Source organism: Schistocerca nitens, chromosome 2, assembly GCF_023898315.1.
Source record: "Schistocerca nitens isolate TAMUIC-IGC-003100 chromosome 2, iqSchNite1.1, whole genome shotgun sequence".
Taxonomy (NCBI): domain Eukaryota; kingdom Metazoa; phylum Arthropoda; class Insecta; order Orthoptera; family Acrididae; genus Schistocerca; species Schistocerca nitens.
Window position 1 is genome coordinate 671,262,905 of NC_064615.1, and position 243,793 is coordinate 671,506,697.

Here is a 243,793-nt window from a genome sequence, read left to right on the forward strand (position 1 = left end):
AAAGGCCAGCTGGCATGATGGCCGTTGCCAGGAGTCCTGATGCCCCAGGAAGACAAGCATCTACTCCTTGGTATACGTGGGGAGTTTACAGCTCAGGCATCAGCAGTGCGATCCCGGTGTTGTCAGGGGGCTACCACCAAATGCGTATACGACGGCCTCACCGCAACAGACTGGATATCGTGCTGGATATTGGGTGCAGAGAAATCCGATACTGTCATGGGGGCGAAAGAGGACAGGAGACAATGGAAGAAGATGACATACCCAGGAAAGTGTCCTCTCCCAAATAGTTAAATCACAGGTGGAGCTGCAAAGCGATGACAAGAGATTCAGGAGATTGAATCTAAGGCACTATGGATAACTCGTGCATCACGTAAGGCGTCCTTCCCCATATGGCCCGCACTTCTGTAGAATTTGAAAATGGCAGGTCAAACTATAGAATGGGACCTGAACTCATAGGGCCGAAACGTGTGAGACTCTTTTTAGTCGCCTCTTACGATAGGCAGGGATACCTCAGGCCTATTCTAGCCCCCAGACCTGCAGGAGGCAAAGAGAGGTTGGGACATTGGAAATTTTCAGATGGATTATACACTGAAGAGCCAACGAAACTGGTACACCTGCCTAATTTCGTGTAGGGTACCCATAGAAGTGCTGCAACACGACGTGGCATTGACTCGACTAATGTCTGAATTAGTGCTGGAGGGAACTGATACCATGAATCCTGCAGGGCTGTCCATAAATCCGTAAGAGTGCGAGAAGGTGGAGATCACTTCTGAACAGCACGTTGCAAGGCATCCCAGTTATGCTCAGTATTGTTCATGTCTGGGGAGTTTGGCGTCCAGTGGAAGTGATTAAGCTCAGAAGAGAGTTCCAGGAGCCACTCTGTAGCAATTATAGACTTGTGGGTCGTCCCATTGTCCCGTTGGAATTGGCTAAGTATATCGGAATGCACAATGGACATGAATGGATCCATGTGATGGGACAAGATGCTTACGTTGGTGTCACCTGTCAGAGTCGTATCTAGGCGTATCAGGGGTCCCATATCACTCCAACTGCACACGAACCACACCATTAGAAAGCCTCCACCAGCTTGAACAGTCCCCTGATGACATGCAGGTTCCATGGATTCATGAGGTTGTCTCCATACCCGTGCACATCGATCAGCTCTATAGAATTTGAAAAGAGACTCGTCCGACCAGGCAACATGTTTCCAATCAGCAACAGTCCAATGCTGGTGTTGACCAGCCCAGGCGAGGCGTAAAGTTTTGTGTCGTGCCGTCATCAAGGGTACACGAGCGGACCTTCGGCTCCGAAAGCCCATATCGGTTACGTATCGTTGAATGGTGTGTAGGTACATGATGAAAGACCCCCATGATATCGCAACGTTAATATTTATTTTTAAAAAAAAACAAAAAAATGAAACACAGATCGAAGATAAGAATTGGCAAAGACGTTAATTATGAATGCGTGGTAAGGAGCAAACGAAAAAACATTCATTCAATTATTTTTACAGGTTTTTTTCCACACGCTCTCGTATGTAGAAGGATGATGAAGATGTGAGATTTTAAATATGAAGTATTACGATTTCTATGTATCAATGTGTGAATGAATAATAGTATACTGAACAACAGTATCAAGTATTTTTTATTTATTGAAGTGAAAACCATACAAGGAGGATTTTTTTGATTGTGACAAGCGCCGGTGTTCTCGGAGTCCGCTGCCTGCAACTACAATTGAAATGTAAGAGAAGCCCTATAGCTAAGAATAATTAAAATAAGCACAGAACATTTCTGATTACGCAATCGTACTACATCCTACAAAAATGTGTTTTCAGATGAATATTTAATAATATTTAGTAATGATATTTTATTTTTATTTATTTATTTTTTATTTTTACAACACAACGTTTCGCACGCTGATATTTGTTGATGACCCAGCATTGAAATCTGCAACAATTTGCGGAAGAGTTGCACTCCTGTTACGTTGAACGATTCTCTTCAGTCGTCGTTGTTCCTGTTCTCGTAGGATCTTTTTCCGGCTACAGCGATGTCGGAGATTTGATGTTTTACCGGACTCCAATGTTCTCGGTACACTCTTGAAATGATCGTACGGGAAAATCCGCACTTTACCTCGGAGATGCTGTGTATCATCGCTCGTGCGCCGACTATAACACCACGTTAAAACTCACTTAAATCTTGATAACCTGCCAATATAGTAGCAGTAACCAATCTAACATCTGATCCAGACAATTGTTGTCTTGTGTAGGCGTTGCCGACCACAGACCCGTATTCTGCCTGTTTGCATATCACTGTATTTGAATAAGCATGCCTATACCAGTTTCTTTGGCGCTCCAGTGTACAATTGTAAGGCAGAGATTTAGAAATCACATTTAAAACTGTAAGACATTGCAGGAGCAGATGTGGACCCCGAACATAATTTATTGATAATGAAATGGTGGCTGAAACTCAAGAAATTACAAAAAGGAGATTTCGGAGATGGCACCTGGTTTAACAGAAAGAACCATCGGCTATTGATAATTTTAGAGGTAACATTAGGCAAGTTGGACTGAAACAGTAGGAAGGTATCCAACAGAAGACGAATGGGTAGCTCCGAGAGAGGAAGTAGTGAAGGCAGCAGAGGATCACATAGGTATAAGGCAGTGTCTACTAGAAAACCTCGGACATAGCGGCAGATATTAAATTTAACGGACGAAAGGAAAAAATGCAACAAGATAGCAAGTGGAACAGGCGAAAGGCAATTCAGACGTCTCAAAATGAGATTAATAGTAAGTGTAAAAAGGCTCGGAGGAACGTCTGGAGGACTAATGCAAGGCTGTAGAAGTATGCATAAGAAGGGGAAAGAGAGATGGTTCCTATTGGAAAATTAAAGAGACCTTCGGAAAATCAGAAGCTGTTGTATGAATATCAGGAGTGCAGATAGCAAGCCAGTACTAATCCAAGAAGGAAAAGCTGAGAGGGGGAAGGAATGTATAGAAAGATATTCAAGGGAAATCAGCCTGTAAGATGGCGGCGTGTAATGTAATTATGTCAGAGCTTGAGATACCCTCAGAAAACTGAAAGCAAACACGGAGGAACCTCTTCTTCAGCATGCCAATTTCCTGACAACACACGAACGTTGCGACATCTGCAACAATTCTACATCTTAGTTTCACTGTCATCGGTCATCCTCCATACAGTCCTGAATGGCCCCATCCGATTTTCATCTGTTTCCAAAACTTAAGGAACGCCTTCGAGGACTTCACTTCGTGATGAAGCGGTGCAAACAGAGATGAGGTTGCGGCTCCGTCAACAAAGTCCAACGTTCTACAGGGACGGTATCAACAAACTGGTCAGTCGTTGGGAGAAATGTTCTATCGACAGGCTAATTATGTTGAGAAACAAATATGTAGACATGAAGAATAAAGACGTAGAATGTTAAAAAATTTGTTTTAGTTTTTAAAAAATTAAGAGTTTTTACATTAAAAATTCGAAGGCATTACTTTTCAGCGAGCCCTCGTATCGAGAAACGAAAGAGCAAGTAGCTGAAGGCAAGTTGAAAGATGTACTTCAAGCAGAATTCGGCAGAGCAGTGTAAGACTTAACAAGAAACAACGCTTCTGTAGTACAAGACATCCCCTCACAATTATTGACGTCCTTGGGATGGCCAACCATGACAAACAAAAACAAGTGGAAAACTCCGAAGGGGAGAAGAAAACGAAAAGAAACTTTACAGGTTGAGGGTTATATGATATTATTTCACTGATTACAAAATGGAGTGAAATTTACAAGGAATGTGGCGTATTATCAGTATGGCGTTACACCCATTCTGGCTTGGAAGGATGTCCAGATTGCTTTTTGTAGAGTGCACATGGTACTGAGTAGGATCAGGCATGGAGTGATGGGCCATTAGGCTCCATGGCGCACTGGTGGTAGGGAAAAATATTTTATTCAATTTTAAATACACATCACATCATCAGCTATGTGAGGCAGGAACTCTGCACTGTGGCCCAGGTGGCTGGCTTCTATGCTGACGAAGAGATGCATGCATAGGCGCCCTGTGGTGCTGACATCAGGTCGAGCGATGGCTGGCACCCTGGCAGTAGGCCACAGCCTCCATGTCAGTGGCGTTCTCCTACTCCTATTGCAACAGCGCTCCACTGTGGAACAGCCGCACCCAGCATCTCAGGCCCTGCTCCCATAACCGTAGAAGCAGGTGGAGACTGACGCTCACTGGACATAACCCACAGCCCCCTGGCAGGAGACTGGCGATGGCAGATGCGGGCGGCAGGTCAGTAGCGCTGTGGCATTAAGTCTTACAAGGAGACTCAGTGCAGGAGGCGGTTGGCTAGACCTGGTCCCAAATCCACAGCTCCAGCTGGCAGTGCCCAGTCGTCTTGTCATCTAGCATGCACCTGGTGTCGTGTTGATGCTCTGGGCTCCAAATGAATCTGCCTCAAAATTCACACCTATTTATATGGCCCTGAGACGCATTTGTTGCACTATTACCCAGACCCAGCCATGTATGTCGCAACGTGAGTCTTGTCGTATGTGGTGACATTATCCTGATCGCTTTCGCTATTATCGCAGTGTGGTGCAGGTTTCGCCGAACATGGCGGACCCATCTTGCAATCCTTTTGCGTGTGTGTTGTTCTGACACGCATTGTAGCACAGCACACTTACCGCCCCGCAATTGTTACTGTAACATTTTGTGGTGGCTCCCTCATGAAATTCACTATTAAGTGGGCTGTCGTACTACATTTGGGAAGCATGTCATAAAGCTGTTTTATCCTCTGCTGAGGAAAGATGGCCCACATCTTGATATCCTGGACACTGGGACTGGGACAGAGTTGATGTCCGAGCACGAAGCAAACATATTCTATTGGGACCGGTGAGGGGATGTTGTTGACCACCGGACTACCTCAGGTCACGCAGACAATTCTTAGACAAGGCATGAGTCGACGAGCATTGCTCTTCTGAAAATTGCACCATAATACCATCGCTTCAGAGGTAACAAATGAGGACACGGGAGGTCAGTGACATATCGTTGTGTCATTGAGTACCCCCATTCACTAGCAACTATGACCTAAAAATACACTCAAAAGCTTTCCACATCATGACGTCAGCAGTAACGCTTCAGTGGATCTCCAAAATAGTGGAGGAATGGGACCTCTCCCCTGGTGACAGCCGTACACGCCAACGGTGGTTATTTGGATTAATGTACAGTCACCATTCATCACTGAACACAGTGCGACGCCATTAATCAGTAGTCCATACTTTCTGGTCACAGCAACATTCCAAATTGCGCAGCTTGTGTTGTGGCGTCAATGACAGCCTACGCATGAGACGGAAATTTTCTAGTCCGCGTGCTGCTAGTCTGTGAACGATGTAGCGGAATGAAACAGAACGTCGTAGAGAGTCCATTACTTGTTTCCAGATGGCAATCACAGATGTGAAGGGGTTATGATATGCTCTGTTCGCAGTACGACGATACTCCTTTGTGTATGTGAGGCATGATCGATCGAAACTTTGGCGATAAGTATACCTGCCCTCACCTTCCCACGCTGCTAAATATCGGGCCACTGTATGATCCGAATGCCCCACAAATACGCCTGTTGTACGATTCGACCAGTTAGCCAAATTGAGATCCACAATCAGGCCACTTCAAACGATGCCAGTTTCTGACAACGCTGTCACGTACGAGTACACGTCATCTCCGTCTCCTTCACGGTGTTCACCCAACATCTCACTCTGTCCACGCCCATTGTAAACACTGCGAGACCAAATAAGAATACTAAACACGAACAAAACTCATTTACCTACTCGCCAATGCAGTGTATGTGTACGAAGGTACTTTTGCATCCGACCATGTCTTCCGCGTGATTCACTTTTTGGCAGATAGTGTGTATATATAAACAATAAGTAACTTCACGTCATTTGTTGTGCTTTTCGACGTCATATTCTTGCAACCGTTACTAAAAACCACAAAATAGCTTAGGTAAAATAGTGTTATTTTAATGATCATTATATTGTGGTTCTTCTGAGAATTATACTCAGAGGAGGTTAAGGTAATGTCTTAGCAGGACAAGCATTTGGGCACGGGAATCGCCATCACTGTCATGAATGAAGCTCTCCGTAGACGACACACCATCACAAATAAACAGAGCATCCGAATCGGTAATCAAGCACCTAGACAAATTACCGTGAGCTCAACGGCGCCACTGCTGACTGCAAAATGGCTCTGAGCACTATGGGACTTAACATCTGAGGTCATCAGTCCCCTAGAACGTAGAACTACTTAAACCTAACTAACCTAAGGACATCACACACATCCATGCCCGAGGCAGGATTCGAACCTGCGACCGTAGCACCGGACTGAAGCGCCTAGAACCGCTCGGCCACCACGGCCGGCTGCTGAATTCAAATACAATACTTCATAGTTGCGCACAAGAAGAAGAACCGTAATTAATTTTAATATCCGACTACTCGAGGCTGATATTTGTTAACTTTAACAGATCACAGTTGTTTGCTTACCCATGACGTAAGAAGTCAGGCTAACGTGACTTGCTGCGTCGTAAAATAATTATGAGACCGGAGTGCAAACACCTCAATAGTCGGGACGGTAATGAACTCCCAGAATGCGTTACGGTGATCCTTTTCCTTTAATCTACAGCTGTCAGCTATGTCAGTCAAAAATACACGCACCTTCCAGATATGTAGAGGCCTTCAAGAAGGGAGAAGCAGCTTATCGGTCTCCGTAAAACCTGTAAGCAACTGCGCGATACACGAAAAGGTAAGCAGAACAAGAAATGAGGTCCCTGGCTTTAGACTGTCCACATTTAAGCAACGCAACCAAATCCATGCACGTGTCTGAAGCTCAGTCTCTTGGCCTGATCTTCCGCATCTGCTTACCCTCTACTACATACACTGTAATTTATTTGGTGTTTACTATTACTCGCTATCTAGGTACTAATACAGACTATATGTTGCATATAAAATTATACACTGCGCCGCAGAATTTATGGATTTCTTTTTTGAAGCCCGGTAATTCTCACCAATTGCGACGCTGAACTTTAAAATTTGGCGCAAAGGTGCGTACAACCTTCCACTGTAATGCTGCAAAAGCGTGGCGCCCTGCGACATCACTCTCGTGCTCGGCGACCCTTCAAACAGCAAGTAGCCGATACATGCGAGAAACAAGCCGGACATCAGAAGTTCATGTGAGGCGTAAAGTGCTTAATGATGTCACACTGGTGCCAAAGTTCACCACAATTCTCCAGAACGCTTCCGTGAAGTGCCACACGACGGAAAGGTCGTGACGCCCACTCTTACCCACATTTGATCCCTTGTTTGGACGCCTCTGCGATGGGGTCAGAAAGACGACGTAAAGCTTTGAACGTACGCGGTTTTCTTACGAGTGGCGAGGAAAACGTTTCAGGCACACCGTCGCTCAGAAGCGACAGGGAAAGGTCTCAAGGGCTGGCACAAAAGGACGTCAATGAAACCACCTATTTGCTTGCGACATTGATTACAAGACATTTCGCAATCCAGAATGACAATTTGCATTGCATTGTGCGACAGGAAGACGTTCTGGACAATCTTTGATACTGCTGACATCCGCCTGACGCTTCAACTCTTCCCTAACGCCATCGTGGGGTAGCAACCGCATTTAACGTGACCTCACTCTTTTGATGTGCAGTGAGACTGCAGTTTTGCTCTAGTGTACAGGATGGAACCACTAGGAACCGTTCAAAACCATTCGGTCGCACCTTCCACCCCTCCATCTCCTCCTGTTTGGCAAAAGCCTCACAGGCACCCACCCACATTTATGATGGAGAATTTTAAAAATGTGCCTTCACAATGTAAACCTTCGGGGTGCTGCTAGGCACCTACATGTAGGCAACCACTTGATACACCTCTGGTGTCAGTTGCCTTCCTGCAGGCGCCTTGCACCACTACGAACGTTTTCCCTGCAAAGGCACATTTTCAAAATTCTCCATAAATGTGGAGCGGGGGGGGGGGGAGGGGGAAGCTGTCACGCCAAACTATGGGATTTTTGAGGGACCCTTTGCCATTTTTTCCATGTATGTGTCAGTGTGACAACCCTCTCTGTCACGCCACAGGAGGACGTGGAATAGGAGCACTGAAAAATGACAAGTCCACTTTGCTGCTTCGAATCACGTTCAAATGTCGTCGAATGGTTTTGAATGGTCCGTAGTGGTTCCATCCACGTTCAGTGGGTTTGCTACACCGCGATAGCTGTACAGAAGGGTTGACGCGTCAGGCAGATGTCATCACCATCAAAGGCTGTCAAGGACTACTTCCTGTTGCTCATCGCACTGCAAACTGTAGTTTTAGACCGCGAAATGTGAGGGAAATCAACGTCACAAAGAAAGAAGTGGTTACAGTGACACCCTTCATGCCACCCCTCACCTGAGGCATGTGTATGTCGATTCTGAGTGGAGGGTATGTTTTAAATGTTTTCCTCGGTCAGGCATAAGGAAACCACCTGATTTCATCGGTGCGTGTTGCAGTTCTGAGCGGCAAAAGAAGGGATGAAGTGCGAGTAAGAGGGGCTGTGACGACTTCCCCACCGTGTGACAGTCTGCGGCGGAATTCGCCAGAATCTAGGCGAAATTTGATACCAGTGGCCCATCATTAGCCCACTTTACCCCTCTCATGGACTTCGGAGGTCTGTTCTTTTTATCGCGTGTGTCGACATGTTGCTGTCTGAAGCATTGTCGAGCCCGGAGGTGAAGTCGCAGGACGCCACGCTTTTGATTCGTTACAGATGAAGGTTTGTAGGCACCTTTGGGTACTTCGCAATGAGAGATAATTACGGGGTTTCGGAAAAGTTGTCCTTTAATTCTGTTGCTCACTGTATATACAACACTTGATATATTTACTTAACTAAAACGTTACACAAAAAAATTGTTCTTCATTTGTTCCAGTGGAAAATATTCAGTAGGTCAAGTATTGTACGACGGCTATCCAGAAAGTAGGTTCCCATCGGTCGCGAAATGGAAACCACTGAAAAAATCGAATGAATTTGCACAGATGTGTTGGGCAGTGTCTGTAGAACGCTCGTCGATCGTGTCACATCGCTCTTTTCAGTTGTAAGAGCACAGTGAGCACGTAAATGTACCTAGAGAACAGTGTCTCCTCCCAAGTACAACAGCCTGGTGAGAAATTTCGCCTGAAGCTATGCAGCCCAAGTAACACAACGGTCACGCCGTTCCTTCTTCATGACAATTCTCAGCTGCACTCTGCAGGGGCAAGTGGGAAGTGTTTGATCACCCACAATACAGACCGCGATTTACCCCCTGAGTTTCATCTCTGCTCGCACAAACCGCTGACTATGAAACCAACATTTTCGCACAGTCATCGAGCTGTAGACCTGTGTAGAGACTTAGCGGAAAGCACTGGCGGCTGCCTCCTATTATGAGGGTATTGAAAATGGTACAACGCCACGACAAAAGTCTAAGTCGGAGCGGCGATTATTTAGATAATTAGCTGTGAGCTGTGGCTAGCTGTTGCAAAAATAAAACAGTTTTGATTTTTACAGGAGTACCCATATCGCGGACGATCGGAACTTACTTTCTGGATAGCCCTCGTATACACACTTTCGGTTTTAGAAATTACAGAAATCACAGATTAATTGCTAAGAAGATCAACAACTTCTCCTTAACACATTCTTCCGAAAGAAAATACACAGAAAATTGGCTTGGGGAGGACTACTTGCTACTGAATATGAAATTGAAAATATACTGTGAGAGCGTTAGTAAATTATAGTCTACCGTCTTAGCCAGTTAAGAAATTCAATGTACATTGACTGAAAAGATCCCAGGGGATACAAACACAACGGTAGAAATAAGCAAACTCATCAGGCAGGAAATAACAACAATAGATTATTTACTCAACAATAGGTAGGGATGCCTGATCAAGATAAGTAACACGTTTGACATGTTTGTCAAATAATACGTTTTTCCCCTTCAGTCATCAGTCTTCTGACTGGCCTAATGCGGTCCACCAAGAATTTCTCTCCTGTGCCAATCTCTTCATCTCGGAGTAGCACATGCAACCTACGTCCTCAATTATTTGCTGTCTTCCTCTACTGGTTTCGCACTCTGCAGCTCCCTCTAGTACAATGGAAGTCTTCCCTGACGTCTTAAGAGATGTCCTATCATCCCACCCCTTCGCCTTGACAGTGCTTTCCACATATTTTTTTCCTCTCGGATTCTGTGCAGAGCCTCCTCATATCTTACCTTATCAGTCCAACTAATTTTAAACATTCGTCTGTAGTACCACATCTCAAATGCTTCTCTTCTCTTCCGGTTTTCCCACAGTCCATGTTTCACTTCCATACAACGCAGTGCTCCAAAAGTACATTCTCAGAAATTTCTTCCTCAAATTAAGGACTACGATTAATACTAGTAGACTGCTCTTGGGCAGAAATGCCCTTCTTGCAAATTCTAATCTGCTTTTGATGTCATCCTTGCTCTGTCCGTTGCTTATTTTGCTGTCTAGATAGCGGAAGTCCTTAACGTCAGCTGCTGCGTGACCATTAATCCTGATGTTAAGTTTCTCGCTGCTTTCACTTCTGCTGTTTCGCATTACGTTAGTCTTTCTTCGATTTAGTGTCAATCCATATTCAGATCATGTAATTCTTCTTCAATTTCACTCAGGACAGCAATGTCATCAGCGAATCGTATCATTGATATTCTTTCAGCTTGAATTTTAAATCCACTCCTGAACCTTCCTTTTATTTCCATCACTGCTTCTACGATGCACAGACTGAACAGTGGGGGCGAAGGACTACATCGCTGTCCTACATCCTTTTTAATCCGAGTTCTTTGTTCTTGGTCGTCCACCCTTGTTATTTATTGCCTCTTGGCTCTTGTATATATTGTACATTACTCGTCTCTCCCTGTAGCTTACCCCTATTTTTCTCAAAATTTCGAATACCTTGCACCATTTTACCCTGTCGAATGCTCTTTCCAGGTCGACAATCCTATGAACGTGTCTTGATTTTTCTTTAGTCTTGCTTCCATTATCAACCACAATGTCAGAATTGCCTCTCTGGTGCCTTTACCTTCCCTAAAGCCTAAGCGATCGTCATCTATCATATCCTCAATTTTCTTTTCCATTCTTCTGTACGTTATTTTTGTCAGCAACTTGGATGTATCAGTTGTTAAGCCTATTGTGCGATAATTTTCGTACTTGTCAGCTCTAGCAGTCTTCGGAATCGTGTGGATTATATTTTTCCGTAAGTCAGATAGTATGTTCCCAAACTCATACATTCTACACAAAAACGTGAATAGTCCTTTTGTTGCCACTTCCCCCAATGATTCTGACCTTAGGTCCTCCAAAGCTCTCTTAAATTCAGATTCTAATACTGCATCAACTATTTCTTCCAAAACGGCTCCTGTTTCTTCTTCTATCACATCAGACAAATTTTCCCGATCACAAAGGCCTCTTTACACCTATCCACTCTCTCCTCTGCATTTAACAGTGGTATTCTCGTTACACTCTTTAATTTTACCACCCTTGCTTTTAATTTCACCGAAGACTATTTTGATTTCCCTGTATGCTAAATCAGTCCTTCCGACAATCATTTCTCTTTCGATTTCTTCACATTTTTCATGCGGCCATTTCATGTAAGTTTCTCTGAACTTCCTATTTACTTCATTCCTCAGCGACTTTTATTTCTACACTCCTGAATTTCCCTGAACATTTTTGTAGTTCCTTCTTTCATCGAAGTTAAGCGCTGTCGGGGGTGACTGGCACTTGGATAGGTGACCATCCAGGCCGCCATGCGCTGTTGTCATTTTTCAGGATGCACTCAGCCTCATAATGCCAATTGAGGAGCTACTCGACCGAATAGTAGCGGCTCAGGTAAAAGAAAATCATCATAACGACCAGGAGAGCGGTTTGCTGACCACTGAGGATGACACGGCGGTCGGATGGTCGCGATGGGCCACTTGTGGCCTGAAGACGAAGTGCTTTTTCTTTCATCGATCAACTGAAGTACTTCTTTTGTTACCTATGTTTTCCTTGCAGTTAACTTCTTTTTACCTATGTTTCCAACTTCTGTGATTGCCCTTTTTAGAGATGTCCATTCCTCTTCAGCTGTACTGCCTACTGAGGTATTCTTTATTCCTGCATCTATACTCCTACAGAACTTCAAGCATATCTCGTCATTCCTTAGTACTTCCGTATCCACTTCCTCGTGACTAATCTCTTAAACTGGAGCCGACTCTCCATCACTACTACGTTGTGATCTGAGTCTATATCTGCTCCTGGATACGCCGTACACTCCAGTATCTGATTTCGGAACTCTGCCTGACCATGAGCTGCGCGGTCTAAGGGCGCCTTACCACGGTTCGCGCGACTCCCCCTGTTGCAGGTTCGAGTCCTCCCTCGGGCATGGTTGTATGTGTGTTGTCCTTAGCATAAGTTACTTGAAGTTAGATTAACCTGTGTGTAAGCCTAGGGACCGAGACCTCAGCAGTTTGGCCCCATAGGAACTTACCACCACCTGAGCATGATGTAATCTAACTGAAATCTTCCCGCATCACCCGACCTTTTTCAAGTGTACCTCCTCCTCTTTTGAGTCTTGCACAGAATATTCGCTATTACTGGCTGAAATTTATTGCAGAACTCATTCCTTCTCCCCAGCCTACATTCTCCTGTAACCTTTTCTTCTACTCCTTCCCCTACAATTGCATTCCAGTCTCCCATGACTATGAGATTCTCATCTCCCTTTACGAGCTTTATTAGCCTTTCAATATCCTCATATACTTTTTCTATCTCTTTGTCTCCAGCTTGCGATTTAGGCATGTGCACCTAAACTATCGTTGTCGGTGTTGGTCTGCTGTCGATTCTGATTAGAACAACCCGGTCACTGAACTGTTCACAGTAACACACCCTCTGCCCTACCTTCCTATTCATAACGAATACTAGTCCTGTTACACCATTTTCTGCTGGTGTTGATATTATCCTATACTCATCTGACCAGAAATCCTTGTCTTCTTTCTATTTCACTTCACTGATCCCTTCTATATCTAGATTGAGCCTTTCCATTCCCCTTTTCCGATTTTCTAGCTTCCCTACCTTGTTCAAGCTTCTGACATTTCACGCACCGTCTCGTAGAACATTATCCTTTCGTTGGGTATTCAGTCCTTTCCTCATGGTCACCTCACCCTTGGCTGTCCCCTCCTGGAGATCCGAATTGGGGCTATTCCGGAATCTTTCGCCAATGGAGAGATCATCATGACAATTTCAATTACAGGCCACATCTCCTGTGTCTTTAATGCAGTGGTTTACGTTGCCTTCTGCATCCTCATGTCGTTGATCATTGCTGATTCCTCCGCCTTTAGAGGAAGTTTCCCACCCCAAGGACAAGTGAGTGCCTCGAACATCTGTCCGTTACTCCGCCCTCTTTGACAAGGCCGTTGGCAGAATGAGGATAACTTTTTATGCCGGAGATCTTCGGCCGCCAGTGTTCATTATTAATCAAAATTTAAGCTGTGGCGGGTTTCGAACCCAAAACCGAGGACCTTCCGATTATTAACTAAAGACACTACCACTAGACCCTGTGCGCAGTGCCATACTGCTGTTACACCTTTTTTAAACTAAGAAATTGGTTCTTTGTCTTCCTAATCTCGTTGTTCCCTCTTGGTTACTGTAGATATCTTGCATTACATGTCTTTTCCTATAGCTGATTCCTACCTTCCTGAGAATTTCTAACATCTTGCACCATTTTACATTGTCGAACACTTTTTCCGTGTCGACAAATCCTTGATATGTCTTGATTTTTTTTCAGTATTGCTTCCATTATCAATCGCAGCGAAAGAACTGCCTCTCTGGAACCTTAATTTTTTCGAAACCCAAATTGATCGTCATCTGACAGGTCCTCAATTTTCTTTTCCATTCTTCTGTATATTATTCTTGTCAGCAACTCTGATGCATGACCTGTTATGCTGATTTTTCGGTAATTCTAGCACTTGTAGATTCTTGAAATTTTCGGAATTATATGGATTATATTTTTCCGAAAATCTGATGGTATGTCGTCAATCTCATACATTGTCACTACCTCCCCTGATTTTAGAAATTTCGGTGGATTGTTATGTACCCCTTCTGCCTTATTTGATCTTAAGTCTTCCAAAGCTCATTTACATTTTGGGTCCTCCATCTCTTCTGTATGTGGTTTCTTCTTTTATCACGTCATCAGATAAGTCTCATCCATCATAGAGGTCCTCAGTGTACTTTTTACACTTGTCCGCTCTCTCCTCTGCATTTAACAATGGAATACTCATTCCACTCTTAATGTTACCACCCTTGCTTTTAATGTCACCGAAGGTTGTTTTGATATTTCTATATACTGAGTCAGCCCTTCCGACAATCATTTGTTTTTCGATTTTTTCACATCTCTCACTTGGCGTTTTCACTTTAGTTTCCCTGCACTTCCTGCTTATTTCATTCGTAAGTGACTTGTGTTTCTACTTTTGGATTTCCCGAAATATTTTTGTACTTACTTTGTTTGTCGATCAACTGAAGTATTTCTTGTAACTCCATGGTTTCTTCGCTGTTACCTTCCTTGTATCTACGTTTTTCTCTCCAGCTCCTGTGATTGCCTGTTTTAGAGATGTCCATTCCTCTTCAACTAAGCTGCCTACTGAGCTATTCATTATGACAGTATCTATAGCCTGAAAGAACTTCAAGTGTATCTCCTCATTCCTTGGTACTTTCGTATCCCGTGCTTTTTGCATTAGTTCTTCCTGATAGTCTCTTATACTTCAACCTACTCTTCATCATTGCTAAATTGTGATGCGATTGTGAGCCTGTAACTGCCGTTAGTTACGCCTTACAGTCGAGGGAAAAAGGAGAACAGATACGAAAGTCAGAACATCCGAAATTGATTCCAAACCTTGTGTATTCAGTGGACTTGATTGCACGCTGCCCACAGTAAGACATTGCAAGTTGAGAAGGAGCTCATTTCTGATTTGATGGGGATGCATGTAAAAACCAAGTCGCATTGTGAAAGGGACAAATTCTGACAAACACCATAAATTTCCCTAAGCTCACAGGCGTCAAAGAAAATTCGACGTTTGAAGAATTGACAAGGAGAGTTTGTAAACGTTTTGAGGTCACTGTCGATCTTACATTTGTTTACGATCTGTTTTAAGGACCGTTCAGTTGGAACTGTCCCTGTGCACGAGCAGATGGAAATGATTGATCCCAGGGTAATACCCCTTTAAAAGATAAATTCTTAGGCGTTAAAATTGTCAGGTAGGTCTATGCTGTTTTCCTCAGGAAGAGTTCCGACATCACCATAACGAGTTTGTGAACGTGAACATATGTATGTGAAGAAGTCAGCATTACGTGGCAATCTGAGTGCGAAAACCTGTGAAAATGTCCGCGTCTGTCTGTATGCCGACAATGTGTAAGGGAGAGCGGGGCAGCGCCGATCAGCGGGATAATCCCGCGCACTGCTTCTCCCAGTTTTCCAGAGGGAGTAAACAGCGCTGCATAGTGTTGCCGCATAGTTAGTGTTACATAAACATCGATAAACTATCGATTAATCGATAGCATCTGCACTATGGTGACAATCGGTAGTCTGGCTTAACTATCTATAGTCCTATCGTTTATACTGTAATTCTCTTTTAATTGGCGCCTGAAAAATTGTCGGTTCTTATTACCTCCATGGCGTTTGGAGTGCAGAGGGGGAGTATATTGTATGGAGGTATTTAGTCAACATCAAATATGGTGGGGCCTTAGCCAGTCTATGTTGTTTATAAACTGTGTTGCTCGCTGTGGTGGAGGGGTCGTGAGAGAGGGGATTTTCTTGTTTGTCTTCCAGTGATGACAACTCACGGTCGTATGCATCTCTTACCGATCAGATGCTTGTGGTAAGACTACACACGTAAATAACACGCATTCGTAAATGCGCGTTGTACAAATTGTCATCTTCAAATGTGTGAGCTTGCTTACTTGTAGCAAGGAATGCAAATGTAAATAAGGCTGTTGTAATACAATGCATTTAGTAAAGACAAAAATGACATTTTAAAGATTTGTTAAGTGTTTGTGATTGTACTGTATAATGAATTTTAAAATAAATACAATTATTAACGTTATTAATTAAACAGAGCTGCTACTGTCCTCTTCTGTCTCTGAATCCTCATTGTACTTACAAGTGTTTTTAGTTGTACATGTTAATGTGTGAAGTGATTCGAAAACACAAAACACTGACGCCATCTTAATGCCCCTATGTCGTTTCTGCTTTTGTAGAAGCACAAATAATGTTCATATGTTGGTTGTCGTGTTGTGTTCGAATAGCGGAGCTTGTTTCTCCAAAGACACACCAGCTCCCGCAAAACGGAATATACTAAAAGCATAACCCGTCGAGCGTCAAGTTTTTTTATCTGTTTGGTGGCTGTTTCACGCTGTTTTGTCCACTGCATCAATTTAACAGTACAAGATTGTTTCAAAGCAGAAAGGTTTTCCAAAATTTTATTCAAAGCAAAGGCTATTGTGACTTCCTTTCATAACTCTACACTAGCCAGTGAAGAACTGCACAATGTTCAAAAAAGAGCAAACAAAAAAGAACTGAGACTCATACAAGAGGTGCCGACCCGAGGGAACAGCTCATTCCAAACAGTCAAAAGAATTATGGAAGTACGCAGTGAACTTGGGACTGCGATCAATGAAAGTTCAAAACCACTGCCTGCCCTCAGAGTAGAAAGTTGCTTAGCTATACAAGAGATAATAGTTCTTCAGCCTTTTGAAGTAGCAACAACAACAATCTCAGGGGAGTCATATACTTCACTGCTTCGTTAATTGCACCTCTTGTAGGAGGTACTGCTGCAAAGTTTTCAGACTTGGAAAGCACCTTAATAACTAACAAAGAATGAAATGTTCTGGACTCCTTGATTAAATCAGTTAATGAAAGAGGGAAACCATTTAACACATAGATTGTTCATATTGTTCTGACATCATTACATCCTAGGTTCTAGGTTTAAAAAAGCTTGTTTCAGGACATTTCAAGAGGCAGAAGACGCTGCACAAGTACTTCAGAAAGAGTATGCTGCTATAATCGCACCAGTTACAAGAATAAACCTGAAACAGAAGCATCCATGGGCAGTGCTAATACGTCTTACAGTTTGAAATTGGATGACCTTTTTTTTTTTTTTTTTTTTTTTTGCCGAGTTAGCGACAGTGTAACTTCGATGTTGTTACACTAGTCAATGATTTCATAACTGACCTACATCAATTTTTGAAAAATCTGTAATAGACTAGCATGCTTGTGTATTAGCATATTGTGCAAAATCTAACAGTATGTTGTGTATAATGGCCACTATACTTTTGTGGTGCCCAGCGACTTCAATTCCTGAGGAGAGGCTTTTGTCCAAGGCACGATAAATAATTACTGAAAAACTCAACAGACTAAAGGAGAATAATTTACACATCTTACTTGTATCCTTTAGTGTTGTATTTTAAACAACAGACTAAAGGACAAGAATTTAAATACCTTACTTTTTATAAAACAAAATTTGCATATCTTTTGTTTTTGTATTTTAAGCAATAAAAATTCTTAGAAAGCTATTTTTCATTTGAACTACGTGCATAGAACAATCGATAGTTAATCGATACATCGGTAACTTTTGAAAATACTATCTAAAATATTGGATGTGTCGACTATCGATGTATAGGTAACACTACGCATAGTGTAAAGAACTATAATGAGATCCAGAGAGGTCGTGAGCTTTTAACGGCACAGTCGTGTTCGACAGTTGGTTTCATTTGATTTCGGCTGTTTTGTTACAGAATTAGCAGATCACGAGCGTAGCCGTAAGTAACGTAATTGAATAGCAACAATATTTAAAGTAGCGCGATTTAATTGCGCATTTCCTGAAATTGGTTTAAACATCAAACATCGAAATTGGTTTAAACATCGTGATTGTTGGGTTAGAATTAAAAATGCTGGGCCATGTTGTCGTGGGCAATAACGCTCAGGATGCACGTTATTGCTCCCATGATGAACGCTGTTGGCCCATATGGTAATTTGTTTTAATATTTTCATGAATTATATTTTTGCAAGTGTGTGCCTTCTTATGACAGATGGCGAGAAAAAGAGGTAGAACGACTGGAAACGGGTAAGAGTGGACGGTACATGAATTGAGCACTCCGCGATATTACAGAAATTGGAAAGCACTGACAGGCGCTGCAAGATTGTATGGAATACCTTTTTCTACTTTCAGAGATAAGTTAAAAAAAACTGGAGACTACTGTAGAGTAGGCTTAGGAAAAACCTACATTTTCTAAAGAACAGGACAATGACTTAGTTAGGGGTGTGCATTTGTCAGCAGAGACATTTTATGGTACACCTTCAGTGGAGTTGAGAAGGTTAGTGTAGGTGTATGCTGAGGCAAGCAATAGTCAGCAAAATTTTAATAAATCATCCAAAATATCTGGAAAGGACTGGTTAACTGGTTTTCTTATAAGAAATCCGTCATTCAGCATTCGGAAACCAGAGGCTTTCGATCTTAAACGGATCTCAGCTTTTAATGCAAATGAAGTTAAATACTTCTCGAACATCACTGCTGTAAAGGATGTCTAAGTACGATGCCTCTAGAATTTACGAGTTTGATGAAACGGGAATATCAACAGTTGAATAGCCAGGAAAGATTTAGCGCCCAAAGGAGTTGTTCAGCAACAAGCTGGGAGCGTGGGAAGAACGTTACACTGTGCTGTGCAGTGAGAGCCAGTCGACCGTATGTGCCTCCCATGTTTATTTTTCCTCAGCTTAGGATGACGGCTGCCCTACAGAGAGGGGGACCACCAAATTCAATACATGCTTGTAGCAAGAGTGGTTGGATGACCGAGGATCTCTCTCCAAAGTGGTTGAAGCATTTTGATAACTTTCCCAAGGTTTCTAAGAACCATACCATTCTTTTGATTTTAGAAAATCACACTAGCCATGTGTCCATAGAAGCCTACAACTTTTGCCAGGATAATGGAATAGTAGTGTTAATACTATAACCGTATTGCTATTACAGGCTACATATGATCTTATGCAAACTGCGTTTTTTTTTTCAACTAGCGTGCAGGGGAACAGTAGCACAGTCATAGACAATATTTTTATTCATTCTTCGTTACTAGATGGGCATTCTTTTAATAAAAGAGTGAATGGCCTTTCAGTCCATGATGCACAAATTTTAACACTAAAAGGTTTTTGTACTCAAACCAATGTCATATTTAATTACAAACTACGTAGAAAAGTTAATCCAACAGCAATAGGGAGTTTTTTAAAACTTGTCAAGGAACAAGAGTGGCAAGATGTTTATAGTGCCGATAATATATATGATAAATACAATGCTTTCCATAACACATTTCTCATGCTCTTTGAGAGTTGCTTTTCATTAGAACATTCTAAACGGGGTACTAGCAGTAATGGACAGCCCGGTTGGCCGACTAGTGGGATAAGGATATCATGTAGAACAAAGCGGGAATTATATCAAAATGTTAGAAGTAGTCACTATCAAGCTACAGTAGCCTATTACAAACAGTATTGTAAGGTGTTTAAAAATGTTATTAGCAAGGCAAAAAGTATGTGGTATGCAAATAGAATAGTTAATTCACAGGATAAAATTAAAGCCATATGGTCAGTTGTGAAGGAAGTGTCTGGTCAGCAGCACAAGGTCGATGACATAAAGTCAGGTCGCAATAATAATATTTCTGTGACTGGTAAATCGGATATATGTACAGTATTTAACAATCATTTTCTGAGCATTGCTGGTGAATTAAATAAAAATTTAGTTTCTACAGGAAATCATATAAATTTCTTAGCAAATGCCTTTCCGAGACTGACATCTGAAATACTCTTCTGTGATACAGACAAGAGGGAGATTGAGTCAATAATTAAATCACTAAAGACTAAGAACTCTCATGGTTATGATGGATTGTCTAGCTGAATATTAAAGTACAGTGCTGCACATGTTAGCCCTGTATTTAGCCATATTTGTAATCTTTCCTTTAGGAATGGTCAGTTTCCTGAGTGATTAAAGTACTCAGTAGTAAAGCCGCTTTATAAAAAGAAAGAAAGGGATAAAGTAGATAAATTTAGACCTATTTCTATGCCATCAGTGTTTGAAAAAGTTATCGAAAAGGCTGTGTATGTAAGGTTAATTGATCGTTTTACATCACACGATTTGCTATGAAATCTACAGTTCGGATTTAGAAGTCGTTTCACAACTGAAAATGCTATATTCTCTTTTCTCTGTGAGGTACTGGATGGGCTAAACAAAAAGTTTCGAACGCTTCGCGTATTTTTTGATTTAACAAAGGCATTTGACTGTGTTGATCTCATAATATTGCTCCAGAAGTTGGACCATTACGGAATAAGGGGAGTAGCTCACAATTGGTTCACCTCTTACTTTAGCAACAGGCAGCAAAAGGTCATTGTTCACAATGTTGGTAACGGCTGTTAGTTATGTGGGATCTGAGTGGGATACTGTCAAGTGGGGGGGGGGGGGGGGCAAGGATCAGTGTTGGGGCCGCTCCTGTTCCTTATTTATATAAATGATATGCTCTCTAGTATTATGGGTAACTATAAAATATTTCTGTTTCTTGATGACACTGGCTTGGTAGTAAAGGATGTTGTGTGCAACACTGACTCGGTTTCAAGTAGTGCAGTACATGACCTCAGTTCATGGCTTGTAGAAAATAAACTAACGTTAAATCACAGTAACACTCAGCTTTTACAGTTTCTAACACACAATTCAACAAAACCTGACGTTTTAATCTCACAGAACGGGCATATGATTAGTGAAACTGAACAGTTCAAATTCCTAGGTGTTCAGATAGATAGTAAGCTGTCGTGGAAAGCCCACGTTCAGGATCTTGTCCAAAGACTTAATACTGCCATTTTCACTATTCGAACGGTATCGAAAGTGAGTGATATTTCGACACGTAAATTAGTCTACTTTGCTTATTTTCATTCACTTATGTCGTATGGTATTATGTTTTGGGCTAACTCTTCCCATTCTAGAAGGATATTTCTGGCTCAGAATCGGGCGGTTCGGGCAATAAGTGGTGTGAGTTCACGAACCTCTTTTCGACCTCTGTTCACGAGTCTGGGTATTTTGACATTGGCCTCTCAATATGTATATTCCTTATTGTCGTTTCTTGTTACCAATACTGTCCGCAGCTCGTGGTCGTGCGGTAGCGTTCTCGCTTCCCGCGTCCGGGTTCCCGGGTCCGATTCCCGGCGGAGTCAGGGATTTTCTCTGCCTCGTGATGACTGGGTGTTGTGTGATGTCCTTAGGTTAGTTAGGTTTAAGTAGTTCTAAGTTCTATGGGACTGATGACCATAGATGTTAAGTCCCATAGTGCTCAGAGCCATTTGAACCATTTTTTTTGTTACCAATATTAGTTTATTTCCAAGAATAAGCAGCTTTCACTCGGTTAATACTCTTGTGTAAAAAGGTGTGCAGTATACTGCTGCATCCATTTTCAATAAGCTGCCACTTGATTCAAAAATCTTAGCAACGCGCTTTCAAATCGAAACTGAAGAGTTTCCTCATGGGTCACTCCTATTCTGTCGAGGAGTTCCTTGAAATATGAAGCTGATTCTTATTGTATTGCTGAAGCGTTTCACTTAAACTTATGGACTGACTTTTTTTCAGATTCATGAACATTTATTTTTATCTGTTATTACTTTTATGTTGTAAGTTCATGTACTGACACGTTCCATGACCTTGGAGATTTGCTCCTCAATTTGGTCCTACGGAACTTGACATGTAAATAAATAAATAAATAAAATAACCTTTAGATGTAGCCATTTTCAGCAGTTTGAAGTTTTCATTTAATCAAGAATGTGACAATTTTATGAAATTTAACCGTCACCAGAGAATAACACTGTATGACACCTGTCCTGTATTTAGCAAAACCTTCAAGAGGATTGCAAATGTTGAAAACGGTATCTCTGTCTTCAACAAAACAGAAATTTTCCCTCCAGATCCTACGAAATTCAGTGACAACGACTTCATACTTTTGCACCCAGAAGAAAAGACAGCTGATGAAGATGGCAGGGCTAAAAATGATGAAAGTGATGAGACTGTTGTAGTTTGTTCTTCAAAGAGAGCGACTGGTGTCTTCGATGAGGTCGACAAAGAATTACAGCTTCAGCCTGTGGACGGGATACAATTCAAAGATATTTCTCCGTGATCAGGTCCTCTTAAATTTAAGAAAAGTGCCAGACAACATTACTCCTCAATTTTCACTTTGATTCCTGACACATTTCGTTTAGAAAATGCTGCAGAGAGTAAAAACACAAAATTAAGAAAGAAATATAGAAAAGAAGGCGAATTATCTTTAGAAAAATCAAAGTTACAGTCTAAGAGAAAAAGCAGGTTCAGAAAGGTTGCATGAAAGATAAGATCTCAGAAATCTGACATAGTGAAATGTCGATAGAACTTTTCTTTTGAATTTTCACCAGATGATGATTTATACCCAAAGTTCTACGAACTCTGTAGTGACGATGAGATTAATGACATTGATTCTTTCGGAGAAACTCCCGTTACAAGAAACACTGGAACATTAACTGACAACGATTCCTTTTGCCTACTCTGTGGAGAGTTTGGGAAAACAGGGAGCTGTGGTTTCGATTTGTGATTTGCAGTGGATTGTTTCATTCAGAGTGTAGTGAATGTGACACTGCTAAAAAGTATATTTGTGACTATTGCCGTCGAAATAGGCGTTAAATGTAAACAGACACAAGTTGAGTCATTACGTTACAATGTTATTTTACCAGGAAAAGGATTTTTGATTTTTTGCTCTCTGACGGAACGTAATGAAATTATATTTTTAAATTGTGAAAGTAAATGAATTTTAAAGTTCGTATATTTTTCAAATGTTTTAGTTTTAGAGAGTTTTTGCCATTTTATATGCTATACTGTGTTATGCCTTACTCTGCACGTTCTTACCCCACTCTGTTGTGGTAAAACAGTGCAACGTAACATTTTTGTGAAACATCTGTAGAAATGTAAATAGTTTTAATATACCAAATATCGAAAGATAAACATGTAGGGAATTTATTACTTGACAGACTAAGATGTTCACTATTTCAGTTTGGGTCGAAAAATAAGAAATATTTAAATGTCTTAAGTACACGATATTTCCCCATTCTCCCCTACCGAATAAAATTTCAGCACAACAAAAATTATGAAATAGTACTTGAAATTTGATTTGTTTGTGATCTACGTAGTTGAGATGTGTGAAATTGGAACCAAGTCGTATGCAGTGCGACTGCATTGCCTTCTAAATAAGACATGTTCGCAGTTTCTCCCTATTCCTGGCGGGAGTGCACAGATAGGCTGAGCACTACGGGATTCGTGCCTAGACACGCCTCACGATCCGAACTCTTGGCCATCGCTGAGGTAAAATGTTTGTCCTTTGCCGAGTTAGCCAGACAGAAATCACTGAAATAGGGTTGTGACTGAATTATCTTCTCGTCCTTTACGTGTGTACACTTCAGTGCCTAAAACATATTCTGTTATCTAATCACTTAAGGTAAATAATTAGATACAACATTTACCAGATTTGTTTTTCATACAGACATGGAAAATAGCTCTACTCCTAAATCCACATACATACTCATCACTAATGAGATTTTTTTCAAGTGAAAAGCGATTCTGGAAACTAAAAAAGTAAATGATTCAGCAAAGGTCTGATTTTATGTATGGAATTATGCTCAGGTTCATTTCTTGGAACATGAGGTATTGTCATTTACAGGCAGGTACGAGGGAATACTATAGAACCTATTTGATGCCCAAACTGAACCTGCCAACGGTGAGGAACATGTTCAAATGTGTGTGAATATCTAAGGGACCAAACTGCTGAGGTCATCGGTGCCTGGACTTACACACTACATAAACTAACTTCTGCTAAGAACAACACAAACACCCATGACCGGGGAAGGACTCTAACCTCCGGCGGGAGGGGCCGCGCAGTCCGTGACATGGCGCCTCTAACCGCGCGGCCACTCCACGCGGCAACGGCGAGGAAACAAACTTATTTTTAGACAAGAAATCACAGTGTCTACTACTCTTCTTTAGGCACATATAAATTATAACAGAAAATTACTAATACAATGGTTTCGACAATGTTGCGAAAAATATTTCAGGAACAAGTCAATGCAATTACGACCGCACCATAAATTAGCATTACCAACAACGACTCGACCAGACACATTGGTATGAGCAGTGCACGGCCTACAAATTTAGTTTGGCTTGCTTGAATTATGAAGAGAGTGGTTGGGCTTCTTCACTTGTAAGCTAAAATCTTAAACCGTTATTCATGAAAACTTTTATTAGTAGAACAACAATTAGCGAGAATTAAATATAAAATGTTAAAGTAATTGGAATATATAGTGAATGATTACATTAAATCCTGTAAGACAGTAACGTGGATTAAACCAGATTGTTTAAAGTTCAGAGTAAACATTAATTCCAGAAATATGCACATAAACATGTGAATGGTGTCCTTACACACATAAAATTAATAAATCAGTTGAATAATAGTTAGTATGGAGGAGCATGTAAGAGTCCTTTCATAGATAAAATTGATTAATCACTTGAGTAATGGTTAAAAAAAACAGTAACAAAATGCAGTTATGTAGTGTACGCAGAGTATTTACACAGATTGCATGCATATAATAAGTTCATACAGCAGTGCATTAAGTAACGAAAAACTCTAGCAAAATTATGAACATCATCAGCTAATTCTTAAAGCTCATCAGTGCGAAATCACCCTAACAGTCACTTTCACTATCACGACAAACACCTAACAGTTTCGTCACACAATTAGAAATAATGAATGCAACGAAATATTAAAGTTCACAGTCCTAAACTGTTTAAACAATGATAAAGTCCGTGTGCTCGCAGAAAAACGATCACTGAAAGCCACACCAAAATCTATAACTGTCGACTGAAGTCCACGGCCCACTTCCATTAAAAAAGTTCAACTCGCGACCACCAGAAATTTACTAAATCCAACAATCCCTATCTTGGGCCACACAGCGCTCTCTCCGTGCAAATCTAACGCTTCAGCCTTACCAGACTGAATGTTCACCAGCAAGAGACCACGAGCACTGCTCTGCATATTCAAATGTTCATATGTGTGTGAATTCCTAAGGGACCAAACTGCTGAGGTCATCGGTCACTAGACTTACACACTACTTAAACTAACTTATGCTTCAAACAACACATACACCCATGCCCGAGGGAAGACTCGAAGATGCGGCAGGAGGGGCCACACAATCCATGACATCATCCCCAAACGTTGCAGCCACTCCGCGAGGCTCGGCATGTTCCTTTATGCTTTTAGTGACGTTACTACTATTGAATAATTCAATACATATATTTACAAAATGACCAGCACTCAGTTTTACACACACACACACACACACACTAGCCTTTTCCTGAAGCTGTGCACATGTGTATTCAGCACTCACGTTGAACACACCACCTCCTCCCCTTTCCATATCTACCTCTTCTTTGCTGTGTCTGTCATCCTCATACTCCCACCTCTACCTCTCTCTCTCTCTCTCTCTCTCTCTCTCTCTCTCTCTCCATCTCCTCCTATATCTATCTCAACCTCTCCTCAGCCATGTTTGTTAGCATGTGTAGCCTCTGCAATACAATTTAATAAAAGAGACTGGTACTACTCCCACAATATACTTGTAATGTAGGGTAGGCTACACATCAGGGGGTTTGAAAATCATTTATTCGCTCCTGATATACAGGCTGCCATGCAAAGCAATCGATAAAGGAAGCCGATACTGCTGCAACACAACACTCCTGTTATGCAGGGCTGCCTAGTTGTTGGGGATTGGAAAACCTTTTCTTGCCCTTGACTTGCAGGCTGACCTGGAAAGCAGGTTGATATGGTAGGCCACCCACACAGCATGCCTGTTCTTTGGGGCAGCAGTACGTATGTATATATACACATTAGGAGAAAGATTTAATTCTTATGGTCGGTTTATGACCTCATATTGAAACCTTTGTACTTTATTTCAATAGATATGAATAAAGTCATGCATACCTCACCGCATCTGGAGACATAATGGTTCAAATGGCTCTGAGCACTATGGGACTCAACTGCTGAGGTTATTAGTCCCCTAGAACTTAGAACTAGTTAAACCTAACTAACCTAAGGACATCACAAACATCCATGCCCGAGGCAGGATTCGAACCTGCGACCGTAGCGGTCTTGCGGTTCCAGACTGCAGCGCCTTTAACCGCACGGCCACTTCGGCCGGCGGAGACATAATGTGTTCAGCTTTGAACACCAAACTACAAAGCCATGCTTAAACATTGACCTATGGTCGGTTAAAAGTAAGGATTTGTTGGATAAGGATCTGGGATGCTCACACGGAATTTATACTATGTTTATATATGGACAAATCGTAGTTGTGGTACAATTTCCATATACATTCACTAAATTGCATGTATATTTTTGTGTGACTGTAAAAGTAACATGTCATGATTGCTGTCATTTTCAGCTTTCATAAGATATATATTAAGTGCATATTGCGTGTTTGGTTCACCTGTTAAAATTTTTACAAACTGTAATAATTAGAAACATCAGTAAATTTTAAAGCATTATGTTTAGAAACAAGATTAAATTTGCAATGAGCTCACCTCATCATTGCACTTTATTTGTGTATGTACTGTTGCTTCTTGTAGCGTGTCTGTTACGAATATTAAGTATTTTTCGTAGAATATCCCTCTCCATATTTCTCCATACTGTTGCCCTTCTCTTGCTGCCTTTTTTTTTTCTTCTTTTGTTTCCGCACTCAGGGATCTCCACTTGACTTCCGAATCACAATCAGTAGGAACTCAGGCTGCTGCTGCACTTTCCAGACTGCAGCTCGGTGGCCTACCATGGCTGTCAACCATCTTAACATATATACTGTATACTCAATGACGCTGATGCAAAACGCTTGTAATGTAAAAAGTTAAGATCATCCTTTGAGAATGCCAAAATAGTTTCAGAAATATCTACACAACATTAGAACCACGCAGAGGCCAGTTCAGAGCACACCAAACCAGAACAGAAACCATGATCACAATGACGGCAACGTAAATTGAGGAACCTGGGAGGAACTCAGACATAGAATGCTTACAGCACTAGCGCCATATGAGCTGTGCACATGCTTGGGTGCCAAAAAAGAAATAATGTCATAAACTACTCTTAGAGTATATTCTTTTTGTTGTGTATTATTGTATTATTTAAGCCTAATTATAATTGATTTTGCAAACTTCTTACCAAATTATTATTTTTTTCTTCTGTTAGCTGTTCATGTTTAACTGCACTGGAGGCGAACAGTACAATGTTATCAGAAAAACGAAAGTGGTCCAAATATGTTCCACCTCAGGTATTATTTCTTGTTAATGCATGAATGCAGTAATGCTGAATTCAGTTTTCAGCTGTTGCTTCACAAAGGAGAGTGAAAGGAAGCCTCAACCATTCGCTAACCGTAATGCTGCAGTGTATCAGAATGTGCTGTGACATTACAACCCAAGACAGCCTACTTACATGAGCACTCGATAAGGACTCATTAAGAAAGACAAGGGCTACAATTAATTAAAATCATATTCATAATACTACGAAATATGGATTCCTCTTGTGTAATTAACAGGCTAATGCGCATCAAAGTTTAGTATTAATTTTATTTCAATATATGCATAAGTACCAGTGAATATTAACACCTCTAAAAAATTACAGAGAAAGGAAACAATGAAGCCAGATTCCTTACATACTGTAGATCAGTATTCCAGAATCAGATCTCATATCATTGTGAGAGAAGTTACTATTTCCATCAAAGTGGTGACAATGTTTAGAATCTAAAAATTTGAATGCCTCCTTGTTCTTCATAGAGGCGTCTTGATTTTAAAAAATCACTGACTGAGCATCAGGCGACACAAGACATCCCTTGCGGCGCCAGGTTGAGAGGGGTGCCAGACGCGCCAGAATTGTAGATTTCTACTATTATACGGGGAGTAACTCAACTAGCAGCGATCGCTGTGGGCGCAAAGCTAAGATTGCCGCCCAAGTGCAACATCACAGTTAGCAGCGAAATCTGACACGGGGGAAATTGTACGACGGAAAAAGGCGAGGGGAGGATGGAAAAGTCGCTTTTTCTCGAAAATGTTTGCGAAACGGCCCTACCTGCCGTCGGTGGCACCAAGGTAGTATCGGAAACATCTGAAGAACAAAGGCATTATCTCTTTCTACGTCCCAACAGTAGAACTTGGCCACTGATGTTCTCAGCAACTGGCAGGAGACCTACTTTTAAGGCCAGAAGCTTACTGAGGAGCTGTCACTTTACCAAAAAAATCTCTGGAGCATGACCACTTCATCGCACTTCCTCTTCAGACCGTATTTGCAGTTTGATTGTGCGCACAAAAGGCGCCAATGAATATCGCTTTGGCACTTGCTATCTAGAGTCTCAGTCCCCACCCCCAACCCCAACCCACCCCGGACCCCTCTCCACCATTCTTCGCCTCGATCACCATTCTGTCATGTATTCAGTTATCTCATTCATTAACCTCGAAATTATTCCGCAGCAGTAGCACCAGTGCGGAGGAACAATTTAGCTGCTATACTACCTGCCACATTGTAAGTATCTGCTGCTAGCATCAACAATGCCTGTCCTTTACGTGTTTTATAAGTGTTGTACTTGTCAGTTTCTGCTGTGATTTCTTTGTTGTCTCAGTACATTGTGAAGACTGCTTTCAGCAATGTATATGATCCTAATTTTCAATTGATGAACTTTTAAATGATAACATTTTTCTTTCTACACTGTAATCTCTGTCTATCCCCTCTGCCTATTAACTAATCAATTTGGAGCCTCCTGCAAGTAGGGCCGAATTCGATATACGATCAAGACTGAGATTTAAATTGACTGATATTCCTATTGGACAGCGCAAAAGGCGAAGGTTCTGTTCTTCCCCTACACCAGGAGGATCATAAGTTCCCTTTTCCATGTCAGAGACAAAATAATTACTTCATCCATCCATGTTACAATGTGCTCTTGCAAAGGAGTTCAAATCGCTTTAACTCATGAAGGCTCGACAGCTAGATGGTGTACCTCCCAAATTTTGTATGAAATTTACAGTGGATTAGCTTGTCTTAACTTTAGTTCGCTGGAGATACGTCAAGCAGAAAATTGGACCTGCCAGCTGAAAGAGAACACAGGCGAAAAGGATATACAAAAAAGGTAGAAGTAAAAAAATTGTAGAACGTATTCTGGGACGAGACACATTGACTTATGTGGAATAATAAATTTCAATGAATTTTGAAGTGGCATATAATTCTAAACCCTAGTTATCTTCTTTACACATAATATGTAAGAGATATGGCTATAGGTCATCTGGTTAATTTGATATTTCTGCACCTTGGAAGAGTTTTTGATTGTGTATGGCATTTGGCAAACGAATTACTTTTATACAGACAAGAAGCTAGAATTGCAACTGGATGAGCACTTCTTAATAGAGTAACTTTGCTGTCACATATCGCTATGAGATATTGAGTCATTTTTGGCACCATTTTGTGGTTCATTTTATTTAGAGAATACTGGGCACATTTGCTAGGAGGAAAAATTTGTTTTTTTCTCGGAAGGTGTTCTCTCATCATGGTCTCTGTATCGTCTTTGTCGTCACGAGGCAGTCAGTGAATCTCGTTACGAAGGCCAAAGGTACGCTGGGAGCTGGTCAGTTTTCACGGATGGAATCTTGCGGCCTGCTTCGTGCTTTCCTCTGCCGAGCCAGCGCCTCTCCCAGTGCTGAGTGAAGGGGCTGTGCTGCCACTACCATCTTCAGAGAATAACTAAGCAAGCCATTTTTGACTGTTCTTATCAGACATCAAAGGACGAAACACCGAGACACCACCAAGTCAGTGTGGAGGAGTCCATCGCTTTCACTCCAAACTTTGGCGTACCCAGTTGAACTCAGTCGCCCTGCCATCGTACTTGGTGCGAAGAGGCTGACCAATCGATGGGACACTGCTGCATCTCAGTACCAACCTCTTATATGATAAGGTACATTTTGTAACCAAAAGTGGGAAATGTCTGCTGTTTTCCTCGATTTTTCATGAAATAAGCGATACTCTAATCTGTTACATTGGCAACAGCATTGAGTTGTCCCTCCAAATGGGTTTTTCTTTAAAGTTCAGAGTTATGGAGGGAGATCTATGGTTTGTAGTCAATCGATTACTGCCCACCGTAAGGGTCACTCATTTCTGAGCCACTGACTGGTGCCGATGCGCCTGCGGAATGTTGATTGTTCAGGAAATTTAAGTGTCATTATTTCAGCAGTGCGATCCATATTCTGAGCATCTCATTATTTGCTTGCTTTCCCACCCAGCTTACCTTGCTTATTTTGTTTATAACATGTGGCATATTGTCGCATTGTGGACCTTCATTTTGCGAGCTGCCCCGGTTGAGCTGTTCTTGTTGCACTTTCTCCATACAGTTGTTTACATTTTTTGGTACCTGCCACAGTGTTAGCGTCATTTTGCAATTTTATAAAATTTTGTTCTCTGTTAATTTTTATTGTGATTTTTGTCAATCATTAGAGTAAATAAATATCTGTTAATCTGTCTTCACTTAAATTCCAAGATCCTTTAGATTGTCCTACAAATCCTCCATGGTTAGGCGAGCCTCTAAAAATAAATATATTCAGGTGCACCTCACTGTGACGGTGTTATCATCGTGCAGTAACCAAACTCAACGATCAGTTACATTAAGAATTCAGAAAAAAGAAATAGCATTGCACTCGATTTTCCCGTGTGATAAAAAATTTGTTTTATAACGAGCTCTGCACTTATTATGCTCCTCGATTCTTATCCAGAAGCGGGACGCCGCTTTCAATAGAAAGAACATTGTCCTGGGCCTAGAGACTCTCCATGAATTGTATGTAAACATGATAGACCCACAGGAACTAAATGAACATACAATGCAATAACAAGTATTTGTGAAGAAAGGCAATTTTTATCTATACTTTCTGTATTCAAATACATCGATGTTTACATTTATTAATTATCAATAAATTAAAGTGTAGCTTTCTCAATATTGTTTTTACTTAATAAGGAACTCAATGTTTCCACTATTCAAGAAGTAAGACAGTGTGGACATTAACTTCTTATATTGTCATCTCTCCTCTCTAGATTAGCTGAAATGGGATTGAATTCTCAGTAGCACATTTTATCGACACTATTCGGCCAGTTGTTAAAAAAAACTGTCTATGGCCACTTGCTTTATAATGTGAAAAGTTTCAAAATTTTTGCATTTGAAGTATGTATGATTCACCAAATCAAAATTTTTAGCATTTGCAAATTAACGAAATGCTTTTCACAAAGTTAGATGATTACACTCTTAACAAATTTTTCATTATAACAGATAAAATACAGTGTGTGACAGGTTAACTACAACTTCTGCAGAACAGAAGCTTCACTATAGTTCAAAGTGTAGGAGGACATGAAAGGCAAAAGTTGAGAATTGAGTGAGACATGCATGTAGTATGTTCTGCACTTTACTCAATCTGCACACTGAGTTAACAGTAAATGAATCAAATAAGAAATGCGATAAGTGAACTTAATTTCAGAGAAAAAGCTTTAATGTTTGCTGAGGGCATTCTAATTCTGCTAGTTACAGAAAAAGGTTTGGATAGCGCCTCAAAAGGATGTTATAAGCTAAACATTGATAACAATAAGACAAGGGTAATGAAATGCAGTCGAATTAAATCATGTAATGCTGAGAGAACTGGACTGGGAAGCAAGACAGTGAAAACAATAGGCAGTAAAGATTGAATAAAATGCAGACTGGAAATAGCAAGGAAACAATTTTTGAAAAAGAGAAATACGTTAAAATCGAACATTAATTAAAGTGTTAAGTCTTCTCTCAAAGTATTTGTTCTTTTGGTCTAGCCTAATACAGATGTGAAACATGCACAATAAACCATACAACACCACAAGAATACGTTCTGAAATGTTTAAGTACAAACGAATGCTTAAGATTAGATGGGTAACTAGAATAAAGAGATACTGAACTGAATCAGAGTGAAAAGATTTTTGTTGGAGTCAGGGGAAGTGAGAGAAGGAAGGTTAAAAACTGTAGTGTGAGACCAAGGCATGAAAAGAGTATACAGGTTCAGATGGATGTAGGGGCAGAGAGAAAGAGACTTTTGTGGGATGAACTAGTGTGGAGACTGTTTGTAACTTCAGACTGATGACCACAACAACATTGGTGCAGATGCATTGGAATACTGGATTGAAGATCAATAGGAAATAAGATGGTTTGTATCAAGTCTATAGGAAATGTAAGACAATTTTACAAGTTGTGTAAAGGATTTGTATTGGGAATGATAAGTGGTTTATTTATCAGTTATTTGAATTTCCCCAACTAGGGAGCCAGGCAGTTGCTTTATAAATTTACAACTTCAAAAGACTGAAGAAGGTAAAATAGCTGTGATTTATGAGAAGATTATGGTGATATGATGTGAATTTTCTGCTTTGTGAGTGTGGTATGGTGGGGTTTTCTGGTAAGTACGGGTGAGGACTGAGATGTGGGAAGTATTGGAGTGCGTATTACATTAAAAAGGATGTTGGATTTGTGTATGGTAAGGAACTGATTGGTTGGATGTAGGTATTATGATACGAATGGGACACTAGCAGCGCAAGAAAAGGGAGAGATGTAGCCTTTTTGGGATAGGAAGGATAGGTTATAGTTGGAAGAAAGGGTTTATTGAAGAGATGAGTTAAGGCTTGGGAGAGGAAACTGACAGAAATTATGTTGAGAAAAAATATGGAATGTTTGGTAATGAAGGGATGGTGAAATGCGATGACAGACATGCGGCAGGAGGCTAGTGTCCTCAGGGATAGGGGACACTATGGCGTACTGGGACTTTTGTGGAAGATTTAGGAGAGCCGAAGGTGTTCTTAGTGTTTGAGGGGGTGTGAGTATTTGGTGAGCTGGTACAGCATAGAAGTGGGAGAAGGTAGTCAGGTCCACCAAGCAACATGAAGCGCATGTCATTCCAGGATTTCGTGCAAGTAATAAAATTGGCAGAAACAGAAGTCCAAGATACATTATGGTCATGGAGTTTAGTATCCAGGTCAACCTAATTACTAGTTTCAGTAGTTATAACCTATTGTGGGCTTCCTTTGGGATTTTTAGTATTTCATGGGTCCAGGTTAGTTTTTGAATGAATGTTTGTTCAAGAAATTTTACTATTCTGGTTTGTCGGGTCAGGCAGTGGTGATATGAACTGTGAGACTAATGGGTGATTTTTCCTATAATTATTGCCTAGGGTTTTGCAAAATTGATGGAAAGGTATCACCGGTTATTTCACGAGGTGAAGTTGTTGGGATGGAGTTGGAGCGTCCATTGAGGTGAATGAAAGGTAGGATGAGCTGCGGAGAGGGCGGTGTCTACAGGATATCGAAGCATGTACACAAGAGCGAGTTCTTTTGGGTCGTTGACTGAGTATAAGAGATAAAGGAGCGGTGACAGGACGGATCCTTGGAGCACATCTGCAGTTTTATGGATAGTTAAGGAACAGTGTCATTGATTGTCATATAGGATGAATAGCTAGTTAGGAAGACTGCAATAGGCTGGATGTAATTGATTGGAAGTGTGTACCGGTGGATTTAAACAGTAAACCAAAATGTTAGACACAGATGTTGTCTTCTTAAAGACTACCAAGATTACATGTACTGACTATGGAAGGTCCCCTATTATGAAACGCACGTAGAGAGTACAGTGGTATGTAGGGGTGTTTCCTGACAGTAAGCGGCAACCTAGGTGCAACCCTTGTGGGCGTTGTCCTCGTGGAGGGGCTGTCTCTCGGCTGTGGCGCCTTCCCCTGCACCTGCGCCTGGCTGCCCACAGGGTGGGTCCCAGGGCTGCCGCTGCGCCGTTGAGAAGAGCACATACATGAGACCGGAGAACGACACCAGCGCCGCCACCACCAGGAACACCACCCGCCACTGCGCCGGCGTTTGCTGCACACAGAGACGCACTCAGTCACATGTGTACTGACAGCCACGGCGCCGGTTGCATCACACGAGACTGGTACATACAAAATACACACACCAGTCAAGTACACTTTATTATTATTATAAACACCAGCGAAGTTCAATTATTATATAGTTTCTGCTCAGAAACGGGCCATGTCAACTCCAAGGGGCTATTCCAAGGAATACTGTACAACACAATGTGGACAAGATTATGTGTAACTGTCTGTGGTACGCCGCTTCATTCTGCTTCCTGTGGCCGAGGACTTTGGGACTGGGTATTGTGATTGTCTTCATTATCATTTCATCCTATGAACATGCAAGTCGCTGAAAGTGGCGTCAACTAAAAAGAACTGCACCAGGCGACCAGTCTATCCTTACAGGAGGCCACAGCAACACGTACATTTCATTTCACTAAATTAACTAATCCCTGATACCCAGGCTGTGCCCTATCAAACTTCGCTCAGTAGTTACTCTATCTCCTATCTGATACTAAACATTCTTGTGTAATACCACACATTAAAAACTTCTAGCCTCCTTCCGTCTACACTGCATACTGCCCACCTTTCACGTCCTCCCTAGGTGAATCTGAATATACAGGGTGTCCAGAAAAGGACTCCATGATCTCAAAATTAAATATCTCGAAAACAAAGATCGATAGAGGAATGCAGTAAACGGTATGTTTATTGTGAAAGCTGGAAGAAGTTTATACAGCAGTTTGAAATAATAGTTACAAAAGCTGCTAACAGATGGCGCTGTACGCTGTACAGCTCATATCAGCATACATAAGTGAAATAATCGTATGAAAACAATCTTAAACAATCACATCACAATGTTTTCAAAATGTTCACCATTGGCACTACAGAGACGGCGCAAACGAAGAATGAAATTCGCCATCACATTTCGTAGTGTCTCGACCTAAATGGATTCACATGCCACAGAGATCGCCGATTCAAGCTCGTCCAGCGTGGCGGGATGCTTCGGGTAGACCATGTCTTTCACTGTGCCCCACAAGAAAAAGTCACAGGGAGTCAAATCCGGCGAATATGGAGGCCAATCCATGCCTGCACCAGTAAATTTGGGATATTCCAAAGCAATGACTCGATTCCCGAAGTATTCCTCAAGAAAGCGAAACACTTGTTCGGTCCGATGCGGTCGGGCTCAATCTTGCATAAACCATTCAGTACCTGGTCGATCCTCTAACGCTTGCTTTGTGGCGACAAATTGTTCCAAAATTGCAACGTAACGTGCACCAGTGACCGTTCCTCGAATGAAAAAAGGGCCAATAATGCCTCTGCTGCATACTGCAAGCCACGCAGTAACTTTAGGAGAATACAGGGGTTTCGCTTCTCACCAATAAGGATTTTTGGAACCCCAAAATCGCCAGTTCTGTTTATTCACGTATCCATTCAGGTGGAAGTGTGCTTCATCTGTAAACCAGATGCAGCCAACATCAAATCCTTCACTATTAATCATTGTGAGCATCTGATTAGCAAAGGCAACCCTTTGTTGCACAGCACGGACGGGTACGGCCTGGTGCGTTTGAATTTTGAATGGAAAATGGGTAGGCTCTTTCTCAGTATTTTCTGCGTGCTGGAACGCTTCAAACCAGTCTCAGATGCAATTCTACGGACGGATGACATTGGATTTTGCTGAATAATTCCAGAAACTGTGGCGATATTTTCAGGCGTAACTGTGGTTTGCTTGCGGCCAACATGCCCCACTAGATCATCAGTTACGCTGCCTGTTCGTTGAAATTTTGCGAAGAGCGTACGAATGGTTTTCGCATCGGGTCCTTTTGGAACATTAAATCGTGCTTGAAAACTTCGCCTTGTTGCCGTAGGACTCTCTTCTAACCTGTGGTACTCTAGCACCAGAAAAACGCGTTGTTCAATGGAGTACTTGGTTTTAATCTCTTCCTTCGGTACGCTAACCTCCTTTCACGTTTCAATAGTGGAACTGATCGCTCTGGGCTTCGGATCACTGTTTATACTAGGAATTACGTATGGCGATTACAGCGCCATCTGTTAGCAGCTTTTGTAACTATTATTTCAAACTGCTGTATAAACTTCTTACGGTTTCACAATAAACATATCGTTTACTGCATTCCTCTATCGATCTTTGTTTTCGAGATATTTAATTTTGAAATCATGGAGTCCTTTTCTGGACACACTGTATCAAATAATGTGTATGTGGTGGTTGTCCTTTCGGACGTGTCAAAAAGAACAGACACCTCACATATGATTGAGGTATGATGGCAAATGCTTCCTTCAGTGCAGATGCACACAAAACTCGAATTCTTACAGGAATCGGCAAGATGCCTCGAGTTGAGAGGTTGATGAGCAGTGGCACTATATCAGTAGTGTGTGGTATAAATTGACAATTTGGATTTGATAGGAGGCGTGCTAGGGTCGTCCATGCAGGTGCAGTTACCACTGTGACCATTGTCCAGATGGCGCAGTGATCACGGCATTTTCCGACCAAGCAGGGGAACTACGGTCGAATATCGATCTGGCACAAAGTATCAACTTGCGCCACTGATCTAATTCAATGCTCACTGGCAGCTAATGTCCTTAATTTCTTTGTATCTTTTGTATAAGCTACTAGACATAGTTCAAGTACAACATACGAAAATTGGAATCAGTTGTGCTAGATTTCAAAACTGGCGAGAAGAAGGATCTGAGCTTTCAAGATGAAGCAACCAAAAAGGGCTTAAGAGACAAAAGGGTTCCCCAATCTTTATACTCTCATGAGAAATTGAATTACCTAGTATCACATAAATCCCCCTCCTCTCCTCAAATTATCTTCTGATGACGGTAGCAACGTGTCCTAACATGGACTCAACGAATACCGAATACGCTGAACAGTCTTCCTGATGAATGTGACCTCAACCGTCACCCGCATCTCATGGTATGAGGTCAGGTGGCGTATGGTACCACAGCAGCACCCTCGCATTCGTGGTATTCTTCCCCCCCCCCTCCTCCCCCTCTCTAGACAGCAATATGGAGTTGGCAATTATTCGCACACCACCAAGGGCTTTGAGAGCTTGCGACTCCAGATGCCACCGTGAATATTGCCCTCATCGAGTATCATGAGCAACACCTCTGTCAGTTCTGCTCACGAAGATTTATGCTCTGCAGCTCACACTCAGTACTCAGTTTTCTGTGAAGATATACCTTCTTGCCATACTAGTTGTTGCATACTCGCTAAAGACATGCTATCCTTTGGGCTCCACTTTGACTGTTTGTTTATAATCACAGACGTCCACTAGCGGGCAGTTGCCTCCTCCTGGAATCTGATGTGCACTTACTCACTATTAGCACACTTTGTCCTGTGCCAGTTTCTTGGTTACACCACACCCTCATCATATGCACAACGTTAACATAGAACCTGTGGTAGTACTCGAAGACACGCTGACAGCTGCGAACCACCTGCATCTCTTCATGCTTAATGTCTTCCCTGACGACGATGTCATCTTTCAGCAGGATAATTGTCTGTACCACGGAATCAGAACAGTGCTACAGTGGTTTGATGAGCATTATAGTGAACTCACTTTGATGTATAGGCGACCAAACTCATATGGAACCCATCTTGGTTGCTATTGGGCGCCATCAACGCGTACACATATCAGCGCCCGACATCCATTCCCAATTCCCACAAGGACATACCCTCCAACCACCTTACCTATTGCACATCTTAATAACAACAGCATTTTAGTTCTTATTGGTACACAGTCTAACAACCCTACCACAACAAAGGTCAAAATTTAATAATGATTGCGGTGTTGCTGACACTGCTAAATACTGCATTTTCGGGCAACAACAAAGTTATTATATGGCAGGTGTCATTAGAGCACACTTAATAAAATCATTTCATGTAATAATAAATAAACCTGGCACTCATCTTTTCGTGTTTACCACGCTGGTCTTGTAAAATCATGGCTCAATCGTCGAAAATCTAGGTAGTGATGATTCCAAGCTCGGATGCAAAGAGGCCTAGAATTTATTCTGCTATATTCAAAAGTTTTATAGACGTGTTTCACAAACCATTCTTGAAGATTACACTTTTGCAGGACAATGGCGATGTAACAAAGTAATCAGCACTCCGAATTCAAGTTACACTTCTTTTTTATTGCTTTTGTTGCAATGGCACGTAACACAAAAAAATTACTTCACAATACAAAACATACTTGAAAACATCTTTCTCACTGTTAAAGTTCACATTTTATAAGCTGACTACAATATGCGTATTTCCAACATGACGTCCAAGACTTGACTTTTTCAAGGTCCGACTGTCTAACTCTAACTAACTCTAATAATCGCTTGCGCGCCCAAAAATCAAGAGTTACAAGTATGACAAAGATCATAGTGACAAAAGAAAGAATACACATAATAATAATATCATTGCAATATAAACATATCGATGTATCAAAATACCTCTACATTAATGAAATCAAATCTGAATGTTGTCTCAGAAATATGTCAACTACTTTACAGAAACACAGTAGAATATTGCTGGTATGGAGAGGTTCAGGTGAGGTGCCGTAATGGTTACGTAATTCAAGTACCATTACAACAGGCAACGTCTGTAACACCTTGCCCAGAATTTGACATAGCAGAAAGTTTGTAGTAGACTGAAGAATATGGACATGCATCATCTATGAACCCGATTATGTCAGTAAGAAAGAGGAAAGACCAGTTTTGCCTTCGAAGAGAGGGAAAAGAAGTGCGACATTTCGAGATCAAAATTTTTGCTGTCTCCAGTATTTGGCACTTCCCCTGATCTCTGCTTGGAGCAACACACTGAAACTAGCAGTCACGGAGCTACGAATTCTGCAGCCAAGCTGGCAATACTGCACATTAATGACTGTTAAGATTCGATTCTACCTGTGAATCTCAGGGTTGGTGTGAGAGGTTTTCCACATTCATCCTGTCGATTACTGGCCATAGATGACCTTTGCAAAAACAAGTCAAAACACGTTCGTTCTACTTTAATCATGCCAGTCAACTTTAAATAGATTATTAAAAATACATTACGACCACTGCCCAACGCAAGGTTGGACGCCGACTGGTGACGTTGCACGCACGGGATGCAGTAACAGAAATATGTAAGCGGAGCAGACACGGACGGGGGCTCACCCTAGCGAAGATAACGGCTGCAAATGGGGAAATAAATTGAGACAAGCGACTCTGAAAATAGGCAAATCATTATTACGTGGAGCCTGTGAACAAGTGTCTCGAAAATGGTGAAGCTCTTCGAATGTTCATTTGCTACTGTCGTGAGCATCTACAAAAAGTGGTAGAAGGACAGTGAACCAACCTCTAGGCGCTAAACGACTGCACGTCCACGACTTTTCACAGAGCGTGGGGTTCGGAGGCTTACCTGCTCTGTAAAGCTGGATAGATGGTGATCTGTGGCATCTTTGCCGAAAGAGCACAATGCTTGTGCACGCACAAGTGTTTCGGAAGCACACTTTTCATCGTATAATGTTGAACAGGGAGCTCCGCAGCATATGGCCTCTTCGTGTTCACATGTTGACGCAATGACTGTAGTGGCCACGGGACCACCGGGATTCGACCGTCGATCAATGGAAACGTGTCGGCTCTTCGTGTGATCCACGTTTTGGTTACACTAGGTCGCTGGTTGTCTCCACAAACGTCGTCATCGACTTTGGTCCACAGAGCACGTGCCCTGTCAGACCAAGAGAATCTACCTATAGAGATAGAACGTCTCAAAACAATTTTCTCCCAGAATGGACACACGGACAGACAAATTGAGAGGGCACTCCAACCAGCCACTGTACCACAGGTTCCTGAAGAAGACCAAGATGAAGCAAAGAAGGTGGCATATCTGCCCTATGCTGGCTCTATTTCTGCCAGAATCAGTAGGATCCTCCGTAAACACAATATCAAGTGTGTTTTCTGTCCATCCAACAAGATCGGGGGACTGCTGGGGAGTGTCAAAGACGACCTGGGGTTACGAAAACCAGGGATTTACAATATACCTTGTCAATGTGGCATGTCCTACATTGGCCAGACGACAAGAACTGTGGAGATCAGGTGCAAAGAACATCAGAGGCACACTAGACTAAGACAGGTGACTAAGTCAGCCATTTCTGAGCACTGTCCACCTCTCCCCAGCAGTTAAAGTGCAACTGCTCCCACCCAGGGAACCACACCAACGCAGGCAACTGAGCAAGCCCTCCCTTAGCGCAGTAATCAAGGGTGTAGAGCAAGAGGTGGATGAGGAAGAAGTGAAACAACAGCTGATCGAGCAGGGATTGAAGGTCCACAAAACCTGGCGAATCACCTCCCGCGAAACTGGTGCGCCAACGATGAAATTCCGAATACTGACTCACGATCGTGACACCATCGACAGAATGTTAAACGATGGTGTCAGGATTGACTACAAAGTACGAGCGGTAGAACCATCAAACCTTTTGCCCCCCCAGCCAGCGCAATGCGGTCGATGTTTGTCATTCGACCACAAAACGCACGGCTGCGTGGGCAAGCCAAAATGCCCACAGTGCAGCGGCGAACACACGCTCTCAAGGTGTAACGCACCTCCACACAACACAAAATGCGCGAACTGCGGAGAGAGCCACTCTGCACTATCACTGAAATGCCAGAGCCGACCGAAAGAAGCAGTTAACACCTATGCTCAAGCCGTCATAGAAACGATTGACGAACCTGCCCCACGCCCCCAAACAACAGCGGAACTGAAAGAAGAGGCAGTCATGAAGGAAGACTTCATTCGCACACTTACTACCGTCCTGCTCAACGTCTTCCAAGACAGGAAACACGAAATTAAGAGTGTCCTGCGCCCAACCATCAGACAACTCCTAAACAAAGATCTGGAAGTGATACAAAGCAACAACAGGGTCCACGTCACAATCACAGACACGGCGTAAACAACTCCCCCCCCCCCCCTACAACGGTCAGAAGCACGATGGCGAGACCAATAGAGAACGACAATGCCAACATCATGTTTGCGAATGTCCAACGGCTGCGAAACAGAAAACATGCACTCATGCACAGCATGCATCAACTCAAGATACACACCCTTGGCGTGGCCGAAACATGGCTACGCCCACAACAATACTGCCAACTAAGCAGATACGCCTGCCATTCCAAAAACAGACCAGACGGCATGGGGGGCGTAGCAATATACACAGATAGCAACATCCCAGTTATAGAGGTGCCCCTCCCGCAGCAATTACAGGATACGGAAGCTGTCGTGGTGCAAATCAGGACACAACAAAGATGCAAGCTGACTGTCGCATGTTTGTACAATCCACCCGGACACCCCATCCCACAAGACTTCTTGCAGTACTTGATGACGAACCACAACAAATTCATCCTGCTGACCGACCTGAACGCACGCCACACGCAACTAGGCTGCACAGCAACGAACGGCAATGGACGAGCACTCTTTGACATACTAACAACCGACCCGATATCCAGACTTGCACTCGACCAACCAACGTTCATCGGACACCGCGGCTCCTCCACCCCAGACCATATCCTCCACAGCCCGATCCTAACCAATAACCTCTCCAATCCCTTCCTAGCAGACCCCATAACCAGCGACTATCTCCCCATCAAATTCGCCACAACCGCTATAAACCCACCACCGCCTCACCCCACACAACGCAACATCCGCCTATATGCAAAAGCCGACTGGAGGAAATTCCAAACCATCATACAAGACGAACTAGCACTGCCAACTACCCTGACAGACAACGCCGGCCTGGAATACCTAAACGAACGACTAGAAACCACCTTCACAACAGCAATAGACGAGGCAATCCCACAAAAGACAATAGAGAACTGGAGGCCCACCATTCCGGCGGAGGCGCTAGCGATCCTAGGACGGAAAAGGCAACTACAGCGCGAAATTAGACGTACAAATAACCCAGACTTAAGACGGCAGTGGAACCGACTAAACGCACAAGCGAAACGCATAATCTCCCAGCACAAACAAAAAGAGTGGGACGACACCTGCCGCCAACTCAACTACGAAAAAGGCAGAAAATTCTGGAACAAATTCAAGACGCTGACTGTAAAAAAGAAACCCTCCAACCAGACACTAATAGTAGACAACGAACCAATCACAGACCCTAAAACACAAGCAGACACATTCCAGAACGCCCTCCGAATCATCCACTCCTTCCCAACAGACGCCAAGTTCGACAACGACTTCTACCGACACGTAGAGAACCAACTCCCTGACCTACTAACAAGTCCAACAGCAGAAACAGAATACACCTCCGAACTGACCAATCCTATAACAGACGCTGAAATCACCAACGCAATACGGACCGGACGAAACTCAGCCCCAGGACAAAACAACATCAAACGTATCCACCTGCAGAACGCCCCCCTCCCTGCCTTAACCCCAATCCTCTTACTGGTGTTCAACTACTGCCTAACGACAGAAACAATCCCGATTGCGTGGAAGACAAGTAAGACCATAATGATCCCCAAACCCGACAAACCACGAACGGACCCCCTCTCCTGCCGACCTATCTCACTACTGGACGTTATAGGAAAAACTTATGAACGTATACTGACCGACAGACTGCGGAAGTATGTGGACAGCAAACAACTACTCCCCCTACTCCAAGCCGGCTTCCGCCCCAACCACTCCACCACAGACCCACTTCTGAAATTGACATGTGACATCACCCAGGGCTTCAACAGATCGCACTGTACGCTAGCCATATTCCTGGACATCGAGCGCGCCTTCGACCGTCTATGGCACAATGGACTCCTGTTCAAACTGCTCAAACTCGGCATCCCACCGAAATTCGTACGCCTAATAAAAACTCAAATCACCGGACGACACAGCAGAGTACATGTGCAAGACGCCACCTCTGAGCCATTCACCCCAGAGGCAGGAGTCCCACAAGGTGCAATATCATCCCCGCTACTGTACGCGCTATACACACACGACATACCAACCCCAACAGACCAGCACGAAAAAATCGCCCTATATACAGATGACACAGCATATTGGTGCACAGGACTCAGAACTGACGTAATACAAAGAAAAGCTGCAAAATACCTGACCAAACTAGAGACATGGATGACTAAATGGAGAATCCGACCTAACCCGACGAAAACACAACTAGTCCTATTCCAGCACCGCAACCTGACGAGAAAACGACAGCAAAAACAAGAAGACATAACACTCCGGCTATGGAACGAACCCCTACAACTGATTGACAACGCGAGATACCTCGGTGTCTACCTAGACAAGCACCTCAACTACCAAGCCCACCTGCAATACTTGCTCAACAAAACGAGGAAACGACAACAGCTAATCCGACAAGTGCAAGGACGACTGTATGGCTGCTCCACCAGGACAGCCATACACACATACAAGACATACATACGACCAATATACGAATACGCCGCTGCACCACTAGGCGGAATACCAAAGACAATAGCAAACAGACTGTACTCGACAGAACGCCGACTACTACGCAGCATAGCAAAACTACCATGCCGCACCCCTAGCGACGAAGTATACGAGGCGACAGAAATAGCCCCCCTGCAAACGAGACTGACAAACTCAGGGCAAGATACGGCTCACACATCCTACACAAACGACCCTATATGGAAGACATTCTGACGACCAAGCCACGCACAGCAAGACGCCCGAAAAAGAAATACATTTACCCGGCGCGTACAGTAGCACAAAATACAACAACTGAGTTCCCCGACTTAGCACCCATAATGACACAACTGAAAGGAGGCGAAACCACCCCACCCCACCCCACCTAGACAAAAGACAATAGCACAGCAACAAATGACCTAGTGCACCACGACAGCCCCTCACACTCAACACACAACACACCCCATAGAACAAAACACAATAACATTAAGGAAATCATAGACAAGACAAGAACTATTGTTAACAAAAAAAAGCCGGCTCCAAGTACCACCAAAGGGAAAGGAGAAAGGAGAATATGTAAAACTAGATATAAGGGAAAAAAAAAACATTGTAGCAACCAGCTCCAAGTACTGCAAAACAGGAAAGAAGAACATGTAAACATTAGTATTAAGATTAGTCTAAGCTAGAATATATCATCCAAAACAACACTGCCCCACAACATACTCCATCACGTAGAAGTTTTACAGAGGAAAAAATAAGTGTAAGCGCTATAAAAAATCCCCCATTAGAATAATGTGTCACTTCCAGTTATAAACTAGTTTCATTTAAGTAAACAATTATTCTTATTAAGTTAGTTATATTGTTAAACATGTTCAGTTAATGCATAACCAAATCAATCAATATTTTCCCACACTATATACACCAAAAAGTAATGTAAAATTAAAGATACCCAACATAAAATAATAGCATGTAATCAGATATATAAGAAAAATGGAAATAAAATAAAAATTGTACCCTATGGCTGATAAAGGGCAAACAGACAAGCCCTAAAACAGCCCGCCTTCTCCCCTCAGGGGAAGGAATGAAAAGTGCTAAAAAAAATTTAAAAAAATATAAAAAAAGCACTCGAGGAGCAGTCTCAGGTCGCACCTGATGAAGGTTACGAGCTACGTGACCGAAATATCGTGCAAGTACGACGCTGATATCCGGCAGAACACCCGACAACCCAAGATGTCATAAGCTAACAGATGTTTACTACAGAGGAAAGTGTCTTCATTTGTTTACTGCCTTCTGTAGGTCATTCGTAATAGCAAAGAGCTCGCAGTAGAAGAGGTGTTTCACAGTAGCGAAGAAAATCTAGTGTTCGTAGCTGTTAAGGTTACATTTTAGAACCCATATTTACTGGACTTTTTCCTGGTTTTGGTCCATAGTTCTATTTCTCAGAATATGGAATACTTTTTTACATCTTGTCTATGTACAAGCATCAGCTATTTTACTTCCACCCAATCTTACGAAATTAACGACGCATTCTGTAAGTAAAGAAATCAGCTCTGTCAAGTTACTGCTTCTGTCTTAGGGAGATGTTATTAGAAAGTAAGACACGTTCGGATTGAAGAAAAATTGAGAAAGAAATTTCTCTTGTCTTTTCCAAAGGACTTTTTTCGACATTTGTCTTTAAGTGTTTAGGGAAACAGCAGAAAACTATGTAAATCTGTGTTGCGGTCAGTGTTTGCAAGACATTCTACATACCAAGGTAGTGTAACAAGATTTTTAAGCTCGGCTTTAAAACGTTTGTAATTTAATTCGTAATGATCTGTGAATTTGGTTCATAACACCTGATTCGGATTACAGGGTTGTCTCAAATGGTTCAAATGGCTCTGAGCACTATGGGACTTAACATCTATGGTCATCAGTCCCCTAGAACTTAGAACTACTTAAACCTAACTAACCTAAGGACAGCACACAACACCCAGTCATCACGAGGCAGAGAAAATCCCTGACCCCGCCGGGAATCGAACCCGGGAACCCGGGCGTGGGAAGCGAGAACGCTACCGCACGACCACGAGCTGCGGACACAGGGTTGTCTGAAGATGATGAATGAGAATCATAATCTCGAAAAGTATCATGATCTGTCGCATTCGCTCCAGGATACCAGAAATTGGCGCACTCATTTGGTGCTGCATTAATTCTACAAGGGTTTTTCATCGAAACTACAACAGATACAGAAAGCGTTATAACGTAGTTAAATAGAGCAAGATGTCAACTACATACTGTCATTTTTTTTCTCTGTGGGTATTGGGGAGCCTAGGAAAAGTTAGTATTTTCCAAGACTCGAATAAGGGAAAATCATCATGTCTCCTTGCCTTGATAGAGAACGTCTGTACAGATATTGTACAAGCGGCCAGCGTCGCAGGGACCGGATATCCACACAAAAAGGAGACCCATTCCGTTCAATTGCAAACAACCTCTTTAAGGGTGGGAGATGAGGAGGAAACTTGGGCATTCTCACGACCCAGGAATAAGAAACCATTCCTACAGGCGCATGAACCTACTCTGGTCAACGGCATAGGACGCGGAAGGCGCTACGTCGTAGGCAGTAGTTGTGTCACTTTTCAGACTGGACGAACCTAGAGTGGAGAGCCACCAGTCGATAGCTTTCGTAAGACAGGAGATAGAACAGAAGACTGTAATTTTTGCACAGTGTCACCGCCATTCGTTACACAATTTTGACAATGATGAACAAGAGCCGTCACGGCGTGCCCGTAAAAACCGGAACCAGCTCAGGCTACTCTCTGTCTTAAAGGCTCGATGATGTCATGTCATCGAATATGTTGGCCTCGGAGTCCATCCTTCGCGGGCCCAAAGTGATGGAAATCTGAAGGTGCTAAATCAGGAGTGTACGGTAGATATTGTAGGGCACTCGAGCCGAATTTGTCAGTGAGTTCCATGGGCTTAAAACTGTTGTGGCGCCTGCCGTTATCATGCTACTAGTGGAAGTTTCTCTTCTGCTTTGTCATGACTCTCGAATTCAATCTAGTGAGTGTTGTCTCGTAGCGTTCTGAAATGACAGATGCTCGGGATCCAAGAGATCCTAAAGAACCATACGCTTCTGGTCCCGGAAGGCTGTACACATCACATTGCCTGCAGATGGCAAACTTCTTTGTTTAAGAATTCGCATCTCAAATCCAAGGACTGTTTTCTGGATTCTGGCTCATACTGGTGACACCGAGTCTCGTCTCCGGAGTTAGAAAATCGTCACTTTCAGTCTCATATTGATCGAATCATTTTTTTTTTTTTTTGTTATCATGTGTAAGAATCTGCAGGACTCATCTTTCATACACGTTGCGATAACGAAAGCTGCATAACACCTTGTCTAAGGCATTGCAGACAACATTCAGTTGTGGTTCCAATGGCTCTGAGCACTTTGGGACTTAACATCTGAGGTCATCAGTTCCCCAGAACTTAGAACTACTTAAACCTAAGTAACCTAAGGACATCACACACAACCATGCTCGAGGCAGGATTGGAACCTGCGACCGTAGACTGAAGCGCCTAGAACCGCTCGGCCACAACGGCCGGCATTCAGTTGTGTACACAAGTTCTTGGACGTAATCTGTCGATCGTCAGGGATGAGTTGCTTGAGACACTGTTCATTATGAGAGATGGCCGGTGAGATGTGTCGGCCATGGAGTGGATTTCCGTTGGCACAATTTCTTCAGCAGTGAGGAATCCAATAATCTAGCGACTCATCTCTGTTTTATATGCTCTTCAATGGCACAGGCACACGCACACGCACACGCACACGCACACAAACTCTAAGCTAAGCTTTCTTTAAAATTAGTTATAGTTTTTATTCGAAAGATGAAACAAGATAAAAATATTTTGAGACATTTCTGTTTGAATATATACGATAACAGAGGGGTCAGGTATACCTTTACTCAGCTTACAACATTTAACGTTTACAGAGATCGCTTTCATTGCACATAGTACCCTTTAGTTCAAACTTTCATGAAACAGAATGTGCATGAGAAACGTGCAATTTTATTGCATGTTAGTATCGGGATTCGTGACCAACAGATATGACCCAGTGGAAATGTTAACGTTATTAGAGAGTTCTGTATTCAGGTCTCCGAGTCCTCGAAAAGACTGTACCGAAACTATGGCCGTTTGCTGGTCTTCCAACAACCTGACGGCTATGTGGTGTTAACCATCTTAGGCCGCAACAGACCGTCCCAGGGTAGCCTAGCTACTGGAAGCTGAATGAGTGCTAAACTTAAGACTGCGGCAGACATTAAGGAAATAACGTGTTTCCATAAATACCACTTGACGTACTGTTTTAATACTGAATAGTTTAGACGTACAAGCCTCAGCTATTTTACAACACTGTAAAACAAAACTTTAACCTTACCTGAGAGTTAATTAGCCTTCGGCAGAACGCTTTCTGGCCATGCTTTTATCTGCTTTTGGAAAAACTGGTTTGGCACGTCGGCAACTTAAGTACTACAACTACAAGGCCAGTAATGAAAAAGACAGTTAAATGAGTTATAACGCAGCAGTATGGAACTTGAAAGACTGCCACACACCTCTGTTATGAGTTCAATGTCCCAAGTTTTTGTAATTCGAGTTATTGGAGTTTCCATGAATTCTTTAGTCATTTTTACCGTGTTGTTATTCTGTAATTTCTGTCACTGTGAGTTCATTGCCGAAATATTTTGTGAATTTTACTCTAGCAAAAGGGCACTATCACTCATCACAGCTTCCCGGTTGGTACTAACAAGCGATTACAGATGATAACTGTGTTCTAATAGGACACACGAGATTATATTGTTAACAAATAATCCACTCTAAATCAGGTTTACGTACAATCGTTCATGAATGTATGGCCATGGAAACTGAACTAAATGTAAATTTCTGAGCGAGCATTCTCTCAAACAATGCTCAGATGAAACGGCCCTCAGTCAGTTAGCACAAGACACTGATCTTATTTTCAAAATCATCTGTATAATTTTTAACCGAACCAGTTCTTAGATTAAGAGAAATAGAAGAAAAATAATTTTTAGCTATTCAGAGTGAGTGAATATTACGAAATGAGATAAAATTAAATATGTAGTCCTCATAATAAATCACTGTGAAACGTGCAGAAAGAGAGTCAATGAGGTTCTGGAAGGTACCGGCAGGGATGTGCAGCCATGCCAACTCCAGTGGCATCGCTAGCTGCGTTAGGTCTCTCGACTGTGGATCCGTGGCGCCAACAGCGCGACCGAGGCGGTCCCACAGATTCTCGACTGGGTTTAAATCCAGGGAGTTTGGTTTCCACATGAAACTGATAATGGTGCTCTTCGAGCCACGTACGTATACTGCGAGCTGTTAGACACATTGCATTACCTTGTATTGCATTGTATTGTATGTTAACCGGGGACCTTGAAACGACCGAGAGGCTCCGTCCCCACCGCAGCCGCAGTGGTCCACAACCCCACGACGACTACCGCAGTCCACTTCACCCCTCCGCCCCCCACACCGAACCCAGGGTTATGGTGCGGTTCGGCCCCCGGTGGACCACCCCAGGGAACGTCTCACACCAGAGGAGTGTAATCCCTATGTTTGCGTGGTAGAGTAATGGTGGTGTACCCGTACGTGGAGAACTTGTTTGCGCAGCAATCGCCGATATAGTGTAACTGAGGCGGAATAAGGGGAACCAGCCCGCATTCGCCGAGCAGATGGAAAACCGACTAAAAACCATCCACAGACTGGCCGGTTCACCGGACCTCGACACAAATCCGCCGGGCGGATTCGTGCCGGGGACCAGGCGCACCTTCCCGCCCGGAAAGCCGTGCGTTAGACCGCACAGCCAACCGGGCGGGCCTGCATTACCTTGCTTGGTAGATGCCATTGTGTCGAGGAAAAACAAACTGCATGGAGGGATGGACATGATCCCAAGGATAGACATTCTTATTTTGATCTATTGTGCCTTCTAGAATGACATGTTCGCCCAGGGAGTGCCACGAAAACATACCCCAAGCCATAATGCTGCCTCCTCCGGTCTGGAGTTTTCCGACGACTGTTGCAGGGTACCTGCTTGCAGACGTTTCACACCGTTGGAGCATAAAACGTGATTCGTCTGAAAACACGTGTCGCCACTCAGTGGACGTCCAGTTACGGTATCAGCGTGCAAATTCAAGTCCTCGCCACCGATGAACAGCAGTCAGCAATAGTTCATGAACCAGGCGCCTGCTGCAGTGGCTCTTACGCAGCAACACTCGCTGAACGGTACTTGAGGAGACACAGTTGCTAGCCCATGATTCACTTGGGCGGACAGTTGCTCAACAGTTGCACTTCTGTTCGTCCGTGCACGTTTCCAAAGGCGTCGTCCACCCGTGTCATCTATGACCAGTGGTGCGCCACAGTTTGCTTGGCGCCGGTGTTAGATAGCGCAGTTTTGCCATGCACGGTAAACTTTAATGACGGCGGCATGCGAATAGTTTACAGACTTAACTGTGTCGGAAATGTTACCACGCTTGGGCCGAAAGCCAATGATGATGCCCTTTTGGTCGTCAGACAACTCGCTCGTTTTCCGCATTGCAACGATGTTTGCAATTTTTCTCGCATCCCCCGGACACGTTTATTGCACGTTGATGTCGGACATAGGCGGTGATCACGTTAATGTGTTCGGTAACCTTAAAGACCCCTAAAAAATTCAACGCTGTGCCCTCAGGTGACGCTCTTCGCCTTTTCGACGCCTGAGGACTAATACTCATACATTTCCTGGAACACGGAAAAACCATTAACAGTTACGTGTACTGTGAGATACTCCGTAGCCTACGCAAGTACATCAAGAATAACGGCTGCTTACGGAGGGAGTTTATTTATGTATCGTGTGGCAATACGTATACAAAGATTACAAAGCTATAACATTTCAAGATTTCAACACAGTTCTCCATCACAAAAAACGCGAATGACAACAGCTATATATAGATATGAAGGTCTTTTATGTGTTTTATCATACTACTCGTCGCTCTCAGGAAATCTTCAAAAGAACCCCTGCAGGCGCGTGAGGGACATGTTGATACAACATGAGCAACTGTCTGTCGTTCCGCACTACACACGATGCTGATGGAGATTTTTCCCACTTGTGGAAAGTGTTTGCACATCTTTCAAGGCCCTTTCGGATGCGTTCAGGGTACTCCAAACTGCCCGCGGGCAGTCAAATGCGGGCTTAAGATGTTTAGATTAGAAATTAGGATTTCTTCAGTTGTTTCAAAGGCTTCGTTTTGGGTGACTATCGCCTAGTCATCCGCACAGTCAAACTTTCTAGACTGTGTTGGAGGAATATCAGATAGTATATAAATTAAACAAGAGCAAGGACGGATCCCTGCGTTAAGCCGTTATTCAGTACTCTAGGACAGCTAGTGTTTTTTCCTGCAGTCCACACTGCCAGAGGCTGGTCAAATCCAGGGGCTTTTCTTTGGATGCAGGGCAGTTTCAGGCATTGTAGAGAACAGTTTTGGTATCAGCAGCGTTTCCAGTCATCGACAGTACTGAACGCAATGTCCTTCCAGCTAACACGTTGTCAATCCCTTTTGTGCAGGGGACAAGTTGAAACAATCTATAAAACAGTTGACGCCTCCGAACCTTGTCATATGCTGCACTTTGATCAACGAAAGCAATTGATGTTTTATTCTTCATTTAGTATCCTGCTTCAATAAATGTTGTTAAAGATAGGACTTGATCAGCGCAGCTCCTTCCTGGTCAGAATCGAGCTTGCTTAATGGAGGGAATGAAAACACGAGTCCATACGCTTCCCCGGCCTCACAAAGTGTAACAGTCAGGGCCAAGTGCGAGCAGCTTGAGCATACGCCCCACAAACCGGACAGGTCGCCCTGCGTTTCAATGTGTTTGGTCCGTTAAAAGAATATCTCAAAGGAAAGCGCTTCAACCTGTACGACGAAGACGAACACATGGACACGGTGGAGTATGGGATCCTGTCACAGATCATGAAATTCTGGGAACAAGGAATCCTTCGACTCGTGAAGCAGTGGAATAGTTGTGCTCAGGCCTCTGGTGATTACTTTTGAATAAATATTTCAGTTACACTCTCAGTGTTGTTTTGTACCTTTTCTTTTGAACGCCCCTCGTAGATAGATAGGTACTGCGCCCGTTCTGTACGAATGCAAAGGGAAACGACTACTGTCCAGAAACTGCCGAAAGCTGTGTTGTTACGATCGAGAGGCTGACGGCGAATGACGAATAGGAGCGGGGGCCGCTAATCTTTAGCCTTGAAACAGGTTTGGGGCATTGCCACTGCTGAAAGTGCAACTGAATTAACACGGGACGCCTCGTCTGTTGGGACGTGGCACATCATCCTGAAAGGTAGTGATCAAGCGCACAGGGTTTGAGTGCTTGCCATTGGGGATTCCAACGACAGGGAAGCGAAGGAGCTCCTTAAGGGAGCCGCAGGCAGCTCAGGAAGGGAGGTCCGTGGCCACGAATAAGTGGTTCAATGGGAAGTATCGTCTTCAGTGGTTTTCAGAGTACAGGTGTAGACGTGCGAGGTGGCAGAATTTAACTGGCCGGGACAATATTTACAATGAGACTGAGACGAAATTGACCCGCTGATGAACGTCACAGAACATACGAGAAATGCCTAGCGTTGACGTCGATGCAGCGCTGCGCTCGATTTATCAAATGGTGACACCTAATGAATAGCAGCAATGGCATTTTCAATTTTCTACAGTAGCTCTTCCAGTGCGTGAAGATAATTAGAGGACGTCTGACTCTATAATTTGCACGACACGTAAAAGTCACAGGGACAGGTCTCAGGCGATCGAGGTGTCCAGGAGGCTGCACTGCCTCTGCTGATTGTCTGCTCCTCACCATTCACCTCGTGACCTCGTGACAAGGTTGTCAAGGCGGCGTGTGCTATTCCTTCATCTTACTGAAAATGTCCATAAAGTCGTTCATTCTCTTGTGAGTTGTTCCACAAGTGGATTAAATGGATTAAACAGTGTCTAGACATACTGGTTGTAATTAACAGTTTGGCGAAAGACTCGTGTTACAAGGCGGACAGCAGACATTACGCACCAAACAACAATCTTAACCACTCAAGGTGCCGATGGGGATTTTCTGATGCATAATTGCGCCTATTCTGTGAGTTCAGTCTTATAAACATACTCTAAGAAAAAAATAAGACGCAACTAGAAGGAATTATCAGGATGGGACAGAAATCGGTAGACGTGACGTACACGTAAAAATAAATAAATGAATACAATTTCAGAAAAACTGAATCACTTATTCAAGAGAAAGAGCTTCACAAAATGAGCAAGTCAGTATTGGGTTGCTTCACCTCTGGCCCTTATGCAAGCAGTTCTCCGGTTTGCCACTGATTGATAGAGCTTTTGGATGTCGTCCGAGGGAGAATGTCTTAATTACTATCCAACTGGCGCGTTAAATCGACAAAATCCAGAACTGGTTGGGGGCCACTACCCATAATGCTCCAAACGTTCTCAATTGAGGAAAGATCTGGCGACCTTGCTGGCCAAGATAGGGTTTAGTGAGAACGAAGACAAGCTTCCTTGGGCTCAGGTCGAAGCGAGACTCATCACTGAAGACAATTATACTCCAGTCAATGAGATTCCAGGCCGAAAACGTGTCTGCGGGGACCCGGAGAGCAGTAAGATACCAATACGACTATCGCCTGCCGTACTGCCTGACAACCACGAGTGACAGCCTGGGGTGCCATTTCTGTTCACAGCAGCACACATTTTGTTGTCATCCACGGAACCCTTACAGCACAACGGTATGTCGACAACATTCTACGCCCTGTTTTATTGCCTTTCATGGCAAGCCATGCTGGGCTTACATTTCAGCAAGATAATGCCCGACCCCATGCAGTAAGAGTTTCTACTGCTAGTCTTCGTGCAAATCAAACCCTACCTTGGCCATAAAGGTCGCCAATTCTCTCCCCAATTGCGAACGTTTAGAGCATCGCGGGCAGGGCCCTCCAATCGTATCAGTATTTTATCGATCTAACGCGCCAGTTGGACAGAATTTGGCACCATATCCCTCAGCTGGACATCCAGTTCTTCTGTCAATCAGTTCAAAGTAAAATAACTGCTTGCAAAAGCTCCACAGTTGGACCTACACATTATTGACTGGTTTAATTTGTGAAGCTCTTTCTACTGAATGAATTATCTACTTATTTCTGATATTCTAATGATTTGTTTGTATGTTTTGTAAGTCATATCTACAATTTTTCGCCCAATTCGTATAATTTATTTTGCCCACCTAGTAGAACTATCCATTAGTGGATGCAAGTGACAGTGGCAAATTAATGTGGTAACTGGTACTAGAGAAAGCAGAGCAATGTGACTACTGTGAACATAGTAGAAGACGTGACCATACTCATTTTCTGACTGACTCCAGTTTTGAGAACTGTTAATTACATTGTAATGAGAACATGTGTTAGAAATATGTGGCTTTCCTGCGACATTACCTTGTGAGACTGGCCAAATGCTAAGAGCTCTGGAGTATAGGGGCAAAGAGAGTTCTGTGGCACATTATTTGTGTAGGTTATGTACAATCAGGGGCAAGCACAGATTCAGCAGCAAATTAGCCCCTTCCCTTAACCTATTTTTATGCTAATGGATTCTTGACCCCCTGAGGGTTGATTTATGACCATCTGAGGATAATCCATCCTCCTGAGAAACTGTTCACCCATCCCCCTCCTCACCCCTGTGGGAAATCGTCAAACACCTCTCCTCACCCAAACTAGTACACCTTTGATATCAAAGTAATAGCCTAATTAATTAAACTGATCACTTAGTTACTCATTCCCCTCCTGGGAAATCCCTCAGCCATCCCCATCTGAGAATTGGCAGGAAAAAGACTCAGTCTGTGCTGGAGATGGAGGATCTCATGACACAAAATTCAAGTCAGTTTACATAATAATATATTGTTGAATTCAATTTGCGTTTTCTTTATTTAATTAGTTTTTAGGAGATAGGGCTCCTCTCTTCCCCTCCCCCATGAATTGGCTGGAAAAAGATTTAGTCTGTGTTGAGCTGCTGGAGAGGGAGGTACTGTCAATGTGTTCAGTTATCATACTCCTGGATTGTCCTACAGCTGCCTCCGCATTCTGCTGCCCTCTCCTCGCACTTTCAGCCCCACCTCTCCCCCACCTTTTCCGATCATATGTTCGCCTTGAAGTTTGAAGACTGACTGCTCTGCTCCACAATATCACCACCAGATGGTGCTCAAATCTACAGTCGCACCCACCTGCCCCTACAATTTCTACCGGCCCCAAGCCCTTACTTTTTCCAGTCGCATTTGTATATATTCACCACGACATGGCTTTTGGAATAAATAGATCTCTGTTCGACAGAGACGCTAGATCAATTTTTGGTGGCGAAAATGCAAAGGAATTGGAATTACTCAACGTTACACTTTCCCCAATTTCCTGATTTAAGTATATAACTGTCACTTCTTGCAATGTAAGAATGATCATTTTGTGCATTAAAGAATGTCCTGGGAGAAAAATGCGTGAACCTAAATGAGAATTTAGAGTATTATTCTTCATATGGCTTTTAGTGACGGGAGTCTCCAAAGAGATGCTCGGCTTGCCTTCGATGTAGCTCTGTTCCTTGAAGCAGAGGGGCTGCGTCTTTAACGGGATTGGAACCTGGCAGGAAAGACAGGCATTCGGAAGGATTTGGCTGTGGCCTATAGTAAGAGACCAACGCCAGCATTTGCCTAACTTGAAAATTGGAAGCCACTGGAAACTATTTTCAAGGTTCCCTGCAGATGGATGCAAGACATTTTGCCACCCGAATCCAGGTATTGTTACCTCAGAGTTTCAACACGCAGAGCTATCTCAAGTCGATGGAGAATCTAGAAAAAAAATGGTTGTTGTACACTGTTTTAAAATCAAATAAAATAAAATGCATCACAATAAAAGACTGCACTCTGACATTGCATGGCTTTCCTTTAATTGTGCGTGTTTAGTCATTTGACAGTGCATGAATGCAGGCATATTTTAAGATCTGATTGTGCATATAATTGCTGGTTTCAGTTATTACAGCATTTCAAGAGCGTAAATAGATTTTTTTACGAAAGGGGGAGGGAAGGATGGATGGCGCAGTCGGTTCGGACGAATTCAAGCAGCCCACGGATAAAATCTCGGAGAAACATACGAACTACAGAATGTATTGTCATCACTTATTCCTTCCAGTCTCCACAAACGCGTTCCCTTAGTTCCTGGTTTTCATAACTGAGTAACCCTCGTTGAACAGATCGGGCGATATTTTGCCATTTGGGCTACTAATGACGAAAAATTGAGAAATTTTGTAAGAAAATGCAACCATCGGCATTAGGGCGACAGTTTTCTAGATCAACGTGATTTCCGTGCGGCTCAGACAAATGTACTTTTATTCACTAATTTTAATTTAATGTTATCTTTAACGATATTTACCGCACAGCTATCTTGTGAAATACTGAAATATTACAACTCCAAAGTTCTGCCAGCCTCCAAAGGTAGTGCGTACATATTTACAGCTTACCACCACGCTAGCGCACGAATCAAAATCGGTTTTTCTCTTTTCTCTTCTTACAAATTTACCCATAATTAGATACTATCACAAAAGCACACAGCACAACATTTATAAACGGTAGCACTTAGCACTAAATTCAATTGAAAGTAAAAACTAAGTTGATTAACAAAACAACTCAAGCGAGGCCAACAATTTCTTTTTGGCTAAAATCAGGATGGACGGTAGTCTATAGTGTTATGAATGTATAGACGGTCTAAATCTATCGTTGGCCTTGCTGACTATCGATCGTGTGCAACCCTTTTTCGTCGTGTTATTGAAAATAAAAATATGTTTTAATTCCACAACAAGGCAACTAGGTCGTGGGTAATTTCGTTTAGGCGATAGGGGGAGGGGTGCTTGAATCTCCTGCCGTCCCCCCTCCCTCCATTTGGCTACCCCCTTGCAGTTGGCACTGTGGTAGTACAGTTTGGAATTTTTTTGTGTAAAACAAACACATGAATAAGAATATCAAGTAATTGTTAGTATGCTAATTGGAAAAGGAACTTTAAAAACGGTTAATCATATGCAAAGCGTAATCTAAATCAGAAATCATAATGATCTTAAAACAAGATGGAGTATATTACGTGAATCTATAGAGTGTAGGATATGTTGCTTTTCCGAATGTACGGACATTTAATTTTGTACATAGTTATACTTGACTTTTAAATCTATTACCATGTCAACTTGGCTCTATCCACTGCAGATACCAAATTAATGACGTAGTCTATAGCTGGAGGTCTGCGCGGATAAGAAAAGTGCAATCCGCATCCGCACCGCATCCGCAAGGTCCTAATCCGCAACCGCATCCGCAGCAATTAATCCGTTCCGCAAGTTCCTTATCCGCATCCGCATATCTTTAAGTTTTGAATGAGTAATTAATAGTAATAGACAGTAGTACTTAGAAGTATGGTATGTAATGACATAGTTATTGTTAGGGTGCCATTTCTGCAACAACTTAACTACCTTTGACTTCTTGAATCACAGGAAATGCTCTATACCTACTCTAAAGCAAACCATTCCAAACAGGAAAGCATTGGCGCTCCGGAGCACACACAGTAGCGGCTCGGATCTCGTGAGATTGGAAACGCTATTTAAGAAACTATAATTCAATGTAATAGTATTAAATGATGAAAATACGTGTATAGAAACAATTATATTCCGTTGCTCTTGTGCCAAGGCAGCTGAAAATGACGATGGTTTTAAGCTGTTACTGGCACATTGCATCATTTACCGACAGTTTTTTTGTACTCACTGCTGGGATGTGTCAAATTTTGAAGCCATTCATGTGAGCTGATGATTATATTATAGCTTACGCGTTCAGTCCTCGTCATTTCCAGGTGAAAATATTTACAGTATTAGGCCTACACTGCAAAACGCTGGCGCACCTGTGAAAAAGTTAAACTGCCAGCAATAATTGACGTCGTCTGGAAGAAATAACTCGTCTTCCGAAGAGTGACAACAAAATCAGGGGTTATAGAAATTAGGAGTCCATTTAGCTAAAAATACGATTGAAATCTCGAACCTCACCTTTTGGCTGATTTATCGAATCAAGACCTAGCGATAAATGAAATATCTGTCTCATTCTCAGCCAAACAAAGTTTTTCACACTTTAAAACATCCTCAACATTGGTCTAAATTACTAAGACAAAATTTGCAGTAGATTTCGCAGTTAATACTTTCAATGTTAAAAAATAATTTTTTTCAGAGTTCAATGGAACTGCAAACGATTTCAAGATGTCTATATAAAAACCACTGTCCCATAACTTCAAATGTTAGGCACTGTTCCCTGTTAAGCAATACCGAGTTACAGTTAAAATGTTCAATTTTCTTACGAATTTCAGCCCTTATCTTTACTAATTGGCTGGTAAATTAAAAGACACATTATAATTTGGATGATTTGAATATTTTGTAAGTTTTCAATGTGATCAGAATAATCTTTCACTGGCTATCGCAGTCACAGCTTGTTGGTGGTCGTGAGCCGTAGTTTGAAGTCCCACTTGTAATTAATTACAAGGCCCACCGTGCCACCGCTCCCGCCGGGCTGTTTCACTGTTCACAAAGAGCGACAATGCTCGGCGGCTGCAAATTTTACTGTAGTCCACGATGAAATTTAGTTAGGCACTTATGAGATCATCATTACCTAGTTTAATAATATTGACGTGTTAGCTGTTGAATGTTCTTGTTGCGAAGAGTAAAAGCTTAAAATTGAGCTCTTTAATATGAAAATTACAACAAAACAAATTGCTTGTTAAATATTTCCTTCTTTTACCTACTTAAATGTTCTTGTTGGGAATAGTAAAAATACTAACAATATGTCGAGGAAATTCTTTACTATAAATATTACAATAAAAACTCACAGGCTTCAGATTAAATATTTTCATCTTCTGCTTGCTTCTGATTCAAATTCTATAAAAGAAAGAATCAGATGAAAAAAAAATTGTAACTAATTGAGATAAGCCCAAAAAATACAGTGAAGTAAGAAAAGCTGTACAAATACCTATTTACTTTGGAACATTACTATGCAGGAACATGATGTCGTCAATCGTCTGTGGCTTCGAAGACGTGCGTCGGTCCTGCATTATTTGTCCCGCAGTAGTGAAGCTTATATCAGATGGCGCGCTGGACGCTGGAATGCAGTGCACGAAGTATGCGAGTTTGGAAAGACGCGGATAGACGTTTTCACGTCCATGCCACCAAGCTATCAGGTCGATGCCTTCCGAAAACTGGACTTTATCATTCGTATATCTGAGAATATCATCTGATGCAAATTCGAGATCTCTCGTCGATTCATCTTCTGAGGAATCTTCAAATTCATTAAAAAGTACGCCAGATTACTGTTTTTTTGCAGGAATTCCACATGTTAGTTCCTCCTTATCTTTTAACTGTGGACAATTTCTCGCAACATAATTTTTCGCTTCCTTTACAACTTCATCTTTTTCGGCACTGCTAAGAAATTTTAGGTTTTTATATTTTGGATTCAAAAACGTTGCAAGTTTATGGGTTAGTGTTATGTCCCATTTGCTGATTAAAATAGATTTGGCTGTACTCTTTAAATCTATCAGAAATGGGCTGTCGCCATCATTTTTTTCAAGGAAGGGGAGAAGTTTTAACTTCCACAACACACGTAAATAAAGCGTAGGGGTTTTGGAGGCTTCGAGATCACAAGAAGCTATTTTAAATGGTGTCAGAAAGGTTATTATATCTTCCAACATCCTCTTGCCTATAGAATTAATCATATTATCTTGATTTTTCTCTGACAAAATTGACAGAACTTCAAACCATTGTGAATTAATAGACTCAAACATATCCAATTTACTGTTCCATAGTGTGTCTATATTGCTTTCAATGACTTCTGAAGGCGATTCTGAAGACCAGATCTTTTAAAGAAAGTTGCGATAGCTCGACAGGAATTTATTAGTCGTTGCACGTCACTCTTCTCATCATTCGCATCTCCTCGAGTCGTGTGCTCCAGCACAGTATTAAGAATGTGTGCTGAGCACGAGAGCCTCTTGTATTGGCGAAGTGCTGCCACAATATTTGGACCTCTATCCGTAACGAACACGATGTTATTCATAGCACTGAATAAATCGAACGACCGTAGTATCTTAATTAATTCAAGTTTAATGTTTTCTCCTGTTTTTTTAATATCACTTTCAAAATTTCTGGTGCACAACACTCGATCCTCAAGTATCACTTCTTCATAATTAACATAATGTGCACTCACTCCCATATAGTTTATTTTGCGGTACGAATCAGTCCATAAATCGACAGTTAGTGCTCCACCTATATCTCTGAATATATTCTTCACTTCTGCGGAGACAGTTTCACGCAGACGATCGGCCGTTTCCTTCAAATTTCTGGATATGGTGGTTGGATGAGGTAGCAGTTCCTTAGCACTCACCGCACCGTACTTGGCCCCCATATCAATAAGGAACTGTGCCGTCTCGAGAAACCCAGATCCACACGCAACTTCGAATGGTAAAATGTCTTTGCTGACAAGATTGATAAGCTTTTCTGTCGGGCGGAACTTCAGGAACTTTCACGTCTCTCTTGGTATTTAAATAAGTAATTATGCTACTTTGTCCAGCCTCACACGAATGTTTTAGCAAATTTGAAGTTTCACTTTTGTGTCCAGTGTAGGAATATACTTTTTTACATGCAAAACAAGCTACTATATCTTTTATCTTTTCGTTGCCATCAAATACGTATCCGAATTTTTTCCAAATTGGCGATTTCAATTTGTTTTCCTTCACTAATGTAAAATCACCTTTCTTCACCTTACATGAAATTGTATCCATCGATATGGTGTTCATTTGAAGAAAGAACTCTCACTGATATTTGCTACGATGCATGTTGTCACTCGGTCACTACAATGCGCTAACTGATGGCAGCGGAAAATTGCAACGGGCACCTGTGTGGTAGACAGTGGGCAGGTTTGCCACCCAGAGAGCACTCCACAGGCCTCACAAAAGACATGGTCGCGGAAACGGATTTAGGCGCAGGTGTCTTGGGTACAGCTACGTCGGTCGTAGCCAGGGGCTGAGGACAATAGACATCCGCTCTACCCGGGCCCTGCAAGATTCCAAGAATGTCAACAGACTTGGAGTTTTCAACTAACATTGCAACATACGTACTGGGCAGATGCCGTGCTCATTATCCGCAGATGACCCGCGGATATCCACGCCGGTCGCGATTTTATTCGCCAAGTAACAAATACTGTGGATATCCGCGGATATATCCGCGGATATCCGCATTCGCGCAGACCTCTATAAAGCCAAAACCGGTTATCGAAATAAATGCTGTACTAGTGATCTTGACTTCACGATGTTTTCCTTCTGAATTTACTTTCTCAATATCTTTGATAACATAAAAAAGTGCGTATAGTTAACAGCACACCCAAAGTGATATAACTTAAGTAAAAAAAAAACTTAAAAATCGTTTCTGTCGCAGCAGGATGACTCATGACTGTTTCTCTTTTCTTGTTTTTAACAACATCGTATTAAAATTTCTTCACAGTTTGCCCTTATAAGTATGCACGGTGCAACTGAAATATTTTTACAAACTTTGGAGATCGATTTATCGCTTGAAAACAAGAAAAAAAAGTCGATGTAAACGTTCGATCAAAAATCCTTCGTATTTGTGTTGTTAGGGAACATTTATGTTGAACGCGTTTAGAGACGCAATTCCTCAACGTAAGTTTGTAACCCAGATTGAAAATTCATTTTGATAGACAATAAATGATAGTAAGTGAAGCTGTCAGCAATCCGAAGATTGTTTTGAATGCCACACTGCTTGACTAGGCTTGGTCGTGTTGAGGTGGTACACCTTTTTGAACTAAATTACCCAGCCGATTATAAGGGGACGTACAGTTTAACGTGTATTCCAAACCACGGTGCAAATTGGCGTTTTTCGCATCATCGAACACTGCCAGAGGTGAAAGAAGGCAGAAGTGGCAGATAAAAATCCTAGGACTGACTGTGGATCGAAATCGAGGCCTTTGGATTTGTGGTCTGGTAATTTACCAACCTCTTTTTTCTGGGAGGGGTGGGGGTTTATTATTGGTGTGCCGATGCATGACTTTCCTGAAAGTCTAGCGTTCACACCTTTACTCAGTCTTTAGGGTTCCGTACCTCAATCGGCAGAAACGGAAACATTATAGGATCACTTTGTTGTCCGTCTGTCTGTCTCTCTGTCCGTCCCACTGTTCAAAACTGTACACGTACCACGCTGCAGTTTACGTCGCAAAACTCTCTCATCAAAACGTACACAGTACTTCTCTTCAACCGAGAATCATGAAATTTGGCAAGAAGCAAGGTTTCGCACTACAACGATGGAAAAAACTCCGAAAACTTTTCATTTGTAATTATATCACAAACATTTCTTTGTCATTTGTTATCAGTCTGTCTGCCCGTCCGTCTGCCTATTAAGGCTCCTAATTCTCAGGGACGGGTAGATGTATCAAGTTGAAATTTATCACATACTAAGGTCTATGGTCGCTTGGCGGCATAATAAAAGTCAATGCAGTCAAAAGTCATCAAAGCCTGTAGGATTCTTCCCTTTAACCTAGAATCACGAAATGTGGTAAGAAGCAAAGTTTCACAGTACAAGTAAACGAAAAATTCCAAAACTGTTACTTCGTAATTATATTACACGGAAAAAAGTTTGTCATTTTTTATCAGTCTATCTGACTGTCTGTCTGCCCGTCCATCCGTATGTTACGAGCCCTTTTTCTCAGAAACAGGTAGACATGCCCAGTTGAAATTTGTCTCACATACTAATGTCTACGGTCCCTTCGCGGACGAATGAACGTTACCTTATAAGTGAGTTCAATCAAAAGACACAACCATTTATGTCACATGTTTTGATACTCTGAAGCTCACTAATCAAAACCTATACCGTACTTACCGTTGGCCTAGAATCATGAAATTTCGCAAAAAGAAAGGTTTCTCATTACAAGTAAAGTGAAAAGATCAGAAAATTGTTAATTTGTGATTATATCACAAGAAAGAAAATTTATTTTGTCATTTGGTGTACGACTTCGGACTGGAAACTAAAACATTCTCAAAGGTCTTGGAATCCCACACTGGACTCGCATTCGGGAGGACGACGGTTCAATGCCGTCTCCAGCCGTCCTGATTTAGGTTTTCCGTGATTTCCCTAAATCGTTTCCGGCGAATGCCGGGATGGTTCCTTTGAAAGGGCACGGCCGATTTCCTTCCCCATCCTTCCCTAACCCGAACTTGCGCTTCGTCTCTAATGACCTCGTTGTCGACGGGACGTTAAACCACACTAACCTAACCCTTGGAATCCCTGCGACCGATAGGTTGTCAGTATCAACGTCGATAACAGGCAAGACAGCCACTTGTGGGGGAGACAGTGGGGGCAGGGGCGTACTCTCCATGGGCAGTTAACACTTGCGAGGAGTAAAAGAAAATGTTTAATTACTACTTTGAAAAAAATAAAAAAACAAACATGGTCCGAACAGGCCTTGAAGGCCCAACAGTACCAACCGTTTCATCCTCAACCATCAGGCGCCACCAGATGCGGATACGGAGGCGCATGTGGTCAGCATACCACTCTCGCGGCCGTAGTCGGTTTTCGTGACCGGTGCCGCTACTCCTCAGTCAAGCAGTTCCTCAACTGGCCTCAGAAGGGCTGAGTGCACCCCGCTTGGCAACAGCGGTCGGCAGGCCCGGACGGTGAGCCATCCAAGTCCTAGTCAAGCCCAACGGCACTTAACTTCAGTGATCTGACGGGAACCGTTGTTACCACTGCGGCAAGGCCATTGGCTTGAGAAAAAAGTTATGTCATTAATGTACAGATCGTTGGTAGACACTTGACTGCAAGTGTGGTACACACTGAAATCCCCGCGCCACAGCACCAAAGCACGCCGCCACAGGGGACAAAGCAAAATTGCTCTGCCCATTGATGGAGTGGCGTACCACCTGGAAATACGTTTTAGGCGGCAGCGGAAATACAGGGTGATTAAAAAAGAATACCACAACTTTAAAAATGTGTATTTAATGCAAGAAACATAATATAACCTTCTGTTATACATCATTACAAAGAGTATTTAAAAAGGTTTTTTTTCACTCAAAAACAAGTTCAGATATGTTCAATATGGCCCCCTCCAGACACTCGAGCAATATCAACCCGATACTCCAACTCGTTCCACACTCTCTGTAGCATATCAGGCGTAACAGTTTGGATAGCTGCTGTTATTTCTCGTTTCAAATCATCAATGGTGGCTGGGAGACGTGGCCGAAACACCATATCCTTAACATACCCCCATAAGAAAAAATCGCAGGGGGTAAGATCAGGGCTTCTTGGAGGCCAGTGATGAAGTGCTCTGTCACGGGCTGCCTGGCGGCCGATCCATCGCCTCGGGTAGTTGACGTTCACGTAGTTACGGACAGATAAGTGCCAATGTGGTGGCGCTCCATCCTGCTGAAATATGAATTGTTGTGCTTCTTGTTCGAGCTGAGAGAACAGCCAATTCTCTAAAATCTCCAGATACTGTAGTCCAGTTACAGTAGCACCTTCGAAGAAAAAGGGTCCAAAAACTTTATTGGCTGAAATGGCACAGAAAACGTTCACCTTAGGCGAGTCACGTTCATACTGAGTTGTTTCCCGCGGATTCTCAGTGCCCCATATACAGACATTGTGACGGTTGACTTTCCCGTTAGTGTGGAAAGTTGCTTCATCACTAAACACAATCTTTGAAACGAAAGATTCATCTGTTTCCATTTGAGCAAGGATAAAATCACAGAAATCGATTCTTTTAATCTTATCAGCTGCAGACAGTGCTTGAACCAATTTCAGACGATAAGGTTTCATAACTAACCTTTTTCGTAGGACTCTCCATACAGTTGATTGTGGAATTTGCAGCTCTCTGCTAGCTCTGCGAGTCGATTTTCCTGGGCTGCGAACAAATGCTTGCTGGATGCGTGCTACATTTTCATCACTCGTTCTCGGCCGTCCAGAACTTTTCCCTTTGCACAAACACCCATTCTCTGTAAACTGTTTATACCAACGTTTAATACACCACCTATCAGGAGGTTTAACACCATACTTCGTTCGAAATGCACGCTGAACAACTGTCGTCGATTCACTTCTGCCGTACTCAATAACACAAAAAGCTTTCTGTTGAGCGGTCGCCATCTTAGCATCAACTGACGCTGACGCCTAGTCAACAGCGCCTCAAGCGAACAAATGTACAACTAAATGAAACTTTATAGCTCCCTTAATTCACCGACAGATAGTGCTTAGCTCTGCCTTTTGTCGTTGCAGAGTTTTAAATTCCTAAAGTTGTGGTATTCTTTTTGAATCACCCTGTATTGTAGCTGTGACATGCCAATCTGGACGACTTGTTTAGACGTCTGTATAACTACCTCTTATACATGTCATCTTCAATGAGTACATCGTCCTTCACCGGCCAAAGAGCACTTTTGCCCATGGTTTATTACGCTAACTGCCAACCTATTATTTCTTCTGTCCTGTTCGCAGCTGAGGCTGTATTTTAACGACACGATACAGCAAATTATCACAATCATTATTTGTGGGAACATGAAGATCCTCAGGTGTCAGTTAAGGCGTTGGAGGTTAATATATGGGTTTGGGTCTTAGGTAAGAGTCTGGTAGGTTCGTACACTCACCCAGCTTGTGTAACAAGTGCCATCAGCAAGGACTTTTGCAGACCTGCTACAGAATGTAAGCCTACAAATAAGAGGAAACACGAGGTTAATTCGTGATGGGCCACGACCACGTTTTACGTAACACGGGTGGAGTTGCACTGGATGGTACTACCGAACAGATGGGTAGTTTGGAGGGGTGTGGGAGGAGGGTCACAGAACATTTTCGCGGTTGGTACCAAGGGACAGGGGCGAAACAAGCAAGTTTCAAATGTTCATTCAGGTAACCAAATTAAATACAATACAACAAGTCTTGATGTATGATGGGAACTGTTAGTTTTGTCCGTAGGCGCAGTTCCTCGACGTGTCCAGTAAGTGGAGGAATGTCTTTAACCCAATACTCAGAAGTTCATTGGGGTTAAATCGGGTGGTCATGGTGGCCAAGATATTGTTGCACCATGTCCAGGCCCAGTCGGCACATTCCTACGGAGATACGCGACAGCTTCATGATGATAATGTGGTGGCGCGCCATTTTGCTGGAAAATAAATTCTGTGCCCATATCCTGTTGTACTTGAGGCATTAGATAATGGTCAAACATGTCCAGGTACGGATATCTGTTACAGTTGACTCAGCAAGAAAGAAAGTACTGTAAATCTTGCTACAACTTACGGGGTAAAAAACACTTACCTTAGGGGAGTCCCATACATGTTCGAAACAATTGTACCAATTAATAACAGTTTTTCTCTGAGGTGGTAACTTGCGATACTTAGTATCTGAATGTAGTGGCGGATTTGGATTCACTGCGTACGCTCTGCACCGTTACACACTGCATGATTACTGTAGCAATAACTCATCCACATATACCACTTAGCGGGAACATCGTGAACTTAACAGCGTTCGGCGCGATAGTGTCGGCACTGTTGCTCAGCGTGTTCGGTCAGAGGGTTAGCTACCCTCTGTAATAGAAAAACTGCGAGAAAGGATCGAGGAACAAACCAAACGGTTGTCATCGGACGTCCGCAACGAACAAATCAACGAACAATGTAGAACAAAAATGAGATTAATAAAAAAAAGAAAAAGATAGCTGAGTGGTCAGCACTGTGGTGTGTCACGCCAAGGGGCCCGGGTTCGATTCCCGGCTGGGTCGGAGATTTTCTCCACTCAGGGAATGAGTGTTGTGTTGTCCTCATTACCATTTCATCATAATCAGTGGAAGGCAACGGGAAACCACCATTAGAATCACTTCCCTAGACGCTCATGCGGTGGACCTCTCTGGCGAGGCTTTCCCTATGACAAGACCTGCCGTAAGGCAGAACACAAAGTTTTTTTGTATTCACTATAGGGCTCCTCGCATCAGAAAGCGCCCCAGTATTCAACCGTTCCGACCACCCACCTTTACAAACAGCCTGCATTTCGTCTCCTTCTGCTTTGCAGTGAACAATGTTAAATGGTTGGTCTTCTCAGGACTATGCTGCCAATACAGTTTTATTCATTGTTGTCAGTAAGAACACTTCTTAGTGTTTGGCAACGCGAAAAGTACCTCCCCAACTCGCTACCCATCCCTACCCCTTCTCTGCCCTCATGTATAAGCTGATCTCGTACACAAGGAACACAAAGGCAGTGCATTGGCGGAGTTGTCATTTGTACCCAGGTGATTCATGTGAAAACTAGTTACGACGTGATTATGGCCACAGGACTGGAATTAACAGACTTTGAACGTGGAACGATAGCTGGAATTACATGCATGCGACATTCCATTTAGGAAATCGTTAGGGAATTCAACATTCCGAGATCCAGTGTCAAGAACGTACCGAGAGTATCAAATTTCAGGCACCGCGAACAACGCAACGGCAGCCGATGTTCACAAACGACTGAGAGCAGTGGCGTTTCCTTAGAGTTGTCAGTGCTCACAAACAAGCAACACTGCTTGAAATAACGGCATAAATCAATCTCGGACGTACGACGAACATTTCCGTTAGGACAGTGCGCGAAATTTGGCGTTAATGGCCTATGGCAGCAGACGATGGACGCGATTGTCTTTGCTAAAAGCAGGACATCGCCTGCAGCACCTCTCCCCTAGACGACTGGAAAATGGTGGTCTGGTCAGATGAGACCTGACTTCATTTGGTAAGAGCTGATGGTAGGGTTCGAGTGTGGTGTAGACCCCGCGAAGCCATGCACCCATGTTGTCAACAAGGTACTGTGCGAGCTGGTGCCGGTTCCATAATGGTTAGGGCTGTGTTTACATGGTCCAACTGAATCGCATTGACTGGAAATGGTTACATGCGGCTACCTGGAGACCAATTGCAGCCATTCATAGACTTCATATTCCCATGAAAATGTGCCTTTTCGTCAGGCAACAATTGTTCGCGATTGGTTCGAAGAACATTCTGGACAATTCGAGCGAATAATTTGGCCACCACCATCGCCCGACACGAATCCCGTTGAACGTTTATGAGACATAATCGTGCACCCCGGCAACGCTTCCACAATTATGGACGGCTATAGAGGGAGCATGGCTCAGTAGTTCTGTAGGGGACTTTCAACGTCTTGTTGAGTCCATGCCACGTCAAGTTGCTGTACTACGCCCGGCAAAACTAAGTCCAAAACGATATTGGGTGGTATCCCATCACTCTTGTCACCTCCCTGTACATAAAGGGTGTTTCAACATTCGTATCACAGGTTTCTGGGGGTTGTACAGGACACTTAGTAGATAAAGTTTTGATAGATAATCAACGTCGAGAAATATACCGACTGGATATGGCTCTGAGCACTGTGGGACTCAACTGTTGAGGTCGTAAGTCCCCTAGAACTTAGAACTACTTAAACCTAACTAACCTAAGGACATCACACACATCCATGCCCGAGGCAGGATTCGAACCTGCGACCGTAGCGGTCACGCGGTTCCAGACTGTAGCGCCTAGAACCGCTCGGCCACTCCGGCCGGCACGACTCGATATAAAATAAATTTGAGGATAGGCTCATTTTCAGATCTCCCACTTCACGGTAAGCGCACTGTTGTAATCGTGACATCACACACCATTTTCATCCTACTACAACAACGATGCGAGAAACTGGTACGTTGCAACTAGGAGTGCTGAGTGTGGTGCTCCCCGGACGCGGCGCACTTTCAAGAGGACGTCCTTCGTGAAGTACAAGAGAACGCGACGACGAGTATTCGAAACGTTGTCTCTGCCATGGGGTGCTGTTGTGCAAACAAATTAAAGCTCGTTGTCTCCGCTGTGTGCGTACCGTGAAGTGGAAGATTTGGAAGTGATCCGATCTTCAAACTTATTTTATAACCAAACAAGACGTTTCTGGACAAAGGCTCCTTCTCAAAACTTCGTATACTAACTCCCCTCTACAATTCCTAGCAGTCTGTTATAGGAATTTTGAAAAACCTATATAATTATACACTACATACAATAAAGGAACGCTGTCCATCACTTAGCCTTAATATTGTAGAATAACTGAACTATTCAGCGAAAAAAATCCTTAATCGCTTATCTTGTGACATGAAATGCCTAACATACAATAAATATAAGTTCAAACATCTTATATCTACTTGGCCATGCTTCCTGCCACCAAAGAAGAATTGCGGAAAGTGAGATGGACATCGCAGTTAGGATCCATGGAACATGCAAACAGCTGTCGACATTGTGAAGTGCAAGATCTCTAGTTCGATGTAAAGGAGACCCTGGAGACCCTAAATCTGCAGATTTAAATTACAGAATAAATACAGTAATTTATTCTTACTAACAATTGTACTTACAGCCTGGTATGTAAGATGGCCCACCATGATTGGCGAGATGAAACCCGGTGTCACACATATCATGTTCGTGAGAGCCAGCAGGATTCCTGCAACACAACGCCAAAGGTGAATTGACTAAAGAAAAAAAGCTTAATTCACAATGGCGCTGTGTGACAATTTAGTAATTGTATACAGGGTGACTTTTTCCATCGTGTTCAAACTATAGGGATTGATGGATGAGAGGATATGGAACAAAAAAGGTCTAATGACTTAGGAAATACATGGTTCCCATGCTAGTGACCATTTATTCAATCATACATTGTTACAGAGATTGTGGTCTAATACGCGATGTAGCATACAGTTGCAGTTACAGTATGCATGGTTTCCTCCTAGAGGGTGGTACTGTGCCGCATACGACAAGCCCTAGCGCCGTCTGCTGCCATAGTAATTGGTACTGTTGTGGCTGAATCACTTCTCTTGCTGATTCACCTTGTAGAGGATGTGATACAGTGCTGTACACAATGGTTTCATATTCGAATCGACAGCGTGCCAATATGGTGTTTACTTGCGGAAAGGCAAATGGCAACGGGTGGCCGGCAGCAAGGTTGTATCAGGAGATCTATCCCAGCCGAAAACCACAGCATTCAATGTTTGCAACAATGTTTCGTCTTTTGTCAGACTGGGTCGTTTCAGGAATCAGGAAATCATGAAGGACGTAACCGAAATGTTCGGACATCAGACTTAGAGGAAAATGTGATTAACACTGTGGCAGGAGACCGCCGTGTCGAATCAGTTTGCCCACCAGTACAGGGTAAGTCAGACGACCGTGTGGAAGATTCTCCATGACAATTGTTACTACCATTATCACTTACAGTGTGCGTAGGGCTTATTAACGGCAGACTTTCCATGTCTGGGGTAGTTTTGTCACTGGTTTCTTCACCAGGCAATCACGATTCCGGGATTTGTGTCATCCATCCTATTCATAGATGAGGCCATGTTTACAGGGGATGGTATCTTAAACTTTCATAACAATATGTGCGATAGTATACAGAACCCCCATGGTATGGTGATAATCACCAGCGTCGGTGCAGGCGGAACGCGTGGGCCGGAATAGTTGGCGACCGTATTTTGGGACCAGTCTTCCTTCTACGTCGCATAACGTGCTGAACTATCGGTGTTTCTTGCGGATGACTTTCCCTCCCCTGCTAGAAGAAGAGCCACTGATGATTCGAAGGGTTATGTGGTTGCTACATCATGGTGCTCCAGCCCATTTCGCCGTTAACGTCCGGTTGTATCTCAATGGTGTCTTCCCCGGTCGATGGATCGGACCAGGGGGGTCTAATTTCATGGCCTGCTCGTTCACCGAATCTCAACCAGTGCCATTTCTGGTTATGGGGCCATCTCAAGAGTATCGTGTAAACATAGTCCATTCCAGATGTGCGGACACTGGAGCAGGGTATTCAAGCTGCTTTGGATACTGTTCGGATGCAGCCTGTCCGATGTGAATGTTTGAAACAGAACATGCTACGACACGTACACGCTTGCGTTGAGGCACATGGACCTCATGGTACAGCGCGTATTAGACGGCAGTCTCTGTAACAAGTGTGAGGCAGAACATGCTATGGCGCGTACACGCTTGCGTTGAGGCACATGGAAACCATTTTCAACACGTACTGCAACTATGGCTGCATGGTACAGCGCAAGGTATGATTGAATAAATGATCTCTAGCATGGAAACCATGCATTTCCGGACATAAGTTCATTAGACTTTTTTGGTCCGTGTCCTCTCATCGATCAATCCCTAGAGTTTGGAAAAATCACCCTGTATAATGTATGTAATTTACTTTCTGCTTTATTATTATAAAATTTTATTCGAGTATGTCATTTTATTCACTGTATATGAAATATGTAATATTTCTTACATAAAAATGGCCATATTATTTTTGAAAAATTTAGTCTGAGTTATCAGTCATTCTGTTAACGTTAGCTCCACAAACTAGACAAATATTCATGTTAGATGCCAATAATCTCCAAAGTAACGTAGCGTTATTTATTACATTACAGACATTGTATATTAAGCAAGGAACATGATACCAAGTAATTTTTTGTTATGCAGAGTCATGAATGAAGTGTTATATGTGTATAATCAGAACTGAAATCAGAAGTAGTTTTGGAATACGTAAGAAACTTTAACTTAATTTTTGAATTTCGGACACAAACGAACGGGCAAGTCGGCCGCATGGCGAATGCTGCCTACATCACTTGATCAATGAAGGTGAAAATGTGTGCTATGCATATAAATGAGAAATAGGAGCCATGTATTACAGAAAAAGTAAGTTCACTTGAATATTAATTGAACGTATATTTACAGCTCGCCAATTAGGGTAACAAAACGTTTTGTTATTTTTCACGTGGCTGCTGCAGTGTTCAAAATGCAGTGGACAAAAACATTGTATTACTAAAGACAAAAAAAAAAGAAATATATGACGTCAGTTTAAGACCGAAATGTCTTGGCACAAATAAAAGTATCCAAAAAGTGTCTGGTTGCTGTATTACTTAAAGCAATTTAATTCACAACTGCAGAACTCACGACGATTATCATGGATAACTAACTTTTCAGTGCTTACTCTCTCGTGGCTTAATGTCTTTTGCAAGCGTTTCTACTGGGCATCAATACTGCTTATTGTGTGTCCGACGTGACATGTGTAACTGTAGACGCTCACGAGGAAAGCGTGTTAACCGTATTGTCACGTTTGTGTTGCTCACGATGATGGTAGAGAAGGATGATGGTGCCAGCACATGCCTACTCCTCTCCAACTGGGGTCGTCGAATTAAACTCTTGCATTCGAAGGACGGGCGGCGTACGGGGTAGGGTGGTACACTGGAAAGACCCTGGATCGTATTGTGGAGAACGGCGCTTCAAATCTCAGTCCAGCCATCTACATCTAGGTTTTCTATGATTCCCCCAAATAGTTTAAGGCGAATATCGGGATGGCTCGATTGAAAGGGAGTCGTCAGTTCCCGTTCGCACCTTCCAACGATTCGCATACGTGCTCCATCTTTAATAACATCGTTGTCGCAGGGACTTTAAACTCTAATCTTCGTTCTTTCTTCGGATTAACACATACACCTGTCCTCACTACACTAAACCCTGCAGGCAGGTTTGGAATTTACGTGTCTAGAGATCATTAACTTAACGGCAGCGTCTTCCTCCCACGCTAGCCAAATACTGACAATAAAAATTGCTCCCAGCAGCAGGATTAGAAATTTCTGTCTTGGGTCGAGCAACACAGTAAACGCGTTAGTGACCTCGGCCAAAAAAGTCGATGGCTTTTTTTTTCAGTCCATGCCCACGATTATATAGGGTGTTACAAAAAGGTACGGCCAAACTTTCAGGAAACATTCCTCACACACAAAGAAAGAAAATATGTTATGTGGACATATGTCCGGAAACGCTTACTTTCCATGATAGAGCACATTTTATTACTTCTCTTCAAATCACATTAATCATGGAATGGAAACACACAGCAACAGAACGTACCAGCGTGACATCAAACACTTTGTTACAGGAAATGTTCAAAATGTCCTCCGTTAGCGAGGATACATGCATCCACCCTCCGTCGCATGGAATCCCTGATGTGCTGATGCAGCCCTGGAGAATGGCGTATTGTATCATAGCCGTCCATAATACGAGCACGAAGAGTCTCTACATTTGGTACCGGGGTTGCGTAGACAAGAGCTTTCAAATGCCCCCATAAATGAAAGTCAAGAGGGTTGAGGTCAGGAGAGAGTGGAGGCCATGGAATTGGTCCGCCTCTACCAATCCATCGGTCACCGAATCTGTTGTTGAGAAGCATACGAACACTTCGACTGAAATGTGCAGGAGCTCCATCGTGCATGAACCTCATGTTGTGTCGTACTTGTAAAGGCACATGTTCTAGCAGCACAGGTAGAGTATCCCGTATGAAATCATGGCGGTGAATCGAGGAAGTACAGTACATACTGACGAAACTAAAATGAGCTCTAACATGGAAATTAAGCGTTTCCGGACACATGTCCACATAACATCTTTTCTTTATTTGTGTGTGAGGAATGTTTCCTGTTTGGCCGTACCTTTTTGTAACACCCCGTATAATACATATTCGAAATAATCGCAATTTATACGGTATCAGGCATACTTATCATGCCCGACAGAACCATTGCATGTCATCAAACCACAAACATATTCGCCAAGTTTTTCGCCTTGTCTGGGAATTTTATTTTCGTAAGAAAAAGGATCTGTTTCAGCAATTCTCTTGACTTAGTCTGAGTCCTTTTACTAACTTCCTACATGTCAATTATGTTACAGCTGCTCTTTCCCATACAAATCACTTTTATATCGAACTATACACTAGCATTATACATGGGTGTAAAACGGTTTCTATAGCACACATTGATAAGGGGTGGGTTTATATGGTAATACGTGTCGTGTAAAAGAATGGGATGCATACTCTCGCGGAAATCAACTCTGGTCAGCTATAGATGGAATTACATCAGATTTTTTTTGTATTCAGTTATACACTGAATATTTGCACCCATATGAAAACCCTTCTTGTATGCCGGTGTGACTACTCATTCCTTACATCTCCTGCACACGCTTTTACTCAAGGAATTTGTGATATTTTACCATTCAAATGGGAGCTAATTCAGCTGTATAGAATATGTTTTATGCTGCTGATGCACTGTGAACCCTGTGTTCAGATGCAGGTGAATTGGTTACTCTTTGCTCACAGCTCCGTGTAGTGCTGGATTCGGTCGCGCAGGTTGAGGCTGTTGCCAATGGGCATCACTGGGGGGATTGGGGGGGGGGGGAGGGCAGATGTGGGGATCCAAGGGACGTTTAGCAGACGTCTCACATGTCCCTCGATTGGTCCACTAATGTGGTCAGCCCAGTTACGGTCCACACTGAAGATGACCCCTCACCTGTGCTCGAGTAGAAGGTCTTTTAAAAGTGTGTCAGGCAGCAAAAGATCTTCAAGGGGACTAACTGAAAGAACTTTTCTGACAAACGGGTTTCAGGCGCTCTCTGAGGCTGATAAAAGATCTTGAGCCAGATTCAGTCACTTCAGAGTCGAGGTATTCACAGAGGATGGGATTATCGGTCATTGGGAGCTCCAACGTTAGGTGCGTGATACGGCTTCCTAGGCCCTTGGATGCAAAGGAGGGGAAGAACCCCAGTATGCACTCTGTATGCACACAGGGAGGAGTCATCCCAGATGTGAAACAGGTCCTATCTGATGCCATGAAGTCTACATGGTGCAGCAAACTGCAGGTGGTAGCTCATTTTTGTATTAAAGATGTGTGTCACTTTGGATCAGAAGATATTTCCTCTTCTTGCATCTGTCTGAAGTGGTAAAGACAGTTGGTCTGTCTTGCAAGATGAAGGCAAACCTCACCATAACGTAGCTTCACTGACATGGAGGACGGCTCATACAGTTCTGCAACTGTGTTTACTGCAGATTCCTTGAACTGCGTAATAGGCTGTAGGTGTCTCGGAATCTGCTTGATAGATCAGGAGTCAATTACACAGAGGAGGTGGCCACGTGCCTAGCAGGTGGTGTATGAAATGGACTGGGCTGTTTTTTAGGTTAGAGGGATGCGGAAGTGTAGAAACAGAGGTTCAGTCTCAAAGGCTGAAGGGCAAATGCAGCACGAAGGTAGACCTAGGAGACATTGGTATTGTAGTTTTGAATTGTCGTGGGTGTGTTGGCAAAGAATCAGAGCTCCAGGCGCTTATAAGAAGGACTAAGCAGTAGTCGTTATAGATACTGACATCTGGAAGCCAGAGGTAAGTTCTGACAAAGTTTTTTTTACCCAGAACCAAACGGTATTCAGACATTAAACTCTGTCTGAACAGGACTTGAAGGCTCAACGGTACCGAACGATCGCCATGTCATTCTCTGTCCATGCGCCTCACTGTATACTTATACGGAGGGGCATGCGGTCAGCACACCGCTCTTCCAGCCGTTGCCAGTTTACGAAACCCGAGTGGCTACTTGTCGATGAAGTAGCTCCTCAATTTGGCCCACGAGGTTGAGTGCACCCCACTTGGCACCAGCGCTCGGCAGACCTGGGCAGTCTCTCATCCAAGTGTTAGCCAAGCCCGACATCGCTTAATCTGACAGAACCGATATTGCAACTGGGGCAAAGCCGGTGGCCAAAGGTGCTCAGAAAGGACTGATTAAATTCAGATGGTGGTACCGTGTTCGTTGTTGTTAGAAGTAGTTCAACTTTTAGTATAACTGAAGTAGATTTTTGCTGCCAGGCATTATAAGTAGACGTTATACCTGGCAACCAGAAAAATTAATAATTAGTTCTTTTTATCGATCCAAAGATTCAGATGATGTAGTTTCTGTAAGATTCAAGTAAAATCTGAGTCATTTCGGATAGGTATCTGACTCAAAATTAAATTTGGTGGTGACTTCAACCTGTCCCTAACATGTTGTCGAAAATACTTCAATAAAGTCGATGGCAGACATAAAACATCGCCCGAAATTGTACTAAACGCCTTCTCCGAAATTTCTTCGTAAGAGACAGTCTCCATTCCTTTCAAATAGCTATGTAAGCATAGACCAGATGTGGTTTCAATTCAAAGAAACGTTTTTGACGGCAGCTGGGAGTTTCATACCAAGTAAATTAATAAGAGACGAAACAGAAACCCATGGTACACAGAACAGGCCAGGACACAGTTGCAGAAACAACGAAAAAGCATGTCAAATTAAAAATAAAGTCTTAAAGCTGCTCAAGTTTCACAGAAGCACGAAATCTAACTCCAATTTCAATAAGGGATGCTTTTAATAGTTTCCACAATGAAATTCTGTTCCGAACTCTGGCAGACAATTCGAAAAGATTCTGGTACACCAACGGCAACACACAATCAATAGCTTTACTGTGCGATAGCAATGGTAATGTTTCTAATGACAGCACTACTAAAGTGGAGTTACTAAATGTGGTTTTCGGAAATACCCTCAGCAAAGAGGATGCAGTAAATATTCCAGAACTGAAATCAGTAACAGCCGTCAACATGAGTAACTGAGAAATAAATACCTGGTTGTAGCAAAAAAACGTACATCACTTAACACAGGCAACTCTTCCTGTCCGGATTGTGTATCAAGTAGATTTATTTCGGAGTATGCTGATGTAATAGCTCCATATTTAATTATCATATACAACAGCTTGCTGGACGTAATGTCCTTACCTACAAAGGTCGCATCAATACACAAGAAAGGACACACGATTAGAGGGCTGTTCTGAATTACAGAAACATAGCGGTCACATCAGTTTGCAGTAAGATTCTGGAACACATGTCGAGTTAAATATATCGAAGAAAACGATCTATAGATACACAGCCAATACTAATTCGAGAAGTATATATATATATATATATATATATATATATATATATATATATATATATATATATATTTTTTTTTTGTGAAAGTTTCAAACATACCTGTTACTCAGCAACCGTATACTAGTCACAACATAGGATTATACAGCCAATCGGTTGCACATAACTGGTAGGTACGTTGACTGACGTTTCGACACCTACTATGTGTGTCTTCATCAGAATAAAATTTTGCTAAATTCTAAAGTGGGTATGACAAAAAGACATTAACCAAGATGACAATTTTCTTGACATGCAAACGTTACGTACATAAAATTACATTGCTAAAAAGCAATGGTGAGAATTTACAGCAGCTATGCTCAAGTCACAAGCGAACTAAAACGTCCTAGACTTTGCCACTGGTGCCCAGTTGGGAACAGCATCAGACTGATCGGCCCGGTAGCTCATTACATTGCTGCCAAGAAAACACGAGTTGCGCCGCCTATCGGGAACGGACTGTGACATGTGCTCATTTTGAACATTATAGCAGAAAAAATTGAAAAAAGGACAGTTAATTTTAAAAAATATAAAGAAAGAGCGCTTAATGTCTTTTTGAAAATATACAGTAGTCAAGCATATTAAGTATAACAGAGCCATCTGTTAGGCTTTACAGAAATTACTATTACGCAAAGGACAGAATGATACGAAAAATGTCTTTTTGAAAATATACAGTAGTCAAGCAGATTAAGTATAACAGAGCCATCTGTTAGACTTTACAGAAATTATTACGCAAAGGACAGAATGATATAGAAAAAAATTAAATTACAAACAGCTGTACAATCCAGAAAATTTTTGCATGAAGTAACTTCAGCAGGACAAATCTATGAGATAAGAAATAAGTGTTTCCGAACCAGGAGCAGGGAAAATATAGCAAAAAATAGAGAAATGAAAATCCCGCGTGCAGTGGACTGAAACAATTCAAAAATTTTTGTTACGTAGTTGTAACTGTTCACTGAGGATGAGGCCATCGTTCTCAGAAACATGCTTGAAAATCTCCAGCTCTTCGAGTATATCGAGTCTATGACCTTCCTTTCCTCTATGCAAAAGGGAAATTTCTTCAGTGCCTTTCGGTTTGTCTCCGGAAATTAGCAGATGATCACCAAAAGTGGAATTGTGTACATTAGTGCCTCTTTTTACCAAGAAATGTTCCTTCTGCCTGACAATAAAAGACCTTCCAGTTTGTCCTATATAATAAACGGGACCGTATCACAAGTGATTTTATATACTCCTGAATTGTGTATCGGAGAAGCTGTAGACTTAAGATTGTGAATGAGATTTTTTCCAAGGTATTGTTCGTGGAAAAGGCAACTTTGAATCCATATTTTTTAGTCAAAAGACGACGAATTTTATACGAAATAGGACTTAAAAATGGAACGGAGAAATATTTTTGTACTCGTTACTGTCAGGAATAGCGCTGTTGCCTGAAGCGGTCACTTTAGCGTCAGTTTTAACTTTGAAGATCTTGTCAACTAACGTGGAATCACAGCCGTTATTAACTGCAATAGTTTTTGTTATGTTCACCTCTTCATTAAGCATGTCAGGTGACAAAGACTGCGCTTTGAATGGCTGAATGGAAAAATGTTTTCTTATGGGAATGAGGACGCACTGAACTAGCGGGCACAATTTGATCTGTATTAGTGGCTTTTCGAAAAATACCGAAAGAAAGTCTGTCGTTGTCAACAGCAATCGTGGGCTCCTAATAATTAAGCTGACGGTCATTATTTTGTAACTCACAAGTGACGCCTACTTTTTCATGAAGACTATTGAGAATTTCAAACAAATGATGTATTCCTTCTCGGGAACCACTGTATGTGATCAAAATGTCATCTACGTATCGAGCATAAGACAAAATACCAAGATCAGAAGCTGAAAAATTATTGAAGACTTTCTGCTTCAGCGAATTAATGAAATTATCGGCCAAGATGCCTGCCACGGGGTTAGCCATTGCTTGGCCGTCAGGGTGATGGTATAATTTGCCATTGCAAACAAAACAGTTATATTTTACTGATATTCTTAGCACACGAATTATATCAGTGATTTGCTCATCAGAAATAACTTTTTTCATAGTACGTAAGATATCGCTTTTTTAGCAATGTGATTTTACGTAAGTAATCGTTGTACGTCATGAAAATTGTCTTCTTGGTTAAGGTGTTTTCTTGTCTTACGTAATTTTCTATGCATTATTTTATAGGCTTTAGTAAAACTTCAATCTGATGAATACACCCGTAATAGGTGTCGAAACCTAGGTCAATGTACCTACTAGTTATGTGCAACCGCCCGCAGCTCGTGGTCGTGCGGTAGCGTTCTCGCTTCCCGCACCCGGATTCCCGGGTTAGATTCCCGGCGGGGTCAGGGATTTTCTCTGCCTCGTGATGAATGGGTGTTGTGTGATGTACTTAGGTTAGTTAGGTTTAAGTAGTTCTAAGTTCTAGGGGACTGATGACCATAGATGATAAGTCCCATAGTGCTCAGAGCCATTTGAACCATATGTGCAACCTGTTGGCTGTATAATTCTGTGTTGAGAATGTTGTAAAGCAGAACTCACCCTATATTCACACGGAGTAATGAGTGCTATCGACAGCAAATCCCAAGCTGATTCCATATTTTCAGGTTTCCAACAGAGTTTTGACACCTTTCCTGAAAAGCGGCTTCTAGTCGAACTGCGTGCCTATGGAGTATCTTCCCAGTTGTGCCACTGGATTTCTTCTCAGAAAGGACACATTTCGTAGTAACTGATGGGATGTCATCGGGTGAAACGGAAGTCATATCCGGAGTTCCCCGAGGAAGTGTTAGACATAGTCTGCTGTTTCTAATCTATATAAACGATTCTGGAGGTAATGTGAATAGCTGTGTTAGATTGTCAGCACGTTATACTGCCGTTTACCGCCTAGAAAATTCATCAACAGATCAATACGAACTGCTAAATCATTTACACAAGGTAGCTGTATCGTGCAAAAAGTGACAGTTTACCCTGAACAATAAAAAAATGTGGCACCCTCCATAAGAGTACTAAAAGAAAAACCAATAAATTTCTGTTGCACAATAAATAACAGATGTAAAGCTTGTCGACTCAACTAAATACCTAGGGATCACAATAATGAGCAACTTAAAATTGCAATCCTCAATCGGAAAATGTTGTGAGGAACACGAACTAAAGACTGTCTCTTACTGGCAGAACGCTTACAAGATGCAACAGATCTAGTAAAAAGACTATCTGCACTACGCTTGTCCGTCCTCCGCTAGAGTAGTTTTGCACGGTATGAAATCCGTACCATATAGGATTGATGGAGGACATCGAAAAAGTTCAAAGAATGGCGAGTCTTTTCTATTATCACGATGTAATATGTGACTTGAAATGAGAGAATTTTTTTCAAATGTCCATATGGGAACCATGGCAATTGAATGAAAGATGTAGGCCTACTTCATGTCAAAAGGTCAATATGCTAAACCCACATTTTGTTAATTAGGTTGATTTGCTTAATAATTGTTTTGTTGAGACTATAAGAGACTGGTATTTCTTTGTTTTAATGTTTTCTAATTCACAAAACACTGTACAAGCGTTGCGACTGAGTGGCCTTGCGTGTGGGTACTGCCGTGTGCAAAGAGCGCAACAAAGGCGGAAACACGAAACAGCGGATTCATGTGGGAGAGTCGTTATGGTAGACGCAAGCGTGTGAACACGAGTGAGATAAGTTCTGGCGAAAATGTTAAATGTTCCTTTATCAACCTGAGTGGTATCGAGGCAGAAGATTCTTGGGCTGGACAATAGGAAAAGTAGTTTACACAACGCAAATAGCTGAAGTGCAAGAAATACAGACCACTTCGATGGCAATGTGGCCTGTGTCTACCAAGGACGTAATGGCGTCGAAATGTAGGACGGCGTACATGTAACTATGGCTATAAGTATGGAGACGTGAAGACATCATCCAGCCGCCAGTCCAGCTCAGCTACAGCATCTCAGATCGTATCGGCAAAAGGCGAGGCAGAAAACTGTTGTTTAATAACTTTCAGACAGGTTCAGGGAATCACTAGTCAGTAATTTCAATTTATGATCATATTAGCAACAATAGGTCAAGTCACTGAAATTCTTGCAAAGCTATTTTACTTTAAACTGCATTCATCTTTCCTAAAGTAAATTCAATTTAAATATCGGTATAAATAACCAAGTAAATTATTAGCACAGTATAAGGACAAAATCTTGTCATTTTAAACACAGTAATACTACTTTATCAGAGAAAAGACAATATGATCGCTTTTCATAGGTCAGTTATTTTTAAAAAATACCTGAACCGCGATTTATTTTCAAAGAATATTCTTAAGAATTTATTTTATTTACTAGCAATTCATCAAGAACATTAACACATTTAATCACACTATGTTAGCATGGAAGTAGTTGCCAGGGAGTAACTGATGAAATCATAACCAAATTCCTTTTAACAAAAGGGAATTTTATTCACTGTAATAGTACCTAAAAGTATTTTTTAAAAGAAACAAATTTAAAATTATAATCAGAAGGCTCCCTCTAAATATCAAAGTTACAATTTATTCAGAGGCAGAAAGAAACACAACAGCCTCTGAAAGATTACACTGGTGCAAATCTGCAACACACCAGATAACTTTAAACTAAGAGTTTTAACAATTTAGACAAGCACACAAACTATGCACCCCTTGTAGGAGGGATGGAAATGGTACAAAACACTAACAATTAAAATATTAACCTTGCCACCGAAGGTGCTACTTGATTTTAACTTCTAAGAAAAGTCCTACGGTGAAAGGGCAGCAACGTTATATACTAAAATGATCATTTAAATAAAATCCCATGAAATGCAATCTTATATAAAATTCTACAAGGTTGGCTAAACAACGGTTAAGATGCTCTACAGTACACAGATACCGCCTCTCAAGATCATAGGCAATAATATCAAAGTTTCCAAAGCTCAAAACATATTTCAGATACTAGGCCGTTACACTCCAAGCAATAAATTCGTTAACACACCAAATCCGACAAACATGACAGAGGCAGCTACTAACATACGGTAGATAGGAAGATTACCGAACAACCCGAACCGCAGGTTGCTCTAACCCGCCCCTACTCCACAAGGGAAAAACGGACCACCTAATTTATAAACAACCACCTTCCCGCGGGTGGGCAAACGGAGAAGAATGATGGGATGACCCCCAAGCAAAACGGCCGGTGACCTCACCAAGAAAACAAGTAGAATTTAACAAGAGTAAATCAAACAAGATATCACCAATCACGTAACTTCTAATAAACTGCGATTTCTCGAGAAGACCTGGCGCAGCACCCCCCAAATCGCTCTCCCGAACCGTCCGCTGCCAGCCGCTTCAACGGACGCAGGAAGGCGCGCCGATCTCCCGTCTCACGGCGTCGCAGCTCGCACCGGCTAGACTGATGTCGTGGGTTGACTCCTGTTACTCTCGTGTCGACCGCGAAGTCACTACCCCTCGCTATACGCGGCGGCCCTCTGGACTCACGTGGCGACCTCACATGCGCCGACGCTCAAGATGGACAAGTCATCTCGTGTCTCAGTGCGCGACCGACCAACCGATCGATCCAACCGCCAATGACCATTGCCTGAGCAAACTCGAGCAGACTGGCAGCCCAACGCGCAGACTCAGATGCAGGAACTAAGCCCCGACCGGGCGACCACTCGCTGAGTTCTCTTACTGGCGGAGTGGAAAGACTCTCATTTTGCCGGCTTTAAAGGTTGATCCGAACGACAGACATACTAGAACTCCGAACGATAGACAGACACTAACTGCCTAACAAATGCGGACGAGACACAGACTAGCAAGCTGGGGACGAGAGACTGACCCAGACTAAACGACTGACGAACTCATAGCGCCCCTTAAATGCACGTGAACAGGCTACCTTTCCCCTTTCCTACCAGAGGGGGACACGAAAGTTGCGATTGCCACAGCGGCGCCACCGCCAGAAACGGAGGGCGACTGCTTCACACTTCGCGCTGCAGCATGCTCTTCAAAACAGCAATTTTTACCACGGCTCAATACCTTTCCTTTAATGAAAAAGTTATCGAAAAGAATTATTGAAAGTTAATACAAACTCAGTACATTCTTGGTCACTGTACATAACAGTAGCACTGCATCAATAGCAAGTGCACCAAGAGCAAAAGTTCAGTTTACTTTTCCATCTTTTGTTAAAATTAAATTTCACGTTACAATTTCATTATTTTCATGTTCCCTTCGGAAATGTGGACGTGAACTTTTACGGTAAGTGATCATTGTTCTCTTTGGATCTGGCTGAGAATGTCTGCTGTTACGACCGTCGAATGGAATCCAAAACGCAGAGTTGAGTGCGTAATGTAGGCTGTGCAACTGTGTATGAGAAATGTCGCTTTGCAAGGGGAGGGAGTGTCACGGATATGATACAAGAGTTGGGGTGGCGGTCATTAAAACAAAGACGTTTTTTGTTGCGGCGTGATTTTTTCGCAAAATGCGAATGCTAAAATATTTGTTTGACTCCGACTTACATAGGGAGAAGTGACCATCTTAATAAAATAAGAGAAATTAGAGGTCTCGCCGCAAAATTTAAGTGTTCATTTTTCCTACCTGCTTTTTGGGAGTGGAACGGCCAAGAAATTGTTTGAAAGTCATATTTCTTCCGAGCACTTGCATGTGAATTGTAGAATAGTGATGTACATATGGAATGACGAGACAGAGAGGTTTACAGAAACGAATGTCTGGGCCATTTCGCGGTCATTACAAGTCGCATTTTTCCCTAGTGAATGATTCACATTTTAATTTTACAGGTGATAATTAAAATAAGAAAATCAGTCAACAGAAATAATAGTCTGTAACGACGCAAGGCACTGCTTATGAGAACAGACATAGGTAATGGCCAGCAAACTGAAGTTAGACGTAGCCTTGCATTAGACACGTATCACACTTGGACAAAATAACAAGGCACGGAACAGTAGTAAGCGGGCGAAAGCAAGCAGTAATTTTTCCAAATCTCAATGTGCAAGCGACATAGAACTACTGATAATAGACAGAGGCCCGCGCAATATACACAGTTTCAGAAATGTGTTAGGCAATTACCCTACCTGACTGCCAGACCGATGGCAGGTGATTCATCAATAGCTGTATTAATTATTCTTGACAGTCAGTTAAGCGCACGCAAAAGAGATAATCAGCTAAATGAAGCAGGTTGCTATTCCTACACTCTGACAGATAGCCGCTGAAGATCGATACAGAGGTAAATGCTCAGTAGTTAAAATAATTCAGATATGAAGAAATCTACTGGCGGTGGCAGAGATTGGTTTTCGGGGGAAGGGCGGATGCACTCATCCCAGCAAGCTCTCTGAAAACTTTTACAGATGAGAATTATACGAGGGTTGGAACTTTAATAGTGGAAAATATTTATTTACAGCTCGTACAAAATAGATACGTGTTTCAAAGGTTTACTGACCTTCAAAGTAGTCACCAGCATTGTGTATAAACCGTTGCCAGCGATGTGGAAGTCGTAGGACACTCTTAGCAGTGCCAGTTGTGTTGACAGTTCGAGAGGCGCCTTTATTGCCCGACGAATTTGTAGCAGTTCTGAAGCCGTGATGTGTTTTCTTCCATTTAGAGATCGAGTTGAACTCGCGAGGGTTTAAGTGAGGGAGCACTTAGCAGCCCCATCAGTCAATCACATCAGTAACAGCTTTGCTTGAGCGTTGTCCTGCAAAATGATGGTCAGGTCCTGCAGAAATTGTCATCACTTCTGCCTCTAAGCTGGTCGTAGGTTGTGTTCCAAAAACGAACAGCAGAGAGACAGAAGTGATGACACTTTTTGCAGGACCTGAGCATCATTTTGCAGGACAAAGCTCAAGCACGTACTGTGCAAGATGTAACTGATTTGTTTGACTGATGGGGCTGCTAAGTGCTATACCACCAACTGCACCCCCCTGTCTAATGCCATCGTGAGTTCAACTCGATTTCTAAACTGAAGGAAACACTTCACCGCATTCGCTTCAGAACTGCTACAAATTCATCGGGAAATAGACCGCGGCGCTCGAACTGCCTGTGGTGTCACCGCCAGACACCACACTTGCTAGGTGGTAGCTTAAATCGGCCGCGGTCCATTAGTACATGTCGGACCCGCGTGTCGCCACTGTGAGTGATTGCAGATCGAGCGCCACCACAAGGCAGGTCTCGAGAGACTGACTAGCACTCGCCCCAGTTGTACGGACGACATTGCTAGTGACTACACGTACGAAGCCTTTCTCTCAATTGCCGAGAGACAGTTAGAATAGCCTTCAGCTAAGTTAATGGCTACGACCTAGCAAGGCGCCATTTGTACCATTGCATGTATCTCAAGATAGTCTCACTTGTATCATCAAGAATGCTGTATACCAAAGGACGATATAAAAGTTAAGTGTTCTAGTAGCTACGTTCTTTTCGTTATCACATTCATTACGAATCCTGTTCCAGACTTCGCGCCAGTCGGTGTGTGTGTACGTGTGCCCTTTCGGCTACCCGTCTCTGTGGACTGGCTGCCTTGTCAGTCCACTACACTGCCAACACAACTGGCACTGCTAAGAGTATCCTACGACTTCCACATAGCTGGCATCGGATTATACACAATAATGGTGACTACTCTGAAGGTGAGTAAAACTTTGAAACACGTATCTATTTTGTACCAGCTGTAAATAAATAGCTGCCACTACTAAAGTTCCAACCCTCATATATATATATATATATATATATATATATATATATATATATATATATATATATATGCTTTCAGCAATAAAATAAGGGTAATAGCAATGAGTTACAAAGAAAACTAAATTAGTTACAGGAAACGGAGTGTTAAAATAATAAATGTTAGTAGTTAATAAGAAAATAATAGAAAGATAGGAAAGAGATTATCTGCAAATTTTCTTTTAGAGTTAAAGCAAAATGTAACATAAATTCTGGTTCATGTTGTTGCTATTCCTGGTGGAAGGACCTCGGCAGAAACGTCGAACCTGTCGCACCTGATGTAGAATACAAAATTATGTCTTCTTATTTTGCTATGCATGACTCTGTGTGTATTTGTTTCAGCTATCTAAGAAGTATTACTACTTATTACATCTTTTAATTGATGCTGTAGGGCATGCCCATTGCACTATTTGTAATAGTATATCTAAACGTAATTCTATATGTTTGTACATGTGATTTTATGTTGTATGATTGTGCGCATGATGCTGTTTCCCCTGACTAGTGCCACAGGCGTGAGGGAAGCCCCGGAACTTAAACTTCGAGCCTCACCTCCCCGTACGGCGTATTCCTTAGAAGTAATGAGTGTCTCTATTCCTATATTAGTCATTTTCCTTTAGATTCTTTTTCAAGAGAAGCTTCGATACACGAACCAGTCGCATGCTATGTCTGCTTTGCTTATAATTATCTTATTTATCTACTTCAGGTGTCGTACTGCTTGTGTGTGGCGCATTGGTTAGCACACTGGACTCGCATTCGGAAGGGCGACGGTTCAAAAAAAAATGTTCAAATGTGTGTGAAATCTTATGGGACTTAACTGATAAGGTCATCAGTCCCTACGCTTAGACACTACTTAAGTTAAATTATCCTAAGGACAAACACACACACCCATGTCCGAAGGAGGACTCGAACCTCCGCCGGGACCAGCCGCACAGCCCATGACTGGCGACGGTTCAATCCCGCGTCCGGCCATCCTCATTTAGGTTTCCCGTGATTTCCCTAAATCGCTTCAGGCAAATGCCAGAAGGGTTCCTTTGACAGGGCACGGCCGACTTCCTTCGCCATCCTACCCGAATCCGATGAGACCGATGACCTCGCAGTTTTGTCCCCTCCCCCAAATCAATCCAATCCAACTCAACTCCTTGTGTTATGAGTATGTATCAAATGTTGTCGTCGTTGTTGTGTTTGTCATTTTATGTATCTGCATCTACATCAGTTCTGTGACAGTGTCTCGATCCTGTCGTCGTCTGACTGTTTCAGATCTGCCGTATGGATTACCGGTCTGAAGACGTCATGCAGTGTTCTTGAAATCATATCAGAGATACTGCCTAGAGCACACCGTTTGTCTATGTCTTTGATGTCACTATATTCTGTCTCAGGTCGTACGTTTGTAAGTGTGTTGCAGTGTAATGCCGCGCGTTCAGGAGACCCATGTCTCACATGTGCATGGAGCGCTCTGGCTAAAACCGTCGGCACACGGACCGTGCTGCCGAACGTTAACGTTGAGCGTACCAAGTTCAACGTGCTGCTGAACGCTCAGGAATGATGCGACTTGTGCATACGGTACGTGGGCCCCAACGTGGTATACGCGATCGCAACGCACTCCAGCGACAGTTGAGGGATGTTTCTAGTTCGTTAATCACACTGTTTACTCAACGGGCGCGCCTGAAATTCCCACGTTACCTCTATTAAAATGCACATTTCTTCCATCGTCCACGAAAAGGAAAGTACCATGTCCAATCAATAAGGACACAGCTTATAAAAGTTCCATTACAAACAGTGCGGTACAAATTTGGAATACTTCTCCGCATAAGGTAAACATTATTTCATCATTCCCACATTTTAGTAAAACCCCAAGGTCAGTCTTACTTGATCACTGTTCCTACCCAATAGCAGAATGTTTGCAACATGTGAATTACGAAGCGTAAAAGAAAAAGGAGCAAAATATCTTTATACAAGTAGCGTAAGCTGTCCTTTAGATTAAGCTAATCGAACAAAGTCACCCCTCAAAAAAAGTTGAACTTGTATTTACATAAAATCAAATATTGTAGTCTATACTTATTTTTAACTAATAATAAAGTATCAGAACCTAATAAAAACGCGAATGTTAGGGGAAAAAATATTGTGTCAAGACACGGACCACTGCCCCAACAGAAAACCTCATTATTATCCAGTGACGCTATTCATTACGCTAAACCAACATCACACGTCTTGTATCTAATCATAGTATCTTACGTCTCGCTAAAAACCTTAATCGTAGATATTTTACTAACTGAAATTTAATTACGACACCTTGTACCAAGAACAATGCGTTTTGGGTGGATCTTCAGTGTGTCGCTGCCTTCAAATAGCCTACTCTCATTATACGCAAGTTACAATAATTCTTTTGCCACGAATATGATGTTTCTCATTATTTTATTGGAACGAATCAAACAGTTAACAACGGGTTTTCCAGTGATTCTCAATTTGCTGGTGCTCGGAACGGCATATATACATACAGGCTTGAAATGATTGCCAATATGGCGCCTCACAACTCTGTACTGAAGGGAGACGGCGTGCTTGTGACGTAGGTGGCGTTGTGCCATCTCATTGGTCAACGCTCAGACGCACTCTCAGAATATCTGACACGCCACATATTGCTCTGCACGTTCGGGAAGACTCCCGAACGTGCTATTCCACTCTATGACGTCAGAAACTCGGCACGCTCAACGCTCAACGTTCGGATGCACGGTCCGTGTGCCGACGGCTTAAGGCGCTAGCTGTTTAATTCACATATGTATGTGATATTTCCCCCTGTTATTTCTCTAACATTGTCGTGCCACCCCTCTTCAGCCAGTAAGCCGCTTCTATGTGGCGGATAGCGACGTCAGTGAGGCAAGTCCCCAGAACCACCAAAGACCTTTATTGATGTGGTGCCAAAAGCACCCTACATTCTCTGTAGTATGGTCATCTGGCCTCTGCTCTCTTGGTTTCTATAGGTCACAAGACACACACAGTACGCCTACGAACTTTCTGCAAAGCATACTATGCCTTCATAGAGAGCTGTGTGATACGTTCGTAGCGTCCTCAAACGTAGTCTGTATTGTGTGACTTTAGCCTTGCAAGCTGGTGCGTTAGTTTCGCCACTTCGTCAACTCTCAGTCTGATATGCACATTGAAAGTAAGTCGTTCGTTATTATGTATTCCTAAATATCGCGTTATTTGTTTCATTTTTATTTTAACGCTATCCAGTTTAATAATTGTGTTCCGTTTCAGTGCCCCTTTGAGTAATAGATATATTGTTTTGTATGCAGCTATTCTGAGTTTGTTGCTGCACCAATTACTCATGAGAAGTTATGTAGTTTTGTTTTCTAGGTGTATTGGTGAGTTTTCTGATATAACAACTAATAAATCTTCTGAATAAGCGACTACCCCGTTCATTCCGTCATCCGCATCCAAGCTGTTTAAGGCTGGCTCGACAGCAATGTCTCAAAATACTGGTCCACAGGTTGAGCCTTGCGTGCATCCTTTCGGTATTTTCTTGACTAATTTCTGGTGGCAATAATCTAGTAAGCTGTTATACGTACAGGGCAGTTGGTAATTGCATCTCCCTCAACCTAACGAACAACGCAGGCCACCAAAAGTGTGATGTCGATTAAAGTTGCAACTGCATATTTATCGTTTATCGTTTGTATTGTTTCTAATGCGCGGTTGACTGCCTCAGCTATTGATCTTTTTGCCGTAAAACAACACTGATGTGGGCTTAGGCCAAAGAGCTGCCTGTGTGATCGTAGTCGATTACAAAGAAGCCGCTCTTGTACGTTAGCCAATGTTCTTAGGAGGCAGACTGGCCTGTATGTTTTGGGGTCGGTTGGGACCCTGTCCTCTGACTTCTTAACAATGACCACGTTGTCTGTTTACCAAAAAGCAGAGACCCTTACTTGCTGTAAGGCGTCGTTTGGCATGTCCACCACAAACTGAGTGAACTGTGTGACAGTATTTTTAAGAGTTCCCGAAAGTATTTCGTGTTGGCTGAGCGCTTTTCTATTTTTTTTTAGTCTGTCTATCGCTAGTCCTACTTCACGGGCGAAAGGTATGGTAACACTAACACTTTCGTAAACATTGCTCATCTGGTCACTTCAAGGCCGCATGGTGGTGTTGATCGTGTGTTTCTTGGTCATCAGGAAGCAGCTAACTGAGCAGAAACTCTGCCGAGCATCTCCAGCCGTGTGACGTCAGAGTGACTGCCTTTTGTAATGTTGACAGAAATGTTGGGATCTTCATTCTTTTAGTCTGTAACTTAAAGCCCCCCCCCCCCCATACGTTGTCCTCTATTTGTGTTTTAACAAAGTAGTCGCAATGGTTTTGTCTTGTTCTGTTTAGTTCTTTTTTGTATTTTTGTTTGTCGTCACTGTACAGCTAAAGTCCGAGTTTTCGTTCTTTTGCTGTATTGGCTCTTTGGTAGTATCTTCTTTTATCATGTGGATCTTTCGTAATCTTGTCAACTCTGCAGACCGTGGTAGTTTATGTTCCGTCCGGCTTTTGCTCGTGGAATGGCTGCTGACTGCGCTCTCTCTCTTTCTTTTTTGTTTTCTGTTAAGTCTGTTAGAACATGCGTGGTGCAGTCTATGTTACCTCGGATAGCGTGTAGTGGAAAACTTTCTCTGTGACTCTGATTTTCTGCCAATTTTCCCTACCTAGAATTAATCCCTGATGTTGTGAGGTCGTGGTGTGTGTGTCCGTGTACGTGTCTGTATTTTGTTTCGTCCAGTACTTCCCATTTTGTTAAGTGTGCTAGTGAGTTTTTGTTTGCTAGTCATACATTACTGACTCCTCCAGCGTTGCTACAATATGTTGGTGCTTGTACTTCCCTCGTAATACAAATAGGTTGCACTCATTTATGATGTCAACTATTACATGTTCTCTAGTATTTGTTCTATTAGCATAGCAGAGCGTAGAGCGGACGTTAATGTCTGTGAGTATTAGTAGACTTCTACCTACGGAAAATTTTGCATCTTCTCTGCTTAGGTCTGCAAACGGTTCGATGTCGTACGAATTCTGTGCGTGCACTGAAGTGTCGCGACCGTTTGGCTGTGGCTTTGTGCTACTAAAAGTGCTGTGTAATCTTTGTCATCGTGAAGGTCGTGTTTGTTACTGCTATTGCAGCCTTTGCCTGTTTTGCCCTTGTGACGGTCGACGGTCGTGTAATGTTTTGGCAGCCCTGTAATTTTTTAAACCACACATGTATTGTTGCCGGAGACAGAGTATATCCGCTCCTGCTTCGTCCACAACCCTACCAAGTTCGATGGCTACTAATGAATTCCTCATACAGTTTAACTGTATAATCTTGAGAATGGAGATTTCGTGTTAGAGAAACACTGAAGTGTAGTCTCCTTGGCGTTGAGGTATACGCGTTTATGTGCTCTTACAAAGTAATTTTGGACTTTCTCTTAGTTCAAGCTCTTTCCCATCCGTGTACATGTTACTCCCAAGAGATCACAGAGTTCATGTTTGTCTGTTGGGAGGTTTACATTTCGGAGGATCGTGAGACGTGTAACTAAGCTCAGTGCCGTTTGAAATCTATCTCTGTTCTCGAGCCTACAGACACGTAGGTTTTTCTTGGTGTCGTCATAATGAATTACACTGGTTTTGTCACGTCCATGTTTCTGATCTGCATCTGGTGATACGTCCTGATGATTGTCCTTATTAGTTACCAGTGGGCCTGTAGAATCTGTATCTGTTTATTTGTTTGGGATACTCTGCATCTGCTGATAATATACGTAACACAGATGGCTATAAAATGGTTCAAATGGCTCTAAGCACTATGGGACTTAACATATGAGGTCATCAGTCCCCTAGACTTAAAACTACTTACACCTAACTAACCTAAGGACATCACATACATCCATGCCCGAGGCAGGATTCGAACCTGCGACAGTAGCAGCAGCGCGGCTCCGGACTGAAGCGCCTAGAACCGCTCGGCCACATGTGCCAGTACAGATGGCTGCAGATTGTCTTTGTTTGCATCGTTTGTACGAGACTCCTGGAAATTGAAATAAGAACACCGTGAATTCATTGTCCCAGGAAAGGGAAACTTTATTGACACATTCCTGGGGTCAGATACATCACATGATCACACTGACAGAACCACAGGCACATAGACACAGGCAACAGAGCATGCACAATGTCGGCACTAGTACAGTGTATATCCACCTTTCGCAGCAATGCAGGCTGCTATTCTCCCATGGAGACGATCGTAGAGATGCTGGATGTAGTCCTGTGGAACGGCTTGCCATGCCATTTCCACCTGGCGCCTCAGTTGGACCAGCGTTCGTGCTGGACGTGCAGACCGCGTGAGACGACGCTTCATCCAATCCCAAACATGCTCAATGGGGGCAGATCCGGAGATCTTGCTGGCCAGGGTAGTTGACTTACACCTTCTAGAGCACGTTGGGTGGCACGGGATACATGCGGACGTGCATTGTCCTGTTGGAACAGCAAGTTCCCTTGCCGGTCTAGGAATGGTAGAACGATGGGTTCGATGACGGTTTGGATGTACCGTGCACTATTCAGTGTCCCCTCGACGATCACCAGTGGTGTACGGACAGTGTAGGAGATCGCTCCCCACACCATGATGCCGGGTGTTGGCCCTGTGTGCCTCGGTCGTATGCAGTCCTGATTGTGGCGCTCACCTGCACGGCGCCAAACACGCATACGACCATCATTGGCACCAAGGCAGAAGCGACTCTCATCGCTGAAGACGACACGTCTCCATTCGTCCCTCCATTCACGCCTGTCGCGACACCACTGGAGGCGGGCTGCACGATGTTGGGGCGTGAGCGGAAGACGGCCTAACGGTGTGCGGGACCGTAGCCCAGCTTCATGGAGACGGTTGCGAATGGTCCTCGCCGATACCCCAGGAGCAACAGTGTCCCTAATTTGCTGGGAAGTGGCGGTGCGGTCCCCTACGGCACTGCGTAGGATCCTACGGTCTTGGCGTGCATCCGTGCGTCGCTGCGGTCCGGTCCCAGGTCGACGGGCACGTGCACCTTCCGCCGACCACTGGCGACAATATCGATGTACTGTGGAGACCTCACGCCCCACGTGTTGAGCAATTCGGCGGTACGTCCACCCGGCCTCCCACATGCCCACTATACGCCCTCGCTCAAAGTCCGTCAACTGCACATACGGTTCACGTCCACGCTGTCGCGGCATGCTACCAGTGTTAAAGACTGAGATGGAGCTCCGTATGCCACGGCAAACTGGCTGACACTGACGGCGGCGGTGCACAAATGCTGCGCAGCTAGCGCCATTCGACGGCCAACACCGCGGTTCCTGGTGTGTCCGCTGTGCCGTGCGTGTGATCATTGCTTGTACAGCCCTCTCGCAGTGTCCGGAGCAAGTATGGTGGGTCTGACACACCGGTGTCAATGTGTTCTTTTTTCCATTTCCAGGAGTGTATATGTCTGTGAGGATCTCGTGGCTGCATGTGTGTGGCATCTACACTGCCGTTACCTTCGTTCCAGCTAACAGTTGCTGGCGTTTTATTAACCTTTGATTTGTTTGTATACTGCTCGCATGTTACTGATATGTCTATTACAGGTACCTGAATGTGATGGATATCTGTAGATCCTCCGTAAGCAAAGCGAACTGGCTTTATGTGAGGTCTACATTTATATATACTTATTATACTTTATTATATTATTTATATATACTTATAAGAAGTCAAAAGGCATAAGATTGCATGATCTGGCAGGCAATTCCTCGTTGCACGCAAAGGGATAATTTTTTGAGGAAACTTTTCATTCAGCACAGCAATCGTTTCACGAGATGTGTGACATTCCGCACCATCTTTTTTAAACCAAAAATCGTCATTTTCATCAATAAGAGGGAAAACCCGATCAGAAAGCACGTCTCGGTAACGGTCGCTGTTCTCATCATTTTCAAAAGTGTACGGGCCGATTACTCTTCCTGCCCAGAGCCCACACCACACACTCGTGGGTTCTGGTTGCATCTCATCTTCCACAGTCACTCGCGGAGTTTCGTTACCCCAAATTATGCAGTTCTGCTGATGGACGTACCCACTGATGTGGAAGTGTGCCTCACCTGAGAAAATTATTCTTTTTGTGAAGTTCTCGTTCTGTGATTGTCGAACCAAGACCCATTGAGCAAATTGGTGTCTCTTTCCATGACCTGCAGGCTTCAACTCTTGTGTAAGTTGGATCTTGAACGGATACATTTTCAGATCTTTTGAAAGGATTGCATGCAGTAAACTTGGTGATAAATATAATTCTTGAGCTCGTCAGCGAACTGATTTTCTGGGGCTTACCGTCACTTTGTCACGCACCACACCAATGTTACCTTGCGTTCGAACAGAACGCTGTCGTCCTGTTTTCTTAACGTTTGATGCCGAACCCGTGGTCTCCAACTTCCGGATCAAATTCCGAACTGATGGTTCGGTTGGACGAGCATCACGTCCGAGTGTCGCAAGCAAATCACTAACAGTTGCGGCGGTCTTTCGCTGTTTTTATAATAACTTTTTATCATCTGAATACGTTGCTGAGTTCACCTGCTGCATGACGAAAATAAACATCAAACAATAATGCTCACTATACAAAAGCTATCAGGCTACTAATGGGAAGGATCGCAGATAACAAACGAAAAACCACGGCTGCCAACGGTCATATGATAAAATGGCGCAAAATTCAAATTCGTTCTTATTTGCCGGCCACCCGTTATTTAAGTAGAGTTGCGCTGTCCCCTCCTGTCCTTAATTTTAACTATGCTTCTCCACCACGACTGTCATTAAGGGGGAAGCCGAGGCGAACTAAGGCTGCAGTAGAAAAAGAGACTGACTTTAGGCAAAGGTTAGGATACCGAACAAGGTCACAGGGCTGCTCGTTTTAAGCCACTGAATACAAGTCCAGTATCTGGGAGAATGTTCTTCATAAACGGCCGTTTTTCATCCGCTAAAAGATGAGTGTGAGCTGTGGGGGAAACGCTGGCTCCAATGATTCTCTATCTAGTCGGGGCAGCAATCCAGGTCGTTCTGGCATTTGTGTTTTCTCTTTGCTTTCCCTCTTCTGGCCGGCCGGAGTGGCAGAGCGGTTATAGGCGCTACAGTCTGGAACCGCGCGACCGCTACGGTCGCAGGTTCGAATCCTGCCTCGGGCATGGATGTGTGTGATGTCCTTAGGTTAGTTCGGTTTAAGTAGTTCTAAGTTCTAGGGGATTGATGACCAAAGTAGTTAAGTCCCATAGTGCTCAGAGCCATTTGAACCATTTTTCCCTCTTCTGGCCGCTATTTAAGCGCGGCGCTTCCGGCGATGTGAGTCTTGGTTTTCCGCTCCGGGGCGCTAGAGGTCGTGCTTGCCCGTGGTATGGGCAAAGGTTATCTTGTGGAGTCTCGCAGTGACCGTTACGTGGAGCGTTGGTTGCTCGCGGCACCGTGTTATGATTTGAGAAGTGTGTCGGCGCCTGACTGGTGGTGATGATGGACTCTAACGTACTAGCAAGAGTGTATATAGTACAACTTGATATTGGATGCCAATGACCGCAATGTGGAGACTCGTAGCTTGCTGCTACTAACGATAGGCACCCGCTATTTTCTTTGAAGTGGCATTGGAGATCAATCTGGTCGTAATTTCGTAATTTGTGTTCACAGCCGGAAACTGTGTTTGACTGTGATTATCCCCGCTGAGGAGGAAATAAGGAATCCACTCTTAGTTCTGGTAGAAATATATACTGAATAGCGGTGTTCAGTGCATAAAACACTGCCCAGCGACGAGAGTACAAAGCGTGAGTAGTGTGAAACCTGCGTGAGTCATTCCAGCACAGTGCGCAGGCCATGTTTTGTATTAAGACAGTGGGTTTCTAAAGTACTTAAGCATCTTGTTATTTATACTGTGGTCTCCATTTGAAGGGGCCGTCACCTTCGTGTCTTGTATTATAGTTTTAATGTTCTTGGTTTGGCAGGCCGTTAACTTCTCCTGAATTTACGTTCGTTAATGGGAGGGCTGCCTGTAAAAATTTCAAATTATGAACTGTAAGAAGTGAATAATTTTCCACGTCATTTATTTGAGGTTTTCTGTCTGTTAAGGGTGTTAAATTTAAAGGGGTCATAATCTTGGAATTAGAGTGTTTTGAGTTGCCTCTTTTCGTTTGGTTATCTGCCCTTGTTTTGTTTTAAAAATGTTCCAGTCTAGAACCAACGACGGGCACAACCAGTTCCGGACTGACCGATACAGGTTCAAAAAATGGTTCAAATGGCCCTGAGCACTATGGGACTTAACATATGAGGTCATCAGTCCCCTAGAACTACTTAAACCTAACTAACCTAAGGACATCACACACATCCATGCCTGAGGCAGGATTCGAAACTGCGACCGTAGCAGTCGCGCGGTTCCGGACTGAAGTGCATAGAATCGCTCGGCCACAATGGCCGGCGCCGATACAGGGGGCCTTCGGCGAAATGTGTTAGGACGCCATTAGCTCGGCCAGCTACGTTTTGGTGACGCTCTACGCTACTTGGGTTATCCTGTCAATGTCGCTGCTCGCCCCAGTAGTAGCATTTTTCTCTCGCTTTTATTTGAGGATTTCTCTCGTTAGGGTGTTCGAGTAGCGTCCCCTGTTCCCGGTATCTGGTTTCTCTTGCATTTGTGTGGGTCATTTGTCAGGGTGTGTCTGCTGTTGCATGGAATTTAAAGTGACTATTAAAATAACTGTTTTGCACATATTCGGTGTTATATTTGGAAGGAATTATACGAGGAGTTCTGTGAAATAGGTATTACATTATTAGTGGAATTCCGTTGATCTATTTCATGGACTAAGCTTCCCATTGCTGAAATTGCTCTTTAACAAGTTGCTATTCAATTTTCTGTACTGTTGCTTAATGCACTTGCGGGGATTTATGGGGTATTACGATTGTCATTCATATTCATTGAGGTCCGTTTACTTGTTTAATTAAAAAGGAAGGATCTTTACTTAACTTGTTTCATTCTATGTACTCATGTAAAGACTGCATAAGGGCTTTAGTTATCCCTGATATTGGTGGCTATTGGAAAGCTGCTTTTGTAAAAGATGTTGTAAAACTGTTTTGGGGACATGTGTAATAAATCTTTGTGAACTACAGGCCTGTGTTTGCGTTTTGTGGTGATTGCTCTTGGTGACTGTTGAAGATTTGTAAATTTCACGTCCCAGAATGCCTCTTCAAAAGTTCCTAATATGTATGAAGATGGCAGCTTTTCCGAAGGAACTGATACCAATGATGACCATGCAGCTTCTCTAGAAAGAAATGATAAAAATCGAAACCCTCAGCTGCCAACAGGTGTTGTTGATATACCTCAATGGGGACAGCTGAAAATGTGTTCCCCGGCCGGTAATCGAACCCGGAATCTCCTGCTTACATGGCAGACGCTCTATCCATCTGAGCCACCGAGGGCACAGAGGATAGCGCGACTGCAGGGATTTATCCCTTGCACTTTTCCCGTGAGACCCACATTCCCAACTGTCCACAACCTACATTCGTAATGTTCCTAAAGGATATTTGCCCATTCACTCATTACTCGCGCCAACTAAGGTGACGACACCGGTTGGCAGCTGAGGGCTTTGATTAATTATTATTTCTTTCTACAGAAACTGCATGCTCATCATTGGTATCTGTTCTTTCGGAACAGTTACTATCTTCATATAGTTAAAGGCTACCCGGGAATTGACCTTCTCCTGTGCGAATGCGCACACTGTGCCCGAACTCTTACGGGAATCGTCACCTTAGTTGGCGCGAGTAATGAGTGAATGGGTAAATATCCTTTAGGAACATTACGAATGTAGGTTGTGGACAGTTGGGAATGTGGGTCTCACGGAAACCGTCAAGGGACAAGTAACTGCAGTCGCACTATCCTCTGTGCCCTCGGTGGCTCAGATGGATAGAGCGTCTGCCATATAAGCAGGAGATACCGGGTTCGATTCCCGGTAGGGGCACACATTTTCAGCTGTCCCCATTGAGGTATATCAACAACACCTGTTGGCAGCTGAGAGTTTCGATTCATTTCATTTCTTCCTAATATGTTGCAAGATTGCGCTTGATGTCTATCTTACATCAGATCATTACGTAGATGGTTTCGTTTGTAATGAACCTGCGACTCTGGCGAGAAATTCAGTTCGCTTTACATCCACTTCAGGCAGCAGCTGTGGCTGCCCCCCTGGTGGTACCTGGTGGGTACATACCGCAGTAGCTGGGGCTGAGGTCTATCATGGCGGCCAGGGGCCCCGTGGAGATGGCGCCGCTGACGGCGACGGCGGCCGTGATGCAGGCGGCGGCGGCCACGCCACTGCAGCCGGAGCAAGCCACGCCCACCAGCAGCGCCCCCTGCCCCAGCAGGTCTGCAACAACACCACCGCGTGCTGCTGCTAGTCAGCTGCCGAGGGGGGCGAAGCGGTGCTCCAGACTGCCGTCCGGCTCTTGTCAGTTACGAGGGCGTGCTGAAAAGTGATGTCTACGAACTGTTTATTCTGTTCTCAACATCAGGTGAGGTGCTGCATGTCATGCATGTTATTCAGTCGACTTTCCCGTTTCGCTGACGCAAGTTGCAACCCTCTGCCGCAAGACGGCTTCGAATTGCAGAGTGTTTCATGGCGGTGTGTGACGTAACTATGTTGGGTGGTTGTTTCAGCAGATTGATAACCTTGCACTAACTGAGAGTCGGAAAGAATTACAGGACGTACTGAACGGAATGTACAGTGTAATGAGCACAGAATATGGACTGAGGCGAAAATAATGAGAAGAAGAAATCACACAAGCGATAAACTTAACACCAAATTTGGTATCACTGTAATGGACGAAGTGAAGGAATTCTGCTTCTTTGGAAGCAAAACAGCCCATGACGAACGAAGCAAGGAGCAGACTAGCCCAGACAAAGGACATTCTCGGCCAAGAGAAGTCTATTGCTGACAAAAAAACGGCCTTTATTTGAGGAAGACATTTCTGAGAACGTACATCTGGGGGACACTATTTTATGAAGGTGAATCGTCTGTTTCATAAACCGAAAAAGACGAGTTTTTTTATTGTCTTCCACAGCTCTGATGAATATTAGCAACGGCATACTGGGACTGGACAAATATGGGGAAATACCACAACCAGAAAGCATTACCGTGCCTAACACGGTATAGGAAACATTTTGAGACTCGAAACAGCTTCCAGTCGTCTGGGAAGGGATAAATGCAAGTCCTGTATGGTTTTTCCTGCAAACAGCGGCACGTTCTGGTAACAATGATGAAGGTGGATGGTGACCACGCGCCATTCTCTCCAAAGTAGACCACAAAGGGACAACAATACGGAGATCTGGTGACCATGGCGCCAGTGGGAGATGCGGCAGTTCTTCGTCGTGCTTACAAAGCCAGTCCCGGACCAAACCAGTTCTGTGAACAGGGGTCCTGTAGCCTTGGAACACACCATCGCCATTGGGGTAACAAACTTTGTAACATGTCATGAACCTCATGAGCCAAAATGGTCACATAATCGTTGGCAGTAATGCAACCTTGCAAAATAACCTTGGGGCCCATAAAATACCACGTTATTGCTATCTAGACATTGCTCCACAGTTCATGTTTTATGCCTTCGTCACCACGTTTACCCGTTGCGGGCATTTGTATAGTTGATGACTGGTTCTGGAATATCAACTTGCCCTGCAATTTCCTGCCTACGGAGCTCCGTTCGTATTGTTTTGGTGCTAAGACGTCTCGCGAGTGCGACAGTCAGTACTGCAGTGACTTTTGCAGCTGTCGTCCTCTTATTTTTCATCAAAATGACCGTCTGTCACGATCATTGAACACACACTTTCGTCTGCGTTGTGCCTTATCAGATATCGTTTCTCTGCTTTTCGTGTGTGCGGTATAAATCTTCGATATGGTGCCTAAACACCAAATAGTGCGTCTCCCTTCGTTGCGGAATCACCGACCGAACGAGCAGCAACGATTTGCCCACGTTCGAGTTCCGACATGATGCACTCACAACCACACAGAAAACTGTTCTGACTACGACTAACACTTACAAGGTGTTGAGAACGTTGTGCAGATGTCAGTGGTGGTCAAACACAACAGCGCAACCTGCAGGCATCACTAGCGTCTGCATTTATGTTCAAGCACACATTTCTGGCGATGTTTCCGTACGAGGGCTATTCGGAAAGTAAGGTCCCATAGGTCGAGAAATGAAATCCACTGTGAAAATAAAAAAAAAAAATGTTTTATTTGCAGCAGTTAGCTACACGTCCCAACCATTTCTCCGACTTAGACATTAATTGTCGCGTTGTACCTACGAGTACTTTCCAATACCCTCGACACTGAAGCCAAGCGCGCCCCGCAGAATGGCCGCGCGGTTTCAGGCTCCCTGTCACGGATGGCGCGGCCCCTCCCGTCGGAGGTTAGAGTCCTCCCTCGGGCATGGGTGTGTTTGTTGTCCTTAGCGTAAGTTAGTTTAAGTTAGATTAAGTAGTCTGTAAGCCTTGGGACCGATGACCTCAGCAGTTTGGTCCCATAGGAACTTACCACACATTTCCAATTTCCTAGGCATCTACACGCGCTCACTCTGTGGTCAAACCTGAAAAGAGCGACGTGACGAGACCAACGGGCGTGCTATAGACACTGCCAAACGCATCTGTGCAGAGTTTTACTGACTTTTCACTGTGGTTTCCATTTCGCGCCAGATCGCACCTTACTTTTCGAATAGCCCTAGCACATATTGTCCAACCCCTATGTTGTAATAAATGAAGCTGCTCTATAATTTTTCTACGTTATTTTAATATCAGTTTGACTTGTGGAATATGCCGTTCCTACGCAAAAGAAAAGAATCGAAGCGTCTGAGATATCGTGGTACAGAATAGTCTCAAAATAAAATCAGGAGGTTATCCGTAGAATCGGCGAATGAGAAAAGGAATATGGCAAAAACTCTGACTATAAGGAGTGGCAGAATGATAGGACATGTGTTAAGACATCAGGGAATAACCTCCATGGTACTAGAGGAGACACAGAGGGCAAAAACTGCTGAGTTTGACAAACCTTGGAATACTAGTATATCCAACTAATAGTCACGGACGTGGACTGTAAGTGCTACTGTGAGGTGAAGACCTTGACTTAGGAAGGGACTTCAAAAAATAAAAAAACAAAAAAAAACAGTGGAAGGACCTTGCACCTTGCTTGCTTCCAACGTCTGTAATAAACAATATGCTGTGTAACTACAGATAGTTGGGAGAATATACACGCCATACTTCCGCTTACACTGAACGTGAATACATTATGTTACGTCATCTCATGGAGAGGTTGTTTTCCGCTTTGACCTCGGGTCCAATTATGGTCAATTTTCTACAGGGAAGACGTACCTGGTGCGACTATAACAGAAATAACTGAAGGAGGAGAAGTGAAGAAAAGAAAGGAAAGGGAGGGGATCGCCGCTGTCAGCTGCATCGGGACATTACGTGGAACCGGCGGCGACGAATGAGAATGTGTACAAGACCGGGATTCGAACCCGGGATCTCTTGCTTACTAGGCAGGAACTAGGCTACCGTTAATAAGGATACATAAATAATGAAGAGTAATCGGAGCAGCGAAGACGTCCGCGGTGAAATTTAATTATCTGAAAGAACAGACACTATGCATTCATATAATATCAAAGGCGCTAATACCACAGACATCGTTACTAAGGATACTTGAAGAATTAAGAGTAATCGAACCAGTAGAGTCGTCCGCGGTTAAATCTAATCATCTGAACACCTTAATTCCTGTTGGCACAGGAATAATTTTTGTGCTGATGTGAAATATGGTCGTGAGTTTAGCGCTGGCGATTGGAGAGAGGGCAACGCGTGCTGCCTGCTGACGAAGTGCGTCTGTTCTGCACTTAACAATGGATAAAAAAGCAGTTTGTGCCTGTTTTATACACAAATTATAGGAGACGGGTAAGTAAAATATACCGTCCTGCCACAAGACGGTAGAAATTCGAGTTGCCTCAAACAACAAAAATCGAACCACCAACGTCTGTCAACAATTGCTGGTTCATAAACTGCCTATGTAGAACTGAGATTTTATCCATTATGGATGTGGAACACTGCGACTGCGACGAATAAAGCTTATCAGAAATGACTGCAGCCAATCACCTATTGTTATGGCAGAAACAGCTATCGGTTTCGAGTCGCCGGCCGCGGTGGCCGAACGGTTCTAGGCGCTACAGTCCGGAACCGCGCGAATGCTACGGTCGCAGCTTGGAATCCTGCCTCGGGCACGGATGTGTGTGATCTCCTTAGGTTTGTTAGGTTTAAGTAGTTCTAAGATGTAGGGGACTGATGACCTCAGATGTTAAGTCCCATAGTGCTCAGAGCCATTTGAACCATTTTTGATTTCAAGTCAACAGCGATTCATCATCAGGTGGTATACAGGCCTTAAAGTTCGTTTGTAGTAGTGAAGGGGTCGTGGTCTGGCCTTATTTGCAGCCATGGAGTTAACCTTGGTGCACAAGTCACTTTCCAAAACATACTATGCAGTGATGTGTAATTACCATAACTGGAAAATAAACTATGTGTCCATAGTTACTTGTGCACCAAAATTGTCTCCATGGGTGCAAATAGCTCTACACATCAACCTCCACAATGCTAGAAATATGGCACAGATGCAGAAACTGCAATAGTGCAATAAAAACAGTGACAGCTACAAGCGAATATGACATCATTTGAAATAGTTATAGAAGCTTTGGCACGTAGTACAAGAAATTAATAATTTCATTTAATGCGATCAGCTTTACGAGGTGCATTCAAGTTCTAAGGCCTCCGATTTTTTTTCTAATTAACTACTCACCCGAAATCGATGAAACTGGCGTTACTTCTCGACGTAATCGCCCTGCAGACGTACACATTTTTCACAACGCTGACGCCATGATTCCATGGCAGCGGTGAAGGCTTCTTTAGGAGTCTGTTTTGACCACTGGAAAATCGCTGAGGCAATAGCAGCACGGCTGGTGAATGTGCGGCCGCGGAGAGTGTCTTTCATTGTTGGAAAAAGCCAAAAGTCACTAGGAGCCTGGTCAGGTGAGTAGGGAGCATGAGGAATCACTTCAAAATTGTTATCACGAAGAAACTGCTGCGTAACGTTAGCTCGATGTGCGGGTGCATTGTCTTGGTGAAACAGCACACGTGCAGCCCTTCCCGGACGTTTTTGTTGCAGTGCAGGAAGGAATTTGTTCTTCAAAACATTTTCGTAGGATGCACCTGTTATCGTAGTGCCCTTTGGAACGCAATGGGTAAGGATAACGCCCTCGCTGTCCCAGAACATGGACAACACCATTTTTTCAGCACTGGCGGTTACCCGAAATTTTTTTGGTGGCGGTGAATCTGTGTGCTTCCATTGAGCTGACTGGCGCTTTGTTTCTGGATTGAAAAATGGCATCCACGTCTCATCCATTGTCACAACCGACGAAAAGAAAGTCCCATTCATGCTGTCATTGTGCGTCAACATTGCTTGGCAACATGCCACACGGGCAGCCATGTGGTAGTCTGTCAGCATTCGTGGCACCCACCTGGATGACACTTTTCGCATGTTCAGGTCGTCATGCAGGATTGTGTGCACAGAACCCACAGAAATGCCAACTCTGGAGGCGATCTGTTCAACAGTCATTCGGCGATCCCCCAAAACAATTCTCTCCACTTTCTCGATCATGTCATCAGACCGACTTGTGCGAGCCCAAGGTTGTTTCGGTTTGTTGTCACACGATGTTCTGCCTTCATTAAACTGTCGCACCCACAAACGCACTTTCGACACATCCATAACTCCATCACCACATGTCTCCTTCAACTGTCGATGAATTTCAATTGGTTTCTCACCACGCAAATTCAGAAAACGAATGATTGCACGCTGTTCAAGTAAGGAAAACGTCGCCATTTTAAGTATTTAAAACAGTTCTCATTCTCGCCGCTGGCGGTAAAATTCCATCTGCCGTACGGTGCTGCCATCTCTGGGACGTATTGACAATGAACGTGGCCTCATTTTAAAACAATGCAAATGTTTCTATCTATTTCCAGTCCGGAGAAAAAAAATCGGAGGCCTTAGAACTTGAATGCACCTCGTATAGCACTGATAGATTTACACATGTATTGTTGCTAATGAAAATCGGTTGGCGCTGGGCCACATGACGCGGTAAGAGATGTATATGAGCAGAGCAGAGACGAATGGGATATCATTCTAGCGACGAACGACAAGTGACGCAGATGCGAAAATCCGCGACTTAAGCGACTTTGACAAAAGCCAGATTCTTGTGGCCCAGTGATTCGGAGCGAGCACCTCGGAAACGGTGAAGCTGGTTGGCTGTTTGTGTGCTAATGTTGTGAGTATCTATGCAAAGTGGTTGAAGAATGCTGAAACGACGTGTAGGGGACAAGAATTTAGACGTCCATATCTCAGAACATAGGGATCGGAAGCTTGCCCGCTCTCCAACGCAGTATAGGCGACAATCTGTGGCAGATTTGACGAGGAAGTACAGGGTAGGCGCAAGCAAAAGTTTTTTGGAGCACACCGTTCAGCACACAGAATTGAACATGGTGTTCTGCAGCAGAGGACCGCCACGTGTTCCCTCGTTGACCCAAAAACATAGTCAGTTATGAATACAGTAGGCATTGGATCATCGAGATTGGACCACAGATCAATGGAATCGTGTCAGCTGGTCGGATGAATCCCATTTATTGTTAAACCAGGTTGATGGTCGTGTCCAGAGAAGTCGTCATATAGGTGAACGGCTGCTTGAAACATGCAATGCACCACGGACACACGCCGATGGGAGCAGTGTTAGGTTATGGGGGACATTCACCTGGGCTTCCATGGGACCTAGACTAATCGAAGGCACCATGACAGTAGTGGACTATGTGAACCTGTAACCGCTCTTGCTCGATTCCTTCCCCAATAGCGATGGCATCTTCCAGCAGGATAACTGTTCGGCTCAGAAGGCCAGAATCGTGTTACAATGGTCTGAGGAGCATGATGGTGAAGTCACGTTGATGTCTTTGCCATCAGATTTGGCTTATCTAAATGTGATGAAACCCAACTGGGATGCTATCAGGTGCCAGCTATGTGCCCACAAACCAACTGCCCGTAAATTATGGAATGTAAGCATCTGGTGCCACAAACCTCTGGAAACCTATCAAGTACTTGTCAAATCCATGGCATGCAGAACCACTGCTGAATTGCGTTCCAGAGGTGGACCAACAAGCTTTTAAGTAGGTGGTCGTCAGGTTTTGGCTCGTCAGTTTACGGGGGGGGGGGGGGGGGGGGGATAATCAGTGAGAAATAATTTCTGGAATTTCCGCAGATGAATCATAGGTTGACTTCGGTCTTGATGGGGTTCCTGAATAACAGTGTCCCAGTGGTGCTGTTGGATGCTTGAAGTTTAGATGTGTCTTCTGTTTTGATGAGGAGTCAGAAGAGCAGGGAGCTGTTGATTTAACAATATCATTTCTGTTTCTTTATGCAGTTTGGTAAAACGATAACACATATCACTTGAAACGCTTCTATGAGTAGGCAACATGGTTAGCTTATGTCCTGTGGCTTAAAAAATGTGGAAAAATTAAATTACTTACCATAAAGATACACTTTTTAAATAGTAAAAACTTAAAATGGGAACAAATGTTTTCTGTAATGTGTAAATGCACTAATAAGTACGTAAAATTTAATAGTATTATATACGTGTAGTTATATCCACAGCGAGCTGAACTTGAATGGTGAGTGTTGACTGAAAGATTCAAGTCGAACAGCAAGATGAATTCGTGAACGTGCTAAGAATGCTATGAGCCGAATGTAGTGAGTGAACCAAGAATGAAATGATCAAGGCGACCTCCGACTTGCTCCACAAGAAGTCTGGAGCCATGAGTGGCTGCTGGGAGCCCCAATGAACCAAGACCACAGTAACTCGTTCGTCATCTAGATCCAAATCAGTGACTGAGCCAAGAGTGCAATATTTCATGAGCCATATGTGATCTACTAAATGCTGAGTCGGGAGTAGTAGGGGAGCCAAATACTTTCATTTAGCAGAGCATCTGCCATGGTGAAGGGCCAAATGAGCCAACACAGCACCTTCATCCCAGCTGTCGTTTCAAATCAAAAGCAAAAATAAGGGTGGAAAAGTGTTTTCTGCATTAATGCAGTGCTCTAAGTTCTTTCTGTTTTCTACAGGTTTCGTGACTAACAAAAGCGTTTACAGCAGTAAGGTAAATAAACCCATACATAACCGTTCGAATGTACTGTATTTTCCTGCACCACAGTCTATGTCATGGTGACTAAAGAGCTGCCACTCCTCTTTTCTGGGTCATTGATCACTCAATCCTAGAAGGGAATAAGTTCAGAACTGGATGTCTAGCGCAGGCTTATGGTGCAGGCTGCACAATTTGTTTCCATGTTATTTGGTGTGGTATGTGTCACCGTCAAACACTGGAACACGAGAAAAGGGGCTTGATATCTCGGTGTCTGGAAATAATATATAATATATGAAAGAGGTCAGAGTCAGTGCGAGATCTTTTATGCAGAAATACGGTGGGTTTGTTCCTGTCAAGAAGTTAAGATGTATTGTGGGCTGAGATGGGTAAGTAAAAAGCGTGAGTGCCCTGCAGGTATAAAGACGTCAGCCAAGCATCGTGTGCAATCAGTAAACACAGACTAAGAGCGTGACAGGGTTGATGACAGATCGTAACTGACGTTTGACGCGACAGTCACGTTCCTCCATCATCGTAAATCTCAGTGTTGACCGCACAATCACGTTTATCCAATATCGTAAATCTCAGTGTGTTACGAGTAACATCGCTACAAAGGATCAATCGCAAAGCCAAGGGAAAGGCCGCACTATGAGGACGAATGTGATATAGTCCTCACACTTTGTGAATGTTTTCTATAGAACCATCAGCGTGTAAATTGGCCCTATTGTTGTTGATACGATAATGAGGAAGACTCTTTGTGAATTATTTCAATGAAAATTGCAATTCGATGACAAACCTACGAGTTGTGCCCTCTTGTGTATTTTACGGCTGTCGACAAATCGAAAAAGCTTTCTTTGTACCACTGAGATTCCCGAAGTGACATTTCAGTTACCTGAAAATGCCAGCGTGATGATTCGAGATACCCTGCATTTTTACTGAGATCGAAAACTACTGTCCAAAAGTGTTATACTGTTTCTAAACGTAGTGTATTGTCAATATGTTTTTGTTAGTTCAACAAGGGCAACATGCAACAAGTTAGTATACAAAGTACTTAAATCTCTTGCTGGATACGCTGTTGATACGATGTTCTTATTTAGAGGCAACTGTGGAACTCACTTGCGAGAAATGAACACTATGTCGTTATATCAGCTTTCATGAAATCTCAAAGAAAATAAAAGCTCTCAAGGATGACTGCCAAATTTTCATAACCAAAATGAAAACATTTCCGATGACTAACGTCCTTCATCTCACGTAAAATTATCTCAGACCTGCTTAGTACAGTGCAACAATTGTGTAATTACTCTGGTTTAAGTCGAATATATTCTTATGATGTAGCACGGTTTTCAAAATATGCTACTGGTATTTAAATGATGCGTTTGATGGGTACTGATTTATGACAACACAGCCTAATGGAAATTAAGACTGAATTCGTAAAATAAAACTTAAAAAAGAATGCTGACCCCTTCCCAATGATGAATACCTACTTTAAGGCATACTCGCATCGATGATTTATCAGTTGGCTCTGTCAGTTCCTAGCAGTTTCTACCCGATATCCTAACCTAACAACACCAAAGAAAAAACGACAACTGCACGCGTATGAATTGTACTCGTAAGAGTTTGCATAACGTTTTGTCATATTACGTTAACACGATGTTCGAAAAGGAATTACGTTACTTACCATTTTGCAGGTTGAAGACTGACTGACGGAATACACGAAAAACAAACAGCCACAAAACAGACGAATTAGGACTTACATATAACGGTGGCAGACTTCCTGAGCTTAGTCCTGGATAAGAGGCCCCTCTTGAGCAGGCAGTCGCCAACAGAGGACACGACCAGCGAGCACAGCGTCCTGCAGACGTGTGGCAGCCCTGTCAGAAGACCGATCTGTGGAAAGTGAACACACCAAATGTGTCTACAAAAATGATAAAATTGACAGTGTAGTAAAGGCAAATGACTGACGTGTACTAACGTCTACGAACAAAGAATTAGCCACAAGATCAGGACGAACAGATTACTAAGCTGATGAAAAAGATTTTATGTAAATTAATAACACATTGTAGCGGACAGCTCTAAATTACTCGAAGGAACTCCCATGGAGAATAAAACGGGTATGCCAAAGGTACTCTTTAAACATGGATTTGAAAATTTGAAGTTTATCTCTCACATTTTTTCAGCTCTTCTTGAAACCTGTTGCAAATGGAACGTGTACACATATAAAAAAATTTTGCATCACCTCGGTTCCGAGAGTTTCGAAAGCTATGCAGAAAATTGGGATAGAGATCAACATAAACATCATTTCCGCCCTTTTCATTGCTCATGGAAACCTCACATTGCATATTGTACCATCATACAGCGAGACATTCAGAGGTGGTGGTCCGGATCGCTATACACATGGTACCTCTAATATGCAGTAACACGTCCTCTTGCATTGATGCATGCCTGTATTCGTTGTGGCATACTATCCACAAGTTCATCAAGGCACTGTTGGTCCAGATTGCTCACACTTCAACTGCGATTCTGCTTAGATCCCTCAGAGTGGTTGGTGGGTCACGTCGTCCATAAATAGTCCTTCTCAATGTATCCCAGGTATGTTCGGCAGGGTTCATGTCTAGAGAACATGCTGGCCACTCTAGTCGAGCGATGTCGTCATCCTGAAGGAAGTCATTCACGAGATGTGCCCGATGGGGGCACGAATTTTCATCCGAGAACACGACTGCCTCGCCAATATCCTGCCAATATGGTTGCACTATCGGTCGGAGGATGGTATCCACGTACTGTACAGCCGTTAGGGCGTCTTCCATGGCCACCAGCGGAGTACGTCGGCCCCACATAATGACACCCCAAAACAGTAGGAAACCTCCACCTTGCTGCACTCGCTGGGCAGTGTGTCTAAGGCGTTCAGCCTGACCGTGTTGCCTCCAAACACGTCTCTGACGATTGTCTGGTCGAAGGCACATACGACACTCATCGGTGAAGAGTACGTGATGCCAATCCTGAGCATGTTGCATGGTGTCGTGATTGCACAGATGGACCTCGCCATGGACGTCGGAAGTGAAGTTGCGCATCATGCAGCCTATTGCGCACAGTTTGAGTCGTAACACGACGTCCTGTGGCTGCACAAAAAGCATTATTCATTTTGGTGGCGTTGCTGTCAGTGTCCCTCTGACCCATAATCCGTAGGCAGCGGCCATCCACTGCAGTAGTAGCCCTTGGGCGGCCTGAGCGAGGCATGTTATCGACAGTTCCTGTCTCTCTGTATCTCCTCCATCTACGAACAACACTCCGAGACGCCTGGACACTTACCTTGTTGAGAGCCCTTCCTGGCACAAAGTAACAATGCGGACGCGATCGAACCGCGGTATTGGCTGTGCTGTCACCGCCAGACACCACACTTGCTAGGTGGTAGCTTAAATCGGCCGCGGTCCATTAGTACATGTCGGACCCGCGTGTCGCCACTGTCAGGATCGCAGACCGAGCGCCACCACAAGGCAGGTCTCGAGAGACTTACTAGCACTCGCCCCAGTTGTACGACGACGTTGCTAGCGACTACACTGACGAAGCCTTTCTCTCATTTGCCGAGAGACAGTTAGAATAGCCTTCAGCTAAGTTAATGGCTACGACCTAGCAAGGCGCCATTAACCATTTGTAACGTTGCATGTACCTCAAGATAGAGTCTCACTTGTATCATCAAGAATGCTGTATACCAAAGGACGATATAAAAGTTAAGTGTTCTAGTAGCTACGTTCTTTTCTTTATCACATTCATTACGAATCCTGTTCCAGACTTCGCGCCAGTCGGCGTGAGTTGACGCGTGCCCTTTCGGCTACTTCACTGTGGACTGGCTGCCTTAACAGTCCGCTACATTGGCGACGCGGATTAATCAGGATCTTGTTCTTTCTCATTGCTTACATTTACTTGTGTCATGGCTTCGCCACATTCTCCAGATGTACTGTCCGAATTTTATCGCTTGCAGAATCAGCAGACGCAGGCGTTATTGGATGCCATGGGACAGCTCGTCCAGGGTCAACGTGCGCTGCAAAACGATGCGGCCGCCGCCGCTTCATCGCTACCGCAGCCACAACAAGCCGTTGCACCGTCCTTCCGTAGTTTTGATGCAGCCAACGAATCTTGGACAGAATGGTCCCGACAATTTGGATTTCATCTCGCCGCCTACAGAATTCAAGGCAATGAGCGGCAGCCGTTTTTGCTTTCGTGTATAGGTGTGTCCACCTACCGTGTGATAATGAAATTGTTTCCCCAGCGCGACGTAGCAACTCTGTTATACGAAGAAATTTTGTCTGCTTTAGATGCCTATTTCAAAGAAACAGTTAATGTCGTTGCAAAAAGGTATACGTTCTTTCGTACAAAACGTACGGCCGGTCAGACTAATAGGGAGTGGGTTGCAACTTTGCAAGGACTTACTAGGGAGTGTGCATTTGAATGTGACTGTGGACTCCCTTATTCAGATACTATGGTGCGTGATGCAATTGCACAGAACGTTTCTGATGTTCGCATTCGGGAACAGATTTTGAAACTAGTTAATCCCTCCCTTCAACAAGTGATAGACATATTGGATAGGCAAGACACACTTGACTTTGCTCAGGCATCATTTGCAACTTCGCCAGCCGTGTGACACATTAACCGGCCCGCCGGGCCCACTGCACGGAACGCTGACCTGCCCTCGCGCCCGTCCGCGCAGCCACGTGTCCCGCGCAAGCAAGCAAATGCAGTGAAATCATGCCCGCGGTGCGTAACTCGACATTCGCGTGACAATTGCCCGTCACGCCAAGCTATTTGCTTTTACTGTCATACGAAAGGACATGTTCAAAGTGTTTGCCAGAAGAAGCTCAGATCAGACAATCGCAACCATTCCAGGCCCTTTGCTTCGCGCCGGAATAAAACCAAGGACAATCGGGCTCGTGAACCTTCGCCCATGGACATTCGTGTAGTTAATTCCACCCCGTCCAGTGCTCCTCTCGCTAACAGTGACTGTGTTCGTCCCACAAAAAGTGTGCATCGACGTCGACGGAAGTCCCGTCACGTCGCGCGTGATTCTGTTCCAGTGTCTGTTCCAGTTGCACAAAACAGTCGCTCTTGTCGTCAGCAGGACAATAAACTTTTTGTAGATTTGGACTTTGCCGGACAAGTGATACCGTTCCAGCTCGATACCGGAGCTGCAGTTTCATTGCTCAATCATGCCACGTACAATCAACTGGGCGCACCTCCGTTGCGTGCCGCAAATGTTCAGCTCATGAGTTACTCAGGACAAAAGATCCCTGTGTTAGGACAGTGCACTCTTCTTGCAACATACAAGGGACAAACAAAACTTGTGTCTTTTTATGTTCTTCGTTCTTCTTCGGCAGTGAACTTGTTTGGTTTAGATTTATTTCAATTGTTTAACTTGTCTATCGTCAATCAGGTCCTATCAGTGAACCAGACTGTGCCTTCAGCCAGTGTTTCTAGTCTATGTGAAGAATTTGCAGACATTTTTGCACCGGGCCTTGGTTGCGCTAAGAACTATGAAGCACATTTGGAACTGAAAGTAAACGCGCAACCGAAATTTTTCAGAGCGCGCAATGTTCCCCACGCATTGCGTGATGAGGTCGCTAGAGCATTCGATTCTTCCGAACTTGCTTGTATGTTCCTTGATTCGGAAACCGATGACGTGGTCGAATCGTTTCCGATTGATTTTCGTCGTGTAGCTACAGCCACAGCTTCTGACCCTGTCCTTGCTACTGTTTTGCGTTTTGTTGCTACGCAATGGCCCTTGTCGAAGTCACGGATCGAGGATCCGTTGGTTCGCCGATTTTTTGCTCACAAGGAGAGACTTTTTGTACGACGTGGTGTTTTGTTGTTGCGTTCTGATAATGATCAGTCCAGAGTAGTGGTCCCACGTTCGTTACAGTCCTCTGTCTTACGGCTTCTTCACCAAGGACATTGGGGTATGGTGCGCACGAAACAACTTGCTCGTCGGCACTGTACTTGGTTCGGAATCGATGCTGCGATTACGAATATGTGCTCTTCTTGCATGGCGTGTGCCGAACAACACTCCGCACCACCGCGAAAATTCTTTGCATGGCCGAAAGCCCCTTCCCCTTGGCAACGCTTGCACATCGATTTTGCTGGTCCATTCTGGAATGCTCGATGGTTGGTTGTGGTCGATTCCTTCAGTAATTTTCCTTTTGTTGTGCGGATGTCTTCCACGATGTCGTCTGCCACCATCCAAGCGTTGTCCGCTATCTTTTACATTGAAGGTCTTCCACAGACTATTGTTTCCGACAATGGCCCACAATTCATGTCCGCAGAATTTCAGTCATTCTGCAAGGCCAATGGTATTCAACATCTGACATCCGCGCCGTTTTCGCCTCAGTCAAACGGTGCCGCTGAACGATTGGTCAGGACTTTCAAGTCACAGATGTTGAAGTTGAAAGAGTCGCATTCTCGGGAGGACGCATTATTGCTCTTTTTGTCTTCGTATCGCTCTCAGCCCCGCGATGGTCGCTCGCCGGCTGAGTTGCTCCACGGTCGTCCTCATCGAACCTTGATGTCTTTGCTGCATCCGCCGCATCAGGTTCCTGTGCAGCAGCAGACTCCTGCTTTTGCTCCTGGCGACGTTGTCTTCTATCGCAACTATCGAGGTTCACGGCGTTGGCTCGCAGGGCGCATTCTTCGCTGCCTCGGCCGCGCGATGTATTTGGTTTTGGGGGCCTCTGGTGAGGTGCGTCGGCATCTTAATCAGCTGCGCCTCTGTCGTCGTCTAGCTTCTGCCGCTCCCCGTCTGCTTTCAGCGACGGTGCCGTCCGGTCAGCGCCCTGGGGACCCATCTACTGGCTCGCCTCATCCCCAGGTGTTACCGACGATGCCTTCCATTTTGCCTCAAGGCGTCGCGCCGCCGCCGCAGCCGCCGCCGGCGCCGCCCGCAGTGGACGCTTCGCTGCAGCCGCCAATCGCCTCCCTGGGTCACGCGCCGCCGCTCGCTTCCCGTGACCAGCTGTCCTCCGCCATGGAACTCTTGCCCGCTCCGGACCAGATGTCATCGCGCGTCGGATACCCCGACGCAATGGAGGTCGACCCTTCGGCCCCTCCTGTCTCATTACGGGCGCATCCACCGCATGTTGACATGCACCCTGGACTAGGTTTTCAGGCGTTTCCTAGCTCCCCTCGGACCGAATGGCCTGGTGCGGGTGGCACAGCCTCGCCTGTTAGGCTCCCCACCTCATCGCATACGTCAACATGGGGTCCTCCCCAAGGCGGGCGGAAGCCTTATCACACGACCGTCCGCCGATTTGCGGGGGAGGAATGTGGTGTCACCGCCAGACACCACACTTGCTAGGTGGTAGCTTAAATCAGCCGCGGTCCATTAGTACATGTCGGACCCGCGTGTCGCCACTGTCAGGATCGCAGACCGAGCGCCACCACAAGGCAGGTCTCGAGAGACTTACTAGCACTCGCCCCAGTTGTACGACGACGTTGCTAGCGACTACACTGACGAAGCCTTTCTCTCATTTGCCGAGAGACAGTTAGAATAGCCTTCAGCTAAGTTAATGGCTACGACCTAGCAAGGCGCCATTAACCATTTGTAACGTTGCATGTACCTCAAGATAGAGTCTCACTTGTATCATCAAGAATGCTGTATACCAAAGGACGATATAAAAGTTAAGTGTTCTAGTAGCTACGTTCTTTTCTTTATCACATTCATTACGAATCCTGTTCCAGACTTCGCGCCAGTCGGCGTGAGTTGACGCGTGCCCTTTCGGCTACTTCACTGTGGACTGGCTGCCTTAACAGTCCGCTACATTGGCCGTCTAGGCATAGTTGAACTACAGACAACACGAGCCTTGTACCTCCTTCCTTGTGGAATGATTGGAACTGATCGACTGTCGGACCACCTCCGTCTAATAGGCGCTGGTCATGCACCGTTGGTTACATCTTTGGGCGGGTTTAGTGACATCTTGGTTCAAATGGCTCTGAGCACTATGGGACTTAACTTCTGAGGTCATCAGTTCCCTAGAACTTAGAACTACTTAAACCTAACTAACCTAAGGACATCAAACACATCCATGCCCGAGGCAGGATTCGAACCTGCAACCGTAGCGGTCGCGCGGTTCCAGACTGTAGCGCCTAGAACCGCTCGGCCACCCCGGCCGGCTTTAGTGACATCTCTGAACAGTCAAAGGGACTGTGTCTGTGATACAATATCCAGTCAACGTCTATCTTCACGATTTCTGGGAACCGGGTTGATGCAAAACTTCTTGTGATGTGTGTAGAATCCTGCACACTTATCTACAAAATGGTTAATAAAGTGTTTGCTCTGGCGTAACCACAAGCGCCGAAACGAGGAAGAAGAACGCAAGAGAAGAGAAGGTGGTGAAACGACGTTGGCCAATGGTGCACTGCACCACGACAGGAGCGGCCTCTACAAGAGGAGAATATAAGCGCCGCTTCTGCCAGCCTTGGCCGCTCAGATTGGCTCAGTATCCGGACAGCATTCGCACAGGCCTAGCAGAGAGTACTACAACCAGTTGTTAGTAACCCATATCCATTGTTATAGCGAAGATCATTACTGTTTGCATGTTGCCCATCGCTTGTGACACCACTGTTATTTCAAAGTTAAGTATTGTCAATCTGCTTTATTGAAATAAAACTACTAATGTTATTTTTTGATTGTTGTATAGTATTCCGAGAACGCAGCATCCTTTAGGAACCCTATACGAGACGAGTCGGCAAGACCCTACAGTGTTATTCAGGTGAAAAAGATTTTCTGTGTACTGTCCACTGACTGAATACTGCAGGTCCATTTGAATGAATCGTATTATTAACTGCAAACTGGTAACGTAGTATATGCACAGTGTTGGCAGAGCTACATTTCCGAGTAGCTTAAATAACTGCACATACGGTGTTAACGAGCTAACACCGCAGTTTGTACTCTTTCCCAAAGTACGTCTTGAGCAACGATCTGTCTCTAGATCACTTACAGCTTGGAGCGTATCTGAAACCATGTTTTTTTATCACATGTCTTTCTGATCGCTTGACATACTCTAGAAATGTAGCTCGAGGTTCAGTTTAAAAGTTCTGGCAGTAAAAATAATGATAATATTGCCGGCTCGTCTGTACTTGTTCGCAGCACAAGAACTGAGAAAGACAAGAAAGCGGCCTCCATAAGACACTACGAGCTGGAAGCGAGTACTATAGTGTCCTGCTTTAATTTGGAATTTTGGTGCAGCATTATTTGTTAATAAAATATAATTCTCCTTTTAATAATTTTATATTTCTGTGTTCGAATGAAAACTAATACGTTCATCTCTTACATCATAATTATATACTGTACACCAAGTCAGTATGTCACTAATCAATGTTCCTTTGTACTTTTGTCCAGTCTTTTTAACACCTAATTTTAGACTGTCGTTAGAGTTATGCTACTATATGTAACGGTATGAAGACTGCATGCCCGTTGTTCATTTGTTTGGTGTTACTCTGCTTCCGTCCATATTATTGAAACTACGAATTAACAGCAATGTTTTAAGAAAAGAAGCGTATGTTTTAGTGTGGGTAAGGAAAGAATTATACAACGGCAACGAAAGTCGTCATTAAATTATTCGATTGACATGGTGAAGCATTTAAAAAGCCAATCCCTGTATGTATACTGAAGAGCCAACGAAACTGTATTCAAATACAGATATATGTAAACACTCAGAATACGGCGCTTGGGTCGGCAACGCCTATTAAGACAACAACTGTCTGGCGCTGTTGTTAGATCGGTTGCTGCTGCTACAATGGCAGGTGAGTTTGAACGTGGTGTTATAGTCAATGCACGAGCGATGGGACACAGCATCTCCAAGGTAGCGGTGAAGTGGGGATTTTCCCGTACGATCATTTCGTGAGTGTGCTGTCAATATCAGGAATCCGGTTAAACATCAAAGCTCCGACATCGCTACGGCCGGAAAAAGGTTCTGCAAGAACGGGACCAGTGACGACTGAAGAAAATCTTTCAACGTGACAGAAGTGCAACTCTTCCAAAAATTGCTGCAGATTTTGATGCTGGGCCACCAACAAGTGTCAGCGCGCGAACCATTCAACGAAACATCATCGATATGGGCTGCATGACACAAAGCTGGGCCCGTCAACACCGACATTGGACTGTTCATGACTGTAAACATGTTTCCTGGTCGGACGATTCTCGTTTCAAATTGTATCGACTGGACAGTCACGTCAGTATACGACACTGACAGGTGACACGTACGTAAGCATCCTGTCTGATCACCTTCATCCATTCATGCCCATTGCGGATTCCGACAGACTTGGGTAATTACAGCAGGACAATGCGACACCCCACACGTCCAGAATTGCTACAGAGTGGTTCCAGAAACGCTCTTCTGAGTTTAAACACTTCCGCTGGCCACCAAACTCCTCACACGTGAGCATTATTGAGCATATCTTGGATGCCTTTTAGAGCGCTGTTCAGAAGAAATCTCCACCCCCTCGTGCTCTTACGGATTTATGGACAGCCCTGCAGGATTCATGGCGTCAGTTCCCTCCAGTGCTACTTCAGACATTAGTCGACTCCATGCTTCGTCGTGTTGCGGCACTTCTGCATGTTAGCGGGGGCCCTACACGATACTAGGCAGGTTTAACAGTTTCTCTGGCTCTTCAGTGTAAAAGGCAATGTCCTGACTGACTGTCTCATCATCGACCAGCCCGAACCGCTAAGGATAGCCGCTAAGGAAGGCGTCATTTAAGAAAGGATTGTTCGAAATTCTAACCCTAAGAGAGTGAAATAGAGGATGAAGAGTTTCTTGAAAAATGTCACTATTAAGGCAGTTTTGAAGCTAGATCTACGAAAATTGGTATTTGGTTCCTCCGTCAGAAATAAAGAAATACATATGTCAGCATTTTTGGAAATTTAACATTCTGGTGGTGAAATAGTGAGTGAAAGATTTTTTGAAAATATGTCAGTGTTAAAGAACTACTACACTATTTTTAAAGCCACATCTATGAACATTAGTATTTGACTTCTCGGTTACCAATAAAAAAAATACGGGTTTCAGCATTTCTGGAAATTCAACCCCTAAGGGAGTGAAAATGGCGATGGGAATTTTTACCAAAATATTTCTTCAAAAAATTTTCGAGTGTAATTTTTGAAAATTGGTATTTCACTTCTCGGTTAGATATAAAGAAATAATTGTTAGGGAATGAAAGATACTATGGAAATATCTCCGCAAGAGATAAATGTACATCAGTTAGTTATTGTGTGACTGAAGATTGTACATGTTGGCTGTGTTATATACCTGTTTCTGCTTAAGGTTTTGGTCCTAGTTGGTGTCCTTGTGCTATTTTCTTGATAAATTTGTGTTGTCCAGCTTATACTGGTTGCCCTGTTTAAGTTGATCTCTGTGTGATGAAGCATTTGTATTGGATAATATATTTTTATTATATTAAAATTTTTCTGATTGTATGTTCATTTGTCTCCTCTTAAAGTTTATATCATTACTGCAAGGCTATATATTATTTTCCTGATTTTTATATTATTCATATTATAAATATTTTGACGGAAAGTAAAACAGAAGTGGCTTATGATGTTACTCAAGCTAGTGCATAGGCCCTCTGCTGTTCGTTATCTACATAAAAGGTATAGGAGACAATCTGAGCAGCCATCTTAAGATTGTTTGCAGATAACTCTGCCATTTATCGTCTAGTAAAGCCGTCAGAAAATCAAAACCAATTGCAAAACGACTTAGAAAAGATAACCATATGGTGTAAAAATTGACATTTGACCCCAGATAATGGAAAGAGCCAAGTCATCCACATGACTGCTAAAAGGAGTCGCTTAAACTTCAGTTACATGGTAAAGCAATCAAATCTAAAGAACGTAAATTCAACTAAGTACCTAGGAACTACAGTTACGAACAACTTAAATTGGAAAGAACACACAGAAAATGTTGTGAGGAAGGCGAAGCAAAGAATGCGTTGTACTGGCAGAACACTTAGAAACTGCAACAGATGTACTAAAGAGACTGCCTACATAAAACTTGTCCGTCTTGTTTTGGAGTACTGCTGCGTGGTGTGGGATCCTTACCAGATAGGATTATGGAGTACATGGAGAAAGTTCAAAGAAGAGCAACACGTTTTGTATTATCGAGAAATAGGGGAGAGAGTGTCTCGGACATGATACAGGATTTGGGGCGGACATCGTTAAAACACAGGCATTTCTCGTTGTGGCGCGATCTTCCCACGAAATTTCAATCACCAACTTTCTTCCCCGAATTCGAAAATATTTTGTTGACGCAGACGTACATAGGGAGAACCGGTCACATAATAAAATAAGGGAAATCAGAACTGGCTCGGAAATGTGTTCATTTTTTCCGCGACCTGTTCGAGAGAGGAATAAATGACAACTATTGTGAATGTGGTTCGATGAACCCTCTGCCAGGCACTTACGTTTTATATGCAGAGTATCCATGTAGACGTAGATGTAGACTGTTATATACGAGGTGTTAAGTCATTTGTAAAACTGAGCATGAAATCCTCGTTTGTTTTTTCTGTGGAATGTGCTTGGGAAATTGCGTGGTTCATGCTGTTTATAAAATTAAATTTCAGTTGGTTAAGAGTCCACAACCCCAAACCAGTCTTCACTCGCACCGAAATCCCGTCCCACATACTTTACACAGTCAAACCGCTGTATAACCATTACCAATACAACGATTAACCCGGGTATAGCGATGATTTTATATGGCCCCGGCTGGTTTCCTATGTGTAGCATGTTAATTATCCCTCATTACAACGATGAAGTAAATTTAGGAACATCCTATTATAACGAAGACAAAATTTTGAAGAATTTGCTATTTCCTACTTCTAAGAAGCTCTCTGTAGCGGTAGGTATTGTTTATTTAGCTACTACACTTCCGGCGCTTTATTTCCACAAGCCTCGCTACATACTGCAGTACTGTATTTATTCTAGCGATAAAGAGAATAGCGAACAGCCGCCGCGAGCTGTGTTAAGCGTCAAACGTCAAAGAGCTCCTTTGTTTGAAAGAGTGTTTAGTTTGTCCATTGTTGAGCTTCAGTAGCAGACAGACGTGTTTTGTCGGGCTCATACGCAGGTTATCTCCGCGATTTTTGCAGTCTGTGAATGTTTTTAGTTGATGTACGCGCTTTGGACTTCGCTAAGATTTGGACAATGCCTGGAACTCGGAAACAAGGTTGGAGACAAAAATGGAGGTTTTCAAAGACATTGATAACGGAATGAAACAAGTAGACTTAACAAGGAAGTATGGACTTGAAAAATCAACGTTAGCTACATTCCTTAAAAACGAAAAGAAATTGAAAAAAGTTTTGTAGGTGACAAATGTAATCCTTCAAGAAAAAGAATGAAGACGGCTGCTGCGGACGATGTGGACAGTGCTACACTGCGGTGGTTTAATTAGACGCATGCACAGGACGTGGCAATTAATGGTCCGTTGACATGCCAAAAAGCCTTAGATTTCGCTAAGTTGCTTGGCGATTCTAATTTTAAAACAAGTAACGAATGATTGCAAAGATTTAAGGACAGGCATGGGATCATTTTTAAAGTGATTTCAGCACCTTAGGTGATGCAGAATTTTGGAAGAAAAACCCATGTGTAAACTGTTATAAAAATACAGCCCTGAATACTTGTACAACACAGACAAGACGGGATTGTTTTATCAACTGGTGTCAGAGAAGACGACTGCCTTTAGAGGAGAAAAGTGTAAATAAGGGAAACAGTCTAAAGTATGCCTGACTGTTCTTCTCTGCACCAAAGCAAACGCTGCTGTTAAAGGTTTCAGTCAGCACACTGATTTAGACACCTTCTTTCCGCTGAGCTGATATCACTGAGTGATTGCCGCGTGTATGTCAGTAGCAGACTTTAAATCCTCGATCAAACCCATTGGTGGTTTCCGTAAATCATTCTGAATGAATTTTGGGGTAGGCATGTAAAACAAGCCTCAAATGTTTCCTCCATTGACCACTCACCATAACAAACCAATGTTCCCCAGCTACTTTCTACCCCATTACACGACATTTAGGCTCAAAAGCAGCATTCCGCCCCCTTAATGCCAATGGCTTCGCCGCAAACTACGGAAACCATGAAATAATTGTATAAATCGTCTGCTGAATAATTACTAGCAGCTTTGATGGAAACAAAGATCCCATGAGCGTTAAATTTAGTTCGGTTTGTCCAACAAAGCTCAGTATGGTGTACCAAAATTTTTATTTACTGTGTGATTATCATTTTGCCTACTATGAAATTAAGACTGTGTACAACGCCCAGTTAGGACATACTAGTATCCAATGTTTTGATTAACCTATTTGTTAGTGCTAATATCAGCAAATATTTTAAAATGGACTGTACTTGAAACACATGTACCACGAACTGAGCAATATTTCACATCGACAAACACTGAGGACCAAATTTTTGAACAGTTTCAGGCAAGCTGCACTTCTTACAATTTTGGTAAACATTTTTGGAAACAGTGGTCAATAGAGTATTATATTTTAACCAAAAGTCAGTCTTGATCACAACACTTATGTCTCAATAACATAGTTAAAATATAAGCTGCACTTCTGTTTTCAAGAGCTCTACAGTATGGTTGAGCGGTATTAATGCCACTTTAACACAGACCTAACAGCTTCAGTATGTCAGTAGCTATTATGAACACTGGCCATAAAGAATAATACCCCTTTACATGGTATTACTTTTTGAAAACTTCATTAGCAATCTCCAAACCTGTATCAATCGTTGTTATTCGTATTGTGTGAAGCAGCTTTTCATGAAGGTGTGTTAACTCTATTATTGCACATATCTGTCAATATATATATATATATATATATATATATATATATATATAATGCAAAGCATATTTGTGTATTTGTGGGATCTCCTCCCAAATCCCTGGATCGATTTCAACATAATTTGGTATAGACACAGTAGGCCTCACGAGTATGAAAATTGTGGGAGATATAACCTGCTAGCTGCAATAGGAGCAGACATATGGGCAAAAGCGTGTGTCTTCCAGCCCCTATCATATACACTGCCCTGCATGACAGGCATGTCGCGTAGGTGTGATATCGGTCTGCCAAATAAACATGCTTTGCAGGCCAACCTACATGTCAGAGACAAGAAATTGTTTTCCAGGGCCTGACATGTAAGATGCCTACACGACACACATGTTGTGTTGGAGTAGTATCGGCCTTCTTCATCTATGGCTTTACGTTGCAGCCTGTATGTCAGGGGCAAATATGATTCTCAAGTCCCTGAAGTGTAGCCTGCCCTGCATAACAAGCATGTTGTGAGAATAGTATAGGCCTACTTTATTGAACTATGATGCAGGGGCTACACATGCCACTGAACATGGCTGGGAACATATTAAGATGTATAGACGAGGGGATGGACAGTGTGAGTAGGTGGAGGAAATGAACAGAGGGAGAACAGGAGGGGAAGATTCATGTGGAAGGTGGAAGGTGTAGACGGGTAGTGGGCAGGAGGAAAAGGAAGAGGGGGAGACAGAGATGGATAGAGAGATGGGGAGGAGGATATGTTCAGAGGGAGGGGGCTGTAAGATATAGATAAAGAGAGGGGAAGGAGGATGCAAAGAGACAGAATGCAGAGCACAAAACAGACCGATAGAGGTGGAAGGACAAGGTGGGCAGACAGAGGGAGGAAGATGTAAATACAGAGAGGGAAGGAGGAGGTGTGTTCATTGTAAATATAAGACAGACTATGTATGAAATTATGTATGTCCAGGATCTTCTCCCAAAATCTTGGATCGATTTCAACCAAATTTGGCTAACTGCAAACTTCACGAGTATCAGCACTGTGAGATAACTCTTAGCTCCAATTCAATTGAAGAAACCACCAGTCAAGTTTTTTTTTCCTCTTTCATTTTTTCAGCTACTACATTATAGGATGATCTACATGACATGTGTCTTGTGTGGGAACAGTATCGATCTGCATTATAACTTTGCACCACAGCCTACACATCACAGGCAAAGAAACTGTTTCCAAGCCTCTGCTGTGTAATATTCTTGGCACAACATATGTATATGTGTTGAGAAGTAGTATTTTGCTGCTTTATTGACCTGTTTTCAAGGGCTGTATTTGTAGCCTTATCAAAGTGGACAGAGGTTCACAGCACTCTCCTCCAATTCTGCCCTTGGGGTGGGAAACTGCCCCTAAAGATGTAAGGGTCACCATTGATCAATGGCATAAGGATGCACAAGGCAGTGGAAACCACTGCATTAAAGAAACATAATGCGTATTCACAGGAGATGTCGCCTGTAACTGAAAAAGTGTCATGATGATCTCTCCATTGGCAAAAGATTCCAGACTAGTCCCCTGTTCAGATCTCAGGGAGGGGACTACCAAGAGGGAAGAGACCATGAGAAAAAGATTTAATAGCCAACCACAAAGGATATCATTCTATTAGTCAGGGTGCGGAATATCAGAAGTTTGAACGTGGTAAGGAAGCTATAAAATCTGAAAATGGAGATACTATTGTAGGTGTCAATGAAGTGAAATGGAAAGGAGCAAGGATTTCTGGTCAGATCACTATAGGGTAATATGATAGCAGCCGAAAATGGTATAACAGGTGCAGATTTCTTTAGAAATAGAAAGGTAGAGCAGAGAGTGAGTTACTGTGAGCAGTTCAGTGGCAGAATTTTTCTCATCAGAATCGACAGCAAACCAACACCGACAATGATAGTTCAGGTATACATGCCAACATCGCAAGCTGAAGATTAAAGATACAGGCAAAGTATATGCGGATATTAAACAGGTAATTCAGCACATAAAAGGAGCAGATGAAAATCTAATAGTCATTAGAGATTGGAATGAAGTTGTAGAGGAAGGAAGGGGAAGGATTACAAGAAAGGGTTACGGGAAAATATGGGCTTGGCACTAGAAATGAGAGAGGAGAAAGAATTGAGTTCTGCAGTAAATTTCAGCTAGTAACAGCGATTACTCTGTTTAAGAATCTTGAATAGTTGGAAAAGGCTGGGAGATACAGGAAGCTTTCAGTTACATTACATCATTGTTAGGCGGAGATTCCGAAATCAGATACTGGCTTGTGAGGCATACCCAGCAGCTGATATAGACTCACAATTTAATAGTGATGAAATATAGGCTGAAGTTTAAGAGACTACTCAGAAAGGAGCAATGAACAAAGAAATGGAATTCAGTACTGAGGAATGAAGACAAACACATGAAGTTCTCTGAGGATATAGATACTATGATAAGGAACAGTTTAGCAGCCAGTACAGTTGAAGTGGAAAGGACATCTCTAAAAAGGGTAGTCACAGGACTTGGAAAGAAAAATATAAGTACACAAATGATAACTGTGAAGAAACTAAGGGTAACGAGAGAAATACTTCAGCTGATTGATGAAAGAGGGAAGTACAAACATGTTCAGGGAAATTCAGGAATACATAAACACAGGTCACTTAGAAGTGAGACAAACAGGAAGTGCAGGGAAGCTAAGGCGAAATGGCTGCATTAAAAAGGTGAAGAAATCGAAAAAGAAATGATTGTCAGAAGGCCTGGTTCAGTATACAGTGATATTAAAAGTAAGGGTGACACCAATAAGAATGCAATGGGAATTCCACTGTTAAATGCAGGGGATAGAGCATATAGGTGGAAAGAGTATACTGAACGCCTCTATGAGAGGGAGACCAGTCTGATGATGTGATAGAAAAAGAAAGAGAAGTCGATATAGAAGAGATAGGGGATTCAGTATTAGAATCAGAATTTAAAAAGGCTTTGGAAGACTTAAAATCGAACAGGGCAGAAGTGATGAATAATAGTCCGCCATAATTAGTAAAATGATTGGAAGAAGTGGCAACAATCCAACTATTCACGTTGGTGTGTAGAATGTAAGAATGTGGCTATATATCACCTGACTTTCTGAATAATATGATCCACACAATTCTGAAGACTGCAAGAGCATGCAAGTGCGAGAATTATCGCACAATCAGCATAAAACCTTATGCATTAAGTTGCTGACAAGAATAACATACAGATGAATGGAAATGAAAATGGAGGATATGTTAGCTAATGATCAGTTTGGCTTTGGGAAAGGTAAAGGCACCACAGAGGCAGTTCTGACATTGAGTTTGATAGTGGAAGCAAGACTAAAGAAAAATCAAGACACGTTCAAAGGATTTGTCGATCTGGAAAAAGTATTCTACAATCTCAGATCGTTCAAGATGTTCTAAATTCTGAGAAAATTAGGGATATACCACAGGGAAAGAAGGGTACCATACAATATGTGCAAGAGCCAAGAGGGAACAATCAGAGTGGAAGACGAATAACGGAGTGCTCGGATTGAAAAGGACGTATGACAGGGATGCAGTCTTTCGCCTCTTCTGTTCAATCTGTATATCGAAGAATCAATCACGGAAATAAAAGAAAGGTTCAAGCGCGGAATTAAAATTCAAGGTGAAAGGATTCAATGATAAGATTCGCCGATGAAATTTTTATCCTCAGTGAAAGTGAAGAAGAATTAAAGGAGTGCAGAATGTGGATTGAGAGTAAATCGAAGAAAGACGAACGCAACGAGAAGCATCAAGAATGAGAACAACGAGAAACTTATATCTGGATTGATCATCACAAAATCCGTGAAGTTAAGAAATTCTGCTACCTAAGCAGGAAAGTAACAGATGATGGGTGGAGCAAGAAGGACATAAAAAAACCAGATTAGCATTTGCAAGAAGGGCATTCCTGGCCAAGAAAAGTCTTCTAGTGTCAGACGTAGGGGTTAATTTGAGAAAAAAATTTCTAGGAATGTACGCTTGGAGCACAGTATTGTACGGTAGTGAAACACAAACTGTGGGAAAACCGGCACCGAAGCGAATCGAAGCATTTGAGATGTAATGCTACAGAAGAATGTTGAAAACTAGGTGGAGTGATAAGCTAAGTAATGAGGAGGTTCTCCACAGAATCGGCGAGGAAAGGAATATACGGAGAACACTGACAAGAAGAAGGAACAGGATGATAGAACATCTGCTAAGACAAAAGAGAATTACTTCTATGGTTTTAGACGGAGCTGTAGAGGGTGAAAACTGCAGAGGAAGACAGCGATTGGGATACATCCAGCAAATAATTGAGTGCGTAGGTTGCAAGTGCTTCTATGAGATGAAGAGGTTGGCAGAGAAGAGGAATTCTTGGAGGGGTGAATGGGTGTGGCGGGGCAAGTATGAGATGTACTGAGGAGAGGATAGAGCAGGAGCAGCAGGATAGGGCGGGAGGCAGGGACAGGAGTGGATAGTGAGACAAGGAACAAGGAGAGGAGGTATGGGGAGAGGAGGCAGGAGGAGGGGCAGAGAGAGGAGGAGGAGAAGAGACTTGTGGAGGTGGAGACATATACATCGATGAGGACAGTGAAAAGGAGGAAATGAATACACTATTATGGTAAGAAGGAGGTGCAGTGAGAAGAGACAAGAAGAGTTGGACAGAGAGATGGGGGCAGGAGAAGATATACACAACAAGAGATGAGAAAGAAATGGACTAAGAGAGGGAAGGGAGGAAGAAATGGACAGGGACTGGGGTGAATGAAACGGACAGAGGGAGAACTGAGAAGAGGAGATGGACAGAGAGAGGTAGGGGGGAGGAGTAGATGGATAGAGAGGAGAGGGAAGAGGAGAGCAGAGTGAGGGGAGCAGGAGGAGACAGGTACAGAGAGGGGACAAGAGGGGATTGGCAAAGGGAGGGGATAGGAGGGGATTGGTAGCGATTGCGGGCAGGAGTAGATGGGCAAAAGTAGTGGAACAGGAAATGGGAAGAGAAGTGTGGAGGAAGAGAAAGGCACAGAAAGAGGAGAAGAGGAGAAGGGCAGAGAAGGGGACGAGGAGGAGATGGACATACAAAGGGCAAAGAGGAAATGAGTCAGTGGATGGGGGAGTGAGGAGAAAGTGGACAGATGGATGAAAAAGATGTTGACAGAGAGGTGGGGAAAGGAGGAGATGGTCAAAGAGGGGGAAGGGGGAGATGGGTAGAGTGGAAGACGAGGAGATGGACCAAGTGTGGGGGGAGGAGGTTATGCGCAATATGTGCGACAATTACACATGCATGCGAAGCCATGGGGAAAAGGCTAATATTATAATAAACTGACAAGACTTCTCATAGTATATCTCACAAAAACTCGGTGATGCCCATTTATTTCACATTCGACATATGAAATGACATTCCCCAACATTTTTATGCGAATCTGCAGCAAATCTGTGTGTCAGGGTAGGGGTTTTCAGAAAATGGCTGGTGAGAAACAGAGAGCCAGTAAAGCAGCAATGTGCTTCGTCACAAGAATCTGCCAGTGGTGGACAACAAGCAGAGTGCAGCCTCACCATGCCGATACCCCAGCCGTGGATGTTCCTCATGTAGGTGGGCGCCTGCGTCAGCACCGTGAACAGCCCCCAGAAGCCTCCCCACTGCGTGAAGACGATCAGCCACACTTGTGGTGAGGTCAGGATGTGCTTCCAAGGCGTAGCTGGCTGCAACAACACCAGCACTCTGCTCACGTAAATGCTCAAATGGACAGCAAAAGTCATTATTCATATTTAAATAGATCTTAAAATATACGCTGAAGTTAGACCATCGTCACGCGAGGTGGTAGTCTGAAGGCAAACAGACAATGAAACCAAGAGCTACAAAGATGGAGATTCCTTGTTCAGTCCCTGAAGTTCACATCCCCATCCGATCGCCTCAGAAGTCAGTGTAACAGAACAAAAACATTCACTGATTCTAAGAGCTGGTAGTGAATCCGTGTTACCCAACTGAGGACAAGAGCTGAGTGCTAGCTGTAGAAACATCTGCATACTTTTTCACACTTCTTCCTCGTGTAAGACATTGTCACATAAACAGTAATTTAGGGTAATAATAATAATAGTCAGCGTTTACAGAATTACTGCAATGCTGTAAACATACATAACAGAAAATAATCCATATAATCACATTAACGTATGATACACAGGATATAAAATCCCGTTTGAGTCAATTGAACATCTCATGACTTTATTGATTGTACAGCATTGGTTGCCAATTATTAACACATTAACACAGACTTAGCTTACTCGTAATTAAATATTACCTTAAGACATAGTTATAGTTTATTAATGTTGGGATGTCATCCGTAACATATTGAGTAGAATAGGCGAAAAGATACAATTAAAATTATAATAACATATGTAACACGACCTACGTTAATATTGAGACAGCAGGAAAATGTTACTGGCAGAAATAAATAAATAAATAATGTATTTCTCCCTTTTACATGGTCACTGATATCGTCCTTATGGCTCAGACAATATGTTTCGTGATTCCCTGCAATAAAAGGAAAAAAAGGTAAGCCAGTATCATCCTCCTTCATTATAATATTCCTCACATTGTTTTTACAAGTGAATTAAGTCTTGCTTTCATCATTTAAATGGAGTTATTACCAAACCAAAGAAGATAACAACGATTCGTTACGCGAGCACTGAATCAGAATATGAAAGGAACGAGCATATCATTCTCTGTATCTAATCTGTGGAGCTAGGAAATGATGATTTCGCTAAATACTGAATGTTGCATTATAATCCATCGATTGTTGTTACCATTTATACGCCCTCTGGTTCTGATGATCGTTCTCGCATTTCTAGAGAGAAGAGTTTCAGAATCACATTTAATAGCAAGATAGTCCATTGCGTCTTTAAAGGAAACATCTAACTCTACACAGTAATATCGTTTTAAGTGACCTAGTGAAATCTGTTCCCTGACCAAAAGCTTGGCCTTGATGGCCCTTTGCAATACCACTTACGATAAGGCTAACGCTGAAAAGATGTCTACATTTCAGTTCTAGTTTTTCGGTGGCTCTTTCCACATTCGCCACATACAACAGGAATCGGAACTGTGACTTCTTGCACTTTCTCACACTCGTCCCGATACTCGTCCCGGCCCTCTGTAAATTGTGACACTCGAAATGCTGTGCAGTCCTCTTCCTCGAAAGATTATCAGAGAGCCAGTGGGAATTTTCTGCATGTTGCTAATATGTATCAGTGTCCTATTGGTAAAAGATATCCTGCTCATGGTTTGCAGAATTCTTCTAATTATGGCTTGCACCCGTACATTCCGCTGTCTTCAAGTTATATTTTTAATCCTCTGCAGTTAGGCAGCCTAATCGTGTCAATTAATGGCCCACAGATTTACGTTTGCTGCGTCAAAAACAGTGTCCATACTGAACACCTATAATGTGAGCTAAAAACTTGGAGAGACTCTCCGTCCAGTGATGCGTATCTTTTTTCCGAACGCCTTGTAGTTTTTGCGCAGTCCTCATCCGAGACTCCGAAGGTACTCATGAATAACCACGTGTGCCCCACTCCTCCCGCCATTGGAAAACGAAATGGCGGGAAATGTTTCTTCACACTGTACTTCTACCTACGACAGCAAATAAAATAAACATACAATAATGTCTTCATCCTAGAAAAAAATCGGTAGTGAAGGGGTTAAGGTGAATAGTACTTCCGATTATCCTTCCCCTATCCGAGCTTGTGTTCCATCTACAATGCCATCGTCGTCGATAGGACGTTAAACCCTAATGGTTCTCCTTTTTGTACTTCACAAGGCCCTGGGCCTGATTCCTCCTATCTCGTGCCCAGTCAGCTTCCCACAACTGATCACACAGCACCGTGTTTACAGATTAATCGGCTTCAGTCGTGAATATTCTCATCAGTACTTGTTTTGTAAATAAAACCGCCTTTTCCTGCTGAAACTTAATTTATTTTTCCCAGATGCGTTTTTCTTGCTCAAAGAATCTTCAGTGGTATAGTTTGCTGTGATCTGGGTTTCCTCTTATCTGGTCTGGAAGTCGCACTATCCCTTTATTTCCGAAACATAAGCACAATTTTGTATTCCGAACTTTTTCACACTGTTTACCATGTTTCTCCTTTTTGTGGTGTGCTATTATTCTTTTGCCATTAGATATAGCTATTTGTTCGAACACTGTGGTTGTTAAAAGCACTCAAGAAAACCAGCTACTTCAGAACATATCATGCAAAAAATTTAATAGATATGTATTGGTAGAACAAAAGAGGGTTATTTACATAATTTTTTATTCGCCAAACGTGTTTTGACGACGTTAGCCGTTACCAAAAAAAATGGTTCAAATGGCTCTGAGCACCGTGGGACTTAACATCTGTGGTCATCAGTCCCCTAGAACTTAGAACTACTTAAACCTAACTAACCTAAGGACATCACACACATCCATGCCCGAGGCAGGATTCGAACCTGCGACCGTAGCAGTCGCGCGGTTCCGGACTGAGCGCCTAGAACCGCTAGACCACCGCGGCCGGCCGTTATCAGTAGATGCCCTTTTATGTACACACACGAAATTTTGTTCCAGTGTGGTTAGTGAGGCAAAAGCCGAAATGTTTGCATAGAACTAAAATTTTATTATTTTTTTAAACATATATGAGTTTCAGTTGGCACCTCCAATAACTGACAGGTTCTGCGTACTGGCTGTACACAGATTTCTTAGCATTACACCATGCCATCTTGAAGTAAGTCACTTCTGTAGATTTTTGGCCTAAATTCCATTTTGCCCTGGTAATGGAAACTAAAAATCATGCGAATATTTGCCCTAATTACGAGCACGTTGATCTTATAGGAAATTTCATGACTGTATTATGCTCTCAATGAAACTGCACAAAAACTACTTTTCTTGCAATTACGTTTGAATTTTCGGATACTCTCAATTCAAAAGGCATTGTCAATTCAAAAGGAATTATTTGCTACGGAGTGTGCTTGTGCCAAAGCTTACTTCTCTGGTTACCGATTTGCTGTCACTAGAGAAGTACTCGACAAAAATTTACATACCTCTCGACGCGGCCGACCTAGGTTGTCGATCTTCTATTATTTCGCCGTCTCTGTCTCTCTCTCTCTCTCTCTCTCTCTCTCTCTCTCGCTCTCTCGCTCTTTCTCAGTGTGTGTGTTCTGTGACTTTTTATTTTCCAGCTACTAGTTAAGATGAGTTATTAGATGAGTAATAATATCGTTAATACTAGATTTTCGACCAATAGTTTCCTATTCACCATCTCGAAGAGTAGAAAGACTGTCGATACTTTGCCTCAACACAATGGTATTCCTTAGTTAGTTACCAGAAAATATTTTATGAATGGCATTCGACAAGAATAGTTGCATTCATGGTACATTTATGTTTGCTGCTTATTTTATTGTATACCGCCTTTATTATTTAAGAATTACTTACAGTAGCAATAGGCTAACTGATAAATGCCTTATATGTTGCATTTTTCAGCAGATGCTTCTGTTAGTGGATATTTCTTCGGTAGCGAACTGTTTGTTGTTGTTCTTCATACTAGCTATATTAAATAGAAGTTTTTAGTAGTTATTATGTCTAATATTCTCCAATGGACAATCTTGGTCTTCCGCCTTCTGAGTCCATGTATCCGGTATCAGTTAGTTGTCTCGGAATACTCTACATAAAAATAGATCGCTTTAAACGTTGACATGTAACACAGAACGTACAAAGAATACTGGCAGACTACCTTGTTGACAGCAGTATCTTCTCCCAAACTGGCGTGGAGGTTTGCTAGCTCAGAGGTCGAGATACGGGGATGCTTGTGCGGGTGGTCGAAGACGAGGAGCCACCAGGCGAAGAACCACACGGCCGCAGCCAATGCGATGGCGTAGAAGACGGCGGGCCACCCCAGCCAGCCAATCAGGAGGCCCGAAACAAGGAACGTGAGCGCTGCGCCCATGCTGCTGCCTGCAGCACGTGTTATCTTGGCAGTATTCTTTTGACAGGTTTCACATCGACGCTGCTAAAAGCAGAGACTTGGGCAGGAGAGGCAGTTTTAACAGCTGAAGGATGCGTAGCACGCGCCTGAGCGCATCACTCGCCAGGAGGCAGCAACTTGGCGTTGTCTGCAAACCCCAGCAAACGGTAGCTTCAGATCCTACTATTGGCGGAAGAGAGAGACCACGTAGTAACATGTCTAGCAGAAAACAGCAGGTAGCGTGATGCGTTTCTAGGTTTAGTTACTGCCGTTGGGAAAACCCAGATGATCGACGGTTGAAGGAAGCCGGCTGGGTGAGATACCACACCGCACGAACTGAGCCGCTGAAAAATCGTTTTATGGCAGCAAAATAAAAAAAAAACTAAACCAATACAGTGTGTCCCAGGAGGTGGTCAATATTCAGGGAAAAAACTGAAACAAAAAAAACTTCATACAGGCATATGCCCTATACTGAATGGTTTCCGAAATAGAACACATTTGACGCCAGATTACTAAACTATCGTAAAATTTACGACTGCTATAAGCGTAGGGTATAAAACACGACATTTTGTTATTAATTTGGTATTTAACATACCCTTGGAGATTTAATAACTGTAATTAACTAAAGCATAACTTATACTTTATGACTTCCTTTGAATAACATGCCGTGTAGTAAACTTTTCGGTAACATTTTCCCCCCTTTAGTGTTCTAGGGTTAATGTACATTTGTTTTTGGGCTAGTGGCGCAATTGCCCTAATCACGTAATTAGTCGTGATAGTACGATAAAATGGCCACCAAAAACGCTAGACCATGCGCCGTTAGACTTTTTTTACGAGGTTGGATGAAGTCTGAGGTGTACAACAGAAACGTGAATTCGCGAGGTGAACTGCTTGGCATCATGGTCGGTGCTGCCCTCATCAGCGAACGTGCAGAGGCCGTCAATCATATTCTCCCAAGGGTGCTCAAATGCATGGAAGCTGACAATGGTATATTCCAGCATTTATTGTGAACTGTACAAAAGCTGTACTGTGAAACGTACGACGATGCTTAGAGATGAATGTGTTAAAAATACGTAATTTTCCATTTATTGTTTGTAAAACGCATGTCGTAATGTTGACTAACTCTTATACATGTTTGTATCTGTAAACCCGACAATATAGTAACAAACAGAAGAAAAGAAAGACGTACATTAAATATATTATATCTCGGAAACCATTCGGAATAGGGTGTATGTCCAAATGAAGTCTTTTATTTCAAATGACTGTTTCTATCATATCCGTGAATATCCATCATTCGTATAGTGGCACCCAAAGTTACGCGAGTATACTGAATTAAAGACAAAACCGAGACGACAATGCACAGCCAGAGGCGCTCTCAATACACCTACCAGAAATTAAATTATTCAAGATGAAAGATTTGTAAACACATATGAATTTAGAAAATTAAGAACCCCAAAATGCCATTAGCGATTCTGAACATCCAATAGCATAATTTTGATATGTACAATATGTTTATATAATATAGCGAAAATGAGCGTTAAGGAGAGCAATGAGAAAAGCATTCAATAATTTTGAAAGTAAGACGTTATCAACCGACCTGAGTAAAAACCCTAAGAGATTTTGGTCGTATGTAAAATCAGTAAGTGGGTCAAAATCATCTACTCATTCTCTCGGCGATCACACCGGCACCGAAACGAAAGATAACAGAGAGAAGGCCGAAATACTGAATTCAGTCTTTCACCGCGGAAGATCGTAACAGCGTCCCTCCTTTCAGTCGTCGTACGAACATCGAAATGGCAGATATTGAGATAACCGATCGCGGAAAGACTTCAGGACCTGATGAGATACCTATAAGTTTCTATAAAGATATCCGAAAGAACTTGCTCCCCTTCTAGCAGTAATTTATAGTAGATCGCTTGAGCAACGAAAGGTACCTAACTACTGGAAAAAAGCGCCGGTCATTCACGTTTTTAAGAAAGGCCTTAAGACAGATCCACACAATTATAGACCTATATCGTTGACGTCAATCTATCGTAGAATTTTGGAACATGTTTTATGTTCAAGAATTATGAAGTTTTTGGAAAAAGAACATCTCCTCAAAAATCAACATGGATTCCGCAAACAGAGATCCTGCGAAACTCAGCTCGCTCTGTACCTCCATGAGATCCACAGCCCAGTGGACAAGGGCGCTCAGGTTGATGCCGAGTTCCTTGATTTCAGTAAAACATTTGACACTGTCCCGCGTTGCCGTTCAATGACAAAAAATACGAGATTACGGAGTATCAGAGCAGACTTGCGATTGGTTTCAAGACTTTCTTGCAGACAGAACTCAACTCGTCGCTCTTACCGGACAGATGTAAAGGTAATACCCGGAGTACCACAGGGATGTTTGATAGGACAGTTGCTGTATATATATATATATATATATATATATATATATATATATATATATATATATATATGTGTGTGTGTGTGTGTGTGTGTGTGTGTGTGTGTGTGTGTGTGTGTGTGTGTCTATACCAAAGTAGCAACGCGAGAAGATAGTAAGAATTTGCTGAACGACCTGCAGAGAATTGATGAATGGTGCAGGCTCTGGCAGTTGATCCTGAACGTAAATAAATGTAACATATTGTGCATACACAGGAAACGAAATCCGCTACCGTACAGCTACACTATTGACGAAAAACAGCTGGAGACAGCGTCTAGCGTAAAATATCTAGGCGCAACTATCCAGAGCGACCTTAAGTGGAATGACCATACAAAACAGATAGTGGGAAAAGCAGACACTAGACACAGATTCCTTGGAAGATTCTTAAGGAAATATAACTCATCCACGATGAAGTGGCTTATAAGGCGCTTGTTCGCCCGATTCTTGAGCACTGTTCATCTATCTGGGATCCCTACCACGTAGGACTGATAGAGGAGATAGAGAAGATCCAACGAAGAGCGGCGCGTTTCGTCACAGAATCGTTTAGCTGGCGAGAGAACGTTATGGAGATGCTAAACAAACGTTACAAGAGAGGCGTTGTGCATCACGGAGAGATTTACTATTGAAATTTCGGGACAGTACTTTTCAAGAGGAGTCGGACAACATTACTTCTGCCCACATACATCTCACATATTGACCACGAGGAGAAAATTCGAGAAAATTGAGCCCATAGAGAGGCTTGCCGACAATCATTCTTCCCATGTACTATTCGCGATTGGAACAGGCTTGGATGGATCTGATAGTGGCACCGAAAGTCTCCTCCGCCACACACCATTGGGTGGCTTGCGGAGTATGAAGAAGATGTCGATATAGATTTTGATTTATAAGCCAGAATGCTCATTCCGATAATTAAAAACAAAATTTCAAATGAAATATATTGTAAATTTTAAAAGAAGAGGCATTAAGATAAGACTACAGTAGCTATCTATAATTGTGCAGATTTCACAAGATCTAAGAATAATTAATATCAAATTAGTGTACATAAACTAACTCACCTTTTAGATTGCAAATATCGTAAAATTACGAAAGCCGGTCAAAACATAAGGGCACTATTGGAAAGGTGATAAAATTCTGGTATGTGCTGGTATGTCATACGTATTATACCAGTAAGAGGAATGTATAGTTGAGAATTTGCATGACGAGATGCTGATGCTATAAATAGGTAGTGACCATGTTAGCTCGGGACAGTTCAGTTTGAGACTTGATCGAGGTAGGATCTATGTTTCCATGACCGGCGAGGGGACTACGACTTTATGGTGATCTACATTTTTGAGAAGTCAGTTTTCGAGGACTTTTAACACTTTTAGGAGGCATACCGAGAACTTCGAAATTTTTCGGTCAACATGTCCGTGAACTTGTAAAATTCCGTGCTGCAGTCGCATGATACTAAGAAAAGTTGCTTTAGTCACTGTTGGCCTTTGAACAAAAGCGCATGACTTGTAATATTATACGCCAATTGCTGAAGAACTTTAACATTTGAGGATAGGTGCTAAACTTGAAAAAATTTTTATAGATAGGCAAACACACTCACTATTCAACATCAACGTGGCATGCTGCATGTAGGGTTTTTTCTTAAGCAACTAAATCTGTTGTGCTGCTTCACAAACTTAAAAGATCCAATAAACTTTCTTTAATTTAAAAATAAACTAGTGAATGTTTAGAGCATTATTATTTCCACCACTGTCCACAATCCTGCCTGCAATTATTAATTTATGAAGAAGTCAGTAGAACTATTTATTGGGTGATGCAATAGGTATGCGACCATTCCCTAGATTAAAACGCAGCCAAGGAACATTAAAATCGGTCACGTGTCTGATAAACTCTTACCTTGATAGGACTTCGACAGGTGGCAAGTACACCGCACTCTGCTGTGGAGAACAGTCTCTACGACAAAAGCTAGTTCACTTGTAAAGAGCTGGACAGGGATGGTATTGCGAGATTTTAAAAAAATGCTTGTTTTGCGACATGAGAACAATATTTGATAAAGGAAAGAACATCAGCCTTCAATCGTAAATGTGGATTTTATTTAAAGCACGATGCATTTTGAACGCAGAAAGTCAATCTTAAGTTGCTTCGCATTTTGTTCCAACATTCTTACATAAATGCATTTCAGATTGAAGAAGAAATAAATGTGACTAAAATAAAACGCTTGCTACATATAGCTTAGTTATTCCGTTACCACTCGTGCTGATTTGCAGTACACATGAATTATATTCGATTTCAGTTGACACTTTCATATTTTCAGTATCTACGCAGGTTACAAAAACACAAGCATGTTTATATTTTTTAAATACATTGCCCGTCGTGTTTCGCTAAATAGGAAGGTGAGGTAATGACAGAGTACGCTCCTGTATTGTTACAAGTGGAGGGCTGTTAGTCACGCGATACACGTCTATATGCCAATCCTCTGCACTACACAACAATTAAACAATGGACGGTACTTTCATTTGACAATACTCCTCGCATACTATAGCTGTGAAACACTCATTCACAATGCAGATGAGTCAAGAACTGGTCGCTTTAATTCTCTTGCTTCGTTTCTTTGTAAAAATTTAATTCAGTATGTCTTATTTGAAATTACGTCGTCTCGTTCCCGCATGACGATCCGTTTATTCTCACACCTTATAACACCGCTGTCAGTCGACAGATCACTTTTCTCAGAGTTTCCTAGGCAGCCTTGAGGTCCCATTTGTCTGCGACAAAGCTGTGAAGTTTTCCAGAGCTAGCATGTCAATGGTCGTGCCGACGTGGATACATTGGTTCCCAGCAGATCAGCCTCATTCGTCAGCTTCATGATTAACTGCCTATCATTTCGTTAACGGTCACAGTTATTGTAATACTTCAATAGCAACTAAGGTACTGTGCCAAGTTGGAATAGTTTGCAGTAAAAATTGTGATCTTTATGAATTTGCGTTTGATGCTTGTTAGGCCACATACCGCTATGTATAAAATGGAGATAACATATTGAATTTATCTTAAATTTGAGACGTGGCCTGCGTATATCGCTATTCTCAAGAAAAAGGGTTTATGTAGGGCACTCACTTTTGATTGGGTGCAAAAATGCTAAAGTGGGAGTGAAATATTCATAACATCCATCATGTGCCATAAACGTTTCGAGATACAGAAATGAATTTTTGGCAAAGGATAGCATGGGAAGTGGAATATTTAGTCATATATATATATAACGTGCGAAACTTTCTGATCTGTTGCTATATAAAACTGACTACAGATTTTTTCAGTGAAATAGTGTAATTATTGACCTTTCTTACCTCACATGTCCTCAATTGTTTGATTAATAATAGACTTTCAGAATTCTATCGCAATTGCAACTGCATTAACATGTCACTGAGGTGAAATTGTGTAAACATGGCTGTGCTTTGGAAAAATATGCTAATTTTGACATAGCAGCAAGAGGAACAATAAACGACGCACAAGACACTCCCTCTATTTCAGCATAATCCTGAGCCCATTGTGTTTTCAGTAATAAACGGTTGACTTGTCGAATTACTGGTCGTACTAGCATGACCTGTTAAAACGATCGTTTGTAGGCTCGCTAGCTGTAACTTAAAAGCTCTGCAAGTCAGGCGTTTGCGAGAAGGTTTCAGCTGTAGAACTACATCACCCCTGCATGCTGTCCCGTCTGCAAGGAAGCCCACACCACTACCGTTGCTCCCTCCCCCACTACGCCTTCTGTGCAGCTAGGAGCCATGTAGAATTGTATGCACTCTACCTGCAAGGATATTTCCCGCTGTTGTTGTTGTTGTGGTCTTCAGTCCTGAGACTGGTTTGATCCAGCTCTCCATGTTACTCTATCCTGTGCAAGCTTCTTCATCTCCCAGTAACTACTGCAACCTTCATCCTTCTGAATCTGCTTAGTGTATTCATCTCTTGGTCTCCCTCTACGGCTTTAACCCTCAACGCTGCCCTACAGTACTAAATTGGTGATCCCTTGATGCCTCAGAACATGTCCTACCAACCGATCCCTTCTTCTAGTCAAGTTGTGCCACAGACTTCTCTCCAATTCTATTCAATACCGCCTCATTAGTTATGTGACCTACCCATGTAATATTCAGCATTCTTCTGTAGCGCCACATATCAAAAGCTTCTATTCTCTTCTTGTCCAAACTATTTATCGTCCACGTTTCACTTCCACATATGGCTACACTCCATACAAATACACTCCTGGAAATGGAAAAAAGAACACATTGACACCGGTGTGTCAGACCCACCATACTTGCTCCGGACACTGCAAGAGGGCTGTACAAGCAATGATCACACGCACGGCACAGCGGACACACCAGGAACCGCGGTGTTGGCCGTCGAATGGCGCTAGCTGCGCAGCATTTGTGCACCGCCGCCGTCAGTGTCAGCCAGTTTGCCGTGGCATACGAAGCTCCATCGCAGTCTTTAACACTGGTAGCATGCCGCGACAGCGTGGACGTGAACCGTATGTGCAGTTGACGGACTTTGAGCGAGGGCGTATAGTGGGCATGCGGGAGGCCGGGTGGACGTACCGCCGAATTGCTCAACACGTGGGGCGTGAGGTCTCCACAGTACATCGATGTTGTCGCCAGTGGTCGGCGGAAGGTGCACGTGCCCGTCGACCTGGGACCGGACCGCAGCGACGCACGGATGCACGCCAAGACCGTAGGATCCTACGCAGTGCCGTAGGGGACCGCACCGCCACTTCCCAGCAAATTAGGGACACTGTTGCTCCTGGGGTATCGGCGAGGACCATTCGCAACCGTCTCCATGAAGCTGGGCTACGGTCCCGCACACCGTTAGGCCGTCTTCCGCTCACGCCCCAACATCGTGCAGCCTGCCTCCAGTGGTGTCGCGACAGGCGTGAATGGAGGGACGAATGGAGACGTGTCGTCTTCAGCGATGAGAGTCGCTTCTGCCTTGGTGCCAATGATGGTCGTATGCGTGTTTGGCGCCGTGCAGGTGAGCGCCACAATCAGGACTGCATACGACCGAGGCACACAGGGCCAACACCCGGCATCATGGTGTGGGGAGCGATCTCCTACACTGGCCGTACACCATTGGTGATCGTCGAGGGGACACTGAATAGTGCACGGTACATCCAAACCGTCATCGAACCCATCGTTCTACCATTCCTAGACCGGCAAGGGAACTTGCTGTTCCAACAGGACAATGCACGTCCGCATGTATCCCGTGCCACCCAACGTCCTCTAGAAGGTGTAAGTCAACTACCCTGGAAAGCAAGATCTCCGGATCTGTCCCCCATTGAGCATGTTTGGGACTGGCTGAAGCGTCGTCTCACGCGGTCTGCACGTCCAGCACGAACGCTGGTCCAACTGAGGCGCCAGGTGGAAATGGCATGGCAAGCCGTTCCACAGGACTACATCCAGCATCTCTACGATCGTCTCCATGGGAGAATAGCAGCCTGCATTGCTGCGAAAGGTGGATATACACTGTACTAGTGCAGACATTGTGCATGCTCTGTTGCCTGTGTCTATGTGCCTGTGGTTCTGTCAGTGTGATCATGTGATGTATCTGACCCCAGGAATGTGTCAATAAAGTTTCCCCTTCCTGGGACAATGAATTCACGGTGTTCTTATTTCAATTTCCAGGAGTGTACTTTCAGAAACGACTTCCTGACACTTAAATCTATACTCGATGTTAACAAATTTCTTTTCTTCAGAAACGCTCTCCGTGCCATTGCAGGTCTACATTTTATATCCTCTCTACTTCGACCATTATCAGTTATTTTGCTCCCCAAATAGCAAAACTCCTTTACTACTTTAAGTGTCGCATTTCCTAATCTAATTCCCTCAGCATCACCCGACTTAATTCGACTACATTCCATTATCCTCGTTTTGCTTTCGTTGATGTTCATCTTATATCCACCATTCAAGACACTGTCCATTCCGTTCAACTGCTCTTCCAAGTCCTTTGCTGTCTCTGACAGAATTACAATGTCATCGGCGAAACTCAAAGTTTTTGTTTCTTCTACATGGATTTTAATACCTAATCCGAATTTTTCTTTTGTTCCCTTTACTGCTTGCTTAATATACAGACTGAATAACATCGGGGAGAGGCTACAACCCTGTCTCATTCCCTTCCCAACCACTGCTTCCCCTTCATGTCCCTCGACTCTTATAACTGCCATCTGGTTTCTGTACAAATTGTAAATAGTCATTCGCTCCCTGTAATTTATCGTGCCACCTTCAGAATTTGAAAGAGAGTATTCCAGTCAACATTGTCAAAAGCTTTCTCTAAGTCTACAAATGCCAGAAATGTAGGTTTGCCTTTCCTTAATATAGGTTCTAAGATAAGGCGTAAGGTCAGTATTGTCTCACGTGTTCCAACATTTCTACGGAATCCAAAATGATCTTCCCCGAGCTCGGCTTCTACCAGTTTTTCATTCGTCTGTAAAAAAATCGCGTTAGTATTTTGCAGCTGTGACTTATTAAACTGATAGTTCGGTAATTTTCACATCTGTCAACACCTGCTTTCTTTGGGATTGGAATTATTATATTCTTCTTGAAGTCTGAGGGTGTTTCTCCTGTCTCATATATCTTGGTCACCAGATGATAGAGTTTTGTCAGGACTGGCTCTCCCAAGGCTGTCAGTAGTTCTAATGGAATGTTGTCTACTCCCGGGGCCTTGTTTCGACTTAGATCTTTCAGTGCTTTGTCAAACTCTTCACGCAGTATCATATCTCCCATTTCATCTTCATCTACATCCTCTTCCATTTCCATAATATTGTCCTCAAGTATATCGCCCTTGTATAGGCCCTCTATATACTAGTTCCACCTTTCTGCTTTCCATTCTTTGCTTAGAACTGCGTTTCCATCTGAGCTCTTGATATTCATACAAGTGGTTCTCTTTTCTCCAAAGGTCTGTTTAATTTTCCTGTAGGCAGTATCTATCTTACCCCTAGTGAGATAAGCCTCTACATTCTTACATTTGTCCTCTAGCCATCCCTGCTTAGCCATTTTGCGCTTCCTGTCGTTCTCATTTTTGAGATGTTTGTATTCCTTTTTGCCTGCTTCATTTACTACATTTTTATATTTTCTGCTTTCATCAATTAAGTTCAGCATTTCCTCTGTTACCCAAGGATTTATAGTTGCCCTCGTCATTTTACCTATTTTATCCTCTGCTGCCTTCACTACTTCATCCCTCAAAGCTACCCATTCTTCTTCTACTGTATCTCTTTCCCCCATTCCTGTCAATTGTTCCCTTATGGTCTCCCTCAAACTCTCTACAACCTCTGGTTTAGTCAGTTTATCCAGGTCCCATCTCCTTAAATTCCCACCTTTTTGCAGTTTCTTCCCTTTTAATCTACAGTTCATAAACAATAGATTGTGGTCAGAGTCCACATCTACCCCTGGAAATGTCTTACAGTTTAAAACCTGGTTCCTAAATCTCTGTCTTACCATTATACACTCCTGGAAATTGAAATAAGAACACCGTGAATTCATTGTCCCAGGAAGGGGAAACTTTATTGACACATTCCTGGGGTCAGATACATCACATGATCACACTGACACAACCACAGGCACATAGACACAGGCAACAGAGCATGCACAATGTCGGCACTAGTACAGTGTATATCCACCTTTCGCAGCAATGCAGGCTGCTATTCTCCCATGGAGACGATCGTAGAGATGCTGGATGTAGTCCTGTGGAACAGCTTGCCATGCCATTTCCACCTGGCGCCTCAGTTGGACCAGCGTTCGTGCTGGACGTGCAGACCGCGTGAGACGACGCTTCATCCAGTCCCAAACATTCTCAATGGGGGACAGATCCGGAGATCTTGCTGGCCAGGGTAGTTGACTTACACCTTCTAGAGCACGTTGGGTGGCACGGAATACATGCGGACGTGCATTGTCCTGTTGGAACAGCAAGTTCCCTTGCCGGTCTAGGAATGGTAGAACGATGGGTTCGATGACGGTTTGGATGTACCGTGCACTATTCAGTGTCCCCTCGACGATCACCAGTGGTGTACGGCCAGTGTAGGAGATCGCTCCCCACACCATGATGCCGGGTGTTGGCCCTGTGTGCCTCGGTCGTATGCAGCCCTGATTGTGGCGCTCACCTGCACGGCGCCAAACACGCATACGACCATCATTGGCACCAAGGCAGAAGCGACTCTCATCGCTGAAGACGACACGTCTCCATTCGTCCCTCCATTCACGCCTGTCGCGACACCACTGGAGGCGGGCTGCACGATGTTGGGGCGTGAGCGGAAGACGGCCTAACGGTGTGCGGGACCGTAGCCCAGCTTCATGGAGACGGTTGCGAATGGTCCTCGCCGATACCCCAGGAGCAACAGTGTCCCTAATTTGCTGGGAAGTGGCGGTGCGGTCCCCTACGGCACTGCGTAGGATCCTACGGTCTTGGCGTGCATCCGTGCGTCGCTGCGGTCCGGTCCCAGGTCGACGGGCACGTGCACCTTCCGCCGACCACTGGCGACAACATCGATGTACTGTGGAGACCTCACGCCCCACGTGTTGAGCAATTCGGCGGTACGTCCACCCGGCCTCCCGCATGCCCACTATACGCCCTCGCTCAAAGTCCGTCAACTGCACATACGGTTCACGTCCACGCTGTCGCGGCATGCTACCAGTGTTAAAGACTGTGATGGAGCTCCGTATGCCACGGCAAACTGGCTGACACTGACGGCGGCGGTGCACGAATGCTGCGCAGCTAGCGCCATTCGACGGCCAACACCGCGGTTCCTGGTGTGTCCGCTGTGCCGTGCGTGTGATCATTGCTTGTACAGCCCTCTCGCAGTGTCCGGAGCAAGTATGGTGGGTCTGACACACCAGTGTCAGTGTGTTCTTTTTTCCATTTCCAGGAGTGTATAATCTATCTGATACCTTTTAGTATCTCCAGGCTTCTTCCTTGTATACAACCTTCTTTTATGATTTTTGAACCAAGTGTTAGCTATGATTGAGTTGTGCTCCGTGCAAAATTCTACCAGGCGCCTTCCTTTTTCATTTCTTCCCCCAAATCCATATTCACCTACTACGTTTCCTTGTCTCCCTTTTCCTACTACCGAATTCCAGTCACCCATGACTATTAAATTTTCGTCTCCCTTCACTATCTGAATGATTTCTTTTATTTAATCATACATTTCTTCAATTTCTTCGTCATCTGCAGAGCTATTTGGCATATAAACTTGTACTACTGTGGTTGGCGTGGGCTTCGTGCCTATCTTAGCCACAATAATGTGTTCACTATGCTGTTTATAGTAGCTTACCCGCATTCCTATTTTTTATTCATTATTACCCCTATTTAATTTTGTATTTATAACCCTGTATTCGCCTGACCAAAAGTCTTGTTCCTCCTGCTACAGAACTTCACTAATTCCCACTATATCTAACTTTAACCTATCCATTTCCATTTTTAAATTTTCTAACCTACCTGCCTGATTAAGGGATCTGACATTCCACGCTCCGATCCGTAGAATGCCAGTTTCCTTTCTCCTGATAACAACGTCCTCTTGAGTAGTCCCCGCCCGGAGATCCGAATGGGGGATTATTTTACCTCCGGAATATTTTACCCAAGAGGACGCCATCATCATTTAACCATACAGTAAAGCTGCATGCGCGCTATCACTTCTCATTCATGCACAGCGAAGAAACACCACACGACTGTTTGAAGGTTGGACTGAAATATGAAAGTATCAGCTCACGTTCCCAGTTTATTTACCACTAGGCCCGGACTATGGTTCACTTTGTCGAGTAATACACATGTACCGACCGTTATAATTAAAGTTCAGCTACCCTCAGAGGTCCTGTGTGGGCTGTAAGCGGAACCGATTTATGCTGGAAAAACTTAGTTCTAGTTTTGGCCGCCAGGTGCAAATCTAGCGCTATGAATGCAAGAAAGACGTAAATAAATATTTCCACATGCAATGGGTTAGGAATGGGACGTGGACAGAAAATGTCAACAAGTGAGAAAGACATAAATGTTGATTTTATTATTAACCACAGCTTTCACAATTTGTTCAGTATGAGTACCAGAGAGGTCTACGAGATGCTTAATCTGCAAAATGACATGATCACCAGTTGCTTACACAAATTCATTGGAATCTGAGCACTGTGTTCCTGTTTACTAGCCTTGAGATCAGGTATAGACCGAAAGTATCTGTGATAAATGCATTGTTTTAGATATCCCCAAAGATAAAGTCATATGGATTCAGATCAGTTGATCCTGCAGCCCACACATCTGGAAAACCTCTGGAGATAACGCTTTCATTGAAGTACGCAGTAAGCTGATCTTTCACTGGATGAGAGACATGAGTTGTTGCCCAAATCGCATGACAGCAGTGATTTCCACACAGTCGTGCTTCTCCAAAGCAGGAATCACAAGGAGGTTACAATAACATGCTGACATCACGGTATGCCTGACATGCGCTTTGGGTGTATTCTCGTCAAAGAAGAATGGACCGAGAACGAAGCTGATTGGGTATCCACACCAAACAGTCACATACGGAGAGAGCAATGGCTCTTCGTGTGCAACACACGTTTTAACACTACCCCAATCTCGACGGTTCTCTGTGCTGACTGCACCCTGTAGTGTGAAATGTGCCTTGTCACTCCGTAGAATATTGCCTGGTCGCGTCATCAGTTTCGATCCGTCCCAGAAACCGAAGAGGAAATTCAGAATGCTTCTGTAGACCATGAGGTTTCAGTTGTTGCACGGTCTGGGTCTTGTACGGGTACCACAAAACTTTCTGTACTGTCTGCGATGGGATGGACAATTTTCGCGACACTGCATGAGCAGTAGCACTACCCGGAATAAATGTTGCGTGGTCAGTTACAGTAACAGCAAACTCATCAATAACTTCCTCCAGGATAGAACCGCCTTCCTCTTCCAGGCGTCATATCAAGCTCACTTCTGTTTTAAAATGTCATTATCATCTTCTTTAATCCATCTGCACACTGGACCTCTCCTCGGACCTTCCAGGTGACAATGATCTCTCAATTCAGCACTTTAATTGCTGCCATTCACATGAAACGGTTTCACTAACAGCACACGGTCTCTCTTTCCGACAGCTATACTCGTTACTCGCGTTATGGCTTGTCAAATACCAGTGTGTCTACCATACCTCCATATAGTGACAGCGCTAGATTTACACCTGGTGGCCACAATTGTAACTCATTTTTTTCCAGCGTAAATTGGTTCCACATTGACACAGTCCCCCCCCAAGAACCATGGACATTGCCGTTGGTGGGGAGGCTTGGGTGCCTCAGCGATACAGATAGCCGTACCGTAGGTGCAACCCAACGGATGGGTATCTGTTGAGAGCCCAGACAAACGTGTGGTTCCTGAAAAGGGACAGCAGCCTTTTCAGTAGTTGCAGGGGCAATAGTCTGGATGATTGACTGATCTGGCCTTGTAACACTAACCAAAACGGCCTTGCTGTGCTGGTACTGCGAACGGCTGAAAGCAAGGGGAAACTACAGCCGTAATTTTTCCCGACGGCATGCAGCTTTACTGTATGGTTAAATGATGATGGCGTCCTCTTGGGTAAAATATTCCGGAGGTAAAATAGTCCCCCATTCGGATCTCCGGGCGGGGATTACTCAGGACGACGTCGTTATCAGGAGAAAGAAAACTGGCGTTCTACGGATCGGGGCGTGGAATGTCAGATCCCTTAATCGGGCAGGCAGGTTAGAAAATTTAAAAAGGGAAATGGATAGGTTAAAGTTAGATATAGTGGGAATTAGTGAAGTTCTGTAGCAGGAGGAACAAGACTTTTGGTCAGGTGAATACATGGTTGTAAGTACAAAATCAAATAGGGGTAATGCAGGAGTAGGTTTAATAATGAATTTAAAAAATAGGAGTTCGGGTAAGCTACTACAAACAGCATAGTGAACGAATTATTGTGGCCAAGATAGACACGAAGCCCACGCCTACTACAGTAGTACAAGTTTATGTATCAACTAGCTCTTCAGATCATGAAGAAATTGATGAATTGTATGATGACATAAAAGAAATTATTCAGGTAGTGAAGAGAGACGAAAATTTAATAGTCATGGGTGCCTGGAATTCGAGAGTAGGAAAAGGGAGAGAAGGAAACATAGTAGGTGAATATGTATTTGGGGTAAGAAATGAAAGAGGAAGCTGTCTGGTAGAATTTTGCACGAGGCATAAATTAATCATACTAACGCTTGGTTCAAGAATCATGAAAGAAGGTTGTATACATGGAAGAAACCTTGAGATACTAAAAGGTATCAGATAGATTATATAATGGTAAGACAAAGATTTAGGAACCAGGTTTTGAATTGTAAGACATTTCCAGGGGCAGATGTGGACTCTGACCACAATCTATATATAGATTAAAACTGAAGAAGCTGCAAAAAGGTTGGAAATTAAGGAGGTGGGACCTTGATAACCTGACTAAACCAGAGGTTGTAGAGAGTTTGAGGGAGAGCATAAGGGAACAATTGACAGGAATGGGGGAAAGAAACACAGAAGAAGAAGAATGGATAGCTTTGAGGGATGAAATAGTGAAGGCAGCAGAGGATCAAATAGGTAAAAAGACGAGGGCTAGTAGAAACCCTTGCTTAACAGAAGAAATATTGAATTAAATTGATGAAAGGAGAAAATATAAAAATGCAGTAAATGAAGCAGGCAACCAGGAATACAAACGTCTCAAAAATGAGATCGAGAGGAAGTGCAAAATGGCTAAGCAGGGATGGCTAGAGGACAAATGTAAGGATTTAGAGGCTTATCTCACTAGGGGTAAGATAGATACTGCCTACAGGAAAATTAAACAGACCTTTGGAGAAAAGAGTACCACTTGTATGAATATCAACAGCTCAGATGGAAACCCAGTTCTAAGCAAAGAAGGGAAACCACAAAGGTGGAAGGAGTATATAAAGGGTCTATATAAGGGCAATGTACTTGAGGACAATATTATGGAAATGGAAGAGGATGTAGATGAAGATGAAATGGGAGATACAATACTGCGTGAAGAGTTTGACAGAGCACTGAAAGACCTGTGTCGAAACAAGGCTCCGGGAGTAGATAACATTCCATTAGAACTATTGACGGCGTTGGAAGAGCCAGTCCTGACAAAACTCTACCACCTGGTGAGCATGATGTATGAGACAGGCGAAATACCCTCAGACTTCTAGAAGAATATAATAATTCCAATCCCAAAGAAGGCAGGTGTTAAAGATGTGAAAATTACCGAACTATCAGTTTAATAAGTCACAGCTGCAAAATACTAACGCGAATTCTTTACAGACGAATGGAAAAACTAGTAGAAGCCGAGCTCGGGGAAGATCAGTTTGGATTCCGTAGAACTGTTGGAACACGTGAGGCAATACTGACCTTACGCCTTATCTTAGAAGCTAGATTAAGAAAAGGCAAACCTACGTTTCTAGCATTTGTAGACTTAGAGAAAGCTTTTGACAATGTTGACTGGAATACTCTCTTTCAAATTCTAAAGGTGGCAGGGGTAAAATACAGGGAGCGAAAGACTATTTACAATTTGTACAGAAACCAGATGGCAGTTATAAGAGCGCGACTGCTACGGTCGCAGGTTCGAATCCTGTCTCGGTCATGGATGTGTGTGATGTCCTTAGATTAGTTAGGTTTAAGTAGTTCTAAGTTCTAGGGGACTGATTACCACAGATGTTAAGTCCCATAGTGCTCAGAACCACTTCAACCATTTTTTTGCAGTTATAAGAGTTGACGGGCATGAAAGGGAAGCAGTGGTTGGGAAGGGAGTGATACAGGCTTGTATCCTCTCCCCTATGTTATCCAATCTGTATATTGAGCAAGCAGTAAAGGAAACAAAAGAAAAATTCGGAGTAGGTATTAAAATATTGAGGTTCGCCGATGACATTGTAATTTTGTCAGAGACAGCAAAGGACTTGGAAGAGCAGTTGAACGGAATGGACAGTGTCTTGAAAGGAGGATATAGGATGAACATCAACAAATGCAAAACGAGGATAATGGAAAGTAGTCGAATTAAGTCGGGTGATGCTGAGTGAATTAGATTAGGAAATGAGACACTCAAAGTAGTAAAGGAGTTTTGCTATTTGGGGAGAAAAATAAATGATGACGGTCGAAGTAGAGAGGATATAAAATGTAGACTGGCAATGGCAAGGAAAGCGTTTCTGAAGAAGAGAAATTTGTTAACATTGAGTATAGATTTAAGTGTCAGGAAGTCGTTTCTGAAAGTATTTGTATGGAGTGTAGCCATGTATGGGAGTGAAACATGGACGATAAATATTTTGGACAAGAAGAGAATAGAAGCTTTCGAAATGTAGTGCTACAGAAGAATGCTGAAGATTAGATGGATATATCACGTAACTAATGAGGAGGTATTGAATAGAATTGGGGAGAAGACGAGTTTGTGGCACAACTTGACAAGAAGAAGGGACCGATTGGTAGGGCATGTTCTGAGGCATCAAGGGATCACATATTTAGCATTGGAGGGCAGCGTTGAGGGTAAAAATCGTAGAGGGAGACCAAGAGATGAATACACTAAGCAGATTCAGAAGGATGTGGGTTGCACTAGGTACTGGGAGACGAATAAACTTGCACAGGATAGAGTAGCGTGGAGAGCTGCATGAAACCAGTCTCAGGACTGAAGACCACAACAACAACAACATTGACGCAGTAGCATATCCGCTAAGTTTCGCTGCCATACGACAATTACAGTGCACTCTGGATCTCGGTGAGTAGCTGCACTTTAATTAATTATAACCACTTCGTATACAACATGTTACTGCAGCGTACAGCTGACGTCTGATGATACAGCTACACGCCACACAACAAAATCTTGCGGGTTGTCGCCCTGTGAGACGCCTGCTTCCGATGCAGCTCCACTTCACTGCGGCATTGGCTGCCGTAATGAGGTCGCCACGGTGATGGACACAGCCGGTACTACCTTGCATTCGCTAGCTACGCAATACGGGCCAAATGCCTGGTATTAATGCGCCGAGTGGAATATATAGGGCCGCTCGTTGTAGCTCTTGACCAGTGCGAATCCGGCCTCTGTTACCAGGAATCTCCGTACCCAGACAACAATAGTGCAACAGATTCCGACCCAGCATAGGGCAGTGACACCAACTGTGACAGATAGAGTGCTCTCTCTCTCTCTCTCTCTCTCTCTCACACACACACACACACACACACCTAATTCTAATGTATGAGTGACATTTCTTTTAATAGATCAGGACGATCTTTACGTTATTTTCAATGTGAAACTGTTCTGTTGTTCATGTTCTTGTGTGTTTCTTTGTATAAATAAAGTTCTAACTTTCGTTACTACCTGGGCACCCTTTTTGCTTTCTGCGTGCACCATCCCACAACAGGATACTTTACTTACCCATGTCTATATTAGGATAGGACTTCTGGCCCTTGCATGCATTCCACATTAAATAAAAATCTTGTTTGTAATTGAAGACTGACGTTCATTCCTTTGTATTTTATGAATACATATCACTCACAATATCTACTGTGGGTAAAATTATGAGCCCAAGATTTTTTTTTCTAGTAGAACCTAGTACAGTACACAGGACAGAGAACGTTGAAGTGCCAACATATTAGAACTACAAAGGTTCTCAAGACACACATATAAACAATTTATCTGACAGACTCAGCTCTATTGATGCGACACTTAACTGGTATTCGTGAAGAACATGGTTCAAATCTTCATTCGCCGAGTTTGATTTACATTTTCCATTTCCCCTAAATCACTTCTAATGAACCCTGGAGATTACTCAAACAGATCATGACCAATTATCTCCTCTGAACTTTCTCTTCAGTAACCTTGATTTTGAGATAATAATTTGAAACCTTGCTTCCCTTTGACATTAGTTTTATTTGTCGATTACAATTCAAAATTTTATTCATTTGTTATTTTGTAGTGGCTAAAAACTAGTTTTTTGAGAAACTACAATTGTAAGCAGCGTGAGGAATATTTCAGTTGTATTCCAATAACTCATTAGACATAGTAGTCCACTGATGGTGACAAACCACTTGGTAACTTTCAGCACTGTATCTGGTTATCTCTGGTAAGTGTTCTGCAACATTCACCACTGGCTGCTCTCTTGGACTAAACAACTAAATCAATTTAAATCAAAACTAGTTTACAACGTTACGTGCTTTAATGGAAAATTACAGCACGGCGTAGCAAAGTGCATGTCAGGCGAGAACATAGTGATTGTGTGTGTGTGTGTGTGTAAAATAGATACGGAAAAGAGAGACGAAGACGTACAGTAACTGGTTGTACCGGTCGCGCTTCAACACTACACAGTTTGAAAATGTACCACTCATGCTCCAAGTTCATACTTGAATTGCTCATGCTGCACAGCATATTTTTCTTTTTACTTTGCATTGGAAAGAAAATATATACAATCGAAATGAAAATTTCTGACTTACTCCTTTGTTTACAACAGCACATACATTTTCAGTTAATATTGAGAGTGCTGTTCATATTACGAAAGCAAAGAAATGAACCAATATAGAAAGCGCCATTGCATTGGAACAGAAGCCTGTAAATCTTACAATGATGCATTTTCCAAATGTTTTCAAGTGGTAATTGTGCTCATATACGTTCCATTGTCTTCACATATACTGTTGTAAAACAACTGTCCTCGCAATTTTTTGCAACTATCCGTAGTCCTGGTTTACAAAATATGCCAAAAAAAACGAGATTGCTCGCATTATTAACAAAACACACGAATATTAGTGTGTGAGGTTTTTCGATGTTTACTGACTTTGCCCTATGCCACAGTTCATCAAAATGGTCCGTCTCAACGACAATGAACATGCAGTTTGCTATAAAACAAATTCCAAGAAAACTGCATGCAGAAATCCTTCGAGCAGTGAAAGTATGTAATGCAGAATGTGGACTCAGCTGGGTGCTACTTCGAAGAAGGTCATCGCTAATAGAACAAATTTGGTATATACACAAATTTACAGCCTTCGTGTCGATTGTTTCGTCCCAGACACAGCACAAGACATTTTCCGGCAGTGCGTAAGAACTGTCTTACAGTTGACACAGATTGACAAAGTTTAATGTTGTTTCGCGTGCACTCATACTTTGTAATGCGAGCACAAATTTTGGGAATTTGAATACAGCACATTTCTGTAAAGCATATCTGGGAACGTGCGAAACGCTTAAAGGTAGAGACCTAGAAGAAAATCTAGAAGAAAGTTACGACACACTCACCCAGGTAGGCGCTGACGAACTTACTCCTGTCGTTGGGAGGCACCCACCGCGCTATCAGGCAGTGCATCGCCGGCCACGCCATACCCTTTAACAGACGTCGTGTTCGTCAACATACGATTATTTACCACTAGACTTGCTTTTAAATTTAATTTCATTGCCTTTTTGCCAGAAACAATACACACATTCGAACCGCTTACTAGGTTTGGTAAAGACAATTAGATTTTTAAAATAACACAATACATGCACAGCATATACAATCGCGATTTATTAAGCAAACTCTGCGAAGCAAGCATACAACAGGAATATCTAAGGAGTGAGCGTTCAGATGTGCAAAATAGGATTTTCTTTATCAATATTTTTTTGCCTCCCAAATCACGTGGCTTATGTATGACGTAAGGTTTGTCCGCATTGTTTACACTTAACGTAGTTTCCCTCACGTCTAACGGGTCAGGCTCACGGAACACGAAACAATTTTTAACGACTGGCGGATTTTTTTTTTACAGAAATTGTTAAGTTCTTTCCTTCTGAAAAATCCGCCTTCAGTTACACGTTCATTGATCATGGCTCACTGTTTGCTCAGAAGTTGGCAGACCGACGATACTTGGATTGTCGAGTCTCTCTAAACGAAAGTTAAATGAGCTTTCAGTTTTTAGTGTGTCCGTTGCGTTATGTCTTGAAAATCTCTAAAGAACAATACAACCAAAAGTTTCGCAGCGAATTCTTAGAATCATTTCAGAGTATAAATTTTGTCGGTGTAGCAATAACAAATATTCAGTTTTAAAAGATCACATAATTCCAGTGAAGCACATTGAGAACTGGAAATTGTTAGAGCCAACGCGCCGAAATGTTAATGATTCGCCAAAAACAAACCAAGTGACAACGAAATCATGTGAAGCATAAACCTCCCTTTTTCTTGCTGAGCACTGCAGCCTGTTAACTGAGGATCATTTAGGACAGTTCTTAAAAACAGTGAGTGGCGATTCCGAAGGGGCTAAAGACGTGCAACTGTATCGGACCAAATGTTGCATGATTATAAAAAATATTTAGACATTGAATTTGGAGATGGAGAATTCAGTCTATTGACATTAGCGTGTCGAAGTTTCTTGGCATTGTGGTAACGTATATTAAAGAAAGGAAACACTTAATTTTTAAATCTCGCACCCTTAAGTGAAAGTACAGCAAACCGTATTGTTTGTGCAGCTACAGACATCTTCGAGGAATTTGATTTGGACCATAAAAATATTATTGTCATCGAAGCAGATAATACTTGTGTTATGATGGAAGTAAATAATGGTGTACATGCAAAACTAAAAAAAAAAAGATATTCCAGGACTTGTTCTGGCTCGATGCATGTTTCCTCAGAAGCGACTTGGGCCAGAAATCTATAATTTATGGTTTCCGAGATATATAATTAGTTCGCTCAATCATCGGTACGCCAGACTGAGTACAAAGAACTGTACGGAACGATTAATGAAGGTCGCGATCCATTAAAAATCGTTAGGAGCTTGTGCAAGTGTGGCGATGGTGTATTCGGCTATAGAAAGGATATTAAACCAGTGGAGTGAACTGAGAAACGTTTTGAAATTATAATAGTGAATTATTATATAACACGTACAAAGATGAAAGCATTATTTTAACTTTTATGCCTTATATTAGAAGAGTTGTAACTGTAATAAAAACTTTGAAGCTAATGCTGATTCATATAAATCGTTCATGTATTTATGGACATTAATCGTTTTCTTGGTCTCTATAGTGGTCATCGCGTCCGAACATTTATCCCGTAACTATAAGGGTTCAAAATTAGTAGGACCCAGAACTCTCCCTTGGTTTCGGATTCGAATCACCATAACATATTACTGATTTATTTTCAGCGTCAAGCTATTAACTGCAATATATTTTTTCTCTTTGTTCCATATTACCTGGTAATGCTGAAGTTCATCGTTACTGTCTTATAGAAACAGACTGAAAGCTCACAAACGATCTTTAATTTCCCTGTTGTCCAATTTGAAACTTTTACTTAAAGAAATATGGCTTATAGGAATGTAATGGCAAGCTATAAACCTTACGATCTGGAAAGAAGTAGAGAACGCTTTAGAAATCTGGTCAGAGGTTAAACACTATGAAGATGCAACTGCCAAAAATCTATTCGAGTAATTGTGTAATTTTGCTTTTTCGATTTTGTTGTTACCTTATTCCAATGCTTAAGTCAAATGGGTTTTTACAGACATGAATGTTCTGAAATCTAAACGAAGAAAGAAAATTAACATAAATACGAAAATGCAATTTTAAATATACGATGAGTGCTAAAATGAAGTGGAAAAACTTTTTATTCACACGAATTACCTCAAAATAAGAAATAAGGTTGGAAAAGTGCAAAAGTACTACTACAGCTCCTACTGTAAATCAATAATCCAGTATTGAATGTGACGATGATTTAGATTTAGTTTCACGATAAATTAAAAGTATTAGATGTGACTAAAAGTATATAAAATCCCTGCAAAAATTTGTACCTCTTATATTTATATTCTGACGGATTTAACTGACGCAAAAGAAATATTCTGATTTTTTTATGGAAACTTCCAACATGATTAACGGAATGGTAAAATTTGCAAGCTTCCTACTTTCAGTCGTAATCAAGACTTTACGGCAGCACTCTGTTATTAATGGCACGCGTCCGAAAAAATGCAAGTACGCGGTCTTGCTTTCGGCTAATTCGGAATGCAGGCACTTCCTTATGAGCTTCTGAAACCCTGGTGGATCCCAGTGTGCAGATGGACCCATTTGCTGGTCTCCCAAACCAATTTGACTCCGTGCCATGATTGCGCATGACAGAATATGTCAAATGTTTAGACGGCCGACTCAAACCAAATAAGTACACCCACGCATCACTCGTGTGTGTGTGATGCTAGAAGAAGTACCTCTGACAGTTCAGATGGTGACTGGCACAGGCTCTAAGTGGCACATTAGCAAAGGGCACAAGTCTCACTATTTAAGGAAAAGACCTGCAGTCTATTACTAGCGAAGTGCCAGTACACGAGACCTCATCTCTTTCTCTCTGCTTTCCTCGCCATCGCGGTAGCCTAGCACATTTACATCTTAGACTATTCCCACTTTAGCCCAAACCAATCACGAGCTGGAGCGCAGCACTCGAAGCTGGGAAACTGCCCCTTGCTCTACATACACAGGTTGGACCAATCAGTAGCTTTAAAAATTAATTGGGAGAAAAGGAAAAAAGATTCAGCTTCATGACCTCTTTCCCACATGTTTACGCCATGTCTTTTGCTAAAAGCATGACGTGGATGGAACCACAGCCCTCCATAAAAAGATCGTTATCTCCCTGTTGCGTCCATTTCGAACTTTCGAAAGAACGGCCAGAAACCCCCTAAAAGCCTCGTGCCTTCACAAATATGTTTTGTACCGGAGTCTGTACGTCTGGGCGCCACTGATCTGTCCCACGGAAATTCGCAGAAAGACACAGTCGGCTCATCAGCTTCCTGCCTAACAAGGGCCCATATTCTGCTTTATTGCCAGTCATCAATGTTCTGGCCGTAGCACAGCGACTCCTCAGCGCTGGTCAGCCGACCGACCACCGCCGTCCAACGTGGCTGCACAATGAGACCGAGGAACTCGGCAGTCCGCACGCTTTCACCCAGGTTCCGCAGAAAATACGCTCCCCTCGGCCCGCAGCCGCCATACGCTTTTACTGCAGTCATTTAAATCGGTACCCTCTTCCTCTGAACGCAGCTAACGCTTACCGCTATTCCTTCACTAGAGCACACAAGCAAGAGCGTTAACTACTGCCAACCATTTCATCATATGAATGAAGTCACATCGTATCCAGGTATAGCAACCAAGTAATAAAAATCAACTTCCCTAAAAGCATTACACAGCATAACACCATATCAGAAGTGAGAATGTCCTGCAATGTCTCAAATTACCATGTTTGTTCGTAAGCTCTCTGCTAATTTTGAATGTCACTCATCACATTACAGCATTAGTACAGGCAGATTCTGTTTAGGAGTATTGTATATCTGGTACACAAGTTTCACACGCAGTTTAACAATTTGCTCCTGTATGTAAAAGGAACTGGTGTAAGGCTTCAAAGTGAAAAATGCAGTGATTGTGGGACGTGTCACAGGTCAGATTTCGCTATTTTTTTACTACAGGAATACAAGGAATATTATTTATTTTATGTACTAGACTTCATTGTACAGTTGGGTATCGGTTTTTATAAATTATGCTGTGGCAGACCCGTGAAATTGTTTCCTAATACTCCAAACAGGAAATATCCCAAAAAACATTGAACTTTGAGTTATGGCATGCAGTAATTTTACTACACAAGCCTACAATAACACAGTATTCTGCATATTACCGTATTTATTTGGCACATTAATTGAGAAAATCCAAGGAACTGAATAAGTTTTAAACATGGCTATTTTTCAGCAACCGCATGTTAGTTTCATCATAGGATTATACAGCCAACCGGTTGCAAATAGCTGTTTGGTACACTGACTTATGTTTCGACACCTGCCAAAGGCTTGACCGGTTTTTCCTAATTGGTTGGCTTGAGCACATCTGCTCTTAATTCTGACCATTGCTTTCCCACAATGTAATTTTACGGTTTCTCAAAATTTCATTCTGACGAAGACTTCGTCAGAGGTACCAGAATCTACGTCAATGTACCAAACAGTTATCTGCAACCGGTTGGCTGTATAATCCTATGCTGAAATTGAATAAATGTACTACAATGCCGCGCGTGGTAACCGCGTGGTCTGAGGCCGCTTGCCACAGTTCGTGAGGCTTCCCCCGTCAGAGGTTCGAGTTCTCCCTTGGGTTGATGGGTGTGTGTGTTGTCCTTAGTGTAAGTTAGTTTAAGTTAGATTAAGTAGTGTGTAAGCCTAGTGACTGACGACCTCAGCAGTTTCGTCCCATACGAACTTACAACAAATTTTCAAATTTACTACAATGCCAAATAACATTTGTACTCACACACACACACACACACACACACACACGCACGCACGCACACACGCCAATTTCTCCCTACGAAACATCCTTCTCTAAAGTGCACAAGGTGATAAGTCACAAGACACCTCGCGTGTCGGACCTCCTTTGGCAGTTTTAGTGCAGGAACTCGACATGGCATGGACTCCACAACTCGTTGTAAATCCCATGCAGAAATATCGAGCCATGTTGCCTCTATAGCCGTCCATAATTGCCAAAGTGTTGCCGATGCAGGAGTTTGTCCACGAAGTGACCTCTCGATTACATTTCAGATATGTTCGATGGGATTCATGTGATCTGGGTGGCCAAAACATTCACTCGAATTGTCCAAATTATTAAACCAAACGCGAACAATTGTGGCTCATTGACGTAGCGTACTGTCATCCATAAAAATCGATTGTGGTTTGGGAATATAAGGTCCATGAATGGGTGCAAATGGTCTCCAAGTAGCCCAACCTAAACATTTACAGTCAATGCACGGCTCAATTGGAACAGAGGACCCTGTCCATCTCAAGTTAAGTCAGCCCACACAACTATGTAGCCATCACGAGCTTGCACAGTGCCTTGTGGACAACTTAGGTTCGTGGCTTCTTGGGATCTGTGCCACACTCTAACCGTAGCAACAGTGCTTACCAAATGAAATCGAGAGTAATCCGACGTCAAGGTTTTCCAGTCGTCTAGGGTCCAACCGTTATGGTCAGCAGCCCAGCAGAGACGCTACAGACGATGCCGTGCTGTTAGCAAAGGCACTCGCCACAGTCCATTAACGCCAAATTTCGCGGCACTGGCCTAACGGATACGTTCGTCGAACGGCCCACATTGATTTCTGCGGCTATTTCACGCAGCCTTGCTTCTCTGTTAACAATGATAAATCTACGCAAACGCCGCTGCTCTCGCTCGTTAAGTGAAGGCAATTGGCCACTGCGTTGTCCGTGGTGAGGGGTAATGCCTGGAATTTTGTGTTCTCGGCACATTCTTGTCACTGTGGATCTCTGAATACTGAATTCCCTAACCATTTTACGAAATGGAATATCGTGCGGCCATAATCACGTCGGAAACCTTTTCACATGAATCACCCGAGAGCAAATGACAGCTCCACCAATGCACAGCCCTTTTATACCTTGCGTACACGATACCACAGTCATCTGTATATGTGCATATCACTAACACATGACTTTTCGCACCTCAGCTTTTTATGAACACTGAAATATTTTTACGTGCGATATTCTTCCATTTCTACTTTCTGGTACCATGTGAGAGACGTGCACTTAAGTGGTATTTATGAAATGAGTGGAGCTCTGAGCTATATCCAGATGGCTAAAAGAGCCACACGCAAGTGGAAATGCTATCTGACACTAAAAGCTAAGTAAAAGATTTGGTCGCCACCAACTCCAGCCACACGACAAGTAAGAGGTTCGACTGAGTTGGAAAGTTAATTAATTTAAGAATAAGAAAAAACTCGTAAAAGAACATTCATTGTAATGTCACTCATAAAGAATGGGATGTAATTATAAATAATCCAGGGATTGTTCACATGAATCAAATATTAATATAAAGTAAAAATTGCGTGAACACTGTGCATAAGAGCAGCTTGCACCAACATTCTTGGAAACAAGATCTACTCTAAAGAATTTGTTTTAAGTAAAAAAAGGAACACTAATTATTGGACCTGTGAGGATGGAAACGCTATGGATGGGCTAACAAGGAAACTACAAGGTGAATGGCGTAGGTAAAGAAGACGCAACATCAATCACTGGTTAAGACTCGAAACAAAATTATTTATTTCATAAGACATTGATATAAGACATCTATGTAACTGCTGTTGCCTGGTAACTACGTACGATTGCTTGTGAAACGCTGTACCATTCATAACAGAATCTCTTAATACGTTCTTCATACGGACCAAAGTCTGCATTAGGAATCAAACTGAAAGTCTGCAAAAGTCTTGCATTCCTTGCTGCGACCCAGCAAAACAATTTTTATAAGACGAAACGCGAGGCCAAAATCTAAAAGCTCCCCTCTCCCTATCAGACAACGCAACACGCGGTTAAATCAACTCAGCCTTCTTCGAAGAGACCTCGGCTGCAGACCCTCGGAGACCTGGAAGCAGACACTAGAACTTCCCCACACGACCCCGTGGCCAGGAAAACCCAGAGATGAGGCTTCCACCACCAACCCAACACCGGTAACTTTCACACAAAGGGAACAAACCTCTTTGCTTACCTGAAAACTACAAAGGGTGGGCCATTCTGTAAGACTACTGCTAATTCTCTGCAGCAGACTAAACCCCCGTACAGCAAAATGAAACACACCCACATTCATTCACTCACGCGTTCCAGAGAGTTTTGGAATAGGAGAACAAGGGATAAACATTTTATAGAATCATAGTGTGAGTTGGGTTATATATAAAATATGGAAGACTTATAATGGTGTTTTAGACCCATTTATAAGTCTGAAAAGAACCAATATAACAACCATATGATGTTTGCAAATCGTAGAAATAAATAGGCTATGGCTACATTGAATCACTCTTCTCTGGTACGAAATTTAGCAAAGAAAACACCCGAATTGTTTTGTAGGATTCAAAGTGTACTGGAAAGCAAATAAAATGATAATGAAAGGGCACTATAGGACCCTTTCAACCATATCTCTTATTTTCGATCATTCTTAGCGATACCAAAATATTGATCGTACATAATAAGTTTCCACGTCATATGTAATAGTAGTATATCTTCTTTTTGTAACTACTTTAAAATAATGACAATAGTTTAGAAATCTATATCACTCAGTCTGTTGCCAGCGGCCTTGCTGCAGCATCGGTTCCCGTCAGACCACCGAAGTTAAGCACTGCCGGGCTGGGCTAGCACTTGGACGGGTGACCATCCAGTCTGCCGAGCGCTGTCGGCAAGCGGGGTGCACTCAGCCCTTGTGAGGCAAATTGAGGAGCTACTTGACTGAGAAGTAGCTGCTCCGGTCTCGTAAACTGACAAAACGGCCGGGAGAGCTGTGTGATGATCACATGCCCCTCCATGTGTAGTAAGTCCGCTGTTTTTACGATTTACATAAACGATCTGGTTAATGGTGTTGACAGCGGCATTAGACTGTTTGCCGATGATGCTGTAGTCTACAGGAAAGTAGTATCATACGAAAGTTGTGAACAAATCAATGAGGATTTGCAGAAAATAAATGCCTAGTGTAATGACTGGCAGTTATCTCTCAATATTAGTAAATGTGACCTACTGCGTATAACAAAGCGAAAATCTGTTATACGAGTACAAAATAAATGCCCAGTCTTTGGAAGCGGTTACATCCGTCAAGTATCTGGGTGAGACTATTCGAAATGATTTCAAATGGAATGATCAGATTACACAAGTAACGGGTAAGGCGAACTCTAGATTGCGGTTTATTGGTAGAATCCTGAAGTGATGCAGTCCTTCAACAAAGGAGATTGCTTACAATACTTTAGTTCGTCCAGTCTTAGAGTATTGTTCGTCTGTATGGGATCCTTACCAGTTGGGTCTGATTCAAGAGATTGAGAAGGTCCAAAGAAGAGCGGCAAGATTCGTGACTGGTACATTTAGCGATAGCGAGAGCGTTACAAATCTCATAGAAAGTTTGAAGTGGGACACACGTGCAGACAGACGACGCGCTAAACGGAAGGGACTGCTCAGTAAATTCCAAAATCAGATCTCCGCCGAGGATGTAGAGCATATATTACACCACCAACTTTCAAATCGCACAATGATCACTATTGAAAGATAAGGGAAACTAGAGCTCGTCCTGAGGCGTTCACACAGTCGTTTTTCCCTCGCCTCCGCCACAGTATATATGTAGATGTAGATGTAGATATCCGTATCCATTGACGCTTTTGGTCGGAGGACGACATGGCAGCCGGTCGGTTCCGTTGGGCCTTCATGGCCTGTTCTGGCGGAGTTTAGTTTTTATAATCTCAGTCTGTTATACTATATATGAAAAGTATTTGGAGACTGAGGTTGTTCTTACATTCAACGGATCGACTGGTAGCACACTCAGACATTACTAAAACACTTGCTTTCTAAAAATATGGTCATAAAGCAACACAAATGATTCCTACTACATTGACTCTTTATTGCAGCGTGTCTGGATATTTCTCAACTAATAGAGCACCTCTTACTGAAGGAAGTATCTCATTTGTATCTGTGGCAGCAACAGTTATTCGTCATTGCCGTTAATAATAAATAAAAGAGCAAAAACAGAGTAAATAAATCTAACAGATTAAGGTTTCGGCCTTAGAAGCAAATATAACGCGGGTGTAAAAAATTATGTCCTAATTCCCATTTCCTGTTGGCGACTCCATACATATACCTCATGAGCGTCCGAATGGAACGAGGGTTCATTTTTTGTTGGCTACTCCATAGATATACCTCACAGGCATCCACAGGGGAGGGGTATGTCCCTTGGTCATCAATACAGACTTTCAATCTACTGCGGATTTCTGGCGCATTCGGAGAAATGCTTCTTGCTCTTCTGTTAAATGGCAGATTCAACATTGCTGAATCCTTTACAAATTGCTATACAACCTGCGTGACCATTTTGGCCAAACTGTCCCATTGCTAATGTAAAACCAAGAATAATAAGATAAAATAATAATAAAATGTGTATCAGTACCAGTGATTGCCTGTACTTAACTAATGTTGATAACATTTGCATACTGAACGGTATGTTCATGTTGTGTTGGCAGAAGAGCCAACACCGTGTTACTAGAGGAGGCCGAAAGTTTCAGCTCACGCAGGCTGGCGTGAGGAGGGAAGAACTATACTGACGTGAGGTCTGGAACAGGACAAGGAATGAGAATTCAGAAAGCGGACGTAATTAGTTTGATACTTAACTTTAATCCATTAATGATGAACGTCGCTCTTGACGGTACATGAGTCACAATATTATCTGTTCAGAAGACATAGTAACTGAATATGGCGCCTTGCTAGGTCGTAGCAAATGACGTAGCTGAAGGCTATGCTAAACTGTCGTCTCGGCTAATGAGAACGATGTAGTCAGTGAACCATCGCTAGCAAAGTCGGCTGTACAACTGGGGCGAGTGCTAGGGAGTCTCTCTAGACTAGACCTGCCGTGTGGCGTCGCTCGGTCTGCAATCATTGATAGTGGCGACACGCGGGTCGACGTATACTAATGGACCGCGGCCGATTTAAAGGCTACCACGTAGCAAGTGTTTACTCAAATAAGAAGACTTCATGAAAGCAAGTTGTCCTTAGCTGCGAGCGAGCAGGCACGCTGTAGGTCATAAAATCCGCTGAGGGAAGCACCCCTCGGTCGAATTCGCAGGAGGCTCGCGGACGGGTGTCCTCCCCATGTGACCGACTGGCCAGTGCTTTCAACAGCTGTTCTGGACACCGGACACTAAAAGTGACGACAGAGATAGCATCTCCCGTGGTGTCAGAACACCGGAGTCTGCTTTTAATGAGCGCTGTGTGGCAGAAGCGGAACGTGCCATTTCGGCGAACACCTAGAAGGACGCTTTTGTGAACAGTATGGTAGAAAGCAGGACTTCTCCGAAATATACACGCCACTGGCTACAACATTCATGAGGGGAGCGGGAACAGACACGCCGTCACTGCGCTCAGACACTGCAAAACAAAATGTTTAACACAATGTAAAAACCGCTGCGATTGGGTAACGTAAGTAATTTAAAAATTGGAGAGAGAAACACGGCTGTGCTACAGATGTCCACCCTCATTGGCCATAGACAGACACAGAGAGAGGGAACAGGACACAGATTTTCAGCACCAACTGTTAGGTAGCGTGTTACTGATTAAGTGCCTCAAGTGAGAGTAAGGGAAGGAGGCCAGCTTCTTTTAAGGCAAGTTTTCACTCTTTGGCGCTCAAAGCGTATAACACTCAGCAAATCAAAATTATACTATTTGTAGTGTTTGTATTTAATGACGACTTGTACAAAGTGGGAAATGCAGGTTCGAGTCCCAGTCCAGACCAAATTTTCATTTGTCAATAATAAATTGTACAGCAGCAGTCTAATCGTATTCGCAAAACATTTCTTCCAATCAAAATGATGTACTGACAGAATGCAGACAAACGAGTGTCTCTTATGGGAAGAAGATTGGACGAAATTACTCTGCAGCCAGGAGCCATCATGGTACGACCTCTAAGGACGACCGTGTCTGCAGCCAGTCCTCCAGCAGACTTGATGATATGGAGACTTAGACATTTTTTCCCGCTGATTTGAGCTTAGATGCATATGCCAGTTGTTGGTACGAAGTCAATAGCTGGATCTGCAACCACTTCAGCCTTCTCCTGTAGATTAGCATGGTAAGATCGAGCTGCATCTGCGGAAGTCGAGTCAGTTTCACCGAGATTCAGTAATTTCAATCTTCATTCTGAAGAGTTGATTCCAGTTTAAGGTTCAATACGCTTTCAACCTCGGCCACAGATGCAAGCGCATACCCTCCTATAGAGCTTTCAGTTTTTAAAAACACTAACCGTTTGGCAATCACGACAAAACTTCCGCGTGTATAATTGTTATTCTGACATGCGTTTACCTGAATCATGTCCAACATCCCTTGTCCAGGGTACCAAGGCATTAGCTTATCATTGCCAACGTTTGTCAAACCATTTATCATGCACTTTAATGTAATAAACTGTGTTACTTATGATTCTTGTTTAATTCTGTAGATAACGAATCGTTTATCACTATTTTGGTAGGCCATAATTTAATTATGGAAAATAAACGCGAAGACTTTGGATATAGCTAATTAACTAACAAGCATCTATCTCTACCACCCGCGCACTTGAACTGGGGTTTGTTTGGTTATCACAGAATACAAAGGAAATTGTGCCATTTTTTGGCGTAATGGCGGTTTCTGTGCAACCATGCAGTGAAACCCGAACTTTCCTCGATACAGTACCAAGTCTCTTCTCAGACATTTCCAGGTACCCGCCCTTATTGAGCAACAGAAAAAGGACCGGCCTAACACGCTGGCGCTCTGATCAATTTTCCTTGAATAAATAAGATCTGTGGCGGTTTGCTGGGACTATATTCAGTTTTGTACGCCAGAGTGGACTCTCAATAACACGGGTATGCTATACTTTAGGTATGTGAATATATGCTTCCTCTATGGACCTAATTGTATTACCTAGAAAGAGAAAATATCATATCCTGCACTAGACGAATGGAAAAAAATTATTGTGAAATATCGAAGTGGAAAAATGCCCCTCCCGTTGTTAACGTTTTATAAATTTCAACAGCGTGCAACACATGGTACATGCAGTTGTAGAGTTATAAATTCTGCAATACAGTTACAACGGGTGCACAATAAAGAGTCAACTTGCGAAGCCAGGAACCATCTTTGTTCAGCCCTTCGCTGTAAATTGTCAGAGCTACCGGCAAATCTGAGTGACATGTTAAGTGTTTCCCACTAGTATACACGGCAGTCCAACCCTTCAAATGAATATGTTTGATGACAGCACTGACCAATTCAGGGGGCTATCAACAATAAACTGTACACTGTAAATTGTTGAAAATTTTTATACTATCCTTACAATAATCAAGTTTACCAATCTTGAAGGTGCAACAAAAATGCTCCATTCTTTCACGGAAATTTAACAGATTTACCAAACCACCTCAGACAATCGAATACTGAGCCTCGGTGTAACTTTACACGAACAAGCTAAAACATAACTTTCATTTGTTTAACGTTCATCATACAAGTCAATAAGAAATGGACGACATGACAATAACATCATCAGATCTGAAGTTTACTATGCAAACGAAGTTTGACATTAAAGTTCAGCAAGTGTTTTAGAAAAGTTTAATTTATGTTTCATCGGATTCCAAGAGTAATAATGAATGGAAGTTTTTGTCTGTTATTTTGGACAGTATGATTCAGGATGCGCACTTTTTCAACTTTATTTCCTAACTCTTTCGGTAAACTGGATTTAGTCATGTGCAGGTGGAATTTTCGATCTTTACCTCAAAAAGTGGCTTCCATAATCTTATTTATTACACAAAAAAATGCAAACATAAATGTAAACACCACTCATGCATTAACCCTTAGGCCTTTTTCGACTGGATGATTGTTGGTACAAAGCAGTACGAGGAGTGATTTGTGACTGTGGAATATGTGACCAGTATGTCGCCAGTCCCTCCAACTGTTACGGACAGTAGATGAATGTTGATGATAGTGCTGCTTTTTTTTAATCCAGTCAGCTCCTCATTTGGCCACGGGAGGCTGAGTGAGTCCGGTTCCAAATTTCAGAAAAATCCGAGGAAATACCGAGAATCGAACCCGGGTCCTTTGGCACCACGGCAGCGACTCTAACCATTCAATTACAGAGGCTGTCATCAGACAGATATGCTTCGTATATACTAATGAAATACGTTTTAGATGTTATAGTAATCTTATCTTAAAAATATTTTTAATGGATCACAATTCGTGGTCATTCCACTTAAGGTTGCTGTGCGTAATTACTCCTAGATATTTTACGGTAGATATGTTTCCAGCAATTTGTCATCAACAGCGTAGTTATACAGTAGTGCCTTTGACATAAAAGTCTTAATCTATGAGAATACAAACGTGATCGCCGGTGTTAACCATGTATTAACTGTGACTTTGTTTACTAAAAGTTATCGTTGGTAATGGAACCACCCCGACAGATTCGTATTACCCATAGATCATAGATAACATTGGCTGCGCGTGTCATCATTACACTAAAAACGAACATCTAAGACACGTGACTCGGGACAGGACGCAGAGTTTCTGTATTACGCACTGTGTGGAGTGGAATTGACAGTTACAGTTTTCTCATTTATAGCTGAATTCAAGCATTGATTTTAACAAGAAAACAATTTGCATTATTGCTATTACACATGTAGTAACGCAGTTAACCTGATTTCTTCAAAATTCCTAACATTAATGCGATGAGTATCGTTTTACATGTTGCCAGGTGTAACGAACAGACAGTTCTGTTTACAAGCAACAGAATTACAATTATTCACTGAGTACTTGTTTTTGTTGCACTGTGAGTCTTTTAGTCCACCGTTTCCATAGGAATGGAATACAAAATAGCAGCTTGGCAGGCAACATCACCTTTCTGACGATTTCTCAACAAAATGTGTGAATTGTTTTGTTATGCTTTTATAAGAAATTAAATCCATTTATAACCATAAGGTCCTGTTTTTACTCAAAATAAGCTTTATATTTTGTGACTTCTGCCACATAGTGATGCCGGTATGTGAAGCAAGTAAAAGATTGCCAGTTTATGTTAAAAGAATCTACTTGGGAAACCTAACTGGTTCACTCAAAAAGAACAGATTTTATAGGTGTAATTAACAGTCTACATTCATTTTTAATTGTGTATAACACTATCAGAAGCAGATCTGCACCACGAAGGACTTTCTTACTGGCAAATTCAGTAGATTCATTTAAGATCTGCTGGAAGTCGTGGTAAGTCGTGGAGGAGCAGAATACTAATCCAGCAGTCTGAAGCTGCTTCCAAAAGATTTTTGGCGCAAATTCAGATTGGTACATCTACTAGTGTTAATTGCTCACGATTGAAATTAATAAAGATTATGATAACACACCTCATCCAGTTGCTTACACTTTATATGGCTAGGAAACTGAACAAAAAACTAGAGTGCCACATTTGGCAAATTTCACCATCTTCTAAAATTTCTAGCACTGGCATCTTGAACAGAAAAATACGGAGGTGGCTTATCAATATATCCAATGATGATGTTTATGCGTGAAAAATGTGCCAGAAATTATTAGACAAATGTCAGTTTTTAATGTGAAAAAAACCTTTTAAGAACATAGTTACCTCAGCTTTGCAGGACATAAGAAATGATGTTTTCCTTCCGCTCAATAAACATGTTTCAAACAGTCCTCCCCTTGATCATCACATTTAGCAGCAGAGAAAAGCTGTACTCATTGAGTATTGTAAAATAAGGCTATATGATGAAGTGAGTCTCCACAGCAAGAAGCTACAGCATGCTCTGATTAGAAGTGTGCACAGAAAAATAGTGTTGTTGAATAGTCAGTGATTTTGTGATTGTTTTGAAAATAGAATTACATACACGTATCGTGGCACCCACAGCTTCAGAAGTTAAGTCACCTACAGCTAAACTGTAGTTTTTGTGTTTGTTTGTGTGAAATAAATTAATGAATTTGAGTCCCATTCTGTAAACCTTCCCTATATTTTTCTTAAACTGCATTGCTGACAAGAGAGAAACTAATGTGTTACATTTGTTACAGTTTGCAAGTCGAAATATGTGTTTCTAAATATCTATGCCGTAAAAATTTTTAAGATGACTGGACAATTTTTTGTTCTTCTTCCCCCTCACATAGAGTATACATTGAAGCAAAAATTTGAATTAAATAAAGTTGATTCTAAAATATCAGTGTAAACTGATACAGTAATAAATTTCCATAGTACAAGGATATAAATTTTGCATGGGGAGGGGGTGTTGGGCATAGATGTTGGCATATTTTCATTCTGCTTTAAATGAATCCTCTGGGGCAAGGCTCTATAAGTAAATAAAGTGTTTGGACATATGTAGGAAATAGTGTTTGTTCACCAGAAGCGAGCAGCAAGATCATTGTGTAAAGCAGATAACTGCACATTGTGCAGAATGATTTTAAGGCTCTCGGAATTCTTATTCCTCATACCTGTCCTCCTTGACCGACAACAAAAGCATGTTTCAGCTGAATTGTAATACACTTAACACAATCCAAGGCGCTCAAAATCATTTTTATCTGCATTTTCCATTCTTGCCCAATGTCCCGAGAGGAGTAATGGAGTCTGATGCAAAGGTATGGTATTCAGTAAGCTCTCATCTAACAAACCAAGAAATTGGGTAGTTCTGCTAATTCAAAAGAAAACTGTACTTCAATTAGCCACCGTTTTGTTACTTGAAGAGCTCGATTCAATAATTAAATAGTTCTGTTGGTTACTTTGTAGGTATGAGTGTGTGTTAATATTGTTATATGTTAAATAGTAATGTACTGCAAGCAAGACTCTGTTTTTGCAGATATAAGTAACTATTTTGTTTGAAAAATTCAATTGTAATCAAGTTACTATTAAGCTACCAGTAGGAAGCAAACAGCAAGTATTTAGTGTGGATGCTGCAGCTTTTTGAAAGTAGCAGTTTTCTTTTTATTTCAGTTAATTAGCTGCTGTAGTTATGAATACAGGTATGCAGTATAGAGATAAGTACATTAATGGTAATACAGATTGTCTACAATTTGGTTGTTGTTACTGTAGATCTTGACTCAATCCACATCGCTGAGGGTTCTCCATCAACAGTGTAATTTCGTTAGAGATCAAACTTTGTGCTTTGTATTCGCTGCATAATTAGTGATCTTCATATACGCCCAGAGAAGTTGGTTTTTGACCCTACATACTTCAAAAACGGTTGAAAATCTCAATATGAAAGGTATTGCAGAGGTATTTCCATGAGTTGAAAGTTGATGGATGACTAAGATTCTGGACGACATATCGTTTATATCTAGCTCACTACAGAAATATAACCAACGCTTTTGTAATATATTACACGTCCTGTTTTGATATCGTTTCGGTATCTTTACTGGACTGAGTAAGAGTCAGAAAATATATGCACTTATTTTGTGTAAATACCTGACATTATTCACATAAAAGAATTTCCTTTATAACAAAAGCACACTAAAATATCTCACACACATTCTTGTGGAATCGTTAGAAAACTAATGCTGCGTGTGAAATTGTTGCTTTGTTCACCACTCCTGTCGAGGTGGCGAACTACAAGAATGAGTCACAGTGAAGGGAAAAAAAGTATTCAATAATGAACAGTGATTCTGTCGCTTGTTAAAAAGAACTGTCAATACATTTCAACTCAGCCACTTGTAAAAACGATAACCACTGCTTTATTATCATAATTTCGGAGAAACTATGTGAACTGCACTACTACATATGTAACAGTACTTCTGCAGTTCGATGAATTTTGAAAATCAACACTTGATTTCACCTACAAATGAGAAAAACTGTAACTGTCAGTTCCACTGCACACAGCGCGTAAGGCTAGGCTCAAATTGAGACGCGTATGGCACGTGTGACGTGACACGACACTACAGCGTGACACGCACGTGCCGCCCGAGTCGCGCGGGTGCAGCGCATATTGCGACGCGTACATACTTCGCACGCGCCGACTGGCAACGCACTCGCTGACAGAACCGAAGCGCGCGCAACCTGTTATCTTCCTCAAACGTTTTTACAGAAACTATTCACAGAAAATATTTGATTTTTGCCTTACTTGTAGCGTTATATGTCAGCTTCGTGGGGAAGTGCCCATCATCTCGCTAATGACCATTCTTATTGTGATGTACACATTTTAGTAAGACACTACGCAAAACTCAAAACGTTTTCAACGAAAATTAGGGGTCGCTATGATTTTGCATTTGGTGCGTATCACACCATATGTTGCTGCATATGAAAGTTAGCTAACTTGTTGAAGTTTTGTTTAGACTTGGGAGGAGGTCTCTATCTGCCTCCGATCTCGAGAAATTGGATCCCATGTAGCGCGCTCACTTCCGATCTCACGCCCGCGGGAATGAAATACTCGCAACATCTTTCATATCTCCTAAACCGCTCGAGACATCGGAACGAAAGTTTGGCGAATGATAGCACACAAGGAGGAGAGTGTTTTGCCAATTCTTACACACACGGAACAGTATTTATACTTCCCTTTTTATTTATTTCACTCCAGTGACTAATTTTTTAAGAGTTATCGACAGCTAGCGAAACAGGAGCTTCCTAGTATGAAAATAAACACGAAATTTCTTCTTTTATGTTACTGCAAATCAACACTATGAGGTTTTTCGTAAGCTATTGAGCTCTGTGTTGCCAATTACTTGTTTAATGAGGCACCCCGTTTCGGTGTTCTGTCTCAATAGCTGCTGTGAGATGAGTTTGGACACTGTGACAAAGGAAGTACAATTAAAACACTCACCAAGAGAAATGCGGCCGTTACTCACAAACGCTGATGTTTCTTCGAATGAGAAAAGGTTAACAACTCACACAAAAATAGATAGCCAATTCTTTTAGAATTTTGGTGGAATCCCCGTAATCAATCGTATTGTTAACACTGAGCGACTGGAATGGAAACTTACCAAAGGAGTTTATTCCTTCTCTTGATCTGAGCAGTATTAAAATAATGACGAGCGTTCCTTCAGGCGGAATGATAGGCACATGCTAGATACTGGTTACTCACCTACGGCTTGCCAAACTGACAATGTGTGATCGCCAATAAAATAGTTGTTATTGAGAAAAATAAACAATTGATCAGTCGCACAACACAATGGTCAGTGTATTGTCAGTAGCGGAGTATAATGCGCGCGACAAGAATGCACAAGCTAGCCATGTGTGCCACGTGAGTTTGAATTCGATAAACATTGTCATGAAAGCAGATCTGCCTTCGTCAGCAGTACATTTCAACAAATTAAATATATACATTCATAACACTCTTTTAGGATATTCCTACTTTCGTAATAATACCGACCATTTTCTTCATTTGTTTAGCCTGTTGTATAATTAGTTTATTAATGCTGATAATGTGCATGCAACAATTGAAATGCTTTTTCTCATCTCGGAGAATCAATTATAACATTGTTATTTGTGACTGCTTTTCTACTGTTTCTAGCTAGCAGTGGAAATGTGATGTTCACATGCATGTAGTACAGTGTGTCGTATTACATTATTACATGCATATCTAAGTAATCACAGTGAGGCTTCTATGCTTCAGATCTAGGACATTTTTTTACCAGAAGCACAAAGGGACCACACCTGTGGAGATTATCCCTTTCTAAATTTTTGTAACAGATCATACAGATACGTCAGCATACTAGGTAGCGAGAAGATAACCTTGTTTTACTTTCCTGCCTTGCTTCTTAATCACTTGATTTTATAATATTCCTTGCTTCCTTATTAACTACCCTCTGTCCCTTCTTGCGATCTGAAAACATCGCGGAGGCATATGACACACTTCCAGCGGCCAATGGCTCATCAGTTTCTGAAGTACGCATTTTTCTTGACAGAAGAAAAACAAAACAAAACTATAATATAAATAACAGAAAAGTATAATGTACTAACAAAGAAAGCTGGAACGTTTAAATGGCGAAAAACGAAACACTACCCAAAGGCAATAAAATTTAGTACACAGTAAGGCAAAATTTATCGTTTGGGCAATACTACCACTGCTCATATGCGCCGTTCCTATGTGAGCATATTGCCGGGCTACTTTTCTGCTCCCCGACTCAAATTTCCCACGGTGCTGGCGAGGCACGCGCGACGCGCGGCGCGAGAAACTGTGCCACAACCACAACGCCGCGCGACCTGGCGCAGGCGCGTGTCGCGTCCCAGTCGCGTCGCGTCGCAATTTGCGCGGTCCCATTTGAACCTGTGAAGTTACAAAAATGCGCGCTGCGCTGCGTCGCGCCGCACGCGCTATACGCGTCTCAATTTGCGCCTAGCTTAATGACGGGAACTCTTCTTTCTGCCTCGAGTCACGTGACTTAGATGTTGGTTTCAAGCCTTAACACGGCAGAGATAGGGACATACGCAGTCTACGTTATGTATGGTCTATGTTATTAGCCATGAACAAGGAAACAATTGCCTGTATTGTTGGTTTTTTATAATCACTCACCTGTGCTTGATACGGGAAAGATATTTCCACGTGAGAACGGATAGTATAAATCAACAATTTGGATAAAATGTGTAAATGTGATCACCGAATAGCTTATCACCGACATAATCGCATTAAAAGAAGCAAAGCCTTCAGCACAGCAACCTGCGCCTGAAGAAAAATCATAACGTACCATATTTTTTGGCTACAAGACAACAGACGGAAAGTAAGGTAAGAAAAGAAAATACAGAGGAAATTTTGCTACTGTTATGTTCATTGTTTTCTCGATACTACAAAAATTTTAAATTCAGTCATAAATATAAACAAATGTAATTTCACGTTCAGCTTTCTATGCTATATCACTCAGCATAAACGCTTATTTACAGCGCTTATTACTGATGGCATATGATACGGCACGTTTAATTTCTAGCCATACGATATTTACGATATTGCAAACACGATATATCACTTGACAGGAGTTGGAAATTAATAGTGTCCGCATTTGTAGAATGGGTAAGTGTTCCGAGGTATGGAAATTTTGACGAATTACATCCACCTAACTTCCTTGTACTTCTTAGTTATTGCTTATTCTCTTGCTATGTCAACAGTACGACAAAAATTTAGTTACAGACGGCAGTCTCTAACCAGAATGTCTGATTCGACCTTAGGAAGTGAATTCATGGAGCAGACTAGAAAGAAAAAAACTTGGATGTTCAAATCCGCGTTCTCAGCATCTTTTTTAAGATATGTATTATGCTCTGCTTAATCACTTTCTGTACTACTAACCACATTGAGCAATAAGATATTTATCATTACCGATATGCACTCCATGCGTTAGACCTTTCGTCATTTTGCCAAACGAATATTTCAGTTCATTGTTGAACTGTACATTAGGTCTTCAGCCTGACAGCTCTCCGAATGAGTTAGGCTGATTCTTACACACTGATCTTGTCAACTGCTTACTGAACCTCTGTCCCTGGGCCACTAATTTGCACCTATCACTAATAATTTTCTTTTGATATATGCTGAACTGACGTGAACGCATATGATACATTTATTAATTGTTTTAAACTTAATGGGTTGCCTTTCAATCACACACCGTCACTTGTCAGAAGTATTTTCTTTTTCGCTAGGAATACTTGCTCTCATGCGTTAGCCGGCCCAAGTGGCCGTGCGGTTAAAGGCGCTGCAGTCTGGAACCGCAAGACCGCTACGGTTCCAGGTTCGAATCCTGCCTCGGGCATGGATGTTTGTGATGTCTTTAGGTTAGTTAGGTTTAACTAGTTCTAAGTTCTAGGGGACTAATGACCTCAGCAGTTGAGTCCCATAGTGCTCAGAGCCATTTGAACCATTTTTTCTCATGCGTTAATTTTCTTCGAATTTCTTAACTTCATATAGTTTCAGGATATGATTCATTTTTGCAGACACGACATATCATTTTTTATCCAGTCATACATCTTTCACTGCCACGCCGCTGAGCGTTTCAGCATTTTAATCCAGACACAAAGTTTTCTATGAGGTAAACACCTATTGCAAAGAGGGTCGAAAAAGTAAATAACAAGTTTTGTTGATACTGAATAAAAAGCAGAACCGGCAACATAAATAAATGGGTAAATAAGTGTTTAACTCATAGATTCAAATTATTTTTAAGTAATTAATCATCCGCCGGCCGCGGTGGTCTCGCGGTTCTAGGCGCGCAGTCCGGAACCGTGCGACTGCTACGGTCGCAGGTTCGAATCCTGCCTCAGGCATGGATGTGTGTGATGTCCTTAGGTTAGTTAGGTTTAAGTAGTTCTAAGTTCTAGGGGACTAATGACCACAGCAGTTGAGTCCCATAGTGCTCAGAGCCATTTGAACCATTTTTTAATTAATCATCCCATCTTTTCAATAAAACGAAATTCAATCAGTTGCTAGAATTTGACGACGTTTCTTTCCACTTCACTTACCTGTAGGGGAACTTTCATAGTAAAGTAAATCAGCTTTATTAGTTACCTGTTAATTGCATCTGGAATAACGAAATCCACAGAAAAATGTTAATCAATTTTAAATAACGAAACTTGGTTTCACACACAAGAATGTGAGGGCAAGTCAGTCAACGAAAACCTTAAGGACTCGTTTCCATTGAAAGAACGAATACATGGTTCAACTGACAGAAACACTACAGACTGGTTTCCTTGAAAAGAAAGAATGAATAATTCAGTCGATATGCAAAACAACAACGGGCCGAGTCATCCGTTCTCATTCGGTTGCTGCCACAGACCGGTTTCACTTCAAAGAATGAAGGAACGATTCAGCCGCTACTTAATACTACAAGCGAAAGAACCGGGTTTTTCAAATAACCTGCTGAATCGATTGTTTTCATTCGATTGTTCCCATCACCAACTGGAACCATGCTGGATGCTACTCACCTACGAGCACTCTTGTTGTATTTTGTGCATGTTCTGCGCTACTCCGCATAATTGTCTACCTATTTTATAGTGTTGTCATCAACAAGTGGATTTACGATGGACCACTATATGCCATACAATCTGTTTTACTCAGTAGCATTTCAGAATTATACTTTTCTATTTTATACTATTAGTACTCTTACTAAATTATTTTTATTTATTACTTTATTTTATTTGTTGTATTTTTAGCAAAATCTGGCTTGTGTTCATTTGAAATCAGCTCATATAAGAATTTACAAACATGCTTACTTAGAAGCCATCTTTCTGTGATCCAAAAGCAGGTGCTACCCTATTTTATACACTAGCTGCGCCCCGTGGTGTCACCCGCGATTAAACAGTTATTTATAAATAAATGTTATTGCCGAAATTCACCCCCAGCAAACCGCGCTACATCGGAAAAACCATCAAATTTGGCGACGATGGGAGAAGCCGACAGAACAAAGGTACATGCCGCTCCTAACTCACTCGTTTACTTAAGGAAAGAACTAATCAGCACACTAAACTTTATGCCTTCATTTGACAGTTAACTTTCACGGATAACTTTTTAGTTATTTTCGCATCGTTCGGGAACAGTAGTCACGTCGACCAACCCACGGGAACAGTGATTTTTTTCCCCTGGAATAAAAGAAGCTTATGTGTCAATTCAGGGTATAGGCTAACTCCATTACAGGGTTCATCCAGAATCGTCCATCCGCTTGAGCTTCAAGGAGTAACAACCGTAGCAATTCTACTAAGAAAGAAAATAAGCCATTTCTAAATTTCTAGTTCGATGCAGCGCAAATTTTATAATATTTCTGGGTGCAACAAAATCATCTGCTCTCATGTGTGTGTCTGTTACCACCGGATACGCTCGCATATCATAATCGAATCCATTCTCACTAAAAGCCTTCGACGTTCTACACATAAAGGTACGACGTGTTTCTGTATTACACCATTTAAATGTGATATCGCCGTTGTGAGTGTTCAGAGTCTCAGAAGATATACTAATAAGATACACCAGACGCTCGGCGGCTTGCTTCGAAGTATGGATTAAACACTTTGAGGTTTGTATAAGCACTGTCTTCATTGCTTTTAATCGTATTATGTAGGACGTATTAAACAATAAAAGCATTTTCACAAGTAAAATACAGTTCGAAAGTCAAAGAGTAAATAGCTTCTTCGAAGAGTAATTATTGTTCCCCATCTCGGGTTGTTGTTGTTGTGGTCTTCAGTCCTGAGACTGGTTTGATGCAGCTCTCCATGCTACTCTATCCTGTGCAAACTTCTTCATCTCCCAATACCTACTGCAACCTACATCCTTCTGAATCTGCTTAGTGTATTCATCTCTTGGTCTCCCCCTACGATTTTTACCCTCCACGCTGCCCTCCAATACTAAATTGGTGATCCCTTGATGCCTCAGAACATGTCCTACCAAGCGATCCCTTCTTCTGGTCAAGTTGTGCCACAAACTCCTCTTCTCCCCAATCCTATTCAGTACCTCCTCATTAGTTATGTGATCTACCCATCTAATCTTCAGCATTCTTCTGTAGCACCACATTTCGAAAGCTTCTATTCTCTTCTTGTCCAAACTATTTACCGTCCATGTTTCACTTCCATACATGGCTACACTCCATACAAATACTTTCAGAAATGACTTCCTGACACTTAAATCTATACTTGATGTTAACAAATTTCTCTTCTTCAGAAACGCTTTCCTTGCCTTTGCCAGACTACATTTTATATCCTCTCTACTTCGACCATCATCAGTTATTTTGCTCCCCAAATAGCAAAACTCCTTTACTACTTTAAGTGTCTCATTTCCTAATCTAATTCCCTCAACATCACCCGACTTAATTCGACTACATTCCATTATCCTCGTTTTGCTTTTGTTGATGTTCATCTTATATCCTCCCTTCAAGACACCATCCATTCCGTTCAACTGCTCTTCCAAGTCCTTTGCTGTCTCTGACAGAATTACAATGTCATCGGCGAACCTCAAAGTTTTTATTTCTTCTCCATGGATTTTAATACCTACTCCGAATTTTTCTTTTGTTTCCTTTACTGCTTGCTCAATATACAGATTGAATAACATCGGGGAGAGGCTACAACCCTGTCTTACTCCCTTCCCAACCACTGCTTCCCTTTCATGTCCCTCGACTCTTATAACTGCCATCTGGTTTCTGTACAAATTGTAAATAGCCTTTCGCTCCCTGTAATTTATCGTGCCACCTTCAGAATTTGAAAGAGAGTATTCCAGTCAACATTGTCAAAAGCTTTCTCTAAGTCTACAAATGCTAGAAACGTAGGTTTGCCTTTCCTTAATCTTTCTTCTAAGATAAGTCGTAAGGTCAGTATTGCCTCACCTGTTCCAGTATTTCTACGGAATCCAAACTGATCTTCCCCGAGGTCGGCTTCTACTAGTTTTTCCATTCGTCTGTAAAGAATTCGTGTTAGTATTTTGCAGCTGTGGCATATTAAACTGATTGTTCGGTAATTCTCACATCTGTCAACACCTGCTTTCTTTGGGATTGGAATTATTATATTCTTCTTTAAGTCTGAGGGTATTTCGCCTGTTTCATACATCTTGCTCACCAGATGGTAGAGTTTTGTCAGGACTGGCTCTCCCAAGGCCGTCAGTAGTTCCAATGGAATGTTATCTACTCCCGGGGCCTTGTTTCGACACAGGTCTTTCAGTGCTCTGTCAAACTCTTCACTCAGTATTGTATCTCCCATTTCATCTTCATCTACATCCTCTTCCATTTCCATAATATTGTCCTCAAGTACATCGCCCTTGTATAGACCCTCCATATACTCCTTCCACCTTTCTGCCTTCCCTTCTTTGCTTAGAACTGGGTTGCCATCTGAGCTCTTGATATTCATACAAGTGGTTCTCTTCTCTCCAAAGGTCTCTTTAATTTTCCTGTAGGCAGTATCTATCTTACCCCTAGTGAGACAAGCCTCTACATCCTTACATTTGTTCTCTAGCCATCCCTGCTTAGCCCGCATCTCGTGGTCGTGCGGTAGCGTTCTCGCTTCCCACGCCCGGGTTCCCGGGTTCGATTCCCGGCGGGGTCAGGGATTTTCTCTGCCTCGTGATGGCTGGGTGTTGTGTGCTGTCCTTAGGTTAGTTAGGTTTAAGTAGTTCTAAGTTCTAGGGGACTGATGACCTCAGATGTTAAGTCCCATAGTGCTCAGAGCCATTTGAACCATCCCTGCTTAGCCATTTTGCACTTCCTGTCGATCTCATTTCTCAGACGTTTGTATTCCTTTTTGCCTGCTTCATTTACTGCATTTTTATATTTTCTCCTTTCATCAATTAAATTCAATATTTCTTCTGTTACCCAAGGATTTCTACTAGCCCTCGTCTTTTTACCTACTTGATCCTCTGCTACCTTCACTACTTCATCCCTCAAAGCTACCCATTCTTCTTCTACTGTATTTCTTTCTCCCATTCCTGTCAATTGTTCCCTTATGCTCTCCCTGAAACTCTGTACAACCTTTGGTTCTTTCAGTTTATCCAGGTCCCATCTCCTTAAATTCCCACCTTTTTGCAGTTTCTTCAGTTTTAATCTACAGGTCATATCCAATAGATTGTGGTCAGAGTCCACATCTGCCCCTGGAAATGTCTTACAATTTAAAACCTGGTTCCTAAATCTCTGTCTTACCATTATATAATCTATCTGATACCTTTTAGTATCTCCAGGGTTCTTCCATGTATACAGCCTTCTATCATGATTCTTAAACCAAGTGTTAGCTATGATTAAGTTGTGCTCTGTGCAAAATTCTACCAGGCGGCTTCCTCTTTCATTTCTTAGCCCCAATCCATATTCACCTACTACGTTTCCTTCTCTCCCTTTTCCTACACTCGAATTCCAGTCACCCATGACTATTAAATTTTCGTCTCCCTTCACTATCTGAATAATTTCTTTTATTTAATCATACATTTCTTCAATTTCTTCGTCATCTGCAGAGCTAATTGGCATATAAACTTGTACTACTGTAGTAGGTGTGGGCTTCGTATCTATCTTGGCCACAATAATGCGTTCACTATGCTGTTTGTAGTAGCTTACCCGCGTTCCTATTTTCCTATTCATTATTAAACCTACTCCCGCATTACCCCTATTTGACTTTGTGTTTATAACCCTGTGGTCACCTGACCAGAAGTCTTGTTCCTCCTGCCACCGAACTTCACTAATTCCCACTACATCTAACTTTAACCTATCCATTTCCCTTTTCAAATTTTCTAACCTACCTGCCCGATTAAGGGATCTGAAATTCCACGCTCCGATCCGTAGAACGCCAGTTTTCTTTCTCCTGATAACGACATCCTCTTGAGTAGTCCCCGCCCGGAGATCTCGGGCTATGTTCTTCAAATCAATAAACATCTTATACTACACACTTTTAAAAGTAGCCTAAGTGTTAATTTAAGGTACAAGCTAATTGCATTCCATATTTCATCCAAATCCGTCCAGCTGTTTCAGCGTGAAGGACTAACAAACATGCTCACACACAACTTTCGCATTTATAATACGTATATGTTGGATTCGCGTTTATTCTTTGGAGACCCGGTTGTATGCAGGGTGTTTCACAATTCCTATTACAGGCTGCTAGGGTATGTAGAGGGGACTTTGTACATGAAGTTCGGATAAGGAGTCCCTGTCAGGAAATGAAGCCGGGATGTTTAAAAGTGAGCTAATCTTCAAACTTATTTTGCAAGCAAACGGTACATTTCAGGACAGCGATCCCTGTCAAAACTTTATCTGCAAAGTCCCCTCTAAAACCCTTAGAAGCCTGTAATAGGAATAGTGGAACATCCTGTATATATTAATTTTACCAGAATTTTATATTATTTCACATACTATTTGTCAGAAAAGGGGGAAAGGTGAATGCTTTAGAACATTAGCAATAATTAATGCTGTATTATAAATTTGATTAATATGATTTTATTGTATGATCACACCATATACTTCCAGTCGCTATGAACGCAGGCGCATGAGCATATTTTATATCCGTGACAATTATTATTGCTGTATCAATAGGAATAATGCATAAGTTCATTATTAATTATTTAAAACTCAACTGGAACCAATGTTACGAGCTCCAAACAGTTGTTGATCTTTCATATGCGTTTACTATAGTTCATGTCGTTATGAAAACGTGGCGGTAAAAACGCTGACGGTCGTTCTGCAATACCTTCAACAACATACCAATGAAATCAAATTATGGCTCGTGATAGTCTTTTACACTTTCTCTACATACTCACTCCGCAAACTACTGAACTGCATGTCAGTGCAATCAGAATAGATTTCTCTGGAATCTTAATACATATATGATGACCTCGGCTGTAAACAATGGTAAGCAAAGGCCGATGAAAAACACGACTATTGCTTGTAAAACATGCTGCGTGAAGCGCTTTATTCACATAAGCTGATACGTCAACGACAAACCGAAAAATGACTGCTCTGATTTCACATTCTCATTAAAGATACATTTGTGAGGATATGCAAACAATGGTACGTGCCAGAACATGGCTGACAGGAATAGTAACACGTGTGGTGTTCATGCCAAAAAAATGATTTTCAGAAACGATTTGTACGAATTCGAAGCTGATATGAATAACCACAGCCAAGATAAAGATCCATAATTCGTTCCTGAACCCAAATGCGCTTCCAAAGCTGTCGATAATTACGTAAATGTGAACAATTATTTACGCAAGTTAGCACGTGAACGATGTTAAGCTATGTCCCTTACCACAGTTTGCGTCAGTTTACGTGACAATGTGATGGCATAAATATTAAGGGCAATCGTTATCATTGTTTATGTGCTGTAGTGAGGTGACAGTAAAATTTTGTATTGTGCTGAATCATAAAATAATTTTTGAAGTTTTTATACTTTATTATTGCAAAAATGGGTAATGCAAATTTTAGTATCATAAACTGAAACAATTTGTAACTTTGGAATTTGTATTTTGGAGAGGTTTCACAGTAATGTTTGATTAACTGGACCAGCAAGTTTCAAAGTGGTTCAAATGGCTCTGAGCACTATGGGGCTTAACAGCTGTCATCAGTCCCCTAGAAGTTAGAACTACTTAAACCTAACTAAACTAAGGACATCACACACACCCATGCCCGAGGTAGGATTCGAACCTGCGACCGTGGCAGTCTCAACGTGCCGGACTGTAGCGCCTAGAACAGCTCGGCCACCGCGGCCGGCTGACCAGCAAGTTTGCCTACAACGTCCGACAGCAGTTATGAGGGGTGGTCGCCCGACCTTACGACGTGTGGACTTGGTTTCACCTTGGTTTCGCCATGCGTTGAAAATATTCACGATGCGGCAAGTGGAAAAAGAGAGGCAGGGAGAGAGAGGGTTATACGTATATACGAGTGTATTATAAATCGTTTCTCTCGAAAATTTCTCTCCTTCATATCTCCTCTGTGCTACCACAGATGACGTGTCACTGATCTCACTTGTTCTAAGTTGTAGTACACGAGCTGCCTATTTGCTTCCACCGCCCTGAGTGAAATGCATAACTTCTAATAAATGTTCACCAACCTGCAGTTTTCTACACTTGTTGTCCCCTGCCCAAAAGCAGCATATAGGTCGGGAGTCCGTTATCTTGAGGCTGTAAGAAACTCTTAGCGAGGAATTGGTATTACATGAACAACTGAATTTCCAATTAGTTTGGTTATATGGGATACCACTTGTTTTTTATTGGCAAAACACGAGAAACTGCACAATTACATTCCACTTTAGAGTTGCTAATAATTTCCGTTCTTCGACAAAATAATGAACTACGCATTTCCGTAAATAGTACCACACTGTTCTCAACTACATGTCCATATATTGCTAATAAAGTCTTAACCTGATGGACGAGCGCAGCAGATTGTCTGTCCTCCGACACTGCCGAAACAGCTCTGATCTTACAGCCGAACCACTTCGCCCGCCATCCAAGTTAGTCGCGATCCGAAGATCACCGAAGTGCTTTGTCTGCCTTTTCGTTTAGCTACTGTTTATTATTCTGCCGGTTATTAATACTTGTGAAGTAATGGAATGATAGCACACTATTGAAAGATGCTTTAATATGAAACGCAAGTAAATACGCTGTTTAGTTTTTAATTAATATTAATAATAGTGTATCATTTTCACGCGCGACTACCGCAGCAGCCATTTGTGGAGAAGGAGTACAATTTAGACGGTCTTTCTCACTAAACCCGTACAGAAAAAACCATGTCATCGGTAGTTCGCACCACATTACGTCATCTTGCCACTGTTGCTTTCTGAATTGCTCTAAGAAGAGCTTCTTGTATCTGAATATGATGGCTGCAAAGACGGAAATATTAAAACCTCAGCACTCCTCGAACACCCGAAAAGTCAGGCAGTTCCCGAAATGCTTGTGCCGAGCCTCTGGGCCATTACAACCGCTCTCTGTCAAACTCAGATACATTGCAAGCCTTCCCCACTCTATACACGAACAGCACGCTCACTGGTACTACATGCACCGTGCGTGTGTCTGACTGACAGTCATTCCTCGCCAGGTGAGGCTGCTATCGTCTGGACGAGTTTACATCGATAGTAGGTCGGTGGTGGTAACGTACTGGCTGATCACTATATGTGCCTGGGCGGAGTTCCTTTACTCCTCTGAATTACGTTGAGTCTTTCAAGGGGTGACAAGTGAAGTGCGCGTATGGTACAGCCGATCCAGAACGAGCTACTCATTGTTGTTTGTGGCAATCGTCTCTCGCGCAGTAGGAGCTCCAAGTACTGGAACGTCATTTGAGATTACACAGTTATAGTATTCGCTGTCTACTCTATGACAGTGAAATACGCTAGTCATGTTGGAAGAGGTTTTGCTTTGTCTGCGTTTATGCTAACTTTCTCTTGCTTGCTCCAATATTAAATTTCATCGGACCAAAGAAAACAAATCGAAGAAAAATGATAGCTGGTTCCCGATTTGTTTTGATACGTCATTTGTATAACGAAGCCGAGGGCCTTGACTCAAAATTGTCTCCAAAACCCTTCACAGTCTTCGTAAAGCGGCGTGCCCCACTGAGTTTAACAAAGTGAAAGCAACTTACCGCAACGATGCCCTGAAAGACCCTGACTGCGATGAGGGCTCGATAGTCGACGCTGGCAGCCACCGGGATGAGAACGGCGAGCAGGCAAGCTGCCAGGTTACTCACACCGAACACCAGCTTCGGGCTGAAACGCCGCGCCAATATACCGCCAGGGATCTGCAATAATTTCACTAGCTGAGTAACTAATTCTTTAGTTTGTACACAAAACTACATATATTTCACACTGACATACGCTACTATGGCTGTTCACGTAAAGTTTTATGGCTCTGTTTTGTCTTCTCTCAACACCGGTCAACGTTTCGACCACGTTGAGAATGCCATTCATCAGCATGGTGTTTCACTACTAAAGGTATATCATTAATTGTCGTTTCTTGCGTGGAGAGGGATGGAACGCCAAGTGCAGACCTTAGCCCATTTCTGAAATATGGCGGTATGGTCCATCCACTACAAAATTCTTAAGCCTTACTAGCAATCATTGACTGTGGTTCTCCTGAGAGCGTATTTAGCATTATCGAGCGGTAACCATAAATACTGTAACAACATTTTCAACATTTTTAGTCCTGTCGTCCTCAGTTGCGTATAATATTGTGGTATGCTCATAATTGGAGGATTCAGATGCCAATCAGTGTAACTCAGTCCACAATGAAACTGAAAATAATTAGATGTTTTCAAAATACAACACAGAAAAATACAGGTGATTCATACAATGGTATGACTTTTTTTATTGAAACCTAATACAACAACTCACCTATTGTGATAATACAAAAGAACGTAACTTAAATAATTTACTACGTAACCATAATTTAACAAAAAAACTGACTTATGGTCACTGCACACTTCACTTTTTGATGACTTTAACATATATATATATATATATATATATATATATATATATATATATATATATATATATATATATATATAATTATCGCTATCGTGCTCTGCAGGATTCTTGATTTCTTTTGTCTTTGAGAATGATACATGTGTGCTTTGGTTTATTGAAGGTAACCATCGATAAAATGAGTGGTAATGTGGAGGAATATATTGCCAAAGTTCCAAAATATGCTTTTTTTCAGCTCTTTAACAGGTCGACGATCTGGATACAGGGGATCTTGAACAATATTCATCAAATGAGAAGGCCTTCTTTTTGAATTTGATGTAATGTTGATCTCATAAAATACAATGACTTCCACCACTGTTTCCTTGTAAGAATGAGAATTTTCTAGGTCTCTGCAGTATCTTAGCCATTTCATTTTCAATCAGTTTACTTTACCCCTTCAGTATTAGTTTTCCTATTGAGAATTGAAGCTCCCAAGTTTTTGGTTGAAAGAAACTTTTATCTCTTCATCTCTGTTACCAGAAATAGATTTTTGTCTTTGGCAATTGTTACCAAATCAATCCAAACTCTTGGACCAAAAATAAATTCTTTCTTTTTTGCTTTGGATTCGATAACGCCAAAATCTGCATCATTTGGGAGGTAAATGTGTCCCGATACCATAAATTTGTGGTCTATGTAATCAGCTGCCATCCCTGGATCTTGCAAAAGTTTATGCAACTATTGGCTTAGTTTCATATTCCTGTTTTGACCTGTGCAAGAATCCGAACATATGATAATATGGCGATGAGATGAGGCATGTTGTTTAAGATGTTTACATGACACTTTCCAATTTCGTGTGATCCTCGAGATCCTTCTGTCTCATCCTATATGTACACGTAACCTTTAGAGCCATTAAAACCGTGCATTCCTAGGTTATATACATACATATTTAGTTTGTAATAGGCAAGGGATGTGGGAAGTTTTGGGAAAGCTGAAGCTTTTTTCAGATCAAAAGTAAAAACATGAACATCTTCTCCTGCAAGCAACTTGTCTGAATTCAAAGAATCTCTTGCTTGTTGTGCTCGCCCAAGATGAACTTCTTTTGTAATCTTTACATCGTACTTTTCTGCATCATCATTCTCAAAAGTAAGAATGTTCTGGAATCGCATAGCTGGCAAGTATCTTTGACCAGGGGTTTAAAATAAAAAATGAAATTAGTAGAAAATACGTGATAATTCATCTTTTCTTTGACAGGTTCGGTACCATCCTGTGCACATTTCTCCACTTAAAAGGTTGTAAATCTTTCTGATATTCAGATCGGACTGCAAATATCTCCGATATGGCGCATCATAAAGGGTATAATGACTTTTATAAGAGGGAAACGATTCGGTGTGTTCTTTCACTTTTGTCACATCAATTTTATTCATTGGCGGCCTATGGACTCTTATCAGTACATGCGGATGGTTCTGTACTACCAGATATTTTATAAAGACGAGCATCACTAACTTGAAATGTGTCCATAAAAAGCTTTTTACATACGAACTGACATCACTGTTGTTTTCAAATAATATGTCAGAGTTTTCGATTTTGGTGCCTTCGATGAGTTTCTTGGACGACGTTGCTTCACTTCGTGTTGTGGATCATTCGCGAAGATAGACTTTCTCCTTTGCATTATCGCCCAATTTAAAAAAGGATTCGAACAATGATCGCCGTTCTGCAGGATTTACTAAATCAAAACACTTTCGTGAACATTTGCAGTTCACATTTTTAAAGGATTTTGCAGGCATATTTTTCCCACTTCTGTTCACATATGCTTTCCCATAACATCTTTTGGCAGAACTGGCTGCCCTTTTTCATGAATACTGCTTCCTCTTCTTTTTTATTCCTTTCGTGTATCATCATATTTTCGTTTTCATTGCTTTTATCATGGTTTCTAACTGGCAATCATCTTCTTCAGTGAAATCTACAAATAAATAAAATATTTAGGAAGTCACTCAATATAACTCATCAAACAGTTCACAATTCAAAAAAATTATTCCAAACCACGTGTTCAGCAATGCTTGTAATGTAACGTTCCGGTTGGAAGGTTACAAAATCAATAACGAGATAAACAATACAGTATTTTTGGGAAAGAAGCCTTTCCTGAGTGGTCACACGAAATTACGACACATTTTTAAGGTTAGAATGTACATACCTGAATCGGACGAATTATTATCATTGTCTGGTACATATTCAGAACCGCTATCTGAAAAAGGTGTGTTTTCAGCGAGTGGAAAGGACATCGTGATCTAAAAATCACGTATTGTGTAACGGTAGCAGATTACTATGTCTAACAGTACGCCGAGACAAACAAACCGGTGTTGCAAACTGACTTACACTAAATGGCTTTGGAACATTTCGGCTCATTTACACTGTGGTCAGTACATGTGCTGCCGCCTAGCGTACGAAATGTCAAATTGTGACTTACTCGTCTCAGCAACTGAAAGATTGAATACTCAGGAATCTGTTACGACATATAAGTCACTTGCAGAAAAACGATGACTTCCACAGATTGGCTTCTGAGCCCTCCAGTTATTGCTTTGGGACCATCCAATCACAACTGAATAAAACATCATTTGTGCCATACGCGTTGCGCCTTTGTTCTTTGCAAGGCATCTACATTGGCCTGTAATGTGTACATAATTTTGTATATACTATTTAGTTTGCATTTAGGATATTTTATGTACAGGCTATGAACAGTTCTGACGCTTTTTGCTTTTGTACACTGAGGAGCCAAAGAAACTGGTACACCTGCCTAATATCGTGTATGGTCCCCGCGAACACGCAGAAATGCCGCAACACGACGTGCCATGGTCTCGACATATGTCTGAAGTAGCGCTGGAGGGAACTGACACCATGAATCCTGCAGGGCCGTCCATAAATCCCTAAGAGTACGAGGGGATGGAGACCTCTTCTGAGCAGCACGTTGTAAGGCATCCCTGACATGCTCAATAATTTTCACGTCTGAGGAGTTCGGTGGCCAGTGGAAGTGTTTAAACTCAGAAGAGTGTTCCTGGAGCCACTCTGTAGCAATTTCGGACATGAAGGGTGTCGCATTGTACTGCTGTAATTGCACAAGTCCGTCGGTACAGAGCCTCCACCAGCTTGAACAGTCCCCTGCTGACATACAGGGTCCTTGGATTCATGAGGTTGCCTCGGTACCCGTACACGTCCATGCGCTCGATACAATTTGAAACGAGACTCGTCCGACCAGGCAACATGATACCTGTCATCAACAGTCCACTGTCGGTGTCGACGGTCCCAGGCGTGGAGTAAAGCTTTGTGTCGTGTAGTCATAAAGGGTACACGAGTGGATCTACGGCTACGAAAGCCCATGTCGATGATGTTTCGTTGAATGGTTCGCACGCTGACACTTGTTGATGGCAAAGCATTGAAATCTGCTGCAATTTGCGGTAGGGTTGCAGTTCTGTCATGTTGGACGACTCTCTTCAGTCGTAGTTGATCTCGTTCTTGCAGGATCTTTTTCCGGCCGAAGCGATGTCGGAGATTTGATGTTTTACCGAATTCTTTATATTCACGGTACGCTCGTGAAATGAGCGCGTGGGAAAATCACCACCTCATCGCTACCTCGGAGATACTGTCCCATCGCTCGTGTGCCAACTACAATACCACCTTCAAACTCACTTAAATCTCGAAAACCTGCCATTGTAGCAGCAGTAAGCGATCTAACAATTACGCAAGACACTTGTCTTATATAGGCGTTGCCAACGGCAGCGTCGTCTTCTGCCTGTTTACATATATCTTTATTGGAATACGTATCCCTATACCAGTTTCTTTGGCGTTGCAGTGTGTGATGCAGTAATGATTTAAAGTTGTACTTGCAGGTTTCGTGTATGTTAACCTACATGTTGTATTCTTTTTCCTTTGTTACAGCTGTTCTTCTTCTGATAAATACTATCTGAAATTTCGTTTTCACATTTCACAACACCAGGGAATGAACACTCGTTCCGATGTTATGTTTTGGGTGGTGTTGCGAACAATCGAATGTTATTGCCAAGTATTGACTGTGTTTGCTTGGTATCGGTGATCTATTTGTGATGTGTGTTTCACTACCCGCAAAAAACAGTTCCAAGAGTCCCGCAGCGTTCTTCATTAGGAATAAAAGTAGCTTTCTCCAAAAACAACAAACTACAACAGATATTAGTCCACACCTTAAACGATAAAAAAAAACACGAATTCTCAGACTCAGGGAGGTACAAAATCACTTGTAAAACACGCTGAAACTACTACGTAGGACAAACTGGCAGGAACTTTAAAATTAGATACATGAACACATCAGCAGCTGTTACACACATAAATTCAGCAACAGAAACACACATAAAAAACATGGGCACCCATTCGAAAACATAGAACAAAATCTTAGGATACTCCACCTCCTCCCGAAAATCACATGCAATTTACTTAATAGGGGAGCTTGAAACTTAGTACACACAAAAAAAGAAAGCAAGGTGAAAAAATTCTCAATGACAACCTATTGTTTCAAATATTTCTCCTGCATATGATAACTGTAGTAACTGTCATCAACATAAACATTTCCTCATAGCGAGAGAGAGAGAGAGAGAGAGAGAGAGAGAGAGACAGCAATCGATAATTCAATAGTTAGTAATGGTGAAAAAAATTTTATACGACAACTTTGTTATATCATGTAGTCCACAGGAAATGTAACACCTCTGACAGTGTACAAGCTCTTTGTGAAACAATAGTGTTGTTATATCTTTGTCACATGTTTTGATTACAACAGCAAACAATGTTGAATATGAAATGTGTGTGAATTCCTAATGGACCAAACTGCTGAGGTCAGCGGTCCCTACACTTACACACTACTTAAACTAAATTAAACTAACTTATGCTAAGAACGACACACACAGTCATGCCCGAGGGAGGATTCGAACCTCCGGCGGGAGCGGCCTCGCAGTTCGTGACATGACGTCTCAAACCACGCGGCCATTCCACGCGGCCAGCAAACAGTGTAAATGATGATTTGCCTGTGTGTGATATTCTGTGTTGTGGAGGAGGCACAGTACTTATAACTAGACAAACAGAAATACTATCTCTAATATCAGCATATGAAAATATTTCAAGATTCATTTTGTCTGCTTTTCCGATTACAGTGTAACCTCAAAACGACAACTACAACAACTGCAGTGCAAGAGAGGCAGAAAATCACACATGAAAAGGTCACAAAAGATATTTATGTAAGTAAATGCACTTAAAATTGAGAATAAATTCTCGAAACGCGTTGTGCTAAGCATGAAAAATAAGTAACTGGTGCTCTTTTTCATTATTTAAATCATCAACGTAAGCAGTAGTCTGTATAATATTCGGAAGACTAAGTGCAGAGTGTACAGATTGTTGAGAGGCGAGTTACTTGGAGACAAGAATCATGCCACATGTTAGCTCTGTTTTATTTTTATCGTCTGATACATGTCTACCATTTCATTCTTCGCGCAGAGTATATTGCTTTGTTTATTAATTTTTGAATTACTTGTGTTCTAGAAGTGTTGACTGATAAGATTATTAAAAAAAATTTTTTCGTAAAATCTGTAATTTATTGAGCCGCAGAGCCACGAGTTAACTCAGACCATTTATAGTAATTATTTTTACTCTGTTTTACACGGCACTCTTTAACAGCAGTGTTAACCTCTTAGAGCAACGAAAATTTCTTCCCTCGAAGCCATTTTTAGGTTAAATGAAAAAAGTGTCGTGACCTTATATTTCACAAATACGGAGTTGGAAAACTCAGAACCCCAGTTTGTGTTATTATGGCACTACACCAGGCAACGTTTGAGAACACAAATTATACCGGCGAAAGTACACAATATTGCGCGCTAGTCTTCGTCATTTTGTTTCAGTGTCCTACCCAAACGATTCCATGGTGTTGTGTAATAAGACCCAGTAGTTACCGCTTTATTCTTTTCTAAACGATAATTACCTGTCACCTGTGAGAACAAGAAAAGAGACGCTATCGCTCTTCCTGGATTTTGTCAGTGCTCTTTCGTTTTCGGAAACCCAATCTTTTGACTGCCGTTAATCAGTGATGTGCAAATGTAGATGGACGCTCGACGAGCTTAAAATCATTATCCAGTAATCAGTGACGACAGTTAGTGCACTGTTTCAATTACTTCTTCCTACCTGGTTTTTGTCTGGCTAGTAGCCCATCTTTTCAAACGATATTTGTCTTTATTATCATTTTAAAGGACAGTATGACCCTCATCACTTAAGATAGCAGTCAGTAAATAACAACGAGTGCATCTACTTGTTGAACAGAACCATTACAGTGAACATACCTGTTAATAGTTGCCAGCTAACTCGTAGAAATACCGCATTTGTAAGTCCACTCCAGTACAATTGTCGATTTTTAAACGGCATGATGCTTTCAAAACGCGAAGTCCTCTGTCTATGTTACCATGCAATATTGCGCAACTCACTGTTTTATTGTTAACCTGCATGACTTATAATTAATATTTGCCATGTTTTACACTATTCTAATGTGTATTTACTGAAATCCTTCTTTGTAGCGAAGCTTCAGCTATGGACGCTTTTCTGTTGTTCTGCATGAAGCTGAATCTGGACATCTTTTCATGGTAACCTATAAGTGGTCGCTAGCGATTGAGTTTCCTGTGTATTGGATAATCAGTAGTGCAGCACAACTTAGGTATATGTTACAAAGGTCAGTATCTGCTGCAGAGTGGATCTGTAATCACGCATAAACCACAGACGTGCATCAAGCCCCTCTGTTAGCCCTTCAGCAGTTGCCCACTTCACACCAGCCGACAGATTACCTGTGTGGACCAGTGCAGCCAGAAGAAGGAGCCCAACACCAGACCCTGCTGCTTTTCATCCCAGTCAAAGAGGCCATCCTCCAACAGCGCGTAAGTTGAATCGGGGTCCAGGTGTGCCTTATGGAGGAAACAGGCATCGGATTATTGAACCATACTAGAAACATTTCATACGAGTGACATTCATCGAGAATGTCAATACGTTAAATATTACAATTACACATTATAAGTATTTATATGTAGATAAGTATTTATTATTGGAACCTAAGTCCTTTGTGGATGCCTCATGTTTGCCATCATAAAGGGCTGTACAGATTTGCTGAACATTAATAAAACCGACAAACGGCAGGGAATGATTCCTGACTGGATATGAAGGAAAGAAGGTCCTATGAACATATGTACGGCAATGTATCGTTGCCACGGTAGATGATGCTGACTAATGGAGTTCCTCTAAACACGTTCCGCCTGTTCGTCGCGTGTTGCAGGCTGTTTGATTGACGGAGCGTACTATAAGCAGCAGAATTGTCCGGTATTCATGCCAGGAACAACCAGAGATGGTGTCTATTGGTCCTTTCAGATAGACGAACCTGCAGGGAGTCAGCGGACTGTGCGAACACCAGATTTGGAGCACAGGGTTCTACAGGATTATTAGACGAATCCTAGCACATGCTCCAGGCAGGTGGCCCACCAACATGCTGTAAGCCAAAGTACGACAATCCATGATGTGACGTGTGAACGCGTTCATTGCGTCCCACGGACGCCACTTTGAACATCTATTGTGACATTAGCATATCCAGACACTCCGGGATGATGATGGCATTGAAACAGAGGATGACACGCGTAAAGCTGAAATACTAAACACCTTTTTCCAAAGCTGTTTCACAGAGAAAGACCGCACTGCAGTCCTTCTCTAAATCCTCGCACAAACGAAAAAATGGCTATCGAAATAAGTGTCCAAGGAATAGTAAAGCAACTGGAACCACTCAACAGAGGAAAGTCCACTGGACCTGAGGGGACACCAATTCGATTCTACACCGAGTACGCGAAAGAACTTGCCCCCCTTCTAACAGACATGTACCGCAAGTCTCTAGAGGAACGGAAGGTTCCAAATGATTGGAAAAGACCACAGGTAGTCCCAGTCTTCAAGAAGGGTCGTCGAGCAGATGGACAAAACCATAGACCTATATCTCTGACGTCGATCTCTTGTAGAATTTTAGAACATGTTTTTTGCTCGAGTATCATGTCGTTTTTGGAAACCCAGAATCTACTCTGTAGGAATCAACATGGATTCCGGAAACAGCGATCGTGTGAGACCCATCTCGGTTTATTTGTTCATGAGACCCAGAAAATATTAGATACAGGCTCCCAGGTAGATGCTATTTTCCTTGACTTCCGGATGGGGTTCGATACAGTTCCGCACTGTCGCCTGATAAACAAAGTAAGAGCCTACGGAATATCAGACCAGCTGTGTGGCTAGATTGAAGAGTTTTTAGCAAACAGAACACAGCATGTTGTTATCAATGGAGAGACGTCTACAGACGTTAAAGTAATCTCTGGCGTGCCACAGGGGAGTGTTATGGGACCATTGCTTTTCACAATATATATAAATGACCTAGTAGATAGTGTCAGAAGTTCCATGCGGCTTTTCGCGGATGATGCTGTAGTATACAGGGAAGTTGCAGCATTAGAAAACTGTAGCGAAATGCAGGAAGATCTGCAGCGGATAGGCACTTGGTGCAGGGAGTGGCAACTGACCCTTAACATAGACAAATGTAATGTATTGCGAATACATAGAAAGAAGGATCCTTTATTGTATGATTATATGATAGCGGAACAAACACTGGGAGTATGCGTGCGGAACGATTTGAAGTGGAATGATCATATAAAATTAATTGTTGGTAAGGCGCGTACCAGGTTGAGATTCATTGGGAGAGTCCTTAGAGAATGTAGTCCATCAACAAAGGAGGTGACTAACAAAACACTCGTTCGACCTATACTTGAGTATTGCTCATCAGTGTGGGATCCGTACCAGATCGGGTTGACGGAGGAGATAGAGAAGATCCAAAGAAGAGTGGCACGTTTCGTCACAGGGTTATTTGGTAACCGTGATAGCGTTACGGAGATGTTTAGCAAACTCAAGTGGCAGACTCTGCAAGAGAGGCGCTCTGCATCGCGGTGTAGCTTGCTCGCCAGGTCTCGAGAGGGTGCGTTTCTGGATGAGGTATCGAATATATTGCTTCCCCCTACTTATACCTCCCGAAGAGATCACGAATGTAAAATTAGAGAGATTCGAGCGCGCGCGGAGGCTTTCAGACATTCGTTCTTCCCGCGAAACATACGCGACTGTAACAGAAAAGGGAGGTAATGACAGTGGCACGTAAAGTGCCCTCCGCCACACACCGTTGGGTGGCTTGCGGAGTATAAATGTAGATGTAGATGTAGATACAGAATCCGCCAGGAATCCGTCCCTGCAGTCTATCGTTTTATTAATGTTCACCCTGTATGTATACTAGTTCACGACACTTGTTCCACAAATATTCACTTTATTTAACACCGATGATTGCGGAAATGGGTTTTTACACAAACATTACTTACGCAGCTTAATCTGAAACATGATACACGCTTGATTTCACAGTTGCTTTGCTGTTTGGTTCTACTTTTGCCAATTTCCACGAACAAACGGTTAGAGCCGGGCCGCCATCAGACCAGCGACAGACCGCGGACTGTGCATCACTGCCTTAAGGTCTTGATCAAATTAATATATGATATACACTATGTGATCAAAAGTATCCGGACACCTGGCTGAAAATGACTTACAATTTCGTGGCGCCCTCCATCGGTAATGCTGGAATTCAATATGGTGTTGGCCCACCCTTAGCCTCGATGACAGCTTTCACTCTCGCAGGCATATGTTCAATCAGGAGCTGGAAGGTTTCTTGGGGAATGGCAGCCCATTCTTCACGGACTGCTGCAGTGAGGAGAGGTATCGATGTCTGTCGGTGAGGCCTGGCACTAAGTCGGCGCTCCAAAACATCCCAAAGGTGTTCTGTAGGATTCAGGTCAGGACTCTGTGCCGAACAGTCCATTACAGGGATGTCACTGTAGTGTAACCACTGCGCCACAGGCCGTGCATTATGAACAGCTGCTCGATCGTGTTGAAAGACAGTCTCCCTCCCCGAATTGTTCTTCAGCAGTGGGAAACAAGAAGGTGCTTAAAACATCGATGTAGGCCTGTACTGTGATTGTGCCACGCAAAACAACATGAAAAACACAACCACGCCATAACAACACCGCCTCCGAACTTTAGTGTTGGCACTACACACGCTGACAGATGACGTTCACCGGGCATTCGCCATACCCGCACCCTGCCATCGGATCGCCACATTGTGTACCGTGATTCGTCACTCCAAACATCGTTTTTCCACTGTTCAATCGTCCAATGTTTACGCTCCTTACACCAAGCGAGACGTTGTTTGGCATTTACCGGTGTGATGTTTGGCTTATGAGCAGCCGCTCGATCATGAAATCCAAGTTTTCTGACCTCCCACCTAACTGCCATAGAACTTCCAGTGGATCCTGATGCAGTTTGGAATTCCTGTGTGATGGTCTGGTTAGATGTCTGCCTATTACACATTACGAACCTCTTCAACTGTCGGCAGTCTCTGTCAGTCAACAGACAAGGTCGGCCTGTACGCTTTTGTGGTGTACGTGTCCCTTCACGTTTCCACTTCACTATCACACCGGAAACAGTTGACCTAGGGATGTTTAGGAGTGTGGAAATCTCGCGTACAGACATATGACTCAAGCGACACCCAGCCACCTGACCACATTCTAAGTCCGTGACTTCCGCGGAGCGCCCCATTCTGCTCTCTCACGATGCCTAATGACTACTGAGGTCGCTGATATGGAGTAGCTGGCAGTAGGTGGCAGCACGATGCACCTAATATGAAAAACGTATGTTTCTGGGGGTGTCCGGACACTTTTTATCACATAGTCTATAATGTGTATGAAGTCCTTTAACAGCTGGACGTCATAAAATGCGAGTAACGAAAGGGCGCAAACCTGATCTTATGGCTGACTATTGTGGAAACTGAACATGTGATCATTGTGAAATACACAGCCATCTTCTCATTGTTCCCATACTGGGAAAACTTAAAATACAAAGTGCCCCTAAACGAATGTCCCAGTTTCAGTTGTATAGCAGTTAATTTACTCTACTTACTGCAAATTATACATCAAATAGAAGACAAGGTAACCTAGGTTTTCCTACAAATGTTCAGTATGTGCACGTTCATTTATACGGCAACCATTCAACCTAAAATATAAATTTTGCCACACTTTGGCTAATATGTACGTAGTAGTGGAAACAATAGATTCTGTTTCTCACCTTTGGAAAATCATTAGGTAGTGGCAGATCATGACACCATCTTTTATAAAGCCCCAAAGGAAAAAATCGCATAGTGTGAAGTCAAGTGATCGTGCAGGCCACGCAGAAAAGGGTTTTGTCATATTAATTATTACGACAAATCCAACGGTCACGAACCTCGACATTCAGCCCCTCTCATACCAAGAGGTACCAATGGGGAGGGGTTCCATCTTTTTGCTAAATAAATTTTTCGGGTTCACCTTCTGTGGGGCAAAGAGCCATTCTTGCAACATACCCCGATAAGCCACCCATGTTAGGGTAATTTCATCAAGACAAAAAGAAAAAATGGTTCATACGTTTGACGTCGGGCTCAGAACAGAAACATTTCATTTTGAGAAACTCTTTAATTTTGTACAAGTTCGTAAGGATGTTCTAATTCCCAGATACGAATATTACGGGTATATACCTGCCAACCTAGATCAAATGTTGCCCCATCACTGAACACCACATGATCAAGAACGTCATCTCCCTACTGCAACACTTCATTTGAAAAATTACAACGTACAGATTAGTCATCCGGCTCTAAAACATGTACCAACTGTAATTGGCATAGACGTATATGTAAATGTTTCCCTAAAACCTTCCACACTGTCGTCTTTGGCAACTGATGTTCAAGACTTGCTTCCTCTACGCAGGTAAGATGCTGTGACACCGCCAACAACGCTTTTGGTGGTTCTGTCCTTTCCACTTTACACTCACATCTGGTCGTTTCGAAATGACTGCATTGTCGGCGGATCTTTTCCCACATGGAAGATCACTGTTAAACTTTAAACGAAACGAACGTTCAACTGGAATTACAGATTCACTCCTACCAAACTGCGGAAAACAAAACGCTTTAAGATCAGGGGTCGGCAGTTTGCTTATATGACATAAGTGACACCACAAGCGGGAAACAACAGAGCAGTACTCAGGCATACGCTTATCTAAAAGTGTTGTAGTTACTCTTTAATTGTTACCTTGAAACAACACTCTAAAACAGTAACAGTTGACGCTATTAAAATTTATAACTGGTACCTACTTTATGGACAACCTGTATTTTCAGGCTACAAAAACATATGTGTATGTAAGAAAAAATAGTCACAAGAGAGGACATCGTGGCGGACCGCATCAAATCACTCAGGAAACCGATGCAGATTGGCTACTTCGTTTTTTCACGATGAATTAGGAAGTAGCAATTAGCGTCGATTCCGAAAGCAATGACCGTACACAACTGACTTGTGCTCGTCGTCCATGATATCCTTCGAGCAAAGGACAAGGGTAACCAAGTGTATTCAACATTTCTAGGTTTTCAGAAAGCCTTCGATGCATTATCATACCGACGCGTAAGAAAGGAAAGACACTAACTTGTGGAAAAATTGTAATACCGAAAAAGAAGGTCTCCACTGAAACGAAAGATATGTAGAACAGTGTACCAGCAAAACGTGATTAAAGCTGCACAGATATGGCGTACAAATGAGCCCAACAGCGCCCTTTGTTTGTGTGACCAAAAAGGTCAGCAGTTTGATGCCATGCTCATTCAGTGAGGAGCCATCAAACAAACTGGAAACGTGACACAAAATGGCAGTATAGCTCTTCAGCGTAACACGTTATCCAGAGACGAATGCCTAACTTAACTACAAAACTATTACCACAGCCATTTTGTCTGCATGGCAATAACTACCGTACACCTCCGTCCACAGTGAGAACTCTAAGCTGGAGCGTTGAATCCCCTTGCATCGACGATTCGACGCCGTGTATTGCAAGCTGGACTGGTTACACGCAGGCCATTGCGTTGACTTCCTTTCTCCAAATATCACAAGCGCCTCTGGTTGCAACAGATAAAGTGTAGTCCTTGGAACAAATACAACTCCAGCGGGTTCGACAACCACAGTTGCACAAATTTCAGACAATACCGCAATGACCTTGTGATGCCGAGGGGCATTGGATACATAATGTAATCTCAGCTGCTACTTTTTGAGGGCACTCTGAAAGAGGAAGGAAGGTCGATTAGAGTTTAACGTCCCACCGAAAGCGCGGACATTGGAGACAGACCACTAGCTCGGATTACGAAAGGACGGAGAAGGAAACTGGCCGCGTCCTTTTCAAAGGAACCAAGCCGGCATTAGCCTGGAGCGATTTAGCCAAATCAGGAGAAACCTCAGCCTAGATGGCCGTGCGGGGATTTGAACCGTGGCCCTCTCGAATGTGAGTGCAGTCTGCTAACCACTGCGCCACCTCGCTCGATGAATGGCTTCCGAACTGCAGCTGCTAACTATGGAAGATTTTAGAACGCTATGCACTGACCCTTTTCAGATTTCTTCAGGTGCCATGATTCCGTGTCACAGCATGCGATGGCGAGGTTGTACATGTCTTCGTCTAAGAAGATTCCGGAGGTAGAAGCTGAGAAGATGGAGATAGAATAGGAGGATAGAGATAATTCACGGATCAGTGACCGTGAATGTCAATAGAAAGCTCGTTAGCACATTCCACCAATTATCTCGAGACACCAAATAAATCTGGGAGTAGTAAATCAAACATTGTAGAGAGAGGGCAGCAAGACATGTTTTTGACGATATTAGAAAAGATTGATTCCACCAGTCGGAAAATGGAGGAACCCAATCAGAAAATGGAGGAAACCAATCAGAAAAGTGAGGAAACCAACAAAACAACCCAAGAAAAGATTAAAGCCAGAATTGAAGCCACCAATCAGAAAATCGAGGAAACCAATAGAATAACCCAAGAAAAGATTGACGCCATCAGTGAGAAAATAAAGGTGACATTACAAGAAAAAGAAAATTTGGAAAGAGAATTACAGGATTATAAGGAAGAGGTGAGGAAAGTCTGTGAGGAGAGAGAAGGCAGATTCCAGAAGAACGTAAACTTGCTCTGAGGAGAGGAGATAAACGAGAAAGCCCAAGAAGTTCAACAAGTTAAGGAAGAATTAGGGGGAGGGGGGATAAGCAGAAGCAACAACAATGTGAAGTAGCTATTAAGGGATTAGGCAACAAACAGACTGAATTAGCTCGAAATATACAAAACTCAATAGCAGTACAGAAGGGAGAAGATAATAGGAGGATTACACAGGATATGAAACATTTACAAGACGATATCCCAAAATTAGAAACGAAAACTGAGGAGACTAACAGAAAGATTGGTAATGCAACACTAGCTATAAGGGAAGGTAAGGTGATAACATTAATGAGTGGTGATAACAGGCATCCACAAGGTTATGTGGGACAAAAATATAAGCCAAAGGGATCACTGCAGCCAATGATTTTCATGAAATGGCTGAGAGGCATTTTTACAACACATTTTCAAGACAAAGACAAAATTCAATTTGCGACAGATAGAACGGAAGGTGAAGCTTTTACGTGGGGAGAGAAGAAGAAAGACGAATTTCGTAGTTATGAGAAGTATGAAGGAGAGTTTTTAAAGAAGCACTGGTCAAAGAGCCATCAGTGTGCAACATTGGAAAACCTGCTCCATCAAAAGTTTGTTAATAATTGGAGAGGTACCTTGAGAAAATTTGCTGAGCATTTATGAGAACTGAATGAAACTTCAGAGCAACCCTTAAATGATGAGATAATGATTTCTGCAATTAAGAGAATACTAAGGCAGAGGATGCAAGAAACCTTGTCTGGAAGTCTGATTAAAGATAGAAAGCAATTGGAATACACACGTGGGCGAGAGAATAGTCAAGCAGGTGAGCAGGGCCAAACAGAAGACAACTACCAACGGAATCAGTTTAATAACCAATCATTCAACTGGGAAAGAGGAGACTATCATGGGAGTAGGGGCTGTGGAAATGGATGTTGGTTCCAAAGCGATTCCAGAAGAGATGAAAAGCAAGGGAATATAAGAGAGAAGGTGGCAGGCAAAGAAATGGTGAGGCCCAAGATCAGGAGGAAAGGAGTTCGGTAAATTGATTAGGTCCAGTCGGGAGTGCGACAAATGAGGACCCATATAAATCTGATTAGGGATGATGATGGTGATCTGAGAGAAGACCTCATGAGGGAAAAGGAACAGAGTTCCAAAGAACCGAGATTACCTGTAGTCAGGATAAAGATGCGTGGGGCCAGCCGGAGTGGCCGTGCGGTTCTGGGCGCTACAGTCTGGAGCCGAGCGACCGCTACTGTCGCAGGTTCGAATCCTACCTCGGGCATAGATGTGAATGATGTCCTTAGGTTAGTTAGGTTTAATTAGTTCTAAGTTCAAGGCGACTGAAGACCTCAGAAGTTAAGTCGCATAGTGCTCAGAGCCAAAGATGCGTGGAATAAATGTTGATGCCCTAGTTGACACCAGGAGGGAAGTGTGTGCCATATCTCAGAAGCTATATGAACAGATACGGAATACCAACGCCAGCTTACCTGTCTCCTTGTAAATAGTGTCCAAGTTGTAAATGCTGTAGGTGCCAAAAGTAAGCCAATTAAGGAACAAGCATTGACTGGATTTGAAGTAGAGGGAGAAGTATATGAAGCGACGTTTTTGTTGGTACCAGGTCTGAACATGGCAATTATTTTGGGAACTGACTGGCTGAACAAAGTAGAAGCAATCATGAATTTCGATGAATGCACAATGAGTGTAAAAGGACAATGAATGCACAATGGGTGTAAAAGGATGTGAGGGAGAAAGGAGAGAATTGACCCTGGTAGAAAGTAAGAATTCAGATGAGGAATAAGAGTTCTGACAGGTGAATTTGTGTTATGTGGAGGGGCCTACAGAAGAACAACCAGAAGATGAGGAAGTATTGATACTCTACGAGAGATTAGCACAAGTGTATCAACTTATTGAAGATGCTATTGGCAAGAAATTAGAAGATATGACACATTTGGATGAAGAGATTTGGAAGAGGTTAACAGAGATCTTACACAAGCACAGCAACGTCTTCTCTCAGCAGTCAGGAATCATGAAAGGGGTACAATGTAAATTGAAAATTAAGAAACACAAGCCTTTCAGTGTTAAACAATACTCCATCCCTGAGGCTAAAAGGCAAGTGGTAGAAGAGGAAATACAAAGAATGGTTGACCTTGGGTTTATTGAGAGAGCCAATATAATAGGCCATTATTTGTGGTAGACATGGAAGATGGGAAGGTGAGAATAGTTTTGGATGCACTTACGATAAATAAAATCATTGAACACGAGCCAGACAAGCCAGAAACGACAGAAAATTAATTCAAAGGTTTCAGGGTGTAAAGATACTTCGTAGCATTGACCTGACTGCCGGCTATTGGCAAATACCTCTGGCCCCTGAGTCACGTCTGTACACTGCCTTCACATATGGTGGCAGAAGTTATCATTTTAGACTCTTGTCATTTGGGCTTAATATGTCAGTCTTGAAATTCATTAGAGCATTAGACAAGATTTTGGGTGAAGAATTACTTAAGAAGGTTACTATTTACATGGATGATATATTAATTGCAAGTGAGACTTGGGAGAACATTTAAAGAAACTCGAGAGAGCCTTGCAGGTGTTTGAGGAATCTGGGGTGACAGCAAACTTGGATAAGTCAGAATTTGGTGAATCTCAGATAAAATTCTTGGGCTTCATAATTACAAAAGAGAGTATTTACCCTTACCCAAGTAAGCTCAAGACAATTAGGCAATTTCCAGTTCCTTGTAATAAAAGGCAACTGAAAGCATTCTTTGGCGTCTGTGAGTTCTATCGAAAATTCCTGAAGGAACCTGTACTCACTGTCCCCAAACTGAAAACACTTACTAAAGCCAAAATAACCTTGCACTGGAATGGCGAATGTCAGGAAGAATTTGAAAGGATTAAAGAAGCATTGTGTAATGCAGATACATTATGCCATCCTGATTTCTCTAGAGATTTTTATTTGGGAGCAGATAGCTCAGATTATGGACTAGGCACACATTTATACCAGATCGAGAAAGAAGGAGATACCCAGGTGATAAAGACCACATCCTTTGGTAGCAGAAACTTGAATGCACAAGAAAGGAGATATAGCATTACTGAAAAAGAGGCACTGGCTATCGTGTGGGATTTTGAGTGATTTCGTTATTATCTAGCAGAACTATATGTAAAGGTAGTCACAGACCAGAACGCCCTAACATTCTTAAGTACAAGTAAACTGAGACACAGCCGCTTGATGAGATGAGTATTGGCATTGCAAGATTATGACTTCGAAGAGATATACAAGCCTGGTAAATCACACACCATACCTTATGCGTTATCAAAGTTGCCACTCGATTCATGGGGAACAGCCATGAGCGGATCGGAAGGGGGAGAAGTTTGGATAAATTTAATGGAGTATAGCAGGAAGATTTTGTGAAGAGGTTCTTGAGGAACATATTGAGAGAGAAGAACTAGGACGAAAAACTAAAATTAATCAAGACTAAGTATAGATGTGCTGGTGAAGAAAAGATTAGGAAACACTATTATATCCACCAGGGAATACAGTACAAGAGAAGAAGAGAGGATGAAGACAGCTGCAGATTACATATAGCAGAGCATATAACAGACAAGTTGATCTGGTACACATTATAGCAATGCCCATTATGGACCTAAGAAATGCCTTGAGAAACTGGAATTGGACTGCGCCTTCAACAACATTGGAAGGTTTATATGCAAGTTGCTGAGTACCTGAGATACCTGTCTACATCTATATCTACATCTACATCCATACTCCGCAAGCCACCTGACGGTGTGTGGCGGAGGGTACCTTGAGTACCTCTATCAGTTCTCCCTTCTATTCCAGTCTCGTATTGTTCGTGGAAAGAAGGATTGTCGGTATGCTTCTGTGTGGGCTCTAATCTCTCTGATTTTATCCGCATGGTCTCTTCGCGAGATATACGTAGGAGGGAGCAATATACTGCTTGACTCTTCGGTGAAGGTATATTCTCGAAACTTTAACAAAAGCCCGTACCGAGCTACTGAGCGCCTCCCCTGTAGAGTCTTCCACTGGAGTTTATCTATGATCTCCGTGACGCTTTCGCGATTACTAAATGATCCTGTAACGAAGCGCGCTGCTCTCCGTTGGATCTTCTCTATCTCTTCTATCAACCCTATCTGGTACGGATCCCACACTGCTGAGGAGTTTTCAAGCAGTGGGCGAACAAGTGTACTGTAACCTACTTCCTTTGTTTTCGGATTGCATTTCCTTAGGATTCTTCCAATGAATCTCAGTCTGGCATCTGCTTTACCACGATCAACTTTATATGATCATTCCATTTTAAATCACTCCTAATGCGTACTCCCAGATAATTTACGGAATTAACTGCTTCCAGTTGCTGACCTGCTATTTTGTAGCTAAATGATAAGGGATCTATCTTTCTATGTATTCGCAGCACAAAACTAAAACTATCAGTGTCCAACATAAAGGTTACCTGCATCTGGTCATACCAGAACCATTTAGAGACATCGTGGCAGTGGACTTATTCGGCCCCCTTGCCAGTGGCAAAAGGAAATTACGTCCAAATCATAGTTGCAGAAAAATTAATATCTAAATTTGTGGAGTTTTATCCATTAAAGAAAGCGACCAGCAAGGCCATTATTAATAAGTTAGAAAAAGATTACTTCAGCAATGTGTGTAAACCGAAACAAATCCTAAGTGATAATGGATCCTAGTTCCGATCCAAGGAGTGGAGGGAAATGTCGAATAGGCATCAAATAGAACAGATTGACATCTGTATATACAGACCAGCCTCGAACCCGGGTGAACGGATGATGGAGTTAAATCGTTTGTGTCGGACCTATTGTGACAAGAAACACGGTACTTGGAAGGAATACCTGGGAGAATTCGAGAGTACTCAGAACCACCTCGGCATGATTCAACAGTATTTGCACCATGCGAAATCTCACTTAAACAGATACCTAACAGTGTTTTTCGTGAGTTGATCGAATATGAACAAGGAGAGAAGGTAACTTGGGAGAGGAAACTCGAACTAGTACAAATGAACATGAGGGAGAAGGCGAAAAGGAGACAGGAAATGCATGATAAATTGGTGAAACTTATAACGTGGACTGTAGGAGACCTAGTGTTGGTGAAAGTCGAAGAAGATAAATTATGAAATACATAAATTTAACCATGTATACAAGAGACCACATAGAATTATCAAGATCGAACACCCCAATACTGTGGAGCTGGAATATGCTCAAACCAATCGAGTCCATGGCAAGGAACATGTTGAGAATATAAAGAGATACTATCCGCATGAAGATCGGGGCAACCCTGAGGAGAGAAGTAATCAGGACGATGAATTAGGGCCTAGCCAGGCATAAACATAAATGTGTATGGGTGTTTTTTTGGTTATTATGTGTATTTGGAGAATAAAGGTCATGTGAACTGATGTTCAAGTGTCAGCCGTTGTCTTTTATTTACTATATTTGTATCTATTCAGGATTATGGGTTTTCATGATGAGAAAAGATTTGACCATATTTAAGGGACGAATTGCATATAAGGACAGAGATATAGCTATCCTTTATAGTGAGAAGTTTTAGTATTTAGAATATTGTAGTGTTTATTAATAGGGACCTAGATATGGACAATTCTGTGAACTATGTTAATAATAGACGCTCAAAAGCAGGAAAGACAATTAGTAGCCAACAAGAAAGGCTTTTCTTTAGAGATTGATTTTTTAATGGCCACACTGATGGTGGATTCATATATGCATTATTGAGTAGAGAATAAATTATTGTCATTTATCTGCATTTGTAATAAGTATTATTTGTTATGTACTATGTTTTTGGTCACTGATATATTGGGTTAAGTAGATATTAGTCTAATTAGAGATAGTTATTTCCTGTAATGTGTGGTGCTAATACAGTAGGAATTAAGTTGTGTCCTGGACGCAAACCTCGCTGAGACGAACCGAAATGGAAATAGTTTTGTTAAACTATGATTCAATAGATATCCAGTGTTGTATAGTTTATCAATTGCGGTAGAAAGGAGTTTTGTTATAATCTATATGTGATAGTATTGTTTCAATAAACTACAATTTTGAGTTGTGTCTTAAGGATAGATTGTAATTTAGATATAATATGTGTTGTAGAGGCAGTTTACGTCCGGAGTCAGAGGATTTACCATTCAATTTGTAAATTTCATTGTACTTGCACTTATATGTGTATTCTCTTTCTGTCACTGTGAACTCTGTCTATATTCCTTTCCATCTCCGGTTTCAAAGCAGTCCTTTCGGGGGGAGGGGGGGATGTAAGGGGTCAAGCGTCCCTTACGTATTGAGAACAATATATCTTTGCCTCACGCAGGTCGCAGTAGGTACTATCGATAGGCGAGCGCCGAGTGCGTCAGGAAGTAGTCAGTGTTGAGACTCTGAGCAAGTAAGCTGTTGGCTGCTGATAGGGCAGGGCGGATTTCGGCAGGGCGGCCGACCTCGTTTCCAGTTGTTTAACGGCCTTGTGTGTCACCAAAAGTCGTGGGACTGACCTCCAGCAAACACGTAAATGGTGTTAACTGAGTGATTTGTTTGAAGTGTTTAAGTGTTCAATTGTGCACCGCGATTACGCGACAACCGCGCCGGACACCCTCGATTTGGATTGCATTTGAGGATTGTGCATTCAGTGGCACATGAAGAATACTGGCATATGATGACCTACGATGAGTTAACCGTTATTAGTGTTTCAGACGAAGGAATAACTGCCTCACTTGTGCTGTTTAGACAACAGATATAGAAAATCAACAACAAAATATGTACCGATTATTGCTGCCTGACCTCCTAATTAGATTTGTTGGATTTGATACGAAAGAACTCCCGTGCAAATATTACCCGATCAGCCTTTATCAGCTGCACTAATCAATAACGGTGGGTTAATAAGTAGTATTTCAGAATGCCAATTTAGTGACCTCAAAACAGCTTCACGAAATTACTTAACAATCAGCCCTATCAGCCAGTCATAGTCAAGAACAGAATGTAGGCGATTTCATTGGCCATATGCTGTTCCCACTAATGACGCTTCTGCAAGGTGCTGCTTTCTGCCAGGACTTTCAGAACTACCTATCCAAGCCGGTGTTGGAAAACACCGGTCTGCATGCCAAAATTACTCGTTTTCATCTCAGCCATACATGATCCGACCACTATCTATTTACGAAGATTCGGAAAAGACCGACTCATCGCTTCCATGCAGGAGAAACCCCCTTCCCCCAGATACGAGCTCTGGCGTACACAACAGCCACAACAGGAGCATACAGCTGTCGCCAGGAAATTACAGTGAGATCACAAAAGTCATATGATGGAGTTTAGCAATTATAGAGACGGCGGTAGTATCGCCTACACCGACGGGAATTAACAGATTCTGAACGTGGACTGGCAGTTTGAGCTAGACGCAAGGGACATTCCAGTTCACAGATCGTTAGGGAATTCAGTATTCCGAGATCCACAGCATCGAGAGTACCGAGAATATCAAATTTCAAGCTTTACTTCTCACCACGGGACAACGCAGTGGCCGATAGCTATCACTTAACGACAGAGAACACAGGTGTTTGCGTAGAGTTGTCAGCACTAACGGAAATGGAAATAACCGCAGAAATCAAAGTGGGACGTACGACGAACGTATCCGTTAGAACTGTGGGGGCGAAATCTGGTGCTAATGCACTGTGGCAGCAGACGACCGACGCGAGAGCCTTTGCCAACAGCACGACATCGCCTGCAACACGTATACTGGGCTCGTGACCATATCGGTTGGACCTTGGACGACTGGAAAACCTTGGTCTGGTCAGATGAGTCCCGATTTCAGTTGATGGTTGGGTTCGATTGAGGCGCAGGCACCACGAAGCTATGGACCCAAGTTGTCATCAAGGCAGTGTGCAAATTGGTGGTGGCTCCATAATTGTGTAGGCTGTGTTAACATGGATCACTGACTGAAAATAGCAATGGAATATCTAATCAAAACACCTTTAAGCCGTCTAAGTTTCCAGTTGTTATTTTATTGAGCATCCAATTTCGGCGATATATATTCGTCATCTTCAGTTCCCCTGACCGACGTGTAGGAAGATTCCCACCAGTCAAAATACGGGCTAACATTCAGTGACTGGTGTATCTGTAGATTTCTACTTGACCCAGCGATCCCTTCGATCATGTTCGGCTAATTAAGGACCATTTGCAGCCATTCATGGACTTCATGTTCCCAAACAACGGTAGACTTTCTATGGATGATAATACGCCATGTCAAGAGACCACAATTGTTCGCACTTGGTTTGAAGAATATTTTGGACAACTCAAGCGAATGATTTGGCCACCCAGAATATTAGTGGGACTTAATTGAAAGGTCAGTTCGTGTGAAAAATCCTGCACTGGCAACACTTTTGCCATTATGGATGTCTATAGAGGCAGGGGAGTTCCAACGACTTGCTGATCCATGCCATGTCGAGTTCCTGCACCACACCCAGCAAAGGGAGGCCCTACACGATTTTAGGGGTATCCCATAACTTTTGTCAGCTCAGTATATGCGGGTATAAGGGCAGATATTTTTGTATGTTGTACCTTAATATCTACACACATGAGTGTGTTGGTTGTTTCTTCTCTGCATCGAGCAGTCTTCCCACAAACATGTCACATAATTTACTACCTGATGTTTTCTCCATGGTCGTAACCGCACCACTAAGTAGACTACGCCTGTCAGTATACACTAACCGTTTTGCATCCACGCATCTATACTTCGACACCTTACCTGCTGTCAAGGAGAAAATAAGCAGTAATGGCTTGCTCATCCCACATATACTTGGAGGTACTACACTACCTAGAAACATACGACTAAAATTATCAGTCTACAAAATGACGCAAATACTGATGTAATGTTGTTCAGTACACCGTCCTCAGTCACAAAACAGAAATATCCGCACGTATACCCGTTACACTATGTATGTTACGAACCTATTATCTGAAGCTCTGGAAAGCCTCCCAAATCATAACTTTCCTTCCGACCAGGTAGATTCACTTAAGTGTTCAGGTTAATATCTTCGAATTCACGCTCCCCCAACAGATCTACACATACTGAACCTTCTCCCTATTAAGTGGGATTGCTGTTGTCTCAACTTTTTTCTGCCGACCAACTTCTGTACCTCACCCATCTCCTGTCCCATTAACTTAACTAAAAATCCACTATATTGCTTCCTTCAGCGCAGTGTAGATCATTCACCAGTCTCCTGTTCAGCCTCTAGACAAACGCACTTCCAGTTAACTGTATCCAGCCTGTTGTACACACTTCAAATCACATCTCATACAGTTTGTCACAGTTAACGGTACCTGTTGCCGAACCTTCCATTACACTGCAGGTGGCCCCTAGCTCTGCGGTATCTTCTCTCCTATATGTCATCTACACTAATGAAGCGCGTAAACCATAATCTCTAGGGATGGGCAAACTCGTTCATTCTTGGGAAACTAGTTCACCGGTGATCGCTCTTTTTTGGGAACCGTTCATTTTTACTCGTTCATCATTTATATGTGCATGGCATATGGTTCTTATGAAAAACTGAAAATTAGTAGCATAGGTGACTGAAGATGGAAGGCGCCAAGGTACTTGCCTCCCCCCTGGAGTACAGAGTTTTTATTCATTACAGGATTTTCACACACGTGTAGAAGAAATTTTCGTGATTCGGCAAAACCTCTCGTTTAGTCAACTATAGCGTTATGCGTCTAATCGCAGTGAAACAATATAAGGTGGCGCACGAAAAACCGGCTCCGAGTACAGACTGCTCGCCAATTACGCACGATTTGTTGCCGATACGAGCAGGATAGATAAACATGTAATAATTAAGCAAAATAACCTAATGCAAACAACAACTTCGAAACAATAGATGACGATTGGTGGGCGACAATGAGCAGTCTAGTACTCACGGCCGATTTTTCGTGCACCACCGTGCACCACTGAAATAATGTTGTAGAACTTTTCGTATTCTCTTTACAAAATGTGACACCAGACACTCGATTATGGAGCGCGGGCTTCATTCGGTTATAAGTCGATCTGCCTTCCATAACAATAGACATCCCGTTATACCTTGGATCAAAAAACAGATGGAAAATGGCCACTCGTGTGTGCCGTGCCGACTTCCTTTGTATGTGTAATAACAAAAAATCTTGCCTTTTTATAAGTATGCCTTTTGCTGTTTATCGAAATAATGAAGTACGCTGATATGCCCTTTTGTTAGCTGAAGAGATGTATGTGTTACATACCACTTAATTTTTATGTAATTTACATAATTATAAAATACATTTTAATTACCGATCGTGGACGCTGAATAGAATAGGAAAAGAACCAGAAGTCCAGAGATCAAAAAAAGGTTTGAAACAGATCTAGAATGGGCGTGCGCAGCGAACGAAAAGAACAACTCGATACTGAAGTAATTAGGAGCAGATGGCAAAGGAACCGCGACGAGTGGTCACGCGAAGAAGGACGAGTCCGGCCGAGGGTGACCGAGACCGAGAAAGACGGGAACGGGACCGAGGCTGGAACGAGACCGGCCGACGTGCCGTTGCGGGAACGAGACCGCCACTTCCCGTTCCCAGGAACTACGAGTAGAAAGGCGCGACCGAAGTGAACTATGAAAGACTAGTTCGCTTACGACCAATCTCTAATGATCTCCTTCTCACATTCTCCAGTACACCGTCGACGCAAGTTTCGTAGCTTTTTCAAGATATCCCAACTGTCCCTCCATCTCCGAGAGTTTACCTCCTGGTGCGAAAAATGACTTCCCAAGCCAATAATCAAGGGACACATGAACGGAATGAATTTAAGGTAAACAAAATTAATCCAGCTCTAGTTTCCAAAATATGAAACAACAATACTGATAAAGAATTGTCACAATACTAGCAGAAAAGAATCTGTCTCACGGAAACGGATTTCACAACCTGCTGGTTGGTACTGCCAATCTCCAATGACGTGTTGAAGCTGGTAGTGTTTGCGCCAGTGACGACGTTCCAGAGGCTGCCTTGATCGCTAGTGATGCTAACGTCGGAGGTATTTTGAAATATAGCTGCGGACTGCGTGCAGTATCCGACGTTCTCGGCCTCCCTCGCAAGCGGCGCGCTGCCCTTCACCATGGCCACGATGGCGATGTTGAGGTTGACTCGAACAGAATAATTGATAGCGAAGCCGCAGAACGCCAGCAGCCACAGCACATCGCGAGCTAGCAGCCAGCCTGAAATATTAAACTCTGATGTATTCGTCTGAAAGTAAATCCCACTTAATCATACGAGCAGTCAGTCGCCTTTACACTTGAGTGAATGACAGCGAACTCAAGTGAATGTGCATTCTCAGACAATTCACCAAGTTCACCACCATTCGCTTGTATCTGTGAACAAGCTTTCACACTAGACGAACAAAAGAAAACACGACATAACTAACACAGACTATGAATGCTGCGTTATTTTTTATAAAGAAATTTAAAATATTTTTACACAATATTTTAATAGTCAGGATAGCAAATAAAAACATATTAGCTGATGATTAGTTTCGGCTGTTCGTTGCAGCATCTTCAGATCTGGAACAATAAGCAAAACAGAAAATTTCTTTAATGTAACAATCACTAAAAGAAATTGCGGGAAATATTTTAAGCAGAATTATGCAATTAAATCACTGCCGCATCATTCATAAAACCAAGCGTAGTTTCAGCTGGTAAAATGAGGTTAGGACACGTCTGAACATCGCAATACATGCTCTTATAAGAGTCTATGTCAATACAGTGTTGGCTATACCAATAAGGTAAACGTTCAAGACCGAAGAAAATTAATAACCGACCTATTAACAAATATAAACCAATATCACACTTCAATATACAGAATGTTAGGGGCATAAGTGCAAATACTTTTATTACAGGACTTAGGCCGCCTTACAGGCACTGAAATAAGTCGGTGGTGAATGTTGAAAACTTGTGTTAGACAAGAACTCGAAACTGGACGCCCCGTTTCTATATATTGGTTGCTTACCTTCTCCGCCATCTGAACACGCTTCGCGACCGACACAAATTTTCAACTCATCAAGCCCAAATAGCGGATTGATGTAGATGTTCGTTTTTGTCCGCATGCTCTTCTACATCTACATCTACATTTATACTCCGCAAGCCACCCAACGGTGTGTGGCGGAGGGCACTTTACGTGCCACTGTCATTACCTCCCTTTTCTGTTCCAGTCGCGTATGGTTCGCGGGAAGAACGACTTTCTGAAAGCCTCCGTGCGCGCTCGAATCTCTCTAATTTTACATTCGTGATCTCCTCGGGAGGTATAAGTAGGGGGAAGCAAAATATTCGATACCTCATCCAGAAAAGCACCCTCTCGAAACCTGGCGAGCAAGCTGCACAGCGATGCAGAGCGCCTCTCTTGCAGAGTCTGCCACTTGAGTTTCCTAAACATCTCCGTAACGCTATCACGGTTACTAAATAATACCTGTGACGAAACGCGCCGCTCTTCTTTGGATCTTATCTACCTCCTCCGTCAACCCGATCTGGTACGGATCCCACACTGATGAGCAATACTCAAGTATAGGTCGAACGAGTGTTTTGTAAGCCACCTCCTTTGTTGATGGACTGCATTTTCTAAGGACTCTCCCAATGAATCTCAACCTGGTACCCGTCTTACCAACAATTAATTTTATATGATCATTCCACTTCAAATCGTTCCGCACGCATACTCCCAGATATTTTACAGAAGTAACTGCTACCAGTGTTTGTTCCGCTATCATATAATCATAAAATAAAGGATCCTTTTTTCTATGTATTCGCAATACATTACATTTGTCTATGTTAAGGGTAAGTTGACACTCCCTGCACCAAGTGCCTATCCGCTGCAGATCTTCCTGCATTTCGCTACAGTTTTCTAATGCTGCAACTTCTCTGTATACTACAGCATCATCTGCGAAAAGCCGCATGGTACTTCCGACACTATCTACTAGGTCATTTATATATATTGTGAAAAGCAATGGTCCCACAACACTCCCCTGTGGCACGCCAGAGATTACTTTAACGTCTGTAGACGTCTCTCCATTGATAACAACATGCTGTGTTCTGTTTGCTAAAAACTCTTCAATCTACCCACACAGCTGGTCTGATATTCCGTAGGCTCTTACTTTATTTATCAGGCGACAGTGCGGAACTGTATCGAACGCCTTCCGGAAGTCAAGGAAAATAACATCTACCTCGGAGCCTGTATCTAATATTTTATGGGTCTCATGAACAAATAAAGCGAGTTGGGTTTCCAAAAACGACATGATACTCGAATAAAAAACATGTTCTAAAATTCTACAAGACATCGACGTCAGAGATATAGGTCTATAGTTTTGTGCATCTGCTCGACGACCCTTCTTGAAGACTGGGACTACCTGTGCTCTTTTCCAATCATTTGGAACCTTCCGTTCCTCTAGAGACTTGCGGTACACGTCTGTTAGAAGGGGGACAAGTTCTTTCGCGTACTCTGTGTAGAATCGAATTGGTATCCCGTCAGGTCCAGTGGACTTTCCTCTGTTGAGTGATTCCAGTTGCTTTTCTATTCCTTGGACACTTATTTCGATGTCAGCCATTTTTTCGTTTGTGAGAGGATTTAGATAAGGAACTGCTATGCGGTCTTCCTCTGTGAAACAGATTTGGAAAAAGGTGTTCAGTATTTCAGCTTTACGCGTGTCATCCTCTGTTTCAATGCCATCATCATCCCGGACTGTCTGGATATGCTGTTTCGAGCCACTTACTGATTTAACGTAAGACCAGAACTTCCTAGGATTTTCTGTCAAGTCGGTACATAGAATTTTACTTTCGAATTCACTGAACGCTTCACGTATAGCCCTCCTTACCCCACCTTTGACATCGTTTAGCTTCTGTTTGTCTGAGAGGTTTTGGCTGCGTTTAAACTTGGAGTGAAGCTCTCTTTGCTTTCGCAGTAGTTTCCTATCTTTGTTGTTGAACCACGGTGGGTTTTTCCCGTCCCTCGCACTTTTACTCGGCATGTACCTCTCTAAAACGCATTTTACGATTGCCTTGAACTTTTTCCATAAACACTCAACATTGTCAGTGTCGGAAGAGAAATTTTCGTTTTGGTCTGTTAGGTAGTCTGAAATCTGCCTTCTATTACTCTTGCTAAACAGATAAACCTTCCTCCTTTTTTTTATATTCATATTAACTTCCATATTCAGGGATGCTGCAACGGCCTTATGATCACTGATTCCCTGTTCTGCACTTACAGAGTCGAAAAGTTCGGGTCTGTTTGTTATCAGTAGGTCCAAGATGTTATCTTCACGAGTCGGTGCTCTGTTTAATTGCTCGAGGTAATTTTCGGATAGTGCACTCAGTATAATGTCACTCGATGCTCTGTCCCTACCACCCGTCCTAAAGATCTGAGTGTCCCAGAACCACCTCTTCAAGAGGTGGTTGGATGAACCCTCTGCCAGGATCGTAAGTTTGATTTGCAGATTAGCCATGTAGATGTAGAAAGAAGATAAAGTCAATAAAATATGATTAATGAAACGTGAAATATACGTATAACTTGTACAAAGACTACTTAATAAAATCCGCTGTACAGTAGGTTAGAGAGCAGACAGTGTGATTCCGAATACATTACAGTTACAGATATCATGAACGTAAGCAGCAAGAGTGATCACGTCTTTCGTATATCTTTAATATTAATCTGCTTAACAGATATGTGCTTTCCCTTCTTAACAAAAAGAATTACAAACCTTGTGCTCATTCACTCAGCTCCCACCTGATGCAAGCGTCCAATGTATTTATCGTCTTTCTCATGCCCACAGCTGGATACTGGACCTTCCAGTGCTTCGGCAGTTTTCTACCAGTCATATTTCTTTTTCTTCTGCATTTTTGCTGTGGATCTCTTGTACTCCAGAACCACATTTTATATCTACATTGTTCTGTCAACAACATTATATTCTCTTCGCACCACTCCATCGCTCAAGCAACTCCTGTCAGCAATCAGAAATGTAGACAAGATAGCAGACGAAAGTTTTCTGTAGTATTAGGGCCGAAGCAGAGAGGATACGAACATCCTCTGATGGTTCGCTAAGAGACTGAGAACCAGTGGAACACGAGCGAACACAAGCGAATGCGAACCGAACACGACCGAATGTAGTTTGCTCACGCGCTCCTAGCGTTTACGCCGTAGGGTGTTCTCATTCTCTCTAGGACGTTTGCTTGTGTTCGCTTCGGTGCAAAGGTAGCTTAAGATCACTTCTCCGTTGTGGATTCTTTGTACGTATACAGGATCATAGACTGACGTGCTAGAAGTCAGTTTACGTGCAATATTTGTCCGTCCCTTTCAAGACCACTGAATGCATAACATAATTTTAAAAACGTGAGGAACCGATTTTAAAACATATGCCCACGTCCTCGTTCGTAGCACCTAAGAGCAAGGCTGTAAGGGAAGTATTGCATCAGTGCGTGTCTACACATACGGGGTACTCCAGGAAGTAACGACCTTTTAGCTTTCATAAACTGACCATATATTTAATTCTATTCGTAAACATTTCATTTTACTTTCTCACATTTCTTTCGTTCGTTACTTTAGCAATGTAGACTTCCTTTAGACCGAGCAAGATGGCGCAAGTGATTAGCACGCTGGACTCGCATTCGGGAGGACGATGGTTCAATCGCGCGTCCTGTCATCCTGAGTTACGTTTTCCGTATTCCCTACATCGCTTCAGCCAAGTGCCAGGATGGTCCTTTGAAAGGGCACGGCCGACTTCCTTCCCCATCCTTCCCTAACCCGATGAGACCGATGACCTAGCTGTTTGGTCTCTTCCACCAAATCAACCCAACCAACTTCCTTTAGTTGACGGTAAATTTCTGCAAGTCTTAACTTCTGAGCATTCAAAAATTGAATACATGTCTAACCTCACATTCGGCGGGACTTTATATCACACAGCCATTTGTGTACATTGTGTGTGTGTGTGTGTGTGTGTGTGTGTGTGTATGTGTGTGTGTGTGTGCGCCCGCTCGCGCGCGCGCTGACACATAACCGTAACTCTGTAATGCTTGGAGATATTTCAACAAAGCTGGCCATTAACTCATTAACATGACGTATTACCCGAAAATATGTAATGTTGGGGTATACAGCACTAGAGCCTTTACGGACAGTCGGACGTATGACGTGATACCAAGATACAGACTCATGGGCTCTCTGCCTCATGTCTTCAGTTTCAACACCAGATTAGTCCGCTAGAGACTGAATGGAAGGTTTGGATTCGTTAACTGACTTTGAGCATAACGAGGATTTCCGCGGATTTTCTGATCAACCTTTCGCTAGGATCCAACTGTGGAAATTAGAGTATGTTTCAGCAACGTTCTCCTTACAGATTCTCGAATTATCAAGAAACCTTTCAGTTTTCAGACTCCCTCTTTTTTAGCGGCAGTGCAGCACTCTGTTTTCGTAATATTATCCAAATGCTAACGTTTCTACAGACTGTCGTTAGTTTATTCGGTACGTATTTACCTAGATCGTAGTTTAAAAGTCTTTGATCTTTAACCGAAGTTGTTCCGTGTTGGCCAGATTTCAACTGTTTTCAGTTCATCCTTTAGCATAATTAAAATGTCTGTATATTACTTCTGCCTATCACAAATCCTCTCCAAGCTATTTTGATGATCACCTGGTTTTTGGTGACCATGTCCTTGTATTAGCATAACGATCGCTAAAACATCTCGAAATGATTGGCTCTACCTTACGAGTAGTCATTATGTCAGTCGCACTTCTTGGCACGTGGGCTATAGGACTAGTTTTCTGTATTGCCTCGCGCGACGGTTTGTCCTTGTCGTAGTGTTTCACAGTCGATACTGCGCGAATCACAATCGTCATCTACCCACAGAGTACGGTCAGGTTATTTCCATTTAATTGCATTTGGGTTTTCTTGGTATCCCATTACTAATCTAAGTCTACCGACCCACGCTCTTCTTGTCGATATGGGTTCACACATTTTCGACCTCGCCTAAGGTAGATGTTAGTACAACTCTCTATCCTTGCGAGTCTAATCTTTCTTTCCTATATATTTAACATGTGTTGTATAAAATTTCCCTTCTCTCCGTTTCGGGTTTCAACCCACTCCCAGTTTGAAAAGTGGCAATTTGCTGTGCACGAATGACCACACTTCAGATAAGCAATAGTTTTAAGAACTTCATTCGATAGCTAAGAATATGAGGTGGCTTCAGAAAAAAATTCGTTTGTTGTACAGGCAATGAAACTAAAGTTCTAGCCTTTTTAATTAAGCGAGCGCCAATTAGAATGCAGTGGGATGGCAGACAGACGGAGGTCCAGGGCGAAGGTAGCCTGCCCGAATGGTTACGGTAAGAGCCGAGGCGGGCGGGCGGTAGGCCAACAGGGTGACTTGCAAGAATGTGAAGGCGGAAGGGCACAGAGAAGCCAGGGGTAGCTTAGAAACACGACGCAGCATCGACAGGCGGACACCCCTTGGAGATGGAGAAGGTGGACTGTTCCAATCAGAGGCTGCCAAAGCGTAAAAAAATAGTTCGTTTGAAAAAACTAAATTAGAGCAGAGGGCCAGAGTAAAACTTGCAGACGAGTGTAAATCAAAAGTGTATACGCTCAGAAAGCAACGGGGAAAGTATAACGTAAAATGTGTCTGTTTTAAGGGAAAAGATAGTAGCTGATGCCACGAACGGTTTAGTGGGGGAGAAGGGCGCACAGCACGCCACTATTGAGGACTAGCGGTTCGACCGGGGAGCAGGCAGTTCCGCTCCCCAAAGATTCCAAACTAAGCTTTACTTTTTGGATAAATCTGAATAAGACCGTAACAAAGTAACGTTCGCACAGGTGGTGAAGTCATTTTGACCGTGAATGAATGTTTACCTTAATATGTGACAATAACTGAGGCATAGACGCAAATAGCTAATTGAGCAAAACTTCGTTTGGTTTGGTTATGTCATGTTCCGTAGATCATTTTCACGATTATTTTATCGATGTGATATGGAAAAAGTCAGATTATAAGATATATATATATTGCCAGTTCTGAAACAGGAACTCGTCCATGGAATAGAAGAGTTGTCCAAAAGAAATGATTTTAAACTAGATTTAAAACTTGATCTACTACCTGCCAGATACTTTATATTGGTGGGCAAATGATCAAAGATTTTTCTTGCTCCTTTTTGAGCAACTGACAGCTTCAATAACGGATAGGAAAGGTCATTTTTACCTCTAGTGTTGTACGTATGAACGTCACTGTTCTTCGCGAATTGAGATGGATTATTTATAAAGAATTTCATTACCGAATACGTGTACTCTGATGGTGCAGTTAAAATACCTAACTCCTTGAATAGGCGCCCACATGACGTCCTTGGGTGAACACCACTAATTATTCTCACTGCTCTCTTTTGTTCAATCAGTACTTTATGTCCAAGTGGTGAGTTACCCCAGAAAACTATTCCATAAGACATTATAGAGTGGAAATATGCAAAGTACGTTAGGAGGCTGATCTGTTTATTACCCAGAATAGCGATTATATAAAGAGCGAAAGAAGCTGAATTTAATTGTTTGATAAGCTCAGTAATATGTTTCTTCCAGTTCAAGTTGTCATCAATGTGAACACCCAAAAATTTGGAGAAATCTACCCTGTTAACAGAGCCCTGTTCATATGCTACATCAATTGTCTGTATGACTCTATTCGGTGTACTGAATTGGGTATAGTGAGTTTTTTCAAAATTAAGGGAGAGTCTATTTTTTGAGAACCACTTCATAATTCTTTGAAAGACATCCTTAACAATACCTTCAGCTGCTTTTTCTGGAATGAGATTTATTATACCACTCGTGTTATCTGCAAAAAGTACTAGTTCTGCTTGCTGAGAGTTAAGTGAGAGGTCATTCACATGAATAAGGAACAGCAGAGTACCCAAAATTGAACCCTGTGGGACTCCCTTTGTGATAACTCCCCATTCGCTAGAATTTACCACCCTCCTAACATTATTTGTGTTATTCAGCACAACTTTTTACTTTCTGTTTCGTTAAGTATGATTCAAACCAGCTGTGTGTATAGCCTTCAGTTCCATAAAACCTGAGTTTTTCTAAGAGTGTGACATGATTCATGCAGTCAAATGCCTTGGAAAGATCACAAAAAATACCAACTGGCGATAATTTGTTATTTAAGACTTGTACTATTTGATGAGTAAATGTGTAGATAGCATTCTCAGTCGAATAATCCATCTGGAATCTGAACGGTGACATGCAGAGTGAATTATTTTCACTTAAATGTGAGACTACTCTTGAATACACAATTTTTTCGAATATTTTAGAAAATGAAGTCAGCAATGAGATTGGTCTATAATTATTTAAGTCACTCTTTTCCCCTTTATTATGAAGAGGTTTGACAGTCGCGTATTTCAATCTGTCTGGAAAAATTCCCTGTGTCAGCGAAGCATTACATATATCACTAAGGACTCCACTTATTAAATTAGCACAACACTTCAAAATTCTGTTAGAGACTCCATCAATACCACATGAGCTCTTGTTTTTCAGTATATTTATAATTCCCTCAATTTCAGTGGGAGATGTTGGTGCTATTTCTAAAGGCCTAAAGTCCTGGGGAATTACATTTTTAACTTTTTTTTTCTTCTTCAACTGAACCTTTAACCCTTTTTTTGCTGCTACATTCAGAAACTGATTGTTAAAAATACAAGCAACATGTGAATTATCAGTCACAACATCATCATTTAGCTTTATTGCCAGGGTATGCTGTGCGCTGTTAGGCTGTCCCGTCTCCTGTTTGACAATATTCCATATAGTTTTAATTTTATTATGTGCAGTACAATTTCTGTCAGAACACATAAGCTTCTCGACTTCATAATGGCTTTCCTTAAAATATTACAGAATCTTCTGTAGTAAGCAAGTAGCGTCGGATCCTGACTTGTTCTGGCCTGTCCATATATTTCCCTCTTCCTCTTACACGAAATCTTAATTCCCTTAGTAATCCATGGCTTACTTGACTTTGCAATGGCTTTTTTGAATAACGTTTCAGGAAAGCAACTCTCAAATATTGAGACAAATTTACAGTGGAATAAATTGAATTTGGCATCATCATCATTCTCTGTGTATACTTCATCCCATTCTACCTCTTATAGGCTGCTCTTAAGACTCTGTACCCTGTTCGCATCAATAAGCCTCCTTACCTTGTATGAAACTGCCTGAAGCCTGTAAGGTGCTATATGTGTTATTTCCATTAACACATGATCAGATAGCCCATTATCAACTGGGTGCACATTAATTGTTTCTGCCTGAGTACTGTCTATGAAAATGTTATCGAGAAGTGACCTACTATCCTGCTGCACACGAGTTGGAAAATTTACAACAAATACTAGATTGAAACAAACAAACAAAGATTCTAGCTCATTTTTCCTATCGATATCTTTTAAGAAATCTACATTAAAATCACCACAAACCACTAACTGCTTGTTTTTGTCCGACAGGTAGCTCAATAATGCCTCTAGATTTTTCATGAATAGCTGAAAGCTACCTTGAGAGGATCTGTAGATTGTTACAATTACTATAGAAGTATATTGCAGTAGCAACTCACAAGCACATGCTTCACGGATCTGATTTACACAAAAACTATTTGTTTCAATTATATTTGTTTTATTGCGTGCAACAACATGACAGTCATTAAACACGTTAAGTCAACTGCTGTGCTCGCTCCTGCTGTTGCAGTTCTACTTTTATTTTCTACCAATGATAATTATGACCAATTGGATGTGATCATGCTGATTTTTATGTGGGGTATCAAATGTAAGTATAGACTGAGTTCCGTGGCATCCAGTAATACAACATCTTAAAAGACCCGTGTGGCTGCTGAGTGAATTATATTACTACGATCACAACTGGGATTAGCCTGATTGAGAAAACAAGCAAATGCCATCGGTATCCGACAGCGGTCTTAAACCCACTTAGAGGGGTATATCCGTCTGACCGCTATCTGGCTGGATTCAGCCGTGCGAAGTACAATTTTGCAATTTGTTTGTAATAAATTGTATCACAGGATTTTGAGGCCAACGTATCTCTAGAAAAATAATTGCTTTTATCAGAGCTGCGTTGCATTATTTAGTAACACCGGAATTCCTCTCCAAAACCTTAGTTCTAAGTATTTAATAAGTCCGAAATCCACACAGTAGGGAATAACGTACGAGCGGCTCACCTGCAAGTAAGATTACAGGTCGAGAAAGGGCGGAGGCTGACTACGCTGCCAACGCGCAGGTAAGTCACAAAGAGGACCTGCCACGCACGCCCGTAAATCTACCACTTACTATATCAGGCAGTTATAAGTGAGGGTTTGTCATTCTGCAGAGGCGATGTTACAAGGTGGTACATCGGCCTAGGGAATGATACAAGTTTACTATATGATGTGGGGACCACTGCTTTCTAGGAAAGACATGGGTGCCAGGACTTCGTTACGATTCTCTGTCTTCACTTTAGCTTGGTAGAATGTTATCTTCTTTCATAAATTATTAGCCATCTGCCTGTTACGTCCACTGATCGGTGTCTCCCTTGTCTTTACCTGGTTGCTATTTGATAACCCCACGTCTTTCTTGGTCAGTCTCTTGATATCTTCCCTGATGGTTGATAATTCATCATTATTTTAGGAACTGTATTTTAATTCATTCTTACTGCATGATCTCCTTATTTCTTTCTGTATTCCGTGATCTGTTCGTTTAAGGTTTTAACTCCCAGTCCTTGTCCGATTGTTGTACTGCTTATCACATCAACAATCTATAGCCAGCTGCTCTTCGTAAAAACCAAACCTCATTTACGGAGCTTCTATTCTTCCATCGTTTCTAGCTGTTAGTGTACAAGTCTCACTGTCATAAAGTATTAACGGTACTGCTGTTGTTTTGGAGCACTGTAGTAAGTTGTCTTGCCTCATTTTTTGGTGTGTCTTTTTCGCTTGTGAAGGAGAGGTTCTCCCCAAAACGTTTAATTACTCACTCTCACTATTTTCCGGTCGTTTATTAAATATTTGCTTGAGATCGTGTCTGAAACTTTAAAATCAATGACTTTTGATTTTTTGTATCGACATTGTTACGTTTTAGCTCTTGGCAGTAGTATTACATTTATAATTGAATTTTCGAAGGGTGTTCTCACTGTTAGCTATAAGAAGTTGGTCGTCAGCAAATAATATCATTAAATAATTCCATTGGTTAATATTATTGGTACAAAAGTCATTTGTTTTAGCCATTATCTCAACATATCATCAACATACACAATTAAAATGTATTCGACAAGCAGCATCCTTGTCGTAAGCCTAAATTTGTTGTTACGTTAATGTTATCTCTTCCGGCAATGGCCATTTTCGAGTCTTGGTGCATATGTTTGATTACTCATAGTAAGAGGTGTGGTATGCCTCCCCTGTGCAGTGCTTCCCACAACGTTCTCCTGCTTAGGTTACCAATGACTTTCGCGTAGTCAAGAAATAGTAGATTTGTCTCTCTGCTAAATTCTATAAGCTAGTGTTATTTGAACATGACCTACACTCTTTCTGGATCCAGGTTCCTCTTCTAACAAGAATATACAGGGTGAGTCACCTAACGTTACCGCTGGATATATTTCGTAAACCACATCAAATACAGACGAACCGATTCCACAGACCGAACGTGAGGAGAGGGGCTAGTGTAATTGGTTAATACAAACCATAAAGAAATGCACGGAAGTATGTTTTTTAAGACAAACCTACGTTTTTTTAAATGGAACCACGTTAGTTTTGTTAGCACATCTGAACATATAAACAAATACGTAATCAGTGCCGTTTGTTGCATTGTAAAATGTTAATTACATCCGGAGATATTGTAACCTGAAGTTGACGCTTGAAACCTCCGACGTTCAGTTGCGTGTTGTAACAAACACGGGCCACGGTCGGCGAGCAGCATCTGCAGGGCCATGTTTACGATGACGACCGTGTTTACGAGTGTGGCTGTAGTGCACTGTTGTGGTTTGGTCTAGCTGTCGCAGTGTCCGCATGTAGCGGTTGCTGCTATTGTTATTCTGCATTCGTCTCCGCACGCAGACCAACTGTAGTACACCGTGTTACCAGACGTCTGTGATAGTGTAGTGTTGTAGGAACTGTGACCATGGTGTATTCGAACTCTGAAAAGGCGGAGATGATACTCATCTATGGCGAGTGTCGACGAAATGCAGCTGAAGCCTGCAGGGTGTATGCAGAACGGTACACGGACAGAGAGCATCCAACGTGCCGCACACTGCAAAACATCTACCGCCAACTGTATGCAACAGGTATGGTCGTAGCACGCAAACGGGTCCGTAACAGGCCCGTCACAGGAGAAGCGGGTGCAGTTGGTGTGTTAGCTGTTGTTGCCATGAACCCACACATGAGTACACGGGACATTGCGAGAGCCGGTGTACTGAGTCAAAGTAGTGTCATGCGCATACTGCATCGTCACCGCTTTCACCCGTTTCATGTGTCGCTACATCAGCAATTACATGGTGATGACTTTAATCATCGAGTGCAATTCTATCAATGGGCATTAACAGAGAATGCGTTGCAGTTCTACCTGTTTACCGATGAAGCGGGTTTCACAAACCACGGGGCAGAGAATCTACGGAACATGCATTACTGGTCCGTGGACAATCCTCGCTGGCTCAGACAGGTAGAGCGACAGCGATTGTGGACTGTAAATGTATGGCGCGGAATCATTGGCGACCACCTCAATCGGTCCTCACTTCATTGCAGGGGCCCAAACAGCTGCAACATACATCGCGTTTCTACAGAATGATCTGCCAACGTTGCTCGAAAACTGGAAACGCGTCGACGTATGTGGTATCAGCATGATGGTGCACCTGCACATTCCACAATTAACACTAGGCTGACCCTTGACAGGATGTTCGACGGGCGTTTCATAGGACGTGGAGGACGCACAAATTGGCCAGCCCGTTCTCCTGATCTTACACCTCTGGACTTCTTTCTGTGGCGTACGTTAAAGGAGAATGTGTACCGTGATGTGCCTACAACCCCAGAGGATATGAAACAACGTACAACGTACACCAGATGTACTGCGGCGTGTACGACATTCATTACGCCAGAGATTGCAACTGTCTGCAGCAAATGATGGCCACCACATTGAACATCTATTGGCCTGACATGTCGGGACACACTCTATTCCACTCCGTAATTGAAAACGGAAACCACGTGTGTACGTGTACCTCACCCCTCATGGTAATGTACATGTGCGTCAGTGAAAAAGACCAATAAAAAGGTGTTAGCATGTGGACGTAATGTGCTGTTCCAGTCTTTTCTGTACCTAAGGTCCATCACCGTTCCCTTTGGACCCCTACGTAATTCGGTGCTCTCCGATACACACGATCGAACAGCGGAGGAGTGGTACTCAAGCGTCAACTTTAGGTTACAATATCTCCGGATGTAATTAACATTTTACAATGCAACAAACGGCACTGATTACGTATTTGTCTATATGTTCGGATGTGCTAACAAAACTAACGGGGTTCCATTTAAAAAAACTTGCTCCGGACACTGCGAGAGGGCTGTACAAGCAATGATCACACGCACGGCACAGCGGACACACCAGGAACCGCGGTGTTGGCCGTCGAATGGCGCTAGCTGCGCAGCATTTGTGCACCGCCGCCGTCAGTCAGCCAGTTTGCCGTGGCATACGGAGCTCCATCGCAGTCTTTAACACTGGTAGCATGCCGCGACAGCGTGGACGTGAACCGTATGTGCAGTTGACGGACTTTGAGCGAGGGCGTATAGTGGGCATGCGGGAGGCCGGGTGGACGTACCGCCGAATTGCTCAACACGTGGGGCGTGAGGTCTCCACAGTACATCGATGTTGTCGCCAGTGGTCGGCGGAAGGTGCACGTGCCCGTCGACCTGGGACCGGACCGCAGCGACGCACGGATGCACGCCAAGACCGTAGGATCCTACGCAGTGCCGTAGGGGACCGCACCGCCACTTCCCAGCAAATTAGGGACACTGTTGCTCCTGGGGTATCGGCGAGGACCATTCGCAACCGTCTTCATGAAGCTGGGCTACGGTCCCGCACACCGTTAGGCCGTCTTCCGCTCACGCCCCAACATCGTGCAGCCCGCCTCCAATGGTGTCGCGACAGGCGTGAATGGAGGGACGAATGGAGACGTGTCGTCTTCAGCGATGAGAGTCGCTTCTGCCTTGGTGCCAATGATGGTCGTATGCGTGTTTGGCGCCGTGCAGGTGAGCGCCACAATCAGGACTGCATACGACCGAGGCACACAGGGCCAACACCCGGCATCATGGTGTGGGGAGCGATCTCCTACACTGGCCGTACACCACTGGTGATCGTCGAGGGGACACTGAATAGTGCACGGTACATCCAAACCGTCATCGAACCCATCGTTCTACCATTCCTAGACCGGCAAGGGAACTTGCTGTTCCAACAGGACAATGCACGTCCGCATGTATCCCGTGCCACCCAACGTGCTCTAGAAGGTGTAAGTCAACTACCCTGGCCAGCAAGATCTCCGGATCTGTCCCCCATTGAGCATGTTTGGGACTGGATGAAGCGTCGTCTCACGCGGTCTGCACGTCCAGCACGAACGCTGGTCCAACTGAGGCGCCAGGTGGAAATGGCATGGCAAGCCGTTCCACAGGACTACATCCAGCATCTCTACGATCGTCTCCATGGGAGAATAGCAGCCTGCATTGCTGCGAAAGGTGGATATACACTGTACTAGTGCCGACATTGTGCATGCTCTGTTGCCTGTGTCTATGTGCCTGTGGTTCTGTCAGTGTGATCATGTGATGTATCTGACCCCAGGAATGTGTCAATAAAGTTTCCCCTTCCTGGGACAATGAATTCACGGTGTTCTTATTTCAATTTCCAGGAGTGTATCTACACCCATGTTCATAAATTAAGGACAATGCTGATACATGGTGAAACAACGCTCAGGCTGGCGGTTTGCGGGTTTAAATCACCTTGGGGTATGACCATGCGGTGCATTTGACCTGCGGTCGTCGCACGGTGGCGCTGGCAGCAGTCCACATACGCAGAGGTGTGTTGGTGCATGTCAGAGTATGGTGCAGCGGGTAAGTGTGCAGACGTTTTCAGGCGTGCTAATGGTGACTGTGTGTTGAAAGTGGCTGAAAGAACACATATTGATGACATTATGAGGGGTAGAATACTAGGGTGACTGGAGGATGGTCAAACACAGCAAGTCGTAGCTCGGGCCCTCCGTGCGCCACAAATTGTGATCTCAAGATTATGGCAATGATTCCAGCAGACAGGAAACGTGTCCAGGCGCTACAGTACGGTACGTCCACAGTGTACAACATCACAAGAAGACCGACATCTCACCATCAGTGCCCGCAGACGGCCAAGAGGTACTGCAGGTAGCCTTGCTCGGAACCTTACCGCAGCTACTGGAACAGTTATCTCCAGACACACAGTCTACAGACGACTGAACATACATAGTTTATTCGCCCGGAGACCTGCAAGGTGCATTCCACTGACCCCTGGTCACAGGAGAGCCCGTAAAGCCTCGTGTCAAGAACACAGTACATGGTCATTGGAATAGTGGTCCCAGGTTATGTTCACGGACGAGTCCAGGTGTAGTCTGAACAGTGATTCTCGCCGGATTTTCATCTGGCATGAACCAGGAACCAGATACCAAACCCTTAAAATCCTTAAAAGGGGCCTGTATGGAGGTCGTGGTTTGATGGTGCGGGGAGGGATTATGATTGGTGCACGTACACCCCTGCATGTCTTTGACAGGGGTACTGTAACAGGTCAGGTGCAACGTGACGTCATTTTGCAACAGTATGTCCGGCTTTTCAGGGGTGCAGTGGGTCCCACCTTCCTCCCGATGGATGATAACGCACGGACCCACCGACCTGCCATCGTGGAGGAGTACCGTACAAGATATCAGGTGAATGGAGTGGTCTGCCTGTTCTCCAGACCTAAACCCCATCGATCGCTGCACGTCGTCAAGCCTCTACGACACTTTAGGAGCTCCGACAAGCACTGGTGCAAGAATGGGAGGCTATTCCTAGCAGTTGCTTGACCATCTGATCCAGTGTATGCCAATCTGTTGTGCGGCCTGTGTATGTGTGCATGCTGATAATATCCCATATTGATGTCGGTGTACATGCGCAGGATACAGTGGCGTTTTATAGCATATGTGTTTCGGGACGGTTTTCTCAACTTATCACCAATACTGTGGACTTACAGGTGTGTTCCCTATGTGCCTATGCTATTAGCGCCAGTTTTGTGTAGTGCCACGTTGTGTGACACCACATTCTGCAATTATCCTTAATTTATGAGCATGACTGTACATCAATAGTCCGCAATACAACGTACGGCACGTAGCGGAGCGTACCCCATATCACTACTGGTTATTTCCTTTCCTGTTCCACTTGCAAGTAGAACGAGGGATAAGCAACTGTCTGTATGCCTCTGCATGAGCGATGATTTCTCGTATCATATCTTCGCGATTCTTACGCGCAATGTAGGTTGAAGGCAGTAGAATCGTTCTGTATGCAGCTTCTCTAAATTTTCTCAACAGTGTGTCTGGAAAAGAAGGTCGCCTTTCCTTCTGAAATTCCCATTTGAGTTCCCGAACCATCTCTGTAACACTTGCGTGTTGTTCAAACCTACCAGTAACACATATCAGCAGCTAGCCTCTGAATTGCTTCAAAGTCCTCCTGTAATCCAACATTGTACGGACCCCAAACACTCGAACAATACTCAAGATTAGTTTACAACAGCGTCCTATATGCGGTCTCCTTTACAGATTAACCACTCTTTCCCAAAATTCTCGCAATACAATAAAGTCGACCATTCGCCTTCCCTACCTCAACCCTCACATGTTCATTCCATTTCATATCGCTTTGCAGCGTTACGCCTAGATATTTAAACGACATGATTCTGTCAAGCTGGACACTACTAATGCTGTATCAGAACATTACGGGGTTTGCTCCTACTCGCATGCATCAGCTTACATTTTTCTGCATTTATAGGTAGCTGCCATTCGTCACACAAACTAGAAATTTTGTCTAAAGTCATCCTGTATCCTCCTACAGTCACTCAACTTCGACGCCTCACCGTACATCACATCATCAGCAAACGACCGTAGATTGCTTCCCAACCTATCCGCCGAATCATTTATGTATATTGAAAACAATAGCAGTTCTATCTCAGTTCCCTGTGCAACTCCAGGCGATTCCTTTGTCTCTGTTGAACACTCGCCGTCGAGGACAATATACTGGCTTTAATAACTTAAGAAGTCTTCAAACCACTCACATGTCTCTGAACTTATTCCATATGCTCGTACATTCGTTTACAGCCTGCAGTGGGGCTCCGTCTTAAATGCTTTCCGGAAGTCTAGAAATACGGAATCTGCCCGTTGCTCTTCATAAAGAGTTCGCAGTATATCACGTGAGAAAAGGGCAAGCTGAGTTTCGCACGAGCAACGCTTACTAAAACCCTGGTGATTCGTGCTCATAAACTTCTCTCTCTCTGAAAAATTTAATATATTTGAACTGGGAATATGCACATGGATTCTGCAGCAAACCGATGTTAGGGATGTTGATCTCAAATTTGCGGTTCCGTTCTTTTGCCCTTCTTATATACAGGAATAATCTTCGCTTTTTAGCAGCAGCTTGAGCCATCGTGTTGGGCGAGATTTACGATAAATAAAAGCTAGGTAAGGGGCCAAGGCAGTAGAGGACTCTTTGAAAAACCGAAAGGGGATACCATACAGATCTTGTTACTTATTTGTTTTCAGCTGTTTCAGTTGTTTCCCTATGCCAGGGATCCCTAATACTACGTGGTCCATATTGGAGTCTGTTCCATGGTCTAACGACGGTATGTTTGTACGATTCTCCTGCGCGAACGATTTCTTGAAACTGAAATTTAAAACTTCGGCTTTCGTTTTGCTGTCTTCTACTGCCACACCGGACTGGTAAACTAGTGAGTGGATGGAAGCTTTTTTCTCTGCCTTGTGATGACTGGGTGTTGTGTGATGTCCTTAGGTTAGTTAGGTTTAAGTAGTTCTAAGTTCTGGGGGACTGATGACCATGGATGTTAAGTCCCATAGTTCTCAGAGCCATTTGAACCATTTGATGGAAGCTTTAGACCAATGTAGCGATTTAACATAGGACCCGAATTTTCTCGGTTTCTCTGCCAGGTCTTTGGCAAAGTTATCACTGTGGGAGTAGTTGTATGCTTCGCGTATAGATCTTTTCACATACGCACGAATCTCTACTAACCTTTGCTTGTTGTCGTTTGCACGTTCTCTTTTGAATCGAGAGTGCAACAGCTCTGGCTTCCTTGGCATTTTCCGAATCTCGTTATCAAACATAGTGGGTCTATTACGTCCTTAGTCCACTTACTAGGCACGTAATTCTCCTCTACGTCCACCTTACTGGAGCTAGATCAATTCACAAGTGAGATGCTAACAACTGGCGGCCGCGGTGGCCGAGCGGTTCAAGGCGCTTCAGTCCGAAACCACGCGGCTGCTACAGTCGCAGGTTCGAATCCTGCCTCGGGCATGGATGTGTGTGATGTCCTTAGGTTAGTTAGGTTTAAGTAGTTCTAAGTCTAGGGGACTGATAACCTCAGATGTTTAGTCCCATAGTGCTTAGAGCCATTTGAACCATTTACTAACAACTATTTATCTGCTAAGCATCGTACAGCCTCGGAACACATTCTTCTATAAGTGGAACCGAAACCCGCTTGGCATGATTTTCCATCATCCGAATACAACATTCGAAGAAGCTCTACTCGAAATAACAGCCTCCCAAACAAAAAGACCCACAACATCATGCCTTCCCCGTCCCTTATTCAAAACGTGATGCATGAGTTTCCACTATTACACGACGCCTCCACTGCCACCAGCCCCCACCCCCATATATTTAATAAATTCACCGCACACATCCCCACAGAAAGAAAATAAACATATTACCGTTCGTTCATAAGCACCGGTTTAGTGCATGGTGTATCTTACAGTGGACACGTAAGAAAAATAGCAAGTTAACTCCACTTTAAGAGAGAGACTGAGTCTTTATCACTCAACCGTGCCTGACTGACTGCCAGAAATTATCACGACGACACCTCCACATGTAACTGTCGGATGGCTGTTCAGACAAGATCTTCGTCAAACGAATGTGAACACGACGTACATGAAATCTACAATATTCTCCGATTACACTTACACTTTTACTAAAATTTAATAGTCTACTCCTAACTTTTCATATCCCGCCACAACGTTAGACTATTAAATATTACGGACGGATACATTTTGCAAAAATACTGCTCGAGGTCAAGGATCAGTGAAACAAAATACTGAAACAAAGGAGTAAAACAAACAAATAAAACAAAACATTAATATGTTACATCACTATAACACACAAATTCAGACTAGATCTCTCATCGGATAAATACTTTGTATTCGAAAGGAAAATTTGTTCATAAATAATTCAAAGTTCACGAAAATTGTAATCATTCGTCAGTAGGACAACCAAAGATAATGTTTTATCTGTGAGCAATTAAGAGTGTAAGTTCCATGGTCAGATCCCATGGTTAGTTCCTTATCACATACCCACGGCCAGTTCGTTAACGAATAATGTCACCTCGTAACAGTGTCGATGGGCGGTATCGAGAGCTCAAGTTGACCCATTTCTACAGTCAATTTAGCTCTTATAAATACTAAAATAAGTTAAGAGTTTGAGTTAAATACTAGTTGTTGCCTACTTCGAACAGAATAATTAAAAACATTGAACCCAACACACTGAAACGAACTTTAAACTGTGATTACTCCAGTTGTCGCTCCTAATTAGTGCTCACGCCTCAAGAACCTTGGCCAATACAGCTTGGAATTCAACACCACCGACAGATTACTACTTACCACAAATTCTACAATGCCATGCATTTTGCCTAATCTCTGTACCCATCTTCCCTGTCCCACACTTATCCTCCACCAGCTCCTCAGTTCTTCGAACATTTTCACGAATGCTGCACATCCCGTAAGGCTGACGAGTAAAAATCTGTTGCACTACCTTTAGTAACATGTACCTGACACCGCCCGTCTCCATATTTCATCCCAACCTCAGCAGACTCCCTGTTCATAACTCGGAAATACGCGCTCACGTTTAACCATTTTGCTCATTCCTAGCCCCAGTATCCTCTCTTCGTATAAAGGCAAGAATGTCCCTCCTGACCACAATCAGAACCTTGTTCCACTTTGTTGCAGCCCCAACTTAGCAATGGTGCAAATGGCTCTGAGCACTATGGGACTTAACTTCTGAGGTTATCAGCCCCCTAGAACTTAGAACTACTTAAACCTAACTAACCTAAGGACATCACACACATCCATGTCCTAGGTACGATTCGAACCTGCGACCGTAGCGGTCGCACGGTTCTAGACTGTAGCTCCTAGAACCGCTCGGCCATCCTGGCAGGCCCCGACTTAGTGATCAGACATGTTCCAATCCATTCCCCCTCTCAGACATATTGCCTCTCGCCCATCCATTCTCACTTTTTACCCTTACGACTCTTTGGGGACGTGATTGCCATAAACAGCATCGTCATCTACATCATAGCATCTGATACACCATCATCAAGTGCATTTTTTGTGATAATTCCATCAAAATTACTCATAATGTATTGTATTTTAATCCTACAGTGTTATCCATTTTAATTATAAAATATTGTGAGTCCATTTTTTTAAGACCATTAGGCTGAAGAACAGCAGTATGGGTGCCTCCAGCTCGCACCTACATCCCCTCCCTCGTCCCAGGTGTGAGGAATGAGATGACCAGTAAAGAAGAACCCTAAACCATAATGCAGAAATTCCAGGAGTAACCAATTCTAAGAAACTGAGTGGATAACAGCAGCTACTTTAATATAGTGCCTGACAAAAAAGTGGAGCACCCAGAATACATGGTCAGATGTCAAAGTAATTTTGTACGTGTACACACCAATGGAGGGTAGGTACATGATTAGATCTATGTGGTTAGTGTTCTTTACACCATTTTTATCCTGCAGCCTTACATGATTATGATCCTAAGGAAACGATGACATTACCTGCTAGTGGGCACTGAAATACATCAATTGGGACACGTACACGGATTTTTCCATTTCTCATGAAGAACTGGCTTGCCCACCCTGACCATCCAACTCAGCCCACGATCGACCCAAAATCTTCAGATCGTCTTAGGAGGCGACCTGTACCTTGGTAGACAGATGAGTGCTGTTCAGCAATCTGAGACAGGCGTGCAGCTCTTCGACGGTTTAAATGCTGCCCAACAGTAGACAATCTCACAGCCTTTCGAGTCACGAGAGCCAAGGCTCGACGCGTAATTAAGTAGAGCACGAAACGGTCATGGCAAGTGTTCCCGGACTCCATCAACAATTCCACCTGTTCTACAAAAGTATGGGAAACCACCCAGAGGATTTCTTGTAAACACTTTCGTCTACCAATAGCAGTAGTGTTGAAATGTGGTGTATCCAAACAACGCCCAGAAACACCGCTCAGACGGTGGCAGAGCATTTTGTGGCGACTGCTGCCGATGACAGCCAGGATCCGGCACTTCGCCGCCATGGTGCGACTGCACAGAGGGGCAAGTTGGACTTCAAATTCCACAATTCTGAGTCTTACAACTGACATTTCTCCATGTGCGAGCTGGAGCTGGCACTGAGACTCGTGATGCTGCCCAGTCACGATCAAATCCAGTACTCCAAGCTTCGACATTTGCCAGCAGCGTCAAAGTAAATCCTCCTTGAATGCTTTAATCTTATATGGCAGGCAGACAACTTTCCCAGCTCGTAAAGAGAGGCGATTCTGATACCTCTCTTCGAACCAGGAAAGGACCGCATATGCTTCAGTAGTTACCTGAGCGTCGCCTTAACTAGCTGTGTAGAAAAGACCCCAGAGCGAATGGTTAACCGTCATCTGGTGAGGTTGTTGGAGACCAGCCAACTCCTCAGCCGCTCTCAGTGTGGATTCCGGAGATTTCGGACCGCTGTCAACAACCTGACCCTACTAGGGGCAGCTGTTCAGCAGGCTTTCTTACGTAAACATGGGCTGTTAAGACGGGTTCTCAATTTTCTGCAGATAACTCTGTGTGTGTTCATTTTAATCGTTCTCGTCGTATTTTTAATTTAACTGAGTTGCATATGAATTTAAACCTAAGGACACCACACACATCAGGCTGTTCACGCCATGGATCATCAACCGAGAAACCTAGCACAGCTGCCTGTGGCACTGGAGTGGCATGGCTCCACATCGCTGTTAATACCATCCAGAGCCCCACTGACTCTCTTCCTGCACAAAAAAAAAAAGGCTCTGGGGACAATGGGACTTAACATCGGACGTCATCAGTCCCCTAGAACTTAGAACTACTTAAACCTAACTAACCTAAGGACATCACGCACACCCATGCCCGAGGCAGGATTCGGACCTGCGACCAGAGCAGCAGCGCGGTTCCGGACTGAAGCGCCTAGAACCGCTCGGCCACCGCGGCCAGCTCTTCCTGCACATCTCGCAGTGGTCCACACTGCAAAAAGTGGTTATTCATGCTTTTGAGCGGTGGCCCTATTAATGTGACTGCGCAGTGTATTTCAACAAGATAACACAAGACAGCAAGTTGCCTGTCCTGTTCTGAGTTACACCGATACTGTTGGCGTTGAGCCACAGGCATGAAACACTTAGAGCAAACGCCATTTGACTGTGTATTGTTATATTTATCTTTTGTATTATCCGGATTTCTCCTTTTATGCCATTTTCAAGTACAATGTTAAAAGTTGTAAGACCATTATTAAGTCATATTTGTTAAGGCAGTCCAAAACTGGTAAAAAACGCTAACATGTGTTAGTCTTGTTCACCTGCAGTAAATTGGGACGTAGTACTTAGAATCCCTAGTTCCTTAAACAGCCCTCTGAAGGACTTCCTTGAGTTCACAACAAAGTAATTCGTATTGCACGTTTTTGGGTTCAGAAAACTACAGCTTGGCTTAATGAATTACCCCAGAAAATAATTCCACATGACATTATGGAATGAAAGTAAGCATCGTAAGCTAGCTTCTTTACTTTTATATCACCTATATCTGACAACATTCGCGTAGCAAATACAGATTTGTTTAGGTGCTTCAGCATTTCTGTTGCATGCTTCCTCCCACTTAAATTTATTGTGAAGCTGTACTTTCAAGAATTTAACGCTGTCATCTTTTCTTAGCCGGCCGCGGTGGTCTAGCGGTTCTAGGCGCTCAGTCCGGAGCTGCGCGACTGCTACGGTCGCAGGTTCGAATCCTGCCTCGGGCATGGATGTGTGTGAAGTCCTTAGGTTAGTTAGGTTTAAGTAGTTCTAAGTTCTAGGGGACTGATGACCATAGATGTTAAGTCCCATAGTGCTCAGAGCCATTTGAACCATTTTGAACCATCTTTTCTTATCTGCTTGTCGTCACATTTGAGGCAGGAAATTTTACAAGTTCTGAACTGCATATGGTACGTTTTTTCCGAGGTTTAGTGACAGATCAAAATGGTTCAAATGGCTCTGAGCACTGTAGGACTTAACATCTGAGGTCATCAGTCCCATACAACTTAGGACTACTTAAACCTAACAAACCTAAGGACATCACACACATCCATGCCCAAGCCAGGATTCGAACCTGCGACTGTAGCGGGCGCGCGGTTCCGGAGCGAAGCGCCTAGAACCGCTCGGCCACTCCGGCCGCCTTTAGTGACAGAGAAGTGCCTAGGACCCATCAAATAATGTCCACGAAAATTTCCTTAGCCGACCTTTCTAAGGCTATACTTGATTTACTATGTATTGCAGTGTTTGTATAATCTCAAACAAAACGGACTTGGCATTTGGTAATATTACTGATGAAAAGTCATCGATATACCCAAGAAAAAATAAGAGCACTAAGATAGAACCTTGTGTGACACCACATGTTACTGTTCCCAGTTGGATGATGCCTGATAGCTTAATACATGTCTTCCTGTTACACCATAATATTCTAATTTACTTAGTCAGATGCCTTTGACACATCACAAAATATACCAGTAGCCTATAATTTATTGTCTAATGAATTATGTACAAACTCACTTAATGTGTAGATAGCCTTCTCGATATTGAAACCCTTTAGAAATCCGAATTATGAATTTGATAATATTTTATTTGTGATCAGATGGTTAAGAAAACGACTGCCTATTACCTTTTTTACAATTTTTGAGAATGATGGAGAGGGGGGTCGGAGGGGGGGGGGGAGCAAAAGTGAACCTGGACAGTGGTTTGATGGCATTTCATTATCTCCTTTCCTATACGAAGATTTAATGTCAGCATATTTCAACCATTCAGAAAATGTGCCACTGATAAAAGACTAGTCACGCAAAACAACTTGAAATGTCACTTAACTCCGAGGCACACCTTTGTTGATACTTTATCATAGTTTTTTTTATTTTAAAGATTTTATGGTGGACATTACTTCTGATAGTGTTGTGATGATGGTGATGATGATGATGTTTGGTTTGTGGGGCGCTCAACTGCACAGTCATCAGCGCCTGTACGAAGTCCCAATTTTTACACAGTCCAATTTTTAACTCAATCCAATCTAGCAACTGTCACAAATGATGGTGATGATGAAATTATGAGGACAACACAAACACCCATTCCCTGGGCAGAGAAAATCCTCAACCAGGTCGGAAATCAAACCCAGGATCCCGTGATCCAGAGGCAGCAACACTAACCACCAGACCACGAGCTGCGGACTAGTGTTGTAATGGTCATACTCATATTATTGTAATTATTTTTGGTGACTGGTCTGAGATATTCCATGGGAGCATCTACTGAAACTGACAAACTCATCTTTTCAGTAACTCTGCACACATCTGTTACCTTTGTATCGTTTACTCTTAATGCTATGCGCTCCTCTTCATCTCTGGTTCTACCATTCCCTTCCGTCTCTATATCCCATATTGTTTTTGTTTTGTTATCTGATGTGACTAAAATTTTCTGATCATGAATTTGCTTTGATATCCATAATACTACCTTCAACGTTTTGCAGTATGTATTGTAATGATCTATAAGAGAGCTGTTTCTGACTGATAAATATAGTTTCCCTTCCTATAGCAGATTTTGTACCCTGATCAGTATAAACATTTAGCAAAAGGAACTTCATATCATGGTCTGAGAGGCTATGTATTACTGGTTTTATAATATAATTTTCTTCATGAGACTATAAAAATATTTTCAATGGCCGCCTTTGTGGCTTTAGCTACTGTAGCTGCAAAGTTAACAGTATAAATGAAGTTGAATGACAATGCTAATGATTAAAATGAGTTCTTACTGGAAGAATTTTCAAGAAACTCTGCATTAAAATCACCAGCAACCACTAAGTCTTCCTCTTTTGTTGTTACATAGGCCAAAGCGATTTATGAAAAGATTAAAATTACCTGCTAGTACTCAGTATACATTTACTATTATGAGTGACTTATTTTCAATTTCTACTTCTGTTCCACATACTTCTATACGCGGCTCTAGCCAAAATTTATGAATATCTGTGTTATTAAATTTATGGCAATTCGTGACGAATGTGGCAACTCCTCCAACCTCCGTTTCTACCCTACGAAAGTGAGAAGCTAAGTCTTGCAACACTTAACACATCTATAACCAGTGATCACACGATGTTCAAAGAGGTAGATTATGTCAACTGGATTCGATGGCTCTGATTCATCAATGTAGACAATTGTATTGTATTGTATGGAACTGGAGACCTAGAAACGATGGAGATACTTCGTCCCTGCCGTAGCCCGCAGTGATACACAACCCCACAACAGGCTACAGCAGTCCACCCAACCTACCGCACCGAACCCAGGGGTATTGTACGGTTCGGACCCAGTGGAACTCCCCCCTTCCCCCCCCTCTCCCCCCTCCCCCTCCCAGGAACACACCCTCACACCAGACGAGCGTAACCCCAATGTTTGCGTGGTAGAGTAATTAAGGTGTACGCGTACGTGGAGAAAGTGTTCGCGCAACAATCGCCGACATAGTGTAGTTAGAGGCGCAAAGTTGTCTGACAAAGTTCTAAGCCTGTTACTTCTGTTACCTGTTGTCACTTTCCACCTCTTTTCACCCTTCTCCTTCGTTAATCTGTCCAAATATCCCCTGGCCTGATCTAACCCAGCCCGTAGAGCATCAATTTTTCCCTCCTGTTCCATCATCTTCCTATCTCTACTACATATCTTAAAGAACCACTGATGGGTCTTGATTCACTTCCCCAATTCCCACGCCACTACAGTCACCCGAATGGAAAAAATTACTGCATCCATCACACCAAACCCAGGAGCTAACAATTCTACGGCAAATCAGGCACTTTTCACTCATGGAAAAAATAGTATTTTAGTGAGAATAAGTCAATTAAATTACCGAAAAACAAGAAAACGCGTTTACGAAAAGTAGGCCTCGCAATTCTATGTAAATAAAGATGTAATGTGTAAAGTTTCTAGATCCAGCAATATAAAATTTCCGCTGCATTTCGCAAATGAGAATTAAAACAATGAAGCGATATGCTGTACTTAAGTTGCTGGAAAGAAAAAAGAATCATTAAAAGAGAGATTCTTTAAGTTTATTGCGCAAAAACGTAACAAAAATACGCTAATAACCATACTTTATGATATCTTTCCGTTTTCTGGAATAAAACGCAAAGAAGAGTCAAACTGTTTATGGTAAGCTTGAACAACACACTAATACACGTACGAGGTCTTCCAACTATATCCGGAACTTCGCCCACAAAATTTTTCTCCGCTTACCATTTACTTACTTCTTCGAAATACTGTCCTCCACAACTGATACACCGCTCGCAACGCCGTTTCCATTTCCGGAAGCAATCTTGGTACGCATCTTGCTGGATAGCGAGAAGCGCCGTCTACGAATTTCCTTTTATCTCGTATGTGTTGGAAATCTTCGTCCTTTAAACGAGGTTTTCAATTTTGAAATAAAAAAAAAAGTCCGCAAGGGCCAGTTCCGGAGAGTACGGAGAATGAGGCAGCAGTGATTTCGTGTGCAATATTCATGCGCCAACAGGGATGAATTGTCTCCCCACATTTAAGGCCATTTCCTTCTCAAATTTTCTCGCAGGCTTCGCAACAAGTGCCGATAGTATCAGCGATTAACAGTTTTCCCCTGCGGCACGAATTCATGATCAACTAATCCTTCATAGTCAAAGATAACTATCGGCATGGCTCTGACATTTGACCTGACCTGACGAGCTTTTTCTTGGTCTTGGTGAACCTTTACCGACCCATTGTAAAGACTGAACCTTGTTCTTAACATCATAACCGCAAGCCCATGTCTTATGACCAGTTATTTATGATTCCCTTAAGAAACATCTCGTTCTCATTTGCACGACACAAAACCTCTTCACAGATTGCGAGGCGAAGGGCTTTCTGGTGTTGAATCATGAACCGGGGGGCAAACTTGGCGCAACACGATGCATTTCAAGAGCCTGTGTCAGGATTTCATAACAACTGAAATGTTACATTCTTCTGCAATCTCTTAAACAGTCAGTCTTCGATTGGCACGTACAATTTCATTGACGTTCCTGAGATGAGCGTCGTCGGTAGAGGTCGAAGGGCGACCTGAACGAGGACCATCTTTAACTTCCGTCCGGCCATTTTTAAACCGTGTGAATCATTCGTAACACCGAGTACGGCTTAAGCACTCATCACCGTAGACTTTCTGCATCATTTGGTGTGTCCCTGTAAAGGTTTTCTTGAGTTTTAGGCAAAATTTAATGTAGACGCATTGCTCCCCTAACTCTGCCAGTTCGAAATTTGCAAACTTTGCGACACAACGTTCCACACAGTACAACTCTGAACAATAACTAACAAACGTACGAGGCGTGTTTTTTAAGTAAGTACCGTTTTGAAATTAAAAGAAGACTTGCTAAGATATCTCAATAATTTTATTTTTACATGAAAGCCTGTACCGTAATCTACGCACTGACGCCATTCCAGTCTTTTTGGTTTACGTTGTGTATTGAGTGTTTAACATACCTCCGATAACCGTTTAGTCCCGCCGACTGTGAAGTACGGGCTGTTATAAGATTGCTTGGTGCTAAAGGCCTAAAAGCGATCGATATTCGTTGTGAGATCTGTGAAGTTCACGGAGAAAACATTATGAGTGATGGAATGGTAAGCAAGTGGGTGACAGCATTTAAAGATGGCCGCACAAATGTGCATGATGAAGAGCGGAGTGGGCGTCCTTCGGTCGTTAATGAAAGTTTGGTGCAGGAAGTGGACAATAAGGCGAGAGAAAACAGACGCTTTACGATTTCCTCCTTGCGGGATGGCTTTCCTAATGTTTCTCGTAGTGTTTTCTATGGCATTGTGATCGAGCACTTCAATTGCCGAAAACTGTGCGCACGTTGGGTACCGAAAATGTTGACGGATGTGAACAAAAGCAAACGTTTAGACAGTTCATTGACTTTCCTTGAGCGGTACCACAACGACGGTGATGATTTCTTAAGCCAAATTGTTACGGGCGATGAAACATGGATGGCCTACGTCACACCAGAATCAAAGCAACAGTCCATGGAAGTTGAGCAAGGGCATCGTTTTGCTGCAAGACAATGCCCGTCCGCATGTGGCGAATCAGACCAAAGATCTTATCACATCTTTTCGATGGGAAACTCTAGATTATTCTCCTTACAGCCCCGATCTTGCGCCCAGTGCCTACCATCTGTTCCTGCACTTGAAGAAACACCTGGGCTGTCAGCGTCTTCAAGACGATGACGAAGTCAAAACAGTGGTAATGCAGTGGTTAACAAGTCAGGCGGCACACTACTATGAGGAGGGTATTCAAAAACTGGTACAACGTTATAACAAGTGCCTCAATATTGACGGAAGTTATGTAGAAAAAGGGATTAAGGTACAGGCTTTCATGTAAAAATAAAATTTTTGAGGTACCTTAGCACGTCTTTTTTTAATTTCAAAACTTTACTTACTTAAAAAACACGACTCGTACAGCAATGGAACTTCCGGCAATTACACACTAAACACAAGTGTGTGTGTGCAGGGATGCCAACCGTATTTCGCTCCAGCACACCATTGGGGTGAAATTACGAATGTTCCGGAATTTTTTGAACAAAGCTCGTATTTAACAAGTTTGTTTGCATGGCCATCCTCCGCAGCGAGCATAGAAATATTTCCTTTGAAAATAAAAACCACTGCACTGCAATTTATTTCTCCCAGACTCGTTTCACCCTGTTTTAGTCTAAGGCATCTTCAGTGCGATCAAAATTGTATCATTCTAGATCCCACTGAAGATATCTTAGAGTAAATAAAAAGGTGAAACGCATCTGGAAGAAATAAATTACAGTACAGAATGAAAAGGCGGTTTTCATTTACAAAATAAAAACCTCGTATTTAATTAGCTATCGGTATTAAACTAAGTTTTATTTCAGTCTAAATCACGTATCTGCACGTGAGCACAATACTCGTGCGTCTCGCCTAGCGCAGGGCTACCAACTCCTCAACTGCTGAACAAACTATGTTCATCTTGGATAAGCAGCTACAACTACAAATAAAATGAAAACTTCTTAACAGTCAGAATACAGCACACTATCTTAAATGGTGAGCTATCGTCGAACACGGAAGCAATTTCGAGTGTGCTCCAGCGAAGTTTGATAGGACCATTACTGTCTATGTTACGTATTAATGGCTTAACAGTAATAGTAAATGAAAGCTCAGAGTTTTCCATGAGGAAATTCTATCAGATGTATATTCTAAAGCCATAACTTGACAAAATATGAGCCGAGTGCAAAGAGTGACTACTGGCCATTAACCCAGATAAATCTGAAGCTGTACATTCCACGGCAAAACCTACTCGTATAGGTCGACGTGCGCGCCAATTCCAGCATCCTACCAGAGACTCTGTCGCCAAACGTGTTCTTCGTTTGGTGTACTCAAACCGGACAAACGTAGCTTTCTCTCACCTACCTTAAACTTATCACTTCCGAAAAAGGCAAATTTTTGTTAACTGGTTATCAGCATTTCAATACGTGGTATCTCACAGACCCATCGATGTCTGCATTACCGCGATTTTAGCGCTTGCAAATGTTTGAAATTGTGCGTGCAATGACTTTATTGGCCAATTTCAACGCTTAATTACTCGGAAACGGCGCAACTCATAGAATTTTATTCTTAAAAATTACTTCGCAGCACAGCTTCCCCTGCCACACCCTTTACAAGCTTTTCAGACTGTTTCTGAACACACTGTATAATAACTCGACCGCACGAAGTCTGGACTTTGGAAGTTTTTCCAAGCTTACCCATGATCTGAGGGCGCCAACACTTTCGAGGGGTCCACGTGTTTACCGAAGTAGCCTTTTGCGCACTGCCGCCGCTTTACCTGGAGGTGACCAGTCCGAGCTACAGCCAGTTGCACCCAGCCTGTATGTTTGAGCTGTAGCCCGATAACACACGAGGCCTGTGCTTCGTGTAAACGCAGTCCCACTAATTGGCACCCAGTGGAAATAGGAAGGATACATTTTCAGCGTTATCTCGTGCGCTCCCACAAAAGACATCGCTTTTGTTAACGTCAAGATAACCACAAGCTGTAATTGCATCGTTCATGAGCCCAAGAGTGTCAACAAACGACGGTGCTCAGTTCGAATGTCACGGAGTAGTGCTAACGCGTCTCTAAATTTTTTCCGGCGGAGATCCTTCACATAAATCGAAACGAACGCCGTCTTGTTTCCGTCCTTTTCGTTGCTCTCGGTTTCTGGGTTCATCATCGATTTTACTTTCTGGCTTACAAAGAGTCAGGAAACTATTTCACTTTTCGTTTTCAACCCAAATCATCAACCGATTTCATATGAAAAACAAATCACATCCAATGCTGTGACTTTAGTGAGCATCAGGCGGAACCAACAGTGTTTACGTCATACCCAGCATACCACCACGACACAGATTACACATCATGCAAATAGTACGTGATATACAAATCGCCAGTATATCTACACCTACATACATATTCCCAAACCACCACACGGTGCATTTCGGAGGCTATCTTGTACCACTACTAGTCATTCCTTTTCCTGTCCCACTAGCAAATGGAGTGAGTTATGATTACAATTAAGCATGCCAATTACTTGCAGACAGTTCTTATATATATTTAAGTGCATTTGTGACTTACTAAATATTGATTCAGCGCCGGCCGGGCTGGCCGAGCGGTTCTAGACGCTACAGTCTGGAACCGCGCGACCGCTACGGTCGCAGGTTCGAATCCTGCCTGGGGCATGGATGTGTGTGATGTCCTTAGGTTAGTTAGGTTTAAATAGTTCTAAGTTCTAGGGGACTGATGACCTCAGAAGTTAAGATCCATAGTGCTCAGAGCCATTTGAACCAACTAATTCAGCCAAATCCCAGGGAACTGTGAACAGGCTGTTGCGGTTCCAAACTATGAATACTTAGGATGGTTGCCAGTCTGGCATTTTCCTTACAACCAAGGAAAGCTTCATATCAACCTTAGCCGGAACTGGGGCATTAAAGCTGTTTGACTTTTTCTCATTTCTCGAATCATATATCCTATAACAAAAATTATGCCTAGTGTATGCGTATATATGAATATGTTGATGTTAACAGAGTATAGTCAAATCAGTGGTCATCCAATTCTTGATTCACAAAGTTTTTTTTTTTCTCTTCATTTGTAATCCAGGGATGGAGAGGAGTGACCAAGAAAGAAACTTGACATATAAATTTGCTGTAACAGCAGAGCTAAAACTATAGGTTTGTAAGCGAAACTTTTCTAAAAACGAATAGTGTTTATTCGTAAAATTTTACTTCCTTTGGAATACTGGTTATTAAAGAAACTGGGAAAAGCAACCAGCGCCATGTTAATAACAACGCCTACAGTTAGAAACTACTAACACACGACATGAGAATCTGTACACGCTAGGCGCAGATTGAGACGCGTATAGCGCGTGTGGCGCGGCGCAGCGCAATGCGCATTTTTGTAACTTCTTCAAAGGTTCAAATGGGACCGTTAAAATTGGGACGCGACGCGACTGGGACGCGACACGCGCCTATGCCGGGTGGCACGGCGTTGTGGTTGTGGCACAGTTTCTCCCATCGCGCGCCACGCGACGACTGCAGGAGGGGTGAGGTGGGGAGCGGGAAGACAGCCCTGCAACATACTGACTTCGGCATAGCGCATATGGGCAGCGGAAGTATTGCCCATCCGAAAATTACGGCCTTATACCATACCGAATTTCATTGACACTGAGTAGTATTTCGTTTTTCGCCATTTAAGAGCTCCATCTCTTTTCGTTAGTAGATAATAGTTTTCCGTTTCATATATCGGAATTTTTTTTTTGTTTTGTTTATTCTTTTGTCAAGAGCCGTGCACAGTTCAACAATTGGTCAGCCATTAGCAACTGGGATTATATCTTCAGTCTCAACAATGCTTTCAGATCGTAAGAATGGACAGACGATTCATCGTGAAGGTAGTGAATAAGAAATGTTACAAAATCACGTAATCCAGAAGCGAGGAAGGAAAGTAAAAGAAGGTTATCTACTTGCTGCCTATTATGCTGACGTATCTCTACGATCTGTTGCAAAAAGACGCAATTTCCACAGGTATAACGCTTTGTGTTCCTGGTAAAATGCGTCCATGATATGAAGTACATAAGTTTCACTATCATTACTTGCATATAGATGTACTTAGACACGTTACACTATGTACATGTGGACATCGCATTTCCACTGCAAGCTACAAACAATTAAGAAGCCCTCACGAATAACAATGTTTTAATTAGCTCAGCGTGATGAGAAAAAGCATTTCAGTGGTTGCATACACATTATCAGCATTAATAAACTAATTATATAACAGGCTACAAATGAAAAAAAAAATTGTCGGTATTGTTACGAAAGTATGAGTATCCTGAAACTGTGTGCTGATTTGATATATTTAATTTGTTGAAATGTATCGCTGACAAAGGCAGATCTACTTTCATGACAATGTTTTTCAAACGATGTGAACTTCCGGTCACAGGGCACACATGGGTAGCTTCCGCGCCGGCTTAGGTGGCCGAGCGGTTCTAGACGCTACAGTCTGGAAACGCGCGACCGCTACGGTCCTAGGTTCGAATCCTGCCTCGGGCATGGATGTATGTGATGTCCTTAGGTTAGTTAGGTTTAAGTAGTTCTAAGTTCTCGGGGACTGATGACCACAGCAGTTAAGTCCCATAGTGCTCAGAGCCATTTGAACCATTTTTATTTTCACACTAGGAAAATCTTGTTTCATTAGCTGTCGATAACTTTTAAAAACTTACAGTCATTGGAATGAAAAAAATGTTTACGAACTGGCAAAACGCTCTCTCCTCCTTGTGTGTTGTCATTCGCCGAAATCCCGTTTCGATGTCTGGAGCGGTTTAAGAGATATGAAGGATGTTGTGAATATTTCATTCTCGCGGGCGTGCGATCGGGAGTGAGCACGCTACATAGGATCCATTTTCTCGAGATCGGAGACAGAGACCTCCTCCGAAGTCTAAAGAAAAACTGAAAATGTTAGCTAAATTTCATACGCAGCAACATATGCTGTAATATGCACCAAACACAAAATCACAGCGACCCCTATTTTTCATTGCAAACTTTTCAAATTTTCTTAGCGTCTTACTAAAACGTGTGTGTCACAATAAGTATGTCCATTAGCGAGATGATGGGCACTTCGCTACGAAGCTGACATATAACGCTACAAGCAAGGCAAAATTACAATGTTTTTACTGAATAGTTTCTGTAAAATCGTTTGAGAAAGATTACAGGGTGACCGCGCTTCGTTTCTGCCAGCGCAGAGCGTCGCCAACCGGCGTGTGCGAAATATGTGTACGCGTCTCAATATTGGAGAAGAATATTGTGGAACGTGCGCGTCGCGCTGTAGTGTCGTGTCATGTCACACGTGCTACACGCGTCTCAATTTGCGCTTAGCTGCTGTTGACTCATGACATAGCCTATTAGACAGTGAGCGTGTAAGTACAGAGTGCCCACATTCGGTCTGTAGGATAATTGCTCGCTGTCGTCCTCGGACTTCAGTTGTGTTGCAAAATAATACCATCCCTAGTTAGGAAGTACCAGGTGGTTGTAATTAAACTGACGGTGTTTCGACTGCTGCAGTGCGGGTTGTATACAATGCAGGACGTTGAAACATCGTAGGTATCACGTTCATTAATCTGTGCATATGAAATGTTTTCTGTTTTGACGCAGTGTGCTGTTTGTCGCTTGGCGTTGCGTGTTGATTTCTATTGTGGTTCAAATGGCTCTGAGCACTATGGGACTTAACATCTGTGGTCATCAGTCCCCTAGAACTTAGAACTACTTAAACCTAACTGACCTAAGGACATCACACACATCCATGCCCGAGGCAGGATTCGAACCTGCGACCGTAGCAGTCGCGCGGCTCCGGACTGAGCGCCTAGAACCGCGAGACCACCGCGGCTGGCGATTTCTATTGTGAATTGAGTGTTGGTGTAAAGGGTTAAGAAGATTGAAATTTCCTGTACAAAACGCAGTAACTATTGAGAAGTACCGTGCACTCCCTGTAAAGTTGTGTTGTCAGAACGGTAGTAATAGCAGCACTGTATTGCAGGGAACTCGCCGACAGAGATATCTGCGAAGAGGCCCCATGCCAATAAACAGGCTAAAGAATTTGATCAAGAAATTTGAAGAAACAGGTGAATTAGGTGGTGCAGCAGGGACAGGGAGGTAGCCCATTCCCGTGACATTCCCGTTGATGAAGTTGCTGTAGCTATAGCCGACCGTGCATCACGTGCTTCAAACTCTGCAGCCAGTACTCGAGCTGTGTCACGGAAATTGCGGCGCATTTTACACTTGTACCCCTGCAGGATTCACCATGCGCGTCGAACGAAGCCCAAAGATAGGCCACAACGCCATGAATTTATCCTTCGTTTTTTGGCGCACATGAAACTGGATGACATGTGGTCGCGGAATATTCTTTGGATGGACGAGGCCCATTTTACTCTACATGATGCTGTCGCATATGAAGTTCTACTACGCCACATATTGTGCGAGCAGGAATATCCATCACTCTCAGCTTATGTAACTTTCTGGCACGGATTCGCAAACTCCATCAATCTCTAAGCGTTTTTTGGAGGAGATAACATCTCGAGTGTTTGTTACGTGTACAGTGATTAGGCGTACAGTGACATCTGCAAGCTGTAAGGAACTCCATATACAACAAGTGATTCCAGATTTGCAAGAACGCAACTGTGCCCACACCACTGTTTGCATGCAAGATGGGCTGACACCACATGTCGCTTGCCAGGTGAAAGATTTGCTTCGAGACACCTTTGGTAACGACCGCATCATCTCTAGGCAGTTTCAAGATGTGTGGCCTTCCATGTCCCCCAACCTAAATTCAGGTGACTTCTGGTTATGTGGATATCTGGAAAATCGGTGTTTATCAGGGATGTACCCGGACTCGTCCTAATCTGAAGGATACAGGGTATGTAAATAAAGTTTCAAGACTGGTCTCATAACACAACATTTATTGAATACTTTCGTACATCGGACTAAAATTCTTCAAAATAGTGCCTTGACAATCCCAAACCTCTGCCAACGAGGTTTCACTGCTGGTAAGCTCCCTGGAACTCCCTAGCCGGAATGCTGTTCAAAACCCATGTCGAACCCTTTTGGACTGCTATGACACTGTCAGACCACTTCCCTTTCAAGACTCTCTTCTTCTGTGGGAACATAAAGGCGTCACTGGGGCGAGGTGGAGGCTGTAGGTGGGCTGCGGCAGCGTTGCCACGTTGAACCGGGTCAAAATTTCAGTGACAGTGAAGCAGGTGTGAACGGTCGCATTGTCATAGTGGAGCACGTAGTAGTCTTTCTTCTCTGGGCGGACTAGATCTCTCAGATGGCGGACCACTCCAGTATAATGCTGTCCGGCAGGCACAAACTCTTTGTGGATCATTCGTTTTGTGTCAAAGAAAGCAATGAGCGTGCTTTTCACACGTGACTTGCTCACCCGGGCTTTCTTCGGCTTTGGTGATGCGGAGGTATGCCATCCCTAGCTTTGGCTCTTCGATTCTGGATCGTATTTGAAGACACAGGTCTCATCACCAGTGACCACTTTGTCCAAAAATCACTTTCGGTTTGTATATGTCCAAGCATTTCCTGCGAAACAGCCAGACGCTGCTCCTGCTATTCATCTGAAAGCACTTTAGATACAAGTTTCACCCACACTGTTCTCATCATTAGATCTTCTGTCACTAGCTGCAACACAGTCTGGTGATTCAAACCCACTTCATCTGCAATCATTCTGATGCTGAGACGTCGGCCACTGTTTAAAACTTGACGCACTTCGGCCAGATTTTCGTCAGTTCTGCGCGTTGAAGGTCTTCCAGAGCCTTCATCGTCCTCCAAGTCTTCGCGGCCATCTTTGAACCTCTTGTCCCACCTGAAAACCATGGCACGTGACATAGTGTATTCTTTATAGGCCTCTCGAATCGTTTCGAACGTTTCCGTACCTGTCTTGTTCAGCTTCACACAAAATTTGAGCGAACACCGCTTCTCGAAGAGGCGCTACATTTTGGACGCTCCGATTTCTCGACGACGTTTCGAAACACACTCCCTACAATCGCATTGTTTTAACTCCAGCATTTCGCCGGCGAATGCTGACACTTGGCTCGCTTAACCAACACTCCCCACCACCTGGCGCAGGTGTTGAGACCGGTCTGCGCGCACCGCTACTCAGGAAAAATCAGTCTTGAAACTTTATTTACACACCCTGCAGCATACGACGACAAATCGCTCTGATTACACTAGAGCAACTGTCGGAGATGATGTTTTACGGATGTAGCATGTTGGTGAGTCGGGAGACCATAATGAACACACGTTGTAACTTGTGGCCATATTCCAACAAACGAGCGAGAACCAACGCTGTCACGTGTTCCATCGTTCTTCCCCTTTTCCTGCACCCACAGCACATTTGACTGCTTGTAGAACTATTACTTTTTTTGAGAGTACTCCACGAGCACACCGATTAATGAAGATACCTACAGTGTTTCAGCGTCTTGCGATATATGCAGCCCACACTGCAGCACTCAGAATACCGACAGTTTAGTTATAATCGTCCGGTATTTTGCGAAGTGGGATAGAAATGAAGTAGAATGCTCCATTTAATTTAAAAGATTAAAAACGGGAGGAGGCACAACAAATCTGTTACATCATATAAGGATAAAATATTCTCAGTTTTCCGTGGAAGAGGAGGCAGATTTGATTGATTTACTTACAATTTTCTTGACGTGCTATAAATTGACATAATGACTACTCCCTTGATTCTGTGTTTGCTTCAGGGTGAAAAATTGATGCTATCCAAAAGTTACGACGAAGAAATATCAACTTTGTAAGTAGGCTGTTTAGGTTCTTATATTGGTAACGCCACCGCCACCTAGCGCTCTGTATAAAAATCACTGGCTGTGCTGTGTGCAGTCTGTGGCTGGGTGGCATTGTTGGAATTTGCTGTTGTAGTGTTGGGCAGTTGGCTGTTAACAGCGCGTAGCGTTGCGCAGTTGGAGGTGAGCCGCCAGCAGTGGTGGATGTGGGGAAGTGAGATGGCGGATTTTTGAGAGCGGATGATCTGGAAGTGTGTCCATCAGAAACAGTACATTTGTAAGAATGGATGCCATGAACTGCTATATGTATTATGACTTTTGAACACTATTAAGGTAAATACATTGTTCTCTATCAAAATCTTTCGTTTGCTAACTATGCCTATCAGTAGTTAGTGCCTTCAGTAGTTTGAATCTTTTATTTAGCTGGCAGTAGTGGCGCTCGCTGTATTGCAGTAGTTCGAGTAACGAAGATTTTTGTGAGGTAAGTGGTTTGTGATAGGTATAGGTTAATGTTAGTCAGGGCCATTCTTTTGTAGGGATTTTTG

The 243,793-nt window shown here is 42.7% G+C and overlaps 1 protein-coding gene across 1 annotated transcript; it reads right to left on the reverse strand.

The window, feature by feature from the left end:
- Positions 1-31,137: 31,137 nt before the first annotated feature.
- On the reverse strand, positions 31,138-236,234 carry LOC126236786 (putative inorganic phosphate cotransporter). The gene is made up of 11 exons (XM_049946369.1): positions 236,166-236,234; positions 205,763-206,052; positions 187,543-187,659; positions 179,884-180,039; positions 149,720-149,804; positions 129,825-130,045; positions 125,631-125,777; positions 107,033-107,165; positions 97,291-97,446; positions 68,955-69,040; positions 31,138-34,058 (listed from the first exon to the last, which is right to left on the reverse strand). The coding sequence occupies exons 1-11, from the start codon at positions 236,167-236,169 to the stop codon at positions 33,855-33,857; spliced, it is 1,599 nt and encodes a 532-aa protein (XP_049802326.1). The 5' UTR covers positions 236,170-236,234; the 3' UTR covers positions 31,138-33,854.
- Between the last annotated feature and the right edge of the window lie 7,559 nt (positions 236,235-243,793).

What these genes read in the sequence shown, in the direction of transcription:
- LOC126236786 (XM_049946369.1), bottom strand. An exon ending in AAGATACTGCTGTCAACAAG is followed by an intron (nt 125,778 to 129,824) that starts GTAGTCTGCCAG and finishes GTGTTGTTGCAG; the next exon opens with CCAGCTACGCCTTGGAAGCA. An exon ending in GAAGTCTGCCACCGTTATAT is followed by an intron (nt 97,447 to 107,032) that starts GTAAGTCCTAAT and finishes GTGTTGTTGCAG; the next exon opens with ACCTGCTGGGGCAGGGGGCG.